This window comes from Salmo salar, chromosome ssa06 (assembly GCF_905237065.1).
Source record: "Salmo salar chromosome ssa06, Ssal_v3.1, whole genome shotgun sequence".
NCBI classification, from domain to species: Eukaryota; Metazoa; Chordata; class Actinopteri; order Salmoniformes; family Salmonidae; genus Salmo; species Salmo salar.
The window spans coordinates 18,648,609-18,936,966 of NC_059447.1; the positions used below are offsets into that span (position 1 = coordinate 18,648,609).

The following is a 288,358-nucleotide window of genomic DNA, read 5'->3' on the forward strand; positions in this document are numbered from 1 at the left end:
CTAGACTACAGTTGAAGCCTACATACAGGAGCCTATAAAAACCTTCCAATGTCACTTTCTAAGTCTATAATGAATGCTTGGGGAGGAGTGCATAATAAATAGAGAATAAATAGAGCAATAGAAATGACAGGTGATATTAATAGATTTAGTGGCCTAGCATTTCCCATGACATTTGATTGTAATAGTTTGTTCCCAATATTGAAGCCTGGGGACATGGCACCGTTAATAATATCATTAGGGGAGCTGTTCTCTCTGGGGGTTGCTGCTGTCTTTGTTCAAGGCTGCACCCCGCCCTAGCACGCCTCCATACTCACTTTGTCATGGGTCCATGAATATCCCCCACACTACGGATAAAAACACCGGTGGTCTCGGTAACATCGGTGGTAGTGAATACGGAGCCCACATCTCTTCGAGAATTTGGCTGACGAGGTGAGGGCGTGCACCGATGCGCTCACTGCGGGTAAAAAAGAAAAGGACACCCCACCTACTCCTGAATACGTGCTCGCCACCCTTCAGTCTTTCCCTTTCTCGCTTTTGCGTGCACGCACCTAAACACGTCCGCCCCCCTGTCACTACTCTCGTCCCTCTCTGACCCACAGTCAGTCGAACACATTTATACACATGCGGGTGGAAGGCGGATTCTGAAATCTCCGTGAAGATGGTGGTACCGGGGCCGTTTTTTTAAACTGTTCTTGGATAGTTCACATAACGCTTTACAGCGGTATCTATTGTGCCTCTTCTGGAAAAAAAGACCGGCGAATGGCCTGACAACGGGGAATAGAAGAACATCTCAAAGGGATAGAGCGGATCGGACGGGAAGTGCGTTTAAATAGCTAAACCCGCAAATCTGCCTTGAATAAAATTGAAGTATTTGGACAGCAGAAAAAGACGCCTGCTTCTTCATGCAATTGAGTTGAAGTGGGGGATCAAGGAGCCGCTTGTCTGTTCAGGGAGGACTCGGTGTCCGGAGGATACGAGAAGGGGAGAAAGCTTGTAATTAGCCCATATTCCCCACTTGCTATTCGTCTGCGACTCAATGGGAAGAATAGTGGCGTGGGAAAAGTTTCCATCACACGAGCAAAGGAGGACGGAAAGAGGCTACATACAACCAAGACTGGCTTCAGCCGTGGTCCTGTATGGATGTCAGACAGAAGTTTACTGACAATTATATTGCCGGTCACTCGTGGAATTATGGGAGAAACCAGTTATCAGGAAATTAAAATAAATGTTATGTTGACTTGACTGTTATTGTTTGATTGTATTATCAAAACAATATTTACTCAACACAGACTCAGCATGGGCTGGATCTAATAAAGTAGGTATTTGCGCGTGTAGGCCTACACTTGATCTCCAATTCAATTGTAGGTCTACTACATTTTGCAGTTCTTTGCTCCATTCTGCCACCTTGCCCGCTTCAAATTGCCCACTTCTATCAGCGTGGGTCCCCGGGAATTGGAGGCGCAGCTTTGGAAATTCCGAAGAGGGAACTCAGGAAAGGACGGGGCTCCATCCATGGAAATACTTACGAATAGGCCTTTTCCCAATCACAGCAAGAGCATGTGGGTAAAGAAGGATAATGGGCATTAGACGTCACTGTTTGTTTTCTCTTTCTTGTTTATGGGAAGACATTTCCGCCTTAAATAACCCGGCATATGTCAAACAATAGTTCCGTAACTGTGGCTTTTCTTGCGATGCCTTTACAACGCCGGCGCTTGGGTTTATTTGGGGAATACAGGATCAAGTTCTACACACACTGTTAAGTGTTTACGCGTGAAGTTTGAAAGGATAATTTTTCTCATATATCACTGTAAATTGGAAGCAATTTCTGAATGCATTATACTCTACTTGCTTAAAAGCATTAACATGTAATATATAACATATAAGAGAGGACAGGCAGGAGGCTACAGTTCTGTAGACCCGAATATAAATGCAGACGGGATCTAAAATCAATAGAGAATTATTTTGACAGTGCATGGCTATGCAGGCAGCCAAGTAGTGAGAGCATGAAGGAATTTGATCCAGGTTTCAGTTGTCATTATCTGAAGAATTTGTACCAATATACCAGTAGTCTAGAGTCTGCTATTTAGTCAGGGGAGAGCCTTGGAAATGCTACTGAAGTGCTACTGAATACTACTAAAGTAGTATTACACAACTAAGTTTCTACAGTCAACATAATTATGTTCTGGAAGATTTTGACTTCTCCCCAAATCTTTTTCAATGAGTCAAAAACAGTTGTCAGTACTTGGACAGAAACAGAATGAACTGTACAGACACAAGTGCGTCAAAACAGAGGGGAAGGTATAAGAATGCGAGTATTGACGTCATGAGGGGCAATAATTAACAGGTCAAAATCCAGTACAGGCTAACGTGTCAGACTTTTTCTTTGGAGATGTTTTCTGTTAGTGCATCATTTATTTCCCCCAACTTTTGCTTTTAATTTACACTTGTTCTAGTCTAGAGGGTACCACTCTCAATACATTCATAGCCTACATTGCCTTGCAAATAGCAATTAGCTCTATTGTTGTCTAATTTCTGTTAGGTTAAAAAGCAACATGGCATCCCCTCAACATCAGCAGTTGCTGCCTCACAACACAGAGGTGAGCTGTGACTCAAGCGGCGAGGGCAGCGTCTCCGTGAGGATCAGCAGTAGTGTCAAACACAAGCACGGAGGAGGAGCCGGGGCGCTGGGTGGCATGGGAGGAGGCTTCATGGGGGGCGGGTCCAAACACTGCAAGTACAGCATCTCCTCTAGCTGCAGCTCAGGAGAGTCCGGGGTTCTCAGGCCCGTGGTTAAGGGGCTGCGAACCCAGAGGAAGATGCCCCAGCTGTTCGAGAGGTCTGCTGGGCACTTCTGGGACCCAAAGTTTGACTCTCCCATCCTGGAGGAGGCATGCAGGGAGAGGTGCTTTCCCCAGACTCAGCGGAGGTTCCGCTATGTCCTCTTCTACCTGTTCGCCGCCAGCCTCCTCTGGGGGGTGTACTTCAGTGCCAACCCCGACCGGTGTGACCGAACTGCCTTCCTCGTCCCCACCGCCTGCTTCCTCCTCTTCTGCCTCCTCCTCTTCCTGTTGACGTTCACAAGGATCTACACCCGCTGCTACAACCAGGTGTCACTGCTGCTCATCGTGGTGACCTTTGCCGTCACCCTGGCACCCCAGATCCAGACAGCCGGCTTCAGGGACCTGGAGACCCTCCCTCCTGAGGATGTGGTGGAGGATGTGGGGGACTTCAGTGGCATGGAGCCCAGGAATGTGACATTCAACCGGGACTTACACACGGGCAGCGCCTGCCTATCTCCAGTAGGGACCTTCTCCCTAGGCATGGAAGTGCTGCTGCTACTCTACAGCGTCCTCCATGTCCGACTCTATGCCTCGGTGCTACTGGGACTTCTCTACTCTGTGCTCTTTGAGGCTCTGGGATGGGTTCACCTCACCCAGGCTGCTGGGGATGGTTGGAGCCAGGCCTCGGAGGGGTCAGACTCTGACTGGGACACTCTACGCTGGCTGGGGCCAGCCAAAGCTTTGCTCCACCTGTGCGCCCACGCCATCGGCATCCACCTTTTCATCATGTCTGAGGTGCGATCGCGAAGCACCTTCCTCAAGGTGGGCCAGGCCATCATGCACGGCAAGGACCTGGAGGTGGAGAAGGCGCTGAAGGAACGCATGATCCACTCTGTGATGCCTCGGAGGGTGGCTGACGACCTGATGAAGCAGGGTGACGAGGAAGGCTTGGCGGGCGGGAGCTCGGCTAAGCGCTACTCCAGCAGCGGCGCGGCGGCCGTCATCTCCAGTCCCAAGAACAACAAGAGGAATAAGACCTCAATCCCGAGAGGCCAGATCATCTTCAGACCCTTCAACATGAAGCGCATGGAGCCCGTCAGCATCCTCTTCGCGGATATCGTAGGCTTCACCAAGATGTCTGCCAACAAGTCGGCCCACGCTTTGGTGGGGCTCCTCAACGACCTCTTTGGACGTTTTGACCGGCTGTGCGAGCTGACGTGCTGTGAGAAGATAAGCACCCTCGGGGACTGCTACTACTGCGTGGCAGGCTGCCCTGAACCTCGGGCCGACCATGCCTACTGCTGCGTAGAGATGGGGCTGGGCATGATCCAAGCCATCGAACAGTTCTGCCAGGAGAAGAGCGAGATGGTTAACATGAGGGTGGGCGTCCACACGGGAACTGTCCTGTGCGGTATCCTAGGGATGAAGCGGTTTAAGTTCGACGTGTGGTCCAACGACGTGAACCTGGCCAATTTGATGGAGCAACTGGGCGTGGCCGGGAAGGTGCACCTATCAGAGACCACCGCCAACTTCCTGGATGACCGGTACCAGCGGGAGAACGGACGGGTCACTGAGAGGGTTGGACAGAGCGTGGTGGCGGACCAGCTGAAAGGTACGTGACCAGCTGGTTGCAAGGCGGGGCTGTGGGAATGGGTTGTGATTTATGTGATTGCTTTCAGTGGTGGAAAAAGTACCCAACTCTCATACTTGAGTAAAAGTAAAGACACCTTAATAGAAAATTACTCAAGTAGAGGTGAAAGTCACTCAGTAAAATACTACTTGAGTAAAAGTCTAAAAGTATTTGGTTTTAAATATACTTAAGTATCAAAGTAAGTGTAATTGCTAAAATATACTTAAGTATCAAAAGTAAAAGTATAAATCATTTCACATTCTTTATATTAAGCAAACCAGACAGCACTGTTTTCTTATTTTTTTAATTTACGGCTAGCCAGGGGAAAACACTAACACTCAGACATTTACAAATGACGCATGTGTGTTTGGTGAGTCCGCCAGATCAGAGTCAGTAGGAATGACCAGGGATTTTCTCTTGGTAAGTGAGTGAATTGGACAGTTTCCCTGTCCTGCTAAGCATTCAAAATGTAACAAGTACTTTTTGGGTATCAGCGAAAATGTACAGAGTAAAAAGTACATCATTTTTTTAATGTATGTAGTGAAGTAAAAGTTGTCCAATTTTAATAGTAAAGTACAGATACCCCAAAAAACGACTTAAGTAGTACTTGAAAGTACTTTTTCTTAAGCTTTCCAGTATTGCCAGGCTGTCAGGAGTTAGGCACAGATTGAGATGTTTTGGTGATTGCTAAATGTAACATGATATCCAGTCTTGTGTATTTGCTTTAGCATCGCATGGAGAGAGTCAGAAGCAGTATTGATATTGATCTCTCTATGCGGTGGAACATTTTAACATACACTGGGACTTTTCTTGTTCAGCTTGTTCTGCCTTACTGACGGCCTCTCTATCAAATAAAATTTGATTTGTCACATGCGCCGAATACAACAGGTGTAGCCCTTACCATGAAATGCTTACTTACAAGCCCTTAACCAACAATGTAGTTTTTTAAAGTTTTTTTTATTTCACCTTTATTTAACCAGGTAGGCAAGTTGAGAACAAGTTCTCATTTACAATTGCGACCTGGCCAAGATAAAGCAAGCAGTTTGACACATACAACAACACAGAGTTACACATGGAGTAAAACAAACATACAGTCAATAATATAGTAGAAAAATAAGTCTATATACAAAGTGAGCAAATGAGGTGAGATAAGGGAGGTAAAGGCAAAAAAGGCCATGGTGGCGAAGTAAATACAATATAGCAAGTAAAACACTGGAATGGTAGATTTGCAGTGGAAGAAAGTGCAAAGTAGAAATAGAAATAATGGGGTGAAAAAGAGCAAAATAAATGAATAAATACAGTAGGGGAAGTGTTAGTTGTTTGGGCTACATTATAGATGGGCTATGTACAGATGCAGCAATCTGTGAGCTGCTTTGACAGCTTGTGCTTAAAGCTAGTGAGGTAGATGTGTTTCCAGTTTTAGAGATTTTTGTAGTTCGTTCCAGTCATTGGCAGCAGAAAACTGGAAGGAGAGGCGGCCGAAGGAGGAATTGGCTTTGGTGGTGACCAGAGAGATATACCTGCTGGAGCGCGTGCTACAGGTGGGTGCTGCAATGGTGACCAGCGACTTGAGATAAGGGGGAACTTTACCTAGCAGGGTCTTGTAGATGACCTGGAGCCAGTGGGTTTAGCTCGTCTGGAGGGTAGTTAACACAGTGTCCAAAGAAGGGCCAGAAGGGCCCGTTTAAGAAATAGAGTTAAGAAAATATTTACCAAATAAACTAAAGTAAAAAAAAATTATAAAAAAATAACACAAGAAAATTACATAACAACAACGAGGCTATGTACAGGGGGTACCGGTACCGAGTCAATGTGCGGGGGTACATGTTAGTCGAGGTAATTTCACGGTAGGGGTAAAGTGACTATGCATGGATAATAAACAGCGAGTAGCAGCAGTGTAAAACAAAGGTGGGAGGGTCAATGTAAATAGTCTGGGTGGGCATTTGATTAATTGTAATCTATCGGTGCTCTACTGATGCAGCAAGGTCACCTAACGGCAGTTCGCAACACAGGCAGCAGTAATAAGGACGTTACGGCTGTTCATTTTCACTTAGTAAATCTATGTGGTTTTTATGAAAACCCTGACACCTTTATGCTGCGTTGTTTATGTGCTGCAGTACGGTGCACCCATTTCTGAATGAGAGCTTTATATAGGGCCAGTAGGGACACTACATCAAAGGTGATTGGTGGTTCCCTCATTGTTGTCCGTGACAGCGAGACACGTGGGGCCTGGCACTGGTCAAGGTCAGCACCTGCTTCACAGTGTCGTATGTCATACGTTGGGGACATCAGGAACAGGGGGGTTCAGTCTGTCGGGAGGTGCCCTTTGTGGCTGACTGGGTGTTGGTTTTATGTGACACTGAACCACAGACGGTTGTACCCCTCTCTCCCCCGTCCTCCCACTAATTTCTGTTCCCTGTTCAGTTATACTGCCTGCCTGTCTGCCTGCCACCCAGACATCGTCCTTAACCTGTTGGGGCTAGGGGGCAGTATTTGCACGGCCGGATAAAAAACGTTGGAAGCCAGTGGAATCGCGTGGCGCGAAATACAAATACCTAAAAAATGCTATAACTTCAATTTCTCAAACATATTACTATTTTACACCATTTGAAAGACAAGACTCGTTAATCTAACCACATTGTCCAATTTCTTAAAGGCTTTACAGCGAAAGCAAAACATTAGATTATGTCAGGAGAGTACCCTGCCAAAAATAATCACACAGCCATTTTCAAAGCAAGCATATATGTCACAAAAACCAAAACCACAGCTAAATGCAGCACTACCCTTTGATGATCTTCATCAGATGACACTCCTAGGACATTATGTTATACAATAGATGCATGTTTTGTTCAATCAAGTTCATATTTATATCAAAAACCAGCTTTTTACATTAGCATGTGATGTTCAGAACTAGCATACCCACCGAAAACTTCCGGTGAATTTACTAAATTACTCATGATAAACGTTCACAAAATACATAACAATTATTTTAAGAATTATAGATACAGAACTCCTTTATGCAATCGCGGTGTCAGATTTTAAAATAGCTTTTCGGCGAAAGCACATTTTGCAATATTCTGAGTACATAGCTCAGCCATCACGGCTAGCTATTTTGACACCCACCGATTTTGGGACTCACTAAAGTCAGAATTACTATTAGAAAAATTGGATTACCTTTGCTGTTCTTCGTCAGAATGCACTCCCAGGACTTCTACTTCAACAACAAATGTTGTTTTGGTTCCAAATAATCCATAGTTGTATTGAAATAGCTCCGTTTTGTTCATGCGTTCAGGTCACGAAGGGTGACTCGCGAGCGCATTTCGTGACAAAAAAATGCAAAATATTCCATTACCGTACTTAGAAGCATGTCAAACGCTGTTTAAAATCAATTTTTATGCTATTTTTCTCGTAAAATAGCGATAATATTCCAACCGGGCAACGTTGTATTCATTCAAAGGCTGAAAGAAAAAAAATGGAGAATTCTCGTGAACGCGCATCTCAGTCCCACTGTCCCCAGGCTGACCACTCACAAACTCTCCTGCTGTTCTTCGCCCACAGACAGCAGACACCCCATTCCACTTTCTGGCGGCTTTAGAGAGCCAATGGGAGCCTTAGAAAGTGTCACGTTACAGCACAGATGCTGTATTTTCGATAGAGATGCAACAGAAGGACAACAAATTGTCAGACAGGGCACTTCCTGTATGGAATCTTCTCAGGTTTTGGCCTGCCATATGAGTTCTGTTATACTCACAGACACCATTCAAACAGTTTTAGAAACGTTAGAGTGTTTTCTATCCAAATCTACTAATTATATGCATATTCTCGTTTCTGGGCAAGAGTAGTAACCAGTTTAAATCGGGTACGTTTTTTATCCGGCTGTGCAAATACTGCCCCCTAGCCCCAACAGGTTTTAACTAACCTCCAGACGAGCTTCAACACCATACAACACTCCTTCCGTGGCCTCCAACTACTCTTTAATGCAAGTGAAACTAAATGCATGCTCTTCAACCAATCGCTATCCACACCTGCCCGCCCGTCTAGCATCACTACTCTGGACGGTTCTGACCTAGAATATGTGGACAACTACAAATACCTAGATGTCTGGTTAGACTTTAAACTCTCCTTCCAGACTCACATTAAGCATCTCCAATCCAAAGTTAAATCTAGAATCGGCTTCCTATTCCACAACAAAGCATCCTTCACTCATGCTGCCAAACATACCCTCGTTAAACTGACTATCCTGCCGATCCTTGACTTTGGCGATGTCATTTACAAAATCGCCTCCAACACTCTACTCAGCAAATTGGATGCAGTCAATCACAGTGCCATCCGTTTTGTCACCAAAGCCCCATATACTACCCACCACTGCGACCTGTATGCTCTCGTTGGCTGGCCCTCGCTTCATATTCGTCGCCAAAACCGCAGGTATATTTCACTGGTCACCCCCAAAGCCAACTCCTACTTTGGCCGCCTTTCCTTCCAGTTTTCTGCTGCCAATGACTGGAACGAATTAAAAAAAATCACTGAAGCTGGAGTCTTATATCTCCCTCACTAACTTTAAGCATCAGCTGTCAGAGCAGCTTACCGATCATTGCACCTGTACAAAGCCCGTCTGTAAATAGCCGACACAACTACCTCATCCCTCATATTCTGCACTATCCATCACTCCAGTGTTTAATTGCCAAATTGTAATTATTTCGCCACTATGGCCTATTTATTGCCTTACCTCCGTAATCTTACTACATTTGCACACACTGTATATACATTTTTCTATTGGGTTATTGACTGTACGTTTGTTTATCCCATGTGTAACTCTGTGTTGTTTGTGTCGCACTGCTTTGCTTTATCTTGGTCAGGTCGCAGTTGTAAATGAGAACTTGTTCTCAACTGGCCTACCTGGTTAAATAAAGGTGAAATAAAATAAAAAAATAAGTGCCACTATTTATGCAACGGCTTTTCTTTATAAATGGAGATGTCAGCAATTTACAGTGCATCTGCTCCGCCTCGTTTCAGCCTCTCTTCTCTCTCTCTCTCCGTCTCCGTTCTCTCTCTCTCCGTTTCCTTTTCGCGCTCTCTATTCCTCACACTGTCCCTCTCTCCCTGCTAAATCGCATAACCCCAGAGAGACCAGTAGTTCGGTTTTATTTTATGCATTTATGCAAATACCTCTGATGGAACTAAAACTCTGGCTTAATGGCCCTTTTCATCATCTGGAGAATCAGTACATTATCACCTAGCAGTAATGAAGTTATGGTGCCAAACGTAGCTGTGTTTGAAAGGCTGAGGGATTGAACCGCCACTAAAATGCGCAGAAATGAAAATCACTTATTCTGGTCTGGACCTGTTTCTCTCTCCAGCCCTAGCAGTATCAGAGGCTAACGCTACACAACTGTCATTGTGGGCAATGATAGACCTACCATGTTTTGATTCAGTGAGATTGTTGATGGGGCGTCGTGGAGTCATGTATCTAATGAATATGCGGCACTACCAGTATACTCTACCAGTATACTCTGCAGTGTGTAGTCAGGGTTTTCAGGTCAAAATGACGAGTCACCTCGCTCATTCCCACGACCCTGCGTCCCACATGCAAGGGGAAAGGCCCCTTCACATCTAGTAGGTGGATGCTGTGCTGGCTGACCTGTGTGTCACATCTCATCATTTTTAGACGCTGGGCGAGGAACTCTGCAGAAAGAAACATTGAGGCCTTCACGTATATACAGGTAGGGGACAGTCCTTTCCCAGCTAGTAGGTAGATGCTGGTTTGGCTGACCTGTGTGGGAAAGAAATGAACAATGTCATGCAGTACATCACATGATTCTGAGCTTCTGGCTGAGACACTGCAGAAAGAAATACTGAGATTCTTATTCCAACTTTAATAGTGACAATGTTTCGGTATAAGGAAGGACTATATATCGTGCATGCCTTTTTGTGTCTCTGTGCCTGTGTTGGATCACAGTGGTGCCAACCAGGGTAAATGCCTGTGTGTGATTCCAGAGCATGAAGTCAATCTGAGCATTGTCATAGCATTATAACAGCATGGCAGCAGCTGGCGGGCGGGCTGGCGGGCGGGCGGGCTGGCGGCGGGGGCCGACGCCTCAGCAGGTGCAGCCGGTCAGCTGGAGATGATGGATGATGGCGGGAAGGAAGATTCTTCTCTGTCAGAGACACCACCGCTCCTGTTTGTCAGGCAGCCCCTGGAGGGTCTTTAGTAGGCCACACACACACCAGCAGGCGTGAAAAAGCCCTGAAACCCAACGATGGTTGAATTTTTTTATGGAGTGGTCGAGCCTGTTATGCTCTCTCCATCTGAGGGAAAATGGTGTCTTTTAACGGGTCCCCAGGCGCCTGTCCTAGACCGTCTGTGTAGTGTTTGTTTCCCTTCTCCAATCTCTCCCTCCCTTCCTTCATCTATCTCTTATCCATCTCTCTCTCTTCTCTCCCTCTGTCCCTCTCCCTTCTCACTGCCTCTGCTTCTCTCTCCCCCCCTCTCTCACTCTCCCCTCCCCCCTCTCTCTCCTCCCCCGCTCTCCTTCTTCCTCATCCTCTCACCGATACTGTCTGTTAAGGCTATTTCACACTGCATCTTTGATGTGTGGGCGTGTTGCTCTCGCTGTGACTTTACCATCATTCCATTTTTCAACACCATGACTCATGGTTACAGTCAGGTCATTGTAACATTGCGCAGTGAGAACAAACCTTCAAGATTGTGTATTTTAGTCAGCATATATAGTGTGCCAAGTAGCCTGTCTGTCTATACACTGCACAACTCTAGCACCAGTCTCTGTCTATACATTGCACAGCTGTAGCAGCAGTCTTCAGCCAAGGAGTCAGCGTGTTATGAGCTTGCCAGGTGAGTAATGGGGCTATATTTACATTTTAGTCATTTAGCAGACATTTTTATCCAGAGTGACTTACAGGAACAATTAGGGGTAAGTGCCTTGCTCAAGGGCACAATGACAGATTTGTCACCTAGTTGGCTCGTGGATTCTAAATAGCAACCTTTCGGTTACTGGCCCAACGCCCTTAACCAATAGGCTACCATAAGTGCCCTTTACTTAACGGACAAGAAGTGATTTGCAGCGCAACATTTCTCGCTCGTTAATTAGATTCACGAGGGCGAATGCGTCTGCCCTCGTCACTCTAACTTTTTTCCTGCCTCAGGTTAAATGTGCCGTTCCCACTCCTCTGACTCCCCCCTGCTCCCCCTCTTCTCTTCTCCCCCTCTCCTCTCCTCCCTTCCCTCCATGATTTATTCAGTTCACTTCCCAAGATGTATCCTGTCCTTGTAGATTTTCTTGGCCCGCTGAGAGAGCTAGCTGTCAGGAGGAGAGAGTTGTGCTTGTTCGCTGTGAAAAATCTTCCCCACTGTCTTAGCGTACATAAGCTAGAATAAATCATGGTGGGAGGGTGTGGATTCTGGCAGGGTCGGAGCTCTTCGCTCGCCCAGCCGTGGGAGTAAATGGCTTTGACCCAGACACTAATCGTTGTGCCACTGCCCTCCCTCCGTGGTCTTGATGTTCTTTTGAGTTAGTTAATGTCTCACTCTTAGTGTTCAGGGCCTTCAACGCTTTTTTAAAGCTCCATCGCGTTCACAGGCCAAGATTGTATTCAAGCCTTTTTTAAATCTATAACTGGATCTTTTTCCCCTTTGGCACTGCTAAGCCAGGCCGAGCTGTAGGCCTACTGGGCTGGACTGGTTATGCATCCATCATAGTTGCTGGAACTGTGCTGGAAAGCACATAGTGAAAATAAAATATCCAAGCCACCCAGTTCAGGACGGCTCTATTATCTAAAGTGTGAATCAGGCATTTCATTACACGCATGCTTAAACACACATGGAATCATGTAGTAACCAAAAATGTGTTAAACAAATCTAAATATATTTTAAATTCTTCAAAGTAGCCACCCTTTGCCTTGATGACAGCTTTGCACACTCTTGGCATTTTCTCAACCAGCTTCACCTGGAATGCTTTTCCAACCGTCTTGAAGGAGTTCCCACATATGCTGAGCACTTGTTGGCTGCTTTTCCTTCACTCTGTGGTCCAATTCATCCCAAACCATCTCAATTGAGTTGAGGTCGGGTGATTGTGGGGGCCAGGTCATCTGATGCAGCACTCCATCACTCTCCTTCTCGGTCAAATAGTCCTTACACAGCCTGGAGGTGTGTTGGGTCATTGTCCTGTTGAAAAACAAATGATATAGTCCCACTAAGCACAAACCAGATGGGATGGCGTCTCGCTGCATAATGCTGTGGTCACCATGCTGGTTAAGTGTGCTTTGAATTCTAAATAAATCACTGACAGTGTCACCAGCAAAGCACCATCACAACTCCTCCATGCTTCACGGTGGGAACCAAACATGCGGAGAACATCTGCTCACCTACTCTGTGTATCATAAAGACAAAGCGGTTAAAACCAAAAATCTCAAATTTCCACCGGTTTAATGTCCATTGTTCATGTTTCTTGGCCCAAGCAAGTCTTCTTCTTATTGTTGTTGAGATGTGTCTGTTTCTTGAACTCTGTTACGCATTTATTTAGGCTGAAATTTCTGAGGCTGGTAACTCTAATGAATTTATCCTCTGCAGCAGAGGTAACTCTGGGTCTTCCTTTCCTGTGGCGGTCCTCATGAGAGCCAGTTTCATCATAGCGCTTGATGGTTTTTGCGACTGCACTTGAAGATACTTAACATTTTTTAAAAAATGTTCTGTATTGACTGACCTTCATGTCTGAAAGTAATGATAGACTGTCATTTTGCTTTGCTTATTTGAGCTGTTCTTGCCATAATATGGACTTGGTCTTTTACCAAATAGGGCTATCTTCTGTATACCACCCCTACCTTGTCACAACACAACTGATTGGCTCAAACACATTAAGAAGGAAAGAAATTCCACAAATGAACTTTAAAGAAGGCACACCTGTTAATTGAAATGTATTCTAGGTGACTACCTCATGAAGCTGGTTGAGAGAATGCCAAGAGTGTGCAAAGCTGTCATCAAGGCAAAGGGTGGCTACTTTGAAGAATCACAAATATAACATCTATGCACTTTTTTTGGTTACTACATGATTCCATATGTGTTATTTCATAGTTTTGATGTCTTCACTATTATTCTACAATGTAGAAAATAGTAAAAAATTATGAAAAACCCTTGAATGAGTAGGTGTCCAAACTTTCGACTGATACTGTAACTGTTTACAATTTATTGTTGTGTTTGTAGCCTCTGGCTGAGTGCCAAATAGTTAATGTCACAGGTGCATCCTGTTAAGGATGAGCTAGCCAGCCCCGAACTGACGCTCTATTAATAGCCATTCTGGATCTGCTTTTGTCTGTCTACATGGTGCTAATAAGTCATTTTGACATTGTTTTTAGTCTTTCATTTCCTTCACTAAAATTGCTGACTGTATGCAGAATGCCTTGTGAGTTAGTTGAGATGTGAATACGGTCTTAGCCGAGGAAGCCTAGGCTTAAACAGTGAAGTTGACAGGTCTGACTCTGAATCATTGGGGAAATGGAGTGCAGTCTTCTGAAGGAGCGCAGTATCGTCTGTGATTAGATTTAAAACGGGCGGCAGGTAGTCTAAGAGCGTTGGGCCTGTGGTAGAATTACAACATTATGTTAATCACATTACTTTTATATTAGAATGTATTCCTATATTAGTACATTCACACTCTGTTTTTATGAGAGGCAACATAATAGGGGTTTTAGAACTCTCGTGTCTGTGAACTGAGAGGAGCCTCTGAGATTTAATGCTGACAGTCGATTTACGATGGCTTGGTGATAAGACAACATTCCATTGACGTGAACGTTCGATTAAGGCAGCCTTCTGCACCTCTCTGATTCAGAGAGGTTAAAAGCGGAAGATACATTCCAGTTGAAGGCATTCAGTTGTACAACTGACTAGGTATCCCCCTTCCCCTTCTATCCCCGACAAAGAGCAGTCAGTGAGCACCTCTTCAGAAGTGGCTTTTTGATCTCCGCGTACCTCTCTCCCCCTGTCTCTGTGTGGTCCCAACGGTCGGTATATCTGTCTAGTGTCTGTCTGTCTGCCCGCTTGTCTATCCGCCCGCCTGTCCGTCTGCAATGTTTGCCCGGCCCCCTGTTGTCCCTATCTCAGTGGAAATGGGAGCTATTTTGGGCTCTCACCCTGGAAATTACCTGGCTGTGTCCATCCTGTCTTGGTGACTAATTCGGAGCGATGGCACCTGCAGAACATCACGCTATAGTTGGAGCTAAATGTCAACATCGTAGAAATAGAGTTACTAGAATGGGCATCCCCTTTCAAGTCAATGAGACCATGATGGGTGGACTAGTAATTCTATTTCTACAGTTTGTATGGCTCTCTTTAGTCTGTTTTAGATTACAGAATTCAGGTGACAGAATTCCAGCGCTCGGACCAGAGCTGGTTATGCTGCTTTGAAGTGGATGGATCATATTATTATATCATATTCTTGTTGAATGTAGAACCCTGACCTTCTCCAACTGTACCGCTGAGCTCAGTGGTGTACTGCTTCTGCTAGGGAGCTGGGGCGTAGACCTGGGTTCAAATACTATTAAAAATCTTTCAAATACTTAGAGTGTTTGCTTTAGCCTGCCTGGAGTGTTAAATGGGTGGAGTTTGCGGTTTTGGACGTATTCTATTGGTTCCATTTTGCCAGGCAAGCTCAATCAAACACAGCACAAATGATTTCAAATGGTATTTGAACATAGATCTGCTGGGGGAGCGTTGGATCACACCACTCTCCTCCTCTCTAGGGACATGTTTAATTAAACAGGACTGGGTCATCTTATCTAGTCGAATGTGATTAATGCGAGTAATGCTCACTTGTTACATCTTCCACACAGGCCAGGGTTGGGTCTGCCACTCTATTCCCTATATAGTGCACTGCTTTTGACCAGGGCCCATAGGGGTTTGGTCAAAATTAGAGCACTATATAAGGTATCCGGTGCCATTTGGGACGCAGGCCTGGCGTTCAACACATATTTCTCACTAAACCCAAAACACATCAGGTCTTTGCCAATACATTTTTATCATTAGACATGTTATTGATTCTCTATAATGGGACTGTCCTGTTGGTGTAATTTATGAAGCGTTGATGTGTTCTGAGAGGGAAAAGGGGCTTTGGGGATTAGATATCACAGAGAATCGACTAGAAGACGGAGGCTTAAGACACTCAATTTGTATTCTTGTCTGTGTTATTAATCTCTCTCTCTATACGGTCAGGCACGCACACCGTTCACTGCTTCGTGATTGGGTAATTGATTAGCTCCATTGGAATGTATTTGGTTGGAAAGAGTGGGACCCTGGTAACTGCAAATAGTCAAGATGATGAATGTTCATGCATCCCTGCACACCAAACGGGTTGTTATTCAGTTCAGCCCCAGAACAGGTACCTGTTATCGGTGAAGCCACACACACGTAGACACACACACACACGCGCACACACACACACGCTGCCCAAACACAATGCTACAGTAGTCTATAGTGATCCACACTACAGAGTTCTCTGCCTACTTGTGATTCAAACAATTCTCTTTACACTGTGAAGATTACTAATGCAGCTACCTGTGACATTGACAAGGAGAAATGACGCTAGCTCGGAGGTTGTTCTCAGAGAGCCCAGAGGGCGAAATGGAACGAGGGAGGAAAAAGAGGGAGGTAGAAATAGATGGAATGAGAATTGGAGCACGGCCTATTAGCAATGTATTGCTGCAGGCTGCTATGAGGCTGTCCCAGCCGAGTCCTCTGGGTCGCCCGGCAGAATATAGCAGAACCACAGCAATGATCTGGCTGAGGTACTCTAACAGGGTTTCATGGTAAGGTCCAGTTAAACTGGAACCCTGTTACAGACACTTGAGCGTTGATTGTGTGTGTGTGTGTGTGTGTGTGTGTGTGTGTGTGTGTGTGTGTGTGTGTGTGTCTTTGTGTGTGTCTTTGTGTGTGTGTGTGTGCACATGTATACTCATGCCTATACTGGCCCTCTGTTCAGAGCTTGAACAGGACTGTTTCTGTCCTGAAGTCATTTTAGTTAAACCTCAGAGCTCAAATCACTACATAGTAGTGGGTGGGTAAGCTGTGGAGGCAGCTGCAGGGATGGTTTGTAAGACTAAGGGTAAATAGATCCTGGGGATTACCATTATGCTGCATACTGCGAGTGGCGGCGGGAGAAGGGTGTGCTTTCATCTAAGGCCTGGGGAGACTGGGGACAACGTGACTGCACAGTGTAGAGTGAAGACAGAGGGCTGGAGGGGACAGGAGACTGTAGAGTGAAGACAGACAGGCTGGAGGGGACAGGAGACTGTAGAGTGAAGACAGCCAGGCTGGAGGGGCTTGGACAGGGGACCGTAGACTGTAATGTGAAGACAGACAGGCTGCAAGGCTGGAGGGGACAGGAGACTGTAGAGTGAAGACAGACAGGCTGGAGGGGACAGGACAGGGGACAGGAGACTGTAGAGTGAAGACAGACAGGCTGGAGGGGTCAGGACAGGGGAAAGGACTCCACGGGCCAGAGCTAAATGCTCAATTTCATTGATGTGAAACATTCTGTACATTGCAGATAGAAATCGAATGAATAGAGCTGACACAATTCCCTATTCTACATAACAGACATCTGTTCTACACCATACATTTCTATCTGAATGTTGTGTAACGTTGCATCCTCCTGAACAGATCAAATCAAATTTTATTAGTCACATGCGCCGAAAACAACAGGTAGACCTTACAGTGAAATGCTAACTTATGAGCCCTTAACCAACAATGCAGTTTCAAAAAATCTGGTTAGTTGAGGTAATATGTACATGTAGGTGGAGTTATTAAAGTGACTATGCATAGATGATAACAACAGAGGGTAGCAGCGGTGTAAAAGGGGGGAGGGGCAGTGCAAATAGTCTGGGTAGCCATTTGATTAGGTGTTCAGGAGTCTTATAGCTTGGGGGTAGGAGCTGTTTAGAAGCCGCTTGCCGTGCGGTAGCAGAGAGAACAGTCTATGACTAGGGTGGCTGGAGTCTTTGACAATTTTTAGGGACTTCCTCTGACACCGCCTGGTATAGAGGTCCTGGATGGCAGGAAGCTTGGCCCAAGTGATTTACTGGGCCGTTTGCACTACCCTCTGTAGTGCCTTGCGTTTAGAGGCCGAGCAGTTTCCATACCAGGCATTGATGCAACCAGTCAGGATGCTCTCGATGGTGCACCTGTAGAACCTTTTGAGGATCTGAGGACCCATGCCAAATCTTTTCACGACTGTCTTGGTGTGCTTGTACCATGTTAGTTTGTTGGTGATGTGGACACCAAGGAACTTGAAGCTCTCTGCCTGCGCCACTGCAGCCCCATCGATGAGAATGGGGGCGTGCTCGGTCATCTTTTTCCTGTAGTCCACAATCGTCTCCTTTGTCTTGATCACGTTGAGGGAGAGGTTGTTGTTCTGGTACCACAGGGCCAGGTCTCTGACCTCCTCCCTATAGGCTGTCTCGTCGTTGTCGGTGATCAGGCCTACTACCACTGTTGTGTCATCGGCAAACTTAATGATGGTGTTGGAGTCGTGCCTGGCCGTGCAGTCATGAGTGAACAAGGAGTACAGGAGGGGATTGAGCACCATGGCGGATGTGTTGTTACCTACCCTTACCACCTGGTGGCGGCCTGTCAGGAAGTCCAGGATCCATTTGCAGAGGGAGGTGTTTAGTCCCAGGGTCCTTAGCTTATTGATGAGCTTTGAGGGTACTATGGTGTTGAAAGCTGAGCTGTAGTCAATGAATAGCATTCTCACATAGGTGTTCCTTTTTTCCAGGTGGGAAAAGGCAGTGTAGAGTGCAATAGAGATTGCATCATCAGTGGATCTGTTGGGGCAGTATGCAAATTGGAGTGGGTCTAGGGTTTCTGGGATAATGGTGTTGATGTGAGCCATGACCAGCCTTTCAAAGTACTTCATAGCTACAGACGTGAGTGCTACGGGCCGGTAGTCATTTAGGCAGGTTACCTTAGTGTTCTTGGGCACAGGCACTATGGTGGTCTGCTTAAAACATGTTGGTATTACAGACTCGGACAGGGAGAGATTGAAAATGTCAGTGAAGACACTTGCCAGTTGGTCAGTGCATGCTCGCAATACACATCCTTGTAATCGTCTGGCCCTGCGGCCTTGTGAATGTTGATCTGTTTAAAGGTCTTACTCACATCGGCGAGCGTGATTACACAGTCTTCCAGAACAGCTGGTGCTCTCATGCATGTTTCAGTGTAATTTGCCTCGAAGTGAGCATAGAAGTAGTTTAGTTTGTCTGGTAGGCTTGTGTCACTGGGCAGCTCTTGGGAGTGCTTCCCTTTGGGGTCTGTAATGGTTTGCAAGCCCTGCCACGTCCGACGGGCATCAGAGCCGGTGTAGTACAATTCAATCTTAGGCCTGTATTGACGCTTTGCCTGTTTGATGGTTCGTCGAAGGGCATAGCGGGATTTATTATAAGCTTCCGGTTTAGAGTCCGGCTCCATGAAAGCGGCAGCTCTAGCCTTTAGCTCAGTGCGGATGTTTCCTGTAATCCATGGCTTCTGGTTGGGGACGACGTCATCAATGCATTTATTGATGAAGCCAATGACTGATGTGGTCTACTCCTCAATGCCATCAGAGTAATCCTGGAACATATTCCAGTCTGTGCTAGCAAAACAGTCCTGTAGCTTAGCATCTGCTTCATTTGACCACTTTTTTTATTGATCTAGTCACTGGTGCTTCCTGCTTTAATTTTTGCTTGTAAGCAGGAATCAGGAGGATAGAATTATGGTCAGATTTGCCAAATGGAGGGCGAGTGAGAGCTTTGTATGCATCTCTATGTGTTGAGTGAAGGTTTTTTTCCCTCTGGTTGCACATTTAACATGCTGATAGACATTTGGTAGAACTGATTAAGTTTCCCTGGATTAAAGTCCCAGGCTACTTGGAGCGCCGCCTCTGGGTGAGCGTTTTCTTGTTTGCTTCTGGCGGAATACAGCTCATTCAATGCTGTCTTAGTGCCAGCCACAGTCTGTGGTCGTATGTAAAGAGCTACAAAAAATACAGATGAAAACTCTTTTGGTAGATAGTGTGGTCTACAGCCTATCATGAGATACTCTACCTCAGGTGAGCAATAGCTCGAGACTTCCTTAGATGTCGTGCACCAGCTGTTATTTACAAAAATACATAGTCCCCCGCCCCTTGTCTTACCAGATGCTGCTGTTCTATCCTGCCGGTACAGCGTATAACCAGCCAGCTCTATGTTGATAGTGTCGTCGTTCAGCCACGACTCCGTGAAGCATAAGATGTTAGAGTTTTGAATGTCCTGTTATTAGTTTAATCTTCCGCGTAGGTCATCGATTTTATTCTCCAAGGATTGCACATTTGCAAGCAGAATGGAAGGAAGTGAGGGTTTACTCGATCGCCTACGAATTCTCAGAAAGCAGCATGCCCTCTAGCCCCTTTTTCTCCGCCACCTCTTCACGCAAATCACGGGGATCTGGGCCTGTTCCCGAGAAAGCAGTATATTGTTCACGTCGGGCTCGTCAAACTCGTTAAAGGAAAAAAAGGATTCTGCCAGTCCATGGTGAGTAATCGCACTCCTGATGTCCAGAAGTTATTTTCGGTCATAAGAGACGGTAGAGGCAATGTTATGTACAAAATAAGTTTTAAAAAAAAGTTACAAACAACGCAAATAAACCCCAAAAAAAACACAAACGGTTGGGGACATGTAAAACGTCTGCCTTCTTCTCCGGCACCATTTAACAGGCCCCTGCTGTACTGTAGCTTCTAACTAGTTAGCCAGACACCCAGCAGTACAGCACACATCCCTGTAGACTGACACCTGTGACAGCATTAGCTTTATCTGCTGGGCCCTGTTCATTGGCCGTTTTGAACCCGCGTGAAACTGGTAAGGTTCTACCTGACCTTGTCTCTTTACAACACAGATATTTATTTTCTGCTGCAAAGGGTTTTGCTACAGAGTTCCTTGCTGAACAGGACTCAGTACTCAGCAAAATGACCTGTGTCATGTTGGGTGAATTTGGCAACCGATACGTACAGCAAGGTTATTGTAGAGTTTTATAGTGCCAGTCAATCAATTATGCTATGTCATAGGCTACAGTACAATGCCACTGCTCAGCAATATCAGAACAGGCCTATTACCCGTTACATGCTGTGTGGTTGCTCAAACAAGGCGTGTGTGTGTGTGTGTGTGTGTGTGTGTGTGTGTGTGTGTGTGTGTGTGTGTGTGTTAGAAATCCCTAACTGGATCCACAGTAGAGGATAGCTGTTTCTCCAGCGGAGTGTCTGGTCTCTATCCTCTTCCACTCTCTCCTTGACCCTGCCCTGAGGGAGGGTCAAGGAGAGAGAGAATCAGAGCACTGCTGTCTGTCTGTTAAAGGAACATAAACACTTCATAACCAGGGACCCACTGTTTACCAGTAATGTCTGCAATAAACATGGCTGTCTTTAGAGTTATATTGGCAATGTAGCCTGTTGTTGTCAGAAGGCGTCAACATTAAGACTATGTGTACACCTGATGATAGTAAGTTGCAAAGGCAAAGCTGTGTATAAGAGCATAAAGTGGACAAATAATCCTCATAACCTACTTTGAATAATACTAGGTTTTAGTCAGTAACCTTGGTTAGAGTTTAAACACTGGAACTCTGCTTTTCACATTCTGTTTTCCAGCATGGATTCCATCAGCTACTGTGTAACCAGGCCAGCTCTTTGCAGTTCGGTCAGTGAGAGACAACTGACCATTTAGTGTTATTGGATAATTAGCGGAGTGTTAGATGTCTCTGACCTTGTCTGGCTGTCTGCCTGCTCAGTTAATAGCAAGGTCAGTGCCAGTGGTCAAGCGTCCTCGATGTGCGTTGGATTGGGCAGGAAGGGTACAGGCGGGGAGAGGGGGGTAGACGGGCACTAGCCTGGGGTCAGGGGGCACCGTACCAGCTGCTCTGCTGCTTTGGCTTCTGCTTACAGATCACACCGCCAGCCCAACCCCCTCTCTTCAGCAAGGCCACCATCACTGGAAAAATCCTGCTGTGTTCCCTTGTGTCCCCATCATGTTATTCATGTGATCTTGTTTAGGTTGTCATTATTTAGTAGAGGACATGCTGTAGGCACCAGAATGTGTCTGGTGCCCTCCCTTTCTGTTATTTCATGGATTGGATCCTCTTGGTTTGCTTACCATCAGAAACCTGTAGGCTCTGTTGGTCCTCCATCAGCAGTGGGGACTGCTGAATCAGATTTTCACCAGGATATAGACATGTTGTACCCCTTAACCATAATGGAGCTGTTTCTGATTTTCACCAGGATATAAACATGTTGTATCTCTTAACCTTAATGGAGCAGTTTCTGATTTTCACCAGAATATAAACATGTTGTATCCCTTAACCATAATGGAGCAGTTTCTGATTTTCACCAGCATATAGACATGTTGTACCCCTTAACCATAATGGAGCAGTTTCTGATTTTCACCAGGATATAAACATGTTGTATCTCTTAACCTTAATGGAGCAGTTTCTGATTTTCACCAGGATATAAACATGTTGTATCTCTTAACCTTAATGGAGCAGTTTCTGATTTTCACCAGGATATAAACATGTTGTATCCCTTAACCATAATGGAGCAGTTTCTGATTTTCACCAGCATATAGACATGTTGTACCCCTTAACCATAATGGAGCAGTTTCTGATTTTCACCAGGATATAAACATGTTGTATCTCTTAACCTTAATGGAGCAGTTTCTGATTTTCACCAGGATATAAACATGTTGTATCTCTTAAGCTTAATGGAGCAGTTTCTGATTTTCACCAGGATATAAACATGTTGTATCCCTTAACCATAATGGAGCAGTTTCTGATTTTCACTAGAATATAAACATGTTGTATCCCTTAACCATAATGGAGCGGTTTCTAATTTTCACCAGAATATAGACGTTGTACCCCTTAACCTTAAAGGAGCAGTTTCTGATTTTCACCAGGATATAAACATGTTGTACCATTTAACCATAATGGAGCGGTTTCTGATTTTCACCAGAATATAGACGTTGTACCCCTTAACCTTAAAGGAGCAGTTTCTGATTTTCACCAGGATATAAACATGTTGTACCCTTTAACCATAATGGAGCAGTTTCTGATTTTCACCAGAATATAGACATGTTGTACCCCTTAACCTTAAAGGAGCAGTTTCTGATTTTCACCAGGATATAAACATGTTGTACCCTTTAACCATAATGGAGCAGTTTCTGATTTTCACCAGGATATAAACATGTTGTACCCTTTAACCATAATGGAGCAGTTTCTGATTTCCACCAGGATATAAACATGTTGTATCCCTTAACGGACCAGTTTCTGATTTTCACCAGAATATAAACATGTTGTATCCCTTAATGGAGCAGTTTCTGATTTTCACCAGGATATAAACATGTTGTATCCCTTAATGGAGGAGTTTCTGATTTTCACCAGGATATATACATGTTGTATCTCTTAACCTTAATGGAGCAGTTTCTGATTTTCACCAGGATATAAACATGTTGTATCCCTTAACCATAATGGAGCGGTTTCTGATTTTCACCAGCATATACCAGCCTTTCTAGGGAGTTTTTCCAGCCTTTCTAGGGAGTTTTTCCTAGCCACCGTGCTTCTACACCTGCATTGCTTGCTGTTTGGGGTTTTAGGCTGGGTTTCTGTACAGCACTTTGAGATATCAGCTGATGTAAGTAGGGGTATATAAATAAATTTGATTTGATATAGACATGTTGGCTATATCAACCATAATGGAGCAGTTTCTGATTTTCACCAGCATATAGACATGTTGTATCCCTTAACCATAATGGAGCGGTTTGGACTCATAGTAAGCCTGTTTCTAAAAACCTCCACTAATTAATATTCTCCATTGAGTGTTTAGTGAGCTGCTTTTTAGTCCAGGAGTAAAAATCCTCATCTGGGTCCAGGAAACCAACCTAATGTCTATGATCAACATATCAAAGACATACTGTACTCTACTGTATTGCAGTGAGCAGTATGGGGGTGTAATGTAGCTCTGGCTCTACACGTTTCATCTGCTCCATTGGTTTACATTCAACTGGAGGGCGGCACTAATGCAGTGTAGTCATGCAGTGCTCTGTTGTCGTGGGTACGAGGGAGAGATTTAGGTTTACTGTAATTAGGCTATAAATCAGTGGGCTGACTGAGCGGGGTTGTTACAGTAGAGATGACCTTAGGGTTGCAACAGAGGAGGTATAGGATCCATAGGGTCTTTATTGTCCCTAAGTGATGATGTCAGGGTTGTAACAGTGGATAGGAACCCAGTTACAGTATATAGTGTAATTTATTAGATCATTAAAAGTAGTAGGCTGCTCCAGCTGGAGGCAACATTACAGCTAGTGAACAGTGGAGAGAGGACGGTGGTGTCCCTTAGTGATTGTCAGGGTTGGAACAGTGGAGATAGGATTGTACCCTTAGTGATGATGTTAGGGTTGGAATAGTGGCGATAGGATGGTAGTGTCTCTTAGTGATGATGTCAGGGTTGGAATAGTGGCGATAGGATGGTAGTGTCCCTTAGTGATGATGTCAGGGTTGGAACAGTGGAGATAGGATGGTAGTGTCCCTTAGTGATGATGTCAGGGTTGGAACAGTGGAGATAGGATGGTAGTGTCCCTTAGTGATGATGTCCGGGTATGGACAGTGGAGATAGGATGATAGTGTCCCTTAGTGCTGATGTCAGGGTTGGAACAGTGGAGATAGGATTGTACCCTTAGTGATGATGTTAGGGTTGGAACAGTGGAGATAGGATGATAGTGTCCCTTAGTGATGATGTCAGGGTTGGAACAGTGGAGATAGGATGATAGTGTCCCTTAGTGATGATGTCAGGGTTGGAACAGTGGAGATAGGATGATAGTGTCCCTTAGTGATGATGTCAGGGTTGGAACAGTGGAGATAGGATGATAGTGTCCCTTAGTGATGATGTCAGGGTTGGAACAGTGGAGATAGGATGATAGTGTCCCTTAGTGATGATGTCAGGGTTGGAACAGTGGAGATAGGATGATAGTGTCCCTTAGTGATGATGTCAGGGTTGGAACAGTGGAGATAGGATGGTAGTGTCCCTTAGTGATGATGTCCGGGTAGGGACAGTGGAGATAGGATGGTAGTGTCCCTTAGTGACGATGTCAGGGTAGGGACAGTGGAGATAGGATGAGTGTCCCTTAGTGACGATGTCAGGGTAGGGACAGTGGAGATAGGATGATAGTGTCCCTTAGTGATGATGTCAGGGTTGGAACAGTGGAGATAGGATGATAGTGTCCCTTAGTGATGATGTCAGGGTTGGAACAGTGGAGATAGGATGATAGTGTCCCTTAGTGATGATGTCAGGGTTGGAACAGTGGAGATAGGATGGTAGTGTCCCTTAGTGATGATGTCCGGGTAGGGACAGTGGAGATAGGATGGTAGTGTCCCTTAGTGATGATGTCCGGGTAGGGACAGTGGAGATAGGATGGTAGTGTCCCTTAGTGACGATGTCAGGGTAGGGACAGTGGAGATAGGATGAGTGTCCCTTAGTGACGATGTCAGGGTAGGGACAGTGGAGATAGGATGATAGTGTCCCTTAGTGATAATCTCACTAGGGTTCTTCTCTCCATCCTCTCTACAGTGAGAAAGGCTGACACACAGATCCACATTGTTGTTGAGAAGGACAGAGGGTGTTTTTACTTCCAAAGCTCTGGCTACTGACTTTGAGTAGCTTTCTCTATGTGCAATTGGACAGTGTAGCAGTATTATAACAGTTCATAGCCACCAAAAAAGGACATGTTCAGACATGTTCTATCACCCTGTTAGCACAGCAACCCAACCCCTCATTTTATTTTTAACCTGTATTTAACTAGGCAAGTCAATTCTTTACAATGACGGCCTACCCCGGCCAAACCAGTACGATGCTGGGCCAATTTTGCACCGCCCTATGGGACTCCCAATCACGGCCAGATGTGATGAAGCCTGGATTCGAACCAGGTACTGCAGTGACACCTCTTGCATTGAGATGCAGTGTCTTAGACCACTGCGCCACTTGGGAGCAGTGACTGAACACCATAGAATGTGACCTTCAAATGATCTCTGCTCATTACTTTCTGTGAAGCTCGTATTGCTTCCTTTTGAGCGTCAGAGATGCCCTCTGTGTTGATTCAGCTGACAGAGATTCAGAGATGCCCGTCAAAATGCCAGCCTTCAGCAGAACAGAACACATTGGGGAGAAGGGCAATCCCCATGGCAGTGCCACGGCAACACAAACCATCCTTCTGCCCGGAGGTCCCAGCGAAGGTAACAATCGCCATGGCAACAACAACCAGCGGCTGGCTGACGAGGGTCAGCTGGAGTCTGCGTGTCTGGAGTGTCTCTTAGGAATGGAGTGTTAGGCTGTGTTGTGTGTGTAGGACTGTGGGGTGATATACATGTTAGTCATAACAGCTGACATTGGCCAATAGAACTGGTATCTGTAGCTCATATGTGCAGAAGACGTGCACAAATATGCACACTGTCTCCCTTTCCTTCTTTTCCTTTTTTCTCTAACAAACGTGCGGGTCAAACGTACAGGTCAGATGTACACACACTCACTTACTCTCTCTCGCTCTCTCTCCCCCTCTCTCTCTCAGCTCATTAGTGTGCTCTGCAGGGAGTGTGTGTGATAAATTGATGTGTGAATTATGAATGAGATCAGACCATGAAGAGGAGCTAGCCACAACCAGCCAGTCCACCCACCAACCTGAAACCTGCTCAAAGAACCATCAGTGCTAGCAGATTCCCATCTCCCTCAGTGTGTGTCTGTGTGTAGGGCCCATTGTGTGTGTGTGTTTTAGTGTGTGATTCCAGTATTGTCAGCTATATTAACCATAATCCTCTGTTGTTTTGCCCTGAAACTCTTTCCTGCATCAAAGGAATTGAAGCTCATATACTGTAGAGTCTCATCAACTAGTTGACTGGTTTATATCGCATAACCCCTCCAGGTCCTGTCTTTATATCCCATAACCCCTCCAGGTCCTGTCTTTATATCCCATAACCCCTCCAGGTCCTGTCTTTATATCCCATAACCCCTCCAGGTCCTGTCTTTATATCCCATAAACCCTCCAGGTCCTGTCTTTATATCCCATAACCCTTCCAGGTCCTGTCTTTATATCACATAACCCTTCCAGGTCCTGTCTTTATATCCCATAACCCCTCCAGGTCCTGTCTTTATATCCCATAAACCCTCCAGGTCCTTCCTTTATATCCCATAAACCCTCCAGGTCCTGCCTTTATATCCCATAAACCCTCCAGGTCCTGCCTTTATATCCCATAAACCCTCCAAGTCCTGTCTTTTATAGCCTTTTATACAGCCATCCTATGTTTCCATCCATATTATTACCGGTCTACTAATCCAATACTGTAAATATTAGTCCGTTACTGTTTTGTCATAAGATTATTGAAGTTGATTGTAAGCACGATTGTAAGTTGCTTTGGCTAAAAGTGTCTTGGCCTCCTCCTCCTCTCCCAGGCTCTGGTCTCCTCCTCCTCCTCTCCCAGGCTCTGGTCTCCTCCTCCTCCTCCTCTCCCAGGCTCTGGTCTCCTCCTCTCCCAGGCTCTGGTCTCCTCCTCCTCCTCCTCTCCCAGGCTCTGGTCTCCTCCTCCTCTCCCAGGCTCTGGTCTCCTCCTCCTCTCCCAGGCTCTGGTCTCCTCCTCCTCTCCCAGGCTCTGGTCTCCTCCTCCTCTCCCAGGCTCTGGTCTCCTCCTCCTCTCCCAGGCTCTGGTCTCCTCCTCCTCTCCCAGGCTCTGGTCTCCTCCTCCTCTCCCAGGCTCTGGTCTCCTCCTCCTCTCCCAGGCTCTGGTCTCCTCCTCCTCTCCCAGGCTCTGGTCTCCTCCTCCTCTCCCAGGCTCTGGTCTCCTCCTCCTCTCCCAGGCTCTGGTCTCCTCCTCCTCTCCCAGGCTCTGGTCTCCTCCTCCTCTCCCAGGCTCTGGTCTCCTCCTCCTCTCCCAGGCTCTGGTCTCCTCCTCCTCCTCTCCCAGGCTCTGGTCTCTGGCTCTCTAATAACTGCTCACTGCTTCTGTTGCCTCATGTTTTATGGCCCTAGGAGTTCCCACAGTCCCAGTGCTCCCAGGACACGGGTGTGTGTATTTGTGTGTGTGTATGTGTGCGCATCTCTCTCCTCTCTATTCCCCCAAATCCCTTTGAAAATGCCAGGCATTTCTTCTTTGATGTAATTTAGCTGTATCCATCTTATCTGGCCATTGTAACGTTTGTTTCCGGCATGCTCGCCTATCCTCCATCGCCAGATTGAATTATCCAATCACGTCCGCTGGTTTTTAAAGGGACGGTCAATATAACCGTGAACAGATCTTAAGGACCCCCTATCACTCTGATGGGAAATGTAAGTCGACTGTCTCGACCGTCCTCGGCCAGTGACTCAATGTGACTGAGGTGTGTGTCTTTGCCATGGAAACAGGCATGCACACGTGTGCAGTTAAACACACACACACACAATCTCTCTCACTCTATATATGCATGTATGGACAATGGACATCTACATTGTGCACTCACACACACTCTTCTGCATTCTCATCTCTGAGGGATTTGCAGTCTAAGGGCTTTCAAAAGGGTTTGTGTGGGGACACGGATGAGGTGAGAGGAGCTTACAGCACCGTGTAGAGAGAGACGGCGTTAGATCACACACTCACCAAGCCAAGTAGAGCTGATGCCGTATAGTGTTGAATAAGGGCAGTATATTAGCATCCCTGTTATTACCGCTTTAGCTGATCAGGCAGAGCTAAACAGTACCAGGGGAGCAACAAACAATGCCTTGACGTACATACATTTTAATAATCCACCCACATGAAGACGCTTCTCGGGATGAGATGGGAAAGAGGGAGGGACGGGAGGGAGGAAGGGCAGGCCGTGGCCACAAAACGCTGAGCGAGCAGAGGTGTGGTCCAGCACTCGTAGGGGAGGAGAGGAGCCAGAAAGTGTTGTTGATGGGATGTATCACTGTTTACCGGCAACAGCAAAATAAAAAGCTGATTCAGTAGAATTGCTAAATGGAGCCCTAAGGCACAAGCAGTGTCCCAAATGGCACCCTATTCACTAAGTATTATGTGTCCCAAATGACACCCTATTCACTATGTAGTGCACTAACCATTGACCATGCCCCTTAGGGCTCTGTCAAAAGTAGGCCACCATAAAGGGAATAGGATACCATTTGGGACACAACCACAAACTAGAAGTTTTGGGTCCTTTCCATCTCAATTTCCTCTGGAACAAATCAAACCTCATTTAATGGCTTCTAAAATCCCCTGTAGAAAATGTTGGTTAAGTTTTATGTTTTATTAATGGAATCTTGATTGATTTCCTGACCTGGGTTGAGTGAGGCTGAATTTGATGTGTAGTCCAAACTCTTAGTAAGGCATGTCGAAGGTTTTTCCTTTTAGATCATAGTGACCACACACACACTAACACGTGCACACACACACAGAGATTGACTTGAGGAAAAAGAAAGACGGGGTGCAGGAAAGAAGAAAGTTAAAGATGTTGGAGTAATGTCAACAGGGGCCATTGGAGACAGAGGGAGAGAGATTGACTGTGAGGAAAAAGAAAGATGGTATGTAGGAAGAAAGGGAGAGTTAAAGATGTTGGAGGATATTGTCATCTGAAAAACTCATGATAACCACCTGGAATAAGACACAGAGAGATGAGGGGCAGGGAGAAAGAAAGACTCAACGAGAGAAGAAAGAAAGATGGTGCGTACAGAGGAAAGGAGAGAGAGATTTGGTAATGATCTGATCTGGGGATATTGTTGATTTGGTAATGATCTCAACTGGGGATATTGTTGATTTGGTAATGATTTCAACTGGGGATATTGTTGATTTGGTAATGATTTCAACTGGGGATATTGTTGATTTGGTAATGATTTCAACTGGGGATATTGTTGATTTGGTAATGATCTCAACTGGGGATATTGTTGATTTGGTAATGATCTCAACTGGGGATATTGTTGATTTGGTAATGATCTCAACTGGGGATATTGTTGATTTGGTAATGATCTCAACTGGGGATATTGTTGATTTGGTAATGATCTCAACTGGGGATATTGTTGATTTGGTAATGATCTCAACTGGGGATATTGTTGATTTGGTAATGATTTCAACTGGGGATATTGTTGATTTGGTAATGATCTCAACTGGGGATATTGTTGATTTGGTAATGATCTCAACTGGGGATATTGTTGATTTGGTAATGATTTCAACTGGGGATATTGTTGATTTGGTAATGATTTCAACTGGGGATATTGTTGATTTGGTAATGATCTCAACTGGGGATATTGTTGATTTGGTAATGATCTGGGGATATTGTTGATTTGGTAATGATCTGTGGATATTGTTGATTTGGAGGACAGAGGTATGGACAGGAAGATGTGGATAGAGATTGACCGAGAGGAGAAAGAATGATGAGGTGAAGAGAGGAAGGTGAGGTAAAGATTTTGGATGATGTCAACTGAGGATGTTATTTATTGAAAGGCCCGTGACAGATGAAGGAGAGTGGGATAGAGAGATGGAATAGGACATGGGAAGAGGTGGAGAAAGATTTAGAGAGCGAGAGATTGATAGAGAGTAGAGGGAAATATATTGCAGGAAGGAGAGCGGCAGAGCTAAAGATTTTGGAATGATGTCAACACCATTGTTTCCATAATCACTAGAGAGAGGTATATCAGAGAAGGAATCAGACAGAGAGCGAGAGATGGAGAGAGGCAGAAAGTGGGATAGGACAAAGAGAGGAGAGGGAGAGTTAAAGATTTTGGAATGATGTCAACTTGGGCCATTGTTGTTTGGATGAACGATGATGGCTAGGGAGCGACGCCAGCAACTTGGTCAGAACAGAGATCGTAGCTGGCAGGAATGGCCTGCAACTCCAATGCACTGTCCAAATATGGCTGTTTGCTACAATTCTGACCATGACTCATTCTAAATCTGACGTTCCTCAGTTCCTCGCATCCTCTCTCCTCATCAAAAACCACATTGTAGGAGGTCCAAGGTCCTTCCCTCGGGTCCTCTTCTTCAATGCATTTTGATAAGGAGACAAGAGAGAGAAAGGCAGCGAGGATCAAGGGAAGACGTATTGGGAAAGAGCCCTGTGTACTGTATGGAGAGAATGAGAGCAGGAGCGATGGTCAGGGAGAGAGAGGAGGAGAGCAGAAGGAGGATAAGTTCAGTAAAGTCCACAGCCTGTTGTTTGTCTGTGACCACAGCGTGTGTTTGTGAAGTCATTTTTAAACAGAGCTGTCCTAGTTTACGCTAGAGAGCTCCAGCATCCCCAGTCGCTCTGTGGTGTTTATTAAACAAATACACTGACAAGACCCAGGTGGTGGTTTGGTGCTCTGTTACTTCACTGAGTGGAAACATCAGGAGGCTGGTTACATCGGGAGGCTGGTTGCATCGGGAGGCTGGTTGCATCGGGAGGCTGGTTGCATCGGGAGGCTGGTTGCATCGGGAGGCTGGTTGCATCGGGAGGCTGGTTGCATCGGGAGGCTGGTTGCATCGGGAGGCTGGTTGCATCGGGAGGCTGGTTGCATCGGGAGGCTGGTTACATCGGGAGGCTAGTTACATCGGGAGGCTAGTTACATCAGGAGCACAGCAGCCTCCTAATGTGGATGTGGTTCCAGCCACTTGGAGTCATTGAGGTTCACAAACACTGAACAATGGACTCGCTGTCAAATATGTCGTGTGTGCGCGTGCGTGTGTGGCCCCATTTTGGCAAGGAGAGAGGATGCAAGAAAGTGGGCTCCTATCTCTGTCTTCACCTCTACGTCATCGCACGCACGCACGCTCCTATCTCTGTCTTCACCTCTACGTCAGCGATGACATAGAGGTGAAGACAGAGATAGGAGCCCAATTTCTTGCATCCTCTCTCTTTGCCAAAATGCATTGGTGAAAAAGGCCTGAGGGGAGGCACCATGGACCTTCTCCTCACGTAAGGTTGGAAAGGAAGTGAGGACAGAGGATGCAAGGAATCAGGAAAGATGAGTGTGTCCCTGGCTGAGATCTACCTCATCTTCCCTGACTGAGATCTCCTGTGTTGAGTATTTCCCCTGCCACTACAGTGACATTGCTTAGGCCCAGCCAAAAATCTCTGTTTAATCACATTACAGATTCTAGATCTCTCCAATCTACGTGGAGGGAGGACACACACTCGCGGATCCACGGACACGCGCACACACGCTAAAATACGTCCATACACATACTGAATACAATGCACGTATACAGTACACTTACCTACAGTATGGGAACGCCCCCTCCCCCACACCTTTAACCCCCTATAGGTAGAAAGAACGCCCCCCCCACACCTTTAACCCCCTGTAGGTAGAAAGAACGCCCCCCCCCCACACCTTTAACCCCCTGTAGGTAGAAAGAACGCCCCCCCACACCTTTAACCCCTATAGGTAGAAAGAACGCCCCCCCCCACACCTTTAACCCCCTGTAGGTAGAAAGAACGCGCCCCCCCCCACACCTTTAACCCCTGTAGGTAGAAAGAACGCCCCCCCCCACACCTTTAACCCCTATAGGTAGAAAGAACGCCCCCCCACACCTTTAACCCCTATAGGTAGAAAGAACGCCCCCCCCACACCTTTAACCCCTGTAGGTAGAAAGAACGCCCCCCCCACACCTTTAACCCCTGTAGGTAGAAAGAACGCCGCCCCCCACACCTTTAACCCCTGTAGGTAGAAAGAACGCCCCCCTCCCCCACACCTTTAACCCCCTGTAGGTAGAAAGAAGGCCCCCCCCCACACCTTTAACCCCCTATAGGTAGAAAGAACGCCCCCCCCACACCTTTAACCCCCTGTAGGTAGAAAGAACGCCCCCCCCCTCACCCCATGGTAAGTGACCGACTCTATTCACTAACCATAATACATTATTCAGAGAGCAGTCTGCTGTGTGTAAAAACACCTTGCAGCCCGCTGTTCTGTGTTCACTGCCTTTTAAACACTGTCTGACATTCTGACAGTGGGGTGCTTGTTCATTCTGTCGTGGTTTGAGACATTTTGGAAGAATTGTTCCTTTCAGGATTCCTCCTTTAAAAGATTTTAGAAAGGTTTTTCTGAAATGCCTGAGAAATGTCCGTGGCTCAGCGGAAATGGTTCAGCAGTGGTTGGGAAGGTCGTCGATTTTGTCCTTGGTTTATACACACACACACACACACACATTTGACAACACCATCTGACATTTACTACCAGAAAAGGATAGTGTATAACCCTGCTGGTGCCCCCATGAATAATGTATAAACCTCTTGTAACTCCTCTTGGCCGTCAGATTGACAAAACAAAGGAAATGAATTCATATCTAAATAATAGAGAGCCTAAAGTACAGTATATGGAGAACAGTTTATATATATATATATATATATATATATATATCACTCTTGTCCAGAGTGACTTACAGTAGCAATTAGGCAATTAGGGTAGCAATTAGGGTTAAGTGCCTTGCTCAAGGGCACATCGATTTTTTTCATATAGTCAGCTCGGGGATTTGAACCAGCAACGCACTTAACCACTAGGCTACCTGCCGACCCTTCATAGCCTACACCCCTTTCCCTTAGTCTTTCCCTCTCCTCTCCCTCTCCTCTCCTCTCTCTCTTTCTCTTTCTCTCTCTCCCTATCCTTTCCATTTCCCCTGAATTTCCTCTCCCTCGCCCCATCCCCCCTCTCTCCTCCCCTCTCTTTTGCCTCTTTCCCCTCTACCTCTCCCCCTCTCCGCCCTCTTTCTTTCTGTCTCTTTCTCTCTCTCTCCCCAACCTCTCCTCTCCTTATGAATTTCCTCTCCTCCCTCTCTCTCCCCCCTCTACTTCCCATCTCTCTCTCCCCCTTTCTCTCTTTCTCTCTCCTCTCTCTCTCCTCTCTCCCTCTTTTTCTTCCCTTCTTCTTTCCCTCTTTTTCTCTTTCTTCCTTTCTCTACCTCTCACTCCCATCTCTCCCTCCCCTCTCTCTGTCTCTCTACCCTCTCTCTGTCTCTCTCTCTCTCCCTCTCCCCTCCTCTTTCTCTCTCTTCTGCTCTCTCCCTCTCTCTCTCTCTCTCTCTCTCTCCCCCTCTTTCTTTCTCTCTCTCAGTGCATGCTGGGAGTGTTTTGTAGTTGAGTCCTTACTTATTTTCTTGATTCTTTCCTTGGTCTTTTCTTTAAATTTGTATTTTCTATGGTGGAGGGTTAACACACTGTTAGTTTAGCGGTACCCACAGTTTTTTTCCAAAGTTAGGGAGGAAGATGAAAGAGTTTTAGTTTCCTGGGGTTTGAACGGTGTGTTGTGCCTAGCGCGCAGGAGATGTTGTCGTTACGGCATGGATGCAGGTGTGTTCCTGAGAATGGAGTTAAGGTGCAGGAGGTTCTGCTCGCGGTCGGTGAACAGGTAGGAGCTGAATTTATACATTTCACATCCAGAATGAACAAACTGTTATTGTGTTCATGAAAATAGTAAATTTGATGGGTAGGCTGATTGCTAGTGGAATATTTGTAAGGGATGTGTTGGTGCCGATTTCTCCTCGTTCAACTCCTTCGACGAGGGTGGTAGTTTTGAATCTGCCTCCGTTTATTACGGATGATCAAATCAGGAAAGAGCTGAGTCGTTTTGGTAAGTTTGCTAGTGGTTTTCGTGTACTGTCGGCAGGTTTTTAGGCAGATGCCGTTAAGCATTGTCGAGGTCACCGCCTCTTTACCCATGTGGGTAAAACAAAGCGTGAATTAAAAGTGCGAATCTCGGAGCATCGTAGCACCATTAGGTGCACGAACTCTACTTACCTAGTTACGGCTCACTTTTTGGAAGCGAACCACTCGATTTCGTCCCTACGTTATATCGGCATCGAGCATGTCACCCTCCCTAGGAGAGGCGGTGACCTCAACAATTTATTGTTAAAACGAGAGGCTGCCTGGATCTTTAATTTAAAGACCCTTGCTCCCTTCGGTCTCAACGTGGACTTTGATCTGAAGCCATTCTTGTGATTATTATGATTTTGCTGTTCATTGTTCATTTTTGTAGGCCTATGTATCCAAATTGTATCTATGATCGTATGCTATCATTCATGTTTTTTGTATGTTATTTTTTATATCAAAGAATTAACCAATGATATCAGGTCATAATGTCTGTGTGTGACCTTTGACACTATATGAACTAGTGACCCGCAGTGTTTGTCATTATACCCTGATGAAGACAGCTTGTCTGTCGAAACGTTGGATATTAGGTTATTAGAGTGTGTGGCTCTACTTTTCTTTTTCAAATGTAGGCCTCCAAGAACAGCTCAAATAAGCAAAGAGAAATGACAGTCCATCATTACTTTAAGATATGAAGGTTAGTCAGTCTGGAAAATATCGAGAACTTTGAATGTTTCTTCAAGTGCAGTTACAAAAACCATCAAGCGCTATGATGAAACTGGCTCTCATGAGGACCGCCACAGGAATGGAAGACCCAGAGTTACCTCTGCTGCAGAGGATAAGTTCATTAGAGTTACCAGCCTCAGAAATTGCAGCCCAAATCAGTGCTTCACAGAGTTCAACGGTTGAGGGTGACGTCCTTCAGGGTCTTGGCAAAGTTGGGATGGCTGCCTTGTAGAGGTGGACCTGGTCGTAAAGGCTGTTCAAGTCCTGGGTGGAGTGGTGGGCCAGGTAGACATTCGGTTTTGAGGCACAGTCTTGTGAAATGCTTGCATTCACCTGCTGTATGGTGGCAGGGTGAAGGTTTTTTCTTGGTAGCAGGGTGGAGATAATAACCACTTGTGTGTTGGGGAAAGTGGAAGAAGCTTTTTCAATCACTCCCTTGAGTGCTGTGGCCGCCCTTTCCTGCTGGGCCCTCAGGTCATTTAAGCCCGTGTGAATTATAATGTGGCTGGGGGACCCTAGTCTGTCCTCTGACAACAGCTCCAGGGCATGCCTAGTGTTTGGGCACCATAGTTTAGCCACTTTGTGTTTGTGCCCTTCTCTTGAAGTCTTGCAACACTTAATGAGCCATTCACCCAGACAGGTTGCCTTCTGTCCCTGGCCCTCATGCTGTCTCCTGTTCTGTCACACACAGGATGTGCTTCCTGGGAACGGAGGGGGTCATTGGCAGGGGGGTAGGGAGAGTCATCGTTGGTTGCTACTTGTGAAGCGTTGGCACTGCCAACTGGCATCCAAACACTTAGGGTTGAGAGCTAGTGGTACCACCTGTTCACCTGCCTGCCTGCTCTGTGCTCCTCTACCTGTCCTGTCTAAACCTGGCATGGAACCAGAGGGTCATGCCCATAGGGGGCACAATGGCACGTTTCCCCCTCAGATTTTTACAACTTTTAATTACCCATGTTTTATCAGGATTCTTTATAAAAAGATCAGTCAGGTGGCACACTGACTGGACCAGGCAAAGAGCCCTTCTCCTTGCACGTGCAGTAGCCTATTGTCAGTGGAGTGACACATACAGCGTTTGATTTGGTTTTAGTTAAGTAGCCTATTGATTCCTCCCTGATTAATACATTAAACACTAATGTTTTGTTTCTCTGTAATACTAGCCGCCTAACAATTTTATGAAGTTGGCTTAGAAAAGCAAGCAATTACAAAATGTACTGAATTTAGCACAGATGCAGAGAAGCATATTTAGTTTATTTACAGAAAGAACCACCAGTCAGGATGATACAGACAGCTCAAGAGGTATGCTTAGATATGCAGAAACATTGTTGGTTTAAATGTAATCTGGCACCTTTTGATAATATCATGATATTTGTGTATTAATTATGATGCCATGATATGTGCTTGTATTGAGGATGCCTGTTATGATCCCATGTAGGGGAGAGTGGGGTAAGTTTAGCCATGTTTTACATTCACCATCACTCTGTCAATGGAAATATAAAGGTATACTGAACAAAAATATAAACTCACATGGAACAATTTCAAACATTTCAAACATTTCAAAGTTACAGTCCATATAAGGAAATCAGTCAATTGAAATAAATTCCTTAGGCCCTAATCTATAGAGTTGACATGACTGGGCAGGGGCGCAGCCATGGGTGGGCCTTGGAGGGCATAGGCCTACACACTTGGGAGCCAGGCCCACCCATTGGGAAGCCAGGCCCAGCCAATCAGAATGAGTTTTTCCCCACAAAAGGGATTTATTACAGACAGAAATACTCCTCAGCAACACTTTACATGTTGCATTTATATTTTTGTTCAGTGTAGTATTCCTTTTAACAAAGATATTTACATATATTTCAGGATATTGTGTATCCCTGGAAATAATCAGAATTCATGTAAACATTACAGTTTTGAAAACATAACTTGTCCAAAAAAAAGTGGTCTCTTGGCACAAAACTTACCCCAGGTATGAGGTAAGTTGAGCCGCGGAACAGGGTAAGTTAAGCTGCCTACAAATTTCTGTACTGAATGAAATATTACCGCTACCTTTTTATAACCATGTCCATCTTTATTTCCCAAACGCAATTCAATACAATCACAATTGTTTTTTTGTTTTTTAATAACTTTAAGCTTCTTTTAACACAGGTTTAACACCTAACAAACACTTAAAAAATATATATTTTTTAAATATGCCCTGTTACCTCGTATCCCAGCGATTATGCCTTGTATTTGCTCAACTTGCCTTTGGCTCACCTTACCCCATGACCATTGGCTCAACTTACCCCAAGGCAAACATTTGGACAATATTATCCCACACAGCTACAAGGGTGCACTTTAATGCTAGTTTTAGGACGTCATATTGAAGCTCATAGAGACCCAAACTGATGTATAGAACAATCTTCAAAGTATATACTTTGGTTTAGATACAAGCATCATGAAACCTCTAAAACGATACATTCATTTTACTTGCTGAAAATTCTAACTTGTTTACCATTTTTCCATGTGGTTTCTTCCTTCACAAACTCAATGAAATGATGACCTCTTCCTAAATATTTGGTCAAATTATTAATTGTGTCTATGGTTTCCTAGAAATAAAGGTGGCTCAACTTACCCCACTCTCCCCTACTGTGTTGTAATTTGAATGTAATATCCTAGGCATGTTAGTGCAGTAAATTGAGATGTGAGATTTACAACAGTCAGAATGACGACCTCTTGAATGTTTAGAATATAATTAGGCATAATGATAGATTGTTTTTGAAAAAATTCTAAATGATTATTCCTACTTTTCTTTCTCTTTGTTTAGAATAGTGATCTATCTAAGAGTAGAGTTTTCCAGTGATAGTGTCCAGTCTTTGTTACGGGAGAGGTTGTGTTCCAGCTTGTTCTCGTTTCCTCTGGAGTGTGGTAGTGTGAGAGGTCTTGTGTCCTAGTCACGACCAGACCTGTGTGTGTGTCACTGTCCAGTGGGTTGTATGTGTATCCCTTTGTGTTGGTGTATCCAGAGGGCTGTGGTGGATACAGAATTAAATTGAACACAGTAAATTGTATCTGTATGGTGGTGGATAGCTGCTGGGTGGACATGGAGAAACTCTCCACTCTGATCTCTCTCCATCGCCTGGACCCATCGCCAGGGTCAGGGACCACCATTGTCCCTTAAGCGTCAGAGATGGGATAAGAGGAGATGAGATGATAGGGGAGGGAGGGAAAAAGGACGGATGAGGGTGTTGTTTGTGTAAAGTGCTGCTCTCAGCTCAGTTCACGACAAAAGGGTTTGAGGGTTGGAGAGGGAGTTGATGTGTCGCTGAGCTCTCAGAGGGAAAGGTTATCTAGTAGTGGATCTAGCTATCAGATATTGCCATGCAGGAAACAGGCGATTCCTGGGCCCGTATTCCCAAAGCCTCTCCGAGTAGGGCTGATCTAGGATCAGGTTCCCTCTGTACATGCAATCTCATTCATTTGTGATCTAAAATGCCAAGCGGATTCTATATAAGCACTTCTATCTGAGACTTTGTGAAAACAGATGGATGGACGAAATGGATAGCTGGACGGACACTGATAGACAAGGAGAGTGCTATTGATTTTTGATTAGACATCTCACAATATTATGGGTCACTTAAAGACAGCGACGGACAGAGAGAGAGACACACACACAACCAGTATGGATTGTGACACCTAGCCACATAGAGGTCTCATAATATTGTCCCCAGTGGTGTAGTATAGTAGACAGCATGGCTTAACTGTACAGCTGCTTCCTCTCCAAATTGCCCTGTTGAACTGGCCAATGTATCCCCAGCAGTCAGAACTGTTGAACTGGCCAATGTATCCCCAGCAGTCAGAACAGATGAACTGGCCAATGTATCTCTAGCAGTCAGAACAGTTGAACTGGCCAATGTATCCCCAGCTAGCAGTCAGAACAGTTGAACTGGCCAATGCATCCCTAGTAGTCAGAACAGTTGAACTGGCCAATGTATCCCCAGATAGTAGTCAGAACAGTTGAATAGGCCAATGTATCTCTAGCAGTCAGAACAGTTGAACTGGCCAATTTATCTGTCAGACCACTAGAGGGGTTTTCCTATAGGACCCTGTCAGACCACTAGAGGGGTTTTCCTATAGGACCCTGTCAGACCACTAGAGGGGTTTTCCTATAGGACCCTGTCAGACCACTAGAGGGGTTTTCCTATAGGACCCTGTCAGACCACTAGAGGGGTTTTCCTATAGGACCCTGTCAGACCACTAGAGGGGTTTTCCTATAGGACCCTGTCAGACCACTAGAGGGGTTTTCCTATAGGACCCTGTCAGACCACTAGAGGGGTTTTCCTATAGGACCCTGTCAGACCACTAGAGGGGTTTTCCTATAGGACCCTGTCAGACCACTAGAGGGGTTTTCCTATAGGACCCTGTCAGACCACTAGAGGGGTTTTCCTATAGGACCCTGTCAGACCACTAGAAGGGATCAATGGTGAATTAGGTGACATAAACCAGTGACTGGAATGCTATTGGTTCATTAAATCACTTTGTGTATTGTATAGTAAACCACTAAGTTACTCTACAGATTAATTGAATATTAAACATTGTTCAAAGTATTGCCCTCTCTTAAACAAGCCATACAAAGCTGGTAACAATTTACATTTTATCCTCCAGAAAAGGCAGAACAAATATGGTTAAACTCAAATATACTGATTCATAAAAAAATAAATAATTATGGATTAAAAAAAATGTATTATATTTATTAATTATCTTATGAATAGGAATGGTTATGTTATGTAATGTTATGTAATGTTATGTCACACATGCACGGGAATGTTTGCTCAATCCAAAATTTCAACCAACTGATTGCAGCAAGTGGAAGAGGGAAAAGGCTAGTGGAAGAGGGAAAAGGCTAGTGGAAGAGGGAAAAGGCTAGTGGAAGAGGGAAAAGGCTAGTGGAAGAGGGAAAAGGCTAGTGGAAGAGGGAAAAGGCTAGTGGAAGAGGGAAAAGGCTAGTGGAAGAGGGAAAAGGCTAAGGGAAGTGGCTAGTGGAAGAGGGAAGTGGCTAGTGGAAGAGGGAAGTGGCTAGTGGAAGAGGGAAGTGGCTAGTGGAAGAGGGAAGTGGCTAGTGGAAGAGGGAAGTGGCTAGTGGAAGAGGCTAGTGGAAGGGGCTAGTGGAGGCGGGAAGGGGCTAGTGGTAGAGGGAAGAGGCTAGTGGTAGAGGGAAAAGGTAGGAAACTTGTTTGTCTGATATATATTAAAGACAAAAATTGTCTGAAAAAGAATGAACTGCTTCAAAAAACAACACTTGATTCAACACTTGGGGTATTTCAATTTCAATTATTATATCAAATTCTTGCCACCCACAGAATGTTATATACACTGAACACAAATATAAATGCAACAATTTCAAAGATTTTACTGAGAATCAGTCAAATCAGTCAATTGAGAATCAGTAAAATAGGTCAATTGAAATAAATAAATGAGGCCATAATCTATGGGTTTCGCATGACTGGGAATACAGATATGCTTCTGTTGGTCACAGATACCTTTCAAAAAAAGTTGTGGATCAGAAAACCAGTCAGCATTTGGTGTGACCACCAATTGCCTCATGCAGTGCGACACATATCCTTCGCATAGAGTTGATCAGGCTGTTGATTGTGTCATGTAGAATGTTGTCCCACTCCTCTTCAAATCACATTTTATTTGTCACTTACACATTGTTAGTAGATGTTAATGCGAGTGTAGCGAAATGCTTGTGGTTCTAGTTCTGACAGTGCAGTAATATCTAACAAGTAATCTAACAATTCCCCAACAACTACCTAATACACACAAATCTAAAGGGGTGAATGAGAATATGTACATCTAAGTATATGGATGAGCGATGGCCGAGCGGCAAAGGCAAGGTGCAATAGATGGTATAAAATACATTATATACATGTGATATGAGTAATGTAAGATATGTAAACATTATTAAAGTGGCATTATTTAAAGTGACATTGTATAAAGTGACTAGTGATCCATTTATTAAAGTAGCCAGTGATTTGGTCTCAATGTTGGCAGCAACCCCTCAATGTTAGTGATGGCTGTTTAGCAGTCTGATGGCCTTGAGATGGAGGCTGTGCTTTGATGCACCTGTACTGACCTTGCCTTCTGGATGGTAGCGGTGTGAACAAGCAGTGGCTCGGGTGGTTGATGTCCTTGATGATCTTTTTGGCCTTCCTGTGACATCGGGTGCTGTCAGTGTTGAGGGTCAGTGAAGTGGAGATGTTGTTACCTACCTTCACCAGCTGGGGCCGGCCGTCAGAAAGTCCAGCACCCAATTGCACAGGGTGCGGTTGAGACCCAGAACCTCCAGCTTGATGATGAGCTTGGAGGTACTATGGTGTTGAATGCTGAGCTGTAGTCAATGAACAGCATTCTTACATGGATATTCATTTTGTCCAGATGGGATAGAGCAGTGTGCAGTGGGATGGCGATTGCATCGTCTGTGGACCTGTTGGGGCGGTATGCAAACTGAAGTGGGTCTAGGGTGGCCGATAAGGTGGAGGTGATATGATCCTTGACTTGTCTCAAAGCACTTCATGATGACAGAAGTGAGTGCTACCGGGCGGTAGTCATGTAGTTCAGTTATCTTTGCCTTCTTGGGTACAGGAACAATGGTAGCCATCTTGAAGCATGTGGGGACAACAGACTGGGATAGGGAGCGATTGAATATGTCCGTAAACATTCAATGTCGTTCTCTGAGGCTGACCGGAACATATTCCAGTCCGCATGATCAAAACAATCTTGAGGTGTGGCTTCCGATTGGTCGGACCAGCGTTGAATGGTTCTCGTCACTGGTACATCCTGATTGAGTTTCTGCCTATAAGACGGAAGGAGCAACATGGCATCGTGGTCGGATTTGCCGAAGGGAGGGCAGGGGAGGGCTTTGTATGCATCGCGGAAGTTAGAGTAGCAGTTGTCGAGGGTATTGCGCATGTGTGTAGCGCAATCAATATGCTGGAAGAATTTAGGTAGACTTGTTCTCAAATTTGCTTTGTTAAAATCCCCAGCTACAATAAATGCAGCCTCAGGATGTATGGTTTCCAGTTTTCATATGGTCCAGTGAAGTTCCTTGAAGGTCATCTTGGTGTCTGCTTGAGGGGGAATGTACACAGCTGTAACTATAACTGACGAGAATTCTCTTGGTAGGTAAATTGTCCAGCACTTGATTGTAAGGAATTCTAGGTCGGATGAGCAGAAGGACTTGAGTTCCTGTATGTTGTTATGATTACACCATGAGTCGTTAATCATAAAGCATACACCCCCGACCTCCCTTTTCCCAGAGAGGTGTTTATCTCTGTTGGCGCATTGCATGGAGAAGCCCGGTGGCTGAACCGATTCCGACAACATATCCCGAAAGAGCCATGTTTCCATGTAACATTCTCTGTTTCAATCTCTGATGTCTCTCTGGAAGGCAACCCTTGCTCGAATTTTCTCTACCTTGTTGTCAAGAGACTGGACATTGGCTAGTAGTATACTCAGGAGCGGTGTGCGATGTGCACGTCTATGGAGCCTGGCCAGGTGTCGTTGTTTTGGATCGCCTACTGGAATTAGCTCCATTGTCCTGGGTGGTGGTCCGAACAGAGGATCCGCTCCGGGAAATTCGTATTCCTGGTCGTAATGTTGGTAAGTTGACGTTGCTCTTATATCCAATAGTTCTTCCCGGCTGTATGTAATAAGACTTAAGATTTCCTGGGATAACAATGTAATAAATAATACATAAACAAACCAAATACTGCATAGTTTCCTAAGAACTCGAAGCGAGGCGACCATCTCTGTCGGCGCCATACTCACTTCAATGGCTGTGCGAAGTGGCTGGATATTGGTGTCGATCCAGAGCATCCCAAACATGCACAATGGGTGACATGTCTGGTGAGTATGCAGGTCATGGAAAAACTGGGACATTTTCCGCTTCCAGGAATTGTGTACAGATCCTTGCGACATGGGATGGGGCATTATCATGCTGAAACGTGAGGTGATGGCGGCAGATGCTTAGCTGCGGGAAGATGTTTGGGGGTTGGGGTGCTGCAAATCTTTTGCTGACGGGGGCGGGATTACATTTTTTGACGGGGGCCGCCTATGGCGGCAGATTAAAGCTAAACTGAACAAGATGCACAGTTTGTCTCAACTGACAGTTTGTCTCAACCAGTGGCATATGGGCTTTTTAGGTGAGCGATGATGCCGCCCTGTGATAAGTAGTACCCACTTAGTCACAATATTTTGCTTGTCCATTCTCCAAGGTGCTGTTGGAGAGATGCGTCGCTGCCAAGTTCCACCAGTTTTCCATCACAAAAATCATCTAACAAATCATGTAGCAGATATTGTATATGATAGAAAGAGTATGTGGCTTTTTGTGTAGCCTGCAGGCTGGATATAAAATGTATGACAATGTAATGAGACAGACACTTTTCACATCATGCTGGTCAAATAGCCTAACCTAAATGGTGCCCAATCAAACAAAGTAAAATGGACAATATGGATAATCAGGATACTCACAACTGCTTTCCAGGAGTTTAACCCCGTGGGCTAAATTGCATTGATCAGAGGTTTCAAGTTTGTATCAGTCCATTTTTGACAAGCTGATCATAGCAAAAACTAAAGTACTGAATTTCCCCCTGTGTAAACACATTGCAAATAGGCTCAGGAATACTCCTGATAAAGTCAGGTAGCTGATAGTCTAATTGATTAGTCATAGAAATCAAGACTAATAAAGCAATTGCAACAGTCTGTTTTACAAATGGTGGGCCTAACACATGGATGGGCTTCCATAAAATTCCATTGCAGTTGGACAGGGTAGGTTACACCTTGGTAAGCACAGACTGACGTGGACGTCTTTTGGCCGTCTTTTTTTGGTCCTGTCTGGACCAGCACTCTTTTTGGTGCCATCCAGAACGGCCTCGATTTCCACGTTGACAGACGTTGGTTTTTGGTCCGGTCTGGACTAGTCTTGATTTGGCCCAAACATAGACGTTTATGTTTGGTTCAGATTCGGTGTGGTCCGGACCGGCCTTGATTTCCTGCAGACATAGACGTCTATAAATGACGTCTTTTGAACTTTAATTCAGAAATGAAAATTAACCTGATTGCAATGTCCAGAAAATACATATTTTCAACATTCGGGAAAATTCATATTTTCAACACCCTGAAAATACATATTTTCAACGTCCAGAAAATACATATTTTGTCTATTCCGGACATTGAAATCAGGTTAATATTCGGTTCTGGATGAAAGTTGAAAATACCTATTTTCAATGTTCAGAACCGAAAATGAACCTGATTTGCAGTCAGGTCAAGACCCTGGTGAGGATGACGAGCATGAGCTGAGATGAGCTTCCCTGAAACAGAAATTCTTCGGTTGTACAAACCCACAGTTTCATTAGCTGTCCGGGTGGCTGGTCTCAGATAATCCCGCAGGTGAAGAAGCCAGATGTGAAGGTCCTGGGCTGGCGTGAGTGTGAGAGAAATAAAGTGTGAGGTTAATCTATCCAATGGGGCGGACTCTTACTAAAATGAAAGTATGTGTTGCCACGGATACTAAGATGCCTGACAAATGATGTCCCTTTATGTTGCTCTCTTTATGTTGGTCTAATGATTAGCCAGGGCTATGCATTCGTTTTCCCTTTGTTTTTCTGACTGGAAGACAGGCAGGCTGCAGAAAAGGGGCAGGTTTGTGCAACAGATTGTAGTGCTTTGAATGTCCTCTTACTTATAATTTTCCTGCCTGGCATTTCTCTCTGTCTCTCTCTCTCTGTCTCTCCATCGCTCTCTCTGTGTCTCTCTCTCTCTCTCTCTCTGTGTCTCTCTCTCTCTCTCTGTGTCTCTCTCTCTCTGTGTCTCTCTCTCTCTCTCTCTGTGTCTCTCTCTCTCTCTCTGTGTCTCGCTCTCTCTCTGTGTCTCTCTCTCTGTGTCTCTCTCTCTCTCTCTCTGTGTCTCTCTCTCTGTGTCGCTCTCTCTGTGTCTCTCTCTCTCTGTCTCTCCATCGCTCTCTCTGTGTCTCTCTCTCTCTCTCTCTCTGTGTCTCTCTCTCTCTCTGTGTCTCTCTCTCTCTCTGTGTCTCTCTCTCTGTGTCTCTCTCTCTGTATGTCTCTCTCTCTCTGTGTCCCCAGCGTTGGTCGTTTTTCCTTTGAAAAGAGGGTGTAAAGAGGGATAGAAGGACAGTGTGAAAAGGAAATGAAGATGAATAGAAATCTACCTTGGCTGATGACTCATAGAAATAGAATAGAACTCTATTTACATACTCTGAGTGAACAAAACTTTAGGAACACCTTCCTAATATTGTGTTGCGCCCCCTTTTCCCCTCAGAACAGTCTCAATTCGTTGGGGCATAGACTCTACAAGGGTGTCGAAAGCGTTCCACAGGGATGCTGGCCACAGGAGGTTGGTGGCACTTTAATTGGGGAGGACGGGCTCATAATAATGTCTGGAGGGAATACGTGGAATGGTATCAAACACATGACGCCATTCCATTCGCTCCGTTCCAGCCATTATTATGAGCCAGCCTCCACTGATGCGGCCCCATGTTGACTCCAATGTTGGCTGGAAGTCCTTTGGGTGGTGGACCATTCTTGATTCACACGGGAAACTGTTGAGCGTGAAAAACCCAGCAACGTTGCAGTTCTTGACATTCAAACCGGTATGCCTGGCACCTACTACCATACCTCATTTAAAGGCACTTAAATATTTTGTCTTGCCCATTCACCCTCAATGGCACACATACACAATCCATGTCTCAATTGCCTCAAGGATTAAAAATAAATGCTTAACCTGTCTCTTCCCCTTCATCTACATTGATTTGAAGTAGATTTAACAGGTGACATCAATAAGAAGTAATATGTAATTGAAAGAGCAGGTGTTCCTAATGTTTTATACACTGTGTATGTCTCTATGGTGTCACTTCTGATATCTGGCACACTTTCATGCAAATGTAGCTCACAGTCCCATCACACACCTTTAGTTGTAATGCTCCCTCTGGATCTGTGTGGGATGGTACACACCTGCAGCTGCTCTGTAGTCTGGCCTTGTACTATTGTATAAAGGGACAGCCAGATATAGACCCCTCTCTCCCTCTACCTCTCTCTCTCTCTACCTCTTGCTCTCTATCTCTCTCTCTCTACCCACCTCTCTCTTTTCCCTTACCCTATTTCTCCCTGTCTCTACCTTCCTCCTTTTCTGTTAATTCTCTCTGTCTTTTATCCTCTATTTGTATTTGTTGCTATATGAACTATACATCACATTTTTATTCTGTTTCATACTCTACTCTCGCCCTTTCTGTCTACATCGTTCAGTCACACTCTTTGATTATCTCTCTTTCTACCGTTCTCTTTCCATTTTTTTCTCTCACTCCTCCCCTCTCTCTCTCTCGCTCTTCATCTCTCTCTCTGTCTCGCTCTTCATCTCTCTCTCTCCCCCTCTCGCTCTCTCTCTTCCCCTCTCTCTTCCCCCTCTCTCTCCCGCTCTCTCTCTCTTCCCCTCTCTCTCTCTCTCTCTCTCTCTCTCTCTCTCTCTCTCTCTCTCTCTCTCTCTCTCTCTCTCTCTCTCTCTCTCTCTCTCTCTCTTTTCCCCTCTCTCTCGCTCTTCCCATATCGCTCTCTGTTCTTTCTCAAGATTCCATCATATCTCACTTCTCTGTTAAAGTATAACAATACGGGGCACCTAACCCACTCACAGGGTTGGTTAACTCTTGATGTCCCTCGTGTCTCTACCAACCAATCAGCCTTTAGTTGTAATGCCCCTCCTCCCCATGTTTTGAATAATTTAAAAATCTAATTAAATCTTGAACTAATTGTGCCAATGGGGCAGTTTAGAACACTGATGAGGGATGAATTCACTGAGGTTTTCAAGTGTTTTGGTTGATTGTGGTGGGTTATTAGTGTTTTGGTTGATTGTGATGGGTTATTAGTGTTTTGGTTGATTGTGGTGGGTTATTAGTGTTGAGATGTGGTGGGTTATTAGTGTTGTTGAGATGTGGTGGGTTATTAGTGTTTTGGTTGATCTTGGTGGGTTATTAGTGTTTTGGTTGATCTTGGTGGGTTATTAGTGTTTTGGTTGATCTTGGTGGGTTATTAGTGTTGTTGAGATGTGGTGGGTTATTAGTATTTTGGTTGATCTTGGTGGGTTATTAGTGTTTTGGTTGATCTTGGTGGGCTATTAGTGTTTTGGTTGATCTTGGTGGGCTATTAGTGTTTTGGTTGATTGTGGTGGGCTATTAGTGTTTTGGTTGATTGTGGTGGGTTATTAGTGTAGTTGAGATGTGGTGGGTTATTAGTGTTGTGGTTGATTGTGGTGGGTTATTAGTGTAGTTGAGATGTGGTGGGTTATTAGTGTTGTGGTTGATTGTGGTGGGTTATTAGTGTTGTGGTTGATTGTGGTGGGTTATTAGTATTTTGGTTGATTGTGGTGGGTTATTAGTGTTTTGGTTGATTGTGGTGGGTTATTAGTGTTTTGGTTGATTGTGGTGGGCTATTAGTGTTTTGGTTGATTGTGGTGGGCTATTAGTGTTTTGGTTGATTGTGGTGGGCTATTAGTGTTTTTGTTGATCTTGGTGGGTTATTAGTGTTTTGGTTGATTGCGGTGGGTTATTAGTGTTGAGATGTGGTGGGTTATTAGTGTTGTAGTTAAGATCTGGTGGGTCATTAGTGTGGTTGATTGTGGTGGGTTATTAGTCTTGTTGAGATGTGGTGGGTTATTAGTGTTGTGGAGATGTGGTGAGTTATTAGTGTTGTTGAAATGTGGTGGGTTATTAGTATTGTTGAAATGTGGTGGGCTATTAGTGTTGTGGAGATGTGGTGGGCTATTTGTGTTGTGGTTGATTGTGGTGGGTTATCAGTGTTGTTGAGATGTGGTGGGTTATTAGTGTTGTGGTTGATTGTGGTGGGTTATTAGTGTTGTTGAGATGTGGTGGGCTATTAGTGTTGTGGTTGATTGTGGTGGGTTATTAGTGTAGTTGAGATGTGTTGGGTTATTAGTGTTGTGGTTGATTGTGGTGGGTTATTAGTGTTGTGGTTGATTGTGGTGGGTTATTAGTGTAGTTGAGATGTGGTGGGTTATTAGTGTTGTGGTTGATTGTGGTGGGTTATTAGTGTTGTGGTTGATTGTGGTGGGCTATTAGTGTTTTGGTTGATTGTGGTGGGTTATTAGTGTTTTTGTTGATCTTGGTGGGTTATTAGTGTTTTGGTTGATTGCGGTGGGTTATTAGTGTTGAGATGTGGTGGGTTATTAGTGTTGTAGTTAAGATCTGGTGGGTCATTAGTGGGGTTGATTGTGGTGGGTTATTAGTCTTGTTGAGATGTGGTGGGTTATTAGTGTTGTGGAGATGTGGTGAGTTATTAGTGTTGTGGAGATGTGGTGGGTTATTAGTGTTGTGGAGATGTGGTGGGTTATTAGTGTTGTTGAAATGTGGTGGGTTATTAGTGTTGTTGAAATGTGGTGGGTTATTAGTATTGTTGAAATGTGGTGGGCTATTAGTGTTGTGGAGATGTGGTGGGCTATTTGTGTTGTGGTTGATTGTGGTGGGTTATCAGTGTTGTTGAGATGTGGTGGGTTATTAGTGTTGTGGTTGATTGTGGTGGGTTATTAGTGTTGTTGTTGTTGATTGTAGTGGGTTATTTGTGTTGAGATGTGGTGGGTTATTAATGTTGTTGAGATGTGGTGGGTTATTAGTGTCGTGGTTGATTGTGGTGGGTTATTAGTGTTGTGGTTGATTGTGGTGGGTTATTAGTGTAGTTGAGATGTGGTGGGTTATTAGTGTTGTGGTTGATTGTGGTGGGTTATTAGTGTTGTGGTTGATTGTGGTGGGTTATTAGTATTTTGGTTGATTGTGGTGGGTTATTAGTGTTTTGGTTGATTGTGGTGGGTTATTAGTGTTTTGGTTGATTGTGGTGGGCTATTAGTGTTTTGGTTGATTGTGGTGGGCTATTAGTGTTTTGGTTGATTGTGGTGGGCTATTAGTGTTTTTGTTGATCTTGGTGGGTTATTAGTGTTTTGGTTGATTGCGGTGGGTTATTAGTGTTGAGATGTGGTGGGTTATTAGTGTTGTAGTTAAGATCTGGTGGGTCATTAGTGTGGTTGATTGTGGTGGGTTATTAGTCTTGTTGAGATGTGGTGGGTTATTAGTGTTGTGGAGATGTGGTGAGTTATTAGTGTTGTTGAAATGTGGTGGGTTATTAGTATTGTTGAAATGTGGTGGGCTATTAGTGTTGTGGAGATGTGGTGGGCTATTTGTGTTGTGGTTGATTGTGGTGGGTTATCAGTGTTGTTGAGATGTGGTGGGTTATTAGTGTTGTGGTTGATTGTGGTGGGTTATTAGTGTTGTTGAGATGTGGTGGGCTATTAGTGTTGTGGTTGATTGTGGTGGGTTATTAGTGTAGTTGAGATGTGTTGGGTTATTAGTGTTGTGGTTGATTGTGGTGGGTTATTAGTGTTGTGGTTGATTGTGGTGGGTTATTAGTGTAGTTGAGATGTGGTGGGTTATTAGTGTTGTGGTTGATTGTGGTGGGTTATTAGTGTTGTGGTTGATTGTGGTGGGCTATTAGTGTTTTGGTTGATTGTGGTGGGTTATTAGTGTTTTTGTTGATCTTGGTGGGTTATTAGTGTTTTGGTTGATTGCGGTGGGTTATTATTGTTGAGATGTGGTGGGTTATTAGTGTTGTAGTTAAGATCTGGTGGGTCATTAGTGGGGTTGATTGTGGTGGGTTATTAGTCTTGTTGAGATGTGGTGGGTTATTAGTGTTGTGGAGATGTGGTGAGTTATTAGTGTTGTGGAGATGTGGTGGGTTATTAGTGTTGTGGAGATGTGGTGGGTTATTAGTGTTGTTGAAATGTGGTGGGTTATTAGTGTTGTTGAAATGTGGTGGGTTATTAGTATTGTTGAAATGTGGTGGGCTATTAGTGTTGTGGAGATGTGGTGGGCTATTTGTGTTGTGGTTGATTGTGGTGGGTTATCAGTGTTGTTGAGATGTGGTGGGTTATTAGTGTTGTGGTTGATTGTGGTGGGTTATTAGTGTTGTTGTTGTTGATTGTAGTGGGTTATTTGTGTTGAGATGTGGTGGGTTATTAATGTTGTTGAGATGTGGTGGGTTATTAGTGTCGTGGTTGATTGTGGTGGGTTATTAGTGTTGTTGAGATGTGGTGGGCTATTAGTGTTGTGGTTGATTGTGGTGGGTTATTAGTGTAGTTGAGATGTGTTGGGTTATTAGTGTTGTGGTTGATTGTGGTGGGTTATTAGTGTTGTGGTTGATTGTGGTGGGTTATTAGTGTAGTTGAGATGTGGTGGGTTATTAGTGTTGTGGTTGATTGTGGTGGGTTATTAGTGTTGTGGTTGATTGTGGTGGGTTATTAGTATTTTGGTTGATTGTGGTGGGTTATTAGTGTTTTGGTTGATTGTGGTGGGTTATTAGTGTTTTGGTTGATTGTGGTGGGTTATTAGTGTTGTTGCGATGTGGTGGGTTATTAGTGTTGTGGTTGATTGTGGTGTGTTATTAGTGTTGTTGAGATGTGGTGGGTTATTAGTGTTGTTGAGATGTGGTGGGTTATTAGTGTTTTGGTTGATCTTGGTGGGTTATTAGTGTTTTGGTTGATCTTGGTGGGTTATTAGTGTTTTGGTTGATCTTGGTGGGTTATTAGTGTTGTTGAGATGTGGTGGGTTATTAGTGTTTTGGTTGATTGTGGTGGGTTATTAGTATTTTGGTTGATCTTGGTGGGTTATTAGTGTTTTGGTTGATCTTGGTGGGCTATTAGTGTTTTGGTTGATCTTGGTGGGCTATTAGTGTTTTGGTTGATTGTGGTGGGCTATTAGTGTTTTGGTTGATTGTGGTGGGTTATTAGTGTTTTGGTTGATTGTGGTGGGCTATTAGTGTTTTGGTTGATTGTGGTGGGCTATTAGTGTTTTGGTTGATTGTGGTGGGCTATTAGTGTTTTTGTTGATCTTGGTGGGTTATTAGTGTTTTGGTTGATTGCGGTGGGTTATTAGTGTTGAGATGTGGTGGGTTATTAGTGTTGTAGTTAAGATCTGGTGGGTCATTAGTGTGGTTGATTGTGGTGGGTTATTAGTCTTGTTGAGATGTGGTGGGTTATTAGTGTTGTGGAGATGTGGTGAGTTATTAGTGTTGTTGAAATGTGGTGGGTTATTAGTATTGTTGAAATGTGGTGGGCTATTAGTGTTGTGGAGATGTGGTGGGCTATTTGTGTTGTGGTTGATTGTGGTGGGTTATCAGTGTTGTTGAGATGTGGTGGGTTATTAGTGTTGTGGTGGGTTATTAGTGTTGTTGAGATGTGGTGGGCTATTAGTGTTGTGGTTGATTGTGGTGGGTTATTAGTGTAGTTGAGATGTGTTGGGTTATTAGTGTTGTGGTTGATTGTGGTGGGTTATTAGTGTTGTGGTTGATTGTGGTGGGTTATTAGTGTAGTTGAGATGTGGTGGGTTATTAGTGTTGTGGTTGATTGTGGTGGGTTATTAGTGTTTTGGTTGATTGTGGTGGGTTATTAGTGTTTTTGTTGATCTTGGTGGGTTATTAGTGTTTTGGTTGATTGCGGTGGGTTATTAGTGTTGAGATGTGGTGGGTTATTAGTGTTGTAGTTAAGATCTGGTGGGTCATTAGTGGGGTTGATTGTGGTGGGTTATTAGTCTTGTGGAGATGTGGTGGGTTATTAGTGTTGTGGAGATGTGGTGAGTTATTAGTGTTGTGGAGATGTGGTGGGTTATTAGTGTTGTGGAGATGTGGTGGGTTATTAGTGTTGTTGAAATGTGGTGGGTTATTAGTGTTGTTGAAATGTGGTGGGTTATTAGTGTTGTTGAAATGTGGTGGGCTATTAGTGTTGTGGAGATGTGGTGGGCTATTTGTGTTGTGGTTGATTGTGGTGGGTTATCAGTGTTGTTGAGATGTGGTGGGTTATTAGTGTTGTGGTTGATTGTGGTGGGTTATTAGTGTTGTTGTTGTTGATTGTAGTGGGTTATTTGTGTTGAGATGTGGTGGGTTATTAATGTTGTTGAGATGTGGTGGGTTATTAGTGTCGTGGTTGATTGTGGTGGGTTATTAGTGTTGTTGAGATGTGGTGGGCTATTAGTGTTGTGGTTGATTGTGGTGGGTTATTAGTGTAGTTGAGATGTGTTGGGTTATTAGTGTTGTGGTTGATTGTGGTGGGTTATTAGTGTTGTGGTTGATTGTGGTGGGTTATTAGTGTAGTTGAGATGTGGTGGGTTATTAGTGTTGTGGTTGATTGTGGTGGGTTATTAGTGTTTTGGTTGATTGTGGTGGGTTATTAGTGTTTTTGTTGATCTTGGTGGGTTATTAGTGTTTTGGTTGATTGTGGTGGGTTATTAGTGTTGTGGTTGATTGTGGTGGGTTATTAGTATTTTGGTTGATTGTGGTGGGTTATTAGTGTTTTGGTTGATTGTGGTGGGTTATTAGTGTTTTGGTTGATTGTGGTGGGTTATTAGTGTTGTTGCGATGTGGTGGGTTATTAGTGTTGTGGTTGATTGTGGTGTGTTATTAGTGTTGTTGAGATGTGGTGTCTGTATTTCCTGTATCCAGTAGTTTATTTTTGCTGTTGTATTGATGTATTGATTTATCCTGTTGTGAGTTGTTTGTTCTCAGGGCACCATTGTGAATGAGACCCTGGTCTCAATTGGGCTCCCCTGAATAAATATATAATGTAAAAAAAAAATGTTTTTGCTCTTTTTCTCTCTCTGGTCATTTCATGTCATTTCAGCAAGCCATGACATGGACCAACACAGATTGTTCTGAAATTGTTTCTGTAGTTAGAAACAGAAAACATTCCTTATTTTAGTTTGGTTAGAAATCCACAACATCCTGTCTACTGGAGAGTATTGGGTTTGCCTGGTTCGGATGTTTTTGTTTGTTTGGAATCGGTGGATCCCATCCTGACTCACTGTCTGGTTCCCATCAGCCTCCTCGAAGTACGTCTCTAAATACATAGCAGAGCATTGGGATCATTTCACTGGTCTGTTGCCACAGTTCAAAGGCAGGATTTGCAGAGATTGATTTTCTCCAGATGGATATAGCTGCCCTGGGTCATGTCATTCTGCCCTGCTTTAAACCCATCATTATGCCCTGGTTTAAACCCATCATCATGCCCTGGTTTAAAACCATCATCATGCCCTGGTTTAAAACCATCATCATGCCCTGGTTTAAAACCATCATCACGCCCTGGTTTAAACCCATCATCACGCCCTGGTTTAAACCCGTCATCATGCCCTGGTTTATACCCGTCATTATGCCCTGGTTTAAACCCGTCATTATGCCCTGGTTTAAACCCGTCATTATGCCCTGGTTTAAACCCGTCATTATGCCCTGGTTTAAACCCGTCATTATGCCCTGGTTTAAACCCGTCATTATGCCCTGGTTTAAACCCGTCATCATGCCCTGGTTTAAACCCGTCATTATGCCCTGGTTTAAACCCGTCATTATGCCCTGGTTTAAACCCGTCATTATGCCCTGGTTTAAACCCGTCATTATGCCCTGGTTTAAACCCGTCATTATGCCCTGGTTTAAACCCGTCATTATGCCCTGGTTTAAACCCGTCATCATGCCCTGGTTTAAACCCGTCATTATGCCCTGGTTTAAACCCGTCATTATGCCCTGGTTTAAACCCGTCATTATGCCCTGGTTTAAACCTGTCATCATGCCCTGGTTTAAACCCGTCATTATGCCCTGGTTTAAACCCGTCATTATGCCCTGGTTTAAACCCGTCATTATGCCCTGGTTTAAACCCGTCATCATGCCCTGGTTTAAACCCGTCATCATGCCCTGGTTTAAAACCGTCATCATGCCCTGGTTTAAAACCGTCATCATGCCCTGGTTTAAAACCGTCATTATGCCCTGGTTTAAACCCGTCATCATGCCCTGGTTTAAAACCGTCATCATGCCCTGGTTTAAAACCATTATCATGCCCTGGTTTAAAACCATTATCATGCCCTGGTTTAAAACCATTATCATGCCCTGGTTTAAAACCATTATCATGCCCTGGTTTAAAACCATCATCACGCCCTGGTTTAAACCCATCATCACGCCCTGGTTTAAACCCATCATCATGGCCTGGTTTAAACCCATCATCATGGCCTGGTTTAAAACCATCATCACGCCCTGGTTTAAATCGCATCATCACGCCCTGGTTTAAACCCATCATCATGCAGGCTTTTCCCATGGTAGTTGTGCTTGTTATGAGAGCAGTCTGATAGTCTTGTTATCCATATTAGATAATGTTTCACCTCCTTCTCTTGTCCGGGTCTGACTGGTGAACAACAGAGCGAGGAGGAGAGAATAGAGGAGTTATTGACCCAACAATCTCACAGCTCAAGGAGACAAAGCGGAAGTCGATGAGTCAATGTGTCTGTTGGATATGATTAGCAAAGTAATGAAATCAGCCAAACTGCTACGTGTTTCAAAGTATCTCTCTCTGGTGCGCACACACAACCCTGCCCCCACCTCATCTACCTCCTCTCCTGTCTCCTCCTCCTGCCATGTCTCCTCCTCCTGCCATCTCGCCTCTCCCCTCCTCTCCTGTCTCCTCCTCCTGCCATGTCTCCTCCTCCTGCCATCTCGCCTCTCCCCTCCTCTCCTGTCTCCTCCTCCTGCCATGTCTCCTCCTCCTGCCATCTCGCCTCTCCCCTCCTCTCCTGTCTCCTCCTCCTGCCATGTCTCCTCCTCCTGCCATCTCGCCTCTCCCCTCCTCTCCTGTGTCCTTCTCCTGCATCTCTCCTCTCTCCTCCTGCCATGTCTCCTCCTCCTGCCATCTCTCCTCTCCCCTCCTCTCCTGTCTCCTCCTCCTGCCATGTTTCCTCCTCCTGCCATCTCTCCTCTCCCCTCCTCTCCTGTGTCCTTCTCCTGCCGTCTCTCCTCTTTCCTCCTGCCATGTCTCCTCTCCCCTCCTCTCCTGTGTTTTTCTCCTGCCACCTCTCCTCTCCCCTCCTCTCCTGTGTCCTTCTCCTGCCACCTCTCCTCTCCCCTCCTCTCCTGTGTCCTTCTCCTGCCACCTCTCCTCTCCCCTCCTCTCCTGTGTCCTTCTCCTGCCACCTCTCCTCTCCCCTCCTCTCCTGTGTCCTTCTCCTGCCACCTCTCCTCTCCCCTCCTCTCCTGTGTCCTTCTCCTGCCACCTCTCCTCTCCCCTCCTCTCCTGTGTCCTTCTCCTGTCACCTCTCCTCTCCCCTCCTCTCCTGTGTCCTTCTCCTGCCACCTCTCCTCTCCCCTCCTCTCCTGTGTCCTTCTCCTGCCACCTCTCCTCTCCCCTCCTCTCCTGTGTTCTTCTCCTGCTGTCTCTCTTGTTGTCTCCTCCTGCCACCTCTCCTCTCCCCTCCTCTCCTGTGTCTTTGTCCTGCCTTCTCTCCTCTCCCCTCCTCTCTGCTCCTGCCGCCTCTCCTCTCCCCTCCTCTCCTGTCTCCTTCTCCTGCCATCTCTCCTCTCCTGTCTCCTTCTCCTCCTGTCTCTCCCCTCCTCTCCTGTTCCTCATGCCTTCTCTCCTCTTCCCTTCTCGCCTGTCTGCTTCTTTTGCATCAGTGGTGCAGGGAATTACTTATTTGTTTCTCGCTGTTTACTTGCCGCTGGCAGCTTCATCTTTGAACCTTGTATTCTGATGAACCTTTGTATCGATCCAAGTTCCTTCTCTCTTACAATCTATCTCATTGTAGTACTCCTTGACGGCCCCTGTCGTGACAAACAAATGCCCACACACCCACACACACTCACCCACACACTCACACATACACAATGGCACCCTATTCCCTATGTAGTGCACTACTTTTCACCAGGGCCCATAGGGACGCAGCCAGGGACTGTCTAAAGCACTCAGGATGGATGGGGCTCAAGGCTGGGGTTTCACTGACAGCTGAATGATGTGGTTAAGTACAGGGCCACCGGCAGGTACCTGAGCCAATGACATTACCACTAGCCTGTGTCGTTGTCAGATCTCTGTGTGGAGAAAGAGACATTGAGTGACTAGAGGGCTGCTCACATAGATTTTTAACTCAGGACATGTACATGACTGTAAGCAGACATAGTACATGCGCATACACACACACACACACACACACACACACACACACACACACACACACACACACAAAAAGACGCATCACAATTTGTATACTTTTATTTATTTTTATTTATATAAAATGGACAATAACCTACTCTTATCAAACTTACTATACTTACCAATTTGCTATCCTATCTTGCTACTACTTCTACTAAATAAATGAGAGATTCACAGGAAGCCCATCTCTGAAGCCAACTCCAACACCCCTGGAATGGCTTCCAGCTTCTCCATCAGTAAAAAGGTTGCCAGAGCTCACACACTGCTCGTATAACTCAGTCCTCACTCTCAACTAGGGCTGTTAGGGTGACCGTATTACCTCCACACCGGCGGTCACGAGTCATGACGGTACTCAAATTCCACGTGACCGTTTAGTCATGGTTATTAGGCTTCTCCAAGCTCTGATGCTGCTGATGGTCATTAGTAGCCTACCAAACGTGCTAACTGTCTGGTACTCAGCACTCTATTGCCCCTCTAATCACTCTGACATCAATGCAAATGTATTCAAAAAATCTAATCAAACACTTCATGAGACCCCATGAGCTCATGTTGCGCAACATTTCTATAGGCTATGCAATTGCGTGAGAAAACAGTGATGGCCTCTATTAAAAAGATGAGCATCCCATCAGCTTTCAATAGGCTAGGCATACTATATTTATTTCTCAACTTTCCTAATATTAAGCACATTGCTACGCTTTACAACAGGAGTATAGCCTACCTGGCTGGCATGAAAATGAACCACAGGAAAAGCGTCCTGCATTAGCTATTTAAGTGCATAGATGACATGTATTTTCGAGACGGGTGCATGATAATGGTCCATTCTAAATCAAAACAAATTTCACACATAATATTTAGTATATCTAAAGACAATATTAAATCAAGAATAGTCTGATGGGGGACAATATTAGCCTGTCACTTGTGAATGATATATTATCACTTGTGAATGGTTCCCAGATTGTGTGCAGGAAGGCAAAAAACAACACATGCCTTTTTTTGCTACTTTTTCAAATCATAGTCTCATGTAGCCTAGCCCATAGGCCTAAATGTTCATGTAAAATCAGTTTTATTGAACACAACATGCAAATGCACAAATTACCCACATATTTGTGATATGCAATCTGATTCTGTGCTTTATTGTAGAATTATAAAACATACATGCACACACACAGACGTGCGCGCTCACACCGACTCTCTTTCTCACACACACACACACACACACACACACACACACACACACACACACACTCTCACCATTTTCTATTTCACCCTTTGAACAAATGAAAGCCATTTTGAGTGATACTTAATTAAAATGTAAATGTTGCCGCCCAGTGAGAAAAAGCAGTTTCTCATTATAGAGAATAGATAGGCTATAGGATGAACCTTCGGTGCTGCACTTATATCCTTTGTGTCTCATCAAAACCACTGACTGAGGTGGCCTGAGGCCAGAGAGGAGAGGGAGAGACACAGACATGGCGAGAGTAGAAACGAGGATGCGGTGTGTGTGTGTGGGGGGGGTGGAAAGATTTCCTTGAGGTACAGGCTGTTCATTTCCCTTTCAAATTGGTGGTGTGTTTAATAGCCTGATACACACACCTCACTAATACATTGTTTGTTAGACTACTCTGTCCATAGTGGGTGAAAACATGCTTTGGTGATGACGTTTCACTTCCTTATGTTACACAATACATTTTACCAAGACAAATGGGACTCTTCATGTTCAGAATAGTTCAGTGGGGTCTTTCTCCAACATATCATGAACATTATATCCAAGAAGTCAGATTTCGTAACTCAATACATCCCATAATAAGCACCGGGCTCTGTCGCTCTGAGCGGTGCAGCGTTGTCGCCAACATTTTTCAGGATTTTACATTTAGTGGCCATCATCTTCCAAGTTGTTTCCGCTGGTTGCAAAATTAGCATGATACAAGCTGAATTCAATATAAAAGGATTTGGAGGGAAAAAAAAGCTTGGGGTAGGCTCTGTGCTCCGTTTGACATTTCACAGAGATTTGCTTGTTTTTGTGAGAAGTCTTCGAAAAAGAAACTTCACAGTAACATGAACAGCATATATGAAAATACTTCACTGTACAAAAATATAAACTCAATATGCAACAATTTCTAAGATTTTACTGAGTTATAGTTCACAAGGAAATCAGTCAATTGAAATACATTAATTAAGCCATAATCTATGGATTTCACATGACTGGGAATACAGATATGCATCTGTTGGTCACAGACACCTTAAAAAAAAGGTAGGTGCGTGGATCAGAAAACCAGTTAGTATGTGGTGTGACCACCATTTCCCTCATGCAGTGCGACATCTCCTTCACATAGAGTTGATCAGGCTGCTGATTGTGGCCTGTCGAATGTTGTCCCACTCCTTTTCAATGTCTGTGCGAAGTTTCTGGATATTGGTGGGAACTGGAACACGCTGTCGTACACGTCCATCCAGAGCATCCCAAACAGGCTCAATGGGGGACATGTCTGGGCCATTTTTGTGTACAGATCCTTGTGACATGGGACTGTGCATTATCATGCTGAAACATCAGGTGATGGTGGTGGATGAATGGCATGACAATGGGTCTCAGGATATCTTCATGGTATCTCTGTGCATTCAAACTTGCAGAAATGCAATTGTGTTCGTTGTCTGTAGCTTATCCAACACATCATAACCCCACCGCTACCATGGGGCACTCTGTTCACAACGTTGACATCAGAAAACTAGGATTCATGAAGAGCACACTTCTCCAGCATGCCAGTGGCCATCGGAGGTGAGCATTTGTCCACTGAAGTCGATTACGATGCTGAACTGCAGTTAGGTTAAGACTGGACGGACAACGAGCACGCATAGAAGCTTCCCTAAGACGATTTCTGCAGACATTCTTCAGTTGTGCAAACCCACAGTTTCATCAGCTGTCCAGGTGGCTGATCTCAGATGATCCCGCAGGTGAAGAAGCTGGATGTGGAGGTCCTGGGCTGGTGTGGTTACCCGTGGTCTGCGGTTGTGATGCCGGTTGGACGTACTGCAAAATTCTCTACAACAACGTTGGAGGCGGCTTATCATAGAGAAATTAACATTAAATTCTCTGGTAACAGCTCTGGTGGACATTCCTGCAGTCAGCATGTCAATTGCACACTCCCTCAAAACTTGAGACATCTGTGGCATGGTGTTGTGTGATAAAACTGCACATTTTAGAGTGGCCTTTTATTGTCCCCAGCACAAGATCAGCTTCTTGATATGCCACACCTGTCTGGTGGAAGGATTATCTTGGCAAAGGAGAAGTGATCATAAAAATAAAAAAAACGGTGAAATGACAGTGAAAATAACAGTAGCAAGGCTACTGAGGATCTGAGGACCCATGACAAATCGTTTGTCTCATGAGGGGGTTTGTTGGTGATGTGGACACCAAGGAACTTGAAGCTCTCAACCTGCTCCACTACAGCCCCGTCGATGAGAATGGGGGTGTGCTCGGATCTCCTTTTCCTGTAGTCCACAATCATCTCCTTTGTCTTGGTTACGTTGAGGGATAGGTTGTTATACTGGCACCACCCGGCCAGGTCTCTGACCTCCTCCCTATAGGCTGTCTCGTCGTTGTCAGTGATCAGGCCAACCACTGTTGTGTCATCTGCAAACTTAATGATGGTGTTGGAGTTGTGCCTGGCCATGCAGTCGTGGTTGAACAGAGAGTACAGGAGTGGACTGAACACGCACTCCTGAGGGGCTCCAGTGTTGAGGATCAGTGTGGCAGATGTGTTGCTACCTACCCTCACCACCTGGGGGCGGCCCATCAGGAAGTCCAGGATCCAGTTGCAGAGCTTAGTGATGAGCTTACATCCGATGAGCGTTGGAGCCGGTGTAGTACGATTCAATCTTAGTCCTGTATTGGCGCTTTGCCTGGTTGATGGTTCGTCGGAGGGCATAGCAGGATTTCTTCCGGGTTAGAGTCCCGCACCTTGAAAGCGGCCACTCCACCCTTTAGCTCAGTGCGGATGTTGCCTGTAATCCATGGCTTCTGGTTGGGGTATGTACGTACAGTCACTGTGGGGACGACGTCCTTGATGCACTTATTGATAAAGCCAGTGACTGATGTGGTGTACTCCTCCATGCCATCGGAAGAATCCCTGAACATATTCCAGTCTGTGCTAGCAAAACAGTCCTGTAGTTTAGCATCTGCTTCATCTGACCATTTTTTTATAGACCGAGTCACTGGTACTTCCTGCTTTAATTTTTGCTTGTAAGCAGGAATCAGGAGAATAGAATTATGGTCAGATTTGCCAAATGGCGGGTGAGGGAGAGCATTGTACGCGTCTCTGTGTGTGGAGTAAAGGTGATCTAGAATTTTTTTCCCTCTGGTTGATGTGCTGATAAAAATGAGGAAAATCTTGAGACTTCCTTAGATTTCGTGCACCAGCTGTTGTTCACAAATATACACAGACCGCCTCCCCTTGTCTTACTGGAGTGTGCTGTTCTATCTAGCCGGTGCAGCGTATATCCCGCCAGTTGAACGTTTTCCATTTCGTCATTCAGCCACGATTCGGTGAAACATAAGATATTACAGTTTTGATGTCACGTTGGTAGGATATTCGTGATCGTACCTCGTCTAATTTATAGTCCAATGATTGTACGTTGGCAAGTAATATTGATGGTAAGGGCAGATTTCCCAATCGCTGTCGGCGGATCCTTACGGGCCACCCCAACCCTGTGTCCTCTAGTACATCCTTTCCATCCCGCTAGTTGAAGAAAAAATCTTTGTCTAATCCGAGGTGAGTGATCGCTGTCCTGATATCCAGAAGCTATTTTTTGCAGTAAGATATGGTTGCAGAAACATTATGTACAAAATAAGTTACAAATAACGCGAAAAAAACCACATAATAGCACAATTGGTTAGGCGCCCGTAAAACTGCTGCCATTTCTTCCTGCGCCATCTTTCACATAATCATTAACAGGGATATAAAAAAATTTGTACACAATTTGAAAGAAATCAGCTTTTTGTGAGTATGGAAAACTTTTGGGATATTTTATTTCAGCTCAAGAAACATGGGACCAATGCTTTACATGTTACGTTTATACACTGCTCAAAGAAATAAAGGGAACATTAAAATAACACATCCTAGATCTGAATGAATGAAATAATCTTATTAAATACTTTTTTCTTTACATAGTTGAATGTGCTGACAACAAAATCACACAAAAATAATCAATGGAAATCCAATTTATCAACCCATGGAGGTCTGGATTTGGAGTCACACTCAAAATTAAAGTGGAAAACCACACTACAGGCTGATCCAACTTTGATGTAATGTCCTTAAAACAAGTCAAAATGAGGCTCAGTAGTGTGTGTGTGGCCTCCACGTGCCTGTATGACCTCCCTACAACGCCTGGGCATGCTCCTGATGAGGTGGCGGATGGTCTCCTGAGGGATCTCCTCCCAGACCTGGACAAAAGCATCCGCCAACTCCTGGACAGTCTGTGGTGCAACGTGGCGTTGGTGGATGGAGCGAGACATGATGTCCCAGATGTGCTCAATTGGATTCAGGTCTGGGGAACGGGCGGGCCAGTCCATAGCATCAATGCTTTCCTCTTGCAGGAACTGCTGACACACTCCAGCCACATGAGGTCTAGCATTGTCTTGCATTAGGAGGAACCCAGGGCCAACCGCACCAGCATATGGTCTCACAAGGGGTCTGAGGATCTCATCTCGGTACCTAATTGCAGTCAGGCTACCTCTGGCGAGCACATGGAGGGCTGTGCGGCCCCCCCCAATGAAATGCCACCCCACACCATGACTGACCCACCGCCAAACCGGTCATGTTGGAGGATGTTGCAGGCAGCAGAACGTTCTCCACGGCGTCTCCAGACTCTGTCACGTCTGTCACGTGCTCAGTGTGAACCTGCTTTCATCTGTGAAGAGCACAGGGCGCCAGTGGCGAATTTGCCAATCTTGGTGTTCTCTGGCAAATGCCAAACGTCCTGCACGGTGTTGGGCTGTAAGCACAACCCCCACCTGTGGACGTCGGGCCCTCATACCACCCTCATGGAGTCTGTTTCTGACCGTTTGAGCAGACGCATGCACATTTGTGGCCTGCTGGAGGTCATTTTGCAGGGCTCTGGCAGTGCTCCTCCTGCTCCTCCTTGCACAAAGGCGGAGGTAGCGGTCCTGCTGCTGGGTTGTTGCCCTCCTACGGCCTCCTCCACGTCTCCTGATGTGCGAAGTGGTCTGTGGTCACCACCTGCAGAACCACTCCTTTATTGGGGGTGTCTTGCTAATTACCTATAATTTCCACCTGTTGTCTATTCCATTTGCACAACAGCATGTGAAATTTATTGTCAATCAGTGTTGCTTCCTAAGTGGACGGTTTGATTTCACAGAAGTGTGATTGACTTGGAGTTACATTGAGTTGTTTAAGTGTTTCCTTTATTTTTTTGAGCAGTTTATATTTTATATTTGAGATTCTTCAAAGTAGCCACCCTTTGCCTTGATGACAGCTTTGCACACTCTTGACATTCTCTCAACCAGCTTCATGAGGTAGTCACCTGGAATGCATTTCAATTAATAGGTGTGCTTTTTTAAGTAATTAGTGGAATTTATTTCCTTCTTAATGCATTTGAGCCAATCAGTTGTGTTGTGACAAGGTAGGGGTGGTATACAGAAGATACCCCTACTTGGTAAAAGACCATATTATGGCAAGAACAGCCATTGTGTTACATTGTGTTGTTTAAGTGTTCCCTTTATTTTTTTGAGCAGTGTATTTTTGTTCAGTGTATATGTCTTGTCTCAAAATCGATATCTATCTCACCTTCATATAGAAAGAGTGGGAGGCCCCAGTGCACAGCTGAACAAGAAGACAAGTATATTAGAGTGTCTAGTTTGAGAAACAGACGCCTCAGAAGTCCTCAACTGGCAGCTTCAATAAATAGTACCCACAAAACACCAGTCTCAACGTCAACAGTGAAGAGGCGACTCCGGGATGTTGGCCTTCTAGGCAGAGTTGCAAAGAAAAAGCCATATCTCAGACTGGCCAATAAAAAGAAAATATTAAGATGGGCAAAAGAACACAGACACTGGACAGAGGAACTCTGCCTAGAAGTCCAGCATCCCAGAGTCGCTTCTTCACTGTTGATGTTGAGACTGGTGTTTTGCAAGTACTATTTAATGAAGCTGCCAGTTGTAGACTTGTGAGGCATCTGTTTCTCAAACTACACACTCTAATGTATTTGTCCTCTTGCTCTGTTGTGCACCCCGGGACCTCCCACTCTTTCTATACTGGTTAGAGCCAGTTTGCGCTGTTCTGTGAAGGGAGTAGTACACAGCATTGTACGAGATCTTCCGTTTCTTGGCAATTTCTCGCATGGAATAGCCTTCATTTCTCAGAACAAGAATACACTGACGAGTTTCAGAAGTTCTTTGTTTCTGGCCATTTTGAGCCTGTAATTGAACCCACAAATGCTGATGTTCCAGATACTCAACTAGTCTAAAGAAGGCCAGTTTTATTGCATCTTTAATCAGGACAACAGTTTTCAGCTGTGCTATCATAATTGCAAAAGGGTTGTCTAATGCTCAATTAGCTTTTTAAAATGATCAACTTGGAATAGCTAACACAACGTGCCAATGGAACACAGGAGTGATGGTTGCTGTTAATAGGCCTCTGTACGCCTATGTAGATGTTCCATAAAAATCTGACATTTCCAGCTACAAAAGTCATTTACAACATTAACAAAGTCTACACTGTATTTCTGATCAATGTTATGTTATTTTAATGGACAAAAAATTGTTTTTCTTTCAAAAACAAGGACATTTCTAAGTGACCCCAAACTTTTTAACGGGAGTGTACATATTTTTGACATGGCTCTAGATGAAAAGCTGTTTCAGGTATTTGAAAAATTTACATTTCGCTTACCACCCCCCCAGCCATCCTCACTTACTTTGTGCCCCCTCAGGTTTTGGGGTGCATGACGCCCTTGGTGGCCAGTTTCTGCTCTACTTGCTTGTACAACTCAGAGAAAGAGCACAACACGTACTAACAGCAGCTGCCAAACAGCCTACCCAACTGTTCTGAGGCGTCATGATCGTTCTAAAGCACACATATGCATACATTCTTTTCACATAAAAGGCACTTTTCTTCTACCTTTTGCCGCAAGTGTGTTGATAAGAGTCTCTGTCACTGACATCTATCTCTGTGTTCTGTCTCCTTCAGGATTGAAGACCTACCTGATCTCAGGGAGGAAGGTGGAGCCGTGCCACTGTAGCTGTTCCCAGCTGGGCCTGGTTGGCCTGGAGCCTGGGGGGGACACCCACTGTCCCACACCCCATGCCCACACCCCAGATGGACCCCCCAGAGCCCCCTCAGCTTGTGGCCTACCCCAGGGAGGGGCTCCCGACAGAGCCAAGGTGAGGACATGGTATTCTGCAGGGTAAAGGGGAGATGGGGGTCATGTGTGTGTGCTCATTCCCCTTTTTGGTGGTTTTCTACTGTGTAACTTGGATAGACATATTCTTTGGATGTAACAACATACTATACTTCGACTTCATTTAGAAAATGGTCATAGTGTAACAAATGTTCAGCTCAGTAGACATGTCTTCAGAACATAATTGTAGGGCCCTGTGTTTTGAGCAGTATGTGACATGAGATTCTATTCTGTATTTTAAGCCTTATCCAGAAATTAAAATTACACCAAAAATATAAGGAATTGTTTGAGGATGGTGTTGGACCATTTGACCTAAAAAGTTAATCAAAGTTTAAATGAAGGTTAAGATCCAAGCATGTTACATAATTGCATAAAACACAGGGCCCTAACTTAACAAGATATCTACAGTTGAAGTCGGAAGTTTACATACACCTTATACGTTTAAACTCAGTTTTTCACAATTTCTGACATTTAATCCTAGTAAAAATTCCCTGTCTTGTACAAATAATAGTAGAGATAAGGATTTATTTCAGCTTTTATTTCTTTCATCACATTCCCAGTGGGTCAGAAGTTTACATACACTCAATTAGTATTTGGTAGCATTGCCTTTAAATTGTTTAACTTGGGTCAAACGTTTCAGGTAGCCTTCCACAAGCTTCCCACAATAAGTTGGGTGAATTTTGGCCCATTCCTCCTGACAGAGCTGGTGTAACTGAGTCAGGTTTGAAGGCCTCCTTGCTCGCACACACTTTTTCAGTTCTGCCCACAAATTTTCTATGGGATTTCTCTATGGGAGGTCAGCGCTTTGTGATGGCCACTCCAATACCTTGACTTTGTTGTCCTTAAGCCATTTTGCCACAAATTTGGAAGTATGCTTGGGGTCATTGTCCTTTTGGAAGACCCATTTGCGACCAAGCTTTAACTTCCTGACTGATGTCTTGAGATGTTGCTTCAATATATCCACATCATTTTCCATCTTCATGATGCCATCTATTTTGTGAAGTCCACCAGTCCCTCCTGCAGCAAAGCACCCCCACATGATGCTGCCACCCCTGTGCTTCACGGTTGGGATGGTGTTCTTCGGCATGCAAGCCTCCCCCTTTTTCCTCCAAACATAACGATGGTCATTATGGCCAAACAGTTCTATTTTTGTTTCATCAGACCAGAGGACATTTCTCCAAAAAGTATGATCTTTGTCCCCATGTGCAGTTGCAAACCGTAGTCTGGCTTTTTTATGGCGGTTTTGGAGCAGTGGCTTCTTCCTTGCTGAGCGGCCTTTCAGGTTATGTCGATATAAGACTCGTTTTACTGTGGATATAGATACTTTTGTACCTGTTTTCTCCAGCATCTTGACAAGGTCCTTTGCTGTTGTTCTGGGATTGATTTGCACTTTTCGCACCGAAGTACATTCATCTCTAGGAGACAGAACGCGTCTCCTTCCTGAGCGGTATGACGGCTGCATGGTCCCATGGTGTTTATACTTGCGTACTATTGTTTGTGCAGATGAATGTGGTACCTTCAGACATTTGGAAATTGCTCACAAGGATGAACCAGACTTGTGGAGGTCTACAATTTTTTTTCTGAGGTCTTGGCTGATTTCTTTTGATTTTCCCATGATGTCAAGCATATAATGTAATGTTCACCAACAGAGACAATTCTCTACTCTCTTACTGTTACTCTTGAAGTGTAGGAGTGTTGACCTAGGATCAGGTCACCCCTGTCCATATAGTCTTATTCACTATGATCTAAAAGGCAAACCTGATCCTAGATCAGCAAGCCTACTCTGAATACGGCTCATGAATGTGTTGACATTAGTATACATCGGATTTGGTCCCCATGGTGGGTTTAGTGTCATGATGGAGTAATGAGGCTCCATATAGAGACAAGATACAGTGCATTCGGAATGTATTCAGACCCCTTGATTTTTTTCCCACATTTTGTTACGTTACACCCTTATTCTAAAATGTATTAAATAAAACATGTTCCTCATCAATCTACATACAATACCCCACAATGACAAAGTGAAAACAGGTTTTTAGAATTTTTTGCAAATGTATTAAAAATTAAAAACTGATCTCATTTACATAAATATTCAGACCTTTTGCTATGAGACTCGAAATTGAGCTCAGGTGCATCCTGTTTCCATTGATCATCCTTGAGATGTTTCTACAACTTGATTGGAGTCCCCCTATGGTAAATTGAATTGATTGGACATGATTTGTAAAGGCACACACCTGTCTATATAAAGTCCCACAGTTGACAGTACATGTCAGAGCAAAAAAACAAGCCATGAGGTCGAAGGAATCCGTAGAGCTCAGAGACAGGATTGTGTTGATGGACAGCCTCCAAAACATTTCTGCAGCATTGAAGGTCCTCAAGAACACAGTGGCCTCCATCGTTCTTAAATGGAAGAAGTTTGGAACCACCAAGACTCTTTCTAGAGCTGGCCGCACAACCAAACTGAGCAATCGGAGGAGAACGGCCTTGGTTGGGGAGGTGACCAAGAACCCGATGGTCTCTCTGACAGAGCTCCAGAGTTCCACTGTGGAGATGGGAGAACCTTCCAGAAGGACAACCATCTCTGCAGCACTCCACCAATCAGGCCTTTATGGTAGAGTGGCCAGACTGAAGCTACTCCTCAGTAAAAGGTACATGACGGCCTGCTTGGCAAAAGGCACCTAAGGACTCTCAGACCATGAGAAACAAGATTCTCTGGTCTGATGAAGTAAAGATTGAACTCTTTGGCCTGAATGCCAAGCGTCACGTCTGGAGGAAACCTGGCACCATCCCTATGGTGGTGGCAGCATCATGCTGTGGGGATGTTTTTCAGCGGCAGGGACTGGGAGATTAGTCACAATCGAGGGAAAGATGAACGGAGCATTATACAGAGAGATCCTTGATGAAAACCTGCTCCAGAGCGCTCAGGACCTCAGACTGGGTTGAAGGTTCACCATCCAACAGCACAACGACGCTAAGCACACAGCCAAGACAACGCAAGAGTGGGTTCGGCACCCCATCCAACCTGACAGAGCTTGAGAGGATCTGCAGAGAAGAATGGTAGAAACTCCCCAAATACAGGTGTGCCAAGCTTGTAGCGTCACACCCAAGATGACTCAAGGCTGTAATCACTGCTAAAGGTGCTTTAGCAAAGTACTGAATAAAGGGTCTGAATACTTATGTAAATGTGATAAATTCGAGAAACCTGTTTTTGCTTTGTCATTATGAGGTATTATGTGTAGATTGAGGGAAAAAAAACAATTTAATCCATTTTAGAACAAGGCTGGAACATAACAAAATGTGGAAAAAGTCAAGGGGTCTGAATACTTTCCGAATGTACTGTATATTTACTCTGCTGCTACACCTATATCCAGTATTCACTACTCCTCAGTCATACAGTATGCACACACACGTGCTTTATAGATACCAATTAGCCCCCACAGTTCCACTATAATCCTCCCGTACCACCACTACATCTGCCAGTGCTGGTCGTGGGGGTCTCGTTAGGGAAAGGCAGATGAGAAGGATGAGAGGAGAAGTGAAGAGGGGAGAGGAGAGGAGTTTGGCGGACAAACTGCTGCATCCTTGGCATTACATGAGGTAACACACATGGAGAGACGTTAGAAAGCCCTTCACATGGGCTCACACACTTCACTGGTACAAACCCTCACTTCGTTGGCTCTCTCTCTCCCTCTCGTGTGTGTGTGTGTGTGTGTGTGTGTGTGTGTGTGTGTTTTTTCTCTGTGTATCAGGCTGTGTGTGTCGCCTGAAAGTGAGCCAGTGTTCACAGTATTGTATGGCTGTCTGTTTTAAGTCTGTAGGTGTTACCAAGTACCTTGAACGATCCTTTCACGGCCAGTGCCTAATCATCAGATGAGTGTATATCTGTCTCTGTCCATTCCTTCAGCCTACCCCAGCCTCTTCTATGTCATCCCTCTCTCCACCTCTCCTCCTCTCACCCTGGCCCTCTCTCATCCCTCTCTTCACCTCTCCTTCTCTATCACCCTGTCTCTCATCCCTCTCTCCACCTCTCCTCCTCTATCACCCTGGCCCTGTCTCTCATCCCTCTCTTCACCTCTCCTTCTCTATCACCCTGTCTCTCATCCCTCTCTCCACCTCTCCTCCTCTCACCTGGGCCCTGTCTCTCATCCATCTCTCCACCTCTCCTCCTCTATCACCCCTCTCTCCACCTCTCCTCCACTATCACTGGCCTTGTCTCTCATCCCTCTCTCCACCTCGCCTCCTCTCACCCGGGCCCTGTCTCTCATCCCTCTCTCCACCTCTCCTCCTCTCACCCGGGCCCTGTCTCTCATCCCTCTCTCACCCGGGCCCTGTCTCATCCCTCTCCTCCTCTATCACTGGCCCTGTCTCTCATCCCTCTCTCCACCTCTCCTCCTCTCACCCGGGCCCTGTCTCTCATCCCTCTCTCCTCCTCTATCACCCTGTCTCTCATCCCTCTCTCCACCTCTCCTCCTCTCACCCGGGCCCTTTCTCTCATCCCTCTCTCACCCGGGCCCTGTCTCTCATCTCTCTCTCCACCTCTCCTCCTCTATCACCCTGTCTCTCATCCCTCTTTCCACCTCTCCTCCTCTATTACCCTGGCCCTGTCTCTCTATAGGGCTGCTATTGTGGTTGGTATTGTATCCATTGAATCTGATTGTGTATCATTGTGATTCTAATTAGTGGTAAAGTGCTGAAGTGCTGAGTTCGTGCTCTCTCTCTCGCTCTCGTTTGATCTCTCTCTCGCCCTCTCTCAATGGGTCCATTTCTCATAATCTTTTTTTGTCTGTTTCTCTCCCTGTCTCAATCTCTCTGCCCTCTGTCTCTCTCTCTCTCTCTTTGTCCTGTTTCTGTCAAGCTGTTTTTCTCTCATTCATTATTTATCTTTTTCTCCTCCCTCCCTCTACTCAACTCTCTTTATTTCTCTCGGTTATCTCTCTTCAGCCTCAATTTACTCATTCTTTACCTCTCTCTCCCTCCCTTCCTCTTTCTCCCTAGCTTTCTCGCTTTCCATCCCCCCCTCAAATTAAAATTGGAATAGAAAAATAGCGAAGACATCAAAACTATGAAATAACACATATGGAATCAATTAGTAAGCAAAAAAGTGTTATATATTTGAGATTCTTCAAAGTAGCCACTCTTTGCCTTGATGTGACTTTGCATTCTCTCAACCAGCTTCACCTGGAATGCTTTTCCAACAGTCTTGAAGGAGTTTCCACATATGCTGAGCACTTGTTGGCTGCTTTTCCTTCACTCTGCGGTCTAACTCATCCCAAACCATCTCAGTTGGTGTTTAGGTCGGGTGATTGTGGAGGCCAGGTCATCTGATGCAGCATTCCATCAATCTCCTTCTTGGTCAAATAGTCCTTACACAGCCTGGAGGTGTGTTGGGTCATTGTCCTGTTGAAAAACAAATGATAGTCCCACTAAGCGCAAACCAGATGGGATGGCGTATCGCTGCCGAATGCTGTGGTAGCCATGCTGGTTAAGTGTACCTTGAATTCTAAATAAATCACTGACAGTGTCACAAGCAAAGCACCATCACACCTCCTCCTCTATGCTTCACGGTGGGAACCACACATTCGGAGATCATCCGTTCACCTACTCTGCGTCTCACAAAGACACAGAGGTTGGAACCAAAAACCAGAGGACAGATTTCCACTGGCCTAATGTCCATTGTTCATGTTTCTTAGTCCAAGCAAGTCTCTTCTTCTTATTGGTGTCCTTTAGTAGGGGCGACAGGTAGCCTAGTGGTTAGCGTGTTGGGCCAGTAACCGAAAGGTTGCTAGATCGAATGCCCGAGCTGACAAGGTAAAAATCTGTTGTTCTGCCCCTGAACAAGGCAGTTAACCCACTGTTCCCTGGTAGGCCATCACTGAAAATAAGAATTTGTTCTTAACTGACATGATTTAAGACATGAAGGTCAGTCAATGCGGAAGATTTCAAGGACTTTGAATGTTTCTTCAAGTGCAGTCACAAAAACCATCAAGCGCTATGATGAAACTGGCTCTCATGAGGACCACCACAGGAAATGAAGACTCAGAGTTACCTCTGCTGCAGAAGATAAGTTCATTAGAGTTACCCGCCTCAGAAATTGCTTATTTGAGCTGTTCTTGCCATAATATGGTCTTTTACCAAGTAGGGGTATCTTCTGTATACCACCCCTACCTTGTCACAACACAACTGATTGGCTCAAATGCATTAAGAAGGAAATAAATTCCACTAATTACTTAAAAAAGCACACCTATTAATTGAAATGCATTCCAGGTGACTACCTCATGAAGCTGGTTGAGAGAATGTCAAGAGTGTGCAAAGCTGTCATCAAGGCAAAGGGTGGCTACTTTGAAGAATCTCAAATATAAAATATAAACTGCTCAAAAAAATAAAGGGAACACTTAAACAACACAATGTAACTCCAAGTCAATCACACTTCTGTGAAATCAAACTGTCCACTTAGGAAGCAACACTGATTGACAATAAATTTCACATGCTGTTGTGCAAATGGAATAGACAACAGGTGGAAATTATAGGCAATAAGCAAGACACCCCCAATAAAGGAGTGGTTCAGCAGGTGGTGACCACAGACCACTTTTCAGTTCCTATGTTTCATGGCTGATGTTTTGGTCACTTTTGAATGCTGGCGGTGCTTTCACTCTAGTGGTAGCATGAGACGGAGTCTACAACCCACACAAGTGGCTCAGGTAGTGCAGCTCATCCAGGATGGCACATCAATGCGAGCTGTGGCAAGAAGGTTTGCTGTGTCTGTCAGCGTAGTGTCCAGAGCATGGAGGCGCTACCAGGAGACAGGCCAGTACATCAGGAGACGTGGAGGAGGCCGTAGGAGGGCAACAACCCAGCAGCAGGACCGCTACCTCCGACTTTGTGCAAGGAGGAGCAGGAGGAGCACTGCCAGAGCCCTGCAAAATGATCTCCAGCAGGCCACAAATGTGCATGTGTCTGCTCAAACGGTCAGAAACAGACTCCATGAGGGTGGTATGAGGGCCCGACGTCCACAGGTGGGGGTTGTGCTTACAGCCCAACACCGTGCAGGACGTTTGGCATTTGCCAGAGAACACCAAGATTGGCAAATTCGCCACTGGTGCCCTGTGCTCTTCACAGATGAAAGCAGGTTCACACTGAGCACATGTGACAGTCTGGAGACGCCGTGGAGAACGTTCTGCTGCCTGCAACATCCTCCAGCATGACCGGTTTGGTGGTGGGTCAGTCATAGTGTGGGGTGGCATTTCTTTGGGGGGGGGGCCGCACAGCCCTCCATGTGCTCGCCAGAGGTAGCCTGACTGCCATTAGGTACCGAGATGAGATCCTCAGACCCCTTGTGAGACCATATGCTGGTGCGGTTGGCCCTGGGTTCCTCCTAATGCAAGACAATGCTAGACCTCATGTGGCTGGAGTGTGTCAGCAGTTCCTGCAAGAGGAAGGCATTGATGCTATGGACTGGCCCGCCCGTTCCCCAGACCTGAATCCAATTGAGCACATCTGGGACATCATGTCTCGCTCCATCCACCAACGCCACGTTGCACCACAGACTGTCCAGGAGTTGGCGGATGCTTTAGTCCAGGTCTGGGAGGAGATCCCTCAGGAGACCATCCGCCACCTCATCAGGAGCATGCCCAGGCATTGTAGGGAGGTCATACAGGCACGTGGAGGCCACACACTACTGAGCCTCATTTTGACTTTTAAGGACATTACATCAAAGTTGGATCAGCCTGTAGTGTGGTTTTCCACTTTAATTTTGAGTGTGACTCCAAATCCAGACCTCCATGGGTTGATAAATTGGATTTCCATTGATTATTTTTGTGTGATTTTGTTGTCAGCACATTCAACTATGTAAAGAAAAAAGTATTTAATAAGATTATTTATTTCATTCAGATCTAGGATGTGTTGTTTAAGTGTTCCCTTTATTTTTTGAGCAGTGTATTTTGATTTGTTAAACACTTTTTTGCTTACTACATGATTCCAGATGTGTTATTTCATATATTTGATGTCTTCACTATTATTCTATAATGAAGAACATAGTAAAAATAAAGGAAAATCCTTGAATTAGTAGGTGTGTCTTTTGACTGGTACTGTGTATATATAGAAACTCAGCAAAAAAAGAAACGTCCTCTCACTGACAACTTAACGTGTAAATATTTGTATGAACATAAGATTCAACAACTGAGACATAAACTGAAGAAGTTCCACAGACATGTGCTTAACAGAAATGGAATAATGTGTCCCTGAACAAAGGGGGGGTCAAAATCAAAAGTAACAGTCAGTATCTGGTGTGGCCACCAGCTGCTTTAAGTACTGCAGTGCATCTCCTCCTCATGGACTGCACCAGATTTGCCCGTTCTTGTTGTGAGATGTTACCCCACTCTTCCACCAAGGCACCTGCAAGTTCCCGGACATTTCTGGGGGGAATGGCCCTAGCCCTCACCCTCCGATCCAACAGGTCCCAGACATGCTCAATGTGATTGAGATCCTGGCTCGCTGGCCATGGCAGAACACTGACATTCCTGTCTTGCAGGAAATCACGCACAGAACGAGCAGTATGGCTGGTGGCATTGTCATGATGGAGGGTCATGTCAGGATGAGCCTGCAGGAAGGGTACCACATGAGGGAGGAGGATGTCTTCCCTGTAACACACAGCGTTGAGTTTGCCTGCAATGACAACAAGCTCAGTCCGATGACGCTGTGACACACCACCTCCACCTCCAAATCAATCCCGCTCCAGAGTACAGGCCTCGGTGTAACGCTCATTCCTTTGACGATAAACGTGAATCCGACCATCACCCCTGGTGAGACAAAACCGCGACTCGTCAGAGTAGAGCACTTTTTGCCAGTCCTGTCTGGTCCAGCGACGTTGGGTTGGTGCCCATAGGCGACGTTGTTGCCGGTGATGTCTGGTGAGGACCTGCCTTACAACAGTCCTACAAGCCCTCATTCCAGCCTCTTTCAGGCTATTGTGGACAGTCTGAGCACTGATGGAGGGATTGTGCGTTCCTGGTGTAACTTGGGCAGTTGTTGTTGCCATCCTGTACCTGTCCCGCAGGTGTGATGTTCAGATGTACCGATCCTGTGCAGGTGTTGTTACACGTGGTCTGCCACTGCGAGGACAATCAGCTGTCCATCCTGTCTCCTTGTAGCGCTGTCTTAGGCGTCTCACAGTACGGACATTGCAATTTATTGCCCTGGCCACATCTGCATTCCTCATGCCTCCTTGCAGCATGCCTAAGGCACGTTCACGCAGATGAGATGGGACCCTGGGCATCTTTCTTTTGGTGTTTTTCAGAGTCAGTAGAAAGGCCTCTTTAGTGTCCTAATTGCCTACTGTCTGTAAGCTGTTAGTGTCTTAACGACCGTTCCACAGGTGCATGTTCATTAATTGTTTATGGTTCATTGAACAAGCATGGGAAACAGTGTTTAAACCCTTTACAATGAAGATCTGTGAAGTTATTTGGATTTTTACGAATTATCTTTGAAAGACAGGGTCCTGGAAAAGGGACTTTTCTTGTTTTGCTGACTTTATATATATCATTGTTAGTAAGGATCGTGCTTTGTTGAGTTTGAACCAAATGTGGGTGTTACCCTTTTTGATCTGCTTTAGTGAAAGGTCCGTTTATACCATATGATCAATCCTCCCAAGTCACTACCCTGTTTTATGTTTTTATGTTTGAATGATGGAAGTAACATTTCCCTATAGCCTGGAGGACATTGAGTATCTATGACACCATGTTTCTAGAATAATTATTATGTCAAGACTTTGGTATTGTTAAGAATATCTGGGTTTGTGGTTTTAAGACCTAAGCTAGTAGAGTACAAGCCCTGGAAAATAAATACCTATTTAACAGTGAAAATATGTTTGCATGTTTGTGAATTAACAAAAATAAAACTGTTTTGTGTTTACGTGCGTGTGTGGTTGATGCACCCAATCAATACTTAGGCTAAGCACACTAACCACACAACACAAGAGTGAATGTGTAAACTACAGTATGAGAAATTGTCAATACTAGGATTGAAGAAACTGTGTAAATGATATAAATGGACAAATACCTCTCCTTCTCTCTCTCCTTCTCTCCAGTCTCCCTGTCTCTCCTGCAGTGCGGCTGTAGTTCCAAAGGAGGATCAGGTTCTGGAGAAGGGCACGGTGCAGAACGGTTGCCATGACGATCACACGACCAATAGCAGCATGGTTTGCCTTACCTTACCTCACTCTAGTGAACGTTTGACCTTTGAACCTGGCCGTGACCTTTATTCATCCCAACTTGACTTCACTTAAATCCAACCCCAGTTCATCAAACCAGGCTTAGTGTTATCATATTTTATTTCTGAAGTCATATTTATATCGCCATACTATACATGATGGAATGACGTGACAAGAACAAGCCTGACATCACTTTATAGAACCTAGCCAAACGGAAATATCTTGATTCATTTGGCTTCACTAACTAAGTCACTAATCACTCTTATCCAAGACCTCAGGTCTAACACTTCTCACTCTCCTCTTTCTGTTTCAGCACACACACACACACAAACACACAGCTTCTCACTAGCCTCTCTCCTCTCAACTCCACCAGGACACCTCATCTCTCAAATGTCCCTCCCAGGGCCCCGTAGGCCGAAGCCCTAAGGCCCTGAACGGTCTGCTGAGCCCCAGGCTGGAGGAGCCCCTGACCAACAGCCAAACGTCCCTGTGTGAGATGCTTCAGGAGAAGGAGAAGAAGTGGGGTGGAGGGGCCATGGGGATGGGGATGGACCACTCTGCTCTCATCCCCCTGCGCTCCAAGAACTTCAGAGAGAGGAGCGACGCTCACTTTGTGGATGTTATCAAAGAGGACAGGTGAGGGGATGGATGGATGTTACACAAACTGATCTGGAACCGGGCTTGATGGATGTGGTGGAGCTTTTTGGGGAGTTGGCTGGACAGCACTAATAGATCTGAGACCACTCTAAGGGAATCGAAGGATAAGATTCTGAACGCTGAAGGCAGAACTGTTATGTAAGAGGCAGACCCACACGTATATTTCACGTGATGTCATTGTATGTTTTGGTACAGTGTGTCTATTTACAATGTGCTTTATAGAACTAGTGTTACAGAAATTCCCTTCCTTTCCCTAAAATCCCCAGTTTTATAGAAATCTGGATTTCCTGCTTATTCCCCCTGATTCTGGGAATTCTCCAACTGGGATAAAAATATATATATAATATTTTTTTTTATGTTTTGAGAAAGTTACTGGAATTTTGCAATCTTATATAGAACACTCACTGCGGTATGATCTGCCCCGTGCTATTTTGTTTGTAGTGATCCTTATGCTTCTGCCCACTGAATAAGCCCCTGGGTCATGTTCATTCGGCACCAAATGGAAGAAAACAGACATGATATAGTTGATGGACTATCTGGACTTGTCCAGTAAGAAAAGCTCATTTTCATTTTCCATTGCAAAATGTTTGGTGCCTTATGAACACGGACAGCCCTGGTGGTATGATAGGTTGGTGTAACTCTCTCCCCGCCAAGTCTGTCTTCTCTATACTGACTGACTGACGTCTGTTGATCTGTCCATCTGCCAGTCTGATGAAGGACTACTTTTTCAAGCCTCCCATCAACAAGCTGAGCCACACCTTCCTGGACAGAACCCTGGAGTCTGCCTACAGGACTAGCTACCAGGAAGAGGTGTGTATCCCTCTCTGTCTGTTACTCTGTCTCTCTGTCTGTATGTGTCTGTCTGTCTGTCTCTATCTGTATTCCTCTTATCTATCTTTCAGATGTCCCAATTCCTCTCTGTCTACTAGACTAGACCTGGTCTGTCTTTTCTTGTCTGTCCCTCTGACTTCCTATCTGTTTCACCCTGTCTGTCTAGCTCTCTGTGTGTGTGTGTTGTCTGAGTAACCTGTAAGCACTGCACTATGTATGGCCTGTCAGGACTGCGGCAAAGACAGGGAAATCACTGCAGGACATCGATAGGGATGTCCTCTTAGCTTGTGATGCTCTCTGCTGGTACAGTGGGGGAACTGCATGTTCAACTTCACGTCTGGATTGTTTCGTTCAGTTTCATACTTATAACTTAATCACAATGAGACAATTTTATTAATGTTTTTTCAAGACTTCCATTCTTCATGCTTCTCTATTCTCTCCCGCAACCTTTGCTCTCTCTCTTTTACCCTTTCCAAACCCTCCCACTCTTTATCTCTTTACACTCTGCAACCGGACCCAGGCACCATTCATTGCCATTGTGCCTTTAGTAAGGCACTTAAAACCTGTTAGGGACAGACGTTCCGCTAGCGGAACGCCTCACCAATATCCAATAGTATAGCGTGGCGCGAAATACAAAACACCTCAAAAATGCTATAACTTCAATTTCTCAAACATATGACTATTTTACACCATTTTAAAGATAAGACTCTCGTTAATCTAACCACACTGTCCGATTTCAAAAAGGCTTTACAGCGAAAGCAAAACATTAGATTATGTCAGGAGAGTACCCTCCCAAAAATAATCACACAGCCATTTTTCAAGCAAGCATATATGTCACAAAAACCAAAACCACAGCTAAATGCAGCACTAACCTTTGATGATCTTCATCAGATGACACTCCTATGACATTATGTTATACAATACATGCATGTTTTGTTCAATCAAGTTCATATTTATATCAAAAACCAGCTTTTTACATTAGCATGTGATGCTCAGAACTAGCATACCCACAGCAAACTTCCGGTGAATTTACTAAATTACTCACGATTAACGTTCACAAAAAACATAACAATTATTTTAAGAATTATAGATACAGAACTCCTTTATGCAATCGCAGTGTCAGATTTTAAAATAGCTTTTCGGTGAAAGCACATTTTGCAATATTCTGAATAGATAGCCCGGCCATCACGGCTAGCTAATTTGACATCCACCAAGTTTGGCACTCACCAAACTCAGATTTACTATAAGAAAAATTGGATTATCTTTGCTGTTCTTCGTCAGAATGCACTCCCAGGAATAGCTCCGTTTTGTTAGTGCGTTCAAGTCACTATCCGAAGGGTGACGCGCCGGCGCATTTCGTGACAAAACATTTCAAAATATTCCATTACCGTACTTCGAAGCATGTCAAACGCTGTTTAAAATACATTTTTATGCGATTTTTCTCGTAAAATAGCGATAATATTCCAACCGGGCGACGTTGTATTCGTTCAAACACTGAAAGTAAAACATGGAGTCGTCTCGTGCACGCGCGCTCCAGTGTCATTGTTCTCAGAAGGACCACTCACAAAAACCCCTGCTGTTTTTCGCCCAGAGACTGGAGAGCTCTCATTCCACTTTCCGGCGCCTTCCTAGAGCCAATGGAAGCCTTAGAAAATGTCACGTTACAGAAGAGATGCTGTATTTTTGATAGAGATGCCCTAGTAGGAGAACAAATTGTCAGACAGGGCACTTCCTGTATAGAATCTTCTCAGGTTTTGGCCTGCCATATGAGTTCTGTTATACTCACAGACACCATTCAAACAGTTTTAGAAACTTTAGAGTGTTTTCTATCCAAATCTACTAATTATATGCATATTCTAGTTTCTGGGCAGGAGTAGTAACCAGATTAAATCAGTTACGTTTTTTATCGGGCCGTGCAAATACTGCCCCCTATCCCTAACAGGTTAACGGAGGCTAACGCTGTGCTGCTCTCAGCCTTGTGTGTCTTTGTGTGTGAATGAGGTTGGCTATTGTGACAGCAAATCAGTCCCGTCTCCAGGTGGAGACCCAGGCGGCGGTACAGACCTTTGCCAGCCCTACCTTCAGCTCTTTCCTGGACATGGTCCTGTGCTGCTCAGTGTTCCTGGCCCTCTCCCTGGCCTGCCTCCTCCGGCCCCTGCTCTCTCTCCCTGGGGCCCCCCTGCCTGCCCCGGCCCTCACCCTGGTTGCCGTGGCTGCCCTGCTGGAGGCCCTGGCGCTGGTGCTGTCTATACGGTAAGACGGTTGAGGGAGAGAAGGAGAGGTGGAGAGAGGGATGGGGAGGAGGAGGAGGAAAAAGGGGGAAGAAGTTGGGAGGGATGGAAGGAGGAGGGAGAAGAGGGGAAAGGGGGTGGGGAGAGGGAGAGGGAAATGAGGAGTGGGTTGGAACTGGGGAGGAGGGGGAGAATGGTAAAGGAAGGGAGAGAACTAAGTGGGGTGAGGTTTGAAGATGGGGAAAAGGGGAGGCCATTAGCCTGTTTTTCAATGGGGTTGGATTACTGTACACGTACTGTCTGTCAGCCAGCCCTCTCTGAGCTAACCTCCTCTCTTCCTCTCCCAGGATGGCCTTCTACCTGGACAGTGTGATGAGCTGCACTAGGACCCTGCTGAGGGCCATCTCTGGCTGGGTCCCCCGTCACTTGATAGGGGCCGTGCTGGTGTCCCTGCCCGCTGTGTCTGTCTTCTCACACGTCACCTGTGACATGCACCTCTCCATACAGGTGAGCATGTCTATTCTGTTCATTTGCCCTGGTAATTTCCTCCAGAGTTTGCTAATGCTAACTATTGTTCCTAACTGTGTCTATCGGTGTCTCCCAGTTCACCATGCTCACCTGCTGTGCAGTGATCATTGCCATCATCCAGTACTGTAACTTCTGCCAGCTGAGCTGCTGGATGCGCTCGGCCATGGCCACCGTGGTGGGACTGGTGCTGTTCGCCCTGCTCTTCAGCCCACCCTGCAGGTCAGACACGTTATAATGGATTCTATTTTTTAACACATTTATGGCCCTTTTCTGTTGGTCGGAAAGGACCTTAAAGGGGCATCTGCAGCTCAAACAATAACAACACGTGACACCCTGTCACTGTTTTGGTAAACAACTGAGGAACGGGGCTGGAGAAATGTAACCACCCTCAAATTTGTATATTATCCATTTAATCCACTACCAATGCACTCACTGAAGTTTGATAGGATATTGTATACAATATTACCACAATGTCATAATTTAGTATGACTTTTCCTTTGTGCTGACACTGTGTAATTTAATTTGTCATGGACTCGATTAATCTCATCTGACCGTGTCTCGTGTTTTTGTCTCCTCTGTCTTCCAGTTCTGCCAACAGTATGTTATTTTGGTGAGTAGAATGAAGTTATCCATACATTGTGAATGCATCATTAGTTGTATCATTGGAAGGCCATGCTGTATTCTCAGATTATAAATACATCTCTCTCACTCCACCTTTCCTTAACTCCTTCCCTCTCTTTTTCTCCATCCCTCCTTCCTTCTCTCCCTCCCTGCCTACATTACTCTCCATCTCTACCTCCCTACCTCATTCTCCAACTCTCCATCCCTCCCTTCTCTTCTTCCTTGTTTCTCCCTCCTCTCTCTTTCCCCTTCTCTCTCCATCTCTCCCTCCCTTTGTCTCTCCTCCAGGTCTGGCGACGCCACCAACAACAGTAACCGCAGCAGTGTTGTACATGATCAGTCTGAGCCCACCGCTGACCCCGTGCCCCGCCTCCAGGACCTGCTGGGCCCCGAGGTGGGAGTGGCCTTCTTCCTGCTCCTCCTGCTCGTCTGGTTCCTCAACCGCGAGTTCGAGGTCAGCTACCGCCTCCATTACCACGGCAACGTGGAGGCCGACCAGCACCGCATCAAGATCCAGAACATGAGGGACCAAGCCGATTGGTTGCTTAGGAACATCATCCCCATCCACGTGGCAGAGCAGCTCAAAGTGACTCAGAGTTACTCCAAAAACCATGGTAATGTTGGCGTGATTTTTGCCAGTATCGTTAACTTTAGCGAGTTCTACGAGGAGAGTTACGAGGGCGGCAAGGAGTGCTACCGCGTGCTCAACGAGCTCATCGGTGACTTCGACGAACTGCTTCGCGAGCCGCCCTTCAACAACATTGAGAAGATCAAGACCATCGGCGCCACGTACATGGCGGCGGCTGGGCTGAATGCGCAGCAGTGCGCCGAGGCACCGCACCCTCACGGCCACCTGCGGGCGCTGTTTGACTTCGCCCTGGAGATGATGCGCGTGGTGGACGACTTCAACAAGAACATGCTGGGCTTCAAGTTCAAGTTGCGCATCGGGTTCAACCACGGCCCTTTGACTGCAGGGGTGATCGGCACCACTAAGCTGCTCTACGACATCTGGGGCGACACTGTGAACATCGCCAGTCGCATGGACACCACGGGCGTGGAGTGCCGCGTGCAGGTGAGCGAGGAGAGCTACTGCGCCCTCAGTGCCATGGACTACAACTTTGACTACCGCGGCACAGTCAACGTCAAGGGTAAAGGTCAAATGAAGACCTTTCTGTTCCCCAAGAGTGCGGACAGCGGCGCCCCCGTGCCCCAGTACCTGCTCTCCGTCTCACCAGAGATCCGGGTGCAGGTGGACGGGAGTATCGGGCGCTCGCCAACAGATGAGCTCTCTAATATGGTGCCTAGCTCCATGGCTGGTGTCCCCAGTACCACCAGTCCCTCGCTCAGCTCTGGGGTGTCCACGGGTCTGCTGCGGCCTGAGAGGGGGGTGGTGGAGGCTGGAGATAGGCCAGACAGTCGGCAACAATACTACTGTAGCCCTACTACTACAGAGACCATCGCAGCCAGACGCTCCTCCTCATCATCCTGCCTTGGTCTAGCCTCCCTGCCTATCACTAGTCAAGCTGGAGCTACATTGAAAGTCAAAGAACCAAATCTGTCCATCACTAATAAAGGTGAAACTCCTTCAACCAACATCCAACAACCAAATCTGCCCGCCACTAGTCTAGCTGGAGCTCTTTTGATAGTCCAACAACCAAATCTGTCCATCACTAATAAAGGTGAAGCTCCTTCAACCAACATCCAACAACCAAATCTGCCCACCACTAGTCTAGCTGGAGCTCCTACAACAAATGTCCTCCAACAACCAAAACCTGTGGTGCCTGCCTCACCCCAGCTTCTCTCCCCTCAGAATGCCACAGCAACTGAGTCACGGAAGGAGGTGGAAAAAGAGAAAGAGGAGAAGGACGATGATGACATTATTGGCGAGCTAACGAAACTCTAAGACTGTTATGTCTGCGATAGCTTTTTGCATTAGCCTTCAGCCCTTTAAGCACGGCCTTTCTTGCATTCCTGCCAGTTGAAGCTTATTATGGAACAGGCATATGTGACGAGAAGGCATACAGGAGGAAACACCTAAATGGCAGACTGTAAGAAACCAGTTTCTGGTTCCTCTGTTGTCAATTCTTCTCCAGGTTCGTGCTCATTAAGGCACACCTTTGTAAATCTTTTTGCAACTGTAAGCGAAAATGAGCGTTTCTTATTGAACAAGTTGAGATACTACGTTTGTTTTCTTCCGGTTCATGCCCACTGAACACGACCGATGTATCTTGTGGGCACAGTAAGAGGGAATAAGAAGATGGGGAAAGTACGATGGGCACTATTACTGAACTTATGTTGCTATAGAAACCCAGCCTCCTATGATCTACTTGATTCTCACTAACATCTTTAGTCTTTTTTTGTTCTATGTTTGGGCTTTTTTTTTGCCTTTTGTTTTTTGATTAAGTGCCTTTAGCACAAAATAATGTGTAGACCAAGCTGATCTGGACAAGGAAAGAGGAAGAAACATAAAGGGAAAAGAAAACTGGGAAAGACTTCTACACTACAAAACTGTGAACCTTATGTACATTTTAAGGCAAAAGCTTGGTTTCTGTCAGTTTGTTATAGTTGTCTTTGGTCTGTGTAGCTATGACATTGCTTTTATTACTGTAGTTAAGGAATTTACAAGAATCGGAGCAATAAGGAATGCCACAGTGAGGAGGGAATGATGGGTTATAAAGGGAAGCAAGATGGAGTCGTCTTTTCACAGTGATTCACTTTAAATTGTCTAAGAAAAGCACAGGCCTCGCACAACGCTCTCAGACAAACCCACAACAATATCTACAACATCAGTCGGAAGGCTTGACTGTGTGCTTGTGTCTGTGCGCTACACTACAGTAATAACTGCCTTCCACGGCCTCATGTGGAGAGGTGGCTGTAAGTTGTCATTCTGCAACTGATGAAACCGTGGGAAGAAGGTCGGGAGTGTGATCAAGAAATAATGAAATCCCTCTTGCTGATGTGGTATCTTTTCTCCCGGCCCTGGTTAAAAGTAAGGACCTCTGTCTTACCAGCCTCAAGCCGTCAACTAGACCTTGGTAATAGTAATTAGGGCTGAATCCGAACTCCCACTTAAGTCTGTTTTAAGTCGAAGTCTCCCATTGACATCAATGCATGACTAAGTGAAAATGTTTAAGTTAGGACTTGACCCTAACTCTTTAACATATCATTAATTAGCTTCAACTGCACATTAGCTCTGCAAGTCTATAAAGCTAACTTTTAGCACCACAGGTTAGTTCATGTGCCATAACCTCTTCCTAGTCTTTTACAGGAATGAAATCTGTTGTTAGGCTACCGTTGTTGAGGTTTGAAGTGCACCCTTCTAGGTAGGCGTCCTAATAGGATGTTTCTATTGAACGTGCTGGTTTGCTTACAATACAGTTAACAATCTGTTAAAATTGTTACATGTGCGTCATGTACATATCATGTGGAATAGGCAAGAGCACAAACCGATCCGGGACCAGGCTAATCTTGAGTAGTCTCTTGTGACGGACCTGAGTTAAGATGTTGAGTGATCCAGTTTAACGGAATGGTAGATTGGTATATTGACCTTCAAATAGGACTTGATCTGCTATCGCCACTCTCCACTCCTGTTACTCTACCGTGCGGCTATTTAGAAATACATGCAAGGGGGAATGCACCCGATTCCTCTTGTTACAGCATTCCTGCCAAATTAGATCCTGGATAATAAGGGAAGTTTCTAACATGCGTCATGTAAGCAACATATAAAACATATAAACATGTAAAGTGTGCATGTTCAGTGCTACATATTTTCCTATTTGTTTTGTGTGTTTGTTTTGTCGAAGTTGAGATCTCGTTGTTTTCTTTTTATATATGTACTGTATGCGTTGTTTTATCAGACCCGTTCTTGGGAGAATTGAGTATGGTAAACTGTACAGTGCATATCCTCCAACTGCAAGTCTAATCATCCCTGTCACTTTCTCTCTGTTTTAGTAAAAGGGCTTAGGTGCTCGGGGGAAATAACAAAACAAGTAATGGTACTACTAGGTTTCCATCCAATTGGTGACAGATTTTCATGTGAATATTCTAAAATCTGCATAAAGAAAATGTGCGCATTTTCCCACCGTTTGGTGTTTTTCACCAAACGGACTTATTAAAAAAATATCAGTGCGTGATGACACAGTGCACACAAAATGTACTTTTTCACTTAAGGTTTCACGTACCGAATAAAAATCTAAAGTTCAGGGTGTTTCCATTGCATTTTCAACTCTACCAATAGTTTCGTTATAAAAACACTGTTAGGTAAAATAGCCTATTTGCCTACTCTGTTCTTGGTACATGCGCTCTAGCCAACAGCTCACAGATACATTGCAAATAGGCTAGTCTACATAATAAGATGATTATGGATAAGAGCGAGAAAATGTGTATTTTTCAAATGGCAGTCAAGCATCGATCAACATGTCACCAGAATCAGACCCTCGATATTTATTGAAAAGGAGCATCAAGATCACTGTGCACTTTCATCACCCTGTGAAGTTCATCATAAGTTAGGCCTATTTCATCTGTAGCCTAATAAACTGCTTATAATCGCGTGACTCAAGGTTTACTTCGATATGATTATTATATGAATATTTACCTTTAAAGGCGTTTCCACTGCCATTTCTCGCATAATTAATAAAAAAAATTACCAACACAGAAAGATCCCACCCCGTCGAACAAACAAATTATCTTTTGGCATTTATAAAATTGTACCGAAACTTCCTGTTTCCATCACAGATGTTGTGATTTATTTGTAAAATTCTACAGTATGACTTCACTCACACAAAAACTGGGGATGGAAACGTCTTATATTATTTGTGACCTCAGACATACTTTGAAACCTCAAAGGTACAATATCAAAGCATTCTGAATTAGGAATATAACTTGGGAAGTAAATGTTCATAGTAAAAGACTCCAAAGCAACATGTTTTAATTTAGTAAAAATGGAGATACTCAGGATATCCCAGCAAGTGCATCTTTCAACTTTCAGCACTTAAGTTTGTCTTTTGTAGTGCCATCATTTGTTTTACTACAGGTTCCTTGTGTGTACTGCAAGAGTTTGCTAGTAGTGCCTTTTCAGTCATAGGAAAATCCTCTCTAAATCAACTCTGATATCATTTAATTAAGATTGCCACGTTTTGTTTCTCAAACCTCCTTGAATACACATTTTTTTTGCTATTTTACATGTGTACATATTTTTCTCATCCAAGTTCTTTTAACTTTTTATATGAATTTGACATGTGCCTTTTCTACTACATAACCTGCTGAGCAATTGTTTCCAACATTTAGTATCATTGATATGAGTGTGAAACTCAATATTGCAGTTCATTGTCACTTTTTGGTACACAGCTGCCACTTATTTGTTCTGATGTGGATTTAAAAACAGGGAATAACAAAAATGTAGTTTTGTTTTGTTTGACTGCATATTGTTGTACTGTGTAGAATTGCTTGAATGGGGTTAGGCCCATTTTAAGTGCATTAATCTACAAACGGGATTGTTTTCAAATTGTCAAATGTATTCTTGACGATTATGAGCGTGCAACCCTTGTTGTAACCGACCCAAATTCCACTGATTACAATAAAGGGACATATTGGAAACAATCAGTTTAAATAATAAACTTCATACAGTGTTATGTTGCTAAATGTCCCAAGGAAGGGGAAACTGCACAATTGAGGTCTGGACACATGAAAGGAAGATAAAACCCAGATATTAGCTACAGCTTATCTTATTGCTTTTGAGAAACTCTGCTTATCAACCTATGGATTCCTGGTGTTTTATCGTGTTGATGCTGGATAAGTAGCGTTCTTTCGAAAGCGAAGGGAAATAAATTGTTGAATTTAAGGCTAACTCTTATAGAGGTATTGGAGCTCAAATCTTATTCCCAATTCAGTCCGAACCGTACTGTGATGATGGCTCTATTTTCATTTCACACTGCAAGTGTGTTGAATGTGTTACCGGACCAGCTCAGTACAGCTCTGTTGGGCTCAGTAGTGTGAAAAAGGTTATTGGGTTCCCTACTTCAAAAAAAGCTTAGTACAAACAACTTGCCTTCACTGCAAAAAGGACTTCATGGATTGACAAGGGGATTGAAACATTGTGAACTAACAGAATGGGACTAGTTTTGATGCCAAATAGACATGTGATTGATTTGATGTATGTTTGGCCTTATTTCCCCCTCTTTAATTTGCTCTGACTTGTCGTGCACATTGATGACGGGTTGTTTCTATACTCACTAGTACTATATGTATGCAGTATGTATACATTTTGCACAAAGCACTCACTCTGTATGTACATATGCATTTTATATTTTGTATTATTTATACAGGTGCCATTGTTGAAGGGTTGAGGAATACATGGAAGGTTAGATACACGTTCTAACGTGTATCTAACGTGTATCTATTACAATTATGTCCAAATGTCATGTTTGCCTGCATGTATAGTATGTGTAACTGTATGATTGTGGGAGAGGGATGCTCTAAACCCAGTAGGCATAGGATTGTGTGCTGCCTGAACTTGTCCACTTCTTTCCACCTCAGTATGTCAGTCAATTTACATTTTAGTAATTTAGCAGACACACTGTTCCAGAGCAACTTACAGTAGTGAGTGCATACATTTTTTCCGTACTGGTCCCCCGTGGGAATCGAACACACAGCTTGGCATTGCAAGCATCATGCTCTACCAATTGAGCCACATGGGACACTGACAAGGACCTATAAGGACTTTTTCCTGCCACCATTACTTCTATATAGGTCTAGGTGACAGATCTCTCCTTCCTAAGGGATCCCATGGTATTCCCCCATGAGTAGCCTGGTCGGTTTCAGATTGGTTTGTGCTGTTGGCAGCTCCTATGGTCAATGTAACAGCAAACAATGAACATAGGAGCTGACGAGACGGTGCAAACAGATCTGGTACCAGGCTACATCGTCAACACCCTGCAAGGTAAAATCACACTGCTAGATATCTGTTAAAGTTTTCAGACCCTGTTTCATATAAGCCTACTGTACAGTTGTGGCTGGTAGATCTTTGGCCTCCCTCCCACTGTATTTTATATAGCCTATAGCGCGCTGCATTTTTGGAGGGGTCTGCAAATGAAGGTAAAAAAAAAAAGAATAAAGTGATTCTTTTCTGATATTTGTTTGGATGGTTCTGTTTGCATTGCTTGATATTTATCCATTATTACAACTTTTAATGATGCATTTACAATTGACATGTAAACTTCTGTTGCTTGGCTCCTTAAATTGATACAAATGTAGCTGACTAGATGGATGGACAAGGGTGAAGTGCCCCACAATGGTCTTATGAGGGTTGGTGACTTGGTGATGCATAATACACAATGTATATGGGGGGCTGCACAATAACTGCTCACTTGTACATTGTTCTGTAACACTTTAGGTTAGAAAGTGCTTTGACAGCTACTTAATTTTTTGGGTTATTCCACCCCTAGAGGCTTGTTGATGTACGTCCACATGACGCACGGCAGGGCATAGGTTTGCGTAGGGCGTGATTGCACAGCCCCTCCCCCCCACAGTCTAGCTAGAAAGAAAAAAACTTTTTGTATCGGAGGAATCAACAGCCGCCATCTTGACGCGGCTCAGAATCAGGATTTCGGGAGAGCCTTATTTTTTAGACCGAAACGAGCCATTTAGACCGTGCTCAAACGGCTTTATTCTGCAGAAAATCGAAGTCTTTATTCCTTCGAAGATAATTATTGAGAAAAAACGAGGATTGGATCAGTTTTTGTCGTCTAGAGAGCCCCTCGTATATTTGATTTCCCCTTCAGAGAGCGCCGCTTCTTCATATCTCCTTTCCGAGACGATGTATTTATCGAGAGACAGTATCGAGAAAAATACATCGGTGCATACAAAATATTTTTGGAAATTTCTTGTCTTTATTGGAGGCGAAAATTAAATTTAAGGCTGTTCATTTGGACCGGGAAAAGGCGCTTATTTAAAGATGCCTATCTAGGGATTTATGGAGAAAGGGACTTGAATCCCCACTATATACTTTTTTTGCTACTATTTTAATTTATTTTTCGTGAACTGAAATATTTTTGGGCCATAATTATTAACGATAATTATGTGGGTGTTGGGTGTTGGATTATCATGGGGTGATTGTCAGCGGCGAAGCGTGGCGCTGTTGCCTTTATTTTGAAACGTTCTACTCGGCTGACTAGTGCAAGCATTTTTCTATCTTGCCAGCTAGTTGGTTAAATACCCCTATACGTGGGGTGTGAGTAAGAAAGAAGATTGTTGCCATACAAAAAATCTATCTGGAAGGAGTCGAATTTCATTTTGCATCATTATTTAGTGATCATTCTTACCGATCACAATGGCTGACAATTTGCTGGACGTCGGACCTCCCAACGCAAAGCGACCGAAACTCAATTCACCTGCTCTTTCATCGTCAGATGGTCCAGGTAAGCACCAAGTAGGGCCTATTTTTGTCGTCAGTCTATTGAAAAAATAAATGTATGTTAACAATGCATGAGTTATTTTAGTGATAATGAAAACTCTACTTTTATGTTTTGTCTGGTGTTGACTGCGTTCGCTCGTGCACAATGTTCCTCACTTGGAACTTTCATATGTCAGCTCTCGAGCTTTGCAGTCTAGTTGCGTTGTATTAAATTGTCACACCCGACTGTCACTGAATATACAGTCACCCGTCTCTAGTAGCCAATCCTCCGCTGCTCTCTTCTCGACTTGCCCATATGCCTTGGTAGTAAAGTCAGCCTACTGGCGGTGTTGGTATTGCACCATGTGCTGATGTGTCTGTCACTCCTTCTCCGTTTACTAGCTACGCCTCTGAAAACTTGTCACCCCTATGTTCCGGATAATGTCATTGAGTTGGAGCAGCGGTCCGAACGCAGACGAGACTTGTGATATAGCCGCCGCGTCTGTTCAAAAGAAAAGTGCAACCTGTTGAATTTGGTTCATTTCAACACTCATAGACACTTGTTAACCTACCGGCATAGGACTATTGTATGAATACAGTCAACAGAAGTGTCAACATGAACTTGAAGGTAAGTTATATAAATGTTCATACAGAGTGAAACCTATAGGAATTTCTTAGACGCTGCCCTTGAATAGTGAAGTTTATGGACAGGTCTCCTGTGCTCATAAACCTAGCCTCCCAGACAATAACAAAAGTCTACCACAGTGCTGCCTTGCTTGGTCTTTATCAGAGAGAGAAGAACATGAAGCCTAAACCTAACCTCAGGGTCTACCACCACACTGTACCCACCCAAACACTCAGGAAACAGCAGAGGGTGCACCCCCCCCTATCCACATCGATGGGACCGCATTGGAGAAGGTGGAAAGCTTCATGTTCCTTGGCGTACACATCACTGACAAACTGAAATGGACTACCCACACAGACAGTGTGGTGAAGAAGGCACAACCGAGCCTCTTCAACCTCACCAGGCTGAAGAAATTTGGCTTGGCACCTAAAACCCTCAAACTTTTACAGATGCACAGTTGAGAGCATACTGTCGGGCTGCATCACCACCTGGTACAGCAACTGCACCGCCCGCAACCGCACGGCTCTCCAGAAGGTGGTGCGATCTGCACAACGCATCACCGGGGGCAAACTACCTGCCCTCCAGGACACCTACAGCAGCCGATGTCACAGGATGGCCAAAAAGATCATTAAGGACAACAACCACCCGAGCCACTGTCTGTTCACCCCGCTATTATCCAGAAGGCGAGGTCAGTACAGGTGCATCAAAGCTGTTTTTCAGTGTCTCGGTCCCAGCTATCTCAAGGCCATCAGACTGTTAAACAGCAATCGCTAGCACATTAGAGGCTGCTGCCTATAGACATAGACTAGAAATTACTGGCCACTTTAAGAAATGGAACACTGGTCACTTAGGTAAACATCAATCTGGCATTACTCATCTCATATGTATATACTGTATTCTATACTATTCTACTGTATTTTAGTCCATGCTGCTCTGACATCGCTCATCCATATGGATATATTCTTAATTCCATTCCTTACTTAGATTTGTCTATTGGATATATGTTGGTAAATTATATTTCTTGTTAGATGTTACTGCACTCTCAGAGCTGGAAGCACAAGCATTTCGCTACACCCACAATAACATCTGCTAAACGTGTATGTGACCAATAAAATTTGATTTGAACCTGCACAACTTCCACTGGCTCCTGGCCTCATCGCTAGCCGCAGCCAGCCAACATATCGTTTAACATGGGTATTTAACAACCAGTCATATTTTATGCTTAACATTGTATGACGTTGCTGTGGCAGCTGCACCACTCCCTGCCTCCACGCACAAGAGCTAAGCGATTAGTGCTTTTTAATGTCGGGTTCGGTTCAATTATTTAAACTTTTTGGGGTTTCCATTATTTCTTTGACTATGCATTGTGGGTTATATGCTGTAATACAAAATCTAACAATTAGGGCAGTCCCTAACAAAATCTTTGACAATAGTCATCTGTTCTTTCGACCAATCGATTGAAATGATAAAACATCCTATGTGTTTTAATCAAATCCATGATATGCACTGAGCTTGTCTTATGATTTAAGCGCACTGTTTGATGAAATAATTAAGACACACAAATGACTAGAGTCCGACCGCAATTGATTTGATTCTGCCAGGCCGGGCTCAGACTTGCTGCTCTGTTAAAGAAAAATGACAGTGAGTGACTGAGACTAGCACCGGCTGTTTCTCTCCTCCCTGCTGCAGCGACCACCACAGAACATTAGCAGGGTTTATTCCGCTGTCCGTGTTGCTGAAGCTGCAACATAATTACAGCCATTTCTGACTGAAAAGTTCTGTTACCGAAATCCCTAATTTGTTTAAGAAAAACATTCCCTCAACCCTTGCTCTCTTTACAAGACACATTTTATGCATCGCATGCACTTGACCAATAGGGCCTGACCTATAGCATATCATTATCACATCAATGAATTGGTTATAACAAACTCTGAACACCGTAACTCAATTGAGAGCAAAATGGATGCTGAGGACATGACAAACTCAAAACGGGGGAATGTTGGCTGGTTACTTGGGAGGAAAACGGGAAGTCAGATTTGTGGAATAAATGTGACTAGTTGTGGAAAATACTGGAGATAAAGAAAAATAAGGTAAGGAGCAAGCGCTGTGCATATTGTGTGTGCCGAACAGGTGCTGTTAGATTACAATATCATTTTTCTGACTATTTGGAACAATGTAAATAACACCAAATAAATGATAAGCGTACCAGAGTCTGTAACGGGTAGTTTTCTTTGGAAAGCCTTAATTACAGCAAAGACTAAAAACAGTCGGATTCATTCGTGAATGCAATTTCCGAAATGAAAGTTTATTTATCGTTTACGCTAATTATTCAAGGTTTGATGTATTTTATTTTAAAACTAAAATGCTTGATTGCATTTCAAATCATGAAGGACTTGATTGCTGTGTGATAACATGAACGAATCAATGATTGATGCAGTTGCCTATAAGTATTGAAATATATGCCTAAGTAAGTTACGGTATAAGACTAAACAGGATGTGCTCTAACATGCTGACCACACCACTCGTGCCGCATACATGTTATTCAATCATTGCACCCACACTGCTCGTGCTCCTCAGCGAGCATATGCGTGGCCAGACACTAAAATAGAAATAGGTTGTATTTGTGAAGCTCAACGCGCTGCGAGTCTGACCTCTCAAATCTCCTCATTGGTTTTTAGAAGCATATACCCACGTGCCATCTCATTGGTTTTTAGACGCTTATACCCACGTGGGTGATTGAAAGATGAACTGACTTCCACACTCCAGTCGGTTCTAGTAATGCCCCGTAAAGTTGGTTTCCAACCGCCATATAAAGTCCAAAGAAGAAAAAGCCTGTAGGAATGAGGAGAGATGACGAGAAAAACGCATTCGGTTTACAGTTATCTGTGGATTCATTGTCGGAGTAGAGGATCTTGTGCATTTCAGGTAAAATAACCCAATGTTTATATCCCAGCACAAATTAGATAACAGCAAGCAAGCTAGCTAAATTGCCATAAATGTTCAATGCTTTTCGACCTGTCCACAAATTAATATAATTGGTTCATTTAGTTTTATATGTTTTAACCTGCGTGTCCTGTTCTCTTCTGGTCTGGGTGAACAAAATCAATGTGTGCGCGATGGGGCGCATCCGGCTTGGTCAGCATGTTATGGCTATAGCTCAATGGTGGTTATACAAGGCTGCTATACTAGGCCTACTAATGATAATGCCATTACTTATTATAATGATTATTATTAATGAGATCGAGAAAAAGGAGGGTTGACTTTTTTGACAATTTGGAACAGTGTACACAACACTAAATACATTCTAAAAATACCAGAGAGGCTGTTCTTAAGAAAGCAAAAGTAAAGGATTTATTACAGCATATCAAAGATTAAAAACAGCCAAATTTGTGAAATTGTTATCTGACATGTTGTGGTTGCATCAGGCTTGATGCTCACAGAATTAGTAGGCTATTTAACAAACACTCAAACAGGCAACAGAAGCAGGATCTGGTTTATTTCTGTATATATATATGTGTATATATATATGTGTGTGTGTGTGTGTATTTATAAACCAGGCACATTTAACAGTTAGGCTATTAATTATAGGCCAATTTTTTTTATTGAATTTATAATTTTTTTTAACCCTTTTCCTCCCCAATTTCGTGGTATCCAATTGGTAGTAGTTAGTCTTGTCTCATCGCTGCAACTCCCGTACGGACTCGGGAGAGGCGAAGGTCGAGAGCCATGTGTCCTCCGAAACCCAACCAAGCCGCACTGCTTCTTGACACAATGAATCTCTAGTGGCACAGCCTTAGACCACTGCGCCACCCGGGAGGTCCCTATTATTGGCCTATTTTAAGTTGGTTTCCGCTCCTCACTTTTCTTAGACAAGGCAAGACCTGTTTTCTCATCTCCAATATGCTGTTTAACTTTGCTATTATGCACATAGCAACATGGCGCAACATGGTCTTGGTGACGGTGCCAATTCTGCAGCACGCTGTGTTTCAGAACCGCGGACAGCGACCGTTATCCAACATGGGAGAGAGCGCAATAATGTTGCACTATTGTTCTGACTAAATATAATCGTATACCATTTCAGTAGCACGTGTCTTAAAATGGACTGTGCCATCCCCACGGCCTCCACAATGGATCAGTCCACTCATTGCGAATCAGACAGGTGTATTTTTACCTTTTTTTTTTGTTACTACTGCTCGACTAAAGAAATCTGGGGCGACCAACAGCCTAACAATCGACCAGTCGACTAAATGGGGTCAGCCTCATTAAATGCGCTATGTATTATGTGGGTTGACTGCTGTAACACACAATATATTTTTTCATGAAAGTCCCGTGATTGTGGTGACTGCTTATCACTTATTAACCACCATTTATTCACATTACTTTAAAATATTTCAGTTGTCTATATTACATTTGTTTATTTGATGACTATTTCATTCCAAGTCATCTCATCTCTATATAGCTGCTGTCAGTGCTGCTCCCTGTCCTGTTGGTAGTGCTGAGCGATACATTTTTTTTTTTTTTAATGTATTTTTCTTTAGTTTTTAACAACAATGGCCATAATCCATTGCGCATCTACTTGTCTGGTCTGTGTTTTACGCCTGCTACGGAAGAGAGAAGAATACGCAATGGTGAGGTGATATAGAGAACAGCTGTTGCTTCACAAGGTATGTCTACCTGAACATACATGATCTAAGGGATTGATAGATGGTATTTAGCAGTCATAAAATTATGCCTTATTTACTTTGAAGAACTACTAAAATAGTGATTTTGACGGTCAGCATAGGCAGCAGCTCTATAGAGATGACATTATTTTGGAATTAAATAATGTCATCAAATGTAATATAGACAACTGAAATATTTGAATGTAATGTGAATAAATTATGGTAAATATGTAACTACCATCATGGGACTTACTTATTTATTTATATAAATAAAAGTATGCCGACCGATGTCAAAAAGCACTAATCACTCAGTACTACCTGTTGAGAACTTCAACTCTCTATTACATTGCACAGTTCAGGCTTGATCTGATTTATCTCTATAGAAACTGCACATCGAGCTCACAGAAAACCCCAGAAATGTAACCCATGTTGGTCAATTAGTTTAAAAAGCAAAAAAGAACCAACATTTAGGTCCATCTCTCAGCACTACCACACACACACACCCCCCTATGCTGCACATCTGTTCTGAAGTGTGTGGAGTGTGTGGTTGCCTGTACTACACTTACACTTGGCTAAATTATATCCTGATAGGGTCAATTCAACTTATGTGGTGGTGTTAACCCCAGTCAGGACTGTAGTTACTTACACCAGTGTGTCCCCAGATGGTGTGTTTGGGGGCTTCCTGGGTCAAGCATTTTACAGAACATTGTTTTATTGATTTTGTGGTTCCTAAATAAATGATTGTGTCACACTCACAACCCCAAAAAGTTAATGTTCCATTGTATTGTCCGGTAGCTCTGATGAAACGTGGTTAGGCTACCCACGCCTGCCTGGAAGAGAAGTCAGCTTTAAACCCCTGCTACACGTTGAGTTGTTCACAGGGGCGTGACTGGTTGCCTCAGAACCAGCTGCTGGTGTCTGATGTCAAAGCCAAGACTAGAGAGTAGCCTAAATGGAGGCTGGGAGGGCTGCAAAGTTCAGATAACCTTCAGTGCTATCAGATTATGTGTAGCTTACGTCCATTGTAGAGTTGTGGTAGTGAATTGCGTTTGGGGTTCATTGTGCAGTCGGTAGTGAATGGATGTTTCCATTGTGCAACTGTAAATTCTCCACCACTATCAAACGCTGGGGGGGAAATGCAAACATCTAAATGAGTCTAAGTTAGGGATTACAGACGCCACAACCAACGGTTTATTCTCAGTCAAGGAAAGTGTTCAAATCCCTCAATGTATCCGTCGCCCAATGTCCACCTCTGTACCGGACATACAGAGAGACGACAAGGCAGACGATTGTCTGTCAACTGGGTCACGTTTGCTGAATGTTTTGCTGCGGAAAACAAAATCAAGCGTTTCTTATTGCAGGTCATTATTTCTTAAGTGCAGGGAGTCCCTCTTTGTTTTGTCTGTTTTCTTCCATTTGGTGCCAAATGAATATGACCCGGTTTACAAACAGCTCTTTGGTTCTGTCCTGGGCTGTAGTCTTCACCACTGACAGGCCGGGGTCCTTTGCAGCCCTAGCTCATCTTTCAGTGGGGTGAAGAGCTGTCGCTGGGCAGTAAGGCACCATGACCCTCACTCTGCTGCCTCTTTAGAGAGGTGTGTACACACTAATGCACGTCTTACACACACACACACACCCCTCTAATGAACAGCAAACTAGAGGTCGACCGATTAATTGGAATGGCCGATTAATTAGGGCCGATTTCAAGTTTTCATAACAATCGGTATTTTTGGCCACCGATTTGCCTTTTTTATTTATTATTATTAATTTTTTTACACCTTTTATTTAACTAGGCAAGTCAGATTTAAGAACACATTCTTATTTACAATGACGGCCTAGAAACGGTGGTTAACTGCCTTGTTCAGGGGGGATTCGTTTTTGCAACCTTCTGTTACTAGTCCAACGCTCTAACCACCTGCCTTACATTGCACTCCACGAGGAGCCTGCATGGCAGGCTGACTACCTGTTACGCGAGGGCAACAAGAAGCAAAGGTAAGTTGCTAGCTAGCATTAGAATTATAAAAAACTATCAATCTTAACATAATCACAAGTTAACTACACATGGTTGATGATTTTACTAGTTTATCTAACGTGTCCTGCGTTGCATATGATCGATGCGGTGCCTGTTAATTTTCATTGAATCACAGCCTACTTCGACAAACGGGTGTTGATTTTAACAAGCGCATTTGCGAAAAAAGTACTGTCGTTGCACCAATGTACCTAACCATAAACATCAATGCCTAACAGGAATATTTAGACTTAGTCACCCGTTAGATAAAATACGGAACGGTTCCGTATGTCACTGAAAGAAAAAAACGTTTGTTTTCGAGATGATAGTTTCCAGATTCGACCATATTAATGACCCAAGGCTCGTATTTCTGTGTGTTTATTATATTATAATTAAGTCTATGATTTGATAGAGCAGTCTGACTGAGCGGTGGTAGGCAGCAGCAGGCTCATAAGCATTCATTCAAACAGCCCTTCGCTGTGCTTCAAGCATTGCGCTGTTTATGACTTCAACCTGGGTGGGTATAATTTGTGGAACGTTCCAACAGCAATCTATTCCAAAAACTTTGTAAATAACAAGGTTTCCAAAAAACAACGCATACAAAGTTGTATAGCGGCAGAATAAGATACCGGGTAGGGAGTGGTCTATTTCATTGCGTTTTTCACTCATCACGTTTATTCCGAAAAATGTCTGTCCTCACATGTCTGTTTGCCTATGGACAAACATTAAGAATAAGCTACGTGGTGAGTTGATGCCTATTCGGCAGCTAGTTAGCTAGGTTTGTATGCGTTGCTACTTTGTATGCGTTGTTGGTTGGCAACCTTTTACTTTACGTTTTTTGGAACAGATTCCTGTTGGAACGTTCCACCCCTTCAAGCCTATCAACTCCCAAGATTAGGCTGGTGTAACCGATGTGAAATGGCTAGCTAGTTAGCCGGGTGCACGCTAATAGCGTTTCAAACGTCACTCGCTCTGAGACTTGGAGTAGTTTTTTTCCCTTCCTCTGCATGGGTAACGCTGCTTCGAGGGTGGCTGTTGTCGATGTGTTCCTGGTTTGAGCCCAGGTAGGAGCGAGGAGAGGGACGGAAGCTATACTGTTACACTGGCAATAGTAAAGTGCCTATAAGAACATCCAGTAGTCAAAGGTATATGAAATACAAATCGTATAGAGAGAAATAGTCCTATAATTCCTATAATAATATAATAACTACAACCTAAAACATTTTACCTGGGAATATTGAAGACTCATGTTAAAAGGAACCACTAGCTTTCATATGTTCCCATGTTTTGAGCAAGGAACTTAAACGTTAGCTTTTTTACATGGCACATATTGCACTTTTACTTCTCCAACACTTTGTTTTTGCATTATTTAAATCAAATTGAACATGTTTCATTATTTATTTGAGGCTAAATTGATTTTATTGATGTACTATATTAAGTTAAAATAAGTGTTCATTCAGTATTGTTGTAATTGTCATTATATATTAAAAAAAAAACAATTAATCGGCCAATTATTTTCTATCGGCTTTTTTGGTCCTCCAATAATCGGTATCGGCGTTGAAAAATCATAATCGGTCGACCTCTACAGCAAACACACACACACACACACACACACACAAATCCTCTCTAATAGCCCAGCACCACACTCACTCACCAACTTCTCAGCGATACATGGCATAGTGTGCCACAGACCTGCTTTCCTTTGAAGTTGTGAACCGGCACAGGGTCCTGAGTACACTGAGAAGATTTAGAGCCACAGATTGCAGATGGCAGCAGAGACAAAATAGGGTTTTGTTTGACTTGGAAAAAGCCCAATTCCCAGAAATTCCTCAAGCAGACCTGTGAAAAGAGCAGATTCCTCTCCTCACTCCCACTCACTCCTTCTCGCTCCCACTCAGCCCTGGAGAAAATGATGCCGGGAGGGAGGGTTATGAGGAGAGAGGAGAAGGCTGCTCTCTCTTGGAAGTATTGAAGATGAATAGATAACCTGTATGAATGGATTTGTGATGGGTGTTGCCTTAGTGGTTTTGACTTCCTGATGAGAGTTCTAGCCTATCTAGCTAGACTGTGTCCCACACTCTGCATCTTTATTTGTTTAGAAAATTATCAATGCTGAATAGCTTTTTCCTGCTTAGCCACACATAAAACCATATACCTTCTTTCTCACAATTTTGGCACGATTTAGCCTATAGCAGTGGTTCTCAATCCTGGTCCTGGGGACCCAAAGGGGTGCAAAACATTTTTTTGGTTGCCCTCGCACTACACACCTAATTTCAAATCATCAAAGCCTGATGGTGAGTTGATGATTTGAATCAGGTGTGTAGTGCTAGGGCAAAAACAAAAAATGTGCAGCCCTTTGTGTTCCCCAGGACCAGGATTGAGAACCACTGGCATATAGTAAATGGATTCACTGCATAAAAACATAGTGTGTGTTGTCATGGGTTTGGCTGGCTCAAGTCATGTTTCTGAGTCCCATTATTACTGTGGTAGACCACAAACACACGCTTTGCTCTGCCCCTCCCAGCCCTACAGAGCACCTTACAGCCTGTCAGCCAGTGTAGGCGGGACGGCTGTCCTTAAAACACTGTTGCGACCCGGGTTTGATGTGAGTGTTAATGTGTGAGAGATTATGCCGTGTATGTTTGATCCATGGATGCCGGCCAATGTCTGTTTTGATCGGTACGCCAGTGGTTGTGTTCACTGTGCGTTGGTGCCAGTCTTGAGACGTTGGCTCCAGACAAGTATTCTTCAGGCACATTGCTTACCTAGTGGGTGTTCTCTCCTCCACCCGGGCTTGGTGAATGGGCACCAACCCCTGGGTGGGTGAGCATTATTCCACCCATGTTAGCATTAGTGTACATACAGCCAAGCGTAAAAACACTGCCTTCAGTTCCACCCGCTTCAGGGGAAACGGGGGAACGGTCCCAGGCGGTGCGCTCGCTGTGAGGGTTAATGTATCTGCTGAAGTGGAACTGATTAGAATGGGATGGTGGTGTGAAGGGGGCACTACTGCAGATGTCCCCCCAAAATAGGAGTGGGACCAACGGAGCCCTGCTGCACAGTATGGTTGTGGGCGGTATCCAGATTTCCGTACCGTTTTACATTATTACCAGCTGTGCACACAAGGGGTGCTATTTCCCAAGCAAGCCACCTTTAGCTACCAAGTTAGCAAACCAATTGAATAGTTGGAGAAAATGCATTTGGCACATCTTAGGTAGTTAACTTATAAGATATTAAGTTGGCAAACAGCAGGGGTCACATTCAGTTTAAGATATCTGCATTTTCAAGAGACCATAAAAAAATCGGCATTTTAAAGCATTTCACCTGCGTTTTTATATTGAAAGTCAAGTGTTTTTTGCATCAATAAAGTGATAAGGGGTGGGCAACTACTTTTTCTAAACACAAAATACATTAGTGCCACTATAGTTTTCATCAGATGACAACAGAAGTGCAATACTATTTGCTTAGCAATCAAATTTATTTATAAAGCCCTTCTTACATCAGCTGATGTCACACAGTGCTGTACAGAAACCCAGCCTCAAACAGCAAGCAATGCAGGTGTAGAAGCACGGTAGCTAGGAAAAACTCCCTAGAAAGGCCAGAACCTAGGAAAAACCTAGAGAGGAACCAGGCTCTGAGGGCTGGCCAGTCCTCTTCTGCCTGTGCTGGGTGGAGATTATAACAGAACATGGCCAAGATGTTCAAATGTTCATAGATGACCAGCAGGGTCTAATAATAATAATCAGTGGTTGTCGGAGGGTGCAACAGGTCAGCATCTCAGGAGTAAATGGCAGTTGGCCTTTCATAGCTGATCATTCAGAGTATCTCTACCGCTTCTGCTGTTTCTAGAGAGTTGAAAACAGCAGGTCTGGGACAAGGTAGCACATCCGGTGAACTGGTCAGGGTTCCATAGCCGCAGGCAGCACAGTTGAAACTGGAGCAGCGGCATGGCCAGGTGGACTGGGGACTGCAAGGAGTCATCAGGCCAGGTAGTCCAATTGAATAGTTGGAGAAAATGCATTTGGTCCTAGGGCTCAGGTCCTCCGAGAGAGAGAGAAAGAGAGAATTAGAGAGAGCATACTTAAATGCACACAGGATAAGGCAGGAGAAATACTCCACATATAACAGACTGACCCTCGCCCCCGACACACAAACTACTGCAGCATAAATACTGGAGGCTGAGATAGGAGGGGTCGGGAGACACTGTGGCCCTGTCCGACGATACCCCCGGACAGGGCCAAACAGGCAGGATATAACCCCACCCACTTTGCCAAAGCACAGCCCCCACACCACTAGAGGGATATCATCAACCACCAACTTACCATCCTGAGACGGTAGCAGCCACACTTTAGTAAATTAGCTATCTTATAATGTAAAAGCTTGGTACGTTTTGCAGTAATGATGGGTTGCCATCATATTTCTGTTTATCATAGAAAAAATGTAGCCAGCTACATTTCCTGATGTTTTGCCTGAAGTTAATCTTGCATTTTAACTTAATACAAAAAAGTATCAGAAAAGTAGCCTACACATCAGTCAGAGAGCTATCTGGTGATCTAATGATGAGCACAAAGATTTTTCATTCGAGTGGAGAAGTGCAATTGAAGCATGAAATTAGTCCTTTGACATTAATGATTTGGAGCGAACCCTGACTAAAGCCGAGAATAATTTACAATAAGAATAATTTTAGAACGGTGTTTAGCAAGATATTTCTTTCTGCGTTTTATTTTCCCCTTTCTGCATGAAAAACAGAATCCTGGATTAACTTCACCCCAGATTAGTAGTGAATTTATCACGTTTGCTCCATGTGTTCTTTGTGACTGGCTCAATTGAATTTTTGTGTGCTTAAAATGCCCAATCCTCTCCCTCACCTCTATCCTTCTTACACCTCATCTCTTCCTCTCCCTCCCCACATTACCTCTCCACCCCACCACTCCTCACCTCTCCCTCCCCTCTGTTCTCCTCTGAACACTCTTGGTCTGCAGGGTGCTAATACTCTCTGATGTGAAACAGGCAGGATTTTGCCGATCAGCGTGGGCATTTTTCATTTAAACCTGAGTCTGTCTGATAAAGGGCTGCGGGAGAAAAAAACAGTCACCTCTGCAGCTCAGACCTCCTCTCAAAGACTGCTTCGTTTAACCCTGTCTCAGATTGTTCTCCCCTCGTTTTTCTTGAATGGCTGGCTGTGGTTTGTTCATAAAGACGATTCAGCAAATGGATTGCAGCACGCCACTAATTCTCCACATCTTGAAGTCATCACACCTCAGTCTTATAAAGCGCAGTATTAAAGTTTTTACACCACAGTCTCTCTCCAATCAAAGCTGAACAAACAAACTGGGACGACTGATCTCCCCCCTCCATTTTTGAAATTTGGCATTAAATGTGATTTTAAAGGAAAGCATACCAGACTGGTGAGGTGTAGGTGTCCTGTTAAATTAGCTCTCGCTGTGTGTGTGCGTGCGCGCGCCGCGTTGTCTTTTAACTGACACATAAAAGTCCCAATATCTCTGATAGATTCTGACCATTGTAGCTGGTGATTGATTTGTTACTTGTCAGATATACAAATCAAATCATTGACCATCAAATTATATTGGTCACATACACATGGTTAGCAGATGTTAATGCGGGTGTAGAGAAATGCTTGTGCTTCTAGTTCCGACAGTGCACTAATATCTAACAATTCCACAACAACTACCTAATACACACACATCTAATGGGATGGAATAAGCATATGTGCATATAAATATATGGATGAGCGATCACCGAGCAACAAAGGCAAGATGCAATAGATGGTATAAAATACAGTATATACATATGAGATGAGTAATGTAAGATGTGGAATTATTTAAAGTGAAGTTATTTAAAGTAACATTTATTAAAGTGGCCAATGATTCGAGTCTGTATTTAGGCTGCAGCCTCTCTGTGCTAGTGATGGCTGTTTAACAGTCTGATAGCCTTGAGATGTTTTTCAGTGTCTCGGTCCCAGCTTTGATGCACCTGTACTGACCTCTCCTTCTGGATGGTAGTGGGGTGAACAAGCAGTGGCTCGGATGGTTGTTGTCCTTGATCTTTTTGGCCTTCCTGTGACATCGGGTGCTGTAGGTGTCCTGGAGGGGAGGTAGTTTGCCCCCGGTGATGCGTTGTGCGAACCACACCATCCTCTGGAGAGCCTTGCGGTTGAGGGCGGTGCAGTTTCTGTACCAGGCGGTGATGCAGTCTGACAGGATGCGCTCAATTGTGCATCTGTAAAAGTTAGTGAGGGTCTTAGGTGACAAGTCAAATTTACTTCAGCCTCCTGAGGTTGAAGAGGCACTGTTGCGCCTTCTTCACCACGCTGTCTGTGTGGGTGGACCATTTCAGTTTGTCTGTGATGTGTACGCCGAGGAACTTTAACTTTCCACCTTCTCCACTGATGTCCCGTCGATGTGGTTAGAGGGGTGATCCCTCTGCTGTTTCCTGAAGTCCACGATCATCTCCTTTTGTTTTGTTGACGTTGAGTGAGAGGTTGTTTTCCTGACACCACACACCGAGAGCCCTCACCACCTCCCTGTAGGCTGTCTCGTCGTTGTTGGTAATCAAGCCCACTACTGTTGTGTCATCTGGAAACTTGATTGCGTTGGAGGCGTGCATGGCCACGCAGTCATGGGTGAACAGGGAGTACAGGAGGGGGCTGAGCACGCACCCTTGTGGGGCCCCAGTGTTGAGGATCAACAGAGTGGAGTTGTTTCCTACCTTCACCACCTTGGGGCGGCCTGTCAAAAAGTCCAGGACCCAATTTCCCAGGGTGGGTTTGAGACCCAGGGCCTCAAGCTTAATGATACGCTTGGAGGACACTATGGTGTTGAATGCTGGTCAAATTGGTCAAATCAGGTGGTTTTTATTTGCAGTAGGCTTAACCTCTTACATCTAGATGTTCCGCTAGCGGAACACCTGCTCCAATATCCAATGATAGGCGTGGCGCGAATTACAAATTCCTCAAAAATACAAAAACTTCAATTTTTCAAACATATGACTATTTCACAGCATTTTAAAGACAAGACTCTCCTTTATCTAACCACACTGTCCGATTTCAAAAAGGCTTTACAGCGAAAGCAAAACATTAGATTATGTCAGCAGAGTACCAAGCCAGAAATAATCAGACACCCGCAAACTTCCGGGGAATTTGCTAACAATTTACTAAATTACTCACGATAAACGTTCACAAAAAGCATAACAATTATTTTAAGAATTATAGATACAGACCTCCTCTATGCACTCGATATGTCCGATTTTAAAATAGCTTTTTGGTGAAAGCACATTTTGCAATATTCTAAGTACATAGCCCAGCCATCACGGGCTAGCTATTTAGACACCCGGCAAGTTTAGCACTCACCAATATCAGATTTACTATTATAAAAGTTTGATTACCTTTTGTTATCTTCGTCAGAATGCACTCCCAGGACTGCTACTTCAATAACAAATGTTGGTTTGGTCCAAAATAATCCATCGTTATATCCGAATAGCGGCGTTTTGTTCGTGCGTCCCAGACACTATCCGAAATGGTAAATCAGGGTCGCGCGCATAGCGCAATTCGTGACAAAAAATTCTAAATATTCCATTACCGTACTTCGAAGCATGTCAACCACTGTTTAAAATCAATTTTTATGCAATTTATCTCGTAAAAAAGCGATAATATTCCGACCGGGAATGTCCATTTAGCTAAACAGAGGAAAGAAAACAAAGCTTTCGGTCGACGCGGGCACGAGCCTGAGTCTCACAGTACTGTAACCAGCCACTACCCAAACGCGCGACTTTTTTTCAGCCAGAGCCTGCAAAGCCACGATTCAGCATTTTGCCGCCTTCTGAGCGCCTATGGCAGCCGTAGGAAGTGTCACGGGACAGCTAAGATCCTCACTCTTCAATAAACAGAGACAAGAAGAACGACACCTTGTCAGACAGGCCACTTCCTGCATGAAATCTTCTCAGGTTTTTGCCTGCCATATGAGTTCTGTTATACTCAGACACCATTCAAACAGTTTTAGAAACTTTAGGGGGTTTTCTATCCAAAGCCAATAATTATATGCATATTCTAGTTACTGGGCAGGAGTAGTAACCAGATTAAATCGGGTACGTTTTTTATCCAGCCGTGAAAATACTGCCCCCTAGCCATAACAGGTTAAACTTAAATATGGATGTTTGTCCTGCTTTTTCAATTTGGTGCAAAGTAAAATAAAAGTTTATATTAGGCAAAAGTTTATATTAGGCAAAAGTTTATTCGATTTTTTCTTAAGTCTTGGCCCCACTGTTTGCTCTCTGAGCTAAGCTAGCTAAGAGCTGTGTATGGTTGAGGTATTGGTAACACACGTCACTAACTGCACAGTGTTTATCCCCCCTTGCCTGGTAACCTTTTGGGAGAACTGTGTGTGTGTGTGTGTGTGCAGGCCTGTGTGTGAAGGCAAGGTCTTATCTAGGCTTGGAGACTCACTTTGCTCCGTCCCCTTTGACCGGCGCTGAATGCTGCGCCACCAGCAGCTAATTGACCGTTCAGGCGTACGCTGCTGCTGAGGCGGCAATGGTGGCTTCTGCATGCTAAATTCTCCCGGCTGTGTGTAGTCTGAACCTTTAAATCTAATCAGTCCCATTAGCACCACGATCTATGTCTTTTTCTCCCTTCCCCTCTGCTGCCTGAGTCGGCTGTCAGGAGCTAGAGGAAGGATTTGCCTGGCCCCTTAGGCACAGATAGGAACAGTTTATCCTCTCCAAATTCTAACTGTAACTGGTGGGAATGCCAAACTGCCCTAAGGTCAGTGTCAGTAGGGGCGAGTCAGGATCCATCAGAAGGGATGATACTGAGGGATATTGGCAGGTACACAAACACACTGAGTTCTTCTCAACTCTCCTGCTCAGAGCAATGCATTTGAGGCCTCTCATTTCAGGCTTGGCTTCACTAGACTATCTGCTGTCATAGTCTACCTCAGCCTTGTTGCATGTCTGTTTCAGTGAAGCTGAACTAGAGAAGTCTCATTCTAACCCAGCTTGAGTCCAGGCAGATCAGTAGGCAGGGCAAATAATGGCTGAGGAGAGTGTCTCTAACCTGTCTGTGGACTGGTGTCTCCCTCTCTCTGACCTGTCTGTGGACTGGTGTCTCCCTCTCTCTGACCGGTCTGTGGACCAGGGTGTCTCCCTCTCTCTGACCGGTCTGTGGACCAGAGTGTCTCCCTCTCTCTGACCGGTCTGTGGACCAGAGTGTCTCCCTCTCTCTGACCGGTCTGTGGACCAGAGTGTCTCCCTCTCTCTGACCGGTCTGTGGACCAGAGTGTCTCCCTCTCTCTGACCGGTCTGTGGACCAGAGTGTCTCCCTCTCTCTGACCTGTCTGTGGACCAGAGTGTCTCCCTCTCTCTGACCGGTCTATTGTCTGTGGATCAGTCTCAGCCTGCGTGCTAAAACCTGACTGTTTTCACCTCTCAGGTTGTAGTGTGTCTAATAGAGGATGTTCAGCTTCAGTCGTAACAAAGACCAGGGTGAGTCATCATGTCGTGGCCCAGCCGATGCACTTCAGCTTATAGAACCTTGAGGACTCTCAGGATTTTTTTGGATGACTCAAAATGTCAAAGTATTTTCAAATCGTTCTCCTTTTATGTCCCGCCTGGCTGCACTTGGCATTCTGCTGTCTCCTGGATGGTTTTTGGCTTCTCGCCCATGGAACTTTAAAAAGAAATGGTTGTCAGATGGATGAATGGTCTATCAGAATGCTGGTACTACAGCTGGTCTCTCTTTCTGTAAGTCACATCTCCTGGTCTCGCTCTCTATACATGCTCAGTCTGGTACAGGACTGACTGCTGTTACTAGACATGGTGTCTGAGACACAGATGCTTGCCTTCATAGGATATGTGCATATTGTATAGACCTAGTAGAAATATCTCTTCCCATTCAGGGGTCCTCTGTAGCTCAGTTGGTGGAGCATGGCGCTTGCAATGCCAGGAACATGGGTTCAATTCCCGGGACCACCTATGACTAAGTCTTTTTGGAAAAAAGCGTCTATTAAATGGCAATTATTGATATTATTATTCAGTGACGGTTGGCCAAATTAAAAAAGGGGTTAAGTAGTGTCAAGCTCAACCCCTAAACTGACCATAAATCTTCATTTGAGTTCTCTGACAGCACTGGTCTCTCTCACTAACAGACTATCCCATTACAACCTGGCAACCTGTTCAGGCGCTCCCACTCTGGAAGAGGGAGGATCTCTCCAACTTGAGAACCTGACAGTCAAGGCACTGCGCTGGGCGTGCGACGGTTTGCCTCATGCCATTGTTATCTTTTTCTGAGCGTGCACACACACCCTTACGTGCAGGACCTTGACATGAGCATGTGATTTGGACTCTAGGCCTCATTAGTGCTCTCTCTATTTGTGTGTGTGTTGTTTACTCAGCACTCAGAGTTCATTCCTCCCAAAGGCCCTAGCCAGCCACAAGAATGCTCCCTGCTGCACTGGCGACTGGAGAGGAGAGAAGCCCATAGCCCAGGCTCTTGTATGTCAGTCACCCTTTTCTGCATACACGCAGTTCCCCTCAAAGCTCTGGTCAGTCCAGCCCTGGGCTGGGTTCACTTGGTCGAAAATGCTCCAACTGAGTGAAAGAGGGAGGTGCTATATGAATATGAACTTGTCCAATATGTTTTTTTGGTTTTGTTTTCATTATCCATTGCAAAACGTTTTGCTACCGGGTGCCCTAATGAACACGACCCAGGCCTCAGAGCCGATTCATTTCAGGCACAGCTTCACTATGTGACTGACTTCTCACTGCTGTCAGACACAACAAGGCCAGGGTTGTCATGAAGTGGTTCAACTGTTCCCTTGGAGAACCTCCTCACCTACTCAACCCCTCTTCAGCACTACTACAGTTAATGAGGCATGGTATTGTTAGCCTATTAGTTGAAACACAGTGCAACCTCTCCCCTCACAGACATGTGACACACAAACAACTTCCTAACGGATACAGTAAAGTCATTGTCGTTGTCATGTATCAGTTATTGTTGGGGTATACAGCTGTTATTACAGCAGAGGGACAGTAATGTGTTGGGGCTGTGGAGTTGGGATGGTAAGGTGTGAGAATAGGCTACACTGCAGGGTAGCCGTTAATAGCTGGCTTTTGCAACCCCCCAAAATTATAATGGATAAATAAAATAGGCACCGGCCAATTGTCTGGAAGAAGAAAAAAAATCCCATTGCAAAATAATGCTTTTTAGCCTCTTCATTGATGGAAATACAAGTCCATGTAAATACATTTGACCGGTCATGCTGATCGGTCTATAGGTTAATTTGCATAATTTAGTGGAATTAACTTGGCACGTGTTTTTAGTCGTTATGCATCTTATTTATAACACGAGCACTTGCGAAGTGCGGGTTGACTCAATCTGCAGTCCCCCGCGGTTATATCTACAGGGTGTGCATATGCCAACCCCTCTTATACGCTACTGCTACTCTCTGTTCATCATATATGCATAGTCACTTTAACCATATCTACATGTACATACTACCTCAATCAGCCTGACTAACCGCTGTCTGTATATAGCCTCGCTACTGTATATAGCCTCGCTACTGTATATAGCCTCGCTACTGTATATAGCCTTTCTTTTTACTGTTGTTTTATTTCTTTTCCTACCTATTGTTCACCTAATACCTTTATTGCACTATTGGTTAGAGCCTGTAAGTAAGCATTTCACTGTAAGGTTGTATTCGGCGCACGTGACAAATAAACTTTGATTTGATTTGGATGTGTTGAATAAAGAGAAACCATTACTTAAAAAATACTTAAATATATAATAATTTTGCAATTTATATAGGCTACGTTGAGCTTTTTCTTTCATTATTTTAGGTTATCTGGTAAATAAAAAGGAGGGACAGAAAAGTAATGTTTGGAAAATATTTTGTGAGGTGATAAAAGGATGATAGCAGTGCTGGCTTTGTTATCTGAGATGATTGTGAGACACTATACAAATTAAATAGTCACAAGACGGGACTTCAAATAGTCCTATGGCATGTCAAGGGAACTGTAGTCTGCTGTATAGATGGGTTAAATGGAAACTGAAATCTGGACAACAAGCCAGAATAACCTGTTAATACTATTCCTGTTTGAATCGACATCTGTGTTTTTAGAGAAATGTCAGTTTTACAAGTGTTGCTTGCGGTTTGAGCAAGAAAACAATAACTGATTCGATAAATTGAACGAAGTCCTGTGCATAGCTTACATATGAAGGGCTTACATGTATTAACTTTGACAATGAATGCTTTTGTTTATGTTTTGTGCAAATGAATTTAACATCGCCAAATGCATCATTAACCTGTTATGGCTAGGGGGCAGTATTTTCACGGCTGGATAAAAAACGTACCCAATTTAATCTGGTTACTACTCCTGCCCAGTAACTAGAATATGCATATAATTATTGGCTTTGGATAGAAAACACCCTAAAGTTTCTAAAACTGTTTGAATGGTGTCTGTGAGTATAACAGAACTCATATGGCAGGCAAAAACCTGAGAAGATTTCATGCAGGAAGTGGCCTGTCTGACAAGGTGTCGTTCTTCTTGTCTCTGTTTATTGAAGAGTGAGGATCTTAGCTGTCCCGTGACACTTCCTACGGCTGCCATAGGCTCTCAGAAGGCGGTAAAATGCTGAATCGTGGCTTTGCAGGCTCTGGCTGAAACAAAGTAGCGCGTTTGGGTAGTGGCTGGTTACAGTACTGTGAGACTCAGGCTCGTGCCCACGTCGACCGAAAGCTTTGTTTACTTTCCTCTGTTTAGCTAAATGGACATTCCCGGTCGGAATATTATCGCTTTTTTACGAGAAAAATGGCATAAAAATGGATTTTAAACAGCGGTTGACATGCTTCGAAGTACGGTAATGGAATATTTAGATTTTTTTTGTCACGAATTGCGCCATGCGCGCGACCCTTCTTTACCATTCGGATAGTGTCTGGGACGCACGAACAAAACGCCGCTATTCGGATATAACGATGGATTATTTTGGACCAAACCAACATTTGTTATTGAAGTAGCAGTCCTGGGAGTGCATTCTGACGAAGACAACAAAAGGTAATCAAACTTTTATAATAGTAAATCTGATATTGGTGAAGGCTAAACTTGCCGGGTGTCTAAATAGCTAGCCCGTGATGGCTGGGCTATCTACTTAGAATATTGCAAAATGTGCTTTCACCAAAAAGCTATTTTAAAATCGTGCATAGAGGAGTTCTGTATCTATAATTCTTAAAATAATTGTTATGCTTTTTGTGAACGTTTATCGTGAGTAATTTAGTAAATTGTTAGCAAATTCCCCGGAAGTTTGCGGGGGTATGCTAGTTCTGAACGTCACATGCTAATGTAAAAAGCTGTTTTTTGATATAAATATGAACTTGATTGAACAAAACATGCATGTATTGTATAACATAATGTCCTAGGTGTGTCATCTGATGAAGATCATCAAAGGTTAGTGCTTCATTTAGCTGTCTTCTGGGTTTTTGTGACATTATATGCTAGCTTGAAAAATGGGTGTCTGATTATTTCTGGCTTGGTACTCTGCTGACATAATCTAATGTTTTGCTTTCGCTGTAAAGCCTTTTTGAAATCGGACAGTGTGGTTAGATAAAGGAGAGTCTTGTCTTTAAAATGCTGTGAAATAGTCATATGTTTGAAAAATTGAAGTTTTTGTATTTTTGAGGAATTTGTAATTCGCGCCACGCCTATCATTGGATATTGGAGCAGGTGTTCCGCTAGCGGAACGTCTAGATGTAAGAGGTTAACAAATATTGCACCTATTTAATGCAACCCTTGCTGTTAATAGATCGCAAAGCAGCATACAACCGGGCTAAACGTTTGGAACAAGTTCACTTTCTCATCCATAGCCTAAAAACGCATATCAAATGCAAGTTAGTTGTTTAGCTCACATCTGTAGGCTCAGGGCATTTAGGACGTCTTCTACTGTGGATCGCTAAAATCACCTAATGATTGTTCACACTTCCTCAATTCAAATATTATGGCGACACTATCCCAAAGATGGTTTGGTATGGTTTAGAAACTTGGGAACCAAGCTGGAGTTATCAGTGTAGCCTGTCATCGCCTGGACTTGTTGAATATCAACACGCATAGAAAAAACTTTCAGACTCCCATCAACTGTAAAAAAAAAAAAAAGAGAAAAAAAAGACCATTTAAAAAAAGTTTGAATTACAGGTGACCGTTTGGAGAAAAAAAAACATATCGAATCATCCTCTGGAATAATGGGCATTCTGGGGTATTAAATACATAACCAACGTTCTGTGGTAATAGTGGGTCCTGTGCAAATAGTGCTATAGCCTTACTAATAACTCCTGCAGAATTAAGTATTTCTTGCAGTCAAATTATTCACCAAATGTAGGCCAAAAAAATAGCGTCTTGAGAGAATGCAATGCTCAGATATGATCTGTAGAAGGGCTGTATGATCTGTAGAAGGGCTGTCTTCATCATAAAAGCTGATTTTAGTATTTCAACCACACACAATATGCATCTAAGCCCAACTGAAACCTTATTAGAAACATGTTGGGTCGTTTTCACAGCTTTTTCTTTGCGACCGGTCAAATTGATGTAATTTGAACATTTTACACAATCTTTTTTTTCTGCTTTATTGTATTTTCTCCACAGTCCCTAAACGTCTTTGCTCTGTGAAAGATGACCGAGATCTTTACCGGACGTCAACTAGATTTGAAGCACTCATTCTATTGATCTACTAAATTATTCTGTTGAACAAGGGTTTATTTGGTCTTTTAGGGTAACATATGTCTATAATTAGATACACGTAGCTTCTCTTTTGTCAAGTTGACTAACAAATAGCCTACTAAATTGTCTAAATCAGGCAAAATAATATCCTGCACTCTGTCAGAAAATCGTGTTGCAGTCTGACTGTAGCCTGGAGTGCATTTTTCTATATTTGCGTGTTAGGGTTGGGTGTGGGCCTCAGATTTTCACTTTATCACATATAGTCGGGTGGTTGTAGATAGGTTATTAGCTATTGGGTGCGGGTGAACAAACAGCTGACCCATGCACCACTAACACGCGCAGCTTACAGATTCAGAACCTAAGAAGAAAATCTGTGAGAGCTGCTGCTACAACTCCTCCAACATATCGTCCGTTGCTGCTGGAGTGCAACGTGCTTTTATAGGCCCAATCATTGCCCAACAATTCTAAGAACAATTGCTTGTTAAAAACAGTTTTGATGGCCATGATTTAAAAAAATATACGATGGTAATTGAAGCTTTTCAATTCGCCATTCAAATGCACAGGCGACGATAGGCAGGCTTCAGTGCATCACACAGCACTTTGCAATGAGCATTGCAGTATGCATTTTAAAAACGTACTTAATTGTTTGAAACCTGAACGTTTTATCAGGCATGTCTTACCTTGCTTTAAAGTACCCTATAGTGTAATTTCACCTCAAAATATATACGATTTAATAAATATAGTACTTAACATAGCATTTGAACCAAACCTTTTTCTAACAATGAGTTAGACATGAGGAATCCAATGAAACGGTCCAAAGTCACCTCTGGACCCCCCACACCCCTTGCCAATTCCTCCCCAACAACAAGTATATATAATCAGTTCTCTGTCAGACAAGTAGTATAGAGCTGCGGCTCGGACTATTGCGTCATCCTATGTAACGTATTCTCAGTCAAATAAAAAATCCTGTTAAGAGAAATTAGTAATTGATATCGTTAGGTTTATTTTTGCGTCATACATCCTTATTACCAGGTTCTGACCACTAGATGGAGTTGTTCCTGCTATTAGGTGAACACTGAAATGTATTCTCAGTGAATATTTATTTCTCTGGTAAGAGAAATTAGTAATTGAAGTTGTTAGGTTTATGTCCCATCCTACATCCTGGTATTACAAGGTTCTGACCTCTGACAGATATCATTCTGAGCACCGTGGGTGGACGCCCTAATTGGGTTACGCACCCAATGCACATGGGTCCGGTAAATGTAAAAATGTTAGGTACATTTAAAATGCTGTCAGTCAAATGTCAGGCGCCACATTTTCCCAGTGGAAACCCAGGTACATGGCTAGGCTATTTTTAGGAATTGCCTTGGGAGCTCTATGCAGTGAACAAGGGGAGCAGAAACACGCACACACGCGCACACAGTCTTGGCACAGCTTCCAAGCAGACTGCAGTTCTTCAGTCCTAGATTCGCATGTGGGCCACACTCCAGCAGCAGAGAGAAGAGGAAGGGGTAGATTAAGCTAGCATCTCCAGCAGCTGGGATTGTGTGTCGGGCTGTGTAGGTTGTGGGTGTGTGTGGGTGTGTGTGGGTGTGTGTGGGTTGTGTGTGTAGGTTGTGTGTAGGTTGTGTGTAGGTTGTGTGTAGGTTGTGTGTGTGTGTAGGTTGTGTGTGTGTGTAGGTTGTGTGTGTGTGTAGGTTGTGTGTGTGTGTGTAGGTTGTGTGTGTGTGTGTGTAGGTTGTGTGTGTGTGTGTAGGTTGTGTGTGTGTGTGTGTAGGTTGTGTGTAGGTTGTGTGTGTGTGTGTGTAGGTTGTGTGTAGGTTGTGTGTGTGTGTAGGTTGTGTGTAGGTTGTGTGTGTGTGTAGGTTTGTGTGTGTGTAGGTTGTGTGTAGGTTGTGTGTGTGTGTGTAGGTTGTGTGTGTGTGTGTGTCGGGCTGTGTAGGTTGTGTGTGTGTGTGTGTCGGGCTGTGTAGGTTGTGTGTGTGTGTGTGTCGGGCTGTGTAGGTTGTGTGTGTGTGTGTGTCGGGCTGTGTAGGTTGTGTGTGTGTCGGGCTGTGTGTGTCGGGCTGTGTAGGTTGTGTGTGTGTGTGTGTCGGGCTGTGTAGGGTGTGTTTTTTTGGGGTCCTCCAATAATCGGTATCGGCGTTGAAAAATCATAATCGGTCGACCTATAGTGTGTGTGTGTGTAGGGGGTGTGTGTGTGTAGGGGGGTGTGTGTGTGTAGGGGGGTGTGTAGGGGGGTGTGTGTGTGTGGGGGGGGTGTGTGTGTGTAGGGTGGGGGTGTAGGGTGTATGTGTCGTGTGTGTAGGGTGTATGTGTCGTGTGGGGGGGTGTGTGTGTAGGGTGTGTGTGTGTGTGTGTGTGTGTGTAGGGGGGGTGTGTGTGTAGGGGGGGTGTTGGTGTGTGTCGGGCTGTGTAGGGTGTGTGTCGGGCTGTGTAGGGTGAGTGTGTGTGTCGGGCTGTGCTGGTTGTGTGTGTCGGGCTGTGTAGGTTGTCTCTGTGTGTGTGTGTGTGTCGGGCTGTGTAGGTTGTCTGTGTGTGTGTGTGTGTAGGGTGTGTGTCGGGCTGTGTAGGGTGAGTGTGTGTGTCGGGCTGTGTAGGTTGTCTCCGTGTGTGTGTGTGTGTAGGGTGTGTGTCGGGCTGTGTAGGGTCAGTGTGTGTGTCGGGCTGTGTAGGTTGTCTCCGTGTGTGTGTGTGTGTCGGGCTGTGTAGGTTGTGTGTTTGTTGTGTTCGTCAGTACTAAATGTGACTTTCAGTAAGGGTGTGTTTGTGTGTTGTGCAAAGGCATGACTGTCGTCCGTTCTGTTCCTGGACTATATTTGGACAATTGTTAACTTTTGACAGCCAGGCTAACACTGTCAGACAGGCTGATAGTAAATTGGTCCAAGCCTTTATCTCACTCTGACTGCCGTTTTGACGATCTGTGAATTGCATACTATTCTGTTCTGTGGGGACTTTCCCTTCATTTTAATGTTGACAGCAACAATTTGATTTTGACACTGCAGTCTTATTTTTATTTTTTTAAAGCGTTGCATAGGTTGGATTATGACAGGTATAGAAGGTGTTTGTAGTGTAGAAATGGTTTTGATGGTAATTTGTTCATTTGTATGAGTGTTTTCCCTTTGTGGCTCAGTTGGTAGAGCATGGTGTTTGCAATGCCAGCATGGTGTGTGCAATGCCAGGGTTGTGGGTTCGATTCCCACGGGGGGCCAGTACAAAAAAAATGCATGAAATGAAATGTATGCATTCACTACTGTAAGTCGCTCTGGATAAGAGCGTCTGCTAAATGACTAAAAAGGTAAATGTAAAAATGTAAACGAGCACAGACAAATCATGACTGAAAGTTACTGAGAGAACAGGTGTAGAAACCACGCCTTCTAAACTACATTTATTTTCTCCCATTAGACCTGGTGTCGCTGTTCGACCTGGAGAATGACCTCCCAGACGAGCTGATCCCTAATGGGGACCTGGGTGGCCTGATGGGCATGCCCTCCAACGGTGCCCCTGGCGGGGGAGGAGGAATGCCTGGAGGAGGTCCCCGAGGCCTGGGCTCCATGGTCCCTGACGCTGCCGCCAAACACAAGCAGCTGTCTGAGCTCCTGAGAGCGGGCGGTGCTGGGTCCGGTGGCATGGGCCCCATGATGGGGAAAGTCCCCATGGGCCAGGGCTCGCCCAACCAAGCCCAGAAAGGAAGCCCCGCCAGCGGACAACAAGGCAACGGCTCCATGGCGGGCTTCAACCAGGCTATGATGAACAGCCATGGACATGGGATGCCGGGCCAGGTGATGAACGGGGCCCTGGGGCCGGCAGGACGGGGCAGGCTGGGGCTGCAGCAGTACCAGGTCCAGGCCTTGCAGGGTGCTGGGGGGGGCGTGGGGCCGGGAGGCAGCAGTGTGCTGGCTGAGACTCTGGCTCAGGGAGGAGGGCAGATGGGAGCTCACAACGCCATGAACGCCCAGCAGGCTAGCAACATGAATAAGGTGAGTGTTGGTGCATGGTACTGTCTGGCTTCACACGGGACCTAGGGTTTGGACTAGTCTGCTCAGGAAAACTCATTGCCTTATGATTTGTGATTATAAAACTGGAGTAAATACATTGGTCATTTATACATACAGTACCGGTCAAGTTTGGACACATTTACTCATTCAAGGGTTTTTCTTAATTTTTTGTATTTTCTACATTGTAGAATAATAATGTAGACATCAAAACTATGATGTAACACATATGGAATCATGTAGTAACCAAGAAATTGTTAAACAAATCAAAGTATCCACCCTTTGCCTTGATGACAGCTTTTGCACACTCTTGGCATTCTCTCAACCAGCTTCACCTGGAATGCTTTTTCAACAGTCTTGAAGGAGTGCCCACTTATGCTGAGCACCTGTTGGCTGCTTTTCCTTCACTCTGCGGTCCAACTCATCCCAAACCATGTCAATTGGTGTTTAGGTCGGGTGATTGTGGAGGCCAGGTCATCTGATGCAGCACTCCCATCAGTCTGCTGCTTGGTCAAATAGCCTTTACACAGCCTGGAGGTGTGTTGGGTCATTGTCCTGTTGAAAAACAAATGATAGACCCACTAAGCGCAAACCAGATGGGATGGCGTATCGCTGCAGAATGCTGTGGTAGCCATGCTGGTTAAGTGTGCCTTGAAGTCTAAATAAATCACTGACAGTGTCACCAGCAAAGCACCCCCACACCATCACACCTCCTCCATGCTTCACGGTGGGAACCACACATGCGGAAATAATCCGTTAATCTACTCTGCATCTCACAAAGACATGGCGGTTGGAACCAAAAATCTAATATTTGGACTCATCAGTCCAAAGGACAGATTTCCACCGGTGTAATGTTCATTGCTTGTGTTTCTTGGCCCAAGCAAGTCTCCTTTTCTTATTGGTGTCCTTTAGTAGTGGTTTCTTTGCAGCAACTCGACCATGAAGGCCTGATTCATGCAGTGTCCTCTGAACAGTTGTTGAGATGTGTCTGTTACTTGAACTCTGAAGCATTTATTTGGGCTGCAATTTCTGAGGCTGGTAACTCTAATGAATTTATCCTCTGCAGCAGAGGTAACTCTGGGTCTTCCTTTCCTGTGGCGGTCCTCATGAGAGCCAGTTTCATCATAGCGCTTGATGGTTTTTGCGACTGCATTTGAAGCTTTCAAAGTTCTTAATTTTCTGTCTTGCCATAATATGAGCTCTCTTCTGTATACCACTCCTACCATGTCACAACAACTGATTGGCTCAAACACTAAATTTTAACAAGGCAAATCTGTTAATTGAAATGCATTCCAGGTGACTACCTCATGAAGCTGGTTGAGAGAATGCCAAGAGTGTGCAAAGCTCTCATCAAGGCAAAGGCAAATAACTTTGAATAATCTGAAATATAAAATATAACAATTTTTGGTTACATGATTCCATATGTGTTATTTCATAGTTTTGATGTCTTCACTATTATTCTACAATGTAGGAAATGGTACAAATAAAGAAAAGTTGTGTCCAAACTTTTGACTGGTACTGTATATATATATCTTTTATTTCATTATATTCATCCAATCTTGACACAGATGGGAGTGGGAAATGATGTCCTTGCTTTTACTGTGTCCCATAGTCTTCCTGTGCTCTGGGAGCAATGCTTCCTAATGGCTTGTTCATGGCATTGTCTGTTTCATGCGTGCTTTGCATCAGTACATCTGTCTGTTCAGATAGGAAGCTTGTTGTTGGTTTGGTGACAGAATCATCGGTACAGCTCTGGAATCCCTGCTCATATCACTGTTGAGTTATGAGATTCAAAGTCATGTCTCTGTTTGGAACAGGGATTCCCTGCTCATATAGACTGATCTCTTGATACTCACTGTGTGAGTGTGTGAGAATCAGTGTGAGTGTGCATTGTTCTTGTACTGATTGAGTGCTATAATCCCTGTTGGTCAGTCCATGTACACATGCATCTGTTGGTCTCTCTCTGATGCATCCTTGTCTCCCACCCACCATACGCACATCCATCTGTAAGCTTACCCTGGGATTGTTGGAGGAACAGGACACCCAGCTGGGGTGTTGAATACATCCCTCCAGGACAGCAGAAGTGACCTTTCATAGCATGTTAGGAGCACAGGCTGACCTCCGAAACAGTCTTTTCCAATAACGGGATTTTGCCTATAGCTACTGGAGTCCGAGGTCTCCATAGCGGATCAATGCTAACTTTATCTACTGGTGCCTGCTGTCTGCTCTAACAGAGGTCTCATAGTGTATTGGGTGTATAGGTGTTCCCCTGCCTGTCTCGCTTGTAGGTGAGGCTAAAGCATGGAGAGTTAGGCCCATATAAAAATATTTAATTTGAATTCTATGGTTGGGCCTGAAGCTTGGTATTTCATGAATATCCCATAGACAGGCCTACTATTTACCTGCTTCGAGTTGTTTTGGAATGTGGATATAAGTGGGTGAAGGGAGATTGTTTCTGCAAAGGAAACATACTGATGACAAGTCTAAGCATAGTAGTGTGTAGAGAAAGAGGAGCTTTATATGTTGATTGGTGAAAAGTGCGTAGTAGTTGTTTGGTAGTGCTAGTTTCAGGGATGTCAACTGGTCTTATCTGCTACTGTTGTGGGTTGGCAGGAAACCAAGGGGAAAACCAGCTTGCTAGTTCATACACACTCGACACATGCAGGCCATCCCCACATAAAACAAACCCCCGGGCTCGCTGACACGCACTTGAGTGTCTAGCATTGCTTTCTTACACAATACTGACAGGAAGTAATATCATGTCTCCTGTTTTATGCAAATGTCCCATAGTTGGGCCCCAGCAACAGTAGCAGGGTCAACCCTGGGTGTATCTTCACCATCTAACCTACTGCCAGGAGAAAGAGGGATTTGAAGCTGTGGAGGATAGTGTGTACATGCCATGGTACATTGGTTAGGCTGTGGTTGCTAGATAAAACAGCTGTATCTGGCTCTGGCAGTATTGACATTGCACAGCTGCCACAAGACTAACGTGTGCTGCTGAAGTGTGGCAGACACCAGAGTGTCAGCCCAGCATTCTTAGTATCTGTATGAATCAGCAGCAGGTTTGGGGTCAATTCCATTCATTCAGACAGTAGACCAAACAAAAATCTTCATTCCAAATTTTTCTAATTGTGAAGAGAAAAGTAATTTCAGTGTACTTCCTGAATTGAAATCGAATTCATCCCCACCTTGATGAGCAGGCGTGCTTTACATACAGCACCCTCGCTAGCTAGAGGACACCTACTGTTGCCATTCACAGAGATGTGGTGGTCTGTGAGAATCAGTAGGACCGTTCAGTAGGACCGTTCAGTAGGCACAACAACATGAGACAACTTGTAGCAAAAAGAGGGGGAAGGGAAGTGCTGCTAAAGTAAACAATATTAGATTTTGGAAGACAGAAGGTGCTCTTTGGTTAAAGGGGTACATTGGTCATCAAAAGACAAGGAGGACCAAGGCACTTCATATAATTAATTAAAATGCCTTTATTTGTATGGCATGTTCAATGGAAACAAAGTTTAGTAGCTCTGACGCGTTTCCTCTGCATGGACTTCATCAGGGAGTACAAAGAAATAATAATACAATGTCCTCTTTTGAACAGCTTTTCCAATCACCTCTGATTTGAAGAGGGAGTGGTTACAGAATTCATTGGACTACACCTAGTAAGCAATATTATACACATTAAAAAGTGAGATACTGTACATATGTTATCAAAAAATTCAACTCCAAGCAAGAAGCATCAGAACGCTTATAAAGGTAGTTCTAACCTTAAATATGACTGGGCAAAGTGCCAAGAACAGGAGACCTGTCTATTCCATAGTACATTGGAACACAGCAAACACAGACAACAGTCTAAACATAGCTGAGGGCAATGGAGCAAAATGTCCACTAGATGACAGAAAATGGACCTCTCACAACCCTACAGGAAAGGTGAGAAATCCATATCTTAATTTAAACCAGGGTACTTAGTGGCCTGTAGTTTGTAAATCCAAAAACCTTCCCTTTGATTTAGCTGTTTTAAGATGGTCCCCTTTTCTAATTGAGGCCGGAACATGATCAATACTCATAAATTGTAGGGAGGAAGGGTCCCCATGGTGTAAGGACTTGTATTGCCTTGCCATGGGGTAGTCTTCATTGCCTACCCGTATGGCATACTTTTGTTCCGCTAAGTGGTCTTGAAGGCGTCTCTTTGTCCGTCCAATGTAGAACACCTTGCACTGTGGACATTCCAATCTATAGATGACATGAGTGGTTTTGCAGTTAATGAAATGCTTGACTTGATACTCCATTTTAGAAGCTGTGTCAACAAAATACTTTTTCTGTGCAATAGTTCTGCAATGGTGGCACTGGTGGCACTTTAAAAGAGCCCTTGGGTTTGTGGTCTAGCCATGAGACAACTATTTGAAACGGAGAGACAACCACAACCTTATGACAGAAGACCACTTGGTCTACCTTCGTTTTCAGTTTGAAACTATACTCTCAGGTCTCAGTCGTTGTTTCCGTTAGCTACAGTACTGCTACCAATGCCGTTCTAAGAAATTCAAGCGGTACACCCCTGGTTTGGCATAGGGCATGTGAACACACTCATTCTCTATTTTGTTTCCTTTCTCATTCATTCTTCGTGAGTCCTCTTTCTCTCTCGCTGTCCCTCTAACATTCTCTTCCTCTGTCTAGTTTACCTTCATTCTTTCTCTTTTTCTTTCTCCTTATTTTCTTCTTTATCTTCCAATTGTGTGTGTGCTGGCCCTCCCCGGCCCCTTGGCTCATAATGGAGCTGTAAATCATGTTAAGGGGACATGTGTGTGGAAGGAGAGAAAGGAGGAGGAGCGAGGGATGGAGAGAGGGAAAGCGGCTATTTCAGAGGCTGTCTCCACATCAGTCTGGGGTGTGTTTTGAATGTATTACATTTTAGTGTATGTTCGCTCTCGTTGGGAGTTGATTCCCCTGCGCCGTTGTGTATTTAAGGCTGGGTGGTATACTGTATAGTGGAGTATTTTGAAATGCCAACTGTATCATTTTCAGTACCGGTATGATAAAAAGTGTGTTGGGGCGTCCTAAAGCTCGGGGGGGGGGGCTATTGTGACTCCGCTGCTTATGGAAGATGTGCTAAATAAATTATCCAGCTCAGGTAGTAGTGTGTGTGTGTCAGAGCTAGAGAGAGCTAGTCTAGAGTTGGCCTGTGTGTTAAAAGGAAGAACAAAGTTATAGCTTGAAGTGTGTTAGCCAGTCAGTAAGCATGTGTGTGCCTGTGCTAGACCAGGCGCGTGAGACCGTTTGTTTGTGGGAGACTAAAGTGGACGTGAGGCAGAGCGGAAGTCGGGAGCGTCAGAGCTCCGCTGTATGTAGGGGGAGGAGCAGACTAGAGCTCAGCTGTTGAGCGTGGCAACACTGCTGCTGGTCTCTGGCTCTTTCATCTGTCTGCTGGAACGCTGACAACAGCGGGAGAGCCTCCTCCTCTCCACTAAGCACAGCGGAGCACAGTAGAGGAGCATGCTGCTAGAGCAGAGCAGGCAGGGCTGTGTACACATGCACACCAGGAGAGGGATGGACTAGAAATGGGGATTAGGTCATTATGCTCGATTGCTAGTCATCCACCATACTAAAGTGGCAATCAGCAGTTAAAACGATAACAAATTATCTCCTCGCCCCTGTTTCGGTAAAAAGCTGAGGGATTGGGCTTGGGAAATGTAATCACTCTCCAATTCATAGACAGAGCTATGGATGCAAGGACTGTCTTTGATATCAAAAGTATAGTTTTAACCATGTTTTGTGGCTAAAGTGTTTGTTTACATTTAATTTGTTTACAAACATTGGTAAAACAAGCTTATATTTTGGGTTCTGATGGGGTACGACATTGTAAGCTAGTGACGTATTTCTTGGGTACATATCATTAACCTGTTAGGGCTAGGGGGCAGTATTTACACCGCCGGATAAAAAACGTACCCGATTTAATCTGGTTACCACTCCTACCCAGTAACTAGAATATGCATATACTTATTACATATGGATAGAAAACACCCTAAAGTTTCTAAAACTGTTTGAATGGTGTCTGTGAGTATAACAGAACTAATTTGGCAGGCAAAAACATGAGAAGGTTTCATGCAGGAAGTGGTCTGTCTGACAAGGTGTTGTTGTTCTTGCTTCTGTTTATTGAAGAGTCAGGATCTTAGCTGTAACATGACATTTCCTACGGCTCCAATAGGCTCTCAGAGCCCGGGAAAAACCTGAACGATGACGAGGCAGCCTCAGGCTGAAACACATAATCGCCTTTGCCAAGTGGCCCATCAGAGGACAATGGAATTAGGCGCGTGCCCGATTCGACCCAGTGATATATTTTCCTTCGGCTGTTTATCTAATTGCAGATTCCCGGGTCGGAATATTATCACTTTTTTACGAGAAAAATGGCATAAAAATTGATTTTAAACAGCGGTTGACATGCTTCGAAGTACGGTAATGAAATATTTAGAAATCTTTTGTCACGAAATGCGCCGTGCGCGCGACCGTTATTTACCATTGGGATAGTGTCTAGAACGCACGAACAAAACGTCGCTGTTGGAACATAACTATGGATTATTTTGGACCAAACCTACATTTGTTATTGAAGTAGAAGTCCTGGGAGTGCATTCTGACGAAGAACAGGAAAGGTAAGACCATTTTTCTTATAGTAAATCTGATATTGGTGAGTGCTAAACCTGCTGGGTGTCTAAATAGCTAGCCCTGTGATGCCGGGCTATGTACTTAGAATATTGCAAAATGTGCTTTCACCGAAAAGCTATTTTAAAATCGGACATATCGAGTGCATAGAGGAGTTCTGTATCTATAATTCTTAAAATAATTGTTATGCTTTTTGTGAACGTTTATCGTGAGTAATTTAGTAAATTGTTAGTAAATGTTAGCGAATTCCCCGGAAGTTTGTGGGGGGTATGCTAGTTCTGAACGTCACATGCTAATGTAAAAAGCTGTTTTTTGATATAAATATGAACTTGATTGAACAAAACATGCATGTATTGTATAACATAATGTCCTAGGTGTGTCATCTGATGAAGATCATCAAAGGTTAGTGCTGCATTTAGCTGTCTTCTGGGTTTTTGTGCCATTATATGCTAGCTTGAAAAATGGGTGTCTGATTATTTCTGGCTTGGTACTCTGCTTACATAATCTAATGTTTTGCTTTCGTTGTAAAGCCTTTTTGAAATCGGACAGTGTGGTTAGATTAACGAGAGTCTAGTCTTTAAATAGCTGTAAAATAGTCATATGTTTGAGAAATTGAAGTAATAGGATTTTTAAGGTATTTGAAAATCGCGCCACAGGATTCAACTGGCTGTTACGTAGGTGGGACGAATTCGTCCCGCCTGCCCCATAGAGGTTAAGTCCAAAAATGGATGTAGCAACTGCTGATTGACACTTGAAGACCTGAGCTATACACTGACAAAACATTAAGAACGCCTGCTCTTTCCATGACATAAACTGACCAGGAGAATCCAGGTGAAAGCTATGATCCTTTATTTATGTCACTTGTTAATTCCTCTTCAGTCAGTGTAGATGAAGGGGAGTAGATGGGTTAGAGAAGGATTTTTAAGCCTTGAGACAATTGAGACATGGATTGTGTATGTGTGCCATTCAGAGGGTGAATGGGGAATACAAATGATGTACAGTCCTTGCGTAAAGTATTTAGACCCCTTCCCTTTTTCCACATTTTATTACGTTATGGCCTTATTCTAAAATGGATTAAACAAATGTTTTTCTTCATCAATCTACACACAATACACCATAATGACAATGCGAAAAGTTTTTTTTTCAACATTTTAGGAAATGTTTTTAAATAAACAACTTTTTATTTACATAAGTATTCAGACCTTTTGCTAATACTTGAAATTGAGCTCAGGTGCATCCTGTTTCCATTGATCATTCTTGAGATTTTTCTACAACTTGATTGGAGGCCGCCTGTGGTAAATTCAATTGATTGGACATGATTTGGAAAGGCAAACACCTGTCTATATGAGGTCCCACAGTTGACAGTGCATGTCAGAGCAAAAACCAAGCCATGCGGTTGAAGGAATTGTCCGTAGAGCTCTGAGACAGGATTGAGTCGAGGCACAGATCTGGGGAAGGGTACCAAAACATTTCAGTGGCCTCCATCATTCTTAAATAGAAGAAGTTTGGAACCACCAAGACTCTTCCTAGAGCTGACCGCCCGGCCAAACTGAGCAATCGAGGGAGAAGGGCTTTGGTCAGGGAGGTGACCAAGAACCCGATGGTCACTCTGACAGAGCTCCAGAGTTTCTCTGTGGAGATGGGAGAACCTTCCAGAAGGACAACCATCACTGCAGCACTCCACCAATCAGGCCTTTATGGTAGAGTGGCCAGACGGAAGCCACTCCTCAGTAAAAGGCACATGACAGCCTGCTTGGCAAAAGGCACCTAAGGACTCTCAGACCATAAGGAACAAGATTCTCTGGTCTGATGAAACCAAGTTTGAACTCTAGCCTGAATGCCAAGCAACACATCTGGAGGAAACCAGGCACCATCCCTACGGTGAAGCATGGTGGTGGCAGCATCATGCTGTGGGGATGTTTTTCTGCGGCAGGGGCTGGGAGACTAGTCAGGATTGAGGAAAAGATTAATGGAACAAAGTACAGAGATCCTTGATGAAAACCTGCTCCAGAGAGCTTAGGACCTCAGACTGGGTTGAAGGTTCACCTTCCAACAGGACACCGACCCAAAGCACACAGCCAAGACAAAGCAGGAGTGGCTTCGGGACAGTCTCTTAATGTCCTCGAGTGGCCCGGACTTGAACCCGATCGATCATCTGTGAAAATAGCTGTGTAGCGACGCTCCCCATCCAACCTGACAGAGCTTGAGAGGATCTGCGGAGAAGAATGGGAGAAACTCCCCAAATACAGGTGTGCCAAGTTTGTAGTGTTTTACCCAAGAAGACGTTCGGTATACTCATTGTAGATGTCATAATTGCATGTTTTAAACCTTATTGGTCATATTGGAAAATCAAAATTAGTGTGTGTTATTTATTCTAAAGAGATTGCAGCTGCGCACTTAACTATTCTGTCCATGCCTGTAACAGATCTTGTACCACCTGTTGGCTCTGAAATAGTGTCTTCTATGTGTTCAACTCACATTGAGAAGCTAGTCAAGGAAGTTTAATGATGGATAGATAAATGGATGGGATTTGGCAGCCACTCATGGGTAAATGTTTCTTTCATACCTCCGTTTCCTTATTTGCCTGTCTTTGGGTTTCGCAGTTATAACGACGGGGACAAAGACCTGTTGAAATAAGTCACATTGCATCTGACCGCTCTCTTGTTTTCATCCATTTCAATGAGCTCCTCCACAAGATCTGACATGTACAATCATCTACAAGTTACTTGATAGATATATATATATATATATATATATATATCTATATATATATTCATATCTATATATATATATTCATATCTATATATATATATTCATATCTATACCTAGCCTGTGTTGGGTTTAGGTGCTCCCTTGTTTACTATTACATGTTGTGGTTGAGAGATGGTGTGATTTGGGGAGGCCTTGTAACAGGGGCCACTTCCTCTTATCTCAACCATGGAGAGACAGATGTCAACTGTCAGACCCGCCGTTGCACGTCATTCTGTCATTCTCTCCTTCTAGACAATTCCCACAGAATCAGTGCTCAAACACTAGGCTCTTTGGTATTATGTGCAGTAGGGAAACCTGTGGCTGTGCTTTGCAGTGTTGTGGCCCAATTTCATTTTAACCCAATAGGTTAGTTTCACAGTGTTACAGTCCCAAATCATACATTGTCCTGGTCCTTCTTGACCCGTTTTGAAACTCGGGAACAGAGACCTGGTTCACCTCAGGGATTGTCCTAATCCCCTGTCTCTCTGTAGATGGGTATGGCTGGCAGTCCTTTTGGGCAGCAGTACAGCCAGGGCGGGGTCCAGCAGCAGATGGGGGTGAACGCCCAGCAGCAGCTCCGGAACAAGGCAGCCCTTGCCAACAGCCTGCCCCCCTTCCCCAGTGACCTGAAAGGGGCCAGCAGCATGCCAAACCTGGTAAGTTCCTCCGACTTTGTAGAAAAGGAGAAATGTAAACCTGCGGTTAGTTTACATGATGACCTAAACGGAGTGTTCTGGGAAAGGTCTGTTTCCATTTGGATCTCGAGCCTCTTCGTCTAGCCCCCTTAAACAGTTGGAATCCGATATCTCTCTGGGGGCCACAAAAATCAGCCCTCAGATCTGATGTGGTCCCCATGCCTTTGGGTTTCAGACTTGTAACCTTGCCCCTATCCTCTTGGTGTTTTCAGATATGAAAGTACTGACTATACAAAAGATATGTTGGAATCTCCACTCAGTTTATCAGAGGGTTAAGTGAAGCCATCATCATATTAATGTGCACACCTACCTAGTCCTTTCAGATGTTTGAACACTGAAGAGATTGGATTAGGTCCTAGTTAGGGGTTTTAGAGACTAGTCCTCTATCATTGACCCCTAGATCCTACGTACTATGAGAGGATTGGTTGAAGCAATACGGTGAAAATTACCCCCTGCCTATCAGAGGACAAAGTAGATGTATTACCACATCGCTAACACCTATCAAATCCTTTCAGATTTAATCTCGCGTAGTGACAACTCAACTGAAGTCTGAGTCCATTAGTCTCTGCATTGACTTTGAATAACGGAGCAGTTCCCAATGCCGCGGTATTGGAACAATTATTCCGACATATTTCTCTTCCATCTCCAAAAGCCAGGCCTGGAATGCAGAATGAGAGATTGTTGGAAGGGGGAAACATTTGTTAAAAGGCACTCCACTCAGAATATTGTTGTGCAGAGAGAGAGAATGAGGGAAGAGAGGAAGAGAAAAAGAGAGGGGTCTCTTTCAAGGCAATGAGTAAATACTGCATGCAAATCTCTCTCCCAGGAACAGGAAAAGGCCCTAATGAACTCATTACAGAGGAAATAGTTTAGTGTTTCTATTTTGGTTAAAGGTTAATGGAGTCTTATGTGAAATAGTTGGATGTTTACCAGGCCTTTTGGGGGGGGGGGCTTTTTTTCTTTTTGATTCATTCATTGGCTGCCTCCCATTATTCTGTCTGGGAATCGTTCTTTCTCTGTTCACCACTCTTCCCCCGCCGCTCTTTGTCTTTCTCACACAAATGTTTTCCCTCTCTTTCTCCCTAATCAAACCTCACCCCGTTGATCTCGGTATAAATGCGCTTAGTCAGTGTAGATCATCTTTTCTTTTTCAAATTGTGAAAGTAATGTACTTGTATAAGTAGGCTTAATTACAGGGATGGGGCGATTCCATTTCAATATAAACAGCTCAGGGATCCAATTCAAGCGACCCAGTTCCTATTCAAGTAATTGGGTTCAAGCTAAGTTTCAAATATGTCCAGTCTTACTCACTTATTTGTTGCTTTTTTTTTCTTCCCAAGGCCCAGATGCAGCAGGTATCCTCCATAGTCCCTGGCGGTGGGGTGTCTGCAGCGACGGCGAGCCACACGGCCGACCCAGAGAAGCGCAAGCTCATCCAGCAACAGCTGGTCCTGCTGCTCCACGCCCACAAGTGCCAGCGGCGGGAGCAGGCCAATGGGGAGGTGCGGGCCTGCGCCCTGCCACACTGCCGCACCATGAAGAACGTCCTCAACCACATGACACACTGCCAGGCCGGCAAGTCCTGCCAGGGTGAGTGTCTGGGGAAGGGGGGGTTGTGGTGTTGGTTGCTGGATAAGCGTTGGGGGACTGAGCCTGTGTGAATATGATTGAACACACACTCGTTAATGTCCGACGGCATATCATTTTTACTCCATTTAATGTAAGAGACATGTATATCTTCTCCTCCTGCCGTTTAGAAGGCTATAGTTTGTTGATTGACGTTGAAGTCAACAGTTGGTTACCTTTCTCTGTGTTGCTGTGCCCAAAGCCACACTCTCCTCCTTCTCCATGGCTCCATCTGAATTAGTCTTTACGCTATTCCTTGCATCCTATCTGCTCAACTACTTCTCAACTGTATTGGAGAAGGTTGAAGGTCCCTGCCCTCTGACCTTCTCTGTGCATTTTGAGGAGGAAGTGAAGAGAGGATTTGCTGAATTGAGGAAAGGTTAATTTGGAAAGAACCATTGTCTTCCATTCCCTCCCTCCTGTTTGCCCCTGTGACTGACTGAAAGCCTGCTCTAGCCTATATTAATAGTGAGGACACCAGCAGCTATAAATCCTGGGGCTTGTTTTAAAAGCATGTCTGGGTGCTTAGGCCTAATGTAAATACTCGAGTGGCGTTAGTCTCCACACTGGGTCTGTCTGTCTGGGTGGCTACGGCGCTTTGCTCCCGCCCCGTGCTGCTCTGGACATTAAAGGGTGTCTCTAGGTCGATGGTCTCTGACCTTTAACCCCATGGTGCCAGTCATATTGGTAATGTTTTTTAATGGCTTTGGGGTCAAATGAGGATATATGATGTTCTAGGTCTCATCTGGTTTTAATTGGGTTGTGCTGTTTACGTGTTTTTAAAGTGGCTTATATTAGTGATTATTTGTTTAAATGGCCTTGTTGTTGTTTGGGTTTGCCGGTTCCAATTTTGTATTTGTTTGACATTTTGTGGTGTAATATGTCATGTACCTAATAGCCCTGTGACTTAATAGGGATAGGCGTCCCGCTAGCAGTTCAAATAAATAATCGTAATATTAAACATTTATGAACGTACAAGTATCTTATATCATTTAAAAGCTTAACCTCTCGATGGTCGCCTAGGATAGGGGGCGCTACAGCGATTTTTGAAAAAAATTTGTGCCCATTTTAAACGGCCTCCTACTCAAACTCAGAAGCTAGGATATGCATATAATTAATACTTGTGGATTGAAAACACCCTAAAGTTTCTAAAACTGTTAGAATGGTGTCTGTGAGTATAACAGAACTCATATGGCAGTCAAAACCCCGAGACCGATCGTAACAGGATGTGGAATTCTGAATTGCGGACTCAACTTCAGCACCTTGCCTATAAATCACACCGTGAGCAATGGTTCATTGAGCACTTCCTATTGCTTCCACTAGATGTCCCCAGTCTTTACAAAGGGATTTGAGCCTTCTACTGTAAAAACGGAATGAATGAGACGCAGTGGAACGTGGTCACACGGAGAGGGCCATCACCATTATGACGCCGGCGCCCCTGGCTACCCTCCCCTTTCGAAACGTTTTGAAACACAATGCAATCGTCCCCCTTGAATCTTATTGGAGCTCTGGTTGAAAAAGGCCCTAAAGATTTATGTTATACAACGTTTGACATGTTTGAATGAACCCAAAAAAAATTTTTTAAATGGATTTTGTTGAGAGAGAAGTCCCGCAGCCGACGGAAGTTTTGGAGCAGCCTTCAGAACGCGCTAACAAGAACAAGCTATTGGGACGTAAAGGATTAACTTTTTCGAACGAAAATACATTTATTGTGGACCTGGGATTCCTGGAAGTGCTTTCTGATAAAGATAATCAAAGGTAAGGGATTATTGACAATAGTATACAAGAGTAGATTTGATATGCGATTGTTCCAAGATGGCGCTGACCTGTAACGGTAGCCTATTTTTCTGAGTGTCGCATCCCCTTTTATTGCAAAGTGTGATTACCCAGTAAAGTTATTTTTAAATCTGGCATTACAGGTGCTTTCAAGAGATATTCATCTATAAATCTTAGAATGACAATATTACATTTTAAAAATGTTTTCGAATAGTAATTTAGTAAATGGTAGCGCTGTTTCACCGGATGCATTTGAGGGAAAATAGTTAGTCAACGTCACGCACCGATGTAAAATGCTGTTTTTATATATAAATATGAACTTTATCGAACAAAAGAATGCATGTATTGTGTAACATGATGTCCTAGGTGTGTCATCTGATGAAGATTGTCAAAGGTTAGTGCTGCATTTAGCTGTTTTTTGGTTATTTGTGATGCATGTGGTTGGTCGGAAAATGGCTATGTGGCTACTTTTACGATATACTCCTCTAACATAATCTAATGTTTTGCTTTTGCTGTAAAGCCTTTTTGAAATCGGACAACGTGGTTCGATTCAGGAGAGATGTATCTATAAAACGATATAACATAGTCCTATATTTGAAAAAATATATATATTAAATTTTGTTATGCTAATGGCGATAGGATTTTTCGCTGGATGGGACGGAGCCCGACCAGGGGTTAAATTCTTGTTAATCTAACTGCATTGTCCGACTTACAATAGGCTTTACAGCGAAAGCATATCATGCGATTGTTTGAGGATGGTGCCCCACAACACATTTTTCAACCAGCATAGGCTTCATGAAATCACAAATAGCGATTAAATAAATCACTTACTTTTGAAAATCTTCCTCTGTTTGCAATCCCAAGGGTCCCAGCTGTAACATGAGTGGTCGTTTTGTTAGATAAAATCCTTATTTATATCCCATAAGGTCTGTTTAGTTGGCGCCATCGATTTCACTAATCCACTCTTTCAACATGCAGATAAAGGAATCCAAAAAGCTACTGCTAAACTTTGTTCAAACAAGTCAAACTACGTTTCTATTTCATCCTCAGGTACCCTAAAATGTAAATAAACTATAATATTTCATACAGAAAGAAGTATGTTCAATAGAAAAGTGAAATTGGCAGGCGCGTGTCATGTCGCCCACAAACTGATTTTCCACTGAGACTCTTTGTACCAAAACTCAAAATTCTTACTAATTTTGTAAGAAACAAGCCTGAGACCTTCAACAAAGACTGTTGACATCTAGTGGAAGCCATAGGAATTGCAATCTGGGAGAGAATTGCATAGGACCCATAGCTTTCCATTATAAGAGCCTGGGACCTAAAACAAAAATAATTCCAGTTGGTTTTTCTTTGGGTTTTTGACTACCATATCAGTTGTGTTAGTTTCATACGTTATTTTAACATTTCTACAAACTTCAGTGTTTTCTATCCAATGCTACCAATTATATGCATATCCTGGCTTCTGGACCTGAGTAACAGGCAGTTTACTTTGGGCACGTCAGTCAGGCGGAAATTCATGAAAATAGACCCTAACCCTAAGAAGTTATTAATGATAGCTCAAATACTTGAGGCTTTTCTTTAACCTCACTAGGGTAGGGGGCAGCATTAGGAATTTTGGATGGAAAGCGTGCCCAAAGTGAACTGCCTGCTACTCAGGTCCAGAAGCTAGGATATGCATATAATTGGTAGATTTGGATAGAAAACACAGTTTCCAAAATTGTTAAAATAATGTCTGTGAGTATAACAGAACTGATATGGCAGGCGAAAACCTGAGGAAAATCCATCCAGGAAGTGCTATTATTTTGAAATGCCTGTTTTTCCATTGAAAGCCTATTCACCATACAAAGACTTATGACCCAGTTCACGATCCCGATGGCTTCCACTACATGTGGCCAGTCTTTAGGCATTGTTTCAGGCTTTTACTCTGAAAAATGAGGGAGAAACACCACTTTCAATGAGAGGACAGTGGAAATTTCCAGACATGAGTCCTGCGCATGACCGGGAGTGTGCCTTTATTGTTTTTCCTTTCCTATTGACGAAGCTATTGTCTGGTTGAAATAAGATCGATTATTTATGATAAAAACAACCTGAGGATTGATTATAAACATCGTTTGACATGTTTCTACAAACTTTTATGGTACTTTGTTAATTTTTCCTTTGTCTGTGTTGTGACCGCGCTTTGTTCCAATGGATTACTGAACAAAACGCACCAACAAAACTGAGGTTTTTGAATATAAAGAGGGACTTTATCGAACAAAATGAACATTTATTGTGTAATATGGAGTCTTGGGAGTGCAGTGATATGAAGATCATCAAAGGTAAGTGATACATTTTATCGCTATTTCTGACTTCTGTTACTCCTCTTCTTGGCTGCTAACTGTAATGATTTGTCTGCTGGGCGCTGTTCTCAGATAATCGCATGGTTTGCTTTCACCATAACGTCTTTTTGAAATCTGACACCGTGGTTGGATTAACAAGAAGTTAATCTTTAAACCGATGTATAACACTTGAATTTTTATAATGAGTATTTCTGTTTTTGAATTTGGCGCTCTGCAATTTCACTGGATGTTAGCCAGGTGGGACGGTAGCGTCCCACACCCCCTAGAGAGGTTAAGTAATATAAACTCTGGGATGAGACTTATTTGATGTTAGCAGGAGTAGAATGACCTCTTTTATACTCTTGAAGGGATGTATCTTCCACTTAAGTTAATGCATTGATATCAGTAGGATTTTCACCATGTGTCTCTAAAGCCCCTAATCATGCTGTTATTGGAGTCTTCCTCCTGAGCAATCACACCATTTACTTCCATTCCCTGGGTCTAAAATCAAATCTATTACAGCAATTATCTAACTGTGTGAACACAATGGTACCGTTCTGTTAGTCCACAAGGCCCATTAGGCAACAGGCACATTAGGCTTGGAATAGTTACTATCTTTTGATTTATGTTGTTATTTCTTTGACTCTGAGATTTACTGGGCAAAAGCATGTTTTATGTGCTCAAGTGTTTATTTGCCCAGTTTATATGGTGTCTTGGACAGGAAGTGGTCATCTTGTCATAGCTACTGTATGTTTTTCAATGACTCGTTGACTTTTCTCTCCCCCTCTTTTGTCATCCCTCATCTTTCTTGCTATTTTTCTGTCTTTCATTCGATCTCTCTTCTTTCCTTTTTCACATATTCATCATTCTCTCCCTCCCCCCCTCTCTCTCCCTCTCCCTCTCCCTCTCTTATCCCTCTATCCCCTCAGTGGCTCACTGTGCGTCGTCCAGACAGATCATTTCTCACTGGAAGAACTGCACGCGGCATGACTGTCCCGTCTGCCTGCCGCTGAAGAACGCCAGCGACAAAAGGAACCAGCAGCGTGAGTACCCCTAGGACCCTTTAGTCCATCACACGTGTGTGTGTGTGTGTGTGTGTGTGTGTGTGTGTGTGTGTGTGTGTGTGTGTGTGTGTGTGTGTGTGTGTGTGTGTGTGTGTGTGAGACGTTGGGTATTGTGTAATATCCTCCCATACAGGTGTTTTGGCATTAGCATAGCCATTCAAGTAGATACAGTGCATTCGGAAGGTATTCAAAACCCTTTTTCCACATTTTGTTACGTTACAGCCATATCCTAAAATTGATTCAATTGTTTTGTTTCCCCATCGATCTACACTCAATACCCCATTTTTGCAAATGTATTTTAAAAACATAATGGAAATATAGCATTTACATAAGTATTCAGACCCTTCAATGCTGCAGAATGTTTTTGGTTACCTTCCCCAGATCTGTGTCTCAACACATTCTTGTCTCAGAGCTCTACGGACAATTCTTTCGACCTCATGCCTGGTTTTTCTCTGACATGTACTGTCAACTGTGGGACTTTATATAGACAGGTGTGTGCCTTTCCAAATCTTGTCCAATCAATTGAATTCACCAAAGGTGGACTCCAATCAAGTTATAGAAACATCTCAAGGATGCGGGTATTGTGTGTAGATTGAGTTAATGCTGTAAAGTAACAAAATGGGGAAAAAGTCCAGGGGTCTGAATACTTTCCGAACGCACTGTAGATAAACCGGTTGTCGCCCCTCAGCAAGTTTTCATACAGAAATCGGTCTCCTCAGTCATTATTACATCTGCCACATTACATTTCATTTTATTTTATTTGCATATTGTAGGCACGGATACAAAAACTTTGACACATTGAATTTACAACCGATCCATTGCACACCCTAACACAATTTAGCTATAAATTATTTGCGATGTAAATCAAATTTAATTTGTCACATGCACCGAATACAACAGGTGTAGACCTTACAGTGAAATGCATACATTGTTGGTTAAGGGCTTGTATGTAAGTAAAAAAAAAATAGATATATTTTTTTTTACAATGCAATTGAATTGTCAACAGAGAAGCATGCTGAGCTGAGAGGGTTGAACCATAGTGAGTGAGCGAGTGAAGTTTTCAGTGGCGCCACCTGCAGGCCTTATCCCTAGCTGTGCTCTGTGCTCGCTCTGTGCTGGCTATAAAGGATTCCTGTAGAATGCTGGGCCTGTAATCTGACACCCTGGGGGAGGGGCTCCGGAGTTTCTATCTGTGGAGGAGGGGCTCAGGGGGAGAACTCTCTCTGATTGGCCAGAAAACCAGTGATAGATTTAAATCCCCCACAGAGGCAACCTGCATATGCACTCTGCCTGTCACAGATCAACATACAGTAAGGCATAGAGCTGTAGTAGGATCTTTGGGTGGAAGCGGATAAATATTTTTTTAGATCATAAAAATGTAGGCGTTACAATTTTGTTTTGTTTAACAACTATTGAGTTTTTTTATGACTTCTATGAGAGAAATAATTGACTTAGTCTTTGCCAATAAGTAGATTGCTTTTCATCAAACGTAACATACGGCAGACCTTTTCTGGAAGGGCATACTAATGATTTATTAACATAGGCCCAAGCCAAGTCCTAACTGTAGTTCTGTTTGTTGTCAATGAGAACTGGGGGAGAACGGTGAGTTATGTGCAGTTGGGCTTCATCGCTAGTGTTCATAATTACTCACATCTCCCTCTCCACTTCCCCCCTCCCTCTTCAATTTGATACAAAAGTAATTGTATTGCCAAAGCAACAAGGTTTCTCTTTGAAATGTTTCAAAAATGTCTCCGCTCTCTCTTCAGCCATGGTGGGTTCGCCCGGCGCCAGCCTACAGAGTGCCATCAATGCCACGGTGGGCACGGGCCCTCCCGGCAGCTCCCCGGGTTCCTCCATGAACAGTGGCGGTGCCAGCAGCGGGCACATCGACCCCAGTTCCATGCAGCGGGCCTACGCTGCCCTGGGCCTGCCCTACGGTAACCAGTCCCCTGCTCAGGGACAGGGAGGACCTGGAGGACAGAACACAGCCCAGGGAGGGCAGCAGCTACGCTCCATCAATGCACTAGGTAAGAATGTTGTGGTCTCATTGGAGTTTTAGGCTAGGTTACTGTAAAGCACTTGAGGACAATAGGATAAGAGCATCTGCTGAATGACTAAATTGTAAATGTAAAAATGGGTTGATAGATGCATACGATTGATTCAACTGAATTGAATTTTGGGTTTGCAAATATGCACAATTTGAAATCCCAGACACATGAAATAGTTATTTAAAACCAATGATTGGTTTGTTTGATTGGTTGGTTGACTCGTTAATTCATTTTGGTATAGTTCTCTGTATAAGGGTCCCGTGTGATGAGTCGAAGGGGTTATAGCGAGGGTATTGGTCACTGTTTTGGTGGTAATGCTGCCTCTGGTTGGCTGTGTTCTCTCCCAGGCACTAACATGAACATGGCCGGAGGAGGGGTGGGCGTGCCCTCAGAGACCGGCATGCTCTCGGACTCATCGCTCCCCTCGTCGCTCAACAAGTGAGTCCGCTCACCCATTTGGATTGTCTCTCTGAAATCTGTGCCCTAGATCACTCCAACTGGGTGGTACAAAGCTGGGCCCACTACGGTGTACAACAGCACTCACCATTTTTACAATGAGCTCCAAAAGTATTGGGATAGTGACCATTTTTTTGTTTTGTCTCTGTACTCCAGCACTTTGTAATTGAAATGATCAAATGACTGAGGTTAAAGTGCGGACTGTCAGCTTTAATTTGAAGGTATTTTCATCCATATCGGGTGAACCGTTTTAGAAATTACAGCACTTGTTGTACATAGTCCTCCCTGTTTTAGGGGAACAAAAATATTAGGACTAATTCACTTATGTGTTTTAAGGTAGTCAAAAGTGTATTATTTGGTCCCATATTCCTAGCATGCAATGATTGCATTAAGCTTGTGACAACAAATTTGGTGGATGCATTTGCTGTTTGTTTTGTTTGTGTTCCAGATGAGTTTGTGCCAAATAGAAATGAATGGTAAGTAATGTATTGTCATTTTGGAGTCACTTTGATTGTAAATAAGAATAGAATATGTTTCTAGAGACGTATACATTAATGTGGATGCTAGTATGATTACGGATAGTCCTGAATGAATCGTGAATAATGATTGAGAAAGTTAGTCGCACAAATATCATGCCTTCTTGACATGCCAACCTCTTACCATTACAATAACAGGGGAGGTTAGCATTTTATATCATAACCCCAAGACATGCTAACCTCTCACCATTACAATAACAGGGGAGGTTAGCATTTTATATCATAACCCCAAGACATGCTAACCTCTCACCATTACAATAACAGGGGAGGTTAGCATTTTATATCATAACCCCAAGACATGCTAACCTCTCACCATTACAATAACAGGGGAGGTTAGCATTTTATATTACATTTACATTTTTAGTCATTTAGCAGACGCTCTTATCCAGAGCGACTTACAGTAGTGAATGCATACATTTCATTTCATGCATTTTTTTTGTACTGGCCCCCCATGGGAATCGAACCCACAACCCTGGCATTGCACACACCATGCTCTACCAACTGAGCCACAGGGAAGGCCCAATATCATACCCCCAAGACATGCTAACCTCTCACCATTACAATAACGGGAGGATAGCATTTTATATCATACCCCCAAGACATGCTAACCTCTCACCATTACAATAACAGGGGAGGATAGCATTTCATATCATACCCCCAAGACATGCTAACCTCTCACCATTACAATAACAGGGGAGGATAGCATTTTATATCCTAACCCCAAGACATGCTAACCTCTCACCATTACAATAACAGGGGAGGTTAGCATTTTATATCATACCCCCAAGACATGCTAACCTCTCACCATTACAATAACAGGGGAGGTTAGCATTTTTATGGGGGTATGATATTTGTGCATCTAACCTTCTCACTAATCATTATTTACAGTTCATTCAGGACTCTCCGTTATCATGGTAGAATCCACATTAATGTAGATGTGTTTAGAAGCATATTCTATTCTTATTTACAAGTGACTCCAAAATGACACTACATTATTTACCATTCATTTTATTCAGACCCCTTCACCTTTTCCACATTTTGTTACAACACAACCTTATTCTAAAATGTAGTAATTAAAAACATTTCCTCATCAATCTACACACAATATCCCATAATGGCAAAGTGAAAACCATTTTATAAAAAAATAATACCTTTTAGTATTCAGACCTTTTTGCTAAGAGACTTGAAATTGAGCTCATGTGCATGCATCCTGTTTCCATTGATCATTGTTGAAATGTTTCTACAACTTGATTTGAGTTTATTTGGAAAGGCGCACACCTGTCTATATAAGGTCCCACAGTTGACAGTGCATGTCAGCAAAAGACAAGCCATGAGGTTGAAGGAGTTGTCGCTTAGCTCCTTGACAGGATTGTGTTAAGGCACAGATCTGGGGAAGGGTACCTAAAAATTCTGCAGCATTGAAGGTCCCCAAAAACACAGTGGCCTCCATCATTCTTAAATGGAAGAAGTTTGGAACCACCAAGACTCTTCCTAGAGCTGGCCGCCTGACCAAACTGGGCAATTTTAACATCTTGACCATGTTCTGTTATAATATCCACCCGGCACAGCCAGAAGAGGACTGGCCACCCCTCATAGCCTGGTTCCTCTCTAGGTTTCTTCCTAGGTTTTGGCCTTTCTGGGGAGTTTTTCCTAGGGAGTTTTTCCTAGCCACCGTGCTTCTTTCACATGCATTGCTTGCTGTTTGGGGTTTTAGGCTGGGTTTCTGTACAGCACTTTGAGATATCAGCTGATGTACGAAGGGCTATATAAATACATTTGATTTGATTTTGATTTGAATCGGGGGAGAAGGGCTAGGGCTTGATGGCCTAAAAATCATACCTCGTTTTTTCTTTTTTCCAGATGTATGGGTGATTCACGATATCTATACATTTCAAACAGTCTGCAATAATCTAATGAATTCAGGTATTGTGAGGTTATACCTAAACTAAATATAAGCCTTCCACAACCATAAGACACACTAATAAGTTAATTATTTGGTCAAAATAGTTGGCTAATAGTTGAGTAGCCAGCTAATATTTATATTTCAAGTTGAGCCAACGTGTATCTATTTGCTAGATAACAAGGTAGAACAGTTGAATTGCTATGAACACACCCTTCTGTCCATCTCCAACTGTTTGAGCAGCATGTTAGCCTGTCCACTTTGTTCAAATGTTGAAATCAAGTGGCCTACCTTATTTCTCAGAATGAGAGCGATTTGCTAATTCCTTGTGTTTTATGCTTATTGCAAGTTTATAAAAGACTAGACAGCTAGTATAATAGACTGACTAAAGTGTTGCTAACGGTACGTGGTACCACAATGCCGTGCGTGCCAAACTGAGCATTCATTTTCCTGAATCGGTGTTCATTCATACTCTTGTTTTAGTAGTGTCTGCTCTGCACGCAATTTGAGTAGTTGAGACATACAAAGGATATTGTTAGAAATGTAACTTCTGTATTATTCTCTGGTGTAAATGGGAAGGTGCACAGAGGAGCGAAACAAACCAGACCAAAAATACAACACGAGAACAAGAGGACATAAATGCTCATAAAAACAAAAAAGAACGAAACCTTCATCCTTGCGATACAGGCATTTGGAATATCGCGCAAAAACATACATTCGAATTAATCAAATTAATTTGATATACCGCCCAGCCATAAGAAGGGCCTTGGTCAGGGCGGTGACCAAGAACCCGATGGGCACCTCGACAGAGCTCCAGAGTTCCTCTATGGAGTTGGGAGAACCTTCCAGAATAACAACCATCTCTGCGGCATTCCACCAATCAGGTCTTTATAGTTGTGGCCAGGCGGAAGCCACTCCTCAGTAAAAGGCACATGCCAGCCCTCCTCGGTAAAAGGCACCTAAAGGAGACTCAGACCATGAGAAACAAGATTCTCTGGTCTGATGAATGCCAAGCGTCACGTCTTGAGGAAACCAGGCACCGCTCATCACTTGGACAATACCATCCCTACAATGAAGTATGGTGGTGGCAGCATCATGCTGTGGGGATGTTTTTCCAGCAGTAGGGACTGGGAGACTGGTCAGGATGGAGGGAAAGATGAACAGCTCAAAGTACAGAGAGATCCTTGATGAAAACCTGCTCCAGAGAGCTCAGGACCTCAGACTGGGGCGACGATTCACCTTCCAACAGGACAACGACCCTAAGCACACAGCCAAGATAATGCAGAAGTGGCTTCAGGACAAGTCTCTGAATGTCCTTGAGTGGCCCAGCCACAAAAAGTGAAGGTCTGAATACTTTGGTTCACCCGATATGGATGATAATTCCCTCAAATTAAAGCTGACAGTCTGCACTCTAACCTCAGTCATTGTACAGAGCCGAAACAACAAACAATGTGTCACTGTTCCAATACTTTTGGAGCTCACTGTATATTCTATTAAAATAGTAGCTTTCATGAGGAAGAAAAAACATCTGCACAAAAACATCTGTTTTCGGCTTAGTTCTAGTGAAACACGTCAATTCTGGTCTTCATTTTTAAAAGTTTGAAAAATCTGGCTCTTTTTACCCTTAGCGGTTCTACTGTGCCATTGAAATCACCTTGAAGGTGCCTCTACATCATCTCAAAGGGAAGAGTTTGGTATGAAATCCACTCCCTTGTAGATGTGATGGGTGGTACCACCTCGGCTTACTATAAAAGCAGGTGACAGCGAGCTTTATTTGACAATGGTCTTGGTAAGTGGAGTGTGCCAATCAATATATTTTGCGTGACTCTTCCTTGACTAGACCACTATTCAAAAGGCAGTAAGGCACATTTCCGCATATGACCAAATTAAACGTTTTTGCTTACTGTTTCATACACATCTACATGATTAACCAAGGAAAAATATATATGTGGGCTATGAGGATTATACGTTTATATTCATAGCTACATCCATCGTAACAAGAAATAGATGACAATGGTCATGTCAACTCATCTTTTTTTCGCAATGACTGACTGGTGGCACAGTGCGCTAAAACAGTTGGCTCATATTTCAATGGTTGTGAGTTGTAATCCTACATGTGGCAGATATATTTATAAATCCTTTATTTACAGTATTCATCCCGTGCCCACACACTTCTAGTTCTGAAAAGTGAAAGCATACCTGTGAGACTGGTCGGCCTGGTAGTAGTTGTAGGTTTTTATACACTACCCAAGACCAACCTGGGAGTTAATTTGATCATTGGAAAAATAGTTACTGCAGTGCTGATTGAGTTGAGCCCCATACCTTAATTTTCAAGGTGATGACTGCACTTTTCCCAACACAATACTGCAAAGAATGTTTCCACATTTCAGATATTTCTTTACGCCCTGAGGGAAATTGGAACTTACTCCGCACGCGCCGATAGATGTCAGGAACTCCCCACCTTACCACTGAGTTAACAGGGCAGATAGATGTCAGGAACTCCCCACCTTACCACTGAGTTAACAGGGCAGATGGATGTCAGGAACTCACCACCTTACCACTGAGTTAACAGGGCAGATGTCAGGAACTCCCCACCTTACCACTGAGTTAACAGGGCAGATAGATGTCAGGAACTCCCCACCTTACCACTGAGTTAACAGGGCAGATGGATGTCAGGAACTCACCACCTTACCACTGAGTTAACAGGGCAGATAGATGTCAGGAACTCCCCACCTTACCACTGAGTTAACAGGGCAGATAGATGTCAGGAACTCACCACCTTACCACTGAGTTAACAGGGCAGATAGATGTCAGGAACTCCCCACCTTACCACTGAGTTAACAGGGCAGATAGATGTCAGGAACTCCCCACCTTACCACTGAGTTAACAGGGCAGATGGATGTCAGGAACTCACCACTGAGTTAACAGGGCAGAGCCATTTTTGCTCGCAATGCACACAATGTTATCAGAGCGTGCCAGTGGATTTCTGGTAAGTATACTTTAGTGAGAAAGTGTTGGGATCAGGTACAACTGTTTACCCAACCCCAAAATGAATATTTAAGAGCAATTCCCCACCACTTCTCACCTGAATGCGTTGTTTGAATATATGAAAGGGTTGGGAAAAGGCTGAAATTGGGGTTAAATCCCTGATTTACAATGCCACTATCTACTCAGTTACTTGACACAGCATTACACAAGTTATTCTCTCATAGTTACCTTGGTGTTACTCTTATGATGACATGTTTCCTAAGCGGTCTTGCTCTCCTCTCTTCGTCCTCCAGTCAGTTGATGCCAGACGGGTTGGGCATGGGGGGCATGGGCAACCTGCCGGGCGCCAACCCTCTCTCTGCCTCGGGGGTGAGGAAGACGTGGCACGAGCACGTCACTCAGGACCTACGCACCCACCTGGTGCACAAACTGTAAGTACCACCAAGATGCTTGCATTCTCTTCCTTCAATGTTTTTTCTCCTCAATGACCATGAATCTATCGGGGTTTAATAGGTGGATAACCCACATGGTTTTGCCACCATAGGGCTAAGGGTATAGGAGTTGATTTGGGATTGGCCCACTGTGTTCACTTACCTCGCCCGTTCAGATCAGTGTTATGAAAGGAAAAGCAATTTTCTGATTGAGGTTGCCGCTACCTCAACTCACTCTTTAATTCTCCCTTTATGCTGTCCCACTTTCCCTCCACCATCCCTTCCTTCTTCTCCCTGTCCTCCTCCAGAGTACAAGCCATATTCCCCACCCCAGACCCCGCAGCACTGAAGGATCGGCGGATGGAGAACCTGGTGGCGTACGCTAGGAAGGTGGAAGGGGACATGTACCAGTCTGCCAACAGCAGGGTAATGAACTTCAGTGGGGGCTGCTGAGGGGAGGACAGCTCATAATGGCTGGAACCGAGCAAATGGAATGGCATCAAACACATTGAAGCTATGTGTTTGATGTATTTGATACCATTCCGCTCCAGCCATTACCAAGAGCCTGTCCTCCCCCAATTAAGGTGCCACCAACCTCCTGTGAGGAACTCACTACTGCTTGAAACGCCAACATAGGCTGCATTCCAATCTCCACCCTTCTCCCTTAGTGTGCACTTGAAGTAGCTGATATAACATTCAATATAGTAAACAAAATATATGCTCAACAAAAATATAAATGCAACATACAACAATTTCAGCTGTTTTACTGAGTTACAGTTCAAATCAGGAAATCAGTCAATTTAAATAAATAAATTAGGCCCTCATCTATGGATTTCAAGTGACTAGGCAGGGGAGCAGACATGGGTGGGCCTGGCATAGGACATAGGCCCACCTATTGGGGAACTAGGCCCAGCCAATCAAATTTAGTTTTTCCCCAAAAAGGGGCTTTATTACAGACAGAAATACTCATCAGTTTCATCAGCTGTGCAGGTGGCTGGTCTCAGATGATCCCGCAGGTGAAAAAGCCGGATGTGGAGGTCCTGGGCTGACGTGGTTACACGTGGTCTCCGGTTGTAAGGGCAGTTGGACGTACTGTCAAATTCTCTGAAACGACAGGTGGCTTATGGTAGAGAAATGAATTTCAATTCTCTGGCAACAGCTTTGGTGGACATTCCTGCAGTCAGCATGCCAATTGTACCCTCCCTCAAAACCTGAGACGTCTGTGGCATTGTGTTGTGTGACAAAACGGCACATTTTAGTGACCTTTTATTGTCCCCAGCACAAGGTGCACCTGTGTAATGATCATACTGTTTAATCAGCTTCTTGATATGGAACACCTGTCACGTGGATGGATTATCTTGGCAATGGAGCAATGCTCACCAACATGGATGTAAACCCATTTGTTCGCAAAATTTGAGGAAAATAAGCTTTTTGTGCGTATGGAACATTTCTGGGATCTTTTATTTCAGCTCATGAAACATGGGGCCAACACTTTACATGTTGCGTTTATATTTTTGTTCAGTATACGTTATTTCTAATCTCGTGTTGTCAATTTCTGCAGGACGAGTATTACCACTTCCTGGCAGAGAAGATCTATAAGATCCAGAAGGAGTTGGAGGAGAAGAGGCGCTCGCGGCTCCAGAAGCAGCCTGGCCCCATGGCAGTGGGGGGCCCAGGGGCCCAGCAGCAGCCTGGCATGCCCCCTCAGCCGAACTCCATGGGTCCTGGCCAGTCCCCACGGCCAGCCAGTGAGTACCCTCCTCCCTGAACCTCTGGAGACCCCTCCCTCTATTGAAGGAGGGAGCAACATAATCACTTATGTTTATTATCATCCTATTACCATGTGTGGGGCCAACCCTTCTTTTTATCAGTCATGCATTAACAGTGGAAATTTGACTTAAGTGTAAGTTAGCATTTGGGCCTATAACAGGATAATGATATGTTTGGTTGAAGTAGGTGTTTGCGCTGTAATTAGCTAATTTGGAAGCTTTGGTATATGACATGTTGACCACCTCTCATCCTCCTCTCTTTCAGATGGATCTGTGCCCAACGTGCCAAATCAGATCATGCCTCGCATGCAGGTGTCTCAAGGTACCAGTCCTTCTCCTACACTTCAACACTTGTTTCTCATCCTCCTTTCATCCAGACACAGTCAACTGCTCAGTGACTGTCAACCCCCCGGGTAGCCAGTTGATTATATACTATAATCACTAACATAGTAAAGGGTAAATACTCCCAATGTGTAAATGGTTTATTCAGAAACTGTTTCTCCATAAATGTTTATTTACATAATTAGAGCCAGTGTTTCTTCTGTATTCATTTAAAAAGCTAAAAGAATGAAACCAATAAAATAAACAATGAATTTTGGAGTACTTTTGCAATGGCTGAATTACTGACCGGGCATGCGGGGCATATGCCCAGGGGCCCCGATTTTTGCACAAGAACACAGAATTAGTCATGGCAAAATGAGTAGAATTGCAATAAATTAGCTTTCACGCAGCAACATGTTCTGTCAGCTCCATGACAAAATGTGTAGATTTGCTGAAAGAATTGCTTTATAATTGTACATTTTTTCTCTTGGCTCCTTGGGGAAAAAAGTAGCCACTTTTTGATCCAGAAAAAACCTTGCTTATTGCTAATAAAACACCTGCCTGATAATATGGAATGGTGCTATGTATATGTTTTTACCAATATGCTATTGGGCTCATCATGGTGTCTGCACAATTTTGGAGTAGAATGTATTTTTAAAGTCACTGTAAATGACATTAGTCATTCTACAAAAAATATCCTGGGGTGGCACCCCCCGCCCCTTTGACTTTTTCCACCGCAAAACAAATTATAGTGGAAACACTAACAGGAAATTAACAAATTTGTGAAAAGTTATGACTTAGCACCTAACTGACTCAGTGGCTCCTTCACCTGCTCATCAGATAGGATTATTAACCTCTATGGGCTAGGTGGGACGCTAGCGTGCCACCCGTGGTGCACTCCATCAACAGCAGGTGCATTTCAAGAGCGGCAAATTTGAATCCAAATAAATGTCAAAATTCAAATTTTTCAAACATACAACTATTTTACACCCTTTGAAAGATAAACATCTCCTTAATCTAACCACGTTTTACGATTTCAAAAAGGTTTTACGGCGAAAGCATAAATTTAGAGTATGTTAGGACAGTACATTTACAAGAGTTGTGTGTAATGTTTTGTCAATTCAAAGACAGGGTCACCAAAACCATAAAACCAGCTAAAATGATGCACTAACCTTTTACAATCTCCATCAGATGACACTCCTAGGACATTATGTTAGACAATGCATGCATTTTTAGTTCTATGAAGTTCATATTTATATCCAAAAACAGCGTTTTACTATGGCATTGATGTTGAGGAAATCGTTTCCCTCCAATAACCGGCAGTCAAGTCAGCGTCACAAATTAAATAATTAAAATTAGAAAACATTGGTAAAATATTATATTGTCATTTAAAGAATTATAGATTTACATCTCTTGAACGCAATCAACTTGCCAGATTTAAAAATAACCTTACTGGGAAATCACACTTTGCAATAATCTGAGCACTGCGCCCAGAAAAATACGCGTTGCGATACAGACTAGACGTCATGTTGGGGAGATCTAAAATCGAAAATACTATGTAAATAATCCATTACCTTTGATTCTCTTCATCAGATGTCACTTCCAGGTATCACAGGTCCATAACGAATGTAGTTTTGTTCAAAAAAGCTCATCATTTATGTCCAAAAATCTCCGTCTTGTTAGCACATGATCTAAGCCAGCCGGACTTCTCGTCATGAACGAGGGGAAAAAATATATTTACGTTCGTTCAAACATGTCAAACGTTGTATAGCATAAATCATTAGGGCCTTTTTAACCAGAACATGAATAATATTCAAGGTGGACGAATGCATACTCTTTTATAACGTATTGGAACGAGGGTACCCAACATGAACTCGCGCCAGGTGTCTAATGGGACATCATCGTTCCATGGCTCTTGTTCGGTCAGATCTCCCTCCAGAAGACTCAAAACACTTTGTAAAGGCTGGTGACATCTAGTGGAAGCAATAGGAAGTGCCAAAATATTCCTCAGCCCCTGTGTTTTTCAATGGGATAGGTTTAAAGGTAATACAACACATCAGGTATCCACTTCCTGTCAGAAAATGTCTCAGGGTTTTGCCTGCCAAATGAGTTCTGTTATACTCACAGACACCATTCAAACAGTTTTAGAAAATTTAGGGTGTTTTCTATCCATATGTAATAAGTATATGCATATTCTAGTTGCTGGGTAGGAGTGGTAACCAGATTAAATCGGGTATGTTTTTTTATCCAGCCGTGTCAATACTGCCCCCTAGCCCTAACAGGTTAATGACAACATCTGTGTATTGTAGACAACACTTATCCTGTGTGTGTGAACTGTATGTTTGTGTGTGCTTCTCCTCTCCCACATAGGAATCAATCAGTTCAACCCCATGGCGATGCAGAACGTGCAGATGTCCCAGGCGCCCATGGGGGCCCGCGCCGCCTCGCCCATGAACCACTCGCAGCAGATGAACATGAGCTCTGTCCCAGCGGTGAGACCTCCATGCTCCCTCTATGCCCCACTTAACTCTTTCCTTCCTTCTGTATCTCCTTCTCTCACTTTCTCCTCTTCTCTCTCACTTCTTCTTCCCGTCTTCCTCTCTCTCACTTCCTCTCCCCGTCTTGCTCCCTCTCTCACTTCCTCTCCCCGTCTTGCTCCCTCTCTCACTTCCTCTCCCCGTCTTGCTCCCTCTCTCACTTCCTCTCCCCGTCTTGCTCCCTCTCTCACCTCCTCTCCCCGTCTTGCTCCCTCTCTCACCTCCTCTCCCCGTCTTGCTCCCTCTCTGTTCCTCTCCCCGTCTTGCTCCCTCTCTGTTCCTCTCCCCGTCTTGCTCCCTCTCTCACTTCCTCTTCCCGTCTTGCTCCCTCTCTCACTTCCTCTCCCCGTCTTGCTCCCTCTCTCACTTCCTCTCCCCGTCTTGCTCCCTCTCTCACTTCCTCTCCCCGTCTTGCTCCCTCTCTCACTTCCTCTCCCCGTCTTGCTCCCTCTCTCACTTCCTCTCCCCGTCTTGCTCCCTCTCTCTCTCTGTTTTACTAGAGTCTATAGAAAGTCTACACCTCCTTGAGTGTTTTAAACAGGGATTAAATTCGATTTTATTTCTACACGAACTACTCCACATTTTCAAAGTGAAAGAAAGTTATAAAAACTAGCTGAAAAGTAAAACTGTGGCGGGTTGTCCTCTTAACTTTTTACCTGGGCTTTGGTCCTTTCATATTTCTTTTGATCCTGACAAACTCCCCATTCCCTGCCGGTGACAAGCATACCTGTAACATGATGCTGCCCCCACAATACTTCAAAATGGAGAGGGTTTCACCCAACCCTGTAGCTTTTAATTTAGGCCAAAAAGTGTTGTCTTGCAATGTTGTTTACAGAATGGATGATTCGGAATGGATTTAACACAGGCTTCTTCTCACTTTGTCATACAGCCCAGTAATATGGAGTGAATCCAATGTTGTTGATCCCTTTGTGCTTTCAAGTATTGTGGTGTCAGCATACTTTTATGGGTAATGGTTATTATCAGCAGTGACTGGGGAGGTTGTTGGGATCAAAATAAATATGGAAGGGGCAAAGACCAGTTAAATAGTTACATAACTCACCTCAATCTTCTGAAAACCCTGGGACAGGGTTTTGTTTTTCTATGGGACAATTACACTGATTTTTATGCAAAAGACCCACCAAAATGGCTTTCCAAGAGGGTTTGTGAGTGGTGTAGTCTGTCCTGACTTGAATCTGCTTTAAAAAAAAATCTGCGACAAGGTTTGAATATTGCTGTCCGTGTTGTAGCTTAGACCCTACTTTACATCATATGAGGTTTTTGTGTTGAGAGACAACATGGCCTTGAATACAGGGTGGGTGTCATTTCAATCGTATAAAAATAATTATTTGAATGGACCTATCCCTTCAGACCACTGCAATTTAGCTGGTACACCATTGAAATTTAAATGTAATTGACATTTTAACTCTTAATTACTACCACAAAGATTGCGGCCGGTCCACCCACCGTCGAATGTCAGCTGAAATGGTCATTCTATTCTATTATCTGTATTTCTATGATTTCAGTAGGTTTCCTATGGAAGATTGACAAGAATACTTTAAAACAACATATTCCCATTCAACATTCTCTGTGTGAACCTCCAACTGTCTTTGTGGTACCATTTTTTACATTTCAATTTGATTCCCATTTTAGTACATTTATCAGCCAAAACAAGACAACCACCCTGTATTCAAGAGCATGTTGTTTCAACCAATGGTGGGCACCACACACAAACCTCAGATAATGTAAAATAGGGTCTAAGCTACATGTGAATATGAGAGAAGAAAATCTGAGTTTAAGCGTTTTTAGGTAATTGATGTTTTAATGTTTAAGAAAATATATTATAAACACTTTTTTAAAATTATAAATAGTTTGGTAAGCTTTTAAATATCATCACTCTGAACCCTTTATCTTTTCCAGTGATGAAGACATGGATGTCTCGTCAAACCAAATATTTAGCAGATGTTATTGCTGGTGTAGTGAAATGCTTGTATGGTGGGCTAGGCAAAATAGGTGAACTTTGAGCAACTTTATCTCTTGAATGTTTTGGCATTCAGGTCCAAAATGTCACTTTCTGAGCACATCTACAGTGGGCAAATATGTATGGAAGGTTTTATTAAAATTAAAAGGGGTGCTGTCAAAATAAATGAATTGAAATAAATGTACCCTGTCCTTGTTTCTACTGGGAAAGTGGTTGAGCATTGTATGTCTTAAATGAGTCGGGTTGGATTTTTACTGTTTATGGTTCTGTACTGTTTAATGTTTATCTACTTCTGGTTGTTGCTGCCTCTCTTCCTTCTGGTTTTTAATCAGCACACTGTTAGTTTATTATGCCTCAGGCCTTTCATAAGGAGTATTGTCTTGGTGGCGTGTGTGTTATTGTGTATCATTCAGACCTGGGTTTAAATACTTTTCTACATCTTTAAAAAAAAGTTGAGCATTTCCTTTAGCCTGCCTGGAGTAACAGGTGGGTGGGGTTTGCACTTTTGACTATTCTATTGGTTCCATTTCACCCGGCAACCTCAATTAAGCACAGCTGAAGTTGAAAAAATAATTAATTTTAAATGGTATTTGAACCCAGCTCTGATCTCATTTAGATGTGTAGTTATTCTTGGCAAGGTCTCAATGCAAGATAGAGGTTTCCTCTCTCTAATGTGTCTGTTTTTCTTCTCCTTTCCCCAGATGGGCATGTCCCCATCCAGGATGCCCCAGGTGCAAGGCATGATGGGACAGCACGCCAACAGCATGGTGGGACAGACAGCCAATCAGAGCCAGTTCATGCCCCAGAGCCAGTTCTCTCCCAACACCGCCCCTGGCGGGGGAATGATTATGAACAACCTGGGCTCCCTCGGCCAGCCGCAAGCACAGGCAGCTGTCACTCAGGTGAGGAGGGAGACTCTCACACAGATGGGGCTTGTGATCTGTTGCATTGATAATCTCTGCTGTTGGTTTGATCATATTTGAAGAAGCTGCTTTGTATGTGTTCATGGTTGTCAATATAAGTGTAGTGTTAGAATATGTATGTGTCTGAGTGGGTAGGTTTGTAACACTGTGAATATGTAATAGTAGATGGAGCTTTAACTGTAACTTCTGTATCCCAGCCCCCCCTGCCCCGTGCCACCCCTCCACCCAACGCCTCGGCTAACCTGCAGCAGCTCCAGCACCCCCACTCCCACCCACCCCCCCAGGCTCAGCCTTCACCGTCCTCCACCCCCACTCACGTCCCCAGCGGCGGCCTCCCCGCCCGGCCCCCCTCGAACCTGGGCATGCAGTCCCCTGCTGCCCCCTCCCAGCCGCTCACGCCCCTGCAGCATCAGCAGCCGGGGACCCCCAGCCAGACGCAGCCCAGCTCAGTGCAGCCCCCCAGCACGCCGGTAAAATACCTGCTTAGGTTCCACAAGACTCTTATAGGGAGTTATCCTGACCTGGTGAACTGACGAGGAGAATTCATGGCTAGTTATATTCTTTCACTAGGGCCCAGAGTATTTCCTGCTTAGGTCATACTGTCAGGGAAAAAAATAGATGCTCTTTTTAAAGCAGCCTTTTGTTACTGTCACAGCTTTTCCACATTTAAAAAGGTCTATTGAAGGAACAGCATGCTTGGAGTGATACTAAAGCTTTATTAACACTATGGTGTTTCTTTTACATGCCAGCTCTTAATGACTTGTTGTTGTGCCAGTCAACAGTTATAGCCAGCACCCAGCCTTTGCTTTGAAGGGTTATTCTCAAATTTTCCCCCTCTAGCTGTCCCAGGCGCCAGCCAGTATAGATAACCACATGCCCACCCCAGGCTCGGTGGCAGAGGTCCACTCCCAACAGACCCCACCAGACATGGCCCAAACGGAGCACAAAGCTGAGCTCAAAGACGAGGATGACGAGGACGAGGACGACGACTGTGGCTCGGGGAAAAAGCAGCCCAGCGACTTCAAAATGGAGGTGAGGACTTAAACTTGTAGTCCTACAAGACGCTTGACCAACCAGAGCTTTCTATTTATATGTACATTATGAATGCAAGTGCTCTTGGATGGAAGTATTAAAATTCATATGAACTCATCTTGTTAATCTGGTACAGTGGCCACGTTGCCCTCCATCTTTCAAAACGTAGGGTCCTACAGATTTGTCTAAGTGCACCCTCTAAATGTATCTGCGCCCCACAGCAGGACGAAGACCCAAAAGACACCAAACCCCTCACGGTCAAGGAGGAGGAGCCAGACGGGGCGGAGCCTAAGCAGGAGCCAATGGAGACAAAGGAGGAGAAGAAGCCGGAGATTAAGAAGGAACCCAAAGAGGAGGAGGAGGAGGGCAGGGCCAACGGCACGGCAGCATCCACCTCCCCCACCCAGAACCGCAAAAAAAGTGAGGACCTGGTTTTGTGTAAAACCAGGAGTTTATCCAATGACTAGTAGTTTTTCCCCAGCTGGTCCTATCTTATTGCAGCTCTTCAGCCAGTTATGTCAGTCCTTGCCTTTACCCTTAGTTTATTAAGATCCCCATTAGCTACTGCAAATGTAGCATCTACTTTTCCCGGGGTCCACATGAAATGTACAAATACATGACAAAGTACAGAACCGTAATGGACAAGAACAGAAGATATTACAATAAAAAATACAAATAAAATAAGAGTTTTATATTGGAAAGACGCCAAGAGACATGCTATTTAAACACTATATTCTTATATCCATTTAATGAGATCTTTAGAGGAGAGGTGCTGTGATTCAATATGTTCTGTTTTTAAAGCTAAGAGAGCAACCTCTGGCGGCAGAGCATTCCACTATGAGACGGCTCTATGCATAACTGAGCCACACATTCAATCTGTTTTTGGTTTGGGTGCTGTGAAGAAACCCATAGTGGTGTGTGTGGTGTGGTATGTCTGTTTTGTAGTGTATGCAATAGATTATACAAGTGGTTAGGCATTTTCAACACGTTTCTTAAAAAGACTAGAAGATCATTTCTCCTCAACCATGAAAGACTATCATGCATGTTGTTGATATTTGTTCTGTGTATGCTGCTCTGAGCCAGCTGCAACTTTGCCAGGTCTTTCTTTGCTGCACTCGACCATATTACCGGACAGTAATCAAGATGAGCTGAGAACAGAGCCTGAACAACTAGGACAGTTGACCTTTGTCAAAAACACAGAGCATCTTTTTACAAGACATACCTCTCTCCCCATCTTCACAACAACTCTGTCAATATGACATGATAACTGACCCTGTGAAGACACTGAAGCGTTCTGAATGTCAGATAGAAATAGAATAAATAGAGCCTTCACGATGCCCCTTTTCCACATGACAGATTATACTTTTTGTTCTTCATGATAGATTTGTATGATGTTGTACATGATTGATTTGAATAGAGCCCTGACCGCTCTGTCCTCCCTGCAGTCTTTAAGCCAGAGGAGCTGCGCCAGGCCCTGATGCCCACACTAGAGGCCCTCTACAGACAGGACCCAGAGTCTCTGCCCTTCAGACAGCCTGTCGACCCCATGCTGCTGGGCATCCCTGTGAGTACACACACACTTCATGTACACACACTTAGATAGTCGTACACCCTGAGAGTGTCTCTCTTGATTGGTTATGCCTAGTCATGTATTGATATGAAAACAAATGACAAATTAACTCGGTACTCAATTCTTTACAGATTTCATAGATATAGCCGAGGCTCAATAAGGATTAAGGATCTCTCTCATAACCATGTCCATATCATTCTGGTCAGAGCTATCAGTGAAGCTCTCTCACAGCCACATTTCATTGATTGTCCTGAAGCTTGATAGTGAATGATAAAGCACTCTCAACCATGTTCATGTAATTTGTCTTGACACATTGCAACGCTGATTCCTGTGACTGTACTGTCAGTACCACTTAACTCTCTTCTAACCATTCCCCTCCTCCCCCCTTCAGGACTACTTTGACATAGTGAAGAAACCTATGGACCTGTCCACTATAAAGCGTAAGCTAGACACAGGTCAGTACCAGGAACCCTGGCAGTACGTGGAAGACATCTGGGTCATGTTCAACAACGCCTGGATCTACAACCGCAAGACGTCCCGCGTCTACAAGTACTGCTCCAAGCTGGCCGAGGTGTTTGAGCTGGAGATAGACCCTGTCATGGTCAGCCTGGGCTACTGCTGCGGCAGGAAGGTGAGATGATAGGAGGGAAGGAGGAGGGATGTTAGTGGGGGAAAGAGGAGTAGAGCGGGAGGTTAGTGGTGTTTGAGCTGGAGATGGACCCCGTCATGGTCAGCCTGGGCTACTGCTGCGGCAGGAAGGTGAGATGATGGGAGGGATGTTAGTGGGGGAAAGAGGAGTAGAGCAGGAGGTTAGTTGTGTTTGAGCTGGAGATAGACCCCGTTATGGTCAGCCTGGGCTACTGCTGTGGCAGGAAGGTGAGACTGAGGGAGTGGAGGAAGAGTAATGGAGGAAGGGAGACTACAAGGTTTGTGATCTAGAGAAACACTCAGCTCTAATTGTAGGTTATCGTTAGGGCCAGGAGAAACTCTGCTCTAATTGTAGGTTATCGTTAGCGCCAGGAGAAACTCGGCTCGAATTTTAGGTTATCGTTAGGACCAGGAGAAACTCTCAGCTCTAACTGTAGGTTATCGTGAGGGCCAGGAGTTACCTAAATAGGAAGAACTTGTGTCCCTTGATATGTGGGCCTGTTAGCCAGGTTTGGGCTCTAGACGCCCTCAAGGTGGGAAACCATGGCACATTGCTGCTGATGACCTACAGAAAGTTTTCAGACCCCTTTTTCCACATTTTGTTACATTACAGCCTTATTCTAAAATTGATTAAATAAATATAAATCCTTATCAATCTAAACACAACACCCTATAATTACAAAGCAAAAACAGTTTTTTATAAATGTTTGCAAATGTATACAATTTTAAAACTGAAATACCTTATTTACATAAGTATTCAAACCCTTGTCTATGAGACTTAAAATTGAGCTCCGGTGCATCCTGTTTCCATTGATCATCCTTGAGATGTTTCTACAACTTGATTGGAGTTCACCTGTGAAAAATTCAATTGATTGGACATGATTTGGATAGGCACACACCTGTCTATATAAAGTCCCACAGTTGACAGTGCACGTCAGAGCAAAAACCAAGCCATGAGGTAATTGTCCGTAGAGCTCTGAGACAGGATTGTGTCGAGGCACAGATCTGGTGAAGGGTACCGAAAAAATTCAGTGGCCTCCATCATTCTTAACTTCTCTGGGCTAGGTGGGACGTGATGTCCCACACTATTCAACAGCCAGTGAAATAGCGTGGCGCGATATACAAAACAGCAAAAATCTCATAATTTTGTTTTCTCAAACAATCAACTATTTTACACCATTTTAAAGATAAGACTCTCGTTAATCTAACTACATTGTCCGATTTCAAAAAGGCTTTACGGCGAAAGCATAACATTAGATAATGTTAGGACAAACTTCACAAGAAAATCCACACAGCCATTTTCCAAGTGAGGACATGCATCACAAAAACCAGCTAAAATATTCACTAACCTTTGATCTTCATCAGATGGCACTCATAGGACTTCATGTTATACAATACATGTATGTTTTGTTCGATAAAGTTCATATTTATATCCAAAAACAGCATTTTACATTGGCGCATGATGTTCAGAAAATGTATTCCCACCAAAAATGCACATCAATTTACAAAAATACTCATCGTAAACGTTGATAAAATTTACAACAGTTATTGAAAGAATTATAGATACACTACTCCTTGACGCAAACGCTTTGTCAGATTTCAAAATAACTTTACGGAGAAAGCACATTGTTCAATATTCTGGGTACATAGCTCAGCCATCGAAGCAAGCTATACAGCTACCCGCCAAGTTCTGGCATCAACAAAACTCTGAATTAGTATTATAAATATTCTCTTACCTTTGCTGATCTTCGTCAGAATGCACTCCGAGGACTCCTACTTCCACAAGAAATGTTCTTTTTGTTCGAAATAATCCATATTTATGTCCAAATACCTCCGTTTTGTTCGTGTGTTCAGATCACTATCCAAAGGCATAATGCGCGAGCCCAGTACCAGAGACGAAAAGTCAAGTAGTTCCATTACCGGTCGTAGAAACATGTCAAACGTTGTTTACAATCAATCCTTAGTGTATTTTTAACATAAAACGTTGATAATATTCCAACCGGACAATAGCGTATTCATTCAAGAAGAAAAAGGAGGGGCGCGCTTTCGGGCTCGCTCATCACCAAGTCCTTTGTCCATAGGCAGTCCACTCATTGACTGAGCTCCTATTCTCTGCCCGGTTACAGGAGAATGATGGTAAAATTTTCTGAAGGCTGTTGACAGCCAATGGAAGCCTTAGGAAGTGCAACGTGACCCCACAGACACTGTAGTTTCGATAGGGATTCAAAAGAAGAACTACAATTCTCAGATTTCCACACTCCTGGTTGGATTTTTCTCAGGTTTTTGCTTGCCATATGAGTTCTGTTATACTCACATCATTCAAACAGTTTTAGAAACTTCAGAGTGTTTTCAATCCCAATCTACTAATAATATGGAAATATTTGACTCTGGGCCCGAGTATTAGGCCGTTTACTCTGGGCACGCTTTTCATCCGAAATCGAAAATACTGCCCCCTATACCTTGACAGGTTAAATGGAAGAAGTTTGGAACCACTAAGACTATTCCTAGAGCTGGCCGCTCAGCCAAACTAAGCAATCGGGGAAGAAGGGCCTTTGTCAGGGATGTGACCAATAACCCAATGGTCACTCTGACAGAGCTCTAGAATTCCTCTGTGGAGATGGGAGAATCAATCAATCAAATTGTTTTATTTTTTATTTTATTTTAGCCAGAAGAAAGCCCTTCTTACATCAGCTGATGTCACACAGTGCTGTACAGAAACCCAGCCTAAAACCCCAAACAGCAAGCAATGCAGGTGTAGAAGCACGGTAGCTAGGAAAAACTCCCTAGAAAGGCCAGAACCTAGGAAAAAACCTAGAGCGGAACCAGGCTATGAGGGGTGACCAGCCGTCTTCTGGCTGTGCCGGGTGGAGATTATAACAGCACATGGCCAAGATGTTCAAATATTCATAGATGACCAGCAGGGTCTAATAATAATAATCAGTGGTTGTAGAGGGTGCAACAGGTCAGCACCTCAGGAGTAAATGTCAGTTGGCTTTTCATAGCCAATCATTCGGAGTATCTCTACCGCTCCTGCTGTTTCTAGAGAGTTGAAAACAGCAGGTCTGGGACAAGGTAGCACTTCTGGTGAACAGGTCAGGGTTCCATAGCCGCAGGCAGCGCAGTTGAAACTAGAGCAGCAGCAAGGAGTCATCAGGCCATGTAGTCCTGAGGCATGGTCCTGGGGCTCAGAGAGGAGAAATACTCCAGATATAAGACTAACCCTAGCCCCCCCGACACAAACTATTGCAGCATAAATACTGGAGGCTGAGACAGGAGGGGTCGGGAGACACTGTGGCCCCGTCCGACGATACCCCCGGACAGAACCTTCCAGAAGGGCAACAATCTCTGCAGCACTCCACCAATCAGGCCTTTATGGTAGAGTGGCTAGACGGAAGCCACTCTTCAGGAAAAGGCACATGACAGCCTGCTCGGAGTTTGCCAAAAGGCCTCCCAGACCATGAGAAACAAGATTCTTTGGTCTGATGATACCAGGATTGAACTCTTTGGCCTGAATGCCAAGCGTCACATCTGGCGGAAACCTGGCACCATCCCTACAGTGAAGTATGGTGGTTTTTTTCAGCGGCAGGGACTGGGAGACTAGTCAGGATCGAGGCAAAGATGTATGGAGCGAAGTACAGAGATATCCGTGATGAAAACTTACTCCAGAGCACTCAGGACCTCAGACTGGGGTGAAGGTTCACCTTCCAACAGGACAACGACCCTAAGCACACAGCCAAGACAACGCAGGAGTGGCTTTAGGACAAGTCTTTGAATGTCCTTGAGTGGCCCAGCCAGAGCCCGGATTTCAATCCGTTTGAACATCTCTAGAGAGACCTGAAAATAGCTGTGCAGTGACGCACCCCATCCAACCTGACAGAGCTTGTGAGGATCTGCAGAGAAGAATGGGAGAAACTCCCCAAATACAGGTGTGCCAAGCTTGTAGCGTCACCTAAGAAGACTGAAGGCTGTAATCGCTGCCAGAGGTGCTTATACAAAGTACTGAGTCAAGGGTCTGAATACTTTTGTGAATGCAAGAATGTCAACCTGTTTTTGCGTTGTCATTATGGGCTAGTGTGTGTAGATTGATGAGGGGAAAAAAACATTTTAATACATTTTAGAATAACTGTAACGTAACAATGTGGAAAGGGGTCTGAATACTTTACAAATGCACTGTACTGTCATTTAAGAGGATACAATGCCCTGCAATTCTAATCAAGTTTTACTGGTCACATACACATATTTAGCAGACGTTATTGCGGGTGTAGCGAAATGCTTGTGTTCCTAGCTCCAACAATGCAATAGTATCTAACAATACACACAATCTGAAAGTAAAATAATGGAATTAAGAAATATATGAATATTAGGTAGAGCAATGTCGGAGTGGCATTGACTAAAATACAATAGAATAGAATACAGTATATACATATGAGGAGAAAAGCAGAATGTAATCATTATTTGAACTTTATTAAAGTGACTAGTGTTCCATTATTAAAGTGTCCAGTGATTCCAAGTCGATGTATATAGGACAGTAGCCTCTAAGGCGCAGGGTTGCGTAACCGGGTGGAAGTCGGTTAGTGATGGCTATTTAACCGTCTGAAATTACACGACACGAAACATCCTTAACCCCTCCAGACATGCATAACCATGCGCTGCTGTGTTTACTGTGTGACAGACAGCCACCTGTATGACCCCAGGGCTAGATGGTCCTTACAAAGACTGGAACACTTGACTTAACATGATGAGCCTTTTGACTCCCTGCGGCACTTGTGACACTGATACTGCTTCCCAAATGGCACATTCCCTATGTAGTGCACTATGCCCAATGGGCCCTGGTAAAAAGTAGTGTACAGCATAGGGAATAGAGTGCCCTTTGGGATGTAAGCCTGAGACTATACGTACCAGTGAAAGGGGAACTTTCAGAGGGACACTAGGTTTTAATTTGGGATCATCTGTGGACAGGACTGACCTGGCTGAATGCTAGACAGTGTAGAATTGGATTGGAGAATCTGTGGACAGGACTGACCTGGCTGAATGCTAGACAGTGTAGAATTGGATTGGAGAATCTGTGGACAGGACTGACCTGGCTGAATGCTAGACAGTGTAGAATTGGATTGGAGAATCTGTGGACAGGACTGACCTGGCTGAATGCTAGACAGTGTAGAAGTGGATTGGAGAATCTGTGGACAGGACTGACCTGGCTGAATGCTAGACAGTGTAGAAGTGGATTGGAGAATCTGTGGACAGGACTGACCTGGCTGAATGCTAGACAGTGTAGAATTGGATTGGAGAATCTGTGGACAGGACTGACCTGGCTGAATGCTAGACAGTGTAGAAGTGGATTGGAGAATCTGTGGACAGGACTGACCTGGCTGAATGCTAGACAGTGTAGAATTGGATTGGAGAATCTGTGGACAGGACTGACCTGGCTGAATGCTAGACAGTGTAGAATTGGATTGGAGAATCTGTGGACAGGACTGACCTGGCTGAATGCTAGACAGTGTAGAAGTGGATTGGAGAATCTGTGGACAGGACTGACCTGGCTGAATGCTAGACAGTGTAGAAGTGGATTGGAGAATCTGTGGACAGGACTGACCTGGCTGAATGCTAGACAGTGTAGAAGTGGATTGGAGAATCTGTGGACAGGACTGACCTGGCTGAATGCTAGACAGTGTAGAATTGGATTCACTAACCCTTTCTCCCTGCGTTTCCCCACAGTTTGAGTTCTCACCCCAGACCCTCTGCTGCTATGGCAAGCAGCTGTGCACCATCTCCAGAGACGGAACCTACTTCAGCTACCAGAACAGGTAAGTCCACACTTGGGGGGAGGGATGGTACATACTATATACTGGAAGTGTTACATGTTAAAAGGAGTGGAGCCTACATCGACAGGATCTTAGGTTTCCCTTCAAGCCCGATGTGCTGCAATATCAGCACCACTGCTCCCCCTGCTGTTCACAAATTGCTATTGTACTTTACTAGCCCCAAATATTGCATCCATTCCGATGCATTGCAGTTGCATGTAGTGGAGTTATTCTGAACTCAGCGCAGTGAAGCTCGTTAGGGTTAACTACTCTATCCCTTCCGGAAGCACGTTGATGCATTTTACACTGTACTTATTTACCCACATTTTAAAAAGTCATTTCAACAAAAATTGTTAAGAAAAGTTCCAAAGACGAGCAGAGGTGATCCATATGTCTGTGATGTGTTCTGGGTGCATCCCTCTCTCCCCTACATCACCAGGGCTGGCATTCACTCCAACAGTCTACCAACTGACATGATCATATCATATGCCTAAAGCTTTATGTGGAGAAGTAGTGGAACTTAGTAGTTCAGTGAAGTGGTTATACTTAGTAGTATGGATATTCAAATGTACTAATGATTTACTTTGCTTATATTGACATTCATGTTCCTCCCATCAACATGGTTAGCGTTCCTGTGTCATTTCAGTATGCTTGTATGAGAAGATGTGTGAATGACTGTCATGACCATTCCCATGGTGACTAACCTGTGTTCTACCTTCACTCTGCCCTGTTTGCTTGTCTCTGTCCTCTGCCTTTCTGTCCTCTTGTCTCTGTCCTCTGCCTGTGTTATGCTTTGCCATTCTGACAACCATTTCCGCCACCCATTCTGCCACCCGTGTGCCGGTTTGCCAACTTTCCCTGTGCTTCTGCTACTGTGTGTGCCCGCTCCAGCTCACCCAAATATGGCCTTGTTGCCGACAGGTATCACTTCTGTGAGAAGTGCTTCAATGAGATCCAGGGCAATAGCGTCACCCTGGGAGACGACCCGGCACAGCCACAGACGTAAGTTCATGGTGGAATCTGTGGTAACATTTTTATGGCAATACATTGGAAAAACACTGGGAAACAGTACTCTGTTTGATTCAGATTAGTTCCATAGGTTGTTTTTTACCACATTCTGGAGCGAATCCTAACTTTCACTTAACTTGACTTTCATCAATGCATGACTGAGTGAACATTTAGTTAGTGGAAGTAACCGCCATTAAGTCTCCACTGATTCCATCTTTCCCTAGTGGATATCCTTAGTCCATGATTATAAATACGGGTCCAGAAGGGCTAGACTTAGCTCATTATAGTCAAAGCTTATGGAAAAAGGGCATCTGTATTCATATGAGTGGTCTGCGTGTTGGGGGCGTTAGCTGTAGAGTATCAGAACTGATTCTAACTGGTCATCCGTTGTCTCTGTCCTCCAGTATGATATCTAAAGACCAGTTTGAAAAGAAGAAAAACGACATGTTGGATCCAGAACCGTGAGTATTGGTGTAGCTGTACCTTAACTTCTAACTGTTTCTGTTTGATGGGGTTTTAGCCCTTTTCATTCTGCTTTAACGCTTCTAAATCCGTTGGCGTTGAGCCGTCATGTACAGTATGCATCACAGTACTGGCTTTATTTGGACCATTTAAAAACACTAATCAGCCACACAAGTGGATACACTGCATTTAAAATACCTGAGGATGAAAGTATTGTCCTGAGCTGAGAGATCTGTCAAACAAAGACATTAAAATGAATAACCATTGATGGTGAATAGTGTATGGGCCTTGTCTCCTGCACCTGTCCCTCGCTTTTTCCATTCGATCACTGAGCATGAGATGACCGCCCCAAGTACATGGGCAATGGTGGCTCCAAAAGTGTTTTGAATTAGGTGAAAATTATATTTGATGTAACTTCTGTTACTATCAGTCACTAATATTTACCACTACATTTCTAAAGGGTGTATACCAAGGTTCGGGGTCAATTCCATTTCAATTGTGAATTTTAATGAATTGAGGTCCTGAATTGACCCCAACTCTTGTACGTACAGTTATCAACACATTATTTTGTCTCACGCCCATATGTCAGTCAACTGTTGTATCTATTGCCCACTCTGCAGTATCTGTGAACAATAAAGTCTCTTCTTGGAGACCGAGGTGTTGGTGTACCTTCTCTGACCAGCCTTCTCTCTCTCCTTACACAGGTTTGTTGAATGTAAAGACTGTGGACGGAAGATGCACCAGATCTGTGTGCTGCATTATGATGTAATCTGGCCATCGGGGTAAGCCTCATGTACCCTGAACAGACGAACGGCCCCATGTGTCTTCTGATCACCGTTTCTGACTGTCTATTTGACACTTCCACTTTCCCTCAGCTTCATTTGCGACATCTGTCTGAAGAAGTCCGGCAAGACGAGGAAAGAGAACAAGTTCGCGGCCAAAAGTAAGTTTGAAAGTGTGTTGAATAATTGTGGCGATCCAAGTGGATCCACCATTGTAGACGTGCTGTGATATGTATGTGTAATGGAAGTTATTTCAGTAACTCGTGATGAGGATGTGAGTTTTGATATGTATATGCATCTGTATAACCTGTAGGACAACTAAAGTATTTGATGGCATCTGTCTCGCAGGGCTACAGACGACGAGGTTGGGCATGTACATCGAGGACCGGGTGAATAAGTACTTGAAGAGGCAGAACCACCCTGAGGCCGGGGAGGTGTTTGTACGGGTGGTGGCTAGCTCCGACAAAAATGTTGAGATCAAACCTGGCATGAAATCTAGGTAAGGAAAGACTGCAGCTGGTCCAACAGTGAAATGGCCCCTTATCAATACGTTTTAAACCAGTTTATTGGACATGATGTTGAAAGATGTTCATTGAGGATTATTCTAATAAAGTTGTCTTCCAAGAGTTGCTCATCTTCAGTTTGCTCCTTTGTTCATGCACCTTGGTTGGAAAGCGATGGCGCGGTAGTGTTCTTGATAGTGCTGAGGAGATTCTGTGGTAGAAGGCGTCTACACCGTTAATGATGAGTGATGTTCCATGTGGATGTGGAGATTTCTCCCTTACTAGTAAAAGCACTATATAAATGTTTAATTCACAAATTAATTGATTACCTGTGTTTGTCTCCCCAGGTTTGTGGACTCGGGTGAAATGCAGGAGACCTTCCCTTACAGAACCAAAGCACTTTTTGCATTTGAGGAGATTGACGGTGTGGACGTGTGTTTCTTCGGTATGCATGTCCAGGAGTACGGTTCCGAGTGCGCCTTCCCCAACACCAGGTAAACACTTTATAACGTAGTAATAACACATCATAATACACTTCTTCCCAACACCAGGTAAACACTTTATAACGTAGTAATAACACAACATAATACACTCCTTCACAACACCAGGTAAACACTTTATAACGTAGTAATAACACAACATAATACACTCCTTCCCAACACCAGGTAAACACTTTATAACGTAGTAATAACACAACATAATACACTCCTTCCCAACACCAGGTAAACACTTTATAACGTAGTAATAAAACAACATAATACACTCCTTCCCAACACCAGGTAAAGACTTTATAACGTAGTAATAACACAACATAATACACTTCTTCCCAACACCAGGTAAACACTTTATAACGTAGTAATAACACAACATAATACACTTCTTCCCAACACCAGGTAAACACTTTATAACGTAGTAATAACACAACATAATACACTCCTTCCCAACACCAGGTAAACACTTTATAACGTAGTAATAACACAACATAATACACTCCTTCCCAACACCAGGTAAACACTTTATAACGTAGTAATAAAACAACATAATACACTCCTTCCCAACACCAGGTAAACACTTTATAACGTAGTAATAAAACAACATAATACACTCCTTCCCAACACCAGGTAAACACTTTATAACGTAGTAATAACACAACATAATACACTTCTTAAAATACACTTAACAGTAATACGCTCGTTCCCAACACCAGGTAACTAACACTTCAGAACGAGGATGACGATATAAACTCAGCAAAAAAAGAAACGTCCTCACACTGTCAACTGTGTTTATTTTCAGCAAACTTAACATGTGTAAATATTTGTATGAACATAACAAGATTCAACAACAAACATAAACTGAACAAGTTCCACAGACATGTGACTAACAGAAATGGAATAATGTGTCCCTGAACAAAGGGGTGGTCAAAAGTAACAGTCAATATCTGGTGTGGCCACCAGCTGCATTAAGTACTGCAGTGCATCTCCTTCTCATAGACTGCACCAGATTTGCCAGTTCTTGCTGTGAGATGTTACCCCACTCTTCAACCAAGGCACCTGCAAGGACCCAGACATTTCTGGGGGGGAACGGCCCTAGCCCTCCCCCTCCGATCCAACAGGTCCCAGATGTGCTCAATGGGATTGAGATCCGGGCTCTTCGCTGGCCATGGCAGAACACTGACATTCCTGTCTTGCAGGAAATCACGCACAGAACGAGCAGTATGGCTGGTGGCATTGTCATGCTGGAGGGTCAAGTCAGGAGGATGTCTTCCCTGTAACGCACAGAGTTTGCCTGCAATGACAACAAGCTCAGTCCGATGGTGCTGTGACACACCGCCCCAGACCATGACGGACCCTCCACCTCCAAATCGATCCCGCTCCAGAGTACAGGCCTCAGTGTAACGCTCATTCCTTCGATGATAAACCAAATCCGACCATCACCCCTGGTGAGACAAAAACGCGAATCGTCAGTGAAGAGCACTTTTTGCCAGTCCTGTCTGGTCCAGCGACGGTGGGTTTGTGCCCATAGGCGACGTTGTTGCCGGTGATGTCTGGCGAAGACCTGCCTTACAGCAGGCCTACAAGCCCTCAGTCCAGCCTCTCTCAGCCTATTGCGGACAGTCTGAGCACTGATGGAGGGATTGTGCGTTCCTGGTGTAACTCGGGCAGTTGTTGTTGCCATCCTGTACCTGTCCTGCAGGTGTGATGATCAGATGTACCAATCCTGTGCAGGTGTTGTTACATGTGGTCTGCCACTGCGAGGACGATCAGCTGTCCGTCCTGTCTCCCTGTAGCGCTGTCTTAGGCGTCTCACAGTACAGACATTGCAATTTATTGCCCTGGCCACATCTGCAGTCCTCATTCCTGCTTGCAGCATGCCTAAGGCACATTCATGCAGATTTCTTTTGGTGTTTTTCAGAGTCAGTAGAAAGGCCTCTTTAGTGTCCTAAGTTTTCTTAACTGTGACCTTAATTGCCTACCGTCTGTAAGCTGTTAGTGTCTTAACGACCGTTCCACAGGTGCATGTTCATTAATTGTTTATGGTTCACTGAACAAGCATGGGAAACTGTTTAAACCATTTACAATGAAGATCTGTGAAGTTATTTGGATTTTTACTAATTATCTTTGAAAGACAGGGTCCTGAAAAAGGGAAGTTTATTTTTTGCCGAGTTTATGTAGTATTATTTTAAAGAGCAGCGTAATGTACTCTTCTGACAGTATCCTACATACTGGAGTATTGGAAGACTTAAGAGTGTAAGGCTTGAGATTCTATGCAAGGTGGGCCAGCTTAACTATAGTTGTCAGTGTAAAACACCTAGTTAACCAGCTTAGCTATAGTTACTTAGTGTAGAATAAAAATTAAGTGGTTGAAGTGTTTCCATTACCCATTTAGGCAAATTGCACATTAGGCCTAATAAATTGGTGACAGCCTGAAGCCTTATGCCCTCCCACATATCTGTTTCATGTCTCAGCTAGCCCTCAAAACCCAGCATGGATAGAATGCAATAATTGACAAATATTTGCCATATTCTAATAATTCTCATGCCAACGTATCACCAGGGTGAAACTTGGACTCCTGTAGATCTGAAATAATTGGATGGTGAAACTTTCCAGCCAACCAGAAAAGCAATTCAGGCATTGTTGAAAGTCAGGACAATCTTTAGTTGCATTTTTTTTATTTTGGAAGCAGTAGGCATTTATTGTTAAATGTAGAGTGGAGCTTTAGTTATGTGATGACATCACGTGCCCCGCGTACTTTCAAAATAATTTGTCAATCATAATTTATTAAACGGTTTTCATCATTTGCCGCAATAAATAACGTTTAACAAAATAAATAATCCACCCCTGTCGACAACATTTTGATACGTTCCATCTTTAGAAAACGTATCCTGTATCTGCGGTTTCCATTACACATTCCGCAAAGTTTTTTTGGTTGCAACATTTATTTTGTTGAATAAACCAAGAGTCAATGGAAACCTGCCTAGTGATGCACCTGGTTAACCAGGTGAGCTATAGTTGTCAGTGTAACACACCTAGTTAACCAGGTTAGCTATAGTTGTCAGTGTAACACACCTAGTTAACCAGGTTAGCTATAGTTGTCAGTGTAACACACCTGGTTAACCAGGTTAGCTATAGTTGTCAGTGTAACACACCTGGTTAACCAGGTTAGCTATAGTTGTCAGTGTAACACACCTGGTTAACCAGGTTAGCTATAGTTGTCAGTGTAACACCTGGTGTTTCTCCTTCTCTCCAGACGGGTTTACATATCGTATCTGGACAGTATTCACTTCTTCAAGCCCCGGGCGTTGAGAACGGCAGTCTACCATGAGATCTTGATAGGGTACCTGGAGTACGTCAAGAAACTGGGGTAGGTTTTCAATACCGGTGACAACACTCCCATTCAATCATCACACTGCTTTTCCAGGCTGGTTTCCTGTACACAGATTAAGCCTAGTCCTGGACTAAAAAGCTTTTTCAGTGGAGAATATTCCATTGAACATGCTTCTTAGTCCAGGACTAGGCTGAATGTATGTCTGGAAAACGGTTCGTGTGAGTCCAGGCAGGTTTAGGAATAGATAAATCTTGCATACTCATTTTGAAATAATTTCTTAACAAAGAATATTCCCAAGATATTTGTCTCCGTACCTTGAAATACTTGACGTTGAACCTAAAAGCTGTCTTCTCCATCCCTGGTCCCGTGCAGCTACGTGTATGGTCATATCTGGGCGTGCCCCCCCAGTGAAGGGGACGACTACATCTTCCATTGCCACCCGCAGGACCAGAAGATCCCCAAGCCCAAGAGGCTGCAGGAGTGGTACAGGAAGATGCTGGAGAAGGCCTACGCAGAGAGGATCCTCCATGATTTCAAGGTGAGACATGAAGGGGACCCTGGCTGTGTTCATTAGGCACCAAACAGAAGGAAAAGGATTGGAACTCGGAGGGACTCGTCTGGAATTTGTACAATAAGAAATGGTATTTTTAAGTGGTTTCTATCATGGGCCCATTCTTTTCTTATTAAATGCTGTTTTGAGTGTGGCATTATCCCACACCATCAGCCCCATCTGTATAGTCCAAGTAACAGACGTCATTGCTCTGTCTTCTCCAGGACATCTTCAAGCAGGCCACGGAGGACCGTATTACCAGTGCCAACGAGATGCCCTACTTCGAAGGCGACTTCTGGCCCAACGTGCTGGAGGAAAGCATTAAGGAGCTGGAGCAGGAGGAGGAGGAGAGGAAGAAGGAAGAGAACGTGGCGTCCTGCGAGACCCCGGAGGTAAGATGGAGTACTGACAGGGACTGCTTTGTACGATGGAGGGGTGGATCCAATCCGACCCCTAGACACCATGTCCTATGAATTTGTAGAGGTCTCAGAGGATTTCATTGGTATAAGCAGTACTGTGAAAACGTCTACCTATCAGAGGAGAGGACAGATGATGGTTTCTGTCCTCCTGTCTTTCGACAGCCACTTGGTCAAAGCATGTCACCGACCTATTTTATTTTTTTTGCCATTAATTTATGTCAATGTGTCCTCCATCGCCTCTGTTAACAGCGCTTTGTCTCCCCCTCTCTCTCTCTCTCTCTCTCAGCACACTGCTGACAGCAAAAACGCCAAGAAGAAGAACAACAAGAAGACCAATAAAAACAAGAGCAGCGTGAGCCGAGCCAATAAGAAGAAGCCTGGCATGCCCAATGTAGCCAATGACCTGTCCCAGAAGCTCTACTCCACCCTGGAGAAACACAAGGAGGTAGATGTCACTCACTCCACCCACTCATATAACACTGCTGTTGTGTTCTGTTGATAATCTGTTGTTGTAGTGGGGGAAATACACTGTAAAGCCCCGTTACCTTCCTCATCTCTCACTCCTTTAGTTCAGTTGATCACAGTTTTGTAAGGACTTCTGTGGTCACAGTATCTGTAGAGGCTCTGATCCAACACTAACATAACACTTAGAATGAAGCAATGCATTGAACTTGCATTCTAACTGGTCTAGTGTGGATATTGAAACACAACCACTTCTAGCTTGTGATTTCCTGTCCTCTCTTTTGTCTGATAATCTGACCCATGTCTCCCTCTCTCTACCTCCCTCTCCACCCTCTCCCTCAGGTGTTCTTTGTGATCCACCTGCACGCGGGACCCTCGGTCAACACCCTCCCCCCCATCATGGATCCAGACCCCCTGCTGACCTGCGACCTGATGGACGGCCGCGACGCCTTCCTCACCCTGGCCCGGGACAAGCACTGGGAGTTCAGCTCTCTGCGGAGGTGCAAGTGGAGCACAATGTGTATGTTGGTGGAGCTGCACAACCAGGGTCAGGACCGCTTCGTCTACACCTGCAACGAGTGTAAACACCACGTGGAGACGCGCTGGCATTGCACCGTCTGCGAGGTAAGCCAGGGGGCGATAGTGCCGATTCATCACACGTACACCAACACACGCTCTGACAGCATGTAATACATGGATATTGTCAATTCACTTTTTTTAACTGAAAGCAAAGAATGTACTTTATTGTTTATTTCACTTTAAAATTGTGCATTTTGGAAGTATATTACTTTTTGCTGTTTTTAGACATTGTTATAGTATACTTTGTCACACATCACACTTGTATGATGTTAATAATTCACTCTAAAAATGTTAACTTAGAGCATCATTTATTATTTATTCAAAGTATATGTTAACGTTGGGGCGGGTATTATGCAAATTAGACAGTGTAGGAATTCTGGGGAAACATGCTCTTGCAAGATAATCGATAAATTATTTTAAAGGTCTAATGCAGCTGTTTTTATCTCTATCAAATCATTTCTGGGTAACAATTAATTACCTTAATGTGATTGTTTCAATATGGTCCAAAAAAAGAAGCTTAGCACAGAGACATTTCTCAAGGAAGAATTTAGGACTGTCTGGGAGTGGCTTGAGTGGCGAGGGTAAAACTGAAAATTAGCTGTTATTGGCAGAGGTTTGGAACGCTTTTTCTTATTGATCTATTAACTAATTTACCGCCTGGTTATGTCACCTTGGAAGGCCAAAACTCCATCCCACCAAAACAGGCAGAAATTTCAGGTGGTCTTTCCAAACCGCTCTTACACTAAAAGGGGCGTTATCCTAATTTTAAATATTTCACAGTATTATTCCAACCTCATAATGTGGAAATGCATAAAACACAGGAAAATCACATTTTTGACTGCGCTGGACCTTAAATACATTTTGTAATTAAATGTCATCACATTTGTAACAAGTTGGTGCAGGTATGTGTGTGTGCGGGGCTGGGAGTGTGTAACCATAGAAACATTATTATGAGTGTAACCGTGATATGTGGTGTTTTCTCTCTCGCAGGACTTTGACCTATGCATCAACTGCTACGCTGCCAAGGGCCACGAGCACAAGATGGTTAAGTGGGGCCTCGGGCTGGACGACGACAGCAACGGAGCGGGCGGTGCCGGGGGCGAGGCCTCCCAGAGTCCCCAAGAATCCCGTCGCCTCTCCATCCAACGCTGCATCCAGTCCCTGGTCCACGCCTGTCAGTGCCGCAACGCCAACTGCTCACTGCCCTCATGCCAGAAGATGAAGCGCGTGGTGCAGCACACCAAAGGTTGCAAGCGCAAGACCAACGGTGGCTGCCCCGTGTGCAAGCAGCTCATCGCCCTGTGCTGCTACCACGCCAAACACTGCCAGGAGAACAAGTGTCCCGTGCCCTTCTGTCTGAACATAAAGCACAAGCTGAGGCAGCAGCAGCTCCAGCACCGCTTACAACAGGCTCAGATGATGAGGAGAAGAATGGCGACTATGGCCGGGCGGGGCATGGCACCTCAGAGCCTGCCGTCGCCACCTACCTCAGCCACCCCCGGCACCCCCACCTCGGGCGGACAGACCCCCAGCACGCCCACCCACACCCCCAGCCCTCCTTACCCATCAGCCAGCCCCAGCAGCAGCCGCCCCCCAACGTGACAGCCGGCATGGCCCAACAACAACCCGGCTTTCCCAACAACGGGCGCACCAGCCAGCCGCCAACGCCGGTTCCACAAGGGGGAAAGCCAGGGCCCCAGTCTTCCCCCCTACATCAGGTGCAGTCGCCCCTGCCCAACATGCCCCCCCAACAACAACAACAACAGATTCCCCAACAACAACCGCCCCCGCTGGCCGCTATGAAGATGGCCCGGCACATAGAGATGGTGGCCAAGGCCAAGCAGCAGCAGCAGCAACAACAGAACTACAACATGAACATGCCCAACGGTGTGCCCATCAACCACCCCCGCATGGTGGGGCCTATGCAAGGCCAGATGGGGCCAGGGCAGATGCAGCAAATGATGGGGCCCCGGGGCCCCCAAGTGATGCAGGCCATGCAGCAGGGCCAGTGGGGCCCCCAGGGGGGGATGCTGCAGAACCCCCTCCAGAACCCCCAAGCAGTCCAACAACAGCAGCAAGGCCTACCCCAGCAAGGTGGCCCCATGGCCCCCCAACAGGCTCAGGGAAACTCCACTCAGTTGATGCAGCAGCGGCCCATGATGCAGCAGCAGCCCGGCCTTCAGATGCCCGGTGGGGTCCACATGCCCCCCCAGGGTCCCCCTCAGCAGCAGGGCATGACGCCCCAGCAACAAGGGGGCATGCCCCGGGGCATCCCGGGAAACATCGCCCCCAATGCCCTGCAGGACCTCCTGAGGACCCTCAAGTCGCCCAGCTCTCCCCAGCAGCAGCAGCAGGTGCTCAACATCCTCAAGTCCAACCCCCACCTCATGGCCGCCTTCATCAAGCAGCGCACGGCCAAGTACCAGGCAAGCCAACTACCGGGCCAGCAGCAGCAGCAGAACCCCCAACAACAACAGCAGCAGAACCCCCAGGCAATCCTGGGAGGCCAGGCTGGGATGCAGGCCATGGCTGCTGCCATGCAGGCTGGGGCGGTGCAGCAGAGGCCGGGCGTCGGCATGTCCCCCCAGCAGCAGCAGTCTGGCCCTCAGCAGGTTGGTGGCCCCCAGGGTATGGCCGCCATGGGCCCACAGGGACAACAGCTGATGAACACCACCGCACACCACGGCAACCCCCAGCTCTACCGCAGGCAGCTGCTCCGGATGCAACAGATGCAGCAGCAGCAACAACAACAGCAAGGAGCCATGCCCCAGGGCCTTCCAGGCCAGTTCCCCCAGCAGCAGGGAGGAGCAGCCAGCTACTCCCAGCTCCGCATGCAGCAGCAGAGGGCCATGCAGCTCCCCCCCATGGCCCAGATGGGGCAGCCCGGCATGGACGGGCCCCAGGCCCAAAACCTCCTCCAGCAGAGGATGCTCCAGCAGCAACAACAGATGCTGAAGCAGCAGATGGGCTCTCCAGCCCAGGCCAACTCCATGAGCCCCCAGCCCCACATGCTTCAAGGACAACCCCAGGGAGGAGCTCACCTGCCTGGCCAGGCAATGGGCAACGCCCTGGGCAACCAGGTTAGGTCTCCAGCCCCGGTGCAGTCGCCCCACCCTCCTTCACAGCAGCCCCCACATTCCAGCCCCTCCCCCCGGATACAGCCCCATCCCTCACCCCAGCACGGCAACCTCCACTCCGGCTCACCCCACCCCAGTCTGGGCGGCCTTATGCCAGGCTCCATGGACCAGGGACACATGGGCACGCCCGAGCAGAGCGCCATGCTCCCGCAGCTTAACACGCCCAGCCGTGGCAGGCTTAGCAATGACTTGAATATGGTGGGCGACACCACAGGGGACACACTCGAGAAGTTTGTTGAAGGATTGTAGCATTTTGTGACGAGACTTGTTTGGTTTTCTCGGTTTTCCACAAACAACTTTTTGTACTGACTGCTATGTAAAGAGATGAGGCCTAAGGACTGTGAACCTTTCCTTAAACCAAGGGACAGCTATTTCTTCCAACAAAACGGAGGGATTTGAATAATTATTGCTGTTTAAAGAGGAGAATGGGGGGGAGGAAACACATATTTTGGGGTTCAGACCAGCCATGAAAATAATTTTGTTTTAATTTGTATTATTTTTTTATGTCTCTGGTATGGACTTTTTTTTATGACACCTTCTCAAAACAAGTCTTTCATTTTATTTTTCAATGTTTTTATTTTGTACCTTTGCAAAAAAAATCATAGCGTTTTTGTGTTAAAGATTGTAAAATAATTTTGTCTGAACTTTTTGTGCCAGGTTTTGCATCTTTGCTCCCTCTTCATTCCTGGCTAATTTATTATTGTAATGTAACATTTTTCAAAAAGGGCACATGCCTTTAGGTGAGACTTATTTTCTTTCCATACTGCAGAAGAGTCCTTGTGGGATATTAACGTATTTGTATAGAGCTAGGAACTATCGCACACCCAAACACCACATTCAGGTGTGAACAACTGACTCTCACAAATGCTCCTTCATCCACAGCTGCCGGAATGTTCGTTTTCTACTGGCTTGGAACCAGTATTTCTGTCGTCCAGATGTTGGACATCTTTGTTGCTATGTTTATTGATTCCCCCCCCCGAGCTTAACTGTGGCGGGGGAGTGTACCTTTTGGACTGCTTGCTGATTTGTGATTGAAGAGCATTCTGTGCATCTTTTTTTCCTCTTGCATTAAACTTGAATTGAGGTGAAACTGTTCACTGTTGTAAATCATGCAGGTTGACAATGTAAATATGCAGAAAAAGAATGAATCACTGTACAAACTGGTTAAAAATGACTCATTTCGTACTTATATACCATATTGTTAAATAAACTGTGTGCAAACAGACAATGGTGTTTTGTATATTTTACATGTATTGTGTGCATGGCGATGGTGCAACTTTCTGTACTTCAGCATCATGTAATGGTTTACCAAAAGATGACTTGATTACTTACAGCAAAATGTGCCATATTGGTGGTTGCAGACATACTGTAGAATAATTGATTGCTGCACAGTTAACCCCTAACAGTATACACAACAATGACCTTCAATCAAAGGTAAATATTGGGACGTTTGGAATTGACAACTTTAAACATGTATGCCTTTTACTGTCTTGCATTGTAGATTTGTCTTAATGCAAAAGTAGCTTATGCTGGGAATGGGGTTTTTCATTTGCACCAAAGTCTTCTGTCTAATGCCCTTATTTCTCACATCTCTACGCAGGCAATGTGTTAGTAGCTTGAATTACGTAATCTTTGTGCGACTGTAAGAGGTCCTACTTGTGCTTGCAGTTGTCGCGCTTCTGTTTAGCGTGTGTTGAATAGGTCAAACGACCTCTTGCTCTGTCAAAGATGTCTCGGTGCCTGAAATTGTTCAAATTCGCTTTGGGTTCTTCTCAAAGGGCCAACTCCAGGCTCCTGTCTTCTGGACGAGGATTGGGTAGTAGGACTGTAGGACTATTCAGTGAAGGTAAGCCGCTCGCTAACGTTAGTTAGCTAGCTAAAGCACTGCAGTTATATGAGCTAACTAACGTTAGCGTGCTTAGCCTAACGTTATATTACACAAGATCACTCCCTGTCATATGCAACATGAACGTGTCGACGGCTGTGGAATGCGGTGTTTATTGACATGTGTCTAACTAGCCATCCTACTATTTTTGTTTGAGCTAGCTAGCATATTTTGATATTTGGCATCTGGTGAATGAATTACATATGTGACCAGACCATTGTATATAAATATGGGGACAGTTGCATGTCTTCCCCGTACCGCAGCACAGACGACCAGAATCTTTACCAAGGATGTATCCTTGGCCTAACCTACAACTTCATTGTAAACTTGCATTCATGTTGCATCAGATAAATCCAAGGCAAGGACACTCAATGCGTTTGAATATTCAATATGATGATTGCATGACCTCACACCCCACCTATCCCCTCCTGTCAACAGATGCCCATATCAGTCAGCAGCAGAAACAATGGTCCAGAAACGGCATGTGGAACCCCAGCCATCCAGGCCTCGGTCTCACCCAGTCTTCCTACTACAGCACCAAGGAAGCTGAGAAAGTCCCTCTGGATACAGACAAGGTTCTAGAAGCTGAGAAAGCTCCTGCGACTGAGAAGGTTGAAGAAGTAGAGAATATTCAAGAGGCAGAGGATAAAGATCCTGAAGAACCCCTGCACACAATCATCCAAGACACAGAGAATGTCCAAGGTGATATGTTTTCTGACCTCCGACCTGTTAGCTAACATTCTCAGTTCTGGGCTTTAACAATTGAAACTCTAGTATTATGCTTTGGCAACATTAATGGACACTGGATAGTTTGTGCTGCTTATGATATACTTTAGTCCACATCTACTGTCCTTATTAGCATGCAAAGCTAAGGAAGTTAACAGTTTTCAATCTGATTTGTCCAGGCACCTTTTCCAAGCATGAGTTCCAGGCTGAGACCAAGAAACTCTTGGACATTGTTGCTAGATCTCTGTACTCTGAGAAGGAGGTGAGTGATGGTCTGACAGGTCACAGCAACTTGAGAACTGATTGAATGTATATAAATGACTAACTGATGGACCAGTGATAATGTGCTTGCTGTATCTAGCTAGGTATTTCAGGAACCTTACGCTAACATATTGTGTTTTTAACCTTTTCCACCCTGGCCCATTGCTCAGGTGTTCATCCGTGAGCTGATCTCCAATGGCAGCGACGCCCTGGAGAAGTTGCGCCACAAGCTGATAACGGGAGGGGGTGACACGGCCCCCATGGAGATCCACCTACAGACGGACCAGGCCAAGGGCACCTTCACCATCCAGGTAGGGTGGCTGTGGTAACTGGTAACATGCTTTTAAGAGTTTAATTAAATTTGTATCCTATCTTAGAATTATTTTCGTCATGAATCATTGTGAAATGGTAATTTGATCACTTAAAATGCACATAATCACTGTTAGATCAGCCTATTTATCAAAATATACCTTCCTCTTTCAGGACACAGGAGTTGGGATGAACCAAGAGGAGCTGGTGGCCAACCTGGGGACTATTGCTCGCTCTGGATCCAAGGTAAACCTAGCTCCCTTTATCTTTGTTACATCTCTTACATTTCCCCGTTATCTGCCTTCCCATTTTTTTAATGTTTTAATTCCAATGACTTGAGGAATATTCAAAAAATCTATTATAGGGCTGTGACAATACCAGTATCACAATATTCTTTCCATGGCAAAAATGAAAACACAAAGCAGGCAACTCTTTGGTCCTTTTAAAAACCTGCTGTATGTAAAATATTGTGCCATAGCTTGGAAAATAATGACATGACTCAGGATGACAGCGTAATGATGTTTGTTTCCAACAGTAGGGCTGTTTTCATTAAAAAATGAAATACAATTTGTGGATTGTTTCTTTGCCACGTTACTAACGAGTGGTCACCATCTCTGTAATGACATACTGGTATCGTCCCGCCCCACATTTATCATTATCTACAATCTCATTCAATTACAATGTCAGGGCCTAAGCTTTCTCCTTTCATCAATTTGCTCACTTTTGTTGCTGTCTCTTTTCCTTTCAATTCACATTTTACCCCTGCTTCCTCTTTCTATCCCCCATCCCTCCTCCCTAGGCTTTCCTGGACGCCCTGCAGAGCCAGGCGGAGGCCAGCAGCTCCATCATTGGTCAGTTTGGCGTGGGTTTCTACTCGGCCTTCATGGTGGCTGACCGTGTGGACGTCTACTCCCAGTCAGCCGAGCCTAGCAGCCCCGCATACAAGTGGTCCTCTGATGGGTAGGAGAGGAGGGAGGGATGGAGAGGGGAGGAATTTGATTAGTGTGAAAAGAGGAAGGGATGGTGAGAAAGAGGAGGATGAAGAGGGAGAGAGAAGGGATGGAGAGGTGACAGGTAGGTCGATGGATTGTGCGAGAATAGGGCGTGATAGCGAGGTTTGTCTTAGTAACACATTTGAATATGTTTGATGTAAAAGATACGCACCACAGTGTGTGATCTCTGCTCCCCAGGTCTGGAGTGTTTGAGATAGCTGAGGCAAGTGGGGTCAGACCAGGCACTAAGATAGTGCTGCACCTCAAGGATGACTGCAAGGAGTTCTCTGCTGAGGACAGAGTCAAAGGTATGGACCATACAAGACCCCTTTGATAACTGTACTGTCTTTTATAGACATTCCACATGCGTAGTAGACATTCCACATGCATAAACGTTCCTGTCAGATTAATGTCAGTCTCTGTAAGCCTTGGAGGCTTGCTGCTTGTCCAGGCAGGACTAACATATGTCATGTTGTTGCAGAGGTGGTGACCAAATACAGCAACTTTGTCAGTTTCCCCATCTTCCTGAACGGACGACGACTCAACACTCTCCAGGTGAGCACCTGGCCCACTCTTCTGGTTCTATCGACTTCTTACAGGGCTGAGATGGACCACAGCGATTGATTTTCATTGGACCACTCTGATTGTTATGGCTTATGTACTTCATGGGGTTGTTAGTGTGGATTACTTGAATTGCTGGACTTATCGATTAAGTGGCGTCCACATGGATTCTAATAGAGGGAATCAACTTATCAGGAAGGGAAACAAAGGCAAGAGACAAACTGATTGATACATTAATTGGCCCTGACAACTTATTGGTTTTGAAGACTTGTGTTGGACTGATTCCCAGTTATTAGTCCTATATTGGAGTGGAGTGTGTGTCTGCCTGCCTGCATGCTCTGTGTGTAACAGTGTATCCATCCGGTATATTAACGTCCCTCCCCAGGCCCTGTGGATGATGGAACCCAAGTCCATCAGTGAGTGGCAGCACGAGGAGTTCTACCGTTACGTGGCTCAGTCGTACGACAAGCCCCGTTACACACTGCACTACCGCGCTGACGCCCCTGTCAACATCCGCTCCATCTTCTACGTCCCAGACGTGGTGAGGAGAGGGGGGGGTTGGGAGCAGAGGGCTAGGATGGGCTGGGGAGTGGGGGTAGGGGGCACTGAGGGGTAGGGGGCACTTGGGCACCAATGGTGTGACTGGGGAGAGGAAGGGAGCAAAGATACTTGTTGAGGAAAAGAGAAACTAATAAGTGATAAATGAGATCTTTCTGAGGTCAAGGCTCGGTGACATAATGAACACCACAGTTGTAAATGTTGACGTCTCGGTATGTTCATGACTGCCTGTAATATTACCGTGTCAATGTGTGAGCAGAAGCCATCCATGTTTGACGTGAGCAGAGAGATGGGCTCCAGCGTGGCTCTGTACAGCAGGAAGGTTCTCATCCAGACCAAAGCCACTGAAATCCTGCCCAAGTGGCTACGCTTCCTTAGAGGTCAGTCTTTACTCAGTACCTCCTCAGCTGTGCCCATCTTAACGTCTCCCTTCATCTTTCCCCTCACATCTGCCCTCTGGTGTGTTTCCTTGTCTGTCTTTCTGGATCCTGTGTTGATTGTAAATGCTAGTGTTACAGTATAAGTGTTTATGTATTTGTGTATACAGGTGTGGTGGACAGTGAGGATATCCCATTGAACCTGAGCAGAGAGCTGCTGCAGGAGAGCACCCTCATCAGGTGAGACTGGAGCCCTACAACATCAGCTCTTTCCAGACAATGACCCTCCTATTGCTAGTCTGTAGGTCATCACCCCTCTTCAGTACAGCGTCTTTCTACTCCTGCTCCCTTACATCCATGGCTCTCTCACTCCCTTTTATTCTCTCATGATCTCTGCTTCTCTCCCTCTTTCATGCTTTCCATCTCTCTGTCTGTCTCTGTCTCTCTCTCTCTCTGTCTCTCTCTGTCTCTCTCTCTCTCTCTCTCTGTCTCTGTCTCTCTCTCTGTCTCTCTCTCTCTCTCTCTCTGTCTCTGTCTCTCTCTACAGGAAGCTGAGGGATGTGCTACAGCAGCGTATCATCAAGTTCCTGATGGACCAGAGTAAGAAGGAACCTGAGAAGTACGCCAAGTTCTTTGAGGACTACGGCCTGTTCATCAGGGAGGGTATCGTCACCACGCAGGAGCAGGACGTCAGGGTGAGACTGGGACAGGGGAGAGCAGGACGTCAGGGTGAGACTGGGGGGCTGGGACAGGGGAGAGCAGGACGTCAGGGTGAGACTGGGACAGGGGAGACCAGGACGTCAGGGTGAGACTGGGGGGCTGGGACAGGGGAGAGCAGGACGTCAGGGTGAGACTGGGGGGCTGGGACGGGAGAGCAGGACGTCAGGGTGAGACTGGGGGGCTGGGACAGGGGAGAGCAGGACGTCAGGGTGAGACTGGGGGGCTGGGACAGGGGAGAGCAGGACGTCAGGGTGAGACTGGGGGGCTGGGACAGGGGAGAGCAGGACGTCAGGGTGAGACTGGGGGGCTGGGACAGGGGAGAGCAGGACGTCAGGGTGAGGCTGGGACAGGGGAGAGCAGGAAGTCAGGGTGAGGCTGGGGGGCTGGGACAGGGGAGAGCAGGAAGTCAGGGTGAGACTGGGGGGCTGGGACAGGGGAGAGCAGGACGTCAGGGTGAGACTGGGGGGCTGGGACAGGGGGGAGCAGGACGTCAGGGTGAGACTGTGGGGCTGGGACAGGGGAGAGCAGGACGTCAGGGTGAGGCTGGGGGGCTGGGACAGGGGAGAGCAGGACGTCAGGGTGAGACTGGGGGCTGGGACAGGGGGGAGCAGGACGTCAGGGTGAGACTGGGGGGCTGGGACAGGGGGGAGCAGGACGTCAGGGTGAGACTGGGGGGCTGGGACAGGGGGGAGCAGGACGTCAGGGTGAGACTGGGGGGCTGGGACAGGGGAGAGCAGGACGTCAGGGTGAGACTGGGGGGCTGGGACAGGGTGTGGCAGGGAGTTAGGGTGAGACTAGGGGGCTGGGACATGGGATGGCAGGGAGTCGGGGTGCGACTGGGACAGGGAACAGCTGGGGTGGAGGAATGGAGGTGTGAAGAATGGAAAAAATGGTTTGCATGTAGGTTTTTTGGGAGAAGGGAGCAAGAGGATCATGTCCTAGGAATCAGAAATGTGAATTATGTCAGTCATGTGCCACACTCATTATCACTCAGTCTTCTCTTGTCCTTTCTGTCTCTCTCGCTCTGTGTACAGGAGGACATCGGCAAGCTGTTGAGGTTTGAGTCTTCGGCGCTACCCGTGGGCCAGCAGACCAACCTGAAGGAGTACGGCTCCCGTATGAAGGCCGGGACACGTAACATCTACTACCTGTGTGCCCCAAACCGACACCTGGCTGAACACTCGCCCTACTTTGAGGCCATGAAGCAGAAAGACATGGAGGTGAGTTGTTTTCAGATGGCCTGCTACCAGATCTGTTGGCTGGCTTGCTAACTCCTATGAGCATTGTCATGTCAAACAACGACCATAGATCTGGGACCAGGCTAGTTTTCAGATGGGAATATAAGACAGAAGTGATGGTGGGAGTATAGATGTCTGTCACTTCATCAGTGGTGGGCAGGTTTTCATCACTACTCCCTCTAGCTGTTGTCAGTGTCTTAACTTTTTCCTTCTCTCCTTTTCTTTGTCTCCAGGTGCTGTTCTGTTATGAGCAGTTTGACGAGCTCACCCTGCTGCACCTCAGAGAGTTTGACAGGAAGAAGCTGATCTCTGTGGAAACAGACATTGTGGTGGACCACTACAAGGAGGAGAAGTACCAGGACAGCAAGCCAGGTAAGACCCATCTCCCTCTCTGACCATGTCACTGAATGCTGTGTGAAGTTAGATTCATTTCAGGGGAAATCCTCACATTGTCACCTGATCATGCATGGATATCAATAACCAGGTTTCTGGCCAACCTTTTTATGCGAGTAAAGTTCGTCGGATAAAAGATGTCATGACAGGCCTGAGAAAAACAGCTCATTTGTGGTAAACTTTCCAAATGTCGACAAATCTAAATATGATGGACAATGTGGGATATGTTTGTGTCTAAAATTAATTATGCGAGAAATGCCAGTGGATACGCTTTTATGTGTAAGTATTGTGTGGTCCTCACTAGGACTGGGGAAACCATGCAGTTTATTAGGCTACAGATGAAAGTTATGAACTTCAGAGTGGTGAAAGTGCACAGTGATGAGTTTGATGCTCCTTTCCAATAAATATCCAGGGTCGTCTTCTGGTGACATGTTGATCGACGCTTGGCTGCCTTTTGTCCGTAATAATCTCATGTAGGCTATACCAGCACTGTATCTGTTGGCTGGAGCGCCCTGCCAACACCAGAGTGGACACTCTCTATTTAATACATGTTGTGAGAGAACCATCAGTAGTGTTGAAAATGCAATAGAAAACCATTTAACTTGTATTTTTTATTCAGTAAAAACTGCAAAAGGTATTTTATGTACATTGTCATCACGCACAGCCTTTTCTTTATTTAACTAGGCAAGTCAGTTAAGAACAAATTCTTATTTACAATGGCGGCCTAGGAACAGTGGGTTAACTGCCTTGTTCAGGGGCAGAACGACAGATTTTTACCTTGTCAGCTCGGGGATTCAATCTTGCAACCTTTTGGTTACTAGTCCAACGCTCTGACCACTAGGCTACCTGCCACCTTTATCCCCAACAAGTGACTTTGATGAAAACATATCTCTGGTGGGAAAATGCACAGGTTTTTATGCAGATTTTATGAATATTCCCATGAAAATCTGTCGCCAATTGGATGGGAGACGAAGTGAAATTTACCCCTTAGCCTCCAACCACAGAGCTAATCTAGGAGTTAACCTAGCTTCAGACAGTAATATGAAGTACTCTAAAACTAACTCAGTGCTCTCTCCTGTGTCTATAGCCTCTGAACGTCTGACAGAGGAGCAGGCTGAGGACCTGATCTCCTGGATGAGGAACAATCTGGGAAACAGAGTCACCAACATCAAGGTACTGTTACCCTACCATCACTATCTACACTAGTCTACCAACATCAGGGTACTGTTACCCTACCATCACTATCTACACTAGTCTACCAACATCAGGGTACTGTTACCCTACCATCACTATCTACACTAGTCTACCAACATCAAGGTACTGTTACCCTACCATCACTATCTACACTAGTCTACCAACATCAGGGTACTGTTACCCTACCATCACTATCTACACTAGTCTACCAACATCAGGGTACTGTTACCCTACCATCACTATCTACACTAGTCTACCAACATCAAGGTACTGTTACCCTACCATCACTATCTACACTAGTCACCAACATCAGGGTACTGTTACCCTACCATCACTATCTACACTAGTCTACCAACATCAGGGTACTGTTACCCTACCATCACTATCTACACTAGTCTACCAACATCAGGGTACTGTTACCCTACCATCACTATCTACACTAGTCACCAACATCAGGGTACTGTTACCCTACCATCACTATCTACACTAGTCTACCAACATCAGGGTACTGTTACCCTACCATCACTATCTACACTAGTCTACCAACATCAGGGTACTGTTACCCTACCATCACTATCTACACTAGTCTACCAACATCAAGGTACTGTTACCCTACCATCACTATCTACACTAGTCACCAACATCAGGGTACTGTTACCCTACCATCACTATCTACACTAGTCTACCAACATCAGGGTACTGTTACCCTACCATCACTATCTACACTAGTCTACCAACATCAGGGTACTGTTACCCTACCATCACTATCTACACTAGTCTACCAACATCAGGGTACTGTTACCCTACCATCACTATCTACACTAGTCTACCAACATCAGGGTACTGTTACCCTACCATCACTATCTACACTAGTCTACCAACATCAGGGTACTGTTACCCTACCATCACTATCTACACTAGTCACCAACATCAGGGTACTGTTACCCTACCATCACTATCTACACTAGTCTACCAACATCAAGGTACTGTTACCCTACCATCACTATCTACACTAGTCTACCAACATCAGGGTTCTGTTACCCTACCATCACTATCTACACTAGTCTACCAACATCAGGGTACTGTTACCCTACCATCACTATCTACACTAGTCACCAACATCAGGGTACTGTTACCCTACCATCACTATCTACACTAGTCTACCAACATCAAGGTACTGTTACCCTACCATCACTATCTACACTAGTCTACCAACATCAAGGTACTGTTACCCTACCATCACTATCTACACTAGTCACCAACATCAAGGTACTGTTACCCTACCTACCATCACTATCTACACTAGTCACCAACATCAAGGTCCTGTTACCCTACCATCACTATCTACACTAGTCACCAACATCAGGGTACTGTTACCCTACTATCACTATCTACACTAGTCACCAACATCAAGGTACTGTTACCCTACCATCACTATCTACACTAGTCACCAACATCAGGGTACTGTTACCCTACCATCACTATCTACACTAGTCTACCAACATCAGGGTACTGTTACCCTACCATCACTATCTACACTAGTCTACCAACATCAGGGTACTGTTACCCTACCATCACTATCTACACTAGTCTACCAACATCAGGGTACTGTTACCCTACCTACCATCACTATCTACACTAGTCTACCAACATCAAGGTCCTGTTATCCTACCATCACTATCTACACTAGTCACCAACATCAGGGTACTGTTACCCTACCATCACTATCTACACTAGTCTACCAACATCAGGGTACTGTTACCCTACCATCACTATCTACACTAGTCTACCAACATCAGGGTACTGTTACCCTACCATCACTATCTACACTAGTCTACCAACATCAGGGTACTGTTACCCTACCATCACTATCTACACTAGTCTACCAACATCAGGGTACTGTTACCCTACCATCACTATCTACACTAGTCACCAACATCAGGGTACTGTTACCCTACCATCACTATCTACACTAGTCTACCAACATCAAGGTACTGTTACCCTACCATCACTATCTACACTAGTCTACCAACATCAGGGTTCTGTTACCCTACCATCACTATCTACACTAGTCTACCAACATCAGGGTACTGTTACCCTACCATCACTATCTACACTAGTCTACCAACATCAGGGTACTGTTACCCTACCATCACTATCTACACTAGTCACCAACATCAGGGTACTGTTACCCTACCATCACTATCTACACTAGTCTACCAACATCAGGGTACTGTTACCCTACCATCACTATCTACACTAGTCTACCAACATCAGGGTACTGTTACCCTACCATCACTATCTACACTAGTCTACCAACATCAGGGTACTGTTACCCTACCATCACTATCTACACTAGTCTACCAACATCAGGGTACTGTTACCCTACCATCACTATCTACACTAGTCTACCAACATCAGGGTACTGTTACCCTACCATCACTATCTACACTAGTCACCAACATCAGGGTACTGTTACCCTACCATCACTATCTACACTAGTCACCAACATCAGGGTACTGTTATCCTACCATCACTATCTACACTAGTCACCAACATCAGGGTACTGTTACCCTACCTACCATCACTATCTACACTAGTCACCAACATCAGGGTACTGTTACCCTACCTACCATCACTATCTACACTAGTCACCAACATCAGGGTACTGTTACCCTACCATCACTATCTACACTAGTCACCAACATCAAGGTACTGTTACCCTACCTACCATCACTATCTACACTAGTCACCAACATCAAGGTACTGTTACCCTACCTACCATCACTATCTACACTAGTCACCAACATCAAGGTCCTGTTACCCTACCATCACTATCTACACTAGTCACCAACATCAGGGTACTGTTACCCTACCATCACTATCTACACTAGTCTACCAACATCAGGGTACTGTTACCCTACCATCACTATCTACACTAGTCTACCAACATCAGGGTACTGTTACCCTACCATCACTATCTACACTAGTCTACCAACATCAGGGTACTGTTACCCTACCATCACTATCTACACTAGTCTACCAACATCAGGGTACTGTTACCCTACCATCACTATCTACACTAGTCTACCAACATCAGGGTACTGTTACCCTACCATCACTATCTACACTAGTCACCAACATCAGGGTACTGTTACCCTACCATCACTATCTACACTAGTCACCAACATCAGGGTACTGTTACCCTACCATCACTATCTACACTAGTCACCAACATCAGGGTACTGTTACCCTACCTACCATCACTATCTACACTAGTCACCAACATCAGGGTACTGTTACCCTACCTACCATCACTATCTACACTAGTCACCAACATCAGGGTACTGTTACCCTACCATCACTATCTACACTAGTCACCAACATCAAGGTACTGTTACCCTACCTACCATCACTATCTACACTAGTCACCAACATCAAGGTACTGTTACCCTACCTACCATCACTATCTACACTAGTCTACCAACATCAGGGTACTGTTACCCTACCATCACTATCTACACTAGTCACCAACATCAAGGTCCTGTTACCCTACCATCACTATCTACACTAGTCACCAACATCAGGGTACTGTTACCCTACTATCACTATCTACACTAGTCACCAACATCAAGGTACTGTTACCCTACCATCACTATCTACACTAGTCTACCAACATCAGGGTACTGTTACCCTACCATCACTATCTACACTAGTCTACCAACATCAGGGTACTGTTACCCTACCATCACTATCTACACTAGTCTACCAACATCAGGGTACTGTTACCCTACCATCACTATCTACACTAGTCTACCAACATCAGGGTACTGTTACCCTACCATCACTATCTACACTAGTCTACCAACATCAGGGTACTGTTACCCTACCATCACTATCTACACTAGTCTACCAACATCAGGGTACTGTTACCCTACCATCACTATCTACACTAGTCTACCAACATCAGGGTACTGTTACCCTACCATCACTATCTACACTAGTCACCAACATCAGGGTACTGTTACCCTACCATCACTATCTACACTAGTCTACCAACATCAGGGTACTGTTACCCTACCATCACTATCTACACTAGTCACCAACATCAAGGTACTGTTACCCTACCATCACTATCTACACTAGTCTACCAACATCAAGGTACTGTTACCCTACCATCACTATCTACACTAGTCTACCAACATCAGGGTACTGTTACCCTACCATCACTATCTACACTAGTCACCAACATCAGGGTACTGTTACCCTACCATCACTATCTACACTAGTCACCAACATCAGGGTACTGTTACCCTACCATCACTATCTACACTAGTCACCAACATCAGGGTACTGTTACCCTACCATCACTATCTACACTAGTCACCAACATCAGGGTACTGTTACCCTACCATCACTATCTACACTAGTCTACCAACATCAGGGTACTGTTACCCTACCATCACTATCTACACTAGTCTACCAACATCAGGGTACTGTTACCCTACCTACCATCACTATCTACACTAGTCACCAACATCAAGGTAATGTTATCCTACCATCACTATCTACACTAGTCTACCAACATCAGGGTACTGTTACCCTACCATCACTATCTACACTAGTCTACCAACATCAGGGTACTGTTACCCTACCTACCATCACTATCTACACTAGTCACCAACATCAGGGTACTGTTACCCTACCATCACTATCTACACTAGTCACCAACATCAAGGTAATGTTATCCTACCATCACTATCTACACTAGTCTACCTGTACCATGATCACTATAACCCAGTAGGGAATGGTCCAGGGCCTCTTCCGTGGTCTTGTGTGACTGACTTGATCCAGCCTATATATACAGTAACTACTGGCTAACTGGACTTTGATACTGTATGTAAGAATCAGTCAATTTGTAAGGTTTCCTTTGTTTGTCTGACTGCTCATTCTTCACCTTTGACCCCCTGACCTCCAGGTGACCCCTCGTCTGGACACCCACCCAGCCATGATCACGGTGCTGGAGATGGGTGCCGCACGCCACTTCCTGCGTACCCAGCAGATGGCCCGCAGCACAGAGGAGAGGGCCCAGATACTACAGCCCACCCTGGAGATCAACGCTGGGTACAGGAGGGGGAGGGATGGAGGGGAGAGGGATCTCTAAATCAAGGCGTTTTATGTGCAAATCCATACGTTTTTTAAATTTTATTTGTCACATGCACAAGTGAAATGCTTAACTTGTAAGCCCTTCCCAACAACGCAGTATTCAATGTCAAAATAGTATTGTGTTGATTTGTGCTTGTCTCCTGCTCTCCCTTTCCTCTGTAGTCATGACCTCATCAAGAAGATGCACTCACTGAAGGAGTCCGACTCTGCACTCGCACAACTGCTGCTAGAGCAGGTAGAGTACACTGTCCTGGATCACACTGTCCTGGATCACACTGTCCTGGATCACGCTGTCCTGGATCACACTCCCTACACTTTGGGGTCTGAAGGCGTATTAGGCTGAGACCAGGGTTTGGGCCCATTCCATTTACAATGTAATTTCAGTTTACTTCCTGAATTGTACTGAATTGAAATGGAATTTACCCTCAACACTAGTTGAGAGACAAACATTATCAGCATTTTTAAAAAACATGGTAGTTAGATTCTCTGGAAATGGGGCTCTTTGGGACATTCATAGTTCTCTGAGCTTAATGGAAATCTGTTTCACTCTCATACCTGTTGTGTTCCGACTCCTAGATGTCAAACTAAGATGAAGCCTTTAGACGGTGGTATTATATCTGTCTTGCATGTGTCTCTAACCCGTGCCCCTTCTCATCCTTGACCTCAAGATCTACGACAACGCCATGATCGCAGCGGGCCTCAACGACGACCCCCGACCCATGATCGCCCGCCTCAACGACCTGCTGACCAGAGCGCTGGAGAAACACTGAGACGCAGAGACGTCACGGCCGTCACCTGTAGGGCCTATAGACACTACAGTCACTGCCTGGTTCAATTCCCCATCTCCCCAACTGTCCTACTGGTCAGGTCACTGTAGGCCCTACATAGACATGTGACCTGGCTCTACATGCTGCAGATACTACCCCCATCAACAACACACTGCTCTGGTGGCCTTTCCACATTCAGGCCTGCCCATCTATACCCCAGAAAAGTCCCTTCAGTACCAACGGACTGTTCGAGGAGAGCAGGGAGGCTTTGGCCTGCTCTGAGACCTGAAAATGGAGTAGACGGACACGACTCAAGCTGTGGATTTGTGTGTTGCTCCGACTCTCCAGCAGTGGTTATTCATGTTGTGTGTGTGATGACCGAGATATTTATAAGACTGTGCCATGAGCAGAGTGGAAACCCCAGATCTGAAGAATGGGTTAGGGCTTTGTAAAGGAAGTCTTATTGACATTGGGACTGGTGTAATAATTGTACACATTTCCATGACGTGCATACTTCCTACATGACCGTTCAATACAATGTTACTGTTGGCCCTCTTTTATTTCTTCCTATTTGACTTTTTGTCACCTTGATTTGGGTTCCTATTATTTGAGCCATAGATTCCTGTCCTTCAGAGAAGAATACTGAAACTGACTGTAAAGACTCATTTTACAATTAGATGTGTTGCTGGGAGAAATTTGTACAAGGTTGTATATTACCATCTGTATGTGGAATTTGACAAATGTCTTAATTCAGTGCTCAAGTTATCCACCCAATATATTTTTTTGTACCTGTTAACAATGGCTGACATCAAAGAATGAGCGCTTCTAATACCCAGATTGTAATGATGATACTGATGTATTGTGAATAAAACACATTTACTGAACCCTGTGGATTGACCTCTATAGAGACCCGTTTATACCTGGTGCTAACATGTGTAATGCGTCCTGTAGTCAGGTACACGGTCTAGCTGGATGTCTCATGTAAACAGATCTGGATTAGGCAACCATTTAAGCCTGGGATTCCATCCATTCCGTATTATAGCACACAACATTTTACAGGTAATTTCTGATTGAGTCACAATCTGCAGAGATTACCGTAAATGCGATATCTTTGGACGAAAATGCCTTTAAAAGCTGAATTTGTGGCTGTCCAGCCTGCTGCTCTATGGAGTGAATGTATCTAAAAATATCACACTCAAATAAGCGGGACCAGGAAAAATAAGACATTTTAATACCATGTGTAGATGAGGCAAAGCTTCATCAGATAGTGATTGGATCTCCACCCTTGCCGAAGCACTTTCTCAAAAAATGCTTCGGCAAGATTAAAACCTGTGACACCTCTTGTTTTTTCACATATTTAAAGGTAGTACACTGAACAAAAATATAAACACATGTAAAGTGTTGGTCCCATGTTTCATGAGCTGAGGTAAAAAAAATCCCAGACATTTTCCATACACACAAAAAGCTTATTTCTTTCAAATTCTGTGCACAAATTTGTTTACATCCTTGTTAGTGAGCATTTCTCCTTTGCCTAGATCAGGGCTGCCCAACCCTCTTCCTGGAGATCTACAGTCCTGAGGGTTTTCAGTCCAACCCTAATTTAACACCTGATTCTACTAATTAGCTGCTCAAAAAGACCTTAACAAGCTGTATCAGATACGCTAAATATAGGGTTGGACTGAAAACCTACAGGACAGTAGATCTCCAGGAAGAGGGTTGGGCAGCCCTGGCCAAGATAATCCAGCCACCTGACAGGTGTAGCATATCAAGAGGCTGATTAAACAGCATGATCAATACACAGATGCACCTTGTGCTGGGGACACAACACAATTCCACAGATGTCTCAAGTTTTGAGGGAGTGTGCAACTGGCATGGTGACTGCAGCAATATCCACCAGAGCTGTTGCCAGAGAATGAAATGTTCATTTCTCTACCATAAACTGTCTCCAATGTCGTTTTATATATTTTGGCAGTACGTCTGACCAGCCTCACAACTGCAGACCACGAGTAACCACGCCAGACCAGGACCTCCACATCTGGCTTTTTCACCCGCGGGATTGTCTGAGGGGGGAAAGAGTGGTGAGGAGTATTTATGTCTGTAATAAATCCCTTTTTGTGGGGACAAACTCATTCTGATTGGCTGGGCCTGGCTCCCCAGTGGGTGGGCCTAGCTGCCAAGTGGGTGGGCCTATGGCTGTACTACTGCCCAGTTATGTGAAATCCATAGATTAGGGCCTAATGAATTTATTTCTTATATGAACTGTAACTCAGTCAAATCTTTTAAATTGTTGCATGTTGCGTTTATATTTTTGTTCAGTGTAGATTAGAAATGTGATTAGTTAAGAATGTTGGGTAAGGTTGGAAAACAAGTCGCTACCAGGATTTGAACTGGTAACCTTGCGAGTCACAACCTGCATTTAACACCCTCCATCCACATCCAACCTACCTTCTTAAAAGCATTTATTTTATCTGACCTTCATCTGTAAACTGGTCATGGCTAGAAGGGATCCAGCTTTTGTCAGAATGTACTTGTCGTTGCAGGTTAAGGAGAATTAGGTTAAGAAAAGGGTTAGGGTTAGCTCAAATGCAAAAAATAAATACAACAAAATTACTTTTGACAAAAGCTGGATCCCATCTAGACATGACCCTGTAAACTCCATCCACTGACATGCCACTCTACACTCTGCCCACTGAGCTTTCATCCAACCAATCAACTTCGTTCTGCCTTTGAGGCGGAGCTTCTCTGAGTACAAAATTGAGGCCAGGCCACCTTGTTGACAAATGTTGTCGAACGTTGCAGATAGAAATATAATTAATTGAGCTGATGTGATTCCTTAGTCTACATGTCAGAGGCATGCTTGTTCTACATAGATAGCCCATTTATATATGAACCCAAAACATTTGGTCCTGCTGAACGTGACCCATGATTCATGTCAGCTTTCTATTGTCTAGTGCTTCTCTGTAATGAGCCTTGTATTGAATCCTGCCCTGAATGATGCAAACTCCTGTGCAGAATTCCAAGGCTCTTTCTCAATTATTCTTTCCTCAGTTCTTTGTGTCCTCTCTCCTCGCCTATTTTAACACCCTCCAACCTGCCTCCACCTCCAGCCTCTCTCCCTGACCCTCCATCCACCTCCAACCTCCCTGCCAGCCTTTATTGTATTTAACTCTCACCTGTAAACTCCACTGACTGACCTGTCACTAAGCTCTTCCCACTAAGCTTTCATTCAACCAATCAGTTCCCGACTACCTCTGGAGGTGGTACTATGAACACAGCATGACTACCTCCGGAGGAGTTCAGGAAGATCTGAACACAATCCCTTCTTTTAAATTGTCTATACCTGTCTAGAAATGTGGGCTAAATCAGAATATGGCCAAGATCAGGATGCATGTTAGCAGCAGGTATAAACAGGGATCAGTTCTCTCCACGGGCTCCCAAGTGGCACAGCGGTCCAAGGCGCTGCGTCTCAGTGCTAGAGGCGTCACTACAGACCCTTGTTCGATTCCAGGCTGTATCACAACCGGTTGTGATTGGGAGTCCCATAGGACGGCGCACAATTTGCCCAGCGTCCTCCAGGTTAGGGTTTTGGCCGGTGTCATTGTAAATAAGACTTTGTTCTTAACTGACTTGCCTAGTTAAATAAAGGTAAAATACAAATAAAATAATGTAGCCAAGCAGTGAACCACTGTTGTTTGACATCAGTGACACCCTGTGTAGAGCTATGGCATTGCAAGCCACATCCAACCTCCAATTTAGTGAAAAAGAAATCTCACCACGGCACATCTTGAAAACACATCTTTACTGCGTTTTTAAAGTAGTACAGACATTTTGACATCTTAGCCCACAGTGTTGGGCTTGAGAGATGGAGAATAACCAAAAATTCAAGACTTGTATCTTCCGGGTAGCTGCTCAAGCGGACAGCGTTGGTTGGTTAGTGTTGGTTGGTTGTACTGTTTCTGTTAAAAAGGTAAAAGAGTTCAGGTGAGAGGGTTGCCATGGCTACGTCATCGCCAGCGTCCCAGCGCTGCTCTCGAGTAATGCCCATCACCATCCCATATTTCCACACCTCTAGAGAAGACCCACACCTGTTACCAGGTGCACTAGGCTCCAACCCGGTTAAACCCCCCTCTCACCCCGACCTCCAGGCCCCTCCATAAGGCCCTCTCCCCTGGCCGCTAGGGCCCCAGGTGGTGGGGCCCATCAGGACAGGTTGTCAATGTTGGCCAGGAAGCGCTGGGCCCACCACTCATCCAGATCGATGGGAACAAAGTCTGGGGACGGGGAAAAGGAGGGAGTTAGAGGAGGCCTCAAACATTGGGTTATGGTGTGGCAGCATTAACAAGTGGACCTCAACTTTGTTGTAGGGTGATGATGTGAACAAAGGTCAGAAGCACATTATTGGAACTGGTCAAACATAGATGGTGACTATATTTTAGAAAACTAAAGTAAGAATTCAGTGGTGAAATGACTTAAAAAAGGTCCAATGCAGCTGTTTTTATCTCAATAATAAATCATTTCTGGGTAACAATTAAGTACCTTACTGTGACTGTTTTCAATTAAAATGGTCGAAGAGAAACAAGAATTTTGCTAGGACTGTCTGGGAGATGTCTGAGTGGGGAGGGGAAAACTGAAAACTAGCTGTTATTGGCAGAGAGGTTTGGAATTCTCTTTCTTATTGGTCTATTAACTAATTTACCACCTGGTGTTTCTCATAATTTTCACAATTTCAACTGCACTGGGCCTTTAAGACCACGAACAATGACAACTCAGAGGTCATATCAGAACTTTCCCAATGTTTCCCAATATGACATTCCCAGTCAATGAACTCCAATATGACTTTCCCAATATCACTTCCCAATGTCCCCCAATATGACTTTCTGAATGTTCCCATATATAACTTTCCAAATGTTCCCCAATATGACTTTCTGAATGTTCCCATATATAACTTTCCAAATGTTCCCCAATATGACTTTCCCAAAACACCTATTCTCATTGCTAAGAATGAAGACATGATGACTGACACAACCCTACATCACACTGGTTTATGTGGTGGCAGTGCTGTGACAGCCCTAACACACACACAGATGTGACCTGCTGTCCAGGTGACCAAAAGAAGGTGCATCTTTCCATTGGGTGTGAAAAGCATGGGGGTACGGACAGAGGAAGTGGTTTAGTGTCAAGGAAATGTGATGAGGGGGAGAGAATGGAGAACAGATTACAGTGAATGAGTGTTTAAGGGATGAGACTGAAGGAGGAAGGTAGACTCAGGTCAGGACTCACTCTTCATGGCTGGGCTGGGGCTGGTGTCTGAATACTGCACTGGTCCCTGAGCACTGGCACTTCCTGTCTCGTCACTGGCTCCTCCCTCCTCCGCCTGCTGCACTACCTCCTGCCAGGCTGCAACAGCAACACACAGACACAACCTGGATACATGCAGCCTTCAGTAGAATTCAATCTATAGAAATCTATAGATTGTTCTTAGACATGCTTTAGTTTAACATTGCAAATACTACCAGGAGAAACAAAGAAGAAAACAATATCAAAATACTACCAGGAGAAACAAAGAAGAAAACAATATCAAAATACTACCAGGAGAAACAAAGAAGAAAACAATATCAAAATACTACCAGGAGAAACAAAGAAGAAAACAATATCAAAATACTACCAGGAGAAACAAAGAAGAAAACAATATCAAAATACTACCAGGAGAAACAAAGAAGAAAACAATATCAAAATACTACCAGGAGAAACAAAGAAGAAAACAACAATATGAAAGCAGACAGTCATATAGTTGAAATTGGTTAACATAAAATGGGGGGAAACTCACCCTAAGAGTCAGTCAGGCTAAAACATTTTGCAGCTTAAAATGTGTAAAAAGGAAATAACCTTTGAACAAAAGTAGTCCTGCCACGTCACACCCACAGTGTAAGGTCCAGTAGGGTGAATTTGACAAAGCATGCCGCGTTTGAAACTACATTTTAAATAATGCACTCTGTCATGTGGATTTATGAGCGTTCATTCCACTGGCTCTAATGACCAATATTATCTCACTAGTCCAAATGTTTCAAGTACTAATGTAATAAAATACTAAGTCAAAATGAACCCGTATTGGGGAATGAATGATGAAGGCAAGTTTGCGTTACTATCATTTTACTTAAACATGCTCATAGTGAAGGCAAGATGGAGCTACCATATTAATGAGCCAATCAGATCTATGATAGGCACCTTTCACCATATGGACCTTCACATGACTTACAAGTGTTGAACCAACATGTTGTTTTTTAATGTTACAAGTAACTGGGTGTAACTGTAGTGGCCTAAAATGTGTATTTACTGGTTAATGATCCTGTAAAACTGGTTGCAATCCTCATTTGTAGAACCCCTCTGTAGAAAGCCTAGTAAGAGAAGGGCCTACTTTTTGTCCTTGTCCACTCTGACCAAGGTTATGTAGTTAATGTGCTGCCATTGCAAACTTTCAGTTAGAACGACCTAGTGTGTGACATGGGCAAGGGAGAAATGACTTAACAAGTTACACATGCTGTTTGGCTGGGTAGGTTAGGGTTAATGTTGAAATACAGTCATTTAGCTTACTGTGTAGAGCTCCACTTAGGCACAAAAATACTTGTGTCTTCATTCAATTACACTGCAGACTCATGCAGTGATTATCAACACATATTTCTAGAAGCCATTGTGTACTACCTTCGTTGGAGGCAGAGTAGACAGACAGACAGACAGACAGACAGACAGACAGACAGACAGACAGACAGACAGACAGACAGACAGACAGACAGACAGACAGGCAGACAGACAGACAGACAGACAGACAGACAGACAGATAGACAGACACGATGGTGCTGGCAGAGGGCTTCAATTTGGGTGTGAGGGTAGTGGAATTCCAGCCAGCTCCCTGAGCTGTGTGCCTGCTATCACTGGTATCAGTGTCAGTGCAGCTGTGCTGCTGAGCCTGGGAGGGAAGACTAACTCCTGGTCCAACCCTGTCCCTCACCCTGCCAGTAGTTGGGTGGGAGAACACTGTGAGGGAGGACTAACTCCTGGTCCAACCCTGTCCCTCACCCTGCCAGTAGTTGGGTGGGAGAACACTGGGAGGGAGGACTAACTCCTGGTCCAACCCTGTCCCTCACCCTGCCAGTAGTTGGGTGGGAGAACACTGTGAGGGAGGACTAACTCCTGGTCCAGCCCTGTCCCTCACCCTGCCAGTAGTTGGGTGGGAGAACACTGGGAGGGAGGACTAACTCCTGGTCCAACCCCTGTCCCTCACCCTGCCAGTAGTTGGGTGGGAGAACACTGTGAGGGAGGACTAACTCCTGGTCCAGCCCTGTCCCTCACCCTGCCTGTAGTTGGGTGGGAGAACACTGGGAGGGAGGACTAACTCCTGGTCCAGCCCTGACCCTCACCCTGCCTGTAGTTGGGTGGGAGAACACTGGGAGGGAGGACTAACTCCTGGTCCAGCCCTGACCCTCACCCTGCCTGTAGTTGGGTGGGAGAACACTGGGAGGGAGGACTAACTCCTGGTCCAGCCCTGACCCTCACCCTGCCTGTAGTTGGGTGGGAGAACACTGGGAGGGAGGACTAACTCCTGGTCCAGCCCTGTCCCTCACCCTGCCTGTAGTTGGGTGGGAGAACACTGGGAGGGAGGACTAACTCCTGGTCCAACCCTGACCCTCACCCTGCCTGTAGTTGGGTGGGAGAACACTGGGAGGGAGGACTAACTCCTGGTCCAGCCCTGACCCTCACCCTGCCTGTAGTTGGGTGGGAGAACACTGGGAGGGAAGACGAACTCCTGGTCCAGCCCTGACCCTCACCCTGCCTGTAGTTGGGTGGGAGAACACTGGGAGGGAGGACTAACTCCTGGTCCAGCCCTGACCCCCACCCTGCCTGTAGTTGGGTGGGAGAACACTGGGAGGGAGGACTAACTCCTGGTCCAGCCCTGACCCCCACCCTGCCTGTAGTTGGGTGGGAGAACACTGGGAGGGAGGGGTAGAGGAGAAGTCCTACTGTCACCTCTAAAGGGACACTAGACAGAAAGGAGATGATTTGGAGACTACTCAGACTGTAGATGAGATGAATAATAATAGTATGATAATATTATGTTTACCATGGTCAACATTCATAATGTTGACTGAGAACATGGCTGACCATGTTGAAAGAGAAACACACATTCTTTGTAAAGTGGGTTATAGGGGCAAGATCAGATCCCAGAGGCCCATTGTCCATAGAAGTCCTCAGTCACAACCATATTAAGTGTACTCGTGAGTGTATTGTAAAAGTAAAATTGCCAAGGTTTGAGGGGCTTGGTGCATTCTAGAAATTGTATTTCTAGGGTATCTCACTCCTTTACCTTCATAGATAAACTTGACATTCTCCTGGTGTGCAGAAGTGAAGCCCTCCTTGGGCTTGAGGTCCACCTGTAGAAGAGCTGCTGGGGTGTTGTGGTACTTCTTCCCATTCAGGCGGTTAAACACTATCTTGGGTGCAGGAGAGCTGCAGGACAAAAAAAGATGGGCTTAAACATGAAAAACTTGTTGATTTATTTTAAGTCTACACACAATATACCTATAGACCTGTAGTAAATATGACATGATGAAATGGTCTCTAAATAGAGTTTCTTAGGCATGTTTGCTACTGTAGTTAAGGGTCATAAATTACTCAGACTCTGCTTGTTGTATAGCACACTGTATTACTTATACAACTAATATAAGGACAGGACATGAGACGGGAGTAGAAATTAACGTGGGTATTGTTTAATGCGTTTCACAGGAAGAACATTCCAAGCATTTCAACGTAGGTAAGCAAGGGGCGGGTTACAGGTGCTCTAAAGGGACAAAACTAGAATATCAATACACAACATATTCCTCCCCCTTTACCTTTGATGACTCATAAGGAAAAAGTAAATATTCACTGTTTTGCCTATTGTTTTCTTTTTAATATAAGTTCTCTTAATGTTAATAAATGAACTTTTTCAGAATAACCTTTTCTAAACTAGGGATAGAGGGTAGACTGCTTCAGTTCCCAGACTTAACCCTGGGGTGTATTCTGCCCCAATGTCGGAGGTTAGTTTGAACTAAATAGTCAACCTGTCAGGGGGTCGACTTTTTCTTGCAGGGTAATGACGACGTACAGGTGAGTCTACAGTCACATTATCTCTGAGTCTGAGTGGTGATGGTGTATTCCCAGACTGGGGTGCGACAGTACACTGAGTAGGCACTCTGGCTGGTTCAGGTGAGTCTGGAGCACTTTACACATTTGTAGGTTGCTGCAGTGGATGTTCAGGTGATAGCTCGTAGTCATGGTAGGTCTCCAGTAGCTGATCTTGGTTTGTCACTTGACATGAGTCATCTCTGAGGTTGGTTCCTGGCAACAGTTGATCCACGTGTCTCCTCCAGATGATGTTTTCGAGTGTGTGAACTGTGTAGGACACAGGCCTTGTTTGTGCAACCACTGTGGCTGGTATCTACTTTGGACCTTTACAGTAGTTCCAAGCAAGAACTCTCTCTCCAGCTATGAAGCTTCTGTCTTTTGCTTTGCTCCGTCTTTCCACCTGTGCTCTCTGTTGTGTCTGTACAACCTGTTTCGTCTTTGGAGGTCTCAGGAGGTCGAGTCGCGTGCGAAGCTGTCTTTTCATCATGGCTGACGCGGGTGCCACTTTGGTTGTAGCGTGGGGAATGTTTCTGTAGGTTAACAGGAAGGTGTTTAGATGCCTATTGAGGGAGTCGTTCCCTTGTGATGATTTTAAAGCTTGCTTCATCGTTTGGACAAATCTTTCAGCGAGGCCGTTCGTTGCAGGGTGATATGGCACTGACTTGATGTGCTGAATGCCATTTGCTTCCATGAATGACCGGAACTCTTGAGACACCAGTTGGGGGCCACTATCACTAACGAGTTGCGTTGGCAAGCCGAAGCGACTGAAGATTGACTGTAGCTCTTCGATGGTTCTCTCCGCTGAGGTGCTCTTCATCACTGTGACCTCAGGCCATTTGCTGTGTGCGTCAACTACGACTAAGAACATACGATCCTCCAGTGGACCTGCATAGTCTATGTGGACTCGCTGCCAAGGCTCCTCTGGGAAGTCCCATGGGTGTAGTGGCGCTAGCTGAGGCATGTTCCTCATCTTTTGACATGCAGAACATGACTTGACCTTGTCTTCGATAGCTGCGTCCAGACCTGGCCACCAAAAGTAGCTGCGTGCAATCTCCTTCATTCGCACCATGCCACAGTGCCCTGAATGGAGTTCTTCAAGCACCTGCCTTCTCAGTGGCGGCGGTATGATGACTCGAAAACCCCATAGCAAGCATCCAAACTGAACTGTGAGCTCGTTTCTCCTCACTAGGTAAGGTTGTAGGCTGTCCGACATCTCTCCTTCTTTTCCACGAGTGACAATGTCCACGACCTCAGACATCACTGGATCAGTGTGGGTGAATTTTTTCACTTGGACAGATGTAACTGGGGCGTTCGTCACTTCCTTGAAGTAGAAGATTTCAGCCTGGGAGTGCTCAGTGTGTGAGACAGGTAAGGGAAGCCTTGAGAGGCCGTCTGCATTGCAGTGCTGCTCAGACCTTCTGTACTTGATATCGTACTGGTGAGCAGATAACAATAACGGCCATCGCTGTATGCGGGTGGCTGCAAGCGACGGAATGCCGGTGTGGGGACCAAAGATGGAGGTGAGGGGTCTATGGTCCGTCAACAGTGTGAATCGTCGGCCAAACAGAAACTGATGAAATTTCTTAACTCCAAACACAATGGCGAGTGCTTCACGCTCTATCTGTGCATAATTGCTCTTGGCTTTACTTAAGGTCCGTGATGCGAAAGCAATTGGCCTTTCTTCACCTGATGGCATGATGTGTGAGACAACTACACCAACGCCATAAGGCGATGCATCACATGCCAACTGTAATGGCAAGTTGGGGTTGAAGTGGGTTAGGGCCTCTGACTGAGCTAAGGCTGCTTTCGCTTTCTTGAATGCCTCCTCACATCTGTCTGTCCACTTCCACTGTTTGGTTTTGTTCAAAAGTTAATGCAGTGGCTTTAACATGTTAGCTAGGTTTGGCACAAACTTTGCGTAGTATGTCAGTAGTCCTAAGAATGATTTCAGCTGACTCACGTTCTGTGGGGATGGAGCTTCCACAACGGCCTTCACCTTCGATGGCGCCTTGTAGAGCCCCGAACTGTCGATGACGTGGCCCAGGTACACAACAGAGGGCCGGAAAAACTCGCATTTGTCCTTCCGGACCCTCAGACCGTACTCATCCAATCTCTGTAGTGTAGCGTTCAGGTTTCTCGGGTGCTCCTGCTCGTCTTTGCCCGGTGATGAGTAGATCATCGAGGTAACATTGGACCCCAGTGAGCCCGCTCAGTATCTGGTCCATAGCTCTCTGAAACAAGGCTGGAGCTGAGGTGATTCCAAAACGAAGCCTCTGGTACCTGTACAGTCCTTTGTGAGTCACTATGGTCAACAGTTCTTGTGACTTTTGGTCCACATGCATCTGTAGATAGGCCTGACATAAGTCTATCTTACTGAATTTTTGTCCTCCTGCTAAACCAGAAAAGAGGTCGTCAATGAGGGGTAGTGGATATTTTTCAGCAGTCAAGACTGGGTTAATGGTGACTGAAATCACCACAGAGTCTGAGTGATCCATCTTTTTTTATGACTGGAACAACAGGTGTAGCCCATTCACTAACATTCACTGGATCCAATACTTCACTCTCCACTAGTCTGTTTAGCTCAATTTCAACTTTTGGTTTTATGGCGTATGGAACAAGTCTAGCTTTGAAGCATTTTGGCTTGCTGTCTGGTTTCATGGTCAGTTTAACTGTTATGTCCTTCATACTGCCAAGGTCTTCTTTGAACACATCCACGTGTTTCCTCAATATCCCTTGTAGGTTTGTGTCGTCTTTAACATGCAAAGATTCTTCCCCTTTAGACAGGGTGTCACTTTGTTCATGCTCTGTGTGCTCCATTTTATGCACTTTCTTTTTGTACTTCCTGAAGTTTGTTCAGTACTTTTGTTTGATTGTGTCTTTTTGTTTTTACATGCACGTTCGATGTGACCCTTTTCCCACAACTTCTGCAGTCTAAGTCTTTGCACCAACACTCCTCTGCTTGGTGACCTGGTTTCCCACAGCGATAGCATGGCTTGCCACCTCCTGCCTTGTTTTCTTAACCACGTAGACACCTTATGCACTTTAGTCAATGCACTTAGCTGTTGTGCATCTTTATTTGCCATTTCCATTGATGTACTCACTTCTATTGCTCTCTGCGATGTTAAGTTACTCTCACTCAAAAGATGTTTCTGAATTGCCTCGCTGCGCATGCCACACACTAACCTATCACGTGTAGTGTCACTCATTGATCGCCCAAATTCACAGTGTTCAGATAACTGTTTCAATACAGTCACAAACTGTGAGATTGAGTCCCCCTCCTCTTGATTTATCTTATGAAACTGAAATCTCTCTGCGATTCTCAGTGGTTTGGGAGAATAATGTCATTTTAAGGTAGCCACAATTTCATCATATGATTTACCACCAGGTTTTTCAGGCTTTACTAGGCTGCGCAGTAGATTGAATGTTTTTCCTCCCATTACAGTCAAAAATGTTGGCACAACGACTTCTGCTTTAATTCCATTTGCCAACACAAAGTACTCAAAACGTTCTGTGTAAGAACTCCATTGTTCCACAGATTCATCAAATGTTCCTATATTTCCAATCAATGCAGACATTTTCGGTTTATTTTTCTTTCTCACACTTTTCAGACGGTCCCTTACACCCAGACCCCTTTTTTTTCTTTCTTTTAACTCACGATGACTTCACTTTCTCCCGCAGCGAAACTATTCCTATCCCTCGAGGCTCTTGTTGCCTTGACATCAAAGGCTAGCTAGCATCACTAGCATTCTACAGCGAAAAACAATAACGAATTTAACTCAGACTTTCTGCCGAAGATGATAAGTACAAACGTGAGAACGTTTCTTCCTCGTCGTCAGTTTTGTTATACAGCACACTGTATTACTTATACAGCTAATATAAGGACAGGACATGAGTAGAAATTAACGTGGACATTGTTTCATGCGTTTCACAGGAAGAACATTCCAAGCATTTCAACGTAGGTAAGCAAGGGGGGTTACAGGTGCCCTATAGAGACAAAACTAGAATATCAATACACAACACTGCTCTCTCTCAATCACTCATTCATGACAAATGAATTAAAATGTATGCTTCACTCAGAGCAAGGACTAGCTAGATAGGAATTCAGCCACCTGAACCACATCGGTTACCATACCTTCGAACACAGTAAGGTTTCTATGGTGATAATGAAAGCCCACATGATAAGAATGCAGTATTTTTATTTTATTTATTTGACCTTTATGGATGCCATGATGGATATGTCGCAGATTGTGCTTCTCTCTACTCTACTAGATCAGGACCAAAGTAGTGAAATATTGCTAAAGATATGATAAACGCCTTATTGTTGCTGTTTATTTGAAACGGGTTATCTTGAAACGTAGTAAACGTGTGAGTAGACAGCAGAGAGCAACTACCAAGCTAGCATGTTGCTCAGCTAGCATGCACGTGTTGGGACTAGACAGTGACAACTAACGCTCGTGAGTAACCTTGCTTCCCGCACACAAGGTCGTTTCACGCCCCTGTTCAATGACATAAAAGCAGGTGGATGTGGTTTGGAAAAGACCCACAACAGTGTGCTTTGTGATAGAATGTGCCCCATGGAATTTAGTTTTTATAGCTAGCTTGCTACTATTACACGCCAATACAGGCGCTCGCGCTACAACAATGTTGCAAGTGTCCGTGCTACAATGTTGCAAGATGTGAATTTCTGAAACTTTAATGCTTCACCGGCTGCAGGTGAAGCTATGCCAAACATCATTACAGTACAATAATAACAGTGACACTGCGATTATATGCTAATAACACTGTTAAACCTATGTACAATGCAATAATAGTACTTACTCTGGTATAGACCAAGGCGTTTGTTTGTGCTTGAAGTCATTTATTTTGTCAATCTGCTGCGTTTGACCTGATATTAAAAAAGGGAATAGATATCAACATTGTATTGAAAAGGAAAGCGATATCAACACGTTAAGTTAACCACTGAAAACACTGAATGCATGTTACTGCCTCTGAATGAAGCCCCTTTAATGGATTGGCATCAACATTGGCACACAGGCGTAAACCATGCGCAAATATACACTCGTGCCACACTGTAAATGTTAACATGTAACAAGGCATGTATCTAACCTCAGAATTACAATGTATCATCACTTTGATGACAGTGTGAGCGAGAGGTCACTGGCACTTTGTTACAAAAGTGTCTGAATCGGTCTCCTAGAATCCACCACACTCACCTGTTCGTCGCTGTGTAACAAGTTTGCTGGGACCTCTTGTAATTGTGTACATCATGGGCTAGCAAAATCCTAGTGAACTTCAGTATGGCACTTTCAAGTGTCCAATAGACTTTCAAAGGCCGGTTATGTCAGAGGCAAATTGGGTATAGGCACAGTTTATAATTTATAAAATCTTCACAATATTTCCTCTCGTGTAATTTCTCGACGCATCCACGATTAAAAAAACAGGTCCGTGTTTTTCCTGTTACATTGGGCAAATTCCGTTTCAAAATTATCTCTGCATTTCAACTACTAGAATCTTCTGCGCTGCGAACGACTGGTGGAAACTTTTGGGATAATCTACCGCGGAACAACATAACCATGAATCAAGCTCCTCTTTTTCGCTATTCAATCATTCTAGTTGAAAACGGAGCTCAGAACAAACCATTATAGATTGCTACGTTCTCCTGAGGCCCTGTGGCACGAGCTGGTCGCCTTGCATCCAGTGTGTGAAGAAGTAGCTAACTTTGGTCCTTGGGGCTGTCCGAGTCGGTACAATGTCAGATCTGATGAAACATGAGCTGTCATTGAGTTGCAAAGACACTCAACCAACGCAGCGCATAAATGTTGACATCGCAACACGCCTCCCTCTTTCTTTTAAAGCGACAGTGACCACCTGACTGTATGGCAGAGGACAGGTCTGAAGATAAGGGTACAGCATTGCCACTGTCATCAACGTTGCTCTCAGATATGAACAAAACAAGAATAAGGTGTACCCCCATCATGTATACACAGTGACCATACAATCACATATCCACTAGAATACTCACTATTCAGCACCAATCTGCATGTAAATTAGGACAGGGGATATTTATTTATCCAATATTTACAGTGGGCCTGCAGTAGTCACAATAAATAACACGGTTTCATAAAGGATACATCGTACATCATGTTTTCATTAAGAAATCAAAGATACATGTCAACAAAGAGAGTTGTATTTTGTACCATTGTTATATCAGTGTCATACCGTTAATACAATATTAATGAATGTAGCCTAATCTCCTAATGCACAGATTTGTATTAAGATGAACAATTCAACATGGCAAATTAGCAAATTGTCTGCATTTAGTGGTGTGATGATTGGTCCAAGAGAGTATTTCTGAGATTATGGCGGTATTGCTGGTATTGTATAGTTGTCAAATGAGGGTTGACATTGTATGTTCTTGTTTGAGCGTTTGCAGTAAAAACTATCCTGGTTAAAAGGGGTAACCTGAACTAGAAAATGATCTGCTATGCAGCTATATTGGATGTGTACTGTCCTGTACATTCATACTCCATATTCATATTCCCTATGATAGTGAGGTCTGAGTCCTTGTACAACTACACGTTATTGTTAGGTAGAACTCTAGAACTGTGTGTGGGTTGTGTGTCAGTCAGTAGTGAGGCTCACAGTCTTCCCTCAGGCTGTCAGTGATATAGCTGATCTTCAGGACATCTTGGTAGTACTGTTTATCCACGGCCGTGTTGATGGTCCAGCCCACCACCTCCACCCCTCGCTCTGCCCAGTACTGGACATAGTCCCTGTAGAGAGGGATAGATGAGGAGAGTGGAGACATGTTGGCTCAGTGGTCAGGGTATCAGGTTTACATTTACATTTTACATTTACGCCATTTAGCAGACGCTCTTATCCAGAGCGACTTACAAATTGGTGCATTCACCTTAAGATATCCAGTGGAACAACCACTTTACAATAGTGCATCTATATATTTTTTTTTGGGGGGGGGGTTAGAAGGATTACTTTATCCTATCCCAGGTATTCCTTAAAGAGGTGGGGTTTCAGGTGTCTCCGGAAGGTGGTGATTGACTCCGCTGTCCTGGCGTCGTGAGGGAGCTTGTTCCACCATTGGGGTGCCAGAGCAGCGAACAGTTTTGACTGGGCTGAGCGGGAACTGTGCTTCCGCAGAGGTAGGGGGGCCAGCAGGCCAGAGGTGGATGAACGCAGTGCCCTTGTTTGTTTTAATATTTCAACAAACATCAATATATTATATGAATACAGACAGTATATGTTATCTGACAATAGGATACAATTGTCTCAATTTTGAACTTCCTCTGATATTAACACGCAATGATGTGTGATTCAATCCATGGTCATGTTCATTAGGGCACACTTTATATAGCAAAACGTTTTGCAACGGAAAACAAAAATGAGAGTTTCCTATTGAAAAAGTCCAGGTAGTCTCCCCAGTTTCAGAGTGTTTTATTACATTTTCTCCCTAATGAACACAACCCATGTAACAAACTCAGTAGGCCGAGCCACGACTGTTAATATTACTCACAGGGAGATGAAGTCCTTCTGCATGAGGATGGCTGAGACGCCACACAGGTTCCACAACAGGTGATGGTGGGCCCAGTCCAGCAGCACATCCAGAACTCCCAGCCAGTAGTTTGTCCACGCTGACAGGGAACGGGGTGTTCCATCGTCATAGCGACTGAGGCTCCAGGGCCGGTGGGTCAGGGCCGTGACCACCCCAGGGTCCGCCTGACGCATCTGGAAGAGTTGACCGATGAGGAGGTCAGAGGTGGTGTTATGGTTATGACGACACTGATAACAGTCTTGTAATAACACATCCATACAGTGTGTAACAAGCCTAGCCTGGACCCAGACCTGTTTGACAATGGTTGTTTTCAGGCCAAACATGACAATGACTGTAGGAGTTGTCAAAACAGTACAAACAGACCTGGGACCAGACTGGTGCTAAACTGCACACTATAGGAAAAACACTACTATAATGGAACAGAAGATGACTAAATGTGCACATGGATGTCAACTCATATTTACAGTTTAATTAGAAGTTTTTGTGCATATACCGTAAATTCCGGACTATAAGCCGCAACTTTTTTCCCAGGCTTTGAACCTCGCGGCTTAAACAATGATGCGGCTAATATATGGATTTTTCCCGCTTTCAATTTTTTTTCTCCAAAAAAACACATTCTGTGACGTGCTCAGTTTTTTGGCGGCATGAAGCTTTCATTAGACCAATGAAATTGCCGAACAGGTTAAGGTCAAACAACTTTTTTGTTTACTGTTTAGATTAAATCGAGCACTCTCAAACTTCCCATCATTCTGATTACGGTAGTCATTTTGTCACCCTCATCATGGCAAAGACACGGAGAAATGCATATGCAGCTTTCAAGTTGAAGGCGATTGATCTGGCTGTTGGAAAAGGAAATAGAGCTGCTGCACGGGAGCTTAGTCTTAATGAGTCGATGATAAGACGTTGGAAACAGCAGCGTGAGGAATTGACTCAGTGCAAAAAGACAACTAAAGCTTACTGCTAATTTTTTATTTTTTGTTACAAGCCGTGTTTCATTAAAGCCTATTTATTTTTGTTACACGCCGTGTTTCGTTAAAGCCTATTTATTATTGTTACAAGCCGTGTTTCGTTAAAGCCTATTTATTTTTGTTACAAGCCGTGTTTCGTTAAAGCCTATTTATTATTGTTACAAGCCGTGTTTCGTTAAAGCCTATTTATTTTTGTTACAAGCCGTGTTTCGTTAAAGCCTATTTATTTTTGTTACAAGCCGTGTTTCGTTAAAGCCTATTTATTTTTGTTACAAGCCGTGTTTCGTTAAAGCCTATTTATTTTTGTTACAAGCCGTGTTTCGTTAAAGCCTATTTATTATTGTTACAAGCCGTGTTTCGTTAAAGCCTATTTATTATTGTTACAAGCCGTGTTTCGTTAAAGCCTATTTATTTTTGTTACAAGCCGTGTTTCGTTAAAGCCTATTTATTTTTGTTACAAGCCGTGTTTCGTTAAAGCCTGTGTAAAGTTAATTTGTTTCAATGTACCGGTAGGCACCTGCGGCTTATAGACATGTGCGCTTAATAGTCCGGAAATTACGGTAGTTGGGCTATGTTGTGTGTTACTGAGTTGAAATGTTGTTTTGGTCTCAAATGACCAGAGATGTTACAAAGGTTACCTTGTAGATAACTTTAGGTTGAAAGGAGCAGACAATGCTGGAGTTGTAGAGGACAGGGTGTTTGTGATACATCTCCCCTAGGGCTGCAGCTGCCTGGTGGAGAGGAGGGAACATCTACAGTACTTACTGTCAAACTACATGCAGTGTAACACAAATACATGTGGGTGGCAGGTGGCATAGTAACCAAAAGGTCACTGGTTTGAATTCCAGAGTCGATAAGGTGACAAATCTGCCGATGTACCATTGAGCAAGGCACTTAGCCCTAATTTGCTCCAGGCGCACCGTACTACTTTGGCTGACACATTTCACTGCACCTATCCTTTGTATGTGACAATACAACATGATATATCAGGACTACTATTTGAGAAGGTCCGGTCACACAAATTTCCTCTGTGGCAAAGGTCCGGACTGATATTGTCTTTATTGGACCCAACCCCCACCTCGCAACCTCAATGTTTCACACCCCTCTTGTTAGCGGAAAGAAAATATTGCCGTTTTAAAGTAAATATTCTGCACTTCTACACATTTTTCAATGTCACCTGAGTGAGTCAACAAAAATCTAAATGGGGGCCCCCTGGAAGTAAAGGCTCCTGGGCACAACCTGGCCATGATAGCTACAAGATCAAGATAGCCTAACTTACCTACCTAGCTAACATGGGCTTGTTGATCAACGGGACATTTCTGAAAGGTTATAAATAGCTCTCAGATCTGTCAGTGAATGACATAACAAGAGGAAAACTAGCCATGCACCACATTTCTAATATTACAACATTCAATTGAAAGCCAGTTGAAAGCCAGAGTGTATTGACCCCATTGTGGGTTCAGATCTGGACCACACCTGTTGAGTATGGCTGTGATATATGATGATCTTATTGTCAACAAGTGGCATCTTATTTAAGGCCCAGTGGGGTGAAAACACAGTTTCCTGTGTTTTATCATATTGTTCAACGTCTGATGAAACTAACACTGTAAAAGTGTGAAAAAATGTGATCAGTGTTTTTTCCTGATCGTTGCTGGTTGAAAATACAATCTACACAAGACCTTCTAATCAGCAGGTTTGTATGGGCGGGAGTTTCGCCTTTCCACGGTGACGACATCATGCGGTAAATTGGTTAATAGACCAATAGCAAAGAGAGTTCCTAACCTCTCTGCGAATAACAGATAGTTTTCCGTTTCCCCCTGAACTCAGACCACGCCAAGACAGTAAAATAATTTTTGGTCAATTTTAATGGAAATCTATTACAGTAAGGTACTTATTTGTTACCCAGAAATGATTTGATATTGATATGAAAATGGCTGCATTGGTACTCTCTGTTATTCTCTATGCATAGTCACTTTAATAACTCTACCTACATGTACATATTACCTCGACACCGGTGCCCCTGCACATTGACTCTGTACCGGTACACCCTGTATATAGACCTGCTATTGTTATTTACTGCTGCTCTTTAATCATTTGTTATTCTGATCTTACTTTTTTCTTTAGGTATTTTCTTGAAACTGCATTGTTGGTTAAGGGCTTGTAAGTAAGCATTTCACTGTAAGGTCTACACCTGTTGTATTCGGCGCATGTGACAAATACAATTTGATTTGATTTAATACTATGAAACACTAAAGGGCGGTTTCTTGGACACAGACGAAGCCTAGTCCTGGACTAAAAAAGCTCAATGGAGAATATCTATTAAAAATCATTTTTATTCCAGGATTAGGCTTAATCTGTATCCGGGAAACTGCTCCAAGAGTATTTCATTGTCTTTTTGACTGCTTTGGTCCTCCATATATAATGAAGTCTGTAAGGGACTTTGGCAAATCTAACGCTTACAAAACTGTCAATATGGGGAAGGTGGAAGGATAATGAGTCACATTGTAAGGAGGGTTGAATTCCTCTCAGACCCACTGTCTGGGGCAGCTGTGAGAGTCTTTATGACCAGTGTCTGTAGTAGGGATTCCTATGTTACTACCTTAAACAGCTGGGTTTTAACATGCCTTAATCTCCCTATACACTCAGTTTACTACCATTTGACCTTACAGTGATGTGGTTGTCATTCAAAGTGCTGCTGGAGTGTGTATACCGGTGTTTCCCAACCCTGGTCCACCAGTACCGCCAACAGTACACATTTTCCTTGTATCCCTGGACAAACACACCTCATTCAACTCATTGAGGCTTGATGATTAGTTGACCAGTTGAATCAGGTGTCCTTGTCCAGGGTTACAATAAACATGTATACTGTTGTGGGTACTGGAGGAACAGGGTTGGGAAAACCTGGTGTATACTGTAGTGAAGCCCTAAGTCCTAAAGCTTTATAACAAGGATTCTACCTGCCTAGAGAGGGCCCTGTCCAGAAACAACCCCTATAGCCTACCCACTAGACACCTGGAAAGAACTGAGAGGATTGGAAGTGTAAGCAATATGGTAAACAATCAGAAGACAAGATGGAGCCATCACCATATTGCTTAAAGCTATATCCAATCCCCTCAGATCTCCAGTTGTATCTAGGAAGTAGGGGCTGTTCCTAGACAGGGCCAATACCTTATCAGGTTGATCTTTGACATCAAAGAAGATGGTCAGCTGGTGGTTGATGCATTCCTCCACCGCCTCCTGAAGCGTTGGCACCCTCTCCCCCTTGAACTTCTCTCTGGAGACACACAAAGGCCAGCGGGGACACACAAACGTTTGTACTGCTGCTATATTTGAGACGCAACCAATAGGTCTATATCTGGCCTCGTACCATTCACAGTTCACACTCCCCACTAGTGTATTTTCAGTCATCCTGACTCTGTCCTGCTTGAAGTCCAACTGAACTCACCAATCACACATGGGGCTATGTTTACTAAGCGTTTGCACCAGGTACTGACCCTACCAGTGTTTCCTGGCAGAAGCACCAACTTGTGTTCTTTTTAGAGCTGCTAACACTCAAGGCGTAACATTCAGGTCAGGGTCATGTTCATTAGGCTATACAACTGAAAATGTTTTGCAACAGAAAACAAAAACAAGCATTTGTTATTGGTCCCTCCCTGTTTCAGTCCATTTCCTGCCTAATGAGTATGACCCAGGAGTTCAATGCTTTTGGACCAGGCCCTAACCTCCCCTCCCCTGCCAAGCCCACCTGAGCCTGTGTTTGCCTGTGGCGTCCAGCGTCCTGAGCTCTGCCAGACGCAGCGTGCCCACCGCTCCCGTCCCGTTGGTGGTGCGGTCCACCGTCTCATCGTGCATCAGCACCGCCACTCCATCTGCAGTGAAGTCCAAGTCCAGCTCCACCCCTGTGGCTCCATTCCTGCTGGCCTAGAGGACGGGAGAGGAGGATGAAGCAGGGGGAGGAGGAAGGGATGGAGAGGTGTGTGGAGAAAGACGGGAGAGATATAGATCTGAAATGGATAGATAGACAGAATAGGGGAGACGGAGCAGCAGGCTATAAAACCAACTGGGATTGTACTGATCTAGTAGGCCTAGACATTAGCCAAAATATGTTTCAAATTAAAGAATAGATATAAAAAATAATGTTCCAGACACTCTAAACTATAACTAACCATGGCAAAATAAGTTAACAGACTCTCCCTCTGCATGGATTTTGGGCAACATTTATTAACCCCCCTGATAATATGAAACAAAGTCACAGTAAAGACAAGGGACTTCATATGCCTTTCATCGGCCTCTGCTCACTTCACCTGCTGCCCCTAAATCAAATCATTATGGCCTAGTAAGCCTACTCATCATTTTATTTGCAGCTACAGCAGTAAGTATGTCAGACAGGGTGGATAACTGATACTTTGTCCTTGATTCACCTCTCGGATCGCTGCAATGGTGTTCTCCGGAGCATCGTGTCCCCCTGCCCGGTGCGCAACCACGGGGACGCCGGCGCTCGCAAGGCCAGTGGGCCGCAGCACCTGACTTGCCTGGTCAGCCGGCACTTGTGGGAACCGAAACATCACGATAAAGACGTAAATGGATGCGGTGACGGCCGATGCTCCAATCGCGCTCCTGGTTCCGAATAGAACCAGCAGAAATACCGCTGAGAAATACACTTCATCTCCAATTTGTAACATCGTTTAGAAGCGTTGATTAAAATGTCTCCAATGATTAAATCAATACATTGTCACAGTTCTCAAACCTCATTTATTTGATCGATCTACTTGATCACCGAATGATAGTTCCTTGCTGGTGTGAGATTCCAAGTTGAGACCGAGATGCATGCGCTTAGGTAACTACCAGACACAGCAAAAAAAACCTAAGCCTTCAATTACGCATCATTCCAGACACAGCCGACTCACTGCTTCAGCTTCACAAAATAAAAACACCATATTACATTGCAAAACGATGTTGCAGAATCCAAGATTTGAAAGGAGAGAGCATCAGTCGGTTTCTAGTTCATAGTACACGCGGATCTAGAGGTCGTTGCTATGGAGTAGAGACGAGAGAGAGGTACCACGCTCACACTGTACTCGAGATAGCTACAGTCTGAGCATAGAAATACAATAAAATAGAATGAGAGAAATATATTTCTATGGCTAGAGCGACAGTGGAGAGTTTCTGACTGTGGCTAAGCACTCGTCTATAGATACTGAACATTACACTGAGTGGCCAGGTTATTAGGTACACCACCCTGTTCACAAAAATGGTTCACTCCTACAGACGAGTCATGTGGCCGTGGTATATAAACAGTGGCGACCCGTTTATTCAGGTTAGGCGCACATTTTTAGCCCCCCCTAAAAAATACATATATATATATATATATTTTTGCCTGTTTTGCATGTTATTTTAGCATTAATACTTGTCACATATCAGTTTACAAACAATGTAAATATATATATATATATATATATATATATATATATAAAATATATTTTTGCCTGTTTTGCATGTTATTTTAGCATTAATACTTGTCACATATCAGTTTACAAACAATGTAAAAAAATAATATATATATATATATATATATATATATATATATATATATATATATATATATTTCAGTTAATTAAGCCGCATACACATGGTCTCCTTTTTGTTTTCTTGAGTAAGGCAGCTCCACATTGCAGGTGTTTCAGCCTAGCTCAGTGCTTTCTGTTGTGGTGAGGTGAGCCAGCAGAAAATAGGAGCATTGCGCTGTGATTGGCTCAGTTTTCTGTCACTCATGAAGTACAACGTCCTTAGGAAGGGCAGACATCAAAATTTCAGCCCTTATATTACAAGTGCCCTTCAAAGAAGGCTCAAGGTCATTGGACACAGATAAAATGATGTAAAATCATGTTTTATGTACAGTAGCTTTGATTGGACTGATCATGTCAACATCTTACTTTCAAAATCTTAGCTAGCAGTCATCATCATCATGAATCAAGTCGACAATCTACTGGCAAATCCTTTTTAATCCTTGTCATATGAAGGGAAATTATAGATAAAACGTATCGGTGCTCATCGGACATAAAGATTACACAACAAGTTGGAAATCTCAAATTCAACAATGACTCGTTTGGAAGGAATCAGTGGCTAACTGCAACCACTGCAAAGAAACCACTAACGTTAGCCAGCTATTCAATGGAGTGGCTGTGTGTTTTTTTCCCCCCGAGTTCCCACCATAAATCCAGAGAATGCCAGACTTTGATGACAAAATGTGCCCACAAAGGGCCGCTGCGCCACCTTCACAAGGTGAGTCCAAAAATGTCTTGTATGTTGCTGCATTAATGATGTAATATGCAAGGGAAATATTATTACTTTCATAGATACAGTATACATAAGTGTATGTTGTGTAGTAAGCTGTTAGTAGCCCATGTGCCTCACCCTAATAATTTGGTCTATTTTCACCAAAGCGGTATTGTAAACACATCGTTTGTGGCCACACGTGCAAATTCAGCACACACAACATTCTATAATAGAATTGTGTTATTTGACGTGTCAAATGAAAAGCTAATTTAACACGTCAAATAGTGTTATATGGTGGGTTTTTTTTTACACGCAAATAACCAAACGCCGTTCAATGTGCCTCACCCTAATAATTTGGTCTATTTTCACCTCTTATTTTCACCTATAGTTCTAACTTGGTGATGCACATGTAGCCTATAACCTGTTTTTGAAAAATGTAATCATTGAATATTGTAAGGGCTTTCATTGTCTGTTTATATGCACCCTTTATTTATCCTATGGTTCTGACTTGTTGTACAGGGAGAACACTGTAAGAACGGCCCATGTTCTGAATTCTGTCGCTGTACATTTCAAAAGTGCTGAACAAATAGTTATATTGACTACGTCCGTCGTCGCTCGCTCATTGTCTTAATCGAAATTACGGATTGCCTCTTATCTGCTTGTCGTCCCCTTATGCCATAGTTTGTACATCTCAATTGTCATTAGAAACCCCATTTGTTTAAGCAAGTCAGCCATATCAGCTATGTATTTAAAAAATAAAATTCAAGGCATTAAATGAGGCTGAATGAACTGTTTCGCTGCCAGACAAGGTTCCGCTGAAAGCCAGGTGTAGCAGTGGTAAGGTGTTGGGTCTGGTGTTGGGACAGCTTTATGTAGGCCCTAACAGTTTGTGGGCACCATTTGTCACCATTATAGTGCAATTCATGTATTGTTTAGTGTTGTATGTGTAGTGGCTTTGCTGGCATGCATCGCACTTTTTTTGTTTTGCCCCACCAAGATTTACATGCTATAATTGCCACTGTATATAAAGCAGGCAGACAGGCATTGAGGCATTCAGTTACTGTTTGATTGAACTTTAGAATGGGCCAAACAAGTGACTTTGAGCGTGGTATGATCGTCGGTGCCAGGCACGCCGGTTCCAGCATCTCAGAAACGTCCGGCCTCCTGGGATTTTCACGCATGACAGTCTAGGGTTTACCAGAGAATGGTGCGAAAAAACTAAAATACATCTAGTCAGCGGCAGTCCTGAAGGAAAAAACTGCTTGTTGTTGAGAGTTCGAAGGAGAATGTCAAGAATCGCGCAAGCTAACAGGCGGGCCACAAACAGGCAAATAACGGCGCAGTACAACAGTGGTGTGCAGAACGGCATCTCAGAATGCACAACTCGTTGGTCCTTGTCACAGATGGGCTACTGCAGCAGACAACACCACCGGTTTCCACTCCTAACAGCTAAAAACATGAAGAAGCGGCTCCAGTGGGCTCGTGATCACCAACACTGGACAACTGAGGAGGTGAAAAACATTGCCTGGCAGACAAACCCTGGTTCCTGTTTTATCATGCTGATGGCAGAGTCAGGATTTGGCATAAGCAGCATGAGTCCATGGTCACATCCTGCCTGGTGTCAACGGTACAGGCTGGTGGTGGTGGTGTAATGTTGTGGGTGGTGTAATGTTGTGGGTGGTGTAATGGTGTGGGTGGTGTATTGGTGTGGGTGGTGTAATGGTGTGGGTGGTGTAATGGTGTGGGTGGTGTAATGGTGTAATGATGTGGGGAATGTTTTCCTGGCACATGTTAGGTCCCTTGATACCAATTGAGCAATGATTCCATTCCCCAAAGAATTCCTGCTGTTCTGTAAGCAAAGGGGTGTCCGACCCGGTACTAGATGGGTGTACCTAAAACTGGCCACTGAGTATATGTCACAAATAAAATATTTTTAGAACCCGGCATGACAACTTGAATGCCCCTTCCCCTGTATGCCATTTGGAACACTAGTGTGACCACACATTACAAAAGAAAGCAAACCACAGTGCACTTAGTGAAAATGTATTATATTTATCAAAGATAAACAGTCAATTCAGTCTAGAAATCAAGGCACAACAGAATGAAATATCAACAATCAACATATAAAATATTTTCTGATAAGAGTTCAATAAACACACACACTTTTTGAGGAACCAATTAAAAAGCATATTAATGAACAAACAAAATCACAGAGTACAACCATGTGTTCTGGGGAAGATTTGAAAAAGGAAAGGGTAACAGTTTTGAGCTTTAAGAGAACCTAAGCAGTTGGACAATATTCTTGTTGTACAGGGTACAACAAATAGATACCTGCCTTAGTGCTGTTAGATACATAGATACAATGTGTCAAGTCGTATCTCGGGATGCCAATATCATTGCATCACTCTCTGAGTGACAGCTGTGTGTGTGTATATACTGTATGTGTGTGTGTGAGAGAGTCCATGCTGGACATGACCATTTGTGAGAGGTACAGGTAAAGGTTTATTTTTCTTGGTATGCCATAGAAATATAATCTATATGATGTCTAGATTATATACAGATATAGGATCTTAATTTGACCAGTATTGTCACATCAGTAGATCTTTCCAATAGTATGCATCTCTACACCATATCCTTGCGTTGAATGTGCTGGAGCAGTTGGTCACAGTAGACAGGGGTGCGCTGTTTGTCCCTCACGGCTTCCACTTCCTGCTTAAGGAGGGCTGGGTGGATGCCACTGCCGATCTTCAGGACCTCTGGACACACAGACAGACATGAGACAGTCAGGGGTTAAGTGGAAATGGACACACACAAATAAGTGACAGTAGACTCTCTCACACACACACACACACAAAAAGTAGACTACCTAAAGGAACTCCACACAAATTAATTCAACACAATAACAAAGTAAAGATATTGGGGTGGATTATTGTCACTAGCTGTAATCATTCATTGGAAATGAATAATTTGATTCAATGCAATTGTATATATGAGGACTGACAGTGAAGCAACCACCAGAGAATATTTGCAACGATACATTGATTTTAATAGTAATTTTTGGCAACATTTCTGTACTTGTTACTTTTGTACACAATACCGTTCTCAGTCTGAGTGATTGACAAGGGCGATGTCCAATGGAGCAGAGTTATCAAAATTAGAGGTCGACCGATTATGATTTTTCAATGCCGATACCGATTATTGGGGGACCAAAAAAGCCGATACCGATTAATCTGACAAATTTTTTATTTATTTATAATAATGACAATTACAACAATACTGAATGAACACTTATTTTAACTTAATATAATACATCAATAAAATCAATTTAGCCTCAAATAAATAATGAAACATGTTCAATTTGATTTAAATAATGCAAAAACAAAGTGTTGGAGAAGAAAGTAAAAGTGCAATATGTGCCATGTAAAAAAGCTAACGTTTAAGTTCCTTGCTCAGAACATGAGAACATATGAAAGCTGGTGGTTCCTTTTAACATGAGTCTTCAATATTCCCAGGTAAAATGTTTTAGGTTGTAGTTATTATAGGAATTATAGGACTATTTCTCTCTATACGATTTGTATTTCATATACCTTTGACTATTGGATGTTCTTATAGGCACTTTAGTATTGCCAGTGTAACAGTATAGCTTCCGTCCCTCTCCTCGCTCCTACCTGGGCTCGAACCAGGAACACATCGACAACAGCCACCCGCGAAGCAGCGTTACACATGTAGAGGAAGGGGAACAACTATTCCAAGTCTCAGAGCGAGTGACGTTTGAAATGCTATTAGCGCGCACCCGCTAACTAGCTAGCCATTTCACATCGGTTACACCAGCCTAATCTTGGGAGTTGATAGGCTTGAAGTCATAAACAGCGCAATGCATTGCGAAGGCTCTGCTGGCAAAACGCACGAAAGTGCTATTTTGAATGAATGCTTACGAGCCTGCTGCTGCCTACCACCGCTCAGTCAGACTGCTCTATCAAATCAGACTTAATTATAACATAATAACACACAGAAACACGAGCCTTAGGTCATTAATATGGTCGAATCCGGAAACTATCATCTCGAAAACAAAACGTTATTCCTGTTACATTGCACAACCTTCAGTGTTATGTCATAATTACGTACAATTCTGACAAATTACCCAAACTGTTGCATATACCCTGACTGCGTGCAATGAACGCAAAATGACACAATTTCACCTGGTTAATATTGCCTGCTAACCTGGATTTCATTTAGCTAAATATGCAGGTTTAAAAATATATACTTCTGTGTATTGATTTTAAGAAAGGCATTGATGTTTATGGTTAGGTACAGTCATGCAATGATTGTGCTTTTTTCGCAAACGCGCTTTTGTTAAATCATCCCCGTTTGGCGAAGTCGGCTGTCTTTGTTAGGAAGAAAGTCTTCACAGTTCGCAACGAGCCAGGCGGCCCAAACTGCTGCATATACCCTGACTCTGTTTGCAAGAGAAGTGACACATTTTCCCTAGTTAAAAGAAATTCATGTTAGCAGGCAATATTAACTAAATATGCAGGTTTAAAAATATATACTTGTGTATTGATTTTAAGAAAGGCATTGATGTTTATGGTTGGAGCAACGTGTACCTAAGCGATTATATGCAACGCAGGACAGGCTAGATAAACTAGTAATATCATCAACCATGTGTAGTTAACTAGTGATTATGATTGATTGTTTTTTATAAGGTAAGTTTAATGCTAGCTAGCAACTTACCTTAGCTTCTTACTGCATTTGCGTAACCTCGTGGAGTGCAATGTAAAGCAGGTGTTAGAGCGTTGGACTAGTTAACCGTAAGGTTGCAAGATTGAATCCCTGAGCTGACAAGGTAAAAATCTGTCGTTCTGCCCCTGAACAAGTCAGTTAACCCACCGTTCCTAGGCCGTCATTGAAAATGTGTTCTTAACTGACTTGCCTAGTTAAATAAAGGTCTACGGCTGGCCATGCTTTTTTTCTACGGCTGGCCATGCTTTCCACCTGGCTACTCCTACCCCGGCCAACATCTCAGCACCCCTGCAGCAACTTGCCCAAGCCTCCCCCGCTTCTCCTTCACCCAAATCAGACAGCTGATGTTCTGAAAGAGCTGCAAAATCTGGATCCCTACAAATCAGCTGGGCTAGACAATCTGGACCCTCTCTTTCTAAAATTATCAGCCGAAATTGTTGCAACCCCTATTTCTAGCCTATTCAACCTCTTTCGTATCGTCTGAGATCCCCAAAGATTGGAAAGCTGCCGCGGTCATCCCCCTCTTCAAAACGGTGAGACACTCTAGACCCAAACTGTTATAGGCCTATATCCATCCTGCCCTGCCTTTCTAAAATCTTCGAAAGCCAAGTTAACAAACAGATCACCGACCATTTCGAATCCCACCGTACCTTCTCCACTATGCAATCTGTGCAATCTCAGCCACGCTCAAGGTCCTAAACGATATCATAACCGCCATCGATAAGAGACATTACTGTGCAGCCGTCTTCATCGTCCTGGCCAAGGCTTTCGACTCTGTCAATCACCATATTCTTATCGGCAGACTCAGCAACCTTGGTTTCTCGAATTACTGCCTCGCCTGGTTCACCAACTACTTCTCTGATAGAGTTCAGTGTGTCAAATTGGAGGGCCAGTTGTCCGGACCTCTGGCAGTCTGTATGGTGGTGCCACAGGGTTCATTTCTCGGGCCGACTCTTTTCTCTGTAAACATCAATGATGTCACTCTTGCTGCTGGTGATTCTCTGATCCACCTCTACGCAGACGACACCATTCTGTATACATCTGGCCCTTCTTTGGACAGTGTTAACTAACCTCCAAACGAGCTTCAACGCCATACAACACTCCTTCCGTGGCCTCCAACTGCTTTTAAATGCTAGTAAATCTAAGTGCATGCTCTTCAACCGATTACTGCCCGCATCCTCCCGCCCGACTAGCATCACTACTCTGGACGGTTCTGACTTAGAATATGTGGACAACTACAAATACCTGGGTGTCTGGTTAGACTGTAAACTCTCCTTCCAGACTCACATTAAGCATCTCCAATCCAAAATTAAATCTAGAATCAGCTTTCTATTTCGCAACAAAGCCTCCTTCACTCATGCTGCTAAACATACCCTCGTAAAACTGACTATCCTACCGATACTCGACTTTGGTGATTTCATTTACAAAATAGCCTCCAACACTCTACTCAGCAAACTGGATGCAGTCTATCACAGTGCCATCCGTTTTGTCACCAAAACCCCATATACTACCCACCACTGCAACCTGTACGCTCTCGTTGGCTGGCCCTCGCTACATATTTGTTGCCAAACCCACTGGCTCCAGGTCATCTATAAGTCTTTGCTAGGTAAAGCCCCGCCTTATCTCAGCTCACTGGTCACCATAGAAACACCCACCCGTAGCATGCGCTCCAGCAGGTATAACTCACTGGTCATCCCCAAAGCAAACACTTCCTTCGGCCGCCTTTCCATCCCGGTTCTCTGCTGCTAATGACTGGAACGAATTGCAAAATTCACTGATGCTGGAATCTTATATCTCCCTCACTAACTTTAAGCATCAGCTGTCAGAGCAGTTTACTGATCACTGTACCTGTACACAGCCTGTAATCTGTAAATAGCCCACCCAACTACCTCATCCCCATTTTGTTACTTGCTCTTTTGCACCCCAGTATCTCTACTTGCACATCATCATCTGCACATCTATCACTCCAGTGTTAATGCCAAATTGTAATTATTTCGCCTCTATGGCCTATTTATTGCCTCCCTACTCTGTTACATTTGCACACACTGTACATAGATTTTTCTATTGTGTTATTGACTGTACGTTTGTTTATGTGTAACTCTGTGTTGTTGTTTTTGTCGCACTGCTTTGCTTTATCTTGGCCAGGTCGCAGTTGTAAATGAGAACTTGTTCTTAACTGACCTACCTGGTTAAATAAAGGTGAAAAAAAAGTGAATAGTCCATACCAAAAAAGCACTTCACTTTCACCACCAGATGGCGGTGGTGCACCACAGTGACATCCACTCCAACAGGACAGATACCGCTGGTATTTAATGATAATAAAGATGCTATGGAATTACTTGAAGTAGTGCCAACAGTAAGTGTTGAGGAAACCACATGGCGTAACTGAAGCTGTACAGTGTTGATACTCCTGTCAGTTGGGATGAGTTAGTTCACGTCAAGTCATCATTCCATACCCATCGGAATCCGCTTTGTTCCTCAAGTGGTGACCAAGGGGGATTTTTGCGACTAGTGTGTATAAATAGTTTTTTTCTTTCTCTGAGCTCTTTTGAACAAAGGAGAACAATGATGACTTGTGATGAGAGGAGATCCGGTGATTCCCCTGAATGTGTGTGCCAACCACGGGGTGTGTGTGTGTGTGTGTGTGTGTGTGTGTGTGTGTGTGTGGAGCAGGGAGCAGCAGCCGCGCTGCCAGGGCTGTGGGATTATGGGAGGAAGGAATTATGGGAAGAGGGAAAGAGGGATGAGAGAGGGGGATAGAGGGAGGAGTGGCAGTACTGTCCATCATACTGTCAGAGGAGCAGCAGACATCAAGCTCTTGGGAGATGTGACTTTGAAATTCAAGAACCATATAAGAATGGGATCAAGAATAAAAGAATAGAAGCGGGAAAGAAAAGAAGAAAGAGAGAGATGGAAGGAGGAGGAAAAAAGCTTCAAACACAGACATGAGACAAAGAATGTCTCCAGATTTGTGGGGTGGATTGTGGTTATGGGTACGACACAGCTATCAGTCAGCACTGGGTGAGCTCATCCACACACACACACACACACACACACACACACACACACACACACACACGTTTACAGCAGAGCAGTGCATGTGTGCATGAATATCACACACACACAGCTATCCTCCCTTCCTACTGGCTGTATCAATTGACCAGGGTTGGGGTCAATTCCATTTCAACTCAGTCAATTCAGGAAGCATTTTCTGAGGGACACTGAAATTGGAATTTGAACTCACCCCTTGAACTGACTGAATTGACATGGAATTGACCCCAAAACCTGTTATCAACCCCAACCCTCTACACCCACTCCCTGTACCATCACACCCAGGATAGGCAGCCCTTAGTGGGCTAATGTGAGCCTCCAGCCCCCCCTCTACCCAGGAGAACAACCCCTTAATCACAACCACATGGAGACCCCTCTCCCTCATCTTTCCACACAGCCATCCCATGTTATCCCCCTCTCTTTCATCTCTCTCATCCCTCTTTCACCCCTTTCCTCCCTGTCTCTTCCTCCTCTCATGCCTGGTGTTTTCTGACAGGGTTTGACGGTTCTGTGGTTTCATGGCAATTTGTGTGTGTGTGTGTGTGTGTGTGTGTGCGCATGCGTGCGTGCGTGCAATGTGCATACGTGTGTGTTATTTATTGGCAGAAGGTCTGAGTGTGTTTCCTGTAGTGTGGATCTGGGGCCTTAGCTGAGAACACTGCTGGAGTTACACTCTGCTTCTCATGGAGGGTTCTCCTTGATTATCTGTGACCAACGGCTGGTGAACGCTGATGATTCAACCATATTCTCCCATCTTCATATGGATGGAAAAGAACATCAATGGTCTGTATCCCAAATGGCACCCTATTCCCTTTATAGTGCACTACTTTTGACCAGGGCCAAGTAGTTGACTATGTAGGGAACAGTTTGTGACAACCCCGGACAGAGCTGATGCAGCAACAGCCACCATACTGTGGATTCCACTCAGTTTGAAACCGTTATCAGAGTTAATATCCTGTGTTCTGGCTGTTGTCGGGGTATCATATCAGTAACCTTGACCACAGGATGTTCAGTGGTTGGGATGTAAATCATGTTCATGAACAGGACCTTCGCTTATATACTCACTGTCATCCAGAAGGGAAGTTGTGTGTAGCTTTTCAGGGGTGATGACGGAGCGTCAATCACACACACTCCTCTGCCTCTGGATCCACTCCCGGCCCCATGATGGACGAGGGGAGTGGTGGTGTGTGTGTGTGGAGTGGGGGGCTTCGCACGGGTCAGCGTGAAAGATGAATGGAGTGGAAAAGGTGGATAGATAGCCTTTGAGACGACGGAAAAGGGGGATCTGATATCCTAGCAGTGTGGTTATGTGTATGGGGCTGTTAGACGTAGGGATCAACTCTTTAAACTCTGACTGACTGAGACAGGACAGAGCCTGTGAAACATGAGCACTACTGCTACCCACCCGATCAACATCAAGCCATATTCACTCACTTCATGTTCACTAGCTATCATCACCACCACCATCATGGTATCTGTGCTCTTCATCAACATCTCATCTGTTTCTCCTCCATACCATCTTTTCCATCATGACCCCTCTTCCTGGTCTAAGGGTTGTCATGACCCCACCCTCCTGGTCTAGGGGGTTGTCATGACCCCTCTTCCTGGTCTAAGGGTTGTCATGGCCCCTCTTCCTGGTCTAAGGGTTGTCATGACGCCTCTTCCTGGTCTAAGGGTTGTCATGACCCCTCTTCCTGGTCTAAGGGTTGTCATGACCCCTCTTCCTGGTCTAAGGGTTGTCATGGCCCCTCTTCCTGGTCTAGGGGTTGATTTAGGATTGGACCAATGTGTGATTGTGAGTCTCACCAAGCACAGTGTCCTGCACGCGGCTGTCTGGGTCATCCAGGTGCAGCAGCAGCTGCTGGAACAGGACCTCCAGGTGTTGACTGTAGAGCTGGGAGTTGTAGTCTTTCCCCAGGGAAGCAAGCCATAGGCCCAGAGCCCTGAGGGCCACGCCCCTCACCTCCTCACTGCTGTCATCCAGACGCTTCAGCACCTCTGAAGACACACACACACACACACACACACACACACACACACACACACACACACACACACACACACACACACACACACACACACACACACACAGTACATTTATGAAAGAACCCAGAGACACGCAAAGATAGGAGACACACAGAGAGACACAAACAGAGAGCAGGAGAGGAACAAATTAGAATGACTAAATTAGAATGACTAAATCTATTTCTATAGGATCATAAACAATCATGGATGCATTCTAGAAATATGTAGAAAAAAGGTGTGTGTGTGTCAGTGACAGAGGGAATGAGAGAGGATTGAGAGAGGAACAAAGAGAGAGAAGAGAGAATGAAAGAAAGAGAGAGTGAATGAAAGATAGGGATACTGTGGGCAAGAGAGGAGAGAAAGACCTGTTTGCTCTAACAAAGACAGGATACACAGAGGGAGACACCAGTATAGTACCAGGGTAGATGTTGTTCAGGGCATCTGGGTGGAGACTGGGTCCTATCAGTTTGAGCAGGGTGGACAGAGAGCGACAGGCCAGTAGTCTGGACAGCTGAGAGTCTTCCTCTAGAGCAGACAACACCTGGGGGCTCAGCCTCTCCTCTACGGCCAGTAACTACAGACACAGAGATAAAAACAGACAGAAAATTTGGTTGTGCATCAGCATTTTCTCTCTTTATGTCAGTCACTGACAGTCACTCAACTATCCATGTCAGCGAACAATGTTTTAATTGGTAGTTAGTCTAGCTAGCTATTTAAACTTGTAGTAATCATGGTCGTATCCTGACTGGGCACACAGGGAACGTGCCCATGGGCCCTGAGCTCCAGGGGGCCCTCAATGATTTTGTTAGCCTATCTGAGTGAGAATGACTATCATGTTAACATGGCATAATTCATTTCAACATGTGTAGAACTGCAGGAAATCTGCTTTAAAACCGTAAAAATCTCTCCACCCCATGGCAAAATGGGTAGGAAATTAGCTGAAAAACTGCAAATTTCTCTCTGTAGAATTGCATAAAATATATGTTATAAAATTGCAGTTCTTTCTGCCCCATGGCAACATGTAGAATTGCAGGAAATTTACTTCTCTCAACCGTCAAGAGGGGGTTACTAAAATGTTTTGCCCGCGAGTTGGGGGGGCCCCCCAACCAAATCTTGCTTAGGGCCCACAAAAGGCTAGAGATGGCCCTGAACAGACAGGCCATACTACAGACAGAAAACACAACTATTACTGTGCAAATATTGTGTGGGCACTTGGCAGCGAAAGAGCAGGAAAGCTGAACTCACATTTCATACATGTTATGTTCACAGGTAGTCACAGTGAATTACTCTAGTACACACAGTAATCCAAAGCATAGTTCTGACACTGGAGACCCTGTTATATAACCATTTGACTTCCCAAACACTTTAAACATAGCGGAAACTGGACAGAGATGGCTGTTGCTCATCATCGCTGGTGACTATGAGACAGGCTGTGAGTGTGGGAGTGATGGGGAAAGCACAGCAGGACAGAGCTGCATCAGACTTCCAGCAGCTCATAGACGGACACTGGGCCAGGTAGACAACAGAACACAACCATCCCTGAGCTGGTCTGAGATCACATGAGCTGATATCAAGGTTCTTAACAGATCATTCATCTGGGAAAGAGGAAAACTGTGAGTGTGTGCGGTAGAAAGAACGAGTGAGTGAGGGTCAAAGAGAGAGGGCTCGACAGAGAGAGAGAAGGGGCTCGACAGAGAGAGAGAAGGGGCTCGACAGAGAGAGAGAAGGGGCTCGACAGAGAGAGAGAAGGGGCTCGACAGAGAGAGAGAAGGGGCTCGACAGAGAGAGAGAAGGGGCTCGACAGAGAGAGAGAAGGGGCTCGACAGAGAGAGAGAAGGGGCTCGACAGAGAGAGAGAAGGGGCTCGACAGAGAGAGAGAAGGGGCTCGACAGAGAGAGAGAAGGGGCTCGACAGAGAGAGAGAAGGGGCTCGACAGAGAGAGAGAAGGGGCTCGACAGAGAGAGAGAAGGGGCTCGACAGAGAGAGAGAAGGGGCTCGACAGAGAGAGAGAAGGGGCTCGACAGAGAGAGAAGGGGCTCGACAGAGAGAGAGAGGGCTCGACAGAGAGAGAGAAGGGGCTTGACAATAAAGTGATCTAACATGACATCAGTGTCTATCTGATAGGGCGGTGTGTAAATGGAGCAGCTAATTGTTTTTACAGGAAGGAGTGAAGGGCTGGAACAACCCGGTTTGATTTGCCTGTGGAAAGGAACACACCCACACACAGCCAGTGTTCTCCAAACGGTTTGTTTTCACCGTTGTTAAACACAATTTTAAAAGTGGTGCAACACAGACGGTCAAGAGGGTGTGAATATGTCTGAGTGTGTGACTGGACTCGCAGTCCCAAGGGCAGGTGCAGGGGCCTGTCTAAGTGATGGTTACAGCCCACAACAATGGAACCAGGACAGAGGCAGCATTGTTCCAGTGGGACAAAGGTATGTAACCCTCCCCCCCACCCACATACCTGCTGCCTTGCTCTAGAGAGAGAGAGAGACAGAGAAGGATGGATAGAAAGATGGAGATGGAAAGAGAGGGGGGAGAGATGGATAGAGGATGACAGTCCATTACATTAAATGGTGAAGTGGGACCATCTATATTGAAAGTAAATGGGCAAAGCAGGGAAGCATGCGCTAGGTGAACTCTCCCGATGGTTTAAACTAGGTGAACTCTCCCGTTGGTTTAAACTAGGTGAACTCTCCCGATGGTTTAAACTAGGTGAACTCTCCCGATGGTTTAAACTAGGTGAACTCTCCCGATGGTTTAAACTAGGTGAACTCTCCCGATGGTTTAAACTAGGTGAACTCTCCCGATGGTTTAAACTAGGTGAACTCTCCCGATGGTTTAAACTAGGTGAACTCTCCCGATGGTTTAAACTAGGTGAACTCTCCCGATGGTTTAAACTAGGTGAACTCTCCCGATGGTTTAAACTAGGTGAACTCTCCCGTTGGTTTAAACTAGGTGAACTCTCCCGATGGTTTAAACTAGGTGAACTCTCCCGTTGGTTTAAACTAGGTGAACTCTCCCGATGGTTTAAACTAGGTGAACTCTCCCGATGGTTTAAACTAGGTGAACTCTCCCGTTGGTTTAAACTAGGTGAACTCTCCCGATGGTTTAAACTAGGTGAACTCTCCCGATGGTTTAAACTAGGTGAACTCTCCCGATGGTTTAAACTAGGTGAACTCTCCCGATGGTTTAAACTAGGTGAACTCTCCCGATGGTTTAAACTAGGTGAACTCTCCCGTTGGTTTAAACTAGGTGAACTCTCCCGTTGGTTTAAACTAGGTGAACTCTCCCGATGGTTTAAACTAGGTGAACTCTCCCGATGGTTTAAACTAGGTGAACTCTCCCGATGGTTTAAACTAGGTGAACTCTCCCGTTGGTTTAAACTAGGTGAACTCTCCCGATGGTTTAAACTAGGTGAACTCTCCCGATGGTTTAAACTAGGTGAACTCTCCCGATGGTTTAAACTAGGTGAACTCTCCCGTTGGTTTAAACTAGGTGAACTCTCCCGATGGTTTAAACTAGGTGAACTCTCCCGATGGTTTAAACTAGGTGAACTCTCCCGTTGGTTTAAACTAGGTGAACTCTCCCGATGGTTTAAACTAGGTGAACTCTCCCGTTGGTTTAAACTAGGTGAACTCTCCCGATGGTTTAAACTAGGTGAACTCTCCCGATGGTTTAAACTAGGTGAACTCTCCCGTTGGTTTAAACTAGGTGAACTCTCCCGATGGTTTAAACTAGGTGAACTCTCCCGATGGTTTAAACTAGGTGAACTCTCCCGATGGTTTAAACTAGGTGAACTCTCCCGATGGTTTAAACTAGGTGAACTCTCCCGATGGTTTAAACTAGGTGAACTCTCCCGATGGTTTAAACTAGGTGAACTCTCCCGATGGTTTAAACTAGGTGAACTCTCCCGATGGTTTAAACTAGGTGAACTCTCCCGATGGTTTAAACTAGGTGAACTCTCCCGATGGTTTAAACTAGGTGAACTCTCCCGATGGTTTAAACTAGGTGAACTCTCCCGATGGTTTAAACTAGGTGAACTCTCCCGTTGGTTTAAACTAGGTGAACTCTCCCGATGGTTTAAAGAGAGAAATGCACTACCACATCTTTCCTCTTACTCCGTACTCACTGTCGGGTGTTTCTGAAGACAGGAGAGGACAGGTCAGAGTAAGTGTTTCTGAAGACAGGATAGGACAGGTCAGAATAAGTGTTTCTGAAGACAGGAGAGGACAGGTCAGAGTAAGTGTTTCTGAAGACAGGAGAGGACAGGTCAGAGTAAGTGTTTCTGAAGACAGGAGAGGACAGGTCAGAATAAGTGTTTCTGAAGACAGGATAGGACAGGTCAGAGTAAGTGTTTCTGAAGACAGGAGAGGACAGGTCAGAATAAGTGTTTCTGAAGACAGGAGAGGACAGGTCAGAGTAAGTGTTTCTGAAGACAGGAGAGGACAGGTCAGAGTAAGTGTTTCTGAAGACAGGAGAGGACAGGTCAGAATAAGTGTTTCTGAAGACAGGAGAGGACAGGTCAGAATAAGTGTTTCTGAAGACAGGAGAGGACAGGTCAGAATAAGTGTTTCTGAAGACAGGATAGGACAGGTCAGAGTAAGTGTTTCTGAAGACAGGAGAGGACAGGTCAGAGTAAGTGTTTCTGAAGACAGGAGAGGACAGGTCAGAGTAAGTGTTTCTGAAGACAGGAGAGGACAGGTCAGAGTAAGTGTTTCTGAAGACAGGAGAGGACAGGTCAGAGTAAGTGTTTCTGAAGACAGGATAGGACAGGTCAGAATAAGTGTTTCTGAAGACAGGAGAGGACAGGTCAGAGTAAGTGTTTCTGAAGACAGGAGAGGACAGGTCAGAGTAAGTGTTTCTGAAGACAGGATAGGACAGGTCAGGGTAAGTGTTTCTGAAGACAGGAGAGGACAGGTCAGAATGGGGGAAAATAATATACAGTATGCTTCTCTGTGTTGTGCCTGTGTGTACACATCTGCATGTATTGTGTGAGTCTGTCAGTTCTTACCTGTGCAGTTGTGTGCACCAGTGTCTCTGTGTTTAACAGTACACGTGTGTACATGTCTCTGTGTTTACAGCGCATTCGGAAAGTATTCAGACCCCTTGACTTTTTCCACATTTTGTTATGGTAAAGCCTTATTCTAAAATTGATGATAGTTTTTTTCCCTCATCAATCTACACACAATACCCAATAATGACCCAGCAAAAAAAATAAAAACCAGAAATATCACATTTACATAAGTATTCAGACCCTTTATTCAGTACTTCGTTGAAGCACCTTTGGCAGCAATTACAGGGTTGGGTCTTCTTGGGTGTGACGCTACAAGCTTGGCACACATGTATTTGGGGAGTTTCTCCCATTGTTCTCTGCAGATCCTCTCAAGCTCTGTCAGGTTGAATGGGGCGCGTTGCTGCACAGCTATTTTCAGGTCTCTCCAGAGATGTTCGATCGGGTTCAAGTCTGGGATCTGGCTGGGCATTCAGAGACTTGTCCCGAAGCCACTCCTGCGCTGTCTTGGCTGTGTGCTTAGGGTCGTTGTCCTGTTGGAAGGTGAACCTTCGCCCAAGTCTGAGCTCTCTGGAGCAGGTTTCATTCAAGGATCTCTCTGTACTTTGGTCCGTTCATCTTTGCCTCGTTCCTGACTCTGCTGCTGAAAAACATCCCCGCAGCATGATGCTGCCACCACGCTTCACCGTAGGGATGGTGCCAGGTTTCCTCCAGACGTGACGCTTGGCATTCAGGCCAAAGAGTTCAATCTTGATTTCATCAGACCAAAGAATCTTGTTTCTCATGGTCTGAGAGTCTTTAGGTGCCTTTTGGAAAACTCCAGGTGGGCTGCCATGTGCCTTTTACTGAGGAGTGGCTTCCGTCTGTCCACTCTACCATAAAGGCCTGATTGGTAGAGCGCTGCAGAGATGGTTGTCCTCATGGAAGGTTCTCCCATCTCCACAGAGGAACACTAGAGCTAAAGTGACCATCAGGTTCTTGGTCACCTCCCTGACCAAGGGCCTTCTTCCCTGATAGGTCAGTTTGGCCAGCTTTTGGAAGAGTCTTGGTGGTTCCTAACTTCTTACATTTAAGAATGATGGAGACCACTGTGTTCAATGCTGCAGAAATATTTTGGTACCCTTCCCCAGATCTGTGCCTCATAACAATCCTGTCTTAGATTGTCTTTCTCACCCCGTAGCACTCACTTACACTACCGTTCAAAAGTTTGGGGTCACTTAGAAATGTCCTTGTTTTATAAAGAAAAACACCTTTTTTGTCCATTAAAATAACATAAAATTGATCAGAAATACAGTGTAGACATTGATAATGTTGTAAATAACTATTGTAGCTGGAAACGGCAGATTTTTTATGGAATATCTACATAGGTGTACAGAGACCCATTATCAGCAACCATCACTCCTGTGTTCCAATGGCACGTTGTGTTAGCTAATCCAAGTTTATCATTTTAAAAGGCTAATTGATCATTACAAAACCCTTTTGCAATTATGTTAGCACAGCTGAAAACTGTTGTCCTGATTTAAAGAAGCAATAAAACTGGCCTTCTTTAGACTAGTTGAGTATCTGGAGCATCAGCATTTGTGGGTTCGATTACAGGCTCAAAATGGCCAGAAACAAAGAACTTTCTTCTGAAACTCGTCAGTCTATACTTGTTCTGAGAAATGAAGGCTATTCCATGAGAGAAATTGCGAAGAAACTGAAGATCTAGTACAACACTGTGTACTACTCCCTTCACAGAGCAGCGCAAACTGGCTCTAACCAGAATAGAAAGAAGAGTGGGAGGCCTCGGTGCACAACTGAGAAACAGACGGCTCACAAGTCCTCAACTGGCAGCTTCATTAAATAGTACCGCAAAACACCGGTCTCAACGTCAACAGTGAAGAGGCGACTCCGGGATGCTGGCCTTCTAAAACCCTCACAAACTTTTACAGATGCACAATTGAGAGCATCCTGTCGGGCTGTATTACCGCCTGGTACAGCAACTGCTCTACCCTCAACCGTAAGGCTCTCCAGAGGGTAGTGCAGTCTGCACAATGCATCACCAAAAAGATCATCAAGGTTAACAACCACCCGAGCCACTGCCTGTTCACCTCGCTATCATCCAGAAGGCGAGGTCAGTACAGGTGCGTCAAAGCTGGGACAGAGAGACTGAAAAACAGCTTCTATCTCAAGGCCATCAGACTGTTAAACAGCCATCACTAGCACAGAGAGGCTGCTGCCTACATACAAACTCGAATCATTGGCCACTTTAATAAATGGATCACTAGTCACTTTAAATAATGCCACTTTAATATAGTTTACATATCTTATATTACTCATCTCATATGTATATACTGTATTTTATACCATCTATTGCATCTTGCCTATGTTGCTCGGTCATCGCTCATCCATATATTTATATGTACATATTCTTATTCCATCCCTTTTAGATTTGTGTGTATTAGGTAGTTGTTGTGGAATTGTTAGATTAATTGTTAGATATTACTGCACTGTCGGAACTAGAAGCACAAGCATTTCTCTACACCCGCATTAACATCTGCTAACCATGTGTATGTGACCAATATAATTTGATACGGACAATTCCTTTCACCTCATGGCTTGGTTTTTGCTCTGACATGCACTGCCAACTGTGGGACCTTATATAGACAGGTGTGTGCCTTTCCTAATCATGTCCAATCAATTGTATTTACCACAGGTGGACTCAAATCAAATTGTAGAAACATCTGAAGGATGATCAATGGAAACAGGATGCACCGGAGCTAAATTTCGAGTCTCATAGCAAAGAGTCTGAATACTTATGTAAATAAGGTATGTTTTTTATTTTTAATACATTTGTTAAAACCTGTTTTCGGTTTGTCATTATGGGGTATTGTGTGTAGTCTGCTGAGGATTTGTATTTATGTAATCCATTTTTTAATAAGGCTGTAATGTAACAAAATGTGGAAAAAGTTAAGGGGTCTGAATACTTTCCAAAGGCACTGTATAATACAAAACTGGAGACATATTACACTTCTGCGTTGTGATACAAAAATATTAGCAAAATGTATAGTTCATTGTGTATTTAAAAAAAAAATCTGATATTGTCAATGTCCACAATGATCAACCAAACATCTTGCAGAGAAGATAAATTGTGGATAAGCTTGATAATATATTATCATCTCTTTTTTAACACAAAGTTATTGAATGATTTTAATGAAAAACATTTTTTATATATATATATAATTATTAGTATGGTTGGATTAAATTCAAAGCTCCCTACCATCATATCTAAACCAATATGACACCGATGTTGATGAAACTTTGCAAATCAACTTGATTGGAGGCCTCTCATCATGAGTCGTCATGCCATTACCGAGAACCCCATACCGGATTTTTAACAGGGTCATTAACATTAGGGAAAAAATTGCTATCTCTTTCCCCGACCTAGCTCAATATCTAGGCATTGAATAAGAACGAGCCTACAGCATCCATAAATTGACCATCAGACTTGCCACCTTTCAGACTGAATAAGGTTGTATGAGCAACAGTTTTGATTACATTTATAATTTATCGCTTTCAAGTGCAAATTTTGTCCATTAAGAACCAATGATGTGCTACCTTGTTGTAGCATTTCTGACAATGCGAACATCTTTTTTAGCCTAAGCTCAGAGTTTATACACCAGGCTAGTAAGATGGCGCCGACAGATATGGCAGCTCTGCTTCCACCTGTGTGTGTGTGTGTGTGTGTGTGTGTGTGTGTCTGTGTGTGTTTACCTGGCTGGGCGGGATGGCTCCCCCTTGCAGCAGGGCTAGCAGACAGCTGAGAGCTGAGGTACGGATAGCTGCAGCAGTACGACCTGCCTTCCACACCAGGTTAGGTAGCAGCAACTCCAACAGAAACACATCCAGGTGCTCACAGAACCTCCTAGAGAGAGAGAGAGAGACGTTCAATTCTACAACCACCTAAAAGGAAGTGATTCCCAAACCTTCCATAACAAAGCCATCACCTACAGAGAAATTAACCTGTAGAAGAGCCCCCTAAGCAAGCTGGTCCTGGGGCTCTGTTCACCACCACAAATACACCCCACAAAGCCCCAGGACAGCAACACCATTAGACCCAACCAAATCACGAGAAAACAAAAAGATAATTACTCTACACAATGGAAAGAATTGACAAAAAAACAGTAAACTAGAATGCTATTTGGCCCTGAACAGAGAGAACACAGTGGCAGAATACCTGACCACTGTGACTGACCCAAACTAAAGGAAATCTTTGACTATGTACAGACTCAGTGAGCATAGCCTTGCTATTGAGAAAGGCAGACCTGGCTCTCAAGAAAAGACAGGCTATGTGCACACTGCCCACAAAGTGAGGTGGAAACTGAGCTGCACTTCCTAACCTCCTGACAAACGTATGACCATATTAGAGACACATATTTCCCTCAGATTAAACAGACCCACAAAGAATTTGAAAACAAATGTTGATAAACTCCCATATCTATTGGGTGAAATACCAGCATGTGCCATCTCAGCAGCAAGATTTGTGATTTGTTGCCACAAGAAAATAAATCAACATAAATATGGGTTGTATTTACAATGGTGTTTGTTCTTCACTGGTGAACAAACACCATTGTAAATACAACCCATATGTTAATTTATTTTCCCTTTTGTACTTTAACTATTTGCACATCATTACCACACTGTATATAGACATAATGACATTTGAAATGTGAGAGATGGGAAGAGAGAGAGGCGTGGGGGAGGGGAAAAGAGAGAAAGGGAGAGAGAGAGAGAGATAGAGGGAGCATTAAAGAAGTCTGTCAGCTGTTCCAATGGACTGATTCCTACATTAGTACACGTCTTGTATAGAAGTAGATGTTCTGAAGCCGTCTCTACTCCCCAGTCCCCACACTCCAAAGTAGTTCTCCAATAATTCACTGAGAAATACCCAAGAAAATCTGCTCTCTAGGGCAGGGCTATTCAACTCTTACCCTACGAGGTCCAGAGCCTGCTGGTGTTCTGTTCTACCTGATAATTAATTACACTCACCAGGTGTCCCAGGTCTAAATCTGTCCCTGGTTAGAGGGGAACAATGAAAACACAGTGGACCTGGCATCCAGGCCCAGAGATGAGTTTGAAGGCTCTAGTAGAATGACACTAGTTCCCACACTCCCAAGAAATTCTCTAATCATAAGGAAAAATACATTATTTTCTTCGGAAAATAAAGAAATTGTCAAGTCCCCAGTCTATTATCAAATATATCACTATGAAATTCCTAAAAACTTCACAGAAAAGTCTAGGAATACCTAATGTAATCTAACGATACGGTGATGAATGATGCAGTCAGTGTCCAAATAGGCAACGTCATCAGAGTCAGGATGAGCAGACTGGGAAGTAGCCTCCTAGTGACGTGATGCGATGGGAAAACACACACAGTAATATAGAGCTACCAGGCTACTGGAGATTACTGAGCGCTACACAGTGGCAAACCACTGACACACAGCTGTATCTACGGCCATGTTTCCCACAGCCAGCCGGTCTGTGGATACTAAGACTAGAGGTACAGAAAGAGAGGGAACAGAGGATGAAGAGAGGAGGACCATCTGGATGTCCTTTGTTTCTCCTCTTCTCTCACTCACTCTCTACTTTCCTGCTAATTCAATCATACTGACAGTCACTCCCTCTGCCTGCCTGTCCGCGCCCACACACACACACACACACACACACACACACACACACAAAGTTAATTTATGAGTCCGGCACCCCATTTCTCCCCAACACTGACATGTGGTATTTGTAACTGCAAAATCTGGCAGCAGTCTCTATAATCCCTATATACACCCCCATTATACTTCTGTTCTGAGTGACCCTGTATGACAACATGTTGCAGCGGGCTGTACCATCTATTCGCCAGTTGGGGGAGCCTATCTCCCACTAATGCAGCCAGCCAGTGACCTTCATGTGTTCTATTCTCCCTGCTCTCTCTGTCCTATATGGAAGTGGATGGAAAGGATGCCATGAAGAGTAATGGTAGGACATGGAAAGTCCTCTTTCCACATCGCATTGACCAATCCCATCAATAGTGTGCACGGCGCTCGCAGGCATGCACACAATAAGATATGATTGTCAGTTTGGTACACAACACACATTTACACAGTCTGACTCAAAACAAGTGCTACTCCCAGCAAGTAACGCACATGTAAAGGACATCACGCTGCTTGCTTATCGAGGGCCACTTCCTCCTGATTCGGCTCATACCGAGGCCCGAACACAGGACCTCTGCTTCTTTGCAAGCACACATGACCACCCTCCTGAAGTGTCTTACCAATCACGCCAGTGAATAGCTAGCTATTTGGCAGCGCAAGTGGGGACACTTCTGGCTGAGGAGTAAGTTTCACACATCCCCATGTGCGCCACACACACACAAAATGCCAGCCTGTCGGGTCTCTACACTGCCTAGCTCTATGCTGTAAATCTCAGACAGCAATTACAGACCTTCCTTGCCAACAACACACACCTCTTTCTGAAGAAGAACTTTGATTTTATCTGCCATTTTCACAGTGTGGGGTGTATTCTTTCTCCCATAACACATTCCTTTCTACTTGTATTTCATCTTAACCTTCAATAGCAGCCCACCTCTCTACTTCTGTTCTACCTTAACCTTTAATAGCAGCCCACAGATCCACATGAAACAAAGCCATTATGTGTCAGTGGAACTAAGGCATATGTTTGAGGATACACTCTCTCTCTCTCTTCCCTTTTCCTTTCTCTTTGTTCTGCTGCCGACATGTTATTATGTCATTTTGTTACAGGAACAAAGAGTGTATTATAGAGAGATACTGTGCATCATTATCATTGTCGCCTTGATGAGATGGGAGTTTGTGTCTGTGTGGGTGTGCTGCACTACAAACATTCTACATGGGAGAGACTGTGCGGGAAGGTATTACTTAAAAAAGGCAGGTAGTAACCACATATAACAAATGGATTTGCATTAGTATACGCATTAAAAGTCCCAATGTAAAGTTACAGCTCATTTTTCTATTTATTACATCAAACCCAGCAGAATTCCAAAGAACGCCAAAGTCATTTTCGGAAAATGTTTTTCTGGGCGTGATGTAATATGGAGGACCCAGTAAGCCAGTCCATTCACTATAATGTAACCTCCAACAGAAATAACTTCAAATTACACCAAATTGTTTGCACTGATGACTACTGGTTTCAATTTCATTTTAAGCCAATTTACAAGCAAATACTTTATGAATTTGCTACAAATCAACTTGCAAGGTTGCTAGCCAACTAACGTTAGCCCTGCCAGCCTGCTAACGTTAGCCCTGCCAGCCTGCTAACGTTAGCCCTGCCAGCCTGCTAACGTTAGCCCTGCCAGCCTGCTAACGTTAGCCCTGCCAGCCTGCTAACGTTAGCCCTGCCAGCCTGCTAACGTTAGCCCTGCCAGCCTGCTAACGTTAGCCCTGCCAGCCTGCTAACGTTAGCCCTGCCAGCCTGCTAACGTTATGTTATCATCGAATGAGTCAGCCAGTTACTATCAACACCTAGCTTACATTAAAGTCAATGACATTTTTGGAAATACATAACATCATCTAACCAGTTATCAAATAATGTTAGCTAGCTATATGCAGTTATCTTAGCCAGCCAGCTAACGTTAGCTATTTAGCCAATTAGCTATTAGCCTACCCAACCACCACGGTTATGGTCGGTAAGATAGAGCCTAACCAGCTAGAACACAACCAAAACATAACCTCAGATTAAAAGCAAAGAGAGAGAAGACTTCCAGATTGATGGCTGGGGCCCATCCGATGGTAAAACTTTTAAAAGCGTGCAGGCTGAGTTAGCTACCAAAGCAAGGGGGAGGCGGGCGCGTCGCTGGGCCGAGGGAGAGTCAGAGCAATCCAAAATACATAGATTCCAGATGTCTGTTAGCTAGTACAGTAGCACTAAGCCAAGGTGGAAATAGTTACAAAACTCCCGTAGGCTACAGCCCAGGGAACATGCCGAAAAGTTGACAAAACAAAATGGAGAACAGATGAGGTACTACACAATTAGAGCAAGCAGGTATGAGTTTCCCTTTCGTTATGAGCTCACCGGCAAGAAGCCTGCCATGCTAACGAGTTCCCACTAGATAACACTGCCCCATGTCAGTGAAGAGCATTGCTGCACGGGACATGTGCCCCATGTCAGTGAAGAGCATTGCTGCACGGGACATGTGCCCCATGTCAGTGAAGAGCATTGCTGCACGGGACATGTGCCCCATGTCAGTGAAGAGCATTGCTGCACGGGACATGTGCCCCATGTCAGTGAAGAGCATTGCTGCACGGGACATGTGCCCCATGTCAGTGAAGAGCATTGCTGCACGGGACATGTGCCCCATGTCAGTGAAGAGCATTGCTGCACGGGACATGTGCCCCATGTCAGTGAAGAGCATTGCTGCACGGGACATGTGCCACATGTCAGTGAAGAGCATTGCTGCATGGGACATGTGCTCCATGTCAGTGAAGAGCATTGCTGCATGGGACACGTGCTCCATGTCAGTGAAGAGCATTGCTGCATGGGACACGTGCCACATGTCAGTGAAGAGCATTGCTGCATGGGACACGTGCTCCATGTCAGTGAAGAGCATTGCTGCATGGGACACGTGCCACATGTCAGTGAAGAGCATTGCTGCATGGGACATGTGCCACATGTCAGTGAAGAGCATTGCTGCATGGGACACGTGCTCCATGTCAGTGAAGAGCATTGCTGCATGGGACACGTGCTCCATGTCAGTGAAGAGCATTGCTGCATGGGACACGTGCCACATGTCAGTGAAGAGCATTGCTGCATGGGACACGTGCTGCCATGCAGCCTGCTCTTCACTGACTTTGTTGCAGTGTTATCTAGTGGGTAGCATGGCTAGTGGCTAACGTTAGTGGCTAGTGGCTAACCGAGCTGGAATATAAACTCTGTAGCACCGAGTAGATCCTCCAAATGCCGTTGAGAAATAGTGCATTGTGGGTAGATGAGAAGATATCCAGAATTAAGTTAATAAATATGTAATAACCAAAAACAACTATTTTTGTACTTATAGGTAACCAGATCGTGACTACAACTAACTTACTAATAAGTCTTTGACCACACATCACGTTGGTGAGTAAAAACTCATGCTTCCAACCCTATATGTCAATATGAATTCTTCATAGTATAAACTTCTTCCAACATCCAAAGCAATAAGACAAGGGGCCCTTAGATGAAAGGAGTTATTCTGTATAATCACTCACTACTAATCTTCCTATGATGACTTAACTACCAAGGTGCCCTGGGTTAAAAGCACAAGTCAACACTAAACAGCATAGGTGGCCTGTGAGAGGAAGAGAGAGTTGGAAGGACAGAGGCACTGCTTGTTGGCTGTTGACTTCATACCTTTATGAGCTGGATGTAGGCCTCGCACTCACATCTGGAGCTTGGAGTTCACAATTCTAATGTCTTAATGTCTGACTTCTAGCCTGGGTGTCAGTCTGCTTCTACCAACTCCTTTGGCCAGTTTGACTAAAAGGGTTCCACACCATAAAAACGACCCATAATAACTACCCATAATAACTACAAACTATCAATACAAACTACCCAGATTGACCTCGACATGACCCTAGACATTACGTACACATCCACGGTGACACGCGCTGCACCCAAGGCAGTCACGGTCGACCCTTGGGGACCACGCTGACGAGTTACCCCACTGAGTGACAGGGACAACTGTTGCTCTGACCGCAGGAGCCACAGCAGAGACCACAGACCACACGGCCCCGGCTTAACTTAATGCATTCCCCTAGATTAGAGAGGCGCTGGGGGGGAAGAGAGACGGACTATGTAGAAATGGCTTGGAGAGGGGGAGATAAGAGATATTCAGGGACCCCATGATGAGTCTCATGTTATTGTCTGCTAATATCCTGGTCTGGATTTGAATGACTGTAATGTGGAATGCGTGGGTGACGGGTAGCCTCCCCACAGGTGATTTAGTTGCATGTGTCTGTTTACAATGTGGCTCATGATGTGTAAATTATATCCTCTTCAGGGCAATACAAGTTTAATTCTGTCATTCATTCGTCGGTTCAATCAATCCAATGAATCAATCAGTTAGTCTCAACGCTCCATCCCTCTTAACAGTGTTGAAAGATTACTCTGGGGTGGTGATGAGGCCTGGCGTTACTAACTCACTGAGGACAGATAGATCAACCCAAAATCCACCCCTCCCCCCATTAGAGTCATATTGCTAGGTATGTTTCATGTTGGTAGGTCCCAGATATAACAAGATGTCTGTGGTGGTAGATTCCATCCAGATTAGTGAGACGGGGGATGGCGACAATTTAGGCCATGTAAAGCTCATTTCAACGCATTTGGGCTATGGCTTCTATGAATTAATAAATTCAGCCTTGTAATGAGAAATATAAACAGTCCAAAGTAGGGGTGGGGGTGCATGTCCCCTCCATTACTAGTGGAAATTACACCCATGGTTTTTCCTATTATGACCAATCTCCTATAGTAGCCATAGACTCTATATAGCCCAAGCCTCATAGAGAATAAACAGACCCACTGCAGGCTGCAGAGCCTGAGATGGGACAGCTACCATAGACATGCTGTACATAATACATCATTGACAACTACTTCTGTTGACGAGGGTCCCGTGTCGCTGGGCTGCTAATTCTACAGTTAATGAGGGGAAGTTGGAAAAACATGAGCTGTGCTAAATCTGCTAATAACGTCTGGGGAGAAACACATAACGTTCAGGGCAGTTTGGAGAAATGAAAACAAACGTGACAGGTTTAGGTCAGCCAGCGCTAACGAGCCTGTGGAAAGTCAACCTGGGCTATACCGGTCCAGCCTGGCTTTAACTGTGTGTGTCTGAATGTGTGTTTAAGACCATTACTGAACTTTCACCTCTCCTTTACCCATATAGTGGTATGTCGGGACACCAGAGGTACTTCCTGTTTTCACTCTGCAACTTAGCTGTAGGTGTAGGAGCTTGGTGTTTATCATGCATTTATTTTGTCTGTGTGGTGGACACAGGTTTGTGTGTGTATGTGCATGCATGTGTGTGTACAGTATGTGAATTTACGTGCATGAGCATGCGCGTGTCCTTGCGTCAGTTTGTGTGGCAGCGGTCCCAAATCACTCCCTATCCCTCCCTTTGGACCCCCCCATGTTAGCATGCATGGAGAGGTATTTAAGCAGTATAGTGGTAAAGCTTCCCAATATTGATTCAACCTTACAGATATGCAAACTTTGAAGGGTTGGGGCCAAGGGGGAGAGGGTAGGGATTCAAATGGGACCGGCTGATTGTGTGTGTGTGTCCATTCAGAACTCACCCCTGGGAGTCCAGTGTGTGTGTAGCGTCCAGCAGCAGTTTGGACAGCATGGTGAAGATGTGTAGTCTCATCTCAGGGTCTCTCTCTGGGTCCAGACAGTTCTGCAGAAGGGGCATTAGCAAGGGCAGGAACTCTCCAATGACTGGGCCTGAACACACACACGCAACACACGCAGAAGAATAGAAGTCCTATTATTAGTAGTACTGACCACTGCTCAGTCAGACAGGGAAAGTTCCAAGGACTGACCAGACTGTGACACACAGCAACAAGGAAATGAGACATGAGTTAAAGGAGCTTTTGTGTGTGTGTGTGTGTGTGTGTGTGTGTGTGTGTGTGTGTGTGTGTGTGTGTGTGTGTGTGTTGCGGTAAGTCGTGTTACCAGACTGGGTCAGTCACTGGATGGGAAATTCACAGTGAAAGTATTCCCAGCTTACACACACACACTAACCAAGTGTCTGTCTGACTATGTGTGTGTGTATGACACGCTGTAGAGACAAGACAGAGGTTATCCTGTGATGATGAGGGCAGCGGCTGGCCAGTAGAACAGACTTCCCCCGAGAAGCAGATAAAGAGAGGGAGAGAAAGAGAGAACAAGGCAATGGAGGGTAAGGAGAGAGAGAGAGAGAGAGAGAGAGAGAGAGAGAGAGAGAGGACACAAAATGCAAAGATGTCAAGCAGCAGGAATGTGCGAATCAAAACGGTGCCACAAACAGGGTGAAGGTGCCAGAGCAGAGCAGGCATCTCAAGGCCTCTTCACACTAACTCACTGCTGAAATGAGAGGGTCAGCTCGGCTGGATTCCACTAAAATGATCCCTAGTACACAGCCAGTTGACCACAGTGTCCTGCCCTGCTCATCTCACCTGGCAGAGATTTATTTTTACAGGGCCAGAGGGTGCCAGACCAGAGACAGTGAAGGAACACACTCACACACGTGCACGCAGAGACACGCACAAAAACGCAGGGACATTCACGGACAAACACACACACGAACGCAGGGACCCACACACACGTATGGAAAAGAGGAGCAATGCCAGTGTGAAGAGGAAATGGGAGGACAAAGTTTATGTCTGACAAACAGCAGTCAGAAGGTGAGACCAGACTATGACTAAGAGAATGGGATATTCTCAGATCTCAAACATTGACAAATAGATGAGAGATTATAGCATGTCTTTCCATTGGCTCCCAGGCCCGTATTCCCAGAATGCTTTGGCATAGTGGCCAGAAAGGTGAAAGGTTAACCCCGGAATGGCGAGGGGCTTTGCAGGGAGTATTTTAATAAGAACCACACAGAGACTGAGGTTCAAAGTGGCCTTGATGCAAGGAGGAGGGGGGGTCTGACTGTAAGTTTAGAATGGACTGGTCAGTTATGACTGGAGGCTTAGGGGACTAGAGGACATACTTCAGCTGTTTATTCCTGTTCCCATACAATCAGAGCAAAAACCTAAAATACCTTTTCAGTACATCCTGTTACTATCATCTGAAAGATATCTGTGTAAATCAATTGGTCCTGATTAAGCATGAACAACAGTACAACTATAAAACTCTAAAGAACAAAAATAACTTCTCTATTATTAGAATTAGAATTATACAGACAAACCTAAAAGGGTTCCGTTTTGGGTTCCATGCCGAAACAATTCCATAGAGGGTTCTACATGGGGACAGCCGAAGAACCCTTTTTTCTAAGAGTGTATAGGTCTGGAGTGCAAGTGTGTGGTGAGAGAGAGACAAAGAGAGAGATACAGACAGACAGACAGACAGACAGACAGACAGACAGACAGACAGACAGACAGACAGACAGACAGACAGACAGACAGACAGACAGACAGACAGACAGACAGACAGACAGACAGACAGGGAGTGGGGGGGATTTACCCTAGTCACTAAGATAACTGGGCTCTAATGACAAGCTTTCTGTGTGTAGCTGGATAATGGCAGGTTATGTTGCTGACTTGCCAGAAGCCTCAAACTGAATTATTCTGCTGCTATCATTCACTACATACTACAGTCAGACTGCCATCATTGAAGTCGTTTGTAGTGACGTCAAAGTGCGGGGTGTTGTACAAAACAAAGTCATCAGCGATTGGATCATCTCTAACCATCAGAGCATCAAAGCCAATGACACATTTTTAAAAGTGCCGCTTTACCCATTTTTGTTCTGGCTCTGGCCCAAACCATCGGTTTCTGGGACCAATCAGACGGTCTAGAATGGATTTCCATTCTACAAATCGTAGAGGAGGTACTCAGATACAGACTCATTGCGAAGAGGAACCTAACATCCACGGGTGTGGTGTAGCGTTTTGCCGGTGCAAGGAGTTTGGGAAGCCAGGCAAGTTGCTTTCTGTCTGTGTGAGTCTTTCTAAAGGGGACTTGAGTCAAAGGTCTGATTTGTCTCAGTCATACAGTTCTTAATGGTAGATGACAGCGTAGAAATAAAGTGAATAGAATGGACATACCAACATTTGTTTCCATTCCTGTTAGTGAGCATTTCTCCTTTGCCAAGATAATCCAGCCTCCTGACAGGTGTAGGAACTTCTCACAGCCATTGAAGAGGAGTGGGACAACATTCCACAGGACACAATCAACAGCCTGATCATCTCTATGTGAAGGAGATGTGTCGCGCTGCATGAGGGAAATGGTGCTCACACCACATACTGACTGGTTTCTGATGCACGCTCCTTCTTTTGTTGTTGTTGGTATATGTGACTAACAGATGCATATCTATATTCCCAGTCATGTGAAATCCATAGATTAGGGTCTAATGAATTTATTTCAATTTACTGATTTACTGATATGAACTGTAACTCAGTAAAATCTTTGAAATGATCGCATGTTGTGTTTATATTTTTGTTCAGTGTAAATCTATGATGGTGGCTGGTATGGAATGAAGGGTTGCCTTCAATGACAATATCCACTCTATAACTGGTATTTATAGGAGTGGTGGGGAAACAAAATGGAGGTAATAGCTTGACTATAGTCTCACCTGACTGGCCAGCGATGACATGTAGCAAATATTGTATACTATTGACAAGATAGTCAAATGACCCACACCAACAATAGAAATACATGTCCTCAAATATGGAAGTCAGGCTGGAGGCGGCGAGATCAGGTGGGACCATTCTAGCCAACGAGAGGGCAGATACGCATGTGAACAACAGGCCATAGAGATAGAGGACTTATCATTGTATCTGTGCCATTATAGAGTCTGTGACCGCAAGGGGAGCACCATTGAAGCCATTTCCATTTTAAAGTAGTCACTTTTCTTGGAGCTGATTGCTCCAAAATCATAGGAATCCCCACCCAATTGTCTACTTTAAAATGGTGGAAGCCCTCAATGGCAATATCCACACTAAAACGGGTTATATCCATGATGAGTCCTCTCTTATGACAACAGGCACAAATCTAATATAAAGTTGTATTTTTCAAAGTTGCATAAATGCAACGTGTGTCCACTTATATCAGTAAATTCGTAACAACCTAACTGTTGCGAAATTTTCATTTGATCAAATAAGCCTCACTTTTTTGTTGACCAAATTCGACACTCTCCCATTGACCAAAATTCCTCCCTTCTTGGGCTTATTTTCGTGGACAGATTTTGGGCGGAGTAAAACCTCTTGCTTCGCCTCTTCCTCTCTGCCTGTGGTCTCACATAATTCTGACAATAATGTGGTTTTAGTCTCACCTGATTGGCCAGATATGACTGTTTGGACATTAATGGGTTGGTTACAGATTGGTCTTCTGATTGGAGAGAATTGACCTGTATTCTCACCCGATTGGCCAGCAATGTGGCTATACGCTCACCTGATTGGCCAGTGATGTGGCTATAGTCTCACATGATTGGCCAGAGATGACCTATAGCAGAGCTCTCCAACCTTGTTCCTGTAGGTTCTCTCCAACCCTAATCTAGCACACCTGATTTGAATGAATATCTATCTGATCAGTTGAATCAGGTTAGTTACAACTGGAGTTGGATTTAAAACCTACAGGAGGGTAGGATCTCCAGGAACACGGTTGGAGAAGCCTGACCTATAGTCTCACCTGATTGGGTGGCGATGACCTGGAGCTGCAGTCTCTGGGGGGAGTAGCTGGTCCAGGTCTTCTGAGAGGCTGAGAGCCACTGGAGCAGCTGACCCATGTGCTGCCTGTAGAGGTCAGCTACTGTAGCCAGACCCTGGACCTTACACAGAGACACTACGCTCTGCTCTGCCTGAGAGAGAGAGAGAGAGAGACATGGAGAGGAGAGAGATGTAGATGGAGAGAGAGATGGAGATGGAGAGAGAGATGGAGAGAGATGAAGAGGGAGAGATGGAGATGGAGAGAGAGATGGAGAGAGATGGAGATGGAGAGAGATGGAGAGGGAGAGAGAGATGAAGATGGAGAGAGATGGAGAGAGAGAGAGAGAGAGAGAGAGAGAGAGAGAGAGAGAGGGAGAGAGAGAGAGGAGAGAGAGAGAGAGAGAGAGAGAGAGAGAGAGAGAGAGAGAGAGAGAGAGAGAGAGAGAGAGAGAGAGAGAGAGAGAGAGAGAGAGAGAGAGAGAGAGAGAGAGAGAGAGAGAGAGAGAGAGAGAGAGAGAAAGTGATCAACACATTCCATAAAAATGTTTATGGCTGTATTGCAAGTTTATATTACATCCGGAAACAGAAGCATGAACAGTAACTTTACCATGGAAAGAATAACTTTCCAAAAACTCTGGAAACAATGTGCTTCACATGCTCTTAGTCTTATACATCAAACCACTCCGATGCAAACACTAACACATGTACCCATACAGAAAACAAACAGGAAGCATACATTCTATAGTCACAATAAACATCAACGGAGAGGAAATGAGCCGAGTGAGAGAAAGGAGCGTGAGCATAGTGTTGTCTCTTCAGGACAGAGGAAGTGACCTCGCGTTATGGTCCCCGTTATGGCCCCCTTGAAGGGAGGGTGGGTGGACACTGTCTGATTGACTGTCCTCTTGAGTCAATAGTGTTAACCCCCTGCGAAGGGAGCCAACAACCCCCCCCCCCCCCACACCCCTGACTGGAAGCTCATTTTCTGGGAAAACTAGCGTTGCCGTTCCCCCTGGGAGGCAGAACAGCGTCCAGGAATGCCCAAGGCCATGCTCTCCCTCCCTCCTTCCCCCCTTCTCTACATGTCCCTGTCCCTATTCTTCCTCCCAGTTCCAAACAGGACACCATTTCTGCAGACAGACACAGACAGTCAGACATAGAAGGCCACTGAGTGGTCAGTCATTCATCCGTTGGCCAGAGTGCAACTCCACTTCCCGCTCCTCTCCTCGTAGACCTGCTATTAGCATACAGTCCAAACAGACAGACTAAACTAAGACGTAACACAGGCCTTTTAAAGTCTGTTCTGTTTCCTCCTCCTCTTCTCTGTGTTGTTAAGTTTTATTCTGGGTCAAGTTAACCGGACGATGAGTGTCCTTCGCGGCAGGATGGCGCTCGCATGGCATGTAATGGAAGTAGGCGTGAAGAAAGATGGCGCTGGGGCTGATTCTCTCTCTCTCAAAACCGCCTCCTTTCACCCCCGGCAACGGTTTAAACTAGTTCCACTCCAAAGGTGCAATTTCTGACTAAATGGGTAATTACAGTAGACTGTTGAGTTCCACTGTGCCCACTTAGAACCAGGGCTAACACTTACATTCTTCAGATAGCTTCTCTGGCCGCTATACAAAACATACTCACAGCTGTAATAAACAAGGAGGAGGGGGATGGAAAGAAAGAGGGCAGGGAAAAAATGGTGAAAACATTCTAGATCACCACATGTCAGAGCAGAGAAGAGTAGCTACACAGGTGAGGTGGGTTAGAAACGTTGAACCCACAGGGGAGGGGGGGCATGCCTGGAAGACAGAGAGGATAATGGGATTGCTCGTTAGAGAAACTGGGTGAGGCTGTGTGTGTGTGGGTGTGTGTGTCCATATCCTGTATGTCTGTGTATGTGAGCACATCTTACCTTGTCAGTGAGCTGTGGCTCAGTGGAGAGGCTCTGCACAGTAACCAGCACCTGTAACAGCTGTAGACTGACAGAGCCACAGTCCTTCTCACACAGAGACAACAGAACATCCACACAGGACAGCAACTGGTCCAGGTACACCGCCTGGGAGAGGGAAGGACAGACTATTCTAATTCAGCCCTTTATTGGGTAAAAATCATACATTACACAAACACATTTCAATATCAGCATTCACATTTACACCTGAAAAAGGAGAGAGACCGGGAGAGAGAGGGAGACGGAGATAGGGGAATGTGTAGATTGAGGTGGAGTGAGAGATAGGTACAGAGAGAAATAGGTACAGAGAGAAATAGGTACAGAGAGAGGAGTGAGAGAGAGATAGGTACAGAGGGAGGGGTGAGAGAGAGATAGGTACAGAGGGAGGGGTGAGAGAGAGATAGGTACAGAGAGAGGGAGTAAGAGAGAGATAGGTACAGAGGGAGGGGTGAGAGAGAGATAGGTACAGAGGGAGGGGTGAGAGAGAGATAGGTACAGAGGGAGGGAGGAAGAGAGAGATAGGTACAGAGAGAGGGAGTAAGAGAGAGATAGGTACAGAGAGAGGGAGTAAGAGAGAGATAGGTACAGAGAGAGGGAGTAAGAGAGATATGTACAGAGAGAGGGAGTAAGAGAGATATGTACAGAGAGAGGGAGTAAGAGAGAGATAGGTACAGAGGGTGGGGTGAGAGAGAGATAGGTACAGAGGGAGGGGTGAGAGAGAGATAGGTACAGAGAGAGGGAGGAAGAGAGAGAGGTACAGAGAGAGGGAGGAAGAGAGATATGTACAGAGAGAGGGAGTAAGAGAGAGATAGGTACAGAGGGAGGGGTGAGAGAGAGATAGGTACAGAGGGAGGGGTGAGAGAGAGATAGGTACAGAGAGAGGGAGGAAGAGAGAGAGGTACAGAGAGAGGGAGTAAGAGAGAGATAGGTACAGAGAGAGGGAGTAAGAGAGAGATAGGTACAGAGAGAGGGAGTAAGAGAGAGATAGGTACAGAGGGAGGGGTGAGAGAGAGATAGGTACAGAGGGAGGGGTGAGAGAGAGATAGGTACAGAGAGAGGGAGTAAGAGAGAGATAGGTACAGAGGGAGGGGTGAGAGAGAGATAGGTACAGAGGGAGGGGTGAGAGAGAGATAGGTACAGAGGGAGGGGTGAGAGAGAGATAGGTACAGAGGGAGGGGTGAGAGAGAGATAGGTACAGAGAGAGGGAGGAAGAGAGAGATAGGTACAGAGAGAGGGAGGAAGAGAGAGATAGGTACAGAGAGAGGGAGGAAGAGAGAGACTGCAGTGCTACAGTCTAACGGTGCATGAGAAGCCCCTGACCTCTGTTCCTCATACTGTCATACTGTTAAATGAGGGAAAAGTCAATGGCGTGACTGCTCCCTTCACCACCAGCCTAGAAGCTAGATTTATTTTCTCTGAACTCTATCCGCCCTCTCCCCTATCCCTCCTTCTGTCTCCCTCGCTCACACTCCTCTCCATCTGCTCCCTCTCACCTCTCTCACGACACGCCATCCTCCCTTCCACCCTCAGTTCTGACACTCTCTCGCTCTCTCTGTCTCTCTCTGTCTGTCTGTCTCTCTGTCTCTCTCTCTCTGTCTCTCTCTGTCTGTCTCTCTCTCGGTCTGTCTGTCTGTCTGTCTGTCTGTCTGTCTGTCTGTCTGTCTGTCTGTCTGTCTGTCTGTCTGTCTGTCTGTCTGTCTGTCTGTCTGTCTGTCTGTCTGTCTGTCTCTCTCTCTGTCCCTCTCTCTCTGTCTGTCTCTCTCTGTCTGTCTGTCTCTCTCTGTCTGTCTGTCTCTCTCTGTCTGTCTGTCTCTCTCTGTCTGTCTGTCTCTCTCTGTCTGTCTGTCTCTCTCTGTCTGTCTGTCTCTCTCTGTCTGTCTGTCTCTCTCTGTCTGTCTGTCTCTGTCTGTCTGTCTCTCTCTGTCTCTCTCTCTCTGTCTGTCTCTCTCTCTCTCTGTCTGTCTCTCTCTCTCTCTGTCTGTCTCTCTCTCTCTCTCTCTCTCTCTCTCTCCCCTCTCTCTCTCTCTCTCTCTCTCTCTGTCTCTCTCTCTCTGTAGGGTGAGCTCATGTTTAGACAAAAGGCCCTCCACTCGGACCAATTTCCATGCCATCACCGGGAGCACAGCCTTGTTTCCTGTTTTGCTGTGGCCTGTCATTAGAGAGGAGGGAGGGAGGGAGGGGGGAGGCAGCCTCCAGGTGTTTGCTTAGGGAGAGAGGGGGTGTATTAGGGAACGGAGAGAGATGGCCAAGAGTCTGTACGGACGCACACACACACACACACACCTCATCCCTCCCATTCTCCATAATGACAAAACGTCTGTCCAGTGCTCAAAGCAGGCACTAGGAGGAGCACAACACTGTCTTCCCCAAGAGGCCAGAGAGCGGCCAGAGAGCGGCCAGAGAGCGGCCAGAGAGCGGCCAGAGAGCGGCTAGAGAGCAGCCAGAGAGCAGCCAGAGAGCAGCCAGAGAGCAGCCAGAGAGCAGCCAGAGAGCAGCATGCCACTTCAGTGGGAAGGAAAATAGATCAAAGCATATATAAATAAGATGGAAAAGCAGTGAGTCTATGACAGGGCTGGAGAGGAGAGACGAGAGGGTCAGGATTTCCAGGGCTGGGAGAAAAATGGGTTTATTTTACATCAGTGAGCTGGGGGTTAGACACACACATACTATGGACACACACATTATACACGCGCACACACACATTATGCACGCACACACACACACACTTTTGACTCAGGGGGTTGGAAAAGTCTTATGTGTGTCTGGATCCGACAGTGAGTCAGGTTTGATATTCTAAAAGAAAGTGAGCATTGAGGATAACCTCTGCTTCCTTAGTCCCCCTGTCTGGCCTGGGCTTCCCTGGTCCTCCCCCTCACCTCTCTGGGCTTCCCTGGGCCTCCCCCTCACCTCTCTCGGCTTCCCTGGGGCCTCCCCCTCACCTCTCTGGGCTTCCCTGGGCCTCCCCCTCACCTCTCTTGGCTTCCCTGGGCCTCCCCCTCACCTCTCTTGGCTTCCCTGGGGGTTCTCCCTCACCTCTCTGGGCTTCCCTGGGGGTTCTCCCTCACCTCTCTGGGCTTCCCTGGGGGTTCTCCCTCACCTCTCTTGGCTTCCCTGGGGGTTCTCCCTCACCTCTCTTGGCTTCCCTGGGGGTCTCCCTCACCTCTCTTGGCTTCCCTGGGGGTTCTCCCTCACCTCTCTTGGCTTCCCTGGGGGTTCTCCCTCACCTCTCTTGGCTTCCCTGGGGGTTCTCCCTCACCTCTCTTGGCTTCCCTGGGGGTTCTCCCTCACCTCTCTTGGCTTCCCTGGGGGTTCTCCCTCACCTCTCTGGTCTTCCCTGGGGTTCTCCCTCACCTCTCTTGGCTTCCCTGGGGTTCTCCCTCACCTCTCTTGGCTTCCCTGGGGGTTCTCCCTCACCTCTCTGGGCTTCCCTGGGGTTCTCCCTCACCTCTCTGGGCTTCCCTGGGGGTTCTCCCTCACCTCTCTTGGCTTCCCTGGGGTTCTCCCTCACCTCTCTTGGCTTCCCTGGGGGTTCTCCCTCACCTCTCTTGGCTTCCCTGGGGGTTCTCCCTCACCTCTCTTGGCTTCCCTGGGGGTTCTCCCTCACCTCTCTTGGCTTCCCTGGGGGTTCTCCCTCACCTCTCTTGGCTTCCCTGGGGGTTCTCCCTCACCTCTCTGGTCTTCCCTGGGGGTTCTCCCTCACCTCTCTTGGCTTCCCTGGGGGTTCTCCCTCACCTCTCTGGTCTTCCCTGGGGGTTCTCCCTCACCACCCTCCACAGCAACCCGCCAAAGCCCCCACCATTTCTCCTTCACCCAAATCCAGATAGCTGATGTTCTGAAAGAGCTGCAAAATCTGGACCCATACAAATCAGCCGGGTTAGACAATCTGGACCCTCTCTTTCTAAAATGATCTGCCGAAATTGTTGCAACCCTTATTTCTAGCCTGTTCAACCTCTCTTTCGTATCGTCTGAGATTCCCAAAGATTGGAAAGCTGCCGCAGTCATCCCCCTCTTCAAAGGGGGAGACACTCTAGACCCAAACTGCTACAGACCTATATCTATCCTACCCTGTCTTTCTAAGGTCTTCGAAAGCCAAGTTAACAAACAGATTACCGACCATTTGGAATCCCACCGTGCCTTCTCCGCTATGCAATCTGGTTTCAGAGCTGGTCATGGGTGCACCTCAGCCACGCTCAAGGTCCTAAACGACATCATAACCGCCATCGATAAGAGACATTACTGTGCAGCCGTCTTCATCGACCTGGCCAAGGCTTTCGACTCTGTCAATCACCACATTCTTATTGGCAGACTTGACAGCCTTGGTTTCTCAAATGATTGCCTTGCCTGGTTCACCAACTACTTCTCTGATAGAGTTCAGTGTGTCAAATTGGAGGGCGTGTTGTCCGGACCTCTGGCAGTCTCTATGGGGGTGCCACAGGGTTCAATTCTCGGGCCGACTCTCTTCTCTGTATACATCAGTGATGTTGCTCTTGCTGCTGGTGAGTCTCTGATCCACCTCTACGCAGACGACACCATTCTGTATACATCTGGCCCTTCTTTGGACACTGTGTTAACCTCTTGGCGTTCCCCTAGGATAGGGGGCGCTAAAGCGATTTTTGAAAAAAAATTGTGCCCATTTTAAACGGCCTCCTACTCAAACTCAGAAGCTAGGATATGCATATAATTAATACTTGTGGATAGAAAACACCCTAAAGTTTCGAAAACTGTTTGAATGGTGTCTGTGAGTATAACATAACTCATATGGCAGTCAAAACCCCGAGACAGATGGAAACAGGAAGTGGAATTCTGAATTGCGAACTCAACTTCATCACGTTGCCTATAAATCACACCGTGAGCAATGGTTCATTGAGCACTTCCTATTGCTTCCACTAGATGTCCCCAGTCTTCACAAATTGGTTTGAGCCTTCTACTGTAAAAACTGAATGAATGAGACGCTGTGGAACGTGGTCACACGGAGAGGGCCATCACCATTATGACGCCGGCGCCCCTGGTTACCCTCCCCTTTCGAAACATTTTGAAACACAATGCAATCGTCCCCCTCGAATCTTATTGGCTCTCTTGTTGAAAAACGCCCTGAAGATTTATGTTATACAACGTTTGACATGTTTGAACAAACCTAAATGGGAAAAAAATGCATTTTCTCGAAATGGCTGTCCCGTGGCCGACGGAAGTTTTGGAGCAGCCTTCAGACGCGCTAACAAGAACAAGCTCTTGGAACATAAAGGAGTCATTTTTTCGAACGAAAATACATTTGTTGTGGACCTGGGATTCCTGGAAGTGCTTTCTGATGAAGACAACCAAAGGTAAGGGATTATTGACAATAGTATACAAGACTAGATGTGATATGCGACTGTTCCAAGATGGCTAGCCTATTGCTATTGCTAGCCTATTGTTCTGAGTATCGCATCCCCTTTTATCGCAAAGTGTGATTACCCAGTAAAGTTATTTTTAAATCTGGCATAACAGGTACTTTCAAGAGATATTCATCTATACATCTTAGAATGACAATATTACATTTTAAAAATGTTTTCGATTAGTATTTTAGTAAATTGTAGCTCTGTTTCATCGGATGCATTTGAGGGAAAATAGTTAGTCAACGTTACGCACCGATGTAAAATGCTGTTTTTATATATAAATATGAACTTTATCGAACAAAAGAATGCATGTATTGTGTAACATGATGTCCTAGGTTTGTCATCTGATGAAGATTGTCAAAGGTTAGTGCTGCATTTAGCTGTTTTTTGGTTATTTGTGATGCATGTGGTTGGTCGGAAAATGGCTATGTGGCTACTTTTACGATATACTCCTCTAACATAATCTAATGTTTTGCTTTTGCTGTAAAGCCTTTTTTAAATCTGACAACGTGGTTCGATTCAGGAGAGGTGTATCTATAAAACGATATAATTTGATTATTATTTTTGTTTTTTTAATTAAATGTTGTTATGCGAATGGCATACGGGACGGAGGCCGCACGGGGGTTAACTAACCTCCAGACGAGCTTCAATGCCATACAACTCTCCTTCCGTGGCCTCCAACTGCTCTTAAACGCAGGTAAAACTAAATGCATGCTATTCAATCGATCACTGCCCGCACCTGCTCGCCCGTCCAGCATCACGACTCTGACTTAGAATATGTGGACAACTACAAATACCTAGGTGTCTGGTTAGACTGTAAATTCTCCTTCCAGACTCACATTAAGCATCTCCAATCCAAAATTAAATCTAGAATCGGCTTCCTATATCGCAACAAAGCCTCCTTCACTCATGCTGCCAAACATACCCTCGTAAAACTGACCATCCTACCAATCCTCGACTTCGGTGATGTCATCTATAAAATAGCCTCCAACACTCTACTCAGCAAACTGGATGCAGTCTATCACAGTGCCATCCGTTTTGTCACCAAAGCCCCATACCATTGCGACCTGTACGCTCTCGTTGGTTGGCCCTCGCTTCATACTCGTCGCCAAACCCACTGGCTACAGGTTATCTACAAGTCTTTGCTAGGTAAAGCCCTGCCTTATCTCAGCTCACTGGTCACCATAGCAGCACCCACTCGTAGCATGCGCTCCAGCAGGTATATTTCACAGGTCACCCCAAAAGCCAATTCCTCCTTTGGCCGCCTTTCCTTCCAGTTCTCTGCTGCCAATGACTGGAACGAACTGCAAAAATCACTGAAGCTGGAGACTCATATCTCCCTCACTAACTTTAAGCACCAGCTGTCAGAGCAGCTCACAGATCACTGCACCTGTACATAGCCCATCTGTAAACAGCCCATCTGTCTACCTACCTCATCCCCATACTGTATTTATTTATCTTGCTCCTTAGCACCCCAGTATCCCTACTTGCACATTCATCTTCTGCACATGTACCATTCCAGTGTTTAATTGCTATATTGTAATTACTTCGCCACCATGGCCTATTTATTGCCTTAACTTACCTCATTTGCACTTACTGTATATAGACTTTTTGTTTTCTTTTGTTCTACTGTATTATTGACTATATGTTGTTTTTTTCCCCCCCGTGTGTAACTCTGTGTTGTTGTATGTGTCGAATTGCTACGCTTTATCTTGGCCAGATCGCAGTTGCAAATGAGAACTTGTTCTCAACTAGCCTACCTGGTTAAATAAAGGTGAAATATATATATTTTTTAAATCTGGGATTCCCTCACCTCTCTGGGCTTGTGACTCAGTTCTCCCCTCCTGTGTGCTTACTCACTTCACCCCCCTGTAGAGTGTGGACGTGCTCACAGTGGGTGGTGTGGATACCCATAGAATCTCTAGTTATTGTATTTCTGTGGGGATTCCCCTCTTTACAGCTCTGCAGCTCACTATCATGGGAATAAAGCAGCGAGACCGTGGGGGTTTCACGCTGTTCTGTTCTGGTCTGTTCTCTGCTGTGGTCTGGTCTGTTCTCTGCTGTGGTCTGTTCTGTTCTGGTCTGTTCTCTGCTGTGGTCTGTTCTGTTCTGGTCTATTCTCTGCTGTGGTCTGTTCTCTGCTGTGGTCTGTTCTGGTCTGTTCTCTGCTGTGGTCTGTTCTGGTCTGTTCTCTGCTGTGGTCTGTTCTGTTCTGGTCTATTCTCTGCTGTGGTCTGTTCTGGTCTGTTCTGTTCTGGTCTGTTCTGTTCTGGTCTGTTCTCTGCTGTGTTCTGTTCTCTGTTGTGTTCTGGTCTGTTCTCTGCTGTGTTCTGTTCTCTGTTCTGGTCTGTTCTCTGCTGTGGTCTGTTCTGTTGTGTTCTGGTCTGTTCTCTGCTGTGTTCTGTTCTCTGTTCTGGTCTGTTCTCTGCTGTGGTCTGTTCTGTTGTGTTCTGGTCTGTTCTCTGCTGTGATCTGGTCTGTTCTCTGTTCTGGTCTGTTCTCTGTTCTGGTCTGTTCTCTGCTGTGATCTGGTCTGTTCTCTGTTCTGGTCTGCTGTGATCTGGTCTGGTCTGTTCTCTGTTCTGGTCTGTTCTCTGCTGTGATCTGGTCTGTTCTCTGTTCTGGTCTGCTGTGATCTGGTCTGTTCTCTGTTCTGGTCTGCTGTGATCTGGTCTGGTCTGTTCTCTGTTCTGGTCTGTTCTCTGCTGTGATCTGGTCTGTTCTCTGTTCTGGTCTGTTCTCTGCTGTGATCTGGTCTGTTCTCTGTTCTGGTCTGCTGTGATCTGGTCTGGTCTGTTCTCTGTTCTGGTCTGCCACAACACCCCTAGGGAGGCAGCCCAGGATGCTGTAGGGAGACCCCACCAGACGTTTAACATTGTAACACACAGGCAGACACTGACACCAAAACAGCCATCAGTAGGTGTGGGAGAGGAGAGGTAAAAGTGGCTTAGTGGATATAATCATGTGTTCGACACACCTGGAGCCTGACTGGTGCTCTACCTGGTGCTGTGCCACTGCACACGCCACGGGGCCTCGTAACACAGTGTGTGTGTCTGACACAAATGCACACTGACATACTGAGGTAGTTGAGGATTTATTACCACCCCCCCACAACTTCTGCCAGTGTCATGGCAACAGGGAAACAGATACATCCCTGGACCTCTGACCCGGTTGTGTCAGTCCACAGGTGAAGTGGCAGCCACGCGTACGGTAAGCCCAACCCACCACCGCACTCCTCCTTTCTTTCCTCTCTCTGTCAACAGCGAGATGAGCAGGCCACAGCTGGCAGCAGCCATGACATCAGACAGAGGAAACATGTCAGACTGGGTTTGGGTTTTCTGAGCGACAGTAAATTGGCCGACATGGCGTCACCACGTCACACAAAGGACAGCCGATCCCAAGTCTCTCAGCAGCATTTGCACAGAAGACAAGATAGAAAACAGAGCCTCCTCTCCCCTGCTCTCCTCCACTACTCTGGCTCAGCACTTTGACAGTGCCTTGCTGTGTAATGTTCTGTCTGTTAACTGCCTGGTTGTAAATACTCCTTCCCTTCACCTACGGGCCTTTCTCTCTCATCTGCCTGTTTGCTTTAGCTCTGCAGATGTGAGAATAGCGCCGTAGCCACGGCAACACCACAATGACCCTCAGCTGCAGAGTGAGAGCGTCTCTACTATGTACTAATAGCTTAATGTCTGTGGGTGTTTATGGTATGTCCTATAATTACAAGTGCAACTTGTACGACACGGAAGCTTAACTAACCAACACTCCTTTCAACTCCTCTCTGCCACAGTGAAGTCATTGTGAGTGACCAAGCACAATATCAGTGTCCACATCTTCAAGGGGCTCCACCACTCTCTCGCTCTCTGCTGACCAGCGTGGTTTTCGCTGTGACTTTGAAGATTATTTATATATATTTTTTTTACTGCTTTTTGGTCCAAGTCAAACCTCTCGCACAAAACTCTCTAATGTTGGAAGGATCAAAAACACAAAAGTTGTTCTCATCTTTTGAAGTTTATTTTAAAAAGCATAGCATCTGAGTCTGCAATTTAACTATTATTTTTTAACTCTACTTTATCTTAGCACCACCGCTGCCCAATGTGCTCATATGACATTTCCCCATCCATGTCTAAAAACCAATGAGCCAAAATGATATCAATAACAGCCAGTTAGTCCAACAAACATGATCACTGTGTCTGCTGGCTAACCTTCACACAATCTGTGTGATGACTGGGTCTCTGAAGTTCATGTCAGAGTATTTTATCATTTAACCTTTATTTCTACAGGTTTTTCTCATAGAGATAAAATCTATTTTTCCGACAGCAGCAAGGGAAACAACGTTTCAGACTAAACAACTTACACTACATTGAACAAAACTATAGACACACATACAGTACAACAATTACATATTACGTAAAGAAACACAAAATGTCATAACTAAAAAACAGCTGTCCTAAAGACAATTATACTCTTCCATGATATTTATAAACGACCAAGTGTTTAAACTCCAACGTTTGTGATTGGTAATGAACCTGAGGGCTGCCTGATATACTGAATCAAGTGCTCTCAGGGTAGTGGTTGAGGTCTGCATACACTACTGGCCAAAAGTTTTATAACACCAACTCATTCAAGGGTTTTTCTTTATTTTTACTATTTTCTACATTGTAGAATAATAGTGAAGACATAAACTATGAAATAACACATGGAATCATGTAGTAACCAAAAAAAGTGTTAGACAAATCAAAATATATTTTATATTTGAGATTTTTCAAATGGCCACCCTTGATGACAGCTTTGCACACTCTTGGCATTCTCTCAACCAACTTCATGAGGTAGTCACCTGGAATGCATTTCAATTAACAGGTGTGCCTTCTTAAAAAAGTTAATTTGTGGAATTTCTTTCCTTCTTTATGCATTTGAGCCAATCAGTTGTGTTGTGACAAGGTAGGGGTGGTATACAGAAGATAGCCCTATTTGGTGAAAGACCAAGAGCTGAAATAAGCAAAGAGAAACGACAGTCCATCATTACTTTAAGACATGAAGGTCAGTCAATATGGAACATTTCAAGAACTTTGAAGTTTCTTCAAGTGCAGTCACAAAAACCATCAAGCGCTATGATGAAACTGGCTCTCATGAGGACCGCCACAGGAAAGGAAGAGCCAGAGTTACCTCTGCTGCAGAGGATAAATTCATTAGAGTTACCAGCCTCAGAAATTGCAGCCCAAATAAATGCTTCAGAGTTCAAGTAACAGACACATCTCAACTAGAGGTCGACCGATAATGTTTTTTCAACGCCAATACCGATTATTGGAGGACCAAAAAAAGCCGATACCAATTAATCAGACGATGTTTTTATTTATATTTGTAATAATGACAATTACAACAATACAGAATGAACCCTTTTATTTTAACTTAATATTATACATAAAAATCTATTTAGTCGCAAATAAATAATGAAACATGTTCAATTTGGCTTAAATAATGCAAAAACAGTGTTGGAGATAAAACTAAAAGTGCAATATGAGCCATGTGAAAAATCTAAAGTTTAAGTTCCTTCCTTGCTCAGAACATATGAAAGCTGGTGGTTCAATATTCCCAGTTAAGAAGTTTTAGGTTGTAGTTATTATAGGAATTATGACGCATTGACTATTTCTCTCTATACCATTTGTATTTCATATACCTTTGACTATTGGATGTTCTTATAGGCACTATAGTATTGCCAGCCTAATCTCAGGAGTTGATAGGCTTGAAGTCATAAACAGCGCTGTGGAACAAGCCTTGCTAAGAGCTGCTCGCTAACGCAGTAAAGTGCTGTTTGAAGGAATGCTTACGAGCGTGCTGCTGCCTACCACCGCTCAGCCAGACTGCTCTATCAAATATCAAATCATAGACTTAATTATAATAAACACACAGAAATACGAGCCTTTGGTCATTAATATGGTCAAATCCGGAAACTTTAATTTAGAAAACAAAACGTTTATTATTTCAGTGAAATACGGAACCATTCCGTATTTTATCTAACGGGTGGCAACCCTAAGTCTAAATATTGCTGTTACATTGCACAACCTTCAATGTTATCTCATAATTATGTACGGTCTTTGTTAGGAAGAAACCCAGTTCGCAACGAGCCAGGCAGCCCAAACTGTTACATATACCCTGACTCTGCTTGCACTGAACGCAAGACAAGTGACACCATTTCCCTAGTTAATATTGACTACTAACATGCATTTATTTGAAAAAAAATATATATACTTCTGTGTATTAATTTTAAGAAAGGTATTGATGTCTCGCGTAAATGAAGGTCCATTTGACGCTGCACTCGCGTAACAGGTGGTCAGCCTGCCACGCAGTTTCCTAACGGACTGCAACGTAATTGGCCATAATCAGCGTCCAAAAAGGCAGATTACCGATTGCTATGAAAACTTGAAATCGGCCCTAATTCATGCCGATTAATCTGTCGACCTCTAATCTCAACATCAACTGCTCAGAGGAGACTGCGTGAATCAGGCCTTCATGGTCGAATTCCTGCAAAGAAACCACTACTAAAGGACACAAATAATAAGAAGAGACTTGCTTGGGCCAAGAAACACAAGCAATGGACAGTAGACCGTGGAAATCTGTCCTTTGATCTGATAAGTACAAATTTGAGAGACTTGTTTCCAACCGCCGTGTCTTTGTGAGACGCAGAGTAGGTGAACGGATGATGTCCGCATGTGTGGTTCCCACCGTGAAGCATGGAAAAAGAGGTGTGATGGTGTGGGGGTGCTTTGCTGGTGACACTGTCAGTGATTTATTTAGAATTCAGGGCACACTTAACCAGCATGACTACCACAGCATTCTGCAGCGATATCCCATCCCATCTAGTTTGCGCTTAGCGGGACTATCATTTGCTTTTCAACAGGACAATGACCCAACACCGATGATTAACAACTCATTGTGTAATTGTAACAACATACAAGAACTCAAGTCCTTTTGTTCACCTGCCTAGAATTCCTCACTCAAATGCTGACCGTATTATCTCCCAAGAGAACTCTCCTCGGTTATAGTCACAGCCGTGTATATCCCTCTGCAAGCGTATACAGTTGAAGTCGGAAGTTTACATACACTTAGGTTGGAGTCATTAAAACTATTTTTTCAACCACTCCACAAATTTCTTGTTAACAAACTATAGTTTTGGCAAGTCGGTTAGGACATCTACTTTGTGCATGACAATTAATTTTTCCAACAATTGATTATTTCACTTATAGTTCACTATTTCATAATTCCAGTGGGTCAGAAGTTCACATACACTAAGTTGACTGTGTCTTTAAACAGCTTGGAAAATTCCAGAAAATGATGTCATGGCCTTAGAAGCTTCTGATAGGCTAATTGACATAATTGACATAATTCACCCAACTTATTGTGGGAAGCTTGTGGAAGGCTACCCGAAACGTTTGACCCAAGTTAAACAATTTAAAGGCAATATTACCAAATACTAATTGAGTGTATGTAAACTTCTGACCCACTGGGAATGTGATGAAAGAAATAAAAGCTGAAATAAATCATTCTCTCTACTATTATTCTGACATTTCACATTCTTAAAATAAAGTAGTGATCCTAACTGACCTAAGACAGGGAATTTTTACTAGGATTAAATGTCAGGAATTGTGAAAAACTGAGTTTAAATGTATTTGGCTAAGGTGTATGTAAACTTCCGGCTTCAACTGTATACAAGCCAATTCAGCGGCTCAAACACGAGATGTATTTGGCAGGGTCTACAGACAATCACAGATTACAAAAAGAAAACCAGCCCCGTCGCGGACATCAACATCTTGCTCCCAGACAAATTAAACAACTTCTTTGCTCGCTTTGAGGACAATACAGTGCCACCGACCCAGCCCGCTACCAAAGACTGTGGGCTCTCCTTCTCCGTAGCCGACGTGAGTAAAACATTTAAACGTGTTAACCCACGCAAGGCTGCCGGCCCAGACGGCATCCCTAGCCGCATCCTCAGAGCTGGCTGGTGTGTTTACGGATATATTCAATCTCTCCCTATCCCAGTCTGCTGTCCCCACATGCTTCAAGATGGCCACCATTGTTCCTGTTCCCAAGAAAGCAAAGGTAACTCTACTAAATGACTATTGCCCTGTAGCACTCACTTCTGTAATCATGAAGTCCTTTGAGAGACTAGTCAAGGATCATATCACCTCCACCCTACCTGTCACCCTAGACCCACTCCAATTTGCTTACCGCCCCAATAGGTACACAGATGATGCAATCGCCATTACACTGCACACTGCCCTATCCCACCTGGACAAGAGGAATACATATGTAATAATGCTGTTCATTGACTACAGCTCAGCATTCAACACCATACTACCCTCCAAACTCATCATTAACCTGTTGGGGATAGGGGGGCAGTATTTGCACGGCTGGATAAAAAACGTACCCGATTTAATCTGGTTACTACACCTGCCCAGTAACTAGAATATGCATATAATTATTGGCTTTGGATAGAAAACACCCTAAAGTTTCTAAAACTGTTTGAATGGTGTCTGTGAGTATAACAGAACTCCTATGGCAGGCCAAAACCTGAGAAGATTTCATGCAGGAAGTGGCCTGTCTGACAAGGTGTCGTTCTTCTTGTCTCTGTTTATTGAAGAGTGAGGATCTTAGCTGTCCCGTGACACATCCTACGGCTGCCATAGGCTCTCAGAAGGCGGCAAAACGCTGAATCGTGGCTGAAACAAAGTAGCGCGTTTGGGTAGTGGCTGGTTACAGTACTGTGAGACTCAGGCTCGTGCCAGCGTCGACCGAAAGCTTTGTTTTCTTTCCTCTGTTTAGCTAAATGGACATTCCCGGTCGGAATATTGTCGCTTTTTTACGAGAAAAATGGCATAAAAATTGATTTTAAACAGCGGTTGACATGCTTCGAAGTACGGTAATGGAATATTTAGATTTTTTTTTGTCACGAATTGCGCCATGCGCGCGACCCTGATTTACCATTTCGGATAGTGTCTGGGACGCACGAACAAAACGCCGCTATTCGGATATAACGATGGATTATTTTGGACCAAACCAACATTTGTAATTGAAGTAGCAGTCCTGGGAGTGCATTCTGACGAAGACAACAAAAGGTAATCAAACTTTTATAATAGTAAATCTGATATTGGTGAGTGCTAAACTTGCCGGGTGTCTAAATAGCTAGCCCGTGATGGCTGGGCTATGTACTTAGAATATTGCAAAATGTGCTTTCACCAAAAGCTATTTTAAAATCGGACATATCGAGTGCATAGAGGAGTTCTGTATCTATAATTCTTAAAATAATTGTTATGCTTTTTGTGAACGTTTATCGTGAGTAATTTAGTAAATTGTTAGCAAATTCCCCGGAAGTATGCTAGTTCTGAACGTCACATGCTAATGTAAAAAGCTGTTTTTGATATAAATATGAACTTGATTGAACAAAACATGCATGTATTGTATAACATAATGTCCTAGGTGTGTCATCTGATGAAGATCATCAAAGGTTAGTGCTGCATTTAGCTGTCTTCTGGGTTTTTGTGACATTATATGCTAGCTTGAAAAATGGGTGTCTGATTATTTCTGGCTTGGTACTCTGCTGACATAATCTAATGTTTTGCTTTCGCTGTAAAGCCTTTTTGAAATCGGACAGTGTGGTTAGATAAAGGAGAGTCTTGTCTTTAAAATGCTGTGAAATAGTCATATGTTTGAAAAATTTAAGTTTTTGTATTTTTGAGGAATTTGTAATTCGCGCCACGCCTATCATTGGATATTGGAGCAGGTGTTCCGCTAGCGGAACGTCTAGATGTAAGAGGTTAAGAACCACCCGAGCCACTGCCTGTTCACCCCGCTATCATCCAGAAGGCGAGGTCAGTACAGGTACGTCAAAGCTGGGACAGAGAGATTGAAAAACAGCTTCTATCTCAAGGCCATCAGATTGTTAAACAGCCACCACAAGCACAGAGAGGTGGCTGCCTACCTATAGACTTTATATCATTGGCCACTTTAATAAATGGAACACTAGTCACTTTAACAATGCCACTTTAAGAATGTTTACATATCTCGCATTACTCATCTCATATGTACTGTATCCTTCACTATCTATTGCATCTTAGCCACTCTGTCACTGCTCATCCATATGTTTTATATTTATATATTCTCATCCCATTCCTTTATTAGATTGTGTGTATTAGGTTTTGTTGTGGAATTGTTAGATATTACCTGTTAGATACTGCTGCACTGTCAGCTCTAGAAGCATAAGCATTTCACTACACTCACAATAACATCTGCTAACCATGTGTATGTGACCAATAACATTTGATTTGACACACCTCCAGGCTGTGTAAGGGCTATTTGACCAAGAAGGAGAGTGATGGAGTGCTGCATCAGATGACCTGGCCTCCACAATCCCCCGACGTCATCCCAATTGAGATGGTTTGGGATGAGTTAGACCGCAGAGTGAAGAAAAAGCAGCCAACAAGTGCTCAGCATATGTGGGAACTCCTTCAAGACTTTTGGAAAAGCATCTAGGTGAAGCTGGTTGACAGAATGCCAAGAGTGTGCAAAGCTGTCATCCAGGCAAAGGGTGGCTACTTTGAAGAATCTCAAATAGAAATATATTTTGATTTGTTTAACACTTTTTTGGTTACTACATGATTCCATATGTGTTATTTCATAGTTTTGATGTCTTCACTATTATTCTGCAATGTAGAAAATAGTAAAAATAAAGAAATCCTTGAATGAGTAGGTGTGTCCAAACTTTTGACAGGTACTGTACATCGTACCAGCTCCTTCCTGGCCTTCAGAGGAAAAACAAGCCTTATGCCGGTAATAAAAAACTATTTTCAGCTTGAGCTTCCTTATCAAGTTCTCCACATGAACAGTGAAGCTCAGCTTGTCATCCACCCACACTCCCAAATATTTGTACACTTTGACTTTCTCTATAGTATGTTCATCCAATGTATGTGTGACTGTCTGTGTGCTGAATGGGAGTGTGTGTCTGCCTGTCAGTGTCTGCCTGTCAGTGTCAGTGTACACTTGCATGCTTGGTGTGTGTTTGTGTGCATGTCTGCCTACCTGTCTGTCTGTCTGTCTGTCTGTCTGTCTGTCTGTCTGTCTGTCTGTCTGTCTGTCTGTCCGTCTGTCCTGCTCTGTCCTGCTCTGTCCGTCTGTCTGTCCTGCTCTGTCCGTCTGTCTGTCTGTCCTGCTCTGTCCGTCTGTCTGTCCTGCTCTGTCCGTCTGTCTGTCTGTCCTGCTCTGTCCGTCTGTCTGTCTGTCCTGCTCTGTCCGTCTGTCTGTCTGTCCTGCTCTGTCCGTCTGTCTGTCTGTCCTGCTCTGTCCGTCTGTCTGTCCTGCTCTGTCCGTCTGTCTGTCCTGCTCTGTCCGTCTTTCTGTCCTGCTCTGTCCGTCTTTCTGACTGTGTCTGCCTACCTGTCAGTCTGTCTGCTCTGCTCTGGGTCTGCTCTGCTCTGGGTCTGCTCTGCTCTGGGTCTGCTCTGGGTCTGCTCTGACTGCTTTGGGTCTGCTCTGGGTCTGCTCTTGTTCTGGGTCTGCTCTGGGTCTGCTCTGCTCTGGGTCTGCTCTGGGTCTGCTCTGACTGCTTTGGGTCTGCTCTGGGTCTGCTCTTGTTCTGGGTCTGCTCTGGGTCTGCTCTGCTCTGGGTCTGGTCTGCTCTGGGTCTGCATCTGGGTCTGCTCTGTGTCTGCTCTGCGTCTGCCTGCTCTGCTCTAGGTCTGCTCTGCGTCTGCTCTGCGTCTGCTCTGGGTCTGCTCTGGGTCTGCTCTGGGTCTGCGTCTGCTCTGGGTCTGCTCTGCTCTGGGTCTGCTCTGCTCTGGGTCTGCTCTGCTCTGGGTCTGCTCTGCTCTGGGTCTGCATCTGCGTCTGCTCTGCGTCTGCTCTGGGTCTGCTCTGGGTCTGCTCTGCGTCTGCTCTGCTCTGGGTCTGCTCTGGGTCTGCTCTGCTCTGACTGCTCTGCTCTGACGGGTCTGCTCTGGGTCTGCCTACCTGTCAGTCTGTCTGCTCTGCTCTGGGTCTGCTCTGCTCTGGGTCTGCTCTGCTCTGGGTCTGCTCTGGGTCTGCTCTGACTGCTTTGGGTCTGCTCTGGGTCTGCTCTTGTTCTGGGTCTGCTCTGGGTCTGGTCTGCTCTGGGTCTGCATCTGCGTCTACTCTGTCTGCTCTGGTCTGGGTCTGCTCTGTGTCTGCTCTGCGTCTGCTCTGGGTCTGCTCTGCGTCTGCCTGCTCTGCGTCTGCTCTGCGTCTGCTCTGGGTCTGCTCTGCGTCTGCTCTGGGTCTGCGTCTGCTCTGGGTCTGCTCTGCTCTGGGTCTGCTCTGCTCTGGGTCTGCTCTGCTCTGGGTCTGCTCTGGGTCTACTCTGTCTGCTCTGCTCTGGGTCTGCTCTGTGTCTGCTCTGCTCTGGGTCTGCTCTTACTGCTCTGCGTCTGCTCTGGGTCTGCGTCTGCTCTGGGTCTGCTCTGGGTCTGCTCTGCTCTGGGTCTGCTCTGCTCTGGGTCTGCTCTGCTCTGGGTCTGCTCTGCTCTGGGTCTGCCTGCTCTGGGTCTGCTCTTACTGCTCTGCTCTGCGTCTGCTCTGGGTCTGCGTCTGCTCTGTGTCTGCTCTGCTCTGGGTCTGCTCTGCTCTGGGTCTGCTCTGGGTCTGCTCTGACTGCTTTGGGTCTGCTCTGGGTCTGCTCTTGTTCTGGGTCTGCTCTGGGTCTGGTCTGCTCTGGGTCTGCATCTGCGTCTACTCTGTCTGCTCTGGTCTGGGTCTGCTCTGTGTCTGCTCTGCGTCTGCTCTGGGTCTGCTCTGCGTCTGCCTGCTCTGCGTCTGCTCTGCGTCTGCTCTGGGTCTGCTCTGCGTCTGCTCTGGGTCTGCGTCTGCTCTGGGTCTGCTCTGCTCTGGGTCTGCTCTGCTCTGGGTCTGCTCTGCTCTGGGTCTGCTCTGGGTCTACTCTGTCTGCTCTGCTCTGGGTCTGCTCTGTGTCTGCTCTGCTCTGGGTCTGCTCTTACTGCTCTGCGTCTGCTCTGGGTCTGCGTCCGCTCTGGGTCTGCTCTGGGTCTGCTCTGCTCTGGGTCTGCTCTGCTCTGGGTCTGCTCTGCTCTGGGTCTGCTCTGCTCTGGGTCTGCTCTGCTCTGGGTCTGCCTGCTCTGGGTCTGCTCTTACTGCTCTGCTCTGCGTCTGCTCTGGGTCTGCGTCTGCTCTGTGTCTGCTCTGCTCTGGGTCTGCTCTGCTCTGGGTCTGCTCTGCTCTGGGTCTGCTCTGCTCTGGGTCTGCTCTGCTCTGGGTCTGCTCTGCGTCTGCTCTGGGTCTGCCTGCTCTGGGTCTGCTCTTACTGCTCTGCTCTGACTGCTTTGGGTCTGCTCTGGGTCTGCTCTGGGTCTGCGTCTGCTCTGGGTCTGCTCTGTCTGCTCTGTCTGCTCTGCTCTGCGTCTACTCTGGGTCTGCTCTGGGTCTGCTATGTCTGCTCTGTCTGCTCTGCGTCTGCTCTGGGTCTGCTCTGCATCTGCTCTGCTCTGGGTCTGCTCTGCTCTGGGTCTGCTCTGCTCTGCTCTGGGTCTGCTCTGACTGCTCTGCTCTGGGTCTGCTCTGGGTCTGCTCTGGGTCTGCTCTGGGTCTGCTCTGGGTCTGCTCTGGGTCTGCGTGTTTAGGGTGTGGGTGTGTAACTGTCTGTCTGTGTGTGTGTCTACAGGAACACAGATGCTCCTCTCCCTTCTCTCTCCCTCGTCTCTCTTGTTATTTACAGCCCAATGGTGGCCTGCCTGGCCCTCTCTGGTTTGGCCCTGCTCTGTGTGTCTGGCCTGGTTGTTGTCAAAGAATGCTGCAGGTGTGTCGGTCTGTTCTGGTAACCCTGCTCTTTAAAGGGGATAGATAGATAGAGGCCAATGACATCATCGGTGTGCATCTTGTGATTTTAACCAATTATGAGCAGGCATTGCCACTAATTGTCTACCAAATTGTTGATGATGTCATTGGCCTCTATCTTTTTTACAACAAAACATAGAAACACACCATTTTCACAGATGTTGATGTTGGGGTGGTGCTGGAGATGATGAATATAAAATTGACATTTTTTTAATGTCCTTTTAACTACCCAGCCAGGACTGTACTGCTAACCCTGCTCTTTACATACCCAGCTAGCCAGCCAGGACTGTACTGCTAACCCTGCTCTTTACATACCCAGCTAGCCAGCCAGGACTGTACTGTACTGCTGACCCTGCTCTTTACATACCCAGCTAGCCAGCCAGGACTGTACTGCTAACCCTGCTCTTTACATACCCAGCTAGCCAGCCAGGACTGTACTGCTAACCCTGCTCTTTACATACCCAGCTAGCCAGCCAGGACTGTACTGTACTGCTGACCCTGCTCTTTACATACCCAGCTAGCCAGCCAGGACTGTACTGCTGACCCTGCTCTTTACATACCCAGCTAGCCAGCCAGGACTGTACTGCTGACCCTGCTCTTTACATACCCAGCTAGCCAGCCAGGACTGTACTGTACTGCTGACCCTGCTCTTTACATACCCAGCTAGCCAGCCAGGACTGTACTGCTGACCCTGCTCTTTACATACCCAGCTAGCCAGCCAGGACTGTACTGCTGACCCTGCTCTTTACATACCCAGCTAGCCAGCCAGGACTGTACTGTACTGCTGACCCTGCTCTTTACATACCCAGCTAGCCAGCCAGGACTGTACTGCTAACCCTGCTCTTTACATACCCAGCTAGCCAGCCAGGACTGTACTGTACTGCTAACCCTGCTCTTTACATACCCAGCTAGCCAGCCAGGACTGTACTGCTGACCCTGCTCTTTACATACCCAGCTAGCCAGCCAGGACTGTACTGCTGACCCTGCTCTTTACATACCCAGCTAGCCAGCCAGGACTGTACTGCTGACCCTGCTCTTTACATACCCAGCTAGCCAGCCAGGACTGTACTGCTGACCCTGCTCTTTACATACCCAGCTAGCCAGCCAGGACTGTACTGCTGACCCTGCTCTTTACATACCCAGCTAGCCAGCCAGGACTGTACTGCTGACCCTGCTCTTTACATACCCAGCTAGCCAGCCAGGACTGTACTGCTGACCCTGCTCTTTACATACCCAGCTAGCCAGCCAGGACTGTACTGCTAACCCTGCTCTTTACATACCCAGCTAGCCAGCCAGGACTGTACTGTACTGCTAACCCTGCTCTTTACATACCCAGCTAGCCAGCCAGGACTGTACTGCTGACCCTGCTCTTTACATACCCAGCTAGCCAGCCAGGACTGTACTGCTGACCCTGCTCTTTACATACCCAGCTAGCCAGCCAGGACTGTACTGCTAACCCTGCTCTTTACATACCCAGCTAGCCAGCCAGGACTGTACTGCTGACCCTGCTCTTTACATACCCAGCTAGCCAGCCAGGACTGTACTGCTAACCCTGCTCTTTACATACCCAGCTAGCCAGCCAGCACTGTACTGCTGACCCTGCTCTTTACATACCCAGCTAGCCAGCCAGGACTGTACTGCTAACCCTGCTCTTTACATACCCAGCTAGCCAGCCAGGACTGTACTGCTGACCCTGCTCTTTACATACCCAGCTAGCCAGCCAGGACTGTACTGCTGACCCTGCTCTTTACATACCCAGCTAGCCAGCCAGGACTGTACTGCTGACCCTGCTCTTTACATACCCAGCTAGCCAGCCAGGACTGTACTGCTGACCCTGCTCTTTACATACCCAGCTAGCCAGCCAGGACTGTACTGCTGACCCTGCTCTTTACATACCCAGCTAGCCAGCCAGCACTGTACTGCTGACCCTGCTCTTTACATACCCAGCTAGCCAGCCAGCACTGTACTGCTGACCCTGCTCTTTACATACCCAGCTAGCCAGCCAGGACTGTACTGCTGACCCTGCTCTTTACATACCCAGCTAGCCAGCCAGCACTGTACTGCTGACCCTGCTCTTTACATACCCAGCTAGCCAGCCAGGACTGTACTGTACTGCTGACCCTGCTCTTTACATACCCAGCTAGCCAGCCAGGACTGTACTGCTGACCCTGCTCCTTACATACCCAGCTAGCCAGCCAGGACTGTACTGCTGACCCTGCTCTTTACATACCCAGCTAGCCAGCCAGGACTGTACTGTACTGCTGACCCTGCTCTTTACATACCCAGCTAGCCAGCCAGGACTGTACTGCTGACCCTGCTCTTTACATACCCAGCTAGCCAGCCAGGACTGTACTGCTGACCCTGCTCTTTACATACCCAGCTAGCCAGCCAGCACTGTACTGCTGACCCTGCTCTTTACATACCCAGCTAGCCAGCCAGGACTGTACTGTACTGCTGACCCTGCTCTTTACATACCCAGCTAGCCAGCCAGGACTGTACTGCTGACCCTGCTCTTTACATACCCAGCTAGCCAGCCAGGACTGTACTGCTGACCCTGCTCTTTACATACCCAGCTAGCCAGCCAGGACTGTACTGCTAACCCTGCTCTTTACATACCCAGCTAGCCAGCCAGGACTGTACTGTACTGCTGACCCTGCTCTTTACATACCCAGCTAGCCAGCCAGGACTGTACTGTACTGCTGACCCTGCTCTTTACATACCCAGCTAGCCAGCCAGGACTGTACTGCTGACCCTGCTCTTTACATACCCAGCTAGCCAGCCAGGACTGTACTGTACTGCTGACCCTGCTCTTTACATACCCAGCTAGCCAGCCAGGACTGTACTGTACTGCTGACCCTGCTCTTTACATACCCAGCTAGCCAGCCAGGACTGTACTGTACTGCTGACCCTGCTCTTTACATACCCAGCTAGCCAGCCAGGACTGTACTGTACTGCTGACCCTGCTCTTTACATACCCAGCTAGCCAGCCAGGACTGTACTGTACTGCTGACCCTGCTCCTTACATACCCAGCTAGCCAGCCAGGACTGTACTGTACTGCTGACCCTGCTCTTTACATACCCAGCTAGCCAGCCAGGACTGTACTGTACTGCTGACCCTGCTCTTTACATACCCAGCTAGCCAGCCAGGACTGTACTGCTGACCCTGCTCTTTACATACCCAGCTAGCCAGCCAGGACTGTACTGCTGACCCTGCTCTTTACATACCCAGCTAGCCAGCCAGGACTGTACTGCTGACCCTGCTCCTTACATACCCAGCTAGCCAGCCAGGACTGTACTGCTGACCCTGCTCTTTACATACCCAGCTAGCCAGCCAGGACTGTACTGTACTGCTGACCCTGCTCTTTACATACCCAGCTAGCCAGCCAGGACTGTACTGCTGACCCTGCTCTTTACATACCCAGCTAGCCAGCCAGGACTGTACTGCTGACCCTGCTCCTTACATACCCAGCTAGCCAGCCAGGACTGTACTGTACTGCTGACCCTGCTCTTTACATACCCAGCTAGCCAGCCAGGACTGTACTGTACTGCTGACCCTGCTCTTTACATACCCAGCTAGCCAGCCAGGACTGTACTGCTGACCCTGCTCTTTACATACCCAGCTAGCCAGCCAGGACTGTACTGCTGACCCTGCTCTTTACATACCCAGCTAGCCAGCCAGGACTGTACTGCTGACCCTGCTCTTTACATACCCAGCTAGCCAGCCAGGACTGTACTGCTGACCCTGCTCTTTACATACCCAGCTAGCCAGCCAGGACTGTACTGTACTACTGACCCTGCTCTTTACATACCCAGCTAGCCAGCCAGGACTGTACTGTACTACTGACCCTGCTCTTTACATACCCAGCTAGCCAGCCAGGACTGTACTGTACTGCTGACCCTGCTCTTTACATACCCAGCTAGCCAGCCAGGACTGTACTGTACTGCTGACCCTGCTCTTTACATACCCAGCTAGCCAGCCAGGACTGTACTGCTGACCCTGCTCTTTACATACCCAGCTAGCCAGCCAGGACTGTACTGCTGACCCTGCTCTTTACATACCCAGCTAGCCAGCCAGGACTGTACTGTACTGCTGACCCTGCTCTTTACATACCCAGCTAGCCAGCCAGGACTGTACTGCTAACCCTGCTCTTTACATACCCAGCTAGCCAGCCAGGACTGTACTGTACTGCTAACCCTGCTCTTTACATACCCAGCTAGCCAGCCAGGACTGTACTGCTGACCCTGCTCTTTACATACCCAGCTAGCCAGCCAGGACTGTACTGCTGACCCTGCTCTTTACATACCCAGCTAGCCAGCCAGGACTGTACTGCTGACCCTGCTCTTTACATACCCAGCTAGCCAGCCAGGACTGTACTGCTGACCCTGCTCTTTACATACCCAGCTAGCCAGCCAGGACTGTACTGCTGACCCTGCTCTTTACATACCCAGCTAGCCAGCCAGGACTGTACTGCTGACCCTGCTCTTTACATACCCAGCTAGCCAGCCAGGACTGTACTGCTGACCCTGCTCTTTACATACCCAGCTAGCCAGCCAGGACTGTACTGCTAACCCTGCTCTTTACATACCCAGCTAGCCAGCCAGGACTGTACTGTACTGCTAACCCTGCTCTTTACATACCCAGCTAGCCAGCCAGGACTGTACTGCTGACCCTGCTCTTTACATACCCAGCTAGCCAGCCAGGACTGTACTGCTGACCCTGCTCTTTACATACCCAGCTAGCCAGCCAGGACTGTACTGCTAACCCTGCTCTTTACATACCCAGCTAGCCAGCCAGGACTGTACTGCTGACCCTGCTCTTTACATACCCAGCTAGCCAGCCAGGACTGTACTGCTAACCCTGCTCTTTACATACCCAGCTAGCCAGCCAGCACTGTACTGCTGACCCTGCTCTTTACATACCCAGCTAGCCAGCCAGGACTGTACTGCTAACCCTGCTCTTTACATACCCAGCTAGCCAGCCAGGACTGTACTGCTGACCCTGCTCTTTACATACCCAGCTAGCCAGCCAGGACTGTACTGCTGACCCTGCTCTTTACATACCCAGCTAGCCAGCCAGGACTGTACTGCTGACCCTGCTCTTTACATACCCAGCTAGCCAGCCAGGACTGTACTGCTGACCCTGCTCTTTACATACCCAGCTAGCCAGCCAGGACTGTACTGCTGACCCTGCTCTTTACATACCCAGCTAGCCAGCCAGCACTGTACTGCTGACCCTGCTCTTTACATACCCAGCTAGCCAGCCAGCACTGTACTGCTGACCCTGCTCTTTACATACCCAGCTAGCCAGCCAGGACTGTACTGCTGACCCTGCTCTTTACATACCCAGCTAGCCAGCCAGCACTGTACTGCTGACCCTGCTCTTTACATACCCAGCTAGCCAGCCAGGACTGTACTGTACTGCTGACCCTGCTCTTTACATACCCAGCTAGCCAGCCAGGACTGTACTGCTGACCCTGCTCCTTACATACCCAGCTAGCCAGCCAGGACTGTACTGCTGACCCTGCTCTTTACATACCCAGCTAGCCAGCCAGGACTGTACTGTACTGCTGACCCTGCTCTTTACATACCCAGCTAGCCAGCCAGGACTGTACTGCTGACCCTGCTCTTTACATACCCAGCTAGCCAGCCAGGACTGTACTGCTGACCCTGCTCTTTACATACCCAGCTAGCCAGCCAGCACTGTACTGCTGACCCTGCTCTTTACATACCCAGCTAGCCAGCCAGGACTGTACTGTACTGCTGACCCTGCTCTTTACATACCCAGCTAGCCAGCCAGGACTGTACTGCTGACCCTGCTCTTTACATACCCAGCTAGCCAGCCAGGACTGTACTGCTGACCCTGCTCTTTACATACCCAGCTAGCCAGCCAGGACTGTACTGCTAACCCTGCTCTTTACATACCCAGCTAGCCAGCCAGGACTGTACTGTACTGCTGACCCTGCTCTTTACATACCCAGCTAGCCAGCCAGGACTGTACTGTACTGCTGACCCTGCTCTTTACATACCCAGCTAGCCAGCCAGGACTGTACTGCTGACCCTGCTCTTTACATACCCAGCTAGCCAGCCAGGACTGTACTGTACTGCTGACCCTGCTCTTTACATACCCAGCTAGCCAGCCAGGACTGTACTGTACTGCTGACCCTGCTCTTTACATACCCAGCTAGCCAGCCAGGACTGTACTGTACTGCTGACCCTGCTCTTTACATACCCAGCTAGCCAGCCAGGACTGTACTGTACTGCTGACCCTGCTCTTTACATACCCAGCTAGCCAGCCAGGACTGTACTGTACTGCTGACCCTGCTCCTTACATACCCAGCTAGCCAGCCAGGACTGTACTGTACTGCTGACCCTGCTCTTTACATACCCAGCTAGCCAGCCAGGACTGTACTGTACTGCTGACCCTGCTCTTTACATACCCAGCTAGCCAGCCAGGACTGTACTGCTGACCCTGCTCTTTACATACCCAGCTAGCCAGCCAGGACTGTACTGCTGACCCTGCTCTTTACATACCCAGCTAGCCAGCCAGGACTGTACTGCTGACCCTGCTCCTTACATACCCAGCTAGCCAGCCAGGACTGTACTGCTGACCCTGCTCTTTACATACCCAGCTAGCCAGCCAGGACTGTACTGTACTGCTGACCCTGCTCTTTACATACCCAGCTAGCCAGCCAGGACTGTACTGCTGACCCTGCTCTTTACATACCCAGCTAGCCAGCCAGGACTGTACTGCTGACCCTGCTCCTTACATACCCAGCTAGCCAGCCAGGACTGTACTGTACTGCTGACCCTGCTCTTTACATACCCAGCTAGCCAGCCAGGACTGTACTGTACTGCTGACCCTGCTCTTTACATACCCAGCTAGCCAGCCAGGACTGTACTGCTGACCCTGCTCTTTACATACCCAGCTAGCCAGCCAGGACTGTACTGCTGACCCTGCTCTTTACATACCCAGCTAGCCAGCCAGGACTGTACTGCTGACCCTGCTCTTTACATACCCAGCTAGCCAGCCAGGACTGTACTGCTGACCCTGCTCTTTACATACCCAGCTAGCCAGCCAGGACTGTACTGTACTACTGACCCTGCTCTTTACATACCCAGCTAGCCAGCCAGGACTGTACTGTACTACTGACCCTGCTCTTTACATACCCAGCTAGCCAGCCAGGACTGTACTGTACTGCTGACCCTGCTCTTTACATACCCAGCTAGCCAGCCAGGACTGTACTGCTGACCCTGCTCTTTACATACCCAGCTAGCCAGCCAGGACTGTACTGCTGACCCTGCTCTTTACATACCCAGCTAGCCAGCCAGGACTGTACTGCTGACCCTGCTCTTTACATACCCAGCTAGCCAGCCAGGACTGTACTGCTGACCCTGCTCTTTACATACCCAGCTAGCCAGCCAGGACTGTACTGCTGACCCTGCTCTTTACATACCCAGCTAGCCAGCCAGGACTGTACTGCTGACCCTGCTCTTTACATACCCAGCTAGCCAGCCAGGACTGTACTGTACTGCTAACCCTGCTCTTTACATACCCAGCTAGCCAGCCAGGACTGTACTGTACTACTGACCCTGCTCTTTACATACCCAGCTAGCCAGCCAGGACTGTACTGTACTGCTTACCCTGCTCTTTACATACCCAGCTAGCCAGCCAGGACTGTACTGCTGACCCTGCTCTTTACATACCCAGCTAGCCAGCCAGGACTGTACTGCTGACCCTGCTCTTTACATACCCAGCTAGCCAGCCAGGACTGTACTGCTGACCCTGCTCTTTACATACCCAGCTAGCCAGCCAGGACTGTACTGCTGACCCTGCTCTTTACATACCCAGCTAGCCAGCCAGGACTGTACTGCTGACCCTGCTCTTTACATACCCAGCTAGCCAGCCAGGACTGTACTGCTGACCCTGCTCTTTACATACCCAGCTAGCCAGCCAGGACTGTACTGTACTGCTAACCCTGCTCTTTACATACCCAGCTAGCCAGCCAGGACTGTACTGTACTGCTGACCCTGCTCTTTACATACCCAGCTAGCCAGCCAGGACTGTACTGCTGACCCTGCTCTTTACATACCCAGCTAGCCAGCCAGGACTGTACTGCTGACCCTGCTCCTTACATACCCAGCTAGCCAGCCAGGACTGTACTGTACTGCTGACCCTGCTCTTTACATACCCAGCTAGCCAGCCAGGACTGTACTGTACTGCTGACCCTGCTCTTTACATACCCAGCTAGCCAGCCAGGACTGTACTGTACTGCTGACCCTGCTCCTTACATACCCAGCTAGCCAGCCAGGACTGTACTGTACTGCTGACCCTGCTCTTTACATACCCAGCTAGCCAGCCAGGACTGTACTGCTGACCCTGCTCTTTACATACCCAGCTAGCCAGCCAGGACTGTACTGTACTGCTGACCCTGCTCTTTACATACCCAGCTAGCCAGCCAGGACTGTACTGTACTGCTGACCCTGCTCTTTACATACCCAGCTAGCCAGCCAGGACTGTACTGTACTGCTGACCCTGCTCTTTACATACCCAGCTAGCCAGCCAGGACTGTACTGTACTGCTGACCCTGCTCTTTACATACCCAGCTAGCCAGCCAGGACTGTACTGCTGACCCTGCTCTTTACATACCCAGCTAGCCAGCCAGGACTGTACTGTACTGCTGACCCTGCTCTTTACATACCCAGCTAGCCAGCCAGGACTGTACTGTACTGCTGACCCTGCTCTTTACATACCCAGCTAGCCAGCCAGGACTGTACTGCTGACCCTGCTCTTTACATACCCAGCTAGCCAGCCAGGACTGTACTGTACTGCTGACCCTGCTCTTTACATACCCAGCTAGCCAGCCAGGACTGTACTGCTAACCCTGCTCTTTACATACCCAGCTAGCCAGCCAGCACTGTACTGCTGACCCTGCTCTTTACATACCCAGCTAGCCAGCCAGGACTGTACTGCTGACCCTGCTCTTTACATACCCAGCTAGCCAGCCAGGACTGTACTGTACTGCTGACCCTGCTCTTTACATACCCAGCTAGCCAGCCAGGACTGTACTGCTAACCCTGCTCTTTACATACCCAGCTAGCCAGCCAGGACTGTACTGTACTGCTAACCCTGCTCTTTACATACCCAGCTAGCCAGCCAGGACTGTACTGTACTGCTGACCCTGCTCTTTACATACCCAGCTAGCCAGCCAGGACTGTACTGCTGACCCTGCTCTTTACATACCCAGCTAGCCAGCCAGGACTGTACTGTACTGCTGACCCTGCTCTTTACATACCCAGCTAGCCAGCCAGGACTGTACTGCTGACCCTGCTCTTTACATACCCAGCTAGCCAGCCAGGACTGTACTGCTGACCCTGCTCTTTACATACCCAGCTAGCCAGCCAGGACTGTACTGCTGACCCTGCTCTTTACATACCCAGCTAGCCAGCCAGCACTGTACTGCTGACCCTGCTCTTTACATACCCAGCTAGCCAGCCAGGACTGTACTGCTGACCCTGCTCTTTACATACCCAGCTAGCCAGCCAGGACTGTACTGCTAACCCTGCTCTTTACATACCCAGCTAGCCAGCCAGGACTGTACTGTACTGCTAACCCTGCTCTTTACATACCCAGCTAGCCAGCCAGGACTGTACTGCTGACCCTGCTCTTTACATACCCAGCTAGCCAGCCAGGACTGTACTGCTGACCCTGCTCTTTACATACCCAGCTAGCCAGCCAGGACTGTACTGCTGACCCTGCTCTTTACATACCCAGCTAGCCAGCCAGGACTGTACTGCTAACCCTGCTCTTTACATACCCAGCTAGCCAGCCAGGACTGTACTGCTGACCCTGCTCTTTACATACCCAGCTAGCCAGCCAGGACTGTACTGCTAACCCTGCTCTTTACATACCCAGCTAGCCAGCCAGCACTGTACTGCTGACCCTGCTCTTTACATACCCAGCTAGCCAGCCAGGACTGTACTGCTGACCCTGCTCTTTACATACCCAGCTAGCCAGCCAGGACTGTACTGCTGACCCTGCTCTTTACATACCCAGCTAGCCAGCCAGGACTGTACTGCTGACCCTGCTCTTTACATACCCAGCTAGCCAGCCAGGACTGTACTGCTGACCCTGCTCTTTACATACCCAGCTAGCCAGCCAGGACTGTACTGCTGACCCTGCTCTTTACATACCCAGCTAGCCAGCCAGGACTGTACTGCTGACCCTGCTCTTTACATACCCAGCTAGCCAGCCAGCACTGTACTGCTGACCCTGCTCTTTACATACCCAGCTAGCCAGCCAGCACTGTACTGCTGACCCTGCTCTTTACATACCCAGCTAGCCAGCCAGGACTGTACTGCTGACCCTGCTCTTTACATACCCAGCTAGCCAGCCAGCACTGTACTGCTGACCCTGCTCTTTACATACCCAGCTAGCCAGCCAGGACTGTACTGTACTGCTGACCCTGCTCTTTACATACCCAGCTAGCCAGCCAGGACTGTACTGCTGACCCTGCTCCTTACATACCCAGCTAGCCAGCCAGGACTGTACTGCTGACCCTGCTCTTTACATACCCAGCTAGCCAGCCAGGACTGTACTGCTGACCCTGCTCCTTACATACCCAGCTAGCCAGCCAGGACTGTACTGCTGACCCTGCTCTTTACATACCCAGCTAGCCAGCCAGGACTGTACTGCTGACCCTGCTCTTTACATACCCAGCTAGCCAGCCAGCACTGTACTGCTGACCCTGCTCTTTACATACCCAGCTAGCCAGCCAGGACTGTACTGTACTGCTGACCCTGCTCTTTACATACCCAGCTAGCCAGCCAGGACTGTACTGCTGACCCTGCTCTTTACATACCCAGCTAGCCAGCCAGGACTGTACTGCTGACCCTGCTCTTTACATACCCAGCTAGCCAGCCAGGACTGTACTGCTAACCCTGCTCTTTACATACCCAGCTAGCCAGCCAGGACTGTACTGTACTGCTGACCCTGCTCTTTACATACCCAGCTAGCCAGCCAGGACTGTACTGTACTGCTGACCCTGCTCTTTACATACCCAGCTAGCCAGCCAGGACTGTACTGCTGACCCTGCTCTTTACATACCCAGCTAGCCAGCCAGGACTGTACTGTACTGCTGACCCTGCTCTTTACATACCCAGCTAGCCAGCCAGGACTGTACTGTACTGCTGACCCTGCTCTTTACATACCCAGCTAGCCAGCCAGGACTGTACTGTGCTGCTGACCCTGCTCTTTACATACCCAGCTAGCCAGCCAGGACTGTACTGTACTGCTGACCCTGCTCCTTACATACCCAGCTAGCCAGCCAGGACTGTACTGTACTGCTGACCCTGCTCTTTACATACCCAGCTAGCCAGCCAGGACTGTACTGTACTGCTGACCCTGCTCTTTACATACCCAGCTAGCCAGCCAGGACTGTACTGCTGACCCTGCTCTTTACATACCCAGCTAGCCAGCCAGGACTGTACTGCTGACCCTGCTCTTTACATACCCAGCTAGCCAGCCAGGACTGTACTGCTGACCCTGCTCCTTACATACCCAGCTAGCCAGCCAGGACTGTACTGCTGACCCTGCTCTTTACATACCCAGCTAGCCAGCCAGGACTGTACTGTACTGCTGACCCTGCTCTTTACATACCCAGCTAGCCAGCCAGGACTGTACTGCTGACCCTGCTCTTTACATACCCAGCTAGCCAGCCAGGACTGTACTGCTGACCCTGCTCCTTACATACCCAGCTAGCCAGCCAGGACTGTACTGTACTGCTGACCCTGCTCTTTACATACCCAGCTAGCCAGCCAGGACTGTACTGCTGACCCTGCTCTTTACATACCCAGCTAGCCAGCCAGGACTGTACTGCTGACCCTGCTCTTTACATACCCAGCTAGCCAGCCAGGACTGTACTGCTGACCCTGCTCTTTACATACCCAGCTAGCCAGCCAGGACTGTACTGCTGACCCTGCTCTTTACATACCCAGCTAGCCAGCCAGGACTGTACTGTACTGCTAACCCTGCTCTTTACATACCCAGCTAGCCAGCCAGGACTGTACTGTACTACTGACCCTGCTCTTTACATACCCAGCTAGCCAGCCAGGACTGTACTGTACTGCTTACCCTGCTCTTTACATACCCAGCTAGCCAGCCAGGACTGTACTGCTGACCCTGCTCTTTACATACCCAGCTAGCCAGCCAGGACTGTACTGCTGACCCTGCTCTTTACATACCCAGCTAGCCAGCCAGGACTGTACTGCTGACCCTGCTCTTTACATACCCAGCTAGCCAGCCAGGACTGTACTGTACTGCTGACCCTGCTCTTTACATACCCAGCTAGCCAGCCAGGACTGTACTGCTGACCCTGCTCTTTACATACCCAGCTAGCCAGCCAGGACTGTACTGCTGACCCTGCTCTTTACATACCCAGCTAGCCAGCCAGGACTGTACTGCTGACCCTGCTCTTTACATACCCAGCTAGCCAGCCAGGACTGTACTGCTGACCCTGCTCTTTACATACCCAGCTAGCCAGCCAGGACTGTACTGTACTACTGACCCTGCTCTTTACATACCCAGCTAGCCAGCCAGGACTGTACTGTACTGCTGACCCTGCTCTTTACATACCCAGCTAGCCAGCCAGGACTGTACTGCTGACCCTGCTCTTTACATACCCAGCTAGCCAGCCAGGACTGTACTGCTGACCCTGCTCTTTACATACCCAGCTAGCCAGCCAGGACTGTACTGCTGACCCTGCTCTTTACATACCCAGCTAGCCAGCCAGGACTGTACTGCTGACCCTGCTCTTTACATACCCAGCTAGCCAGCCAGGACTGTACTGCTGACCCTGCTCTTTACATACCCAGCTAGCCAGCCAGGACTGTACTGCTGACCCTGCTCTTTACATACCCAGCTAGCCAGCCAGGACTGTACTGTACTGCTAACCCTGCTCTTTACATACCCAGCTAGCCAGCCAGGACTGTACTGTACTACTGACCCTGCTCTTTACATACCCAGCTAGCCAGCCAGGACTGTACTGTACTGCTTACCCTGCTCTTTACATACCCAGCTAGCCAGCCAGGACTGTACTGCTGACCCTGCTCTTTACATACCCAGCTAGCCAGCCAGGACTGTACTGCTGACCCTGCTCTTTACATACCCAGCTAGCCAGCCAGGACTGTACTGCTGACCCTGCTCTTTACATACCCAGCTAGCCAGCCAGGACTGTACTGCTGACCCTGCTCTTTACATACCCAGCTAGCCAGCCAGGACTGTACTGCTGACCCTGCTCTTTACATACCCAGCTAGCCAGCCAGGACTGTACTGCTGACCCTGCTCTTTACATACCCAGCTAGCCAGCCAGGACTGTACTGTACTGCTAACCCTGCTCTTTACATACCCAGCTAGCCAGCCAGGACTGTACTGTACTGCTGACCCTGCTCTTTACATACCCAGCTAGCCAGCCAGGACTGTACTGCTGACCCTGCTCTTTACATACCCAGCTAGCCAGCCAGGACTGTACTGTACTGCTGACCCTGCTCCTTACATACCCAGCTAGCCAGCCAGGACTGTACTGTACTGCTGACCCTGCTCTTTACATACCCAGCTAGCCAGCCAGGACTGTACTGTACTGCTGACCCTGCTCTTTACATACCCAGCTAGCCAGCCAGGACTGTACTGTACTGCTGACCCTGCTCTTTACATACCCAGCTAGCCAGCCAGGACTGTACTGTACTGCTGACCCTGCTCTTTACATACCCTAGCTACCCAGCCAGGACTGTACTGCTGACCCTGCTCTTTACATACCCAGCTAGCCAGCCAGGACTGTACTGTACTGCTAACCCTGCTCCTTACATACCCAGCTAGCCAGCCAGGACTGTACTGTACTGCTGACCCTGCTCCTTACATACCCAGCTAGCCAGCCAGGACTGTACTGTACTGCTGACCCTGCTCTTTACATACCCAGCTAGCCAGCCAGGACTGTACTGACTGACCCTGCTCTTTACATACCCAGCTAGCCAGCCAGGACTGTACTGCTAACCCTGCTCTTTACATACCCAGCTAGCCAGCCAGGACTGTACTGTACTGCTGACCCTGCTCTTTACATACCCAGCTAGCCAGCCAGGACTGTACTGACTGACCCTACTCTTTACATACCCAGCTAGCCAGCCAGGACTGTACTGTGCTGACCCTGCTCTTTACATACCCAGCTAGCCAGCCAGGACTGTACTGTACTGCTGACCCTGCTCTTTACATACCCAGCTAGCCAGACAGGACTGTACTGCTGACCCTGCTCTTTACATACCCAGCTAGCCAGCCAGGACTGTACTGCTGACCCTGCTCTTTACATACCCAGCTAGCCAGCCAGGACTGTACTGCTGACCCTGCTCTTTACATACCCAGCTAGCCAGCCAGGACTGTACTGCTGACCCTGCTCTTTACATACCCAGCTAGCCAGCCAGCACTGTACTGTACTGCTGACCCTGCTCTTTACATACCCAGCTAGCCAGCCAGGACTGTACTGCTAACCCTGCTCTTTACATACCCAGCTAGCCAGCCAGGACTGTACTGTACTGCTGACCCTGCTCTTTACATACCCAGCTAGCCAGCCAGGACTGTACTGTCTAACCCTGCTCTTTACATACCCAGCTAGCCAGCCAGGACTGTACTGTACTGCTGACCCTGCTCTTTACATACCCAGCTAGCCAGCCAGGACTGTACTGCTAACCCTGCTCTTTACATACCCAGCTAGCCAGCCAGCACTGTACTGCTGACCCTGCTCTTTACATACCCAGCTAGCCAGCCAGGACTGTACTGTTCTGACCCTGCTCTTTACATACCCAGCTAGCCAGCCAGGACTGTACTGTCTAACCCTGCTCTTTACATACCCAGCTAGCCAGCCAGCACTGTACTGCTGACCCTGCTCTTTACATACCCAGCTAGCCAGCCAGGACTGTACTGCTGACCCTGCTCTTTACATACCCAGCTAGCCAGCCAGGACTGTACTGTACTGCTGACCCTGCTCTTTACATACCCAGCTAGCCAGCCAGGACTGTACTGTACTGCTGACCCTGCTCTTTACATACCCAGCTAGCCAGCCAGGACTGTACTGCTGACCCTGCTCTTTACATACCCAGCTAGCCAGCCAGGACTGTACTGTACTGCTGACCCTGCTCTTTACATACCCAGCTAGCCAGCCAGGACTGTACTGTACTGCTGACCCTGCTCCTTACATACCCAGCTAGCCAGCCAGGACTGTACTGTACTGCTGACCCTGCTCTTTACATACCCAGCTAGCCAGCCAGGACTGTACTGGCTGACCCTGCTCTTTACATACCCAGCTAGCCAGCCAGGACTGTACTGCTAACCCTGCTCTTTACATACCCAGCTAGCCAGCCAACTGTACTGTACTGCTGACCCTGCTCCTTACATACCCAGCTAGCCAGCCAGGACTGTACTGTACTGCTGACCCTGCTCTTTACATACCCAGCTAGCCAGCCAGGACTGTACTGCTGACCCTGCTCTTTACATACCCAGCTAGCCAGCCAGGACTGTACTGTACTGCTGACCCTGCTCTTTACATACCCAGCTAGCCAGCCAGGACTGTACTGCTGACCCTGCTCTTTACATACCCAGCTAGCCAGCCAGGACTGTACTGCTGACCCTGCTCTTTACATACCCAGCTAGCCAGCCAGGACTGTACTGCTTCCCTTCAGTACCCACAGAGACTAACTTCTGATGATCTTTATTGAGACAGACAGACCAGGGACCAGAAGGTCTGTCTCCATCTGTGTCCATCGTGCTCTGGCTTGACCCCTGCTAGAGGAGGGTAGAGAGGGGGGCTCCGTTTCCCCTCCTGTCTGTCTGTCACCGGGACCCTGACCCTCTTTGAAATGTTGGAATCTCAGTGCTTTAAAGGGGGTTGGGGGGGGGCAGTGGTTGGTAACAGGGTGGGGGCTCCACTTTGCACTCTTCCACACAGTGAGTGTTATTCTTTTTTTAAACAGGTTGCCCCAATGTGTCTTTTCTGAAATGACCAGGGGGGTGAGGGGGGACTGTGGAGTCAGCTAGGGGGGGGTCAACCCAGACACGCAGGAGTCAGGAGAAATTAGTATTTTATTATCATCATCAACCCCTCCAGAGGAAATTCTTCTGAGCCCCTCAGGGGGGGTTATGGGTACGGGTGACTCATTGCAGCCAGCAGTGTGAGTGCATGTGTGAAAATAGCCCCCTCCGACTTCGCAGCCAGAGAAATGTTATTTTAATATCAAAGGTAAACTAAATGTGGGACACCAGAGGAGAGGAAGGGGAGGAAAGAGCTGCTCTGGTCTTTTACTTTTCCTCTTTTTCCACTGAGACATTAGGGATGTTGTTCTCTCTCTCCCTTTATCTCTCCGTCTCTGTGTCTCTCTCTGTCTGTCTGTCTGTCTGTCTGTCTGTCTGTCTGTCTGTCTGTCTGTCTGTCTGTCTGTCTCTCTGTCTGTCGCACTGTCTGTGTCGCTCTCTCTGTCTGTGTCTCCCTCTCTCTCTCTCTCTCTCTGTCTGTCTATGTGTCTCTCTCTCTCTCTGTCTGTGTGTCTCTCTCTCTCTCTGTCTGTGTGTCTCTCTCTCTCTCTCCATCTGTGTGTGTCTCTCTCTCTCTCCGTCTGTGTGCTCTCTCTCTCCGTCTGTGTGTCTCTCTCTCTCCGTCTGTGTGTCTCTCTCTCTCTCTGTCTGTGTGTGTCTCTCTCTCTGTCTGTGTGTCTCTCTCTCTCTCTCTGTCTGTGTGTCTCTCTCTCTCTCTGTCTGTGTGTCTCTCTCTGTCTGTGTGTCTCTCTCTGTCTGTGTGTCTCTCTCTGTCTGTGTGTCTCTCTCTGTCTGTGTGTCTCTCTCTCTCTCTCAGTCTGTGTGTCTCTCTCTCTCTCTCAGTCTGTGTGTCTCTCTCTCTCTCTCTCTCCGTCTGTGTGTCTCTCTCTCTCTCTCCGTCTGTGTGTCTCTCTCTCTCTCTCCGTCTGTGTGTCTCTCTCTGTCTGTGTGTCTCTCTCTCTCTCTCCGTCTGTGTGTCTCTCTCTGTCTGTGTGTCTCTCTCTGTCTGTGTGTCTCTCTCTGTCTGTGTGTCTCTCTCTGTCTGTGTGTCTCTCTCTGTCTGTGTGTCTCTCTCTCTCGGTCTGTGTGTCTCTCTCTCTCCGTCTGTGTGTCTCTCTCTCTCTCCGTCTGTGTGTCTCTCTCTCTCTCCGTCTGTGTGTCTCTCTCTCTCTCCGTCTGTGTGTCTCTCTCTCTCTCCGTCTGTGTGTCTCTCTCTCTCTGTCTGTGTGTCTCTCTCTCTCCGTCTGTCTCTCTCTGTATCTCTCTCCCGTTGGGGGGGGGGGGTTACGAGAGGACTCTAGCAGTTGAAATTAAATGAAAGGTTGGTGAAAACAACATGTGCCTTGCTCAGTGGCCGTTAGTGGAGTCAGTATTTTGTGATGTACTCAAAGGTGAACGCCCTGACCTCACAGCACAGTAATCCCTATAAAAGCTTTACAACAGTCCCGATAGAAAAAAATGCATCTTATCTTAATAATCTTTCACTTTATGGAACCTTTCACTGTAAACAGTTTTAGGGTCAAAACTAAGTGCCTCAGAAAGGGTACTGTTTCATCTCTCTGTCTATATGCCAACTTCACCAGACCTGGCTGGAGACTCAAATATAACAGAGCAAACATCTCAACCCATTGAGATGTGAACCATCATAAGTTACCCCTAACCACAGACCATTCATGTGGATAATGATCTGATCCTGGACCAGTAGTTATGGCATTTACCTTTTCCCCCAATTCCCAACCCATAGGTCATATCCATAGGTCAAGGGTCATAAACTCACCTGCTGGTACTCTTGGCAGACTTCTGGTTGGACCAGCGTATCAGCGATCTTCTGGAGGTGTGGTTTCAAGAGGTCCCCGGAGCAGCCCCCCAGCACAGCAGCCAGGACCATGAGGGGGGTGTGGGGGGAGGAGGAGGAGGAGGGGGTCTCCAAGTGGACCAGGAGCAGCTTGAGGAAGACCTCGGGGCTAACAAAGGTCCCCAGCAGCTTGGCAGACCTCAGACACTGCAGAGAGAGAGAGAGGAGAGAATACTATAGTTTATGGAATGATTTGCCAATATTAGAGAGTGTATTTCATGCCAATAACGCACATTGAATTGATAGAGAGAGCAAAGATTAGCGAGAGAGCAGAGACCAATACTAGAGAGAACGAGAGAATGAAATAGAAAGAAAGAGGACAAAAGAAAGAATTCAACGTAACAGAAGACCACGTAATTCATAATCCATTATCATCCAGTGGATCAGAGGAACCATCAAAGGCTTCCTCTTGGGGCAGATGCATCCCAAGTCCTTAGGCCCAGCCCAGCCTAACTATCTCAGGGCTATAAGACACATATATCACTATTCACTGCTGTCTATTCTAAGGCCAGCAGGTGTGTCCTCTCCTCTCATGACATGACCATCAAGATCAAGCCATTCACCACAGCAGCTCTGAAACATCTGTTTCTGGGTGGAAAGAATGTCAATGGAAATAGGCCATGAGCATGACAATAACGGAAATAACTTGAAGGAAGAAAGGCCATTAGTACGGTGAGCAGTTTGTTAAAATGGCACCCAAATGATGCATCAGTCTACGGCTTGTTTCACAAAGATCTGTCAAGTGATGAACTGAAGTAGCCAACACACAGGTACTGTATACTGGATCTGTAGAGCAGATTTCTACCACCATCTTCTTTATTTAACCTCTCTTGGGTAGGAGGCAGTATTTTGACGTCAGGATGAAGGGCCTGTTTGGCCCTGTCCGGGGGTATCATCGGATGGGGCCACAGTGTCTTCTGATCCCTCCTGTCTCAGCCTCCAGTATTTATGCTGCAGTAGTTTATGTGTCGGGGGGCTAGGGTCAGTCTGTTACATCTGGAGTATTTCTCTTGTCTTATCCGGTGTCCTGTGTGAATTTAAATATGCTCTCTCTAATTCTCTCTTTCTGTCTTTCTCTCGGAGGACCTGAGCCCTAGGACCATGCCTCAGGACTACCTGGTATGATGACTCCTTGCTGTCCCCAGTCCACCTGGCCGTGCTGCTGCTCCAGTTTCAACTGTTCTGCCTGCGGCTATGGAACCCTGACCTGTTCACCGGACGTGCTTGTTGCACCCTCGACAACTACTATGATTATTATTATTTGACCATGCTGGTCATTTATGAACATTTTAACATCTTGACCATGTTCTGTTATAATATCCACCCTGCACAGCCAGAAGAGGACTGGCCACCCGTCATAGCCTGGTTCCTCTCTAGGTTTCTTCCTAGGTTTTGGGCCTTTCTAGGGAGTTTTTCCTAGGGAGTTTTTCCTAGCCACCGTGCTTCTTTCACATGCTTTGCTTGCTGTTTGGGGTTTTAGGCTGGGTTTCTGTACAGCACTTTGAGATATCAGCTGATGTACGAAGGGCTATATAAAAATAAATTTGATTGATTTGATTGATTGAAGAAGGTGCCCAGAGTAAACTGCCTGCTACTCAGTCCCAAAAGCTAAGATATACATATTATTAGTAGATTTGGATAGAAAACACTCTGAAGTTTCTAAAACTCTTTGAATGATGTCTGTGAGTATAACAGAACTCATATGGCAGGCAAAAACCTGAGGAAAAATCCAACCAGGAAGTGTGGAAATCTGAGGTTTGTAGTTTTTCAAGTGATTCCCTATCCAATATACAGTGTCTGTGGGGTCATTTTGCACTTCCTAAGGCTTCTACTAGATGTCAACAGTCTTTAGAATGTTGTTTCATGCTTCTACTGTGAATGGGGAGAGAATAAGAGGTCTTGGAATCAGATGACTGAGAAAATGACATGAGCTCAGTGGCGCGCACTCCCGTGAGAGTTAGCGGTGTTCCTTTTCTTTTTTGAAGACAAAGGAATCGTCGAGTTGGAATATTATGGAAGATTTATGATAAAAACATCCTAAAGATTGATTCTATACATCGTTTGACATGTTTCTACGAACTGTAATATAACTTTTTTGACTTTTAGTCTGAATTTACTGCGCGAGCACAGTGGATTTGGATTACTCGACTGAACGCGCGAACAAAATGGAGGTATTTGGTGTAAATTGATGTGCTCATTCACCGGACGTTTTGGGAGGCAAAACATTTCTGAACATTACACAACAATGTAAAATGGGTTTTTTGGATATAAATATGAACTTTATCGAGCAAAACATACATGTATTGTGTAACATGAAGTCCTATGAGTGCCAACTGATGAAGATCATCAAAGGTTAGTGATTAATTTTAGCTGTATTTCTGGTTTTTGTTGACGCCTCTCCTTGCTTTGAAAATGGCAGTGTGGTTTTTCTTGTCTAGGTGCTGTCCTAACATAATCTAATGCTATGCTTTCACCGTAAAGCCTTTTTGAAATCGGACAGTGTGGTTGGATTAATGAGAAGATTATCTTTAAAATGGTGTATAATACTTGTATGTGTGAGAAATTTGAATTATGAGATTTTTGTTGTTTTGAATTTGGCGCTCTGCTATTTCACTGGCTGTTGGCGAGGTGGGACGCTACCTACCGTCCCACATACCCTAGAGAAGTTAACCTTTATTCATCCAGGTTAGTCTAAACGGAGATTAGATGTGTTTAACAAGAGAGACAAGATCCAAGAAAGAGCTCACCAGCTGCAATAGCAACACAATCATCCAACCATTAGGCCTACCACTATCATCCAACCATTAGGCCTACCACACTCATCCAACCATTAGACCTACCACTATCATCCAACCATTAGGCCTACCACTATCATCCAACCATTAGGCAACCACTATCATCCAACCATTAGGCCTACCACTATATTCCAACTATTAGGCCTACCACTATCATTCAACCATTAGGCCTACCACTATCATCCAACCATTACGCCTACCACTATCATCCAGCCATTAGACCTACCACTATCATCCAACCATTAGGCCTACCACTATCATCCAACCATTAGGCCTACCACTATAATCCAACCATGAGGCATACCACTACCATCCAACCATTAGACCTACCACTATCATCCAACCATTAGACCTACCACTATCATCCAACCATTAGACCTACCACTATCATCCAACCATTAGACCTACCACTATAATCCCACCACAATCATCCAACCATTAGACCTACCACTATCATCCACCACAATCATCCAACCATCAGACCTACCACTATCATCCCAACACAGTCATCCAACCATTAGACCTACCACCATCATCCAACCACTATCATCCAACTATTAGGCCCACCACTATCATCCAACCATTATCATCCAACCATTAGGCCTACGACTATCATCCAACCATTAGACCTACCACTATCATCCAACCATTAGGCCTACCACTATCATCCCACCACAATCATCCAACCATTAGACCTACCACTATCATCCCACCACAATCATCCAACCATTAGGCCTACCACTATCATCCCACCACAATCATCCAACCATTAGGCCTACCACTATCATCCAACCATTCGATTTACCACTATCATCCAATCATTAGGCTTACCACTATCATCCATCCATTAGGCCTACCACTATCATCCAACCATTAGATTTACCACTATCATCCAACCATTAGGCCTACCACTATCATCCAACCATTAGACCTACCACTATCATCCAACCACTATCATCCAACTATTAGACCTACCACTATCATACAACCATTAGGCCTACCACTCTCATCCAACCATTAGGCCTACCACTCTCATCCAACCATTAGGCCTACCACTCTCATCCAACCATTAGGCCTACCACTATCATCCAACCATTAGGCCTATGACTATCATCCAACCACTATCATCCAGCCATAGACCTACCACTACCATCCAGCCATTAGACCTACCACTATCATCCAACCATTAGGCCTACCACTATCATCCAACCATGAGGCATACCACTATCATCCAACCATTAGGGCTACCACTATCATCCAACCATTAGGCCTACAACTATCATCCAACCATTAGGCCTACCACTATCATCCAACCATTAGGCCTACCACTATCATCCAACCATTAGGCCTACCACTATCATCCAACCATTAGGCCTATGACTATCATCCAACCATTAGGCCTATGACTATCATCCAACCACTATCATCCAACCATTAGGCCTACTACTATCATCCAACCATTAGGCATTCCACTATCATCCAACCATTAGGCCTATGACTATCATCCAACCATTAGGCCTATGAATATCATCCAACCATTAGGCCTATGACTATCATCCAACCACTATCATCCAACCATTAGGCCTACCACTATCATCCAATCATTAGACCTACCACTTTCATCCAACCACTATCATCCAACCATTAGGTCTACAACTATCATAAAACCACTATCATCCAACCATTAGGCCTTCCACGATCATCCAACCATTAGACTTACCACTATCATCCAACCATTAGGCCTAGCACTATCATCCAACCATTAGACCTACCACTATCATCCCACCACTATCATCCCACCATTAAGCCTTCCACGATCATCCAACCATTAGACCTACCACTATCATCCAACCATTAGACCTACCACTATCATCCAACCATTAGGCCTACCACTATCATACAACCATTAGGCCTACCACTATCATCCAACCATTAGACCTACCACTATCATCCAAACATTAGACCTACCACTATCATCCCACCATTAGACCTACCACTATCATCCTACCACAATCATCCAACCATTAGACCTACCACTATCATCCCACCAGTCATCCAACCATTAGACCTACCACTATCATCCAACCATTAGACCTAGCACTATCATCCAACCATTAGGCCTACCACTATCATCCAACCATTAGGCCTACCACTATCATCCAACCATTAGGCCTACCACTATCATCCAACCATTAGGCCTACCACTATCATCCAACCATTAGGCCTACCACTATCATCCAACCATTAGGCCTACCACTATCATCCAACCATTAGGTCTACCACTATCATCCAACCATTAGGCCTACCACTATCATCCAACCATTAGGCCTACCACTATCATCCAACCATTAGGCCTACCACTATCATCCAACCATTAGGCCTACCACTATCATCCAACCATTAGGTCTACCACTATCATCCAACCATTAGGTCTACCACTATCATCCAACCATTAGGCCTACCACTAACATCCAACCATTAGGCCTACCACTATCATCCAACCATTAGACCTACCACTATCATCCCACCACTATCATCCAACCATTAGACTTACCACTATCATCCAACCATTAGGCCTACCACTATCATCCAACCATTAGGCCTACCACTATCATCCCACCACGATCATCCAACCATTAGACCTACCACTATCATCCCACCACTATCATCCAACTATTAGGACTACCACTTCCTGACCTGACCACCCCCCCAGGATGAGATAAAGGTCAGTGCTATCCAGAATCCTAACCTTAACCCCTACCTTAACCATTTTACATTTAATTTCCAATGGTGTAGGGACTTCCCATTGGATTACATAGAACACGTAGTGATATCATGTGTCTCTATGTCTCGACCACTCACGTTGGTGACCACGTCGCTCTCGGGGTCGGTGCAGGCGCGGTACAGCGTGGAGAGCAGCAGCTGCAGGTGCTGGGTGCAGTGGTCCTCAGCATGCAGCAGCAGAGCATACAGGAGCTGGGCCGTCTTGACCCGCGTGCCCGCCACCCAGTCAACCACGTCGCGGGCCAGCGCCGGCAGCAGGTTGGACAGGTTCCTCACCACCAGTTCCCTGCAGCCCAGGCCCGGACGCGCAACTGAGGGGGGAGAGGGGGGGGGGGGTTAGAAAGTGCATGAAAATGTCTACATCTATTAGCCTACTAAAAAGCACACAAATGGACCAATTAAGATTTACATCTAAGTCTGCGTTTGCACCAATTATGGGCAAAAGATCTGATCTGAATGATTGGTCAAAAGACCAATAATTTGGCAAAAGATCAGAATTGGGCTGTCTGAGTAAACACTTACACAAGCAGCCTATACATCTACAAGTGCTAATAAGTTAACTGTGTTGTAACTGTGTTCTCCTATTTCTAACTATGTAATAGAGATAGAACAACTGTTCCATAGCCCTCTGGCCCAGTTATGCTGATGGAGCATTTTACAAGATTTCTTTTCGACAAAAAACACTTCAGTAGGCAAGAAGGGAACATCATTTGTTGGGTGTTTTCTGCTGTCACAGTGATACTGCTGATGGAGAGAGAGGACTGCATCTTACTCTACAGTCTAAGTCCCATTTTCCAGACATGTACTTTTTGGTTTTACGATTGAGATTTCCTCTCCGTGGGACTTGTCAGAGCAAGTGGAACACATTTTTAAATGAATAGCCTCCACATGTTTCATCCCTCTCTCCCGCCTTCCCTCCCTCTCTCTCTCTCTCCCTCCCTCCCGCCTTCCCTCTCTCTCTCTCTCTCGCCTTCCCTCCCTCTCTCTCGCCTTCCCTCCCTCCCTCCCTCTCTCTCTCCCGCCTTCCCTCCCTCCCTCTCTCTCTCCCGCGTTCCCTCCCTCCTTCCCTCTCTCCCACCTTCCCTCCCTCCCTCTCTCCTTCCCTCTCTCCCGCCTTCCCTCCCTCCCGCCTTCCCTCTCTCCCGCCTTCCCTCCCTCTCACTTTCCTTCAGTATCCAATGAGCAGGTCTCCCTCCCTCCCTCGTGAACAGGTCTCCCTCTCTTTCTATTTGTCTTTCGCAGGCTGATAATGAGAGGGGAAGAGGGTGATCAATCCTACAGAATCACACAGGACAAGACAAGCCGTTTCTGGTTGTGTCCCAGTTGTCTGACACTGACCTGTTCAGACAGGAGGGGGCCGTGTTGGATTTATGACTGGCAGGGAGAGAGACTCATCCAGTATCCATCAGCATTATCACCATGTGGAGCTGTAGACTGACCCAGATCTGCACTACACAACCAGACGGTCATGTTCATTAGGCACCAAACGGATGAAAACTGACTAAAACAGAAAGGGACTATATGGACTTGTCTTATCAGTTGCAAAATGTTTAATGTTGCATGCCCTAATGAACATAACCCAGGACGCATATGGGTACCCAACACTTAGCCTACCTATGGCCAGCATCCAGAGTGATCACGTTCATGTTCAAACTCATCCTTAGCCCCGGGCCTGGGTTCTACCCTCGCCATCGCAGCAGCACCTTCCTACAGTATATCTGAGGCAGCTACGCTGTCATTATTACTGCAGCCTGCCTGTCAGACACTGGGTTAAAGCCACTGCACCTGCATAGTGGAACTTCCCTTTTAATAAACCCTTCATCATTGTAATCATCACCCTTAATTGAATTTTTATCATTAACTTAACTCAACATACCCCTATGGATTAAATCAACGGACAGACATATAGGGGGAGTAAAACATTAACAAGGTGAGATTGGGACAGTGGAATCATTTATCCTTCATGCATACAGGCCAGCCCATTGAAATTCAACCATCTTTTAAGAGGCGAGAGACCTGATTAAGATGCAGTGCACACTTCAACCACAGGTTATTGCCTGGTCCCATATCTGTTTGTGTCGTCTTGCCAACTCTTAGGGTCATTGAGTACGGTTACATGCACACAAAAATAGGATTATTGTGAAGTCAGATCAATATAATAGCTCCATTTAAATGTTTACATGCTTTGCAAGAAGAACGATGTCCCTAATAAGCCTGTTTACATGGACACATCTGAAATCAGGCTACCTGATGGCACTCAGATAAATGCAGAAAATGGCCAATCAAAATAAACGTTCTACCACAGCGACCATGTTATTTCTGTGATGCCTATTTGATTCTGAATTCCGACATAACGTTTGTGGGAAAACTACTTTCTAAGATGCATATTTTCAGTTTTTCCAAACTCACTTCACTAGCGCAACAGATAGAAGCTTGCACTGCTCGTACTAGCACGTTCAGATCTAATACGCCGCTGTAAAACTCTGATGAAGACCTTTACATGTCCTCAGAATTCTAAAGATTGCTCAGAAAACCAGGTGTTTTCATCAGCGTATGCTTACTTCCATGTTGACCTTGCACCGATTAAGATAAGTAGAGTAAGGTGTTTACAATTGACATGACTTATGCCATACTCAGCCTACTGCCATAACCAGATTAATATCAAATTATTAGTGTGCATGTAAACATACTCATTGTCACATCTTGACATAAACTGATCTGGGACCAGGCTAATGTGGTGAGTGCGTGTGACCGTCATAGAAACAAACTGCCTTCCCAGTGTAGCCTACGGCAGGGTTGCTGCTCTAGATAAAGGCCTGCTGTCTGTCTTCACCTGCTGAGTGGGATGGAAAGTCAGACAGGACAGACAGGACATCACCTCTCCTTCCTGAACCCAGCAGGGATATGAACAGATGAAGGGCTTCCTCATTCTTCACTACAGTGCTGACAGACATTATTAATAGGTGGTAATAAGCACTTGGGGAGGCAACACAGGCTGGGTGTTGTCCCTCCAATGGCCTGCCCTTACAGCTTCTCACACAGGGGTGGGGTGGTGCGTGAGTGGGGTAGTCATGAGTGTGTGTGTGTGTGCCAGAAAGAGAGTGAGTGTGTGCGCGTGCATGAGTGCGTAAAAGGGGAGTAGGGGGAGGTGGGCAACAGCCCTGCAGGATGCACGTGTGTGTGTGTGAGAGAGAAAGTGTGTGTGTGAGAGAGAGAGAGTGAAAGTGTGTGTGTGAGAGAGAGATAGAGAGAGAGAGTGAGTGTAAGGGGGAGGTGGGCACCAGCCTTTCAGGATGCACGTGTGTGTGTGTGAGAGAGAAAGTGTGTGTGAGAGAGAGAGAGAGAGAGAGAGAGAGAGAGAGAGAGAGAGAGAGAGAGAGAGAGAGAGAGAGAGGTGGGCACCAGCCCTGCAGAAAACCCCTCTAGTCTCCACCCAGCCTGCACACCACATCCACACGTAAGTCTTAGTAATGAGGGTGTTAGGGGGCAGAGTGCCGACAATAATCGGCTATTAGTCAAGCACTGTGTCATAGGAGAGCCTTGTATGATTGACGGAGCAGATCTAATGACATAACACATAACCTGTAGAATACGTAACCCGCAGGCCAATAGAGATGACTAATATATGGAGGCTTGGAACTCCACCATGACTAAGCACTCTTGGGGAAAAGGGTAAGCACAGTTGGTTTATGGTCGTAGCTCATAAGTATTTATTTTTTTCCCCGGCCAAATCTAAAGGAATAATTCAAGGATATGTATAAAAGTTGTCTGCTCAAAGACAGACAAGGCAGTACTTCGTATTACAGAAAACTAATCATTTAAACCTAGTCCCAACAAAGCTAAAAAAAAATATCCTGTTCCCTTCTTTCCCTTGATTAAAATATAATTAAGACCCCATGATGTGAATAACTGAATATTTAACGAGTCTGTATAAAAAAAATATTACAATGAAATCAATGCAAGAGAAGAGCAAATTATCCCACGCACAGAGGTGCAGATGATGACTTACTAAAGCTTGGAATTCAAACTGACATGCTCCATTTCACCATGGTATCAGTTTGTATTTCAGGCTACAGCAACTAGGACACACAGACAGGAATGTGAGAATCCTGCAATATTACAGCAAGCAGAAGTACAACTGAAGAAATGAAGCATATTGGGGATGGATAGATAGGCTAGATGGATCATTGACAGCACAGCATCCCTCCCCAGCCCCTACAGCCCTCTCTCCATGCCCAGACTGCTCTGACATCAATCATCGATAGATCCATCATGCCCTCAGAAGACAGTTCTTCTTATTAATAAAGGCAGCTGAATCCCACGCTGCGTCTGACCTACTTTCAGAGGAAGGAGTACATAACTAGATCGGTGGAGGAGGAGGTGGCTGTACAGAGGCCACAACAACAAATCACACGGTTTACACTGGCTGGTGTTCTTCAGGCTGTATCAATGCACTGATGAACTTTCTTCTTCATTATTGTAATCAAGACAACACACTGCATGGGACAGTAACTAACTAACCTTTCCTCAATGGGCTACATTCACTGAAGGCCTTGTATCTCTCTGCAGGAGACAAAATCCAATATATTTCTTTAGTGATTTGTTTTTCTTGTCTAGCCTTCTTTGTGTGAGAAACTTAACCCTGTAAATACTTTTTTTTTTGCACCAACCAAAGATCCTGTATTCACTTTCTATGTCAATTGAGCGGCACAATGGTACATTGTTGTTTCGGGCCTCCGAGTGGTGCAGTGGTCTTAAGGCACTGCATCGCAGTACTAGCTGTGCCACTAGAGATTCTGGGTTCGAGTCCAGGCTCTGTCATAGCCGGCCGCGACCGGGAGACCCATGGGGTGGCGCACAATTGGCCCAGCGTCGTCTGGGTTAGGGGAGGGTTTGACCGGCAGAGATGTCCTTGTCCCATTGGGCACTAGCGACTCCTGTGGTGGACCGGGCCCAATGCACGCTGACACGGTCGCCAGGTTCACTGTGTTTCCTCTGACACATTGGTGCGGCTGGCTTCCGGGTTAAGTGGGCATTCTGTCAAGAAGCAGTGCGGTTGGGTTGTGTTTCGGAAGACACACGGCTCTTGACCTTCGCCTCTCCCGAGTCCGTACGGGAGTTGCAGCGATGAGACAAGACTGTAACTACCAATTGCATACCACAAAATTGGGGCCAAAAAGGGGTAAAAAATAAAATAACAAAATGGTACATTGTTTCATCTCTGCAGTAGTAGTGATGGAGTTCACTCACCTCCAGCAGGGTAGAGGTCAGGTGGGGTCAGGAGAAAGTCCATCTTGTCCTTTAGGTCATCCTCATTCTCCTGCTCCCACAGAGCGCCTGTCTGCCTCCACAGGTCAGCAGCTCGTTGACTGGAAGGGAGAGAGAGACAAATATAATGATAATGCATGTCCATCCCTGCCACGGCGGACCCAGGATTCAAACCCACGCCATAACCACGCAATGTACAAACAACACAAAAGCCCAGCCTTGTTGGCTGCTACTATTCCCTCTGTCACACCAAACCTACTGTATAAGTAGGTATCTACAGTAATCTGCACAAGCAACCCGGATACAGTATGTGCGTATTTGTGGCTGCATATTTCCTAGGTCTGAGTGAGTGAATGGGTGGTATCAAAGGCAGGGTGGTTAAGGACTGGGTCAGTCTTTTGAATTAAAGGCAGTCAATTCAGGAAGTAAACTCAAATTACAATTCAAAATTGGAAAAAACTGCATCTATTTTCAAGGAGTAGATGCTATTTATTTCAAAAGTTTAAAACAAATTGAATTTTGAATTAAAATCACTTCCTGAATTGACTGCCTTCAATTCGAATTGAGCCCAGCCCTGTACAATAGGTACCTAATCTCTGGGATGTCATCGCTGAGGCTACTCAGTAGGAGGGGGATGAGCTTGTGGAAGTAGGAGTATCTGTCTCGCAGGTGGAGCAGCCAGTCACCAACAACCACAGTCACAGCTTTTCTCACCTGGAGGAGAGAGAAGTGGGATGAAACGAAACATTTGTTTCAGTTTCTTAAATGAGGAAAACACCTTGTATGGTACTGTAGTAACTAAGGGGTTCTCAAAGTTTTTTGCCTCCCTTCTAGCACTGGGGAACATCCCGAGCCCCCCTGCGCACGCACCACATCTATTTCTATGGACACAAGTACTGTTCATGACACAAACTGTTAACACCCCCCATGTTGGTGTAGAAAATGTTGCAGGTTTAAAGCTTATTTCCTACAATTATACACATTTTGTCATGGGGTGCAAAGAAAATGTTGCCGTTTTAAAGCAAATGTTCTTGCAATTCTATACATTCTGCCATGTCTAATGTGTATTCATGTGATATTTGAGTGAAAATTACAACAATATCTATGGGGCTAAAAAAGCGAAATAAAAAACGTTAGCTGACATGGGCTAGTTGATCTGGATATTTCTGACAAGTTATAAATAGCTCTAAGTTATGCAATGACTAACATGACAAGAGGAACTGATGAAGTACTACCCAATATTGAAAATGTACCTTGTGCATTCTACTATTACAACTTTCAAGAGTGAGTTTAAAGCCGGACTGACTACGTTTAAAAAAAATCTAAATCCATCTTATATATATATATTAATTTTTTTAATTGGGGGGGACCCCCGCCAACCCCTCACATGCCCCACAGTTTGGGAACCACTGTAGTAACTGTTGGTGTAAAAGAAAAGCAGCCTTTATTGATGTTGGATTGATTAGATTGATCAGTTTGTTTATTTTGGTAAGAAACATTTATACCACATTTATCTAACAAGGAAAATAATAATCTAGATTAACTCAGTAATAACAGAATTAGTCTAATCATTAACACTAAATGTCACTAGGAGTATTTGAGAATTATCTGCCAGATTTGACAGAATTAGTCTAATAATCTAATCATTAACACTGTCACTAGGAGTAGTTGATCTTTATCTGATTTGACAGAGCCAACCTGTGGTGAGTCGTCAAACAGCCTCTGTGCCAGGTGAGAGAGCACATCGTCCACGTTCTTCCCCGTGCCGTACTGGATGACCGCTCCAGTGGCCTCGATGGTGGACACACGCACACGGGAATGCTGATGGGAGACGGTCTGCATCAGGGGCTTGACCAGGCTC

At 45.2% G+C, this 288,358-nt stretch overlaps 6 protein-coding genes across 10 annotated transcripts in view; 3 read left to right on the plus strand and 3 right to left on the minus strand.

The window, feature by feature from the left end:
- Positions 1-336: 336 nt before the first annotated feature.
- Positions 337-86,410, plus strand: LOC106606489 (adenylate cyclase type 9). Of its 3 annotated transcripts, none has more exons than XM_014202716.2 (11): positions 337-1,559; positions 2,540-4,392; positions 64,001-64,194; positions 74,293-74,403; positions 74,789-75,051; positions 75,780-75,882; positions 77,930-78,156; positions 78,482-78,641; positions 78,739-78,881; positions 79,249-79,272; positions 79,572-86,410. In XM_014202716.2, the coding sequence occupies exons 1-11, from the start codon at positions 1,513-1,515 to the stop codon at positions 81,184-81,186; spliced, it is 4,740 nt and encodes a 1,579-aa protein (XP_014058191.2). In that variant the 5' UTR covers positions 337-1,512; the 3' UTR covers positions 81,187-86,410. The 3 variants fall into 3 exon arrangements, with proteins under 3 accessions (XP_014058191.2, XP_045575833.1, XP_014058192.2); XM_014202717.2 differs by having other exon boundaries at positions 338-1,559; positions 77,942-78,156; XM_045719877.1 differs by having other exon boundaries at positions 337-4,392.
- Positions 86,411-86,827: 417 nt separating this feature from the next.
- Positions 86,828-168,453, plus strand: LOC106606488 (histone lysine acetyltransferase CREBBP). Its single transcript, XM_045719878.1, is given in 32 exon segments — positions 86,828-87,697; positions 113,090-113,664; positions 123,573-123,737; positions 125,117-125,366; positions 130,429-130,542; positions 132,330-132,590; positions 132,959-133,049; positions 138,785-138,922; positions 139,231-139,348; positions 140,484-140,670; positions 140,957-141,013; positions 143,383-143,504; positions 146,229-146,429; positions 146,648-146,920; positions 147,291-147,482; positions 147,704-147,902; positions 148,928-149,046; positions 149,444-149,683; positions 155,416-155,504; positions 156,393-156,503; positions 156,914-156,970; positions 157,676-157,753; positions 157,847-157,914; positions 158,102-158,252; positions 158,604-158,750; positions 162,004-162,117; positions 162,454-162,619; positions 162,856-163,023; positions 163,337-163,495; positions 163,855-164,136; positions 165,082-165,627; positions 165,630-168,453. Coding segments are annotated over 32 exon segments (7,374 nt in total). The 5' UTR covers positions 86,828-87,609; the 3' UTR covers positions 167,478-168,453.
- A 421-nt stretch (positions 168,454-168,874) lies between these two features.
- LOC106606510 (heat shock protein 75 kDa, mitochondrial) lies at positions 168,875-183,259 on the plus strand. Of its 2 annotated transcripts, none has more exons than XM_045719879.1 (18): positions 168,875-169,074; positions 169,552-169,815; positions 170,019-170,101; positions 170,271-170,411; positions 170,584-170,655; positions 171,209-171,369; positions 171,600-171,709; positions 171,883-171,956; positions 172,348-172,503; positions 172,780-172,900; positions 173,068-173,137; positions 173,445-173,592; positions 174,652-174,837; positions 175,089-175,227; positions 176,336-176,421; positions 181,421-181,566; positions 181,771-181,982; positions 182,277-183,259. In XM_045719879.1, the coding sequence occupies exons 1-17, from the start codon at positions 168,957-168,959 to the stop codon at positions 181,949-181,951; spliced, it is 2,256 nt and encodes a 751-aa protein (XP_045575835.1). In that variant the 5' UTR covers positions 168,875-168,956; the 3' UTR covers positions 181,952-181,982; positions 182,277-183,259. The 2 variants fall into 2 exon arrangements, with proteins under 2 accessions (XP_045575835.1, XP_045575836.1); XM_045719880.1 differs by having other exon boundaries at positions 181,771-181,843.
- A 2,898-nt stretch (positions 183,260-186,157) lies between these two features.
- On the minus strand, positions 186,158-197,317 carry LOC106606511 (MAPK regulated corepressor interacting protein 2). Of its 2 annotated transcripts, XR_001329072.2 has the most exons (6): positions 196,748-197,317; positions 196,353-196,419; positions 190,735-190,877; positions 187,656-187,772; positions 186,509-186,646; positions 186,158-186,331 (listed from the first exon to the last, which is right to left on the minus strand). XR_001329072.2 is itself a non-coding variant. In XM_014202770.2 (5 exons), exons 1-5 carry the CDS (start codon positions 196,800-196,802, stop codon positions 186,576-186,578), a joined length of 453 nt encoding a protein of 150 aa, XP_014058245.1. In that variant the 5' UTR covers positions 196,803-197,317; the 3' UTR covers positions 186,158-186,575. The 2 variants fall into 2 exon arrangements, 1 of the variants encoding a protein (XP_014058245.1); XM_014202770.2 differs by having other exon boundaries at positions 186,158-186,646.
- Positions 197,318-197,699: 382 nt separating this feature from the next.
- LOC106606516 (glycerophosphodiester phosphodiesterase 1) lies at positions 197,700-205,286 on the minus strand. Its single transcript, XM_014202775.2, has 6 exons — positions 204,491-205,286; positions 203,815-203,990; positions 203,238-203,343; positions 200,708-200,800; positions 199,063-199,274; positions 197,700-198,307 (listed from the first exon to the last, which is right to left on the minus strand). Exons 1-6 carry the CDS (start codon positions 204,749-204,751, stop codon positions 198,160-198,162), a joined length of 996 nt encoding a protein of 331 aa, XP_014058250.1. The 5' UTR covers positions 204,752-205,286; the 3' UTR covers positions 197,700-198,159.
- A 3,091-nt stretch (positions 205,287-208,377) lies between these two features.
- Positions 208,378-288,358, minus strand: part of LOC106593056 (dynein axonemal assembly factor 5) — an 81,030-nt gene continuing 1,049 nt past the window's right edge. The window contains exons 2-13 of the mRNA XM_045719881.1: positions 288,196-288,358; positions 287,087-287,211; positions 286,480-286,598; positions 281,308-281,540; positions 275,573-275,797; positions 238,465-238,608; positions 236,545-236,713; positions 232,509-232,656; positions 224,929-225,079; positions 216,579-216,735; positions 215,943-216,134; positions 208,378-209,101 (exon numbers count right to left, since the gene is read on the minus strand). The exon at positions 288,196-288,358 is cut by the window's right edge and continues 22 nt beyond it. Of these exons, the coding sequence (XP_045575837.1) occupies positions 208,968-209,101; positions 215,943-216,134; positions 216,579-216,735; positions 224,929-225,079; positions 232,509-232,656; positions 236,545-236,713; positions 238,465-238,608; positions 275,573-275,797; positions 281,308-281,540; positions 286,480-286,598; positions 287,087-287,211; positions 288,196-288,358 (1,960 nt within the window). The 3' untranslated portion in view covers positions 208,378-208,967. The remainder of the gene's footprint in view (positions 209,102-215,942; positions 216,135-216,578; positions 216,736-224,928; positions 225,080-232,508; positions 232,657-236,544; positions 236,714-238,464; positions 238,609-275,572; positions 275,798-281,307; positions 281,541-286,479; positions 286,599-287,086; positions 287,212-288,195) is intronic.

Coding starts and splice junctions, on each gene's coding strand:
- LOC106606489 (XM_014202716.2), top strand. CDS start 1,513: ATGGAAATACTTACGAATAGGCCTTTTCCCAATCACAGCAAGAGCAT. Junction 1,560..2,539: donor CCCAATCACAGCAAGAGCAT/GTGGGTAAAGAA, acceptor AATTTCTGTTAG/GTTAAAAAGCAACATGGCAT. Junction 75,883..77,929: donor GGACTAGCTACCAGGAAGAG/GTGTGTATCCCT, acceptor ACAGCAAATCAG/TCCCGTCTCCAGGTGGAGAC.
- LOC106606510 (XM_045719879.1), top strand. CDS start 168,957: ATGTCTCGGTGCCTGAAATTGTTCAAATTCGCTTTGGGTTCTTCTCAA. Junction 169,816..170,018: donor AGACACAGAGAATGTCCAAG/GTGATATGTTTT, acceptor TGATTTGTCCAG/GCACCTTTTCCAAGCATGAG. Junction 173,138..173,444: donor CAGGAGAGCACCCTCATCAG/GTGAGACTGGAG, acceptor CTCTCTCTACAG/GAAGCTGAGGGATGTGCTAC.
- LOC106606511 (XM_014202770.2), bottom strand. CDS start 196,802: ATGATGTACACAATTACAAGAGGTCCCAGCAAACTTGTTACACAGCGA. Junction 190,878..196,352: donor ACGCCTTGGTCTATACCAGA/GTAAGTACTATT, acceptor TTTGTCCTGCAG/CTCTCCTGCACCCAAGATAG. Junction 186,647..187,655: donor CCCCAGCCCAGCCATGAAGA/GTGAGTCCTGAC, acceptor CCCCGTCCCCAG/ACTTTGTTCCCATCGATCTG.
- LOC106606516 (XM_014202775.2), bottom strand. CDS start 204,751: ATGTTACAAATTGGAGATGAAGTGTATTTCTCAGCGGTATTTCTGCTG. Junction 203,991..204,490: donor CCATTGCAGCGATCCGAGAG/GTGAATCAAGGA, acceptor CCCGTCCTCTAG/GCCAGCAGGAATGGAGCCAC. Junction 199,275..200,707: donor AACCTAAAGTTATCTACAAG/GTAACCTTTGTA, acceptor CAACTCTTCCAG/ATGCGTCAGGCGGACCCTGG.